This window comes from Scaptodrosophila lebanonensis, unplaced genomic scaffold (genome assembly GCF_003285725.1).
Source record: "Scaptodrosophila lebanonensis strain 11010-0011.00,11010-0021.00 unplaced genomic scaffold, SlebRS2 tig00000053-arrow-pilon, whole genome shotgun sequence".
In the NCBI taxonomy this organism is placed as follows: Eukaryota; Metazoa; Arthropoda; class Insecta; order Diptera; family Drosophilidae; genus Scaptodrosophila; species Scaptodrosophila lebanonensis.
Genome location: NW_022060548.1, coordinates 5,820,879 through 6,068,026, shown reverse-complemented (window position 1 = coordinate 6,068,026; position 247,148 = coordinate 5,820,879). Strand labels below are relative to the sequence as shown.

Genomic DNA, 247,148 nt, shown 5'->3' with positions numbered 1-247,148 from the left:
TCTGAATTGAATGTTGTCCTCGTCCACTCCTTTTATGCCCACACTTAAACAGTAATAGGCACTAATGAAATTAAGTTGCCTGCCGGCGGAAAGTTACGTTCTTGTTGGTGTTATTGTTTTGTTGTTGTTGTCGCTTTTGTTGCTGCCCGCAGCGACATTAAACAAATCAATCAGCGCGACTCCCTGTTTGTTGTCCTCGGCAGCCGGACCAATCGGATTAGTCTGTAGTTGCAAAAATGGCCAGGATTAGTGTTTAAGTACTTGTGGCTGCCGGCGGCAGGATATCAACGTCCACTCCTAACTAACTAACTAACTAACGATAATGAATGGAAAGTTCATTAGGCGCTGTCATTTACATAATATTAAAACATCCGGCAGTACAACCAAAGGCCCAGGAAACGACCATCACCTCCCCTCCCCTTTCATGACCTTTTTCCTTGGACCCCATTGCGGTGACAGCAAACTGTTTTAATTGAATGCGGGAGTGGGGCCAGGGCGACGGCATTTGTGTCTAACGAGTAGTTTCTGGCCATGGAAAGGTCTTTGACTGCAGCACACAGAATCAAAGGAATATGAAAACCGTTTCGAGCAGAATTATTTTGTTTTTCCTTCCTTTTTTTGTAACAGGAACTGTCCACATATGTATGTAATAAAATATAATGAGCAGAAGTCCACTTTGTTTTCTCGCAGTATGTGTTTAAAAAAATCCCCCAAAAAATGTTGGAAATTTCTGCTTTAAAGCATACTCCAATGGTGTACTTGTGTATGCGTTATTATAAGTAAATAATGGGATCTCATCTCGAGCAGGAGCACCACATCTTCCCGTCTGGGCTTTTGTCGAGTGTCGCCTAACCGGCGATTATCGCCAAAGCTGCTGCCAGTCAGCAAAATGGCTTTATTAAATCTCCATTTTTGCGCAAGTCGTGCGAAGCTTAATTGTATTATGCACATACACATATATATGTACTTGTACATATATATTTATATACACACACATATACAGCCATGTCCATGCATGGATGGCTTGCGAGTAAGACCGGCTTCCGGTGTGTGGAAGCGCTTTAAGCGCAGTGTCGCCATTTTGATTAATTTGATAAATTCATTATGAGCACACCATATTGGCCTCGTCCCGACTGTCAACTGTAAGCGAATAACTAAGTTGTGTATTTTTTTTTGCGAACAGGACTGCCAACATTACTGCCTGCCTCTGAATTGAAAGGGCGCCTTTGTTTGCCATCAGCGGCATCGGGCGGCATCAGGCATCAGAGTTTTTGGGGTTCAATGACCAAATGACATAAGTTGGCAATTTGTGCCACATTTGGCTTAAAAATGTGCCTTTAACGAGGCAATGATTACGATGATAACGGTAATGATAATACTTTAACTCGAAATATACAAAGAAGGTCTGCCACAATGATATTGTGAATAGGCTGGCTATTGGACATAATTGTTTAAAAAGTTTGTGAAACAAAACGCCTTCAGATAAATGAAGCAAGAAGCAACTTGCTGTTTTTGTTGTTGTTGTTGTTGTTGTTGCTGTTATTGTTGCTTTTGTTGCCACTCATTTTCATGGGCCACACAGCTGCTGTGGCCACAACAACAACAAGAACAACAACAATAGCCACAAATATGCGTCGCTTGCATGTAAATCCAAAACAGTTTATGGTTTACGGCAAAATCCCAGCTGCTTTGGTCGCTTACTTACATGCCAATGCCAGTTTTTGATGAATAACTTGCGGCTTCCCGGGAACTTTATATTAACACACACACACACACATGTGCATACATACATACATATGTACAGTTTGTGAAGAAAGTGTGGTTACATGACAAACCAAATGACAGTTTTATATTTTTCTCTCTCAGTTATATTTAGAAAGCATGGGAAAATATATTGTTTATGAAATGTAATATGCACCTAATTCTGTTTTTACACGATCTTTTTTTACATGGTCTTGATTTAAAAACGGTTTGAAAATTAAAAAGTTCATATACTTGTATGTATATTTCTTTAGAGATAAGAAACCAATCACATATTTTTGCATATTTTCAATGTTTTCATTCACGACTTTTTCTGGAACCAATCTACAGAATTATGTGTACTCGTATAGTTTGATTTATTGTCAATAACGAGCTAAGAACTAATCTTTGTTTGAGCCGTAGCTACATATATTCCCTTCACTTTGCCTTTTTATAGCTTTATTGGGGGAAATGGGCTGGAAATTGCAGAAAAACAGACCTCTTTTCATGGACAAATATTTTATAACATTTCTTGCATTTCGTCATTCATCACGAATTGCGGGATCAACAAATGGTGGGTACAGCGAAAAAAAGCGTAATATTCAATATGGTTCCAAAGTCTTAAAAAACAATTCGTTTTTCATGGAAGAACTCTTTCTAGTTTACAACGCTATATCTTTCTGCGTTGTTTTAACAAAAATGTGTTTCAAAATATGTTTTATTCTAAGTTTAGGTACAATTGTAATAAAATGCACGTCATACATATACTTTCAAGACTAACTGTATTCAGAAGAGTGTGTATTTGTGTGTGTGTGTGGGCAACACTTCGTATAATTTTTGCTGGGATTTGAATGCTTGAGGTTAAAAGCTGTCGATGATCATGGAAATTGAGCGCTTTAGTTAATGGCAGTTGCTCGCGTGTCGCTGTCGATGTGTCAAGTGTTTTCCCCCACACGCACACACATATACATACACACACACACTTATGCCAGCGAGTGTAACGTTTTTTATGGTATTTAAGATTGAACGGAATTTATTGCTGACACCCTAATAAAATTAACATTGAAATGGCAATTTGAGGCAGCAATAAGCGCCAGACTAGCGTCTTACACACAAACCTACACACACACACACATACATATATATATATATATATATATATACGTCACGCACACACACACATATGCACACATGCGCATATCTAATCAATTTATCGTTCAATAATAAGCCAGTAGCTGGATATTCGGTTTGAAGCCACTTTTGACAAATCGTAAACAAAACCAAAAAACAGAGCGGAAAGTACAAAAAAAGGAAAAGCAAAAGCTAAAACGTTATTGCTACATAGATACCCTTTACAGACTACATACTCGTACATAACTTTTTGTTTTTGATTTTTTATTAAGACAGTTTTCACTCTTATAAGTCGAGCTTAAGAAATAAAAGTTTTAGCTTTTCAATCAGCATTTTTTATTCCTTTTTAGTAAAATAGAGTTTTAACATTTGAAGGGCATAGAAGCCATTGCTAATTTAATTCTTTTCTGTTTTAAGATTTTAATTTTAAGCTAGCATTATATAAATAAATATATTTTTTGAAGGTCAAATTGCACCAAATATCCAAATTAAATTTAAATGCCTTTCCATTTGCACTTAAATTAATTATTACTAAAGTAATATAAGAAATCACAATACAATAGGAGAAAATATATTGTGAAAAATAAAGCGATGTTTTCTCACTAAAAACATTTTGGGAACAACATATCTTTTGCCCCTCTTGAATAATTTTTTTATTACAACTAACACAATTAAAAATAAAGAATATTAATTGTGGGTTAATTTTGAAAAGTATCAAAAGAGATCAAATACTAAATATTTTAAACCAAACTATTCTTGTAATTACAATATTTAAAGCGTTTTTATGCCTAACTGTTGAGAATGTTGCATGCATGATATATTTAAATATTCAAGTCCATTAATCTAATAAAAGCATTTCTGCTAAAAATATTACAACATATTTTGATAAAAACGTATTTATACAATTTAGTTTGTTTAGTGGAATGTGCTAATAAATAAACAAAAATATCGGTATATGGCCTTTTTACTTAAAGTGTAGAGTATAATCAAAATTAAAGACATTCACAATTGGCTTGGATGTGGAGTGTATGTGTAGTTCTTCTCGCGCTTTAAGCGTTGACATTCTTGAACACTCCACTCCATAAGCCGCCAACACATTTGGTCCACACTGCTGGCCCCCTTGTGGTTGTGCGGTGGTGGCCCCAAGCCTGGCAGTGGAGTGGCAAACGCTAAATAAATTGAAATGACTTCGTAATTGTATTTGCGACTCTGGCAAAATTAAATCTAACTAGTTGGCATGCCAACGCTTAGCCACATGAGCAAAAGTAGCAAAAGCAGCAACAACAATGGCAGCAGTTCGTGTGGAACCACCAATAACAACAACAACTGAAGCTTAAGCCAACGAACAAAGCGACATAAAAACCAAAAGCTTGTTTTTCAATTTAAGACCTGGGATGGGAACTAAATTGTTGGAAAGAAAGTAAAATAAGTGTATGTCCTTTAATTGTCCAATGAATGGCAATTAGCTCGACTATTCCTGGCATTCTGCTGAGGGTTATATTTACTTGTATTTTTTCTGGCTTCCACTCGCGTTGGCTGGACTTCTATCGGTTGGTCTTATTGGCTTAGTCATGTTTGGCTATTGAAAGCAAATTTGGATTGAAAGGGAATTATGGACAAGAACTCACTAATGAAAATTTGTGATTATGCAAATGAGCGTCGAGTAATTATTTCAACTTGGCAATTTGAATTTAAGAGTTACGCTAATTAGCAGGCGCTAATTGTGAGGAAGTGCATTTCAAGTGGGGATTGACTAGAGTGGTGTTTATGTTTCTTTGACTTATATTAATTGTCTACTAATAACCTATTTATTTAATTTATTAAATTATGCAACTTGCTGTACAGTATCAACTGATATGTTATGACTACTTGCCGACTACTTAGCACTTCAAACTTAAACGTAATAAAAGCAGGTTGGTTGACCTGAGAATCAAGATTTAACAAATCTAAGTCATAATCACCAAAAAAAAGCTAGGTGAAATGATACGAATGTGATAATTAAATGTGGTTTAGAACAGTCTCATATATTGAAAATACAAAACAAAGTCGTATTTTATGGCACGAACCTAGACAATAATCTTCAAGATTTTTGAAGCTCAAGTCTGCCTGCGGCATTCGTCACTAGCATGGACGACAGCGGTCCATCGGTATTCTGTTATTCCGCTGTCCAGTATACAAGTATATGTATGTTTATATAGACTGCTAACTGATTTTCTTGCATGTCTAATATCTGCGCGTTTATTTGCCAACTACTGCCACTGCTGACTGTTTGCTTGCCCGAAAAAAATTGAAACCAGTCTGCTCTAAATGTTCCAGCACTGGCTACGAGTATGTATGTATTTATGTGTGTGTGTGTGTGAATATCTGCAGAAATCTGTGTGTCTTGTCTGGAGCATTTGTTCAACTAATGTTTGTCTAAAGCTAGCTTTCGTTTATCTAGCCATAGTCGAATATTTTTCTATCTGTTCTCGGCTGATGGCGCGACTCGCACGCTGTTTTAGAGGCAAGCGCGTGAGGTCATTGAAAGTTGCTCATACGCCACCGATGCGTCGGGGCAGTGATGAATGAAATTTTATCCTTCTCGGCACTCGGCGGGGCACACAAGTTGTTGCTGTTCCGCATATCACATTATCACATGCCCTGCATTGTGAGTATTTGGCGTGGCATGGCATTGATAAGGCATTGGCATTGGCATTTGGTGGCCCAATCGTACGAGGAGGCATTCAATCGGACGCATCCGGGCACGGGTACAAGTATGGTGTTGCCGGGAAACTCGGCAGCTGCTCTTTGTCATTTGTTTGTTCGTCTGTTTTCCATGGGAATTCACAGGCACATTCATACTCCCACATACCACATCCATACGCCTTAGCTATATAGATAGCCAACGATTGTTTTACGATTGCGTGTAAATTGCAACAAAAAAAAGGCAAGAATAAAAATTTATCTCTGGTATGCTGGCGATTATATACACTTGCAAATTGATAAAAATTCCCATGATAGCTATAAGAAAACATCTTTTACGAAGGAAAGGAAAAATAGTTTAATTTCCAAAATAATTCCAAAACTTGATAGCAACGTATTCTTGCAAAGCTTCAGCTTGACAGACACATACTATATAATTAAATTTGTTTATATATAGATATTATAAAACTACAAAACGATCTTAATCAAGCTTGCAATGCAGAATTCTCCATTTGATAAGGACATTATACTATATTTTCTCTTCACATACCGAGCCATTTAAATCCGGTAGCGCACAATAAAAATAAAATACTAAAAATTATAAAATTGAAGCCATAATTTAATAATGTAATAATTCATTGTTACTATTTTAATAAATATTTTTGTCGTATTTCATAAAAATAAGTTACTTTTTGAAACTTCAATCAAACTTTATTCAACTTTGTCCTTAAAATTGTTCTATTCCTTTAAATTTAATTTTAATTCAATATTCATAGTTCATAATAATTCATTGTTAATATTTTAATAAACATTTTTGTCTAATATTACACAACTAAGCTACTTTTTGAAACTTCATTTATCTTTGATCCAAAAAATTGTTCTATTCCTAAATAAATTCAATTTATATTTGTTTGCAAAATAAATTAATATAACTGATAGGTCTTTCAATTTAACTTAAATTTCAGTTTAGTTTGTTTTATGAACTTTTATAAAAAACAGTATGAATTAGCTAATCACAGAAAATTTATAGTGTATGAAAACTATTTCGAAACATTGTTGCTTTGTTCCTTATTTACAAAAGTTAGTTTTTAATTTTTATTGTAGATATTAGAAAGAAACTTAATTTAATCTTTAAGTTTGATTCGCCTTTAAAGTTATGAAATATTTTGTGTTATTTTATTTATTAATATTTACATATTTTCTCTTTTTACAATATATTTCGTGTAATGTTCTTGTTTATTATATATTTAATTTTGCATTTTTGCTAAATTCTTTTGTTTATAATGATTACATTTTCCACTCCGCGGCGTTGTTAGATATTTTTGTAGTTGGAAGGATATTTAGAATTTTTCACCTTTGAATTTTTATTTTCCAGCGCTTAGAGCTTTATTTCGTAGATTAAATTGTTACATATTTAATCGATTTTGATTAATTATGATTTGTAAACTTTTTCTTTCCCTTCATAGTTGATTTGTGTCTCTAAAAATCTTGCTTTATATTTTATTGAATTTAAATTGGCAGAGGGCGAATTACTAAGTTACAATTAGTGCTTAAAGTATGGGCAGCTAGAAATAATATTACTGCCAATTGCTGCTTTCCCCTAATAAAATTCTATGCAATAGAGAGTGCTTGGCGAGCGTTTGATTCAATGATTTCATCATTGAATTAGGTTATGGAAATAAATGGATATTGGCTAATAAATAATACACACATGTGGTGGGTGCGAGTTGCTTTGTGTTTGTGAGTTATCAGCATCAGGACAAAGCTATTGAAGGTTGCCCCAACAAGGACACAAAATATTCCATAAAATAGTGAACATGCGGTCAATGGACTCACATGTATGTAGTACGATATACACACTTATGTGTACACTAAGGACTATTTAATTGCTCTGCCGGATCATGTGACATTTTGAATATTTTGTTGTTTTTGCTGCTGTCGCATATTTAGCATTTGTTTCGTTTTGAAGGCTGCAATCCTGACAGGAACGCAATAAAGGAGCAGAACGTTTTCAGCTGTCAGCATGCATGCAAATGCAAATCGATGGCTTTTTCACACTCTGACTTCTCGTTCGAGGGGGGCTTGTGTGCGTGAAAACTGAAAAATGGCGTTTGCCGCATTTCCGCTTTCATTATTGTGGAGCGCGTTTTTTACTTACGCATTCAACAAATTGAAGAAGAACAAGTATTGTTAAGCAAAGAAGCCGAGCCCGAGCCGCGCCCACAATGACATTTTAATGTGCTGCAGTCAAGGAGGCAAGTCAAGTGAAGTGGAGTCAAGTCAGTTGGTTGCTCGGTTGCTTGGTTTGTGTGCCGTCATTTAATTTGTCACTTTTGGTGCGACAACTATGGAGTGCACGCCCCCATGGCGCGTGCTGATGGGCGTGGCCAGGCAGGGTGCCTTGACGTCAGCGCCGATAATTCAGTTGAAGTACGAAATAAACAAGCAACAGCCAAAATTTGCCACTAGGGTGTCGCCGACAGTTGCCACTCGAGGAGGCACTTGGCTGCGAACTTAGGGGGTGTTGCGAAGTCTGAATTTGAGTGCAGATTTAAAAGTGCATTAAGCTGCTAGAGACAATGAAAGATACTACACACTACATAGTGCATATAGAGTAGCAGCTGTGAATGATGGAATGGCAAATAGCAGTAATTGCCACACTTTATTAACTGAAATTTTACGAGTGGATGGGGCACTTTCACTTTCTTGGTCAAGGATTTTACGAGTTCAACGAACTTGCAATGTAATATGCAAAAAAAATAATGTCCGCAGGACACAACGAAATTGACGCGATTCTCGGTTTATGACTTTTTCGGCCAATGCGAAATGAAAACTGTACTTATTGTGATATAAAAAAATATTTATCAGTAAATTAAATACTCAGCAACACGAGCAAAGCAATCACATGAAATATTTGCCAAAATTTTCATCAGCCAAAGTCATCGGGCAAAGGCATCATTTGTCAATGCCCGATCTGAAGAGATTGCACCATAAAAGTTAAGTTAAGTTAAACTTCAGACTGCTGCTATATATAGACGGGACGGGACTGTTCTCTTTTCGGCTCCTTCTGTTATCAATAAACCCGAAAAACGCGTTCATAAACTGGCCGAAAAGAAGGCAAACATTTATAAAAATATTAAGGCGTTGATGAGCCCCCGGCCAGTTTTTTATAAGCGCTTGTATTTTTTTTTTCTCTCTGCCTTGTTTTTATTTAACGGGCGTCTGTTTGCAATTAGAATTGCAAATGTGTAACAGATGCGGCAGAGAAGAGGGCTGGGGACGCTGAGGGGGTCAGAGGCAATGCAGAGCGAATGTCAAAAATAACTACGATAAATAAACAGGCAGCTGGCTGGCTGGGCGGCTTGGCAGGCAATCCGGAAATGGCACCAAAATGCGGAACAAGTGCCGCTTTGGCGGATGTGAAGCTGAAGATGATGAGGAAAATGAGTGTGAGTGTGTGTGGGTGTTGGTATTGGTGTGTGGCTCGACTGGGGGCCCACACAAAATCACACACACACACACATATTCTCGGAAATATGGAGAATCAGTGACGTTAGCAACAGTTTTGTTTTGCGAAACAATTTGAAAGTAATGACGAAGAAAGCTGGTTATTCGGAGGATAAATGGCAACGGGTTATAATCTAAATAGCTCATAAAAATATATACATACTCTATAGGCATGGCATGAAAAATTGCTTAGCTTAACGACATTTGTTTAGTTTATGCAGCCTTTTGAACTTTTTACTTTCACACATTTTTGTTGGTGTTGGCATTATTTGCGCGATTGATTTGCTGATTCGCTGACTAAACACATCTATATATACTTGTACTCGTTCATACACGTTGTACTATAGTATATACATTATTAATGGGATAAATGGAACGTATGTGCGTGCACACTTTGAAATCAATAAACATAAATAAATGCACCAAATAAATAAGCCAGCATTAATCACAATATCAGACACAGAAATACTAAGGCAGTAATTGAAAGAACAAAGCGCCGGGTAATTGGCCAATTGCCAGCCACAATTATCGCTTTCGTTTTCGTTCGTCCGAACAATCGATTGGTGGCTTAGGTCAGGAAACCAAACAATTTGTGCCCGTTAAGTTAGATGTGATTTATTAATATTTATTCAGGCAATTGTTAGTTTATTCTTGAATTAGATCTACTTTGATACCTAAGCTGATTGGCATTCTGTGTACATTTTTCCACGTCAATTATTTACACGCATATCAGCTACCTGCTCAAAGAGTTTTTCAATGCCAATTTTCCAATTACTTGCATCATGCACATAATTTAAATTAAATTTAATTTACTATATTTTTATGTTGAAATAATTGGCTTTTTAGATAGATATAGTATTTGCAAGATCGATACAGAAATAATATATAGAGCGGTTGCAAGATGGTTGAACAGATTGATAGAGGAATTCATTTAGTTATATAATACATTTATTTAATAGGAAGCTTTGATATATATTTTTGTAAATAATTAAAATATATGAAATGAAACCAACAAAACGATTAAAAACATATTTTCAAATACATGAATACATTTATAAATATATGTATTTATCAGATGGAAATTATGATCAACTCGTAATATTAAAAAAAAAAAATATTTTCCAATATGGTGAGAACATAAAATGGAAAGAAATCTAAGTCACCAATATTGACCTCCCAGGTACATTTTTCAACACAAATTAGACAATTTCAACTGAATTATTAATAACAATAATTTGGAACACTAGTGGCATCAATATTATAAATACATGTATTTATCAGATGGAAATTATGATCAACTCATAATATTAAAATAAAATGTATTTTCCTATTTTTTTCCACATAAATAACGTGAGAAAATAAAATGGAAAGAATTGTGCTAGTAAGTCACCAATATGGACCTCCCAGGTACATTTTTCAACACAAATTAGACACTTTCAATTGAATTATTAATAACAATAATTTAGGACACGCGTGGCATTAATAATAGCGGGCGTTAACCCTCGACTTTCTAGCTCCTAAAAGTTTTCTCCACAGTTTTCATTGTAAATTCAAAGTATTTAGACATACATACAAGGAGAGACCAAAGCAGTTGACGCTTTATTGCTGGCATAACAATGTCCTATATGGCATGACAAAGTCGCTTCCGTACCGCGTGCTGAGCTCATTTGTCAGTTGAAACTCCCACTCACATACACGCATACACCCAGCGTTAATAACTCATTTGTAGCCTCAAGTAGCGTTCTTCCGTTCCACCACCGAACTACATATGAACAGCCAATAAGTCCAATAATAAACATCTAACACAGCCATTCATACACTGCCAGGGCATATGCCGTGAGTAGAAAAATAGCGACCTTGCCTGGCATTTGGGAGCCGTGGGTGTCTTGGGAGGCTCCTTCGAACCTTTGGCTTTTAATTAAGCAGGAAAAACCGCACAAGTTCAAGAGGCAAAACAAAAACAGCTTCTCATCCACTCACTCACTCGCAGGCAGAGACGAAACAAATGATGATTAAGCACCCACGTGTTCAGGACTTAGGTTTGTCTGCCTGGCTCGTAAGCTGCCTGTTTGCCACATTGACTGACTGGCCTCCATTCCGTGCACGCCTGCTAATCAAATTGGGTCTAGTCCATGTCTGGGCCTTTGTCTATTTGTCGGTCTTCAACTCCGCGCCTTAATGCGCCGGTGTGGCTCGCCTAGGTTCGCTGAGCCTCTCTGTTTATCAGTTGTCTGCGCGAAATTTGTGTAAGTGTGCCAGAACTGATTGCATAATTATGCAAATGCCTGCCACTGGCACAATATACGTCTAATGAATTACTTAGTCGGCCAGTGATAGAGACAGCGCCACAGGCCAAAAAAAAAACTGCCACAAACATTAACAGTGACTAAGGTTTATGCGAAGACCTAAGAACGTGGTATTTGTCTCTAATTCGATGAGATACTTTATATCGAAAGGTTTCTCTTTAAGGGTTCAAACTAAGAGATAAGAAGGCGCTGTCAAGTGTTATTCAAATATTTCAGAAAATTGGCACTCCATAAAACAAGAAATTGAATGGAAAAGAATTGTATAAGTATGAAAGTGAAAAACTTGGAACATGGTATTTGTCTCTAATTCGATAAGATACTTTATATCGCAAGCTTAGTCTTTAAGGGTTAAAACTAAGAGCTAGGCACTCTCAAGTGATATTCAAATAATTCAGAAAATTTGCCTTCCAATCCAATTGTATAAGAATTGTATAAGAATAAAAAAATGCGGCTTCTGGTGCTTGTTTTACTTTGTCATTTGAGAGCACTTTACTATTAAATTAAACTACTTAATGCAATTCGTTAGGCTTCCTTATACTTATTATTTTGAATAGACTCCACTTGACTGGGCTATAATCGCTTCAAATATTCAATAAAGTATTAAATTACACAAAATGATTATTACTTAAGTGCTAGAATTGTTTAATTTTATGTTATTTATAATGTTTATTAATCGGCAAAAACCTGTGGTATAGTTTATATGTGCATGAGGAACTGCCTAAGGAATTTTCCACTATCATCTCAAAGAGCTTGTGTGTATATTGTTAAATAAAATAATTTTTATCATTTCATCTTCAATATTACCAAACTTTTCCATTTTCTCCTTATCCAACAGAGTACAAGGTAATGATTTCATCTAGCTCTGTACTAATTACAACCCCACTATTAATTTTAATTTGCTGAATATACATAATACTTTTCTTCTTCACAGAAGTCTCGCTAGTCTCGCAACTAGCTGAAGGACACAGTTTGGAGTGCAAATGTGACAGTAAACAAAAACTAAAACAAACATATTTTATATATGTTGTATTATATGTGCTATCGATTTAGTCAATCCTATATGTAAGTGCAATAGGAAAAGGTAGCCAATTTAAATTTTTTTTGGAAATTTCCTCAATTAGTCCTGAATATCCAACACTGCTTCAACAAAGATTGTATAAACTTTCTTTGAATCATTCTCATTAGGCTCGTCGCACACACACATAATATGTAAATTCCCAATTATTTGTTATTATCGCATAAACGCAGAATACTTATGTATAAGTGACAGGCTGGTTGGTTGAGTTAAAGTTGCGTCAGCGATGCGCTGACGGCTGAAAGTTTGGCTGACTAAGAGGCTGGAAAATCAAAAGTCGACCGACTGATGTGTAAACAAATTTGTCGCTTTTTGTTGTCTGGAGGGTGTGTGCGGCCCATAAAGACGCCAACTGGGGCTATTCTGGGTGGGTCTCGGTCTCGGTCTCGGCACCGGCACCGGCTTTTGGTATTTGCTGCTGCTGATAATGATAATACAATAATTTGTTATTGTTGCTATTCCGGCAGTTGTTGCTGTTGTTGTTGCTGCTGTTCATTCATTTTGTCTATTGTTTAGTCGCTTGTTTACACGCAAAAACAAAACGCCAAGTGTAATTACATTTTGGGTCGGCCTGGTCAGGTCTAGTCCAGTCTGGAGTGGGGAATTATCGAGCTTGGGGCTGACTAGCCAGCATAAGCCAGCGAGTCAAGCGCACGCCAAATGTTGTGTCGCACAATTAACAGGCAACCCAATGGCCCACCAACCCACTTCTCATTATAGCTCAATAATTGTGCGGACTAAAATTGAAGCCCGGTCCTGCCACCTCCCGCCTCTCGCCCCCCACACTGGCCTTGGAACCGCACGTGCCTCGGCTTTCTTTTCAACAGTTCATAATCGTAAAAGTTTTTCATGCTCCAATGTTTATTTTCCCAACTATTTTGGCTGGCACACATAAAAAGCGCACTCGCTAATGTTCTATTACCAAATTGTTCGTTCATTCTTTGATAATAGATAGATAGGTGCCATAAAAATAGTCGGCGTTAAGGCGGAAAGCAAAATCTAAAGTAAATACGCCCCCAAAAGCGATCGTCAATTATTCTGGGTTAAATAAACTATGCAACATGGCGGGGGCGCCCAGCCCAGTGGGCCTTTTTGTTTTTTCGATGACAGTTCAATTGAATTTTCAAAAGATATTCGTAAATTCGTAATGTGTGTGAGTCATGAAATGCGAAAATCGCGAGCACGTTTAAACATTTTTTATTGTCAATTCAGACGGCGTTTCTGACCGATTCGTGAACACTACACGCGTCTGGCAAATCAAATTGGACAACTGACAAAATGACTTCGTACTACTTACTATGTAGGTATTTGTTGTGCTTTCGTTTTCAGACACGGCATAATAAATACATTTCCAGTCCAGTTCAGCGCCAGAGAGGGGTAGGGGGCAGCAGTGAACGCAATTAGCCAAAACATGAAAACATCGCCAAGGCAGCGTAAAAAATGATTCGTTGCCAAAATAAGAAGGCAACCACATTCGCAACATGAAAGCGAAATTGTAGGCCCATACATATAAATTCATACTCGTATGAATGTATTTGTAAATATAAATAAATCACAGTCCATATAAATAAAGACATTTTGATGTGGGGAGCAGACTAAGAATGAAAGAGATAGGTTTAAAGCCAAACCGGCCCATAAAACTATGCAGCTATCAAAGGCTATCAAATGCTGTCTTACGCGGCGTATGCGTAATAAATTTAAATATTTCATATCCCACTCATTCAATGGGTTTGTTGCCCCTCCGCTTTTCTGCTTATGACGTTGGATACACTACCCTCCACTCGAAAGTGAGAGTGTGTACGAGACCGCAATAATTTATGAAAATAACAAGAAGAGAAATGTGCTTCGCGTATTTTGGCAAAAATATTGTGGTCGGGGCACGCAGTTTGTAAACAAAAGGTCGGCGGGCGAAGCGCTAACAGATGTTGCACTTATTTAATGAGCCGGCTTGCGATGTGTTCTTAAACAAACAACAGCACATATTTATAGACATAAAAACAAATACTCTTCTCTTCTTTTTTTGTGTGGCCAAGTCAATGCCAAGGTTTGCACAGATCGTCTGAAGTCTCTAAAATGCTAAACACATTTCGAAAAATATTGTATTTATTATAAAAAATAACTGTGACATGAATCGCGCTCAAGTGCGCGAACAAGGTCTGATAATGCGACTGCAACATTTGCCTTTCGAGTGGGGCAACCGCTTCAGGTTTCAAGTTGGAGATGACTTGGCAACGGGCTCGATAGCATAACATTAGTAGTGGCATTAATTTGTCAATGTTGTCGCAGCCAACATTATCAACAATATAATATAAACATTATTAATAATGCACAAACATGTTAATCAATTAACCGCATAGCCGCCGCCGCTAAAAGCAAAACCAAAACAGAGTGGCAGCCTGAGAGATCGTCGGCGAGAGACAGAAATGAAGAGCGCGCGTGAAAAAACGCACTAAAAACGCACGCAAGCCGCGCATGCAAACGCCGAGTCGCAATGAGGCTGATAATCCTTGCTAGACATTTCATTGATAAAGTAGGTTCTGAATACGCTTTCTTTACAAATTCATTCATTCATTTAAAACATTGATATAACCTCTTTAAAGCAATGATCATCTAAAACATTCTAAATTATTAAAAGACTTTTTAGAATGTTATTTGTTTAATTCTGTTGCCTTCGTAGCTACATGGCAAGCAACTTTTGGAAAATAGTTAAAGTTGATTGACATTTTATTGATTAGTCGATTCAATACGCATTCTAAAGAAATTATTTTTTACTTTGAAAATATTGCAAAGCTATGCTGATTTGTAATAAAAATTGTTTTCAAATGAAAATTCTATTTAATATTTGTATAATATTTCAAACTTAGTAATTTCATAATGTCAATGATGATCCAATTTCCAAATGCTGATGATCTACAACTTTTTCAGTCTAGACTATAAATTAGTGAAAAGAATGCATTGAAAAAACATAAATGCATTGGAACTTTATAACAATCCAGCAGATAATAAAATAGTTTCACAAGCAAAGAATACTTTTACTCCAGTATTAATTATAATGTCATAATGGGCTTAGCTGTGGCATATACTATCCTATATGTGTGGTCTTACTACACTGGTAAATGATAACAGCAAGTAATTTTGTTATACTTTATCAATACGTTTACTTACGTATGTTTAAGTAAATCATAGCGTTTCTACATTTTTAGTAGTTAAAATTGTATTGTTTGATATGTTTTGCAGTGCTTTGCATTTAATTCATGGCATTTCCAATTGCGACAATAAGTTTAAAATTCATTTGAAAGCCAACATTTTGGTTGCATTTACTCGCAATTATGGAATTTGTTTAAAATTACAAAATTTGTTTAATGTATTGACACCTCAACTCAAGTGTGTTGGGGAAAACTATTTATAAAAGTGATAACAACACATAATTTCCAGCATAGCATGCCATATGTTTGCTCATGCCTTAGAAATGTTCAAAATATCCCAAAGCACTCTACACAAACTGAATTATAAGTACAAATGAAACAACTCACCTGTTTGTCGCAAAGATGAGATGAGCTGACCTGAGCTGAGACGAGCGGAGGAGATGGAGAGCGAGATCCGACGCCTCCACAGAGTAAACGTCTCTGAGACTAGAGGCGTGGTGTTGGGAAATTGCTGCTCGCCCCCGCATATGACTGGGGCCTGTGCATTAATTTCTCATGTCAAACTTCGCGGCAACACTTAACGAAATATTTTTTAATGCCTTGCGTGTAATTAAACGCATTAACAGACGCAGCTACAGCGACAACAGCACCGACAACGACAACTACAACAACAGTGTTGACATTAATGACAACCACAAAGTGCAGTAAGAAATCACGCGCAAAGACACAGAGCCACACAAAGACCAAAAGACAGTTCCAAGAAATAAACGCTCGCATTCAAAATACGATGCAGCTGTCGGTGGCACTGTGGTTGATGCCGCTGCTTGCCGCAACAAACCGTTAGGAGGACGCGTGCCGTTCCGTTAGCAAATCAAATTTTCACACAAGCAACAACTTTAATACACCGCTTGAGGGCCAATTCGTATCTTCTGATCCCGTCCAACCGCTCGACGGAAGGTTTTCCAAAAGACTAACAACCAATTTTTCTAGCGAACAATTTTCATACGCCGCGTTTGCCGGCTCGCTAGCCAACTTAATAACTGCATGTCAAAAGCTCTATCGACAGCTTTGCAAGCTATCACCGAAAGCTTTCGTCTATGCTTTCGATGCACGTCACATTTGGCGCGCAAAGCCCCCAACGCTTTTATGAATGAATAGAACAACAACAACAATAACTACAACAACAATAACAACAACAACATCGCATTGTTAATTGAGCGTTTGAGCACGCGTAGTAAACTCAATAAAACGCACGTTAAAGCTAACGTTCCGTCACAGAACAGGGTGACCGCATTACGTAAATGCCTACACGGTTGTCAGATATTATTAGCATTATAATTAACCATTTGTTATGCGATTTGAAGAGCGTAACGTATTCATTATGGGCGATGCTTTATTTAGTTACATTCTTAAAGATATTACGCATTTCCTCAAATTTAATGTAAATATATTTAGATGAGCTTTTGAAAATCACGTTATTCGCATGTTTTGTGCTTCCTAATTCCTAATGCAGTATTTACTCCAAAAATATATATTGCAAAGAAAAATTTTAGATTTTTGCAAAAAAATCTTATTAGCATTGCAAATTTGTGTTTATTGAGTTGTATGCAAATAAAATGCAAAATATATCGTTAATTAAAGCGTAATTCATAATGAGATTTTTGAATAAAATTATCTCTACTGTGCGTAAACAAACCAATTTATGAATCAAATGAAATTCGAAATGTTAAAAAATCCCCCAATTCAAGGGTCGCGTGCGGCTTACTCTTATTATTGATAAAAGCGCAAATTTCACATTTGCATTTTAAAATAAAAGTATACTAAATACAAAACATTCGTTTCACATTTTAATTCAGATTCACAAATTATCTCTATTGTGGGTAAGCAAACAAAATTTTGATGAATAGGTAACAATATCATATCGACATTCCGTCCTTATGGATAAAGCCACAATAATTATAAATCAAATACAAAACGTATCGTTTCATATTTAAAGTCAGATTTGTAAACAGCTTATTATTAATAATTAACACTATATAACCAAAGTATCTGTGTTGTGCGTAAGCAAAGCAAATGAATAGAAGCACGCCCTCTAATTAAATCTCTAGGCAAGACAAATATTTAAATATTTTGATTTGATAATAAATTCCTATGACACGTGTCTACATCTGTGTGCTGCGAAAAACTAAAAAAGTGGAAGCAGAGCTGTATGATAAATTCACCAAAGCATTCAAACATCTGGGTTTTACGTTCGCATTGAATGGCGTAAGTTTATAGATATCTAGTTTTAAAAATAGTCAAGCTGCTTGTCAGTTTTAGACAAACATAGTTGATATGCATTTCAGATTGCTTGTAAGTATAATAGTATTATAATTTATTCAAATTTCATCTAAGTACCACATGTAATTAATCTTATAATTTAGGGTACTAGCTGATAGCTTATAATAATAACTTATAATATAGACGTACACAATTATTTTGCCATAACACATTTATTTCGAATGCCATTGTGGAACTATGTAACTGATTTTAATTTGACTTTCCGAAAAGCTAGATCCATATAGTTTATTTGATGACGATAGTCAACGACCGGGCGACTTTTAGAAATGAAGAAGAAACGACTCATATGTCGAACGCACTAAAGTTAAGGAACATATGGCTGATCTACTCGAGTAAGAGCAAATGAAATAGCCATTAGCATATACACTCTGGCATCTAAGCAATTAGGGCTTTCTGAATTAAGCGCTGGAGTATCAAGTCGAGAGTGTTAAGCAACAATTTAATGTCAACAGACCTATGCTTAACGACTAGCTGATGATGATTTTCATTCAATCCTACTAGATACGAATATTTTATAGCTATTTTAAATAACTTGATCTTCTTAAAAATGTGTTTCATGTATGGGTCGTTCACTAAACCCAATTTTTTTATTGTGTAAACCATTTTATGAAATTATAAATTCTCCATATAATATTTCTTATCAGCATTGTCTATTATTATGAATTTGGGTATAAAAACCTTGTTTCTGGTGCTAATAGGATTTTATTAAAATAAGGTTGTTAGCTGAATGCTGAAAAAAATTAGGCGCCGTCATTAACAGGTAAACTTCAATTTGTCACCTAATTTTGATTCCACTACCTGCCACTTTAGAAATGGGGAACAGGCACTGAGGCGAATGCACACATTTCTGCCAAGTCACAGCCATGAACGGACATTGTTGCACAAAGCTATTGACTGCCGATCTGTGAAAGTTGCTCGATCGGTGGCAACTTGTTTGAGTCGGCTGTTGCGACAAGTGCTGTCCATTTGGACAGTTTATTAGTTTTCACCGGAGACCACATTCGTAATTTATGAAGTACCTGCAATGGCACTACATATTGTGTGCAGGTTGTTAATTATTTTATTTGCACTTGGTGACAGTCTTATTTGCATAAAAATCCGTCACTGGGCAGCTTAAGCTTCGGTTTCAGAAACAGGTGCGTGCAGTCAAGTGCATATAATTTAATTGCCAGTTGCGCATTCGACTTAAATAAATGACTTATGACTGCCAAATCACAATCAATCAACAACTCACACCCACAGCTCTAACGACTCTTTAATTGCACACACAATTAAAATAGAGATTAGAGCAGTCGAAAATTCAGCAAAAGTGCGACAAAAGGTGCTGAACAATGCTTCCGCAAATGTAGCGTCCAGAACTGCGCCACAAAATTCTTGCAAGTAATATCATAACCACCAGCAAACACAATGCTTGAGGTGCCAGTTTCAACAAAAGTCCAAAGATATCACAGCAAATGACAAAAACATTGAGTTTTTTCATAGTCTAGACCGAATGCTTAATACACTTTTCATATAAATATAAATAAATGAAAATTCAAAATATGTGTGAAGACATTAAATTATAATATATATTATAAATTTTGATTTAATTATTTGAACCCATATTTCATATTTTATTTGCTGAAAATGTAACTAAACATTAAATAAGAAAACTGATTTGATTTATTTTATTTTATATTTTATTTTTATTTATTTACTTTTGTTGTGTATAAAAAATGTGAATCCCCAAAACATCGTGCTTGCCAAAACAATAAATCAATAACAGTAATTATTAGCCCAGAAATGTAAATATAAATTTTAATTGATTAATTTACGCGGTAGTGCTAAAAAGGGAAACAAATATTTGAAAAAGAAGCCTGAAAAGGTCAAAGATATTGAATTCTGCCTTATGTTTAATTCAAATTGAAAGTGTTAAGTAAAGACCTTCTTGATTGGACATGTTGACAATCCTTCCTGACAAACGCATAATGCCCTTCTAGTTCGTAGAGTATTGAAAATAAATGCCGAAAAATCAAATGGAATTGCAGACAGCTAATGAAACAAAAAATGTCTGTGTCATGTCCAACATGACGTATACGCGATCTAATGCGAATTAACAATACGAATTTGGCGCGGATTAGAGGTGCACGGACTGACAGCTAAAATAATATAGACACATTGAAGCCAATTAGAGCCGTTGAAATGTTTGTTGAAATCAATGCGACAAATAAATATTACGCTTAGCTGTTAACAGTAATTTGTGTTGTCACGTTTCGAATTGTTTTTTATTTCAGGGAAATACTTTTTTAACCAAACAAAAACAGCACAAACAATCAATAAGAAAAAGAAGAACAAGTGCTGCATTGAAAAGTAACAAAACAAACGTCACAAACGGGATTTTTCGAATGACATTGCAAATCGGATAATAACATTAACGATTGTTGTGACAATAATAACAAAACAACATCTGGTAGCGTCATCAGTTTTAGGAATTGTGTACGAATTAGCAGCTGAACAGCATATTCGCAAAGCCCAACTCAGATGCGTCATGCTTTCTTTTGGGGAAGTCCAAGACAGCAAAAATTGGCGGCTAACCCACTCCCCTCATCTCATTTGGCACTTTAGAACCGATTCCAACGCCAGCTGGACCGGTTGTTGATGCCGTCGAGTCGTTGAGCGCTTCACAAACGTGACTTTGGCGCGTGTCTCAAAGATACGAATCTCAATGGAATGGAATGGAAGCTGTTTGCCTGCCTCCGATCACTCGTCAGTCTCAGCCGCGCCCCCATCTAATGGTCCAACAAGCAATATTTGTCTAGATAGGGTCTAACTGATAGGGACTGTATTAGACTGTATTTGCAAATTTTATGGCACCTAATTGGTTCTTAATTTCAATTCAACGAATTAGTAACTGGTGTTTGATTCAATCTTTCATTAATTTGATTGATCGATGGGTTCAATCATTTTCATTTAATTCGACGGATTCAATCTGCATTTGTATAATGTATATTTGCGTTTTGTTTGTTTAACTTTGCGTACCTAAATGCATGAATAGTCTTTCATAATTGACTTTGCCTTCATATTGAAACAAAGTACGCGACACAGCAATATTTTCGCTTCAAATTAGACAGGTTGGTTTATATTAAATAAATTATTCAGTCGCTTAATCTTTATTTATATACAAAGCTCATTAGTTCGCTAACAAATGACTGATTGATTTACAATTCTGCTGAGCCGAAGCCGGTCTAACAAGAGGCGTTAACATTTCTTGAAAGGTGTTTCTTATTTAAATATATTTGCATATTTTTCCCCTCCAACGAATCGAACTATTCTGAAAGCTTATTTTTTCAGTGTCTCCTTCATATGGGAATAGGTTGATTGTGGGAATTTCAGGCCAAGTGGATGAAATTTCCAATTGAATTGTGAAAATTTCTATGGGAATTGTTGGATGGGGGCATAAAAAACCAAACTTATTGATTGCTTGCTACTTAATATGTGTCTGAAAAAGTGTGAAATACCCTGCCAGGATAATCTTGAGTCATATGCCTATTACTGACAAATAATTATAAGTCTGTATTAATACTGTGATGGCTCAAGACAATCAAGTTAATCGAATAATACATAAGACTGATCAGCTGCTTTAATTGCTTAAATATCAAGTTTTAATCAGCCCTACTTGTATATATGCGTCAATAACAAAATAAATATAATAGCCAAATGTTTAATTATGTAAAGACGTTACAAATACAAAGCCGTGTGAATTCTAATACAAAGAAAATTATTATTTTTATTTGTTCGTTTTAATATTCCTATAAATATGCGTTTGAGCTTTGTTGCTTGGTCTTCAGAAACTTAAAAACAAATGAAATGGTTTTTTGTCGTTGTATAAAGTATTTTGTAAAAAAGTGTGCTTCAGTTGTTTTGAGAATGTGCTTATTATTTTTAAATTCCTTTTTTACGTGATTAGATCCATTACAGATAAAAAAAAAAAAAAAACAAAAAATGTAATATTCTTGTGCATAAAAACTTGCCGTGATGTCGATGAGAGATGCATTCAGGAAGAACTATTTTTCAGCTGAAGAACATTTTATTTTGTTTTATTTAGTAAATCAACAAATAGTGCTGTCGATACATATACAAAAACTATGATTTATATTATAATATAATATTATAAATTAAAATAAAATTAAAATTAAATTAAATTAAAATTAAAATAAATTAAAATAAAATAAAATAAAGATATTTAATAATAGTGCAGTATTAAGTGTAATTTTAAAGATATTTGAATAATAATAAAAACAACGAATGGCATTTTCATGCAGCTCCATAGCCGATCATTTCTTGGAGTTCCTATACATGAAGCTGCACGCGAAACTTACAAAATACATACACCTATAATTTTTTTGTATATATATAATTAATAATTTTATTGAATGAGCTTAAAACACGCTTTTGAAGAACACAAACGCAGTCATCTGTTTCAGCAACATGTAACAATATTTTGCGGATATCGGAGCATGCAAAAACAAAATCACACGATATGATATTTTGTGATTTTTTACCAAGAAACCCCCCTTTTGATGCGTGGCCTACTTTACGAGTACAACTTAATGTTTCCAGCCGTTCATTGTCACCATGTACATATTTAAAATAGCTTCCAATGTATGGAAAAAAAAAACATTAAACAAACAATCGAAGGAAGCGCACGAGCATTAAAATGTTTAAGCGCTTAGAAAACTCACCGATTTTTATGGGCAATCAAAGCTAGTGGAAAAATGCATGGAGAATGCAACAAAGTTGATTTTTACATTTTAAATTGCGCCGCTTGCATTCATTTTCAACTTTGTTGTGCTAATTGGTTTTTTTTATTGTTTTGATTATATAGTTTTAATTTGTATTAATTTATGAAGCACTCAAAAATACATAAAACATAAAGGCAAACAAAAAAATGCTTAATATGCTGTGCATAATGTGAGCTAAAAGTTCAAAACAATAATTAATTATAATTAACATATATCTTTTCTCCACCTGACATTATTGTTAACAATACAAATACAGTGTGAAATACGTTTTTGTTTTCCTTTGTTCTTCACACCCATACGCAATATTTGCAGACGTTTTGTTTTACCAATGAGAACAAATAGAAACTAAAGGAATGATTTAAATTTATTTGCTAGTTTTAAAAACAATTTTGGATTTTTGCACAGAAACATAACAATTTTTTATGAATGATAATTATTAAGAGAATTACTTACGATCTTTTTAATAAAGAGAAGGCTGGCACGCAATATTTGTAGACTTTTTGTTTTAGCAATGAAAACGAATAGAAACTAAAGGAATGATTTAAATTTATTTGCTACTTTTAAAAACAATTTTGGATTTTTGCACAGAAACGTAACAATTTTTTATGAATGATAATTATTAAGAGAATTACTTACAATCTTTTTAATAAAGAGAAGGCTGGCACGCAATATTTGTAGACTTTTTGTTTTAGCAATGAAAACGAATAGAAACTAAAGGAATGATTTAAATTTATTTGCTATTTTTAAAAACAATTTTGGATTTTTGCACAGAAACGTAACAATTTTTTATGAATGACAATTATTAAGAAATTCATTTACAATTATTTTACTAAAGAGAAGGCTGGCAGGCAATGACTATGAGCTGAAGAATCTATTTAAGCCTCTTACATCCGTAGCACTCTGACCGGAAACAGTCCACAAGCTACCTTAAGGCTGCAACAAATTTCAAAGAACGTTTCCGACATTGACTTTTCTTAAAAAAAGTTAAGTTTCTACATTCTAAAGTAATTTTAAACCATCACAAAAATCAATTATTCACACATTAAATATCGTAGCAGACTCATAGAACATTCTCATAATATAGCGACTAAAGAATTGTGAGTCAATACTTGGTTTTGTTTTGACAAATATTGACTTAAATAGTAACACTCGAGTTTTCAGACTCTGTCCTACGTAATGCCGGAGATGGACACAAAGAATGTATACATTGATAATATTTTGTTTAGGTGCTTAAAATGTTGATACTAAGTCTGTTAACAAAGCGGGAATTCTGAAAAGCAATCAATAACAATAATAGTTAGGTAGCACAATTAAAGTCCAAGGTTAGAAAATTACAACTAATTGCTTTTGATGCAGATCTTTAAACAATTCTTCTTAACCATTTTGTTTTTTTGTGAAGCCCGAACCTGCTAATGATCGAAGCAAGCTGAAGTTTAAATGGGGAGCAATACTTGGCAATGGAAGGAAACCTTTTCCTCTTACTATTGCGCTTAGGATAAAAACGAGATTGTACTTTGTAGTATGTTTGCTGTGATTAGTTGTGACTGAAAACTCGTACGAAGTTGTTAAATTCCACACCACACCAAATCAAAAAGTTTCAGCAATTAGAAATACAGCTACTGCGGAATATGTTAGCATTCTAAAGTGGAACCCCTAACATTCACTTCGATATGTATCTATATATTTACTTGTTCTGATCATATGTATGTAAGAGAAGTGTGAGTGACGTTCTGCCAGACAGACAGACAGACAGACAAAACAGAAACTACAAATCGCATGCAGTGTAATAACGATTCGATGATTTCCCAGACGCGCGCGCACTTATTCGATTTGCAATTCAATTCCACATTTTACTTTCGCACGATCGACTGCAATATATGTATGTATGTTGTATGTACATATATAAAAGCAAACAATAACAATGCGAGTAATAAATAATAAATGTATAAATCACTAAATTTCAAGCAAACTGTTTAACATTGTTAGAGGCTTTTTCATTCATTCACTAATTGTCGGGCGCGTATTTCGAAGATTTTGTAACAATTAGCTTAAATGCAACTTATTAATGAGCCGAAAACGCTTCGCTGACTTTGGCAATATCGTTCTCGTTGTTGTCATTGATTGGGGGCTGGGACTGGGGCTCGACTATACTATACATATGTATGCATGAACCCCTATATATTAGAGCTGGCAAAACATCAATGTTTGCGACAATCGATGTTTTTGATGTTTTTGTAAAATCACAGAACAGACGTAAAAACAATTTTATATGGTTATTAGGTTGATGAAATATCGATGTTTTCGGTGTATTGTAAAATCAGAGGATATATTTAAAAATCAATGTTAGGTGATGCTGTTATTAGTTTGATGAAACATCGATGTTTTCAATGTTTTTTAAAATCCGAGGATATATTTAAAAATCAATTTTGATGATACTGTTATTAGTTTAATTTTTATTTTTGTTCAAAAACAAAAGCTTATCCACTATGTTTGATTTTAGCGAACATCTCCGATCTGAAATTATTTGCCCAGCTTTGCGTACGCTCTTGGAAGGTACTTGTCCATTATTTATCGCTATCCACAACTATAAACAAACATCACAAAGATAAACTGCTACCAATTATTTCTGCATAAATGAATAATGAATAATGAAGGCACAACAAAAATTTTACTTACATCCTCCTCTGTTTCACTACGACAGACTAGGTATGTAAGTCGAAGGGAAAACAGCGATGTTAATGTACATCGATGTCTCTGCTCGATGCGTCGCAAAAAAACATCGATGTTTTTTTAAATTTAACTTTACTTTAAAAAAGCTAATATTAGGGAGAAAATCAAGAGATATGTTTGAAATAAAAAACGATCGATTGTTTTTCCAGCTCTACTATACTTGTATATGCATGTCTGTAAGTATTGTTTTTGCTTGCTGGCGCATATCATGCGTCATTCCTTTGAGAGCTGGGGATTTCCAGGCTTGCCGTTTCTAACTAGAATTCAGCGATAAATCGAAACATCGACTTTTGGATCTGCAGCTTGCAGATACTCTCTCAGTCTATCTCTGTTTGGGCTTTTGATTAGCGACGACTTGATGGCGATGGCAGGAATTTCATGTCATTTCCTACGTCACTGAACTCGCGCTGCTTTACCAACTAACACTATAACGAGGGGGCGGAGGAGGGGAGACGCACACACAACGCAACACAACACAACTGCTTTACTGTGTGTAAGAGGAAGAACAGGTTTCACGAACAAGAGCAAAAAGCGCCGACGCAACGCGACGTCGACATTCGTCGTCGAAAGCTGACCGTCGCGTCGTTCTCCGCGGTCGGATATAAAAGTTAGTCGTCCGCTGGGGTTCTGATTAGTTTGCGAACGCTGGTTAGTACGAGTACGTTCAAGTTTTGACTGCAAAAGCGTTTTTGGAAATCTCTTGACTAGCCGTCACACACACACACACATACATACACAGTGAATTGCAGTGCAGTGAGCAAAAAAAAAAAATAGTCGTATTTAAAATAAAAATTCATTAATTTTCGAGAACAACAAACAAGTTTCCTCAAAAGGACGAAAACGAGAACGTGTATAAAATAACAACAACAACAACAAAAATACTAAAAACAAAGAGAAAGCGGACGACATTTTTAAATTGCCATTAAAATCCACATCTCTACAGAAGGTGTGATAAGTTTTTTATTAAAAGTACGTATTAATAAATAAAACAGTGACATTTATTCGCCTTTTATTGTCGTGCGCCAATTAAATTTGAATATTGAAAACGTATTTTCTACATTTTTTCTACAACAAAGTAAATAGCCATAATATACTTAATTGATTCGTTTATGGTGCAGCGAGTCCAGACTTTAAAAATTTATGGGCTAGATATGTATATTAGGAATTCCTTAGACAATAGCTGATTGTAAGCTCACGTCTGGCAATTATTACTGCTATTTGGCTATTAATTATATATTATTACATTTAAAACAGCATCTGTGGGATTGCATCACCTGACAATGTTCAAGTGTGATATTAAATAATAGACGAGCCAGACCTTGCATATCAAATGATTCTTTTGGTTTTCCATTTAATAAAGCATGAATATTTCGTTATATCTGTTATTAAAAAATACTTTAAAAATTTACTTTCTTTTAGAGGCATTTACGTATCTTTCTGCTAAATTGTTTCACTGGAACTAAATGCCATTTTCCAGTTAGCCAAGCATTGTTATATAATTGTGGTATGGCTTATTTGAATCAGCACGCTTGGTTATTGCGACTTGAAACGCCTTTAAAAATGTCAAACCACTACATATTATAAAATAGTTTGAAGTTTTTGAATAACTGCAAGTTTTATTCTTTCGAAAAGCGAATTTGTCATGCCAAGTCATAACACATTCTTATTTATTTACAAAATAATTTCTGGCTTAAAACTGCTTCAAAAAAACATAAATTAAACAACATATCGCACTTGGGATAGTGCTTAAATATTAATAAGTAAATTCAAAATCTTAAAACGCTAGCATTTTCTAAATTTAAAATGTTTTTGTCGCGCCAAAACTACAGCTTCAAATTTTATTAAAATAAAAATAATGATAATAGTTAGAAGAGTTTGACAAGTAAACTACTTATATTATTACATGTTCTAAAGTGGAAATAATATTGATTCTATTGTCGCCGTTGGTTGTACATTTAATATTATTTACGATCTATACACATATTAATTAGCATTTGAAAAATGTTTCGCCTGCAAAGGGAAGTTGATAAAAGGTCGCCGCAAAGGTCGTCAGTGGGTAAATGTTACAAAGCTACATTAACATATTTATTTTTATAAACCGTCAACCATCAACCATCAACACATTATGTCGGACGCACTTACCGATATAAGCCGAAAATATAAACCCAGAACGTGTTGCTTTTGTTCGAATTTCAACAGCCGCGGCTGCTGTCAACCAGTTTCGTGACGTTGCAAAGGAAGTAAAATCGGTTTGAATTGTTTAACTTAAAAATAAAAGCGGTCAGTCGACTGATTGCAATTGCAACACACAAACACACTCATGTGCTTGTATTTGTAAATTAATGTGAAATGCAAAAGCACAAATCGCAAGGTTAGGCAGCGTTTTAAAAACGATTGCCTGCAACAAAAATGTAATTAAGATGAATTCTAAAGGCGGCCAACGTTCCTCTAAGATTTTATAACACCACATAACAAGGGGCCTTCGGCAACATATTCATAAAAACAATTAAGTCTGCTCAGCTTGGGCGCGTAGACTTTCGAATGCTCTATAATTTTATTAGGCATGATATTAATTTATTAAATAGAAGCAGTGCTTGCAAAGAAAAACCTATACAATACGATTTAACGTTAGTTATTCAATGTTTAAGCACTACGCTTTCGAAAGATAATAACAAGGAAACTTTCTTAGGTATTGGAATAATGGGAATGTAGAGTTAAATTAATGTGCATGTGTCTGAACAAAAGAATTTATTAAATTAATTTAAATTACAATTATTAAATTTGAGTTGAATTTATCTTAAGTATGGGAATAATTTGAATGTACAGGTAACTTCATGTGCATGTGTCTGAGCAAAAGAATTTATTAAATTCATTTAATTTACTATTATTAAATTTGATTAATCCCCTACTTTTCATTAAGAAGCCATCGCGGCTCATACAGACAAACTTTTGAACACATAACGATTAGTGTCATCTTTATAATCTTTGCAGATTATATTGATATCTTCGATAATTTTTCAAATACTTGGTATTTTCAGACTATAAACAAATAACTCACAATGCTCATGCTACGGTCTCCAATGATTACCCCATTATTTATAGAGAATTGTTATAACAAATCGATTTCATTTACAGCATGCAATAGGCGAGCCATTGACTTAAAGTTTAAACTGTGAGCAATTTGTTTTAACTTGGACTTACTACATACTACATACTTATTAAGCAGCTCGAGCAGCATAGCGACAACGTTGTAAATGATGTTAACACATATCAAGCATTTGACATTTAATTTGTCTCACACATGGCGCACTGTATACATAATATCCATAATACAATGTGTCGATTTTGATAGCTTTTTAATTGCGTTCGGCAGAGCTTGGGCGCCTTAAAAATTAAGTCATACATCGAGAGTACAGCCGGCCAACACGGGCCTGCAACGATTAATTATGAGTGGCATTTGCATATCGTAAATTTATGCAAAATATACAGATACGGTTTTCTATCCACAATCATACAAACGGCTTCAATGGCAGAAGCACGTTCACAGATGTATCGAAGTGTATTATTTATGACTGTGGCAAGTCATATTAATTGCTTTAATAGATACATTCGGCTGCTCTGGCATGAGCAATTGGAGCCCTCATTATGGGGGATATACACCAATGTGATTACGAGAATCTGAATTTGTATCTGAACCTGAGACTGAGACTGAGACTGGGTTTGTTAAATCGTTTGACGCAGAATGCTTTAATGCAGAAGAATTGCTAATCTGTGTGGTTTTTCGCGCACAACTTGTCATTCAATTGACTCATAATCGGAAATTCAGCGATTCAGTGGCCGACAAAATGTGTAATTCCAGAACTGAAACACACAGGCACATACTTGTATGTATACTCGTAAATACATTCTCAGACACACAACTGATTGATGCTTCGTGGCGGCCCCCATTGCTATATTTTTATTTTGTACTCGAATGTGTGTGTTCGTTCAACTTAAATTAAGCACTTTTTACTCAATTAAGCAAATCAGCGGGCAGAGCAAAACAACAAAAACATACACTTGTTGGCTCCCCAGCATCAGGAAAAATCTGAGCACTACTGGTAGTATTTGTATTATTCGACAGTTTTGGTCAACAAACTAATTAGTTACAGACTCTTGAAATGTAACAGACAGAATAAAAAACGGAAACTTGTTGCCCAGCATGGATTATTTAACAAAAGGGGGGGCCTGTGCCGCTTCTGTTTGAATGACGACCTTAGACGGTGTTGTTGGTCTTCAGACACACTCCAAACAACACCTTGTGGATAATTATGTAAATTACACGTACCGCGCCGTATTGGTCGTAAATGCTCAGTCACAGATAATTATGGACGATTTTCCAAAAGCTTGAAAAGTCACCGAAGACAATCTAAAAAAGAAACGAAAATAATAAATAATGAAAAACTTAACCTTGAACGGAAAATTATTGTTATAGGCAGCGTTTAAGTGTTTTTCAATCGCGCAGAACTGCAAAATATATACACATAGTATGCTTATGTATTTGAAAAATAATAGAACCGAATGGAAAAACAATTCATAGCACCCATGAAGATTTCACCTCATCAACGGAGGCAGCGAAGGTGAACAAAGGGGCTGCGGATGCGATGGGACGCGGTACATTAAATCGATGATGTGAAAACAAAGTGCGGCCGAGAATGAGCGCGACTTAAGAATGAATGCACTTGACCGCGCCACACTTGCCATAACAATGGCCACAGATCTGTCCAGCAACACACACACACACACACACACACTCATACATGTGGCACCTACAAAGGTGTACACTGACAGAAAATGAAATGCATTTCAACTGGCAGCAAACGATAAATGCAGACCTAATTCACCTTTTACACGGTTTGAAAATTAAACATTTTATGTATGGTTACTCCACTTTACTCTATTTAGCACGATTCAAAATAACACAAAATAAATACACCCAATTCTGTTTTTACACGATATTTTTTTACACGATTTTGATATAACACGGTTTGAAAATCAAAAAAATCGCATATATGTCTTTAGAAATAAGGAACCAATCAACTTTTTTTGCATATGATTAATGTCTTTCTTAGACGGTTGTTTTTGGAACCAATGTACCGTGTAAAAACAGAATTAGGTGTAATACAAAATAAATACACCCAATTCTGTTTTACACGGTCTTTTTTTACACGATTTTAATATAACCCGGTTTGAAAATCAAAAATTACATATATATGTATTTCTTTAGAGATAAGGAAGCCATCTTTTTTCCATAATCTTTGTTTTCTAGTGGCCAGCAGCACATATATAACTATAGTATATGTGATTTAATAAAATAAACATAAATCGTTGTTTTTTCACTGATTTTAATCAGTTTTAGAGATAAGGAATCAATCAACTATTTTTTCATACGATCAATGTCTTTTTTTCACGTCTTTTTCGGGAACCAATCTACCGTGTAAAAACAGAATTAGCTGTATTATGCAAGCTTCCTATACGTGTAAGAGAAAATTCATTACTGATATTGCTAGTTACGACCTTCTATCTATCCACTAATCCTGAGCCTAACTTTAAAGAAAATTGTTGTATTGCTTCAAAATATGTTATTAAACATTACATTTTTTTAATTAAATGAAAGTAAAGTTTAATGAATAATAAATGTAAGCAGTTGCTGAGCAGCATGCCGCAATACACATAAACTGCTTACCACTGCTTGTGTAATAAATGCGTCAGTCAACTGCTTTAATCTGATGGCATGGTACTTATAAGCAGCGATTATTATCTTAAATTATTTAAAGCTGTTTGCCTATGAAAAAGGAAAGCTAAAATAAATTACTAAAAAGTTTGATAAATGTGTCAGAGCAAGTAAAATTATTGAGTTAAAAAAAATTAATAATATGTAAAACCTAATAGCGAGTTTAAAAAGCTTCTTTAAATGCCCAAATTTATTTTTAAGCCAAAAAAAATTGGCTATTTTATGCGGATTTAAAAAAGTGCCTTAGAAATATGCATATTTTTTATTTATTTATATCATCGACAAACAAGGCAGTCGATGTAAAGGAAAAAAGAAAACAAATAAAAAATCAATACAATGGAGAAGTTAAACTAATTAAAACTAAGGAAATAAAAAAGCCTATAAAAATGACAAAAATATTTAAAAACGAATCCGACACGGGAGAATATTAATTGCCAAACGGCCATATTTATACAGGTTTATGAAACTATAATTAACACTAGACTAAAATTGCTTGATTGTAGAAAATATGACCCTTTTTTATTTTCCACAAAATCGATTTAGCTTTTGCTTTATCTGTGCATTTTATATTATTTTTATTTATGTTTAGTTGTCACTCTCAACTATAAAAAATGTAGGAATATTTCCTTATTTAAATTGTTTCGAAAGACTCGAGTAAATGCTCATGAAACGGGCAGCAATAATTGAATTTGTAATTGCATTTTGAAGTAACACTTTGCTTTTAGTGTAGAGTTACTTGTAAAGTTGCAATTTTGCCGTCTTTGTGGCTTTAACATTTTAGCGCATGACAAAGACAGACAGCCAGACAGACAGACGGGCCAGTTGCATTGTATTCATCATACCTTACTATATACTATTTGTTGCTATATTTATATAGCATATGGTAATCGCATATAAGTATAAACAGCAGCAAGCACTTCTAATTGGACTCACACGGCGTATACGTAATATGGGCTTGGGAAATGAATGCTCTAGGCATTGAATTTGTCTGCCAGCCGTTACGTATACGCCTCATAAACCGTTCAAATTCTGAAAAAAACTGCACATACTTGTTCACATTTGTGTGTCAGATAAATAAAATTCAGCCACTTGCAGCCAACCAACCAACTTTATTCAACTTCCACTTCAACTCGGGTTGAGGCCACAAATTGTTGGCCCGCAATGGAGTTATGCGCAAGATTTTGGTTGTAAAATTGCGCAATTTTGTAAAACTTGTTTATTGCTTGTGGCAGTCTCTCAGAATCAGCGGCAGAATCGGAACAGCAATAACAACAACAATTATTACCAACAATTTGCCAGCGGGCGCCTTCGCTGCCACTTCCACAGAAATTGAAAGCGGAAGACGGACTTGCCGCCTTATATTTGATTATAAATAATTCAAAGAAAAACAAAACATTTCCCAAATACAATATGCCATTAAAATGTACTCAGTGCACTATTGTTTTTGTTGCTGTTGTTGTCGCCTCTGCCCAAGTGTTGCACTCGTTTGTTTTGTGGCTGAAAGCCGCTTCCTGGACACCCTACAAGGCTAGCTCTAATTGCCTGACTGATGACTGCCCGCTGACTGAATATATTTGTATACGAATATATATATATATAGTATTATATATGCTTGCAAATTAGCGACAACGACAACGAAAACGTTTTATAGAATTTTTAAATTGAAATGATAAAAACTAAGGCCGACTAATACACTTAATTGCCGCCTCTCTGTTTAGCTCTTTGCCAGCTGGGGAGTGGTGGGGAGTGTTTGTGAAGTATACCTTGGCATTACGACGAGGCACGGCATTGAAATCGGGCACCAGAAGTTGATTATTTAATGGCACTAACTTGGCTTCAGTGTCTTGAAAATGAAGCTAAGACGGGGCTAGCTTGAAAAACCTAAATAAAGCCGACAACTAAATAAGGCTTACAGAGATTTCAGCAGCTTGAGATTCACGTTTACATGCAAGCATATTTATGTGTCTTATATTAATTGCAATTAAGAGGTGTTGGCGGCAACTCAAGTGTTGCTAATTCCACAGCAACTTGACTCAATACATATAATAATCGAATTCATTTTATTGGCGGCTTTGGCATAGTTTTAAAAAATAAAAGATTGCTAATTAAATTCATTAAAATAATGTTATAATACTTAATAATATAAGCCTTTATATCAACGATTGTTTAACTTAAAAAGCCAATCGGTGAGGAAAAGTGAAAGGGAATCAAAAATAAAGCGCCATTTCATTTTGCCGAATTCAAAAATTTAACTACATTTTATTTTTGTAAAATTCAAGCCTTAAATACTGCTGCACTTTTGCATTCTTAGTTTTTAGATCAATCCTTGATTTTTTCAGTTGTTGTTTAAATAATTACTGTCTTGATTTAGACAAGATATATTATATGAAATATAGCCTGAAGCTGATTGGAAAATATTAATATTTAATTTACAATAAAATTTTTAGTTTCAAGATGTTCAATCCTAGATTTTTCAGTTTTTGCTGTCTTGATTTAGACAAGAGATATACGATAAAATATAGCCTGAAACTGACTGAAAAATATTCATATTTAATTTACAATCAACCCGTTCTGAATCATTGCTCCAGCGTCTAAGCAGAGTTAAGAAAAGATTTTTTTTCAATTTTTATAACTTCACCATATCCTTATTTTTGATATTTGGCAGCCTTTCTAGTCGATGTTCTGCATTTAAAATTTTCTATATACTATATAATTTCTGCGTTGATTTTAATTCATTTCATGGCCTCGAGTTTTTCAATTAAAAAACTATTTGTTTATCACTATCATTATTATTTGTTTACATTTATGTAAATTGAAAACCAAATAAATAACACTTGCATATGCAAATTAAGAGGAAACTTTTTAATTTGTAATACATAATAATTATATTTCACATAGTTACTATAGCTATTAGCTGTCATATAAATCAGAGTTGAATGCATTTCAATTATTACCACACAGATTGATAAGATTGTTCCAGTCCATGTCAATCCTGGCACGTGTCGACCCACACAGTCCACAATTTAAATAAGTAAATGCGATCTGGTGTCTATGCAAATCGACGAGACCAGCTGGGCATTGACTAGTTAAAGCAGTGACTGATCGATTTAAAAACGTGTAATTAATTCGAAATGAGAGGAAGGGATAAATAGATAAGAGTGAAAAATGCATGGGGATTGCTTCGCAGATGGTTATATGTATATATTTTTATAGCCTGTACCCAAAGGGTGAAAGGCTATACTAGTTTTGTGCGAATGTATGTAACACACAGAAGGAGAGTGGCAGACCAGGAAAAGTATATATATACTTGATCAGGGTGACAAGCCGAGTCGATATAGCCATGTCCGTCCGTCCGTCCGTCTGTCCATCCGTCTGTATGAGCGCAAGGATCTCAGAAGGTACAAGAGCTAAAATAACCAAACTCGGTATCCAGATTCTCATAAGCCCTAGGCAGGTCAAGTTTATTTTTTTTATTCTGATACACTCCCCCACTCCCCCGCAATTCGTGTTTTTTTATAACTTCCGTAACTCTTGGAATTTTGAAATCAATTTTGGTAGTTACATCCAGTTAGTGCTTATGTGTCCGTGTGCCAAGGTCCATGCTGAAGAAAGTTATAGCCATAAATAAAATCGCTGCTCGCTGCTTTTTTTATTTTTTCCTTTTTGGGAGGTACAGGGTATTTAAGAGTTGAGCTTGCTCGACTTTAGCATTCTTTTCTTGTTCCTAGAAAGCTTCATTCTACTGCCAGTTATGTTAAGTTGCGAGAATCAACTGAACATCGAACATATTAATAAAGCTCTATTATCATTTCTCTACCCAATTACAGATCAACACAAGATCAATATGGGTTCATTGCCGCAATTGTCGATTGTGAAGGGACAGCAACAGGATTTTGTGCCGCGCGCCCTGCATCGCATCTACGAGGAGCAACAACTACGTCATGCGGATAAGGTGGCTCTCATCTATAACGATCAGACATCCCAGCTGCGTCAGAGCAGCTATCGGCAAATGAATGAGCGAGCCAATCGTGCGGCGCGATTGCTTGTCGCTGAGACCCATGGACGATTCCTGCAGCCCAACCATGATGGTGACTTCATTGTGGCGGTGTGCATGCAGCCTTCGGATGGTTTGGTCACCACTCTGCTGGCCATTTGGAAGGCGGGCGGCGCCTATTTGCCCATTGATCCCAGCTTCCCAGCGAACCGTATTCACCACATCCTGATGGAGTCCAGACCCACTCTGGTGCTGCGCGACGACGACATTGACGCCGGACGCTTTCAAGGCACACCCACGCTCTCGCTTACGGAGCTTTATGCCAAGTCCCTGCAGCTGAGCAACGCCAATCTGTTGTCGGAGGAAATGCTGCGTGGCGGCAACGATCACATCGCCATTGTTCTGTACACCTCTGGCTCCACTGGTGTGCCGAAGGGGGTGCGCCTTCCACATGAAAACATTCTGAACCGCCTCCAATGGCAGTGGGCAACATTTCCGTACACTGCCAGCGAAACAGTTGGTGTGTTCAAGACGGCTCTGACCTTTGTAGACTCCATTGCCGAGCTCTGGGGTCCCCTTATGTGCGGTCTGGCCATTCTGGTGGTGCCTAAAGCGGTGACCAAGGATCCAGAACGCTTGGTAGCGCTCCTGGAGAAGTATAAGATCAGACGTTTGGTGTTGGTGCCGACACTCCTGCGCTCCTTGCTAATGTATTTGAAAATGGAAGGCGGCGGAGCAGCCCAGAAACTGCTCTACAATCTCCAGATCTGGGTATGCTCCGGTGAGCCCCTAGCTGTGCCGCTGGCCAGCAGCTTCTTTGATTACTTCGACGAGGGAGTGCATCGCCTCTATAATTTCTATGGCTCCACCGAGGTGATGGGCGATGTCACCTATTTCACCTGCGAGAGCAAGAAGCAGCTGAGTCTCTACGAAAATGTGCCTATTGGTGAGTGTTGTACTAGGGTCTATTTGGGTTCGTACTTACAAATTTTAGAAGAGACAAAGTTTAAGAGAGTAACAACAATAGAAAGGGCAACTGCAGATAAAGCGGTAAAGATTAACTAATTGATTTTCTAGAGATAATCTATAAATGTATTTAAGATAGTCTGCGGCATTTATCCGAATGAATTGAAAGGAACCTATTAATTAAATATTTAAGACTTCCAGGATAGATCAGAAACCGGGCTACTTTCAATATAAGTATAGTGAAAACTCCCTTAATGGACACCTCTTTTATCCGGACACCCTCTTCGGCGGACACTTTTTCTAAAACATTCGAGCGGGCACTCCCTTTGGGCGGACAAAAATTGGCCGACCGTGAGTGTCCGGCCAAGAGAGTTTTCACTGTACTTGGAAAAGTTATCAAGCCGATAACCGATTAAGAGCAGGTGGTTTTAATTTAGTCTATCATTGGTTAAAATTAAGGAATAACCACGCCGTGATTAAGATCTTATCAATGACAACGACATCATTTAAATGTAATACTTCTAATGGTCTCCCCTAGGCATACCTGTCTCGAACACCGTTATCTACTTGCTTGACACTGACTACAGACCCGTGAAGAATGGAGAAATTGGCGAGATCTTTGCTTCAGGCCTCAACTTGGCCGCTGGCTATGTGAATGGACGAGATCCCGAACGGTTTTTAGAAAATCCACTGGCCGTCGAGAAAAGTAAGCCTAACCCCAGCCCCTTCCAAAATTCTCTTTAAATAAATTATCTTATAGAGTATGCTCGTCTTTATCGCACCGGCGACTATGGCTCGCTCAAGAACGGCAACATCATGTATGAAGGCCGCACAGACTCGCAAATCAAGATTCGCGGTCATCGCGTCGATCTGTCCGAGGTCGAGAAGAACGTAGCCGAGCTGCCGCTGGTTGAGAAAGCCATTGTGCTCTGCTATCATGCCGGACACGTTGATCAGGCGATTCTGGCCTTCGTGAAGATGCGTGACGATGCACCCGTGGTCACGGAGCTCCAGCTGGAGGCACGTCTCAAAGACAAACTGGCCGACTATATGGCACCACAGGTGGTTATTGTGGAGCATGTACCGCTGCTGGTCAATGGCAAGGTCGATCGTCAGGCACTGCTCAAAAGCTACGAGACGGCCAACAATAACGAGGGCGACTCAAGCATTGTCTTGGACTTTGACTACTCCCAAGTGCCGGAAAAGCTAAAGCTGACGGCACGCGATCTATTCGAGACGGTGGGCGGCGTAATTGGACGTTCGACTCGCGCCACACTCGCGCCGCAAAGCAACTTTTATGAATTGGGCGGCAACTCCCTCAACTCTATATTCACCGTAACGCTGTTGCGCGAGAAGGGCTACAACATTGGCATATCCGAGTTCATCGCGGCAAAGAATCTCGGGGAGATCATCGAACGCATGGCGACCAACCGTGAAGTTGTACAGCTGGAGGAGGAGTGGCTCAATGCTTGTCCCCATTTGAAAATGGAGTCAGTACCATTGCGTCTTGAGCACAGACAGGCAGTTATTGAGTGAGTATCTTAGAGAATCTTATCTTAAAATTTTAACAATTTATTAATATGCATGTACATATATCCGTCTATAGCATCATTGTAGACAGCTTTTACAACAAGGCTGATCTGGAGCAGTGGCTCAAGCCGGGCGTATTGCGCAGCGACTACAGCGACATTCTGAACGTAAGCAAACTTTTAACCTTAACAATAGACTTCGAACCAAAGAGAGACGCGGAACAACATATAGCCCCTACCATTCTTTAGAGCTGCTTTGTTATGATAAGCGTGTTCGATTCTCAAAAGTGCATTTAAATTGATGGTCTTATGCGAACTGAACCCATAAATCAGTCTTAGAGTGATTTCAATTGTTCATTATTTTGAAATTCAGAAGGTTATTGCATATTCAATTTCCTTTCCAATGGTTCATTGCATTCGATCAAGGGCGTAGGCAGGGGGGAGAACTACTTATTTCGCCTTAAAATGGCACTAAGTTGAATTTGTTAAAATTTGCATCACTTATTATTTTAAACGCATCGTGCATTGTTAATTCAAAATTTAAATTCTTTGGCCGCCCCCCTTTGGAAAAAGCTGCCTACGCCCCTGCATTCGATTATTAAATATTTATTTATTTTTACTATGATACTAACTTAGTTATTCAATTGATTTGTTTAGGACATCTGGAAAGATTTAGTGGAGCGCGACCTTAGCTTTGTGGTCTATGATCGTAACACGGATCGTATTATTGGCACGGCGCTTAATTTCGACGCGCGTAACGAGCCTGAGGTGGAAATCAAATCGAAGCTGTTGATTGTTTTCGAGTTTCTGGAGTTCTGCGAGGGACCCATACGGTAAGTCCTGAACCATAAAGAATATACATTACACACTACAATTATATTCTTCAATCCGCACTCTCCACAGCGACAACTATTTGCCCAAGGGTCTGAATCAAATACTGCACTCCTTTATGATGGGCACGGCCGATGAACTGAATCCGCGCGAAAACATTGCCTGCATGCACTTTATGGAACACGAGGTGTTGAGGGTGGCGCGGGAAAAACAGTTTGCCGGCATCTTCACCACCAACACCAGCCCCCTGACCCAGCAATTGGGCAACGATGTCTACCACTATAAGACCCTGCTGGACTACCAGGTGAATCAGTACGTCTATTCGGATGGCTCCCGGCCTTTTAGCGATGCTCCCGATGAACAGCGTGCGATCGTACACTGGAAGGAGGTGGGCCACCAGTAAGGAGAGCCCGTCGGAGCGAAAATTTTGAACGCTCAGCGTTTTCAGCGAATTTAGGCCGTACCTGTATTGTATTTTTAATATGCATGTAGGATATCTTGTAGTATTTAGGCATTAGTATTACGCATTACATTCACATTACCATTAATTGCATTATACTAATTGTGCAACCAAATGAAAATCAAAAGAATTCATAACTTTATGTTGACTAGTTGTAAGCATGCAATGCAAATAAAAGAAAACAATCACCGATAATTAAAGCGTTGTCAATTGTTGGGCAAAAACAAATCATTGAAAATTGAAAACTCGTCTCTACTGATTGCTGCTGACTGCATAAAAATGGAATAAACAAATAAATAAACGCACACTGCATACGGCATAGCTATTACATTCCATGACATTCAAACAGAATTAGAGTCGTAGACGTTTGGTTTTAAACATTAAAGCCATAAATATTGTAGTTTTATTCTAGTCTATTACACATTCCAAGTTGCAAGTTTCAAGATACTTTTGCTGCCATTCTTGATTTACAATTAATGTTTTTTTTTTTTTTTCAATAATAGCGCTCTTTTTGTTCTTTTTTCAGTTTTTCTTTTTTGTCGTTAAAGTTTATGCTTTAGACTAAATTATACATTTTTAACTTGGCGGCTAATTACATAATTCTAAATACATATTATGTTTATATATGGATGGGATGGGTGTGTATGTATATGAAAGGGTGTGCTGTGTGTGTGTGAGTGTGTTTGTATTTAAAATGAACGTTCCTGATCAGCGAGCGGACCAAGTCATTTCTCATGTCACGCCGCCAGTTCCACGCTGTCGTCATCTGCTCACCAGTCGAGCGGCTAATCAGCAAAAACAAAGGTGAATGCTTCGGCGCGTGCGCAAGTGTATTTGTATATGTGTGTGTGTTTGCGGTATGTTTTCTAAAAAGTATGGGCTAGCATTTACTATATTCTAACAACTGTACAGCTAATTTACGTTAATTACTTTAAATCGTATTATTCTGTTGTTGTTTTTTTTTCATATTTCCCTTTTTTCCGTTTTTCTTAGTTTTTGCTGGGGGATAAGCCTGATAAGCGGCGCCTCTGCTTGATGGCTAGGTGCTTTTACAATTGTAACGTTGAACGTACAAACGATAAAGTGCAGCAACGAAATGACAAACGCAACACGATAAGCGACAAAACCGATGCTAAAGCTAAAGCTGAAGCACAGAAAGAGCAGCTTAGAGCACATGAATTCGAGTCCCCAGCCATGCGAGTGCGCTTAGCGTTTTGCAATCTACAGCTATTTGCCGTTGCTGCTCCGCACTATGCGTATGATCCTCGAGGACTACGATGCGGCACTCTGATCCAACAGTCTATAGTTCTGGAATGTCTTCCACTCGCCTGTGTTGTAGTCCAGACGTATGTGGGATTCCACAAGACAGAGCGCCGTATTGCCATCCTCCTGTGCCACTTTTTCCTTTAATAATGAAAACAATAAAATGTATGCATTAAAAACAATATAAGTGCTGATTTGATTTCATTCCAATTTAGTTCGAATATGTATAAGGTATATTATTTCTATATATTTCATTTCCTGATTCGATTACTCACCTCAGTTTCGCCCAATTTAATGACCAATACATTTTCGCTATTGGGACGTGGATTCTCGCGCAAGCCCGCCATGAAGCCAAGAATCAATGCCTTGTCAGGCCGCGAAACACGATTCGCTTTGCGGAACATCTCATGCGCCTTATGTACGTGCTCGTTCTAAAAACAATATACATAAATAATATTTTAAGTATACCATAAAGAGAATAACTTTGGTGTGCACAAACCGATAGCGAAAGTCCTTTGCGCTGCGGTGCCTGCTGCGTTTGTTGCTGAGCTGCGGGCTGATGGGTCTGGACTTGAACTTGAACCGTACGCGAAATGCTTGGATTGTTGCCTTGTTGCTGCTGCTGCTGCGACGGCTGTTGCTGCAGCTGAATTTGCTGGGTGCCCGTATTGCTCGTCGAGGTCACCAAACGCTGCTGCACTGCCGGCTTATGCTGCACCAAAATCTGCTGTTGACGCGCCTGTTGCTGTGGAGCTGATGTCTGTGTTATAATCGTCCGCTGTGTGCTGTTTGGTGCTACCTGCACTAATTGGGGTTGCTGTCCAGGTCTTTGGATCAGTGTTAGACCAACATTTCCCATCATTGGCCGTATTATAGTTTGCTGATTGGACTGCAAGAAAAAGGAAATGTTAGTGGTTTTGCTTAGTTATGCTTTCATTTGTAGCAAAATGCGCTTTGTCCGAAATTAATAGCCAAATTATTGGAATGTTTAACAATTTTACGACGAGACAGTCCTCACTGAAGGGTGTGTTTTGATTCTAAGAATATTTAGTAGTCGGGCATTACTCACATTGCCAATGACACTGGTTGGCGCCTGTTGTTGAACGATGACATGCTGACCGCCCAGCGGGTTTGTCGGTATCAGTGTTGGAAGCAGCTGCTTAGTTGTCGGTTGCTGGAGCTGAATTGTCTGCACACTGGGCTGCACACTTGTCGAGGGCGTGGTTTTTACTAGACTGGGCGGTCCAGCCGCCGTAGTCGTCATGAGCGTAGTGCCCGCGCCCAGACTCTGCAGACCACCTACATTACTAATGGGTATCGGCTGGTACATGTCCCCGCTAATATTTCGCAATATGAGACCCTTCTGTGTGAGTATAATAGTCTTGTTCTTGTTTGCCGTCGGCGACACATTTAGAGTGGCAGCGCCGCCTGCTCCGGCAATGCCTTGCGGCTGCATGATGACCTGCGATAGCTTCGGCTGCTGTGTGGCCGTTGTGTTCGCCACAATGGTGTGTTGCGGATGGTGATGCTGCAACTGTGCCTGCAGATGCTGCTGCTGCGCGGCTTGCGAGGCCGGTTGTATGGTCACCGGCCTATTGGGCAACTGCACATTTTGAATGTTTAGTGTTTGCTGGGAGCCCACAGCGGCTGATGTGGCCACCAGTGGCGGCGGGTTGCTGGACACGACTGTGGTTTGCTGTTGCTGTTGTTGCTGGCGCAATGGTGTCATTACGACACCAGATGTGCCCGATGTCTTCAGCAGTATCTTTGTAGGCGTCTGCGCATTGCTGCTGCCTGCTGCCGTTTGATAGAGCGTTGTTGTCTGCGGCGTCGCACGCGTCTGCGTGAAGGATGTGAGTGTTGGTAACGTGGGCGGGCCAGGTTGCAGTATATACTGAGTCTGCGTCTGCTGTGGCTGCGATGTTGCCAACTGCTGTTGCTGTTGTTGTTGCTGCTGCAATTGCTGAGAGGTAGCTGCGGCAGCAGCACTGGAACTCGCTGCCTGCTGCTGCTGTGAGCGCTTTGCCGGTTGAATAATGGTTTGTGAGATTATTACAGGTCCACTGTTGGCCGCCGTCTTTAGCTGACTTAACGGCATAGTTTTTATCGCTTGCGTTGGTATGGTTGTGGTGGCCGTAGTGGGCAGCGGTTTCTGGAATAGAAGAAGACGTTTTAAATGGTATTTCGAGAATATGGAGAGTATAGAGAATGCTTACCGTACGCACACTCTGACTACTAGGGGAGGAGGCTAGTATAACAGGTGTCGAGCTGTTTATCAGTATTGACTGCTGTTGTTGTTGCTGTTGTGTTGTGACCTGTTGCGCTTGACTGCTGCCTGCCGCAGCAACTGCTGCCGCTGCTTTAGCTTTGGCCGATGTTATCTTCACAGATATATTGTTGGGCAAATTGGCCAGCGGACTGGCCGCCTGTCGCAACTGCTGGGGCGTGAGTATGGTTGTTGTTGTCGACGCTGCAGATGTTGTTGCTGTTGTTGTTGTGGTACGCAGCATGGGCTTTATATCCAACTTCTCCATTTTTATGGTCGTATTGCCGACGGTGGTGGTCGCCACAGCGTTGTTGGCCTGACGTTTTTGCGGTGAGGCACGGATCAGGATGTGTGGGGTGCGCTGGGCGGGCTGTTGTTGTATTATGACACGTTGCGGTTGCTGCGGCTGAGCCGGCAACGTCGAAATGAGCGTCGGTTGGGTCGGTGTGGGGTCCAATTTTTCCACTTTTATGTTGGCGGGCACAATGATTTCCTCGCTCTTGATCTCAATCTCCTGTTTAATGCGCTTGGGCGTATGATTGAAGCTGTTGCTGTTGAGCTTCGACTTGGGCGTCGTTGGTGACTTCAGCTTACCTCCCTGCGTTTTAGTCTGCGTTGTAGTGGGCGTGGTGGCCTGTGCGAAGGTAAGTGTGGCCGCATACTCCGGAGTCGCTGGCTCGCTTTGTAGCGTTTTGTTGGCCAATTCCGGTGTCTTGAAGTCATCGGTTGTCTCATCCAGACTACCACTGCTTTGATTGAGTTGCGGTTCAGTTTTAATTTCAAAGGTATTGTTAGCCGATGTGGGTGTTGTGGGAGTCTCGCCACCACTGGCAATCGCCACTACATCCATGGGCGCTGCTTCATCAGTGGTGGTTGCAGCTGCCGCTGCTGCCGCTGCAGCCGCAGCTTGTTGCTTCTGCTCCTGCTTCTTCTGCTGCTCCTCCAACTGTTGTTCACGCTTACGCTTCTTGGCCGCTGCATAGCCCAGGGGTTGCTCCGTGAATTCGATCAGCTTAATACCGCCATCTTTGCGACCGGCAGGTGTGCGACTGACATTGGGCCGCTGCTGGTTGCCAGGCACATTGGGAGAGCGAAATCCAGTGGTGGGCATGCGCGATGGTATTCCTTTTAGTGGGGTTGTGTCGGTCATTTTGCGTGGCATGCCACGTGAGCGCAATGGTATTGTCGGTGCCGAAGACTTCTTTAACGAGGACTGTGCGTCGGCTGATTTATGCAGCAGCTCCGTGCGCAACTGTGCACTCTTCGGCTTGCGCTTCAACGTGAAATGTTTAACGGGAGCCGGTTGTTGACCCACCTGTTGACAAAAGGGAAGTCAGATGATAGATTCATTAACAAATGTATTATATACTTACCACTGAGATCAGCGCATTTTTGTTTAAATATTGACACTCGAGCGGCAGCATGCCCAGATCGGAATGCTTGTTGACCAATTTACGCAGATCATTGACCATCTCTGTAAATATAGGCCGTGTGTCTTCGTAGTCTGAAATTTCTGTGTTTAGCGAACTGGTCGCTGGAAATGTTTTCATGGTCTCTGCCAACATAGAAACCCACAATTCCGAATCTAGGCCGGCCACTTCGATTACCTCCTCCAGCTCGCTTTTCCACTGCGAAGTATGAAATGCAATCATTATCAATCAGATCAAAATTGAAACAATTTACAAATTATATTGTTGAGGCGTGTATTCAACAAAATTTCTGTTGTAGTTATGGTCGTGACCGCCCGCTACACCCACAAACAACACCAACACTACACTAATAAACACACGCACGCACACAAACATTTACACACATCACTCAAGCAGAAGTGGCGGGAAACTTTTCATATTAATACAACCACAAAATATCACCACAATTCTGTATCCAATGACACCCAAAATGTTCACAATTAGACTTCGTACTATTTACTCTTTTTGCATTTCACGGACGTTAACAAATTTCCTGGCATTTCATGAAATACGAGCATGCAATTCGTGTTATTTCACCAACGCAGGGCACCAGCAAGTGCATTAGTGTAAAGCCATGCGTGTATGTGTGTACGTGTAGGTGCGTGCCAGTGTTGGTGTACTTTTTTCCACATTTTACACCAACGATTTACCTCTTCCACCAGACGGCGCGGAATATGCAGAAAACTGAGGAGCAATTTTAGTTTTACTTGTGTTTGCAAATCGGGGAAACATTCTTTGATGTTGCGCAAAACCTCCTTGTTTAATTGCGAGCATATTGAACCATTTATCCACGAATCGTTTGATGTTCCCAGTTTATTATGCAGCCATAGTGATGTGTCGCTGTCCCTTACGTTGGCCATTTTTACCCGTTTACGCAAATTCGCAAACGGCACACACGAACTCTACACTTAACTCGATGCCTGACACTCTAGTAAAACGCAATTCGACTAGTTTGTAAATTAATGTCTAGTTTACAACGAAAAACACACGAAAAACTAGTCGAATTTGTAAAAGGGTACGCGCACGCACACATAAAAGCTGCGACTGAAAAAAGTGTTGCCAAATGGCAGCACAAATGCGCGGTATCGATAGTGGAATCTAGTTCGATGCCAAGGCAATAAGCAGCATTTTCTAGCACTGCCCAAACAGCTGCTCAGTCGCTCCTCAGTTGTTGTGTTTATTTATATATGCTAGAGGATACTGTACTCCACATATTTAAAATTTATATGGATGGGGTATTATACCCTTTGCAAGGGGAACAGATTGAATTGGACTCAAATGCTTTCCTGCTAAAATTGCCGGTATTGTTGTAGCCCTACCTTAGTGCTGCCAACTTTCTCTCTTTAAAAAAGTATATTCTATGGTATAAAAGTAAACAAATCATGGAACTATTGAATGAATCCGTCGTACAAAAAAAGCCAGCGCGTATGTCCACAGGTGCCAAGCTCCTAATAGCGGCAACAGGCGGCGTGGGCGTTGGACTATCTATAGTATGCGCGTCATTTGTGGCTCCCGCCTTTCGAAGGATCTGCCTGCCCTATGTTCCTGCCACAACAGAACAAATCAGCAATGTACTGACCTTCCTGCCAAAAACTGCAAGAGGAAGGCTATTGGATATAGGCTCTGGAGACGGTCGCATTGTAGTTTGTAAGTGGAATGGATATCCAATTTAAATCGCCTTTCACTTATGTAATCCTTGTAGCCGCAGCGCAGCACGCAAATGCGCTCCAAACTGATGGAGTGGAGCTAAATCCTTGGTTGGTTTACTATTCCCGACTGTCCGCACTACGCCAAGGTGTAAGGAAACAGACGCGCTTCTTCCGCCGGGACCTCTGGAAATTCAGCATTAAAGATTACAACTATGTCGTCATATTCGGAGTCGAGCAAATGATGAAAGATTTGGAGCACAAGTTGATCTCAGAGTGTCAACACAATGCAAAAGTAATTGCCTGCCGGTTCCCAATGCCTCATCTACAGCCGGAACGCACCATCGAGGATGGCGTGAATACAGTGTGGTTTTATGATCTAAGCAAGCAAGGCCGCCAGAATAGTGAGAAATAATATAAAGTCAATCCATATTGTTGATTATGTATTTTTTTTATTGTTTTCCGATTCAAGAATGCAACTTACAGTGCTGAGAAAAACTGCTTAAATTAGTGACATACATGCTAAGAATTGGAGAAAGCCGGCATACGTATTTCTGCGTACACACAAGATGGCTTGTCAATACTACGAAAGTATAAAAATATCCACGACAATACAAAATAAAATACGAGAGAAGTGCGCCAAGGACGAGAAGCGTGCGCAGTGCCAATGTATTAAGGAACGTTGTAAAAAATAGAATCATTTTTTTGGGCAGTGATAGTTGGTCTTTCTGCCAAACTACGATGCTGAGCATGCGGCCTGGCCAGGATTATACGAGTCCTGTGCCGCGGCTGCTAGAAGCGACGTCCAAAGTATATCAAGTTATCGGAACCATCACGATATATCTCAGCAAATCCCAGTCTGGAATAGAAAGCCACCTTCTCTGTGTCCTTCTCAGCCACACAGACGTGCACACCAAAGCAACCGTTGGCACGCAGAGCGGCCAAAAGAACGGTCAATAGACGCTTAGAAATGCCGTTGTCCCTATGTTCGGCATCTGGCAATGTTGCGGCGGTTAATATAGCCGGAAAAGAGCCAATTACGTCGGCAGGACTTGCCTTTGTGGTGCAGTTGTTATGAAACTTTTCCAAAAAATGCGACAGAAACTCCGTACGTTTTTGAAAACCCTCGTCCGCATTGCCTTCAGTTTCCAACAAAGATTTTGGATACTTTTCACGCATTTCGGGAAGCCAGCATACATCGAGATTGCGTTGGAATATGCTTACATCCAAGGACGCGCAGGCATAGCCGACAATTGTGTTGAACTCGTCGTAGGCTACGATACATAACTCCGGATTCAGCGTTATATATGCGCCCACCTCGCTGTCCGCTATTATGTTTGCCACATCAGCCGGTATCTCCAGATCGTTTTCGTTATGATAGTCCAGATATGTGCGCGTGCAGATTCTATAGACATGCTGCTCATCAGCGGGCATAAAAGGCCTCAGCAGATAATAGTTGGTGGTGGGCTGCTCTGGCAATTTGTAAACGAACAAATCATTGCCCGAATCGACGGGCATTAGACGCTGCAAGTCGGCTGTGAGACCGCCACGAAACACCCATGGCTCCTGATCACCAGACATAAAAGCTTCTTTCCAGCCTTTGCTGAACCCTACAAAAATGATCGACCATCATTTGTAATTCCATAATGCCCAATTATTGGATATATATACTTACACGTATAGCTGCCATGCGTGTAGGAGCACATGTTAGGTGGAAACTGTGCCAGAGCTAGCCATTTTACGTAGCCGTTAAGAAGCGACAATGCACCTGAAATGTCCCACACATAGGCATACAGATCGTGACATATTTCCTTGTTGTCACAACCGGCAATCTTGACTAGCAAGGTCTGAACGTTGCCGCATAGTGTGGAAAAATGTTCGGCCCGCTGCAACCACTCCGTCACTTCCGGTTTGGCAGCAGTCGTTCCATTATTAGCATCGCCGCTGCTGCGCTCATGAAGCAGAACATTAGCATTGCTTTTCAGCCAATTGAACTCACTCAGCAGTTTTAAACCACGACTGCCGTGCTCGAATGGGAGATAGAACAGATCACAGAGCAGTCCCAGGTCGTCTGCATTAATTTTGCCGGAATTCGCATTTGTTCTTAAAAGGGAAAGCATTACTATGTCTTCTTATTGGTTAATTATGATGACATCTTACTTGTCATTGTCTTCAGCCTCATCTTCGTTCATCTCGGCATTGGAGAGCGGTGACGATGACGAACTCTCCACATGCATGCTATGCAAATCGTTTACTGAGGACATAACGACATCGTCAGCAACCAGCTTTGTAGCTTCCTTTGGAGAGATCTGCGAAGCTATGCTGCTGCTGCACTCCATGGGTTCGTTAATACCTGTGCTCAGTGGACTCGAACTGGCCTCGTCCAGCATGGTGTCAACACTTAGGTTTGCAACCACTCCTGGCTTCCCTTCAAAAATAATATCATCCTCAACAGAAGCGGCCGACTCTACCTGTTCTGGCTTCAAAAGCTTGGGTGTGGTAGGCTCTGCCGGTTCTGTGCCATCACTTTCAGCAGCCGAGTCCCCAGAGTCTTCCACACCTTTTGCTTCCATTATGGGTACTGGTACTATAGATATGGGTATCTTCTTGGGTAACTCAATGTTAGATGCGGCTGTGGTTGGTATAGGGTTTATAATCTCATCATTAGTAACAACTTTAGTTGGCGATACCAAAGAATTCATCACTGCATTTGATATGGGTGTAAGTGATGAGGAATTGACCGTGCTGCAGACATCGGCCAACGCCTGCAGCTGGGTGGTGTTCACCTCCGGAACGGTTCGAGTATTGGTCGATGTGGTTGTCGTTGTCGTCAAACTCATGCAAGTGTTGATCGATGGTATAATCGGTATAATAGGCATGACCACTACAAATAGAGCAAATATTACAGAATATGAAATACACTTCCATTTTTATTAACTTACTTTGAACTTGGGGTTGTGGTTTTGTTATAGGTCCCCAGGCTTCCTTCTCCATAAAGAATTCGGGCAGCCATTCAGATATTGCATTTCTAAACAATCAATGTATATTAGCATGACTCACTAATAGCCAACCACACCCATACTTACTTGAGTGCCAATCGCGGATGGTAAATGTTTTTCGAGAGGAACTCCACAGGCAGTTCGTCCTCGTTTTCAGTCTCTAGCTTGATATCGGCCGACAGCGAACTGTTCATTTTGGAATCCATATTGCACTGCGACCAGTAGGCCAGTGTGTGTATCGCAATGAAGTTGGCGTAGAACTCACAATTTGGATTTGTCATTACGCCACGGAGATGGGGAATCAGCTCAGGTGAACGGCCCACATATGGGCCCAAAAAAACACGCTTCTGATCATAATCGTTCGCATGCAAGTTATCCCAAATGACCGGCGGCCGACGAAGTACTTCTGTGATCTCCTGTATGGACTCCAATGTTATAGTCTTTGAGATGACTTTGTTGCCCGTCCACAGTATATCTATGTTGTGGTTGAGCTTGGATCCCAATGTGTTTAAATACTCAGAGTCGTGTACATTCGGCACGGCACGTGACGCACAGTATTGTGTAGGACAGAAAAGGAACTTTGGGCTGCTCAAGTGCACGTAAATTTCGTTTGTGACAGAAACTTGTGCATTGGCAAATGTCTGGAACACTTCCTTGTCGGCCTTTGAGAGTTCGGACTCGATGTCGTCAAACAGCAGTGCAAACGCTTCACACCCAAATTGTGAAACCTGATCCAACTTTCGTTTCAATGTTGCAATCTCTTTCTGGCTACTATAGGTCATATCTAAGCCGGGTGACAGCGCATAATAGAAAACTATTCCGGCCTCTTTTGCGGCCGATATTAATCCTGGAAAACAACGCAATACATACAAATTGCATATATGAAGAAAATTAATTAATTAATACCTGATAAATTATCAGCCTCATCCACTGTATAGAGCTCTCTCCAGAAGGCTCGGTGCTTGTAATCATCTTTCGGGGCATACACATAGGAGCACATTCCCCACATCTTAAATTTGCGAAACAAATCCTTGCGCTGCTCCAAGGACCAGGGCCGACCGTAAAAGCCCTCGACAACGCCACAAATAAAGTTCTTATCATCCTGTAAAGTGCGCTGCAATGGATCGCGGACGCTATCTACCATTTTTAAAGGACTTTTCAGATGCAAAACTTTCGGCTAGAACACAAACACAAATGAAGTACTCGCAATACTCATTCAAAACACAAGTATTTCGATTGAGCGAGTACATGACTAAAATGAGTATATATTTCATAACTATGTTATTAGCAAACAACACTGGCAAGATTTAAATTTAAATATAATATTTTGTAGATAATCAGTTTCCGAAAGTTGGTAAGTTGGTTATTAATTATTTATTTATTAATTTTTTCTCAACCACTTTCTAGAATGAGTCTCAGATTTTGCCTATTGTGGAATGTGGGGAAACAGTCTAGGTTTCGCTCCTTTAACGACTTAGTTTAACAGATGTGGGCAGCGAAACCAGCAACCAGTGTTGTCAATAATAAAATGTTGGCACAAAAATGCAGAAAGTAACAGCACATACATTTGCCCATCTCTAGGATACAGCAGCTGTGGTTTTGTATCATTTTGTTTTGTTTGGACCTCTGGTTTTGTTTTTCGTCGTTCGTATTTAAAACGAATGCAGCCTTTTATTGTTATACGCGACCATCGCGAAGATGACGAACTCAAGTGTCAGGAACTGGTGCGGGACTACGTTATGTCATTTGCTACAAAGTCGTTTTATTGTTTTTGCTTTCGTGAGGTAAGAAGGCGGTCTATGCCGTGCCTAATCTACATCTCTATAGTACTCAACAGCACATTAAATGTATTTTCTATGTCACCAGATCACACTTCAGTTTATAGTCATCACGTGGGCTTTACTTTTTATATTTCTGGGCGTGCCACTAATTTTCTGTGCGCTCACAATACCAGGATGCATATTCTTCCTCTTCTTGGGAACATATTCCTCCTTTTATGCCAAAGCTGTGGAACACATACGGCTTAAGCCATCTACTAAATCCTTGGTTAATACAATTCTAAAATTTAAGTTACACTCAGTGTCTCAATAAACGTAGATTTCTTTTCTACGGCAGGTGGCAGAGTGCTATGAGCCATTCATTTTTCGGTGCTCACCAAACGAGGCTAGCTACGATATATTCATGGAGAAAGCACCATACGAGAATGATTTTTTGAGGAAGTTCCGCAGAAAGATTGTGGCGACCGTCAGTGTGAAAAATCATAACGCTGTATATAATGCGGCCTTTATTTATCGCTTTGCCATAGCTCCGCTTTATCCGCACCAAAAGATCATGGAGCCCATGATAAGTTTGGTGTCGAAAAATTGTGTCAACGCTGGCTTTGCAACGCTGGAGTGTACCGTTTCGGAGTGGCAGGAGAGTGAGCGGGACTTTTACGATTCTCTGGGTTTCGCCACGCGCCAAATATACCACAAACAAATAATCGGCAGTAGCCTAACAGTGATGAAAACACAAATGACGTACAATTTACGAACTGACGACGTTCTGCAGAAACAGAATTAAGTCCTAAAAATGCTAAAAATCTCTATCTTAAAGAATCTCTGTCCTCCTAGCAACATTCCATCCCACACAAACAACACTGTCTCTTTAAACGAACTCAAGTAACTTGTCACGCCACACACAAATGTATGTATTTATTTATAAAACGTATTGTTTTTGTCCTTTGTTTGTTTATTCATTGCATATTCTATTTAAATAAATAAATAAAATATTTAGTAATAAATAAAATTTGAATAATTGTTTAGCGTATTTAATGCCACACATCTAGCTGTTATTATAATTTATTTGTTTTGAATTTGCTGACTTCAATTCGTAGGTACATTTATTTCTTTGATGCATTTGTTTGCCATTTGTTTTAGCTTATGTATGTTTTCTGTATATGCAGCTACAATTGTAAACGTAAATAATTAAAAAAATAGCTTTGCAAACAAATCCAAAACGTCAATGTGTAAAGTAGCAAAATTACGTAAATATACAATACATGGGCTCATGCATCGCTTTTCATTTTTATCGTGTGTGTATAAAAAGCTGTTATTATGCCAGACATAGCGCTTGAAGTAAACATTTGACTGATCAATTATATTAAATTTTGTATACTCTTTTCGTACTTTGTTTTTTGGATTTTCTTTTTTGTTTGGCGTTACAATTTTTTATAAGCGCGCACAACTAATGCTTAAAAAAATAAACTAGAGCCGACAGGCAGTATTGGCTCCATACTGTAACTATTTATTTATGTTTCCTTTTTGTAAGTATGTTTTTTTAGTTAGTTTTATACCCGCAACAACTCTATTTAAAGCGTGTTTCAAAACTGGCTGTGAAATTAGCTTAGCAGTTTTTGTTGTTTTTCTTCTCCACTATCCTCATTTAATGCCCTTGCTGTTGCTTTTTAAAAGTGATGAACTTCACTGTGTATAGGTAAATTTTTAAATTTGGTTTCGGCGAAAGCAGCTGTGGCAGCCACTTAGAACAGCTTTACGCGTCGTTTCAATTCGTTGCGTCTCCACTGGGGCAGCCGATAGAACTCGGACCGTGCACATTGCAACACATGCTCGAATTCAATATCCGACAAATGACGCTGCAAAGTAATACAAATTAAAGTTTAGTATAAAAGAGATATATACTGCATATTATATGAAAATACACACCTCTAAGTTACAGCGATCAACATCCGATGGCAGACGATAGTTTGTGATTATCAACAAGTGATAGGGATAGATTTTGGCCGGCTCGTGCACCAACATAGAGTGTGCCATATTCGGCAAGCTGCGTCGTATGAGTCCGGCCTGTGGATAGTGGTAGGATAGAGCACCCGAGTATGTGCTCGATGCGGGTAAATCACCGCCCATCTAAAAAATAATTATAAATATATAAATGTGTGAACAAATTGGAGACCCAATTACTACTTACCAATGCGCGTCTGTCTCCCTCGGTAATTGAATCAACCGAAGCTGTATGAAGATATAAAGAATTAATTATTAAAATATATAATATTATTACACATATTAGTTTAACAAACATAAAAGGAAAACAAACATACATAATACACTATTAATAATCACCAAAACTTTTGAACAGTAAGTTGGCTTCAATATTATTAATAATCTGTTAAATATATCCAAACTAATTAAGATAAGTATATAAGCGCACTGTGACCAAATAGATTTTTCAAAAATAAAGTTGTTTGCTTCCCAAAAGCAGAATGACTACACAATTTATTTAAAACTAATTTATGAGATTTTATTTTCCCGAACATAGGTATTCTTCGAAACAAAAAATATATTGACTTCTAAACTTACCCTCTGATTTTCCGCAGCTCAGATCTGTGCTGTGCGTTTTGTCGCCCAGACCTCCATATGAGAAGTCCTGTGAATGTTTAGGTAATGGTTAGAAAATAGTTGACACCCAAAAAGAGTTTAACATGCCAACAAAATTGTGACCAAGGCAAATACAAAAGTGCATGCAGATATTATTTAATTACTTAAATTATTACTTAAAACACAAAGAAAACGAAAATAGAGTGTGTGCTTTGAATACGGCCTGTGTCTCCTTAAATACAAATTGATATACTCGTACAAGTGTATATATTTGTAGATATCCAGAATAAAAGTATAACACTAATTACAACAACAACGACAAAAGCATTCTTACAGTGGCACCATGCATCGTAGCGGCAGCGGATGTTGTGGAACTAAATGTGTGTGAGCGAGGAGCCAAGCCGTATCCGGGTTTGGGAATATGTCGGAGAGCGCTCACCACTGAGCATTCAGAGTGTACAAGTATTCAAAATGGTCAGTTTATAGATGGATGGATGTATTGATGGTGTGATTGTTTGTTAGTGTAGTATGAGTGGCGCGTGTCAAAGGCAACAAATAGCACAAAAGTCGCAAATGCATTTACAAAGAGAGTTTCGATAGTTAGACACACAATAAAGCGGCAGACCAACCAGTTAATTCAGAGATATGTGAGTTATATGTATATATGTATGTTAGTTGGACCATATAAGCCAGCAGCCATCGCCAATCGTCAGCAGCAACATTACAAAGTGAAAGAAAAGGTAGGGAGAGACAATGTTTGTGTAAATTTAGCAGAGCTTTCCAGATAAGTAGTATGAGGTATGTGTATGTTTGTGTATATAATTAGGTCGCCAAAACGCAAGTATTAGCTACACTTAGGCTCGCACCAGTCACCAATGATTGTATATACTTGGAAGCAGGCCTCACTTACAGAGCTATAGCCGTTACGTATATAGGCCGGCAAGGTCGCTGTCGTTTTGAATCCATATCCGGGCTTGGGCGGCGAGCGATAGGAATGTATGGCTATAAACGTAATTGGCGATTGTCAATTATACAATATTCAATTTTAAAAACCTAACAACACGAATAACGCGCCTGTAAGAGAACATACATATGTGCTACAAGCATATGGATCAAGATTATTACCATTATAGCTGGGTGCATTGCCCAGCGATTTGCCCAGCGAGCCCCGATAGCTCGTCGAACGATCGAACATTTCATCCTCGTAGAATGGCTTCTGATGGTCCAGATTTCGTGACGGCGAGGCGCCAATGGGTGATTCGTACCTAAAAGACAGTATTTTTCATTAATAAATCCGAGGGTTATTAAAATTATTTAAATCTGCATATATCTTTAATATTTAATTTTATAGTGCTATGATATAATGTTAGATTACATATTTTTAATTTTAAAATTTTTACTATGTGATTTCTATATCTTTTCAGAATTAAACATAAGGTTAATGCACAAAAAGAAACTGAGTTCTTAAAGTAAAAGACCTGTTCCTGTTTCAAACTTTTATTTAAATATGTATGACGACTTCAAGTAGTTAAAAGTTTTTCTCTATTACTAAAATCTATTGAATTTTCTTAAAATTATTTGAACTGTTTCAAATTTTAATTGAAATATATATGCCGCATCGAAAATGTTGAAAGTTTTTTCTCTATTACTAAAATCTATTGAGTTTTCTTAAAATTATTTTAATTATTGTCCAAAACAATGATCTGAGCTTACCTCAGCTTATATACGGGCTCCTTTGAGGCTGACGGCGTGCGCGATGCATTGCGCGGATCTAGATTGTTTTGCTTCCATTTCCTATACTTGGCGTGCTCCTTCAAGTCCTTGGCTATGACCGAACCTATGCCCGAATTCAGTTTCTCCAGCTGCTCGGCCTCGCGATGCAAACGTCTGAAGTATTAGAATATGGGTTATTCGAGCACAGTTGAAGCTGGAATTTGGACACTTACGTCTGGACCTCGCCATTCTTGGCCTTGCCATTGGCATGATCGCCGTCACCGCCCTCGTCGTCATCATCCGATACCGGTACGCCTTTGTATGTGTCGCTGTAGCGTCGTCGACGCTCCGGATCTGTGTAGGGATAAGGCGGTGCTGGAAAATCGTCTCGTTCGATTTTGGGTTGCTCGCCAGGTGGCGGTTTCTTGGCAGCCGGATAGTGGGATAACTCAATGGGTTCCTCGTTGTTCATGCCCGGACTCTTGGGTCGTGGCGTTTCCGAGCGTATGGCGTCGACGAGTACCTTCATGGCGCTGCGCGTGCGCGAATGGGGACGCGACGGAGGCCGACTTCCTGCCACCGAGCCGGCATTGCTCGTTGTCGCATAGGATGCGGGCCTATGGAAATGCGGCGACAGCGGCGTCTTGTCGTACGGATCGATGGGCTTGCGCAAGTAGTGAGGCGCATCTGTCAGATAGCTGTAGGTATATATCCTAGAAATGTCCTCACCAATAGGTCGTCCGTATTCGCGCAATATCAGGCCCGGACTGACGGTGCGATAGTGCTGCAAGAAACCACAAAAATTCAATTCTAAACTTGTAGATACCAAGCATTTCTTTAGAAAGCGCAGAGAGTGCCGTGATAGTTAGTAAGGCTTAAAAGCATTTTTTTTAAATCATAAAAAAGTAATGGAAAATAAATCATAGAAATTATAAAAACAAACCTTGCGGCTAGAGGAATAAAGTGAACCATTAAAGCTCGGTGTTCTGGATCGGATGTACTGAAAACAACAGAAAATCAAACGCAAGCTCAAAACAAAGTGAACAACTAAAATGCAAAATCAAATGAAGATAAACAAAATATCAAGGCAGTATTTGTGTGTGGATTGATGGGTGTATGATGGGTGTATGGATAAGTGATTTGTGGTGTTTATGGTGCTCTGGAGGTGTTGGATATGTGCCTGGCATTCAGTTTCGCATTCAGATTCGGATTAGTAGCGCAAGCCAAAGCCGGACCCGCAGTGAAGGCCAAGGCTGTTCGGTGCACGCAGTGCCAGTACGAGTTGCGTGTGTGCGTGTTGTGGGCGTAATGGGCGTGGACGCTCGTCCACCTACATACCATTTCGCTTAATGCGCTCGAGCTGATGCGATCGCATTCGGTGTCTGTAAAATTGCCATTGGAGGCGCCACCAGCGACGGAGGTGGTGCCAGCGCCCGCACCGCCATTGAGTATGAGGCCCGATTCGGAGGGGCCTGGACCGCAGCGCGGATGCCAAATAGCGCTGCCTTGCAGGTACATTTCCTCGCCATCGCCAAACGGATCACCGCACTTGGTACAGCGCGCACAGGTTGGATGGAAGTGATGGTTGTCGCCCGCCTGCAGCACCTTCCCGCTAATGAAGCGATTACAATAGGCGCACTTAACGCCAAAGCCCTTCTGGTAGCACTTCTCACAGTAAGGCACACCGTCCTTGCCCATGTACTCGCCATTGAGCACCGCATTGCAGGCCTTGCACCGGAAGCACCACACATGCCACTGCCTGTCGAGGGCAACCAACGCCTGGCCCTCCTTCAGCAGCTCCCCACAGCCAGCACAGTCGTTCGGATCATAGTCCTCCTTCAGGTGGGCCTTGTGCGAAAGGACGCCGCTCGTTAGCTGCTGGTGTGCCGTTGCACGTGTGGGACTCTCCGCCAGAGGCACCGGTGACGCGGCCTGGTTTACAGAATTCACCGCCTGCTGGCGTGCCGGCGAAACGGGCGCTCCCGACACGCACTGCTCACATAGCACCTCCTTGCCGGTGTTGGTGACCTGCAGGTGAAAAGTTATAAATTAATTTAACTGTTTTGCGAAACATTTCTGCCTCAAGTGCTGAGAAATGCGTAGTTTTTCAAAACCCCCAACCGGTTTATAGCCTAAGTTTATGTGTGAGCTGCTTTAAACAAACATTAAGCAAAGTATAAACTTTAAAGCATATATTTTCCTACCATATTTGTGCACATAATACAAAATAGAATATAATAATACTGTCACGTATTCACCCTTTCTGTAAAATCGTTTACGATGCGACATGTTTTGTAAAACGACATACTTGTAGGATGAAAACAGCTTAGATTCAAGATAAAGCGTCAGTTCAAAGTAGAACCTGTCTGTGAAGCCCCAGTATACTAGACTCAACCAGATAAATGAGATTTTCCCCATTAATGCCAACAAACTTCAGAGAGTGATGAAATGGTTCCTTACATCTAAGGTACACTTAAATCCCGTTCAGTTCCCTTCAGTTCGCATTATCGTTGTTTATTTCTATTTGACATTATACAGGGTGCGCCATCTTTTATGTCGGTATGTAAACATTGAATATCTTTGAAAATAAACAACCGATTTTCAAGTATGAGATATTTTTATTTAATTTGGTTCTGTACAATTTCTTGAACTGAGGCTTTCAACACTGGTCTACTCAAGTCAATCGGTTCACTAATGACAAAGTTATTCAATATTTACATACCGACATAAAAGATGGCGCACCCCGTATTTTTATGGTTTACTTTTTATTAGCCACTTTTTATTAACTGCGATTTAAAGTCCTGTCTCATTATCATTATTTTTTAAGCGCTTAGAGCATTGTACATGTTTATCTGCCTAATAGGAAATTGCACTACTAAGACACTACTTAAAGGTGTAAAAGAAACTCCAAGTTTTTATTTTAAAACCTATGTTTGTCTCATTTTTACGGAACTTGTTGGGCTTTCGACTTACCTTGCTGCCAGACTTAAATGGCTGCTGGCACTTGGAGCACGTGAAACACTTCTGATGATAAGTCTGGCCCATGGTGGAGACCACCTCGCCCTCCACATACTGCTGACATGTGGCGCACTTGGTGCCGTAGAGCCGCTGATAGTCCGGTATGCAGTAGTAGGCCCCATCCTTTGTAAAGAATCCGCCGGTGGCTAGCGATTTCTTGCACTGGCAGCACTGAAAACAGGCCTTGTGGAAGTGATTGTCGGCAACACGCAGCACCTCGCCGGAACACTTTTTAGTGCATTTCGCACAGTAGATTTTTTGTTTACCTAAAAGAGAGAGAGAGAGAGAGTGAGAGTGAGTGTGTGCGAGAATGCTGCTGTTATTTAAGCTTTGCAAGTGTTAGTTTTTTTAAATTCAATCAGCGTTGAAGCGCGGGCGCCCCCTGATTACGTATACGCCATGGCTGCGTTGGCGTGACGCTGGCGTCGCTGTCGCTGATGTCATATGCATATGTGATTATGTGATAATGCCAAACCTTGTGCCGTTTTGCTGAGCGCACTTTAAACCCCAGCTCGGTGTAAATTGTGTGAATTGTGTATGCACATGTCAGAAAACCTGTCTGTCAATATTAAACATTTTCAGACGACACAACATAGGCATACTTTTTTCGGTTTCAATTCGTCTCATGACTCATGCGTCAATTAATCTTATCATTGATAAGGCCAAGGGCGGCTCATGCAATACATATGTACATACCTACTTTATACATATTTACTTTTAATTAATGTACACAAGTGTCTCGCACCGCTCTTGACAACGATAAAATGGAATACCATAAAGGGTTGCGTTCTCGATTTGGAATTTATGGACGGGCGTCTTTAAGTACAGGAAGGCGTGAAGACACTTCGCACAAGTTGATGGCAAAAACAATTGGGTTGAGCTCATAACTGTCGCAAAATTGGACAGTGACGACGAGGGCAGAAAGTTAGGTTACGAATAGTTAAATCACTTGATTATACTGATAAGACTACTCGTATCATGACAGAATCAAAGACAAATAATTTACTTGTATATTATGTTTTCTGAATTTCTGTATTTTCATTATTGAATTTTATGTTTCCAACATTTATGATAAGCTTAATATAAGGAAAAGGAAATAAGGAAAAGTATATAAATATATATATTTTAACAAAAAACAATACCATTAAATTTTAAATAAAATAGTCATAAATTTTATTGAAAAAAAATTAATTTTTTAATGTGCTTTTTTCTTTATTACTTTATAAAGATACTTTATAAAATATTACATATTTTTTTATTAGCAGAGTGTTTTTATTTGAAACTGTCCATTGTGGACAATCATTAAATTGGTTAAATAAACTTGAAAGTAATTTATTTTCATTTATTAAGTAAATACATACTATGTATGTTTATAAATATTTATTGTACATATATATAGTATTTGAACAAAACTTTTATTCTAAGCAAATGAACAATTGTTTGAAGATTGGGCTTATTAAATTTTTATTTAATAAACTACAGACATTTTTTAATTTTCATTTTTCCTAATTTTCCTTTCCTAAATTTAAATATTTGTAGCGCTAAAAGTCCAGAAAAGGCTCATTTCACGTGTTTCGGAGAGTACTGCTAATCAAGTCCTTATTTTTTAAATTCAGACAATTATTTTGTTTTGTTTGAATTAATTACATATTTTCTTTGTCAATGTTCAAATAGTAATACACGTTCATAATGTTAAGTTGTAACAATATTTAAGAAAAAAAGTTTTCAAGATGCCATTATTATTTACTTTTTGTATCACTATTTGCCCTCTTCAGGTATAAAGTTTCTACAATCGCATTCGAAAGCGAAACCCAATTATTGCCAAGTCAGTGTGAGAAAATGAAAAAGCTGTTCAACATACTTTAGGTTTCAGATTTATAAGTATTTTCGGGAAAGCCAAAACATGTTTTCATATTACAGGTCTTATGAATACTATAAATCATAATGCTGCAGCTTAGCAGACCATTAAAATCGTTTGCATAAATGTATTTATTTTAACCACAACAGCAGAACAAATACTATATCTATCAAAATATCAAAATGTCTAGCAAACAAAAACTAAGCACTGTCATATATCATGTTAGCTTTCATTCTAAGTCCCCTATACAATTCGGAGTAGAATGACCTCTGAATGGGGGGAGGGGGCAGTAGATGCGATGTGCATGCCATGACGGCATCAAAAAACTAAAAACCAAATGAAACAAATTACCGCCCATGACTGATGCTGATCTTTCCAAAAAGCGACAGCGGCGGACGGCATCATCATCCGACATCAGACATCATACCCGGTCTGTTCTGTGGTTGCTTCAAAAGATAACAACAAAAACAACAGAAGCACAAGTTGCTGCGCTTTTCAAACACACATATACATATGTATACCTGAATGTGTATATATGTACATATGTATATTTATATATACGAGCAGATATAGTGCAGGTATGTATAAATAGAGAACACAATATCTGTTTGTATTGTAAGTCAGTTTAGATACAGAGCTTATTGTGTGTTTTATTTATTCATCCTCTTTTTTCTTTCTTTTTAGGGCAGTTCTTTTTATACATATTTATGAATCACCAACTTATTATTCCTTAATGTAAATATTATTTCGAAGTTGTACAAACAATTTTATCGACTGTTTCATTTATTCCTCCCTTTTTCAACCACTTGTTATTCCCTATGTTAAGTATCTTATCTTATATTCGATTGAAAGTTTTTGTACATCTTTGGTAAACACACTTTATTCATATTCGAAACAACAAATAGGAGAAAGCTTATACCATTTTTAGCTAAAGTATATTTATAGCTTCGGCAAGAACATTCAAAAAATAGTTTTGTGAATTTTGTGTTTTCTTAAAACAATCTACATTTGAAGGCTTACTACAATTTCAAATATAAGGCATATCGGTTGACTAAGCCAAAGGAGCTTCTGACAAGATCGATTTTAAAAATACTTCATTTTAATATGCTGTGAAATGTCTTAAAATTGTAAGATCTCTAGATGCTTATAACCTAAGAAATTCGTTTTAAAGGAGTTCCCCAAAATGGAATAACAAATAAATACGTACATATATTTATCTATTTTTTGTAACTCATAATAACATTAAAACTTAAAAAAAATGTTGATTAGTTTTTAAGTCTACTTTTTCTTTTCATATAGAAATTTTAAACATATATACATATTTTCCAACTTGAAAAAATTAATAAAATATAGAAATGAATGAAATTATGGAAGAGAATGGTTTGTTTTTCAAGAATTTCTAGAATCCTTTTTTTTAAAGCTGTGAAAATTAAAAAAAATAATAATAACATAATAAAATTTAAATACTATTGAACAAATGGGCGAACAAATTTGCAACTTCAATAATTGATACGAGGATTTTGAGACTGTGTTCTTTGAAATTTCATAATAATTTTTAGAATACCTATGGGGTTGTATTCTTAACCATTTTTTAGGGCATATGTTAGTCGGCGCACCATTAATTAAGTATTTTTTTGTTTAATTTCATTTCATTTAAAACTGTTGTCTACTCTTTCTTTCCCTGTTCATGTGTATGTATAGTATTTCTTTTTTGCTTTTAAAATAGAATTCTATTCACTGATAAGCCAAGTTTGCGGTCGCTTTGTTGTACAAAAAAAGGAGCAACAACGAAAACGGTTAACAATACAGTCGACATTATAACGGTGACGTACAAGTATATACAAGCACACAGATATGCATGTATTAGCACACTTATGTATGTATGTACGTATGAAGGTATAGAAGCAAATCATCACACATACATGCATACAGAATTATTTGTATTTGTATAGCTACGTGTTTTGTGTATCAATTAATTTATTTCACGCTTGTACATATTTTTACGTTTTTTATTTTCTTTTTTTTGTGCTCCATGTATTTGTTTATTATGCAACAGACGTTTTCGACTTTGCAAGTGTATGCTTGTATTTAAAATGTATACATACATACATATATATTGTTATTAAGACTTCAACAGTTTTCCATTAGCATGGATATTATAATTATGCGGATTGGCTGAACAAATTTGTGAAAAGCAAAGGAGAGAGATACAATTCAAGTTAACTATAGTACACAAATATACTTTACTCGATTTGAGTTAATAAACGAGGCAAGTTAAGAGAAAAATAAACGTAACCGAAACCCCATGAGCGCACTCAAATTTATTTTCTTCTTTTTTATTGTAATTACGGCACCGATTTTAGTGCCGATGATGTCACCGGCGGCGCCGTCGCCGAGCGACCAACCACAACATACGCCACATTGAAATTGAAGTTTTACGAAGTTGTGGCAGACGGGCAGGCGGGGCTGGGAAGGGGGCTGGTGCTGGCTTGCTGAAAACTGCGTACCTCATAAACTGGTTAGACGGCGTCGTTGCGAAAATAATTTTAAATTCAAATTCAAACTAGAATTTAGATTCAGGTTTAAATGCAAACAAACACACAACAACACACTCTTTAACAGCTGAGGGCAAGTCCAAGGTTGCAGCCTAAATATTAAAAAAAGGAAAGCAAGCTTAATTTTCGATGCAGAAAGGTCAACTTTGAAAACCGCGCCCCAAAATCCAAACGACCATAACCTTAAATGCCATGCGGAATACAAAAAAAAACATAAAAAACGAAGCTGAAAGCAAGTGAATAAAAGCGTGGAAATGAAAATGAAAATATGCGACCTTCTGTCAGAGCAACAGCAACAATGACATGCAAACACACACATAAACAAACTCATAATGCGTATTGAATTTTTGGAGCAACAACGCTTAGAAGCCCCAAAACAAATAAACATGCGTCAACAGTTGTGGATGTGAGGCAGGCAGGCTGGCTGGCTGTAAGCAGGCCGTTGGGGTGGCAATGGGCGTTGTGTGCAGGTTGGCAACAAGCAAGGACACTGCATTTGAGGTCAAGGCAGGTGGCGCTACCTGGCCTGGTAGGCGAAGCACTTCTCTGAGACTGGCAAACAACTGAATTCACAACGCAGCGCAGCTTCAGCTAACCCCAAACATACGCATAGACATATACATACATATATGCATGTATGTACATACATATGTACATATTTTTCCACCCACATGCTACCAACTGCTTCGAATATAAACATATTTATGCTGAAATCCGTACACAGAGCATTACTCATATCGCAACTGTTATATGCTGTACTACCTGGCGTATACGCAACGACAAGTGGATTAAAAGTGCGCGCTTCCTGTATGCTTGTTAGACGAGAGAAAAGTGAAAAGCGCAGCCAACAACAACTACAGATACAGCTACAACGATGACGCTGCGTCTACGAAAATAGCATTCAATTAGGCGAAACACAGCGGGCGGACGTGAGGCGTCTTCTTCTTCGGTCACCGCTGCTAGAGATGGCTGAGCCCAACTAGGCGTGTTTTTTTTTAATCAGATGTACAAAAGCCCAAAGAAATTTATAAAACTATACATACAAAAATATTATAATTATTTTATAAAATATTTTAAGCAGCATTATTGCAAAATCTTCCGCAATGTGGAAAGTTACGAAATTCATCAAATTTTAAATTAAATTTTACGTTATGATGAAGCCAAGGAATCAAATAAGATAGATTAAGAACAATTCGGAACTCCACTTACTCAACCTTTGAGCTTTTGAAAATATATAAATGTTTAACTATTTCCGAATAACAATTTAAGTAACTTCTTCAGCTTTAATTTCCGAATGTTTTTTTTGCCAAATTGCAGAATTAAGAAAAATTATATACAGGAAACAAACAATGATATAATTGTTATTATAAAACAATGAATAATACACAAAAAATTATATTTAATTTATGACGTTTTATGAATATGAGCCTGAGGATTTTATTCTGCGACTTTTTAACAAAAACGAATTGTCGAAAAATCAGAATTCCGAAATTACTTGTATATATCAAAAAGAATTTAAATATTATAATTTAAATATCAGTAGATGTAGTAGCTTTACTGCTAACAGATACTTCGAGTTCTTCTGAAACCTATCTGTAGAGGGATCATATTCTTCCTGATTAAGTCACGGCCCCATCTCTAGCCATCATGCACTGCTTTCAGCTGCAGCAAGTGCTCTGACCCATATAACCCGCTGGCTCCCCAATGAGCTGCTGGGAAAAGGAATGAAGCGCATGAACATCAGAAATAAAACTTCACAAACAAAAATAAACGAACAAATAAATGAGAAAAGCGCCTAAGTGGTTGTTGTTGTTGTTGTTGTTGTTGCTATTGGTGGTGGTGCAGCAAATAACTCGTTTGCCCCTTTCGGTTTCATTTGAATTTGTTTTTGAAAAAAACACGATGGATGGCGGAGGGAAGCAGCGGGAATTTAAAAAATAAAACAAAAAAGGAAACTTAATAAAGTCAATGCGCCCGCTATGAATTCATGTTGAGTCGTTGTTGCCGCATGTACGGCTATTGTTAAGCCTTTTCCATAATAATCTGAGAGTGGGGAACGCTGCATTTTGTGCCGAGCCCGAGGAACGCAGTAGCTTGACAGACAATTAGACATTTTAAGCACGAACACAACTACAAGTGTTTGGCCGCCCGATAGGGCCCAGAAGAGCGCACATGAACTCAATTAGGGCCACAGAACCAAGAATAGAGAACCGGACGGACGACTCAAGTAATTAATCATTAACAATGGCGATGCACCAAACTATGTACATACACATTTATTACAGTGCAACCTCTTTAGCTCAAAGAACGCGTTAATTCGGATATCCATTTATTCTCCACTGTTTTCATTCACCTAAGAAATCTGAATATTGTATTTATTTAAAAAACTTCACTTTATGTACAAAATTGTGGAGATAAAATAAAATCAGCACCCAAGTCTCTTAATGAAAAGTTGATTTTCTAAAAGTACAACTATAATTCTTCAAGAATATGAATAATATTCAGATTTAGTGTATCACTGGTTATACACATGTTTATTTGGAAAATTATATTGATTATTGGTTTAACATCAAGATCGACTGAGATGACATCTAAAGAATTGGAATCAATACATGCATTAAATAATTAAAAGTACAGAATATCACGATTTTTTTAATATAAACATTTTTGCACACACAAAGCAACATTAAACGAACCGTCGACAATTAGTAAATAATTTAAATAGGATTTAATCAATGGATTAAGCCCTTCTTGTCACTGTGTGTCTAAATGATCGAGGCTATACTGTATGGGTCTATGCTGTGGAATAAAGAAGGGCTTCGATTACAGTTACAAAAACCAACTCATTGGCGCCGCTGACGCTGCACTGAGCACATCAAACGGTACATTCAAAGGGAGCACGAAGGTGGCAGCGTTGGCGACCTGCAAGTAACGGTACCGTGTGTACTACATTCATGTAATTGAATGCACTTTGAGGTTTTTTTTCGGACAGGTTTTTTATATCAACTTAATGTAGAACGACGGCTGTTGTTGTTGTTGTTGCTGTTGTTGTTGGGGCGGTGTCGGCATCAGTTGGCAAAAATACAACAAAAAACTTGTTCTTACAACAACACTGACGTCATCGCAGCTGAGAAATAAAATAGGGAGTGGACGAGACCGCCAATCATATGTGCGTGCGTGAGTCTCTGTCACGGTGACGACGACGGAGACTGGGCCTATACATACGTACATACATGGAAATACATGTGCGAGCAAAGGTAACCGCAAAAGCCAAGACAGCTGGCCGAAAGCATTTCTATATTGATTGGCCACCGTCAATGCATTTCATTTTTTTCGTATGCCTTTTAATACATGGCTTGTACTACGTTAATGCCCATCCAGTTTACTATCTGAGCATACGCAGCGGCAGGAGAGAGGGCCACCCTCTTTCACTTGCGCAATTTTGCTCACATAGATAGAATCAACACACACACAGACACACACGTTAGTATGCTGGAATATAACTTACCCATAGCGAGCTAATGCTATGCTCTTCGCACTTGCGCCTGCGAAATGGGGAGGGAAACACAAACACGAACACACTGACAGACGCACTCACGGAACGGTACACACGCAAGTAGAAAGCACAACTACACGCGCACAGGTCACCACTACTTCCTCTTCACTTCTCTTCACTTTACCAACGACAAACTGAATTTTCTTCTGCTTAGATATTTCTTCTATTTGTATCTTTCTTGTGTGCATTCGTATCTTTGAGTAGCCTTTTAGATAATGGATGGCATTCGCACTGCTTAACTCACGAATGTTATTTTTGCTAATTAGCCGACAAAAATCACAGAGAAAAATTGTGGTTTTTAATGCCCTTCCTGCGACTGTAAAAATGAATTCCAACTCGGAGCTGCCGAAAACACCGCACCAACAAACGTACTCCGACGAGCGACGACGGCAACAACGGAACTGGCTGACTATCTCAGATACAAATTGGGGATGAACGTGCAACCATAAGATACATTTATCGATATGTTATCGGCGACCTTACCTCAGACACTTTCACGCGGCTCTTCAAAGCAACCACCTCTACCAATTAGAATTACTGCTAACAATACAACATAATTGAAACCGAAAATTTAAATTTGGAAAATAGTGAAAATAGAAAACAAAACATAATATCAGCAGTTTCAGTTAACAGAATATTGATTAATATAAATTCGAAAAATATATGATGTCAAAAGAAACGGCAAAATTGGTAGCATTACAGGACTAAGATAATTTTGATAACTTAGAAAAAAAAACGGATAGTATATATAAAAGTTGTTAAAGTAAATTCAAATTGAACTATCATTAATTCGCACCTATGAAGGATTTTAATAAATCCTGAAAGAAAATTTTGAATGCAGAAAATTCCACCCACTTAGTTATCATAACGAAATTGGATAAATGTGTACTATGATTTCTTCACTATTCCGAAACTGCATCTAAATCATTTTATTTATCCTACATATCATGAAATTCTTCCATCTTTTTCAACCATGCGGTAATAACTTGTAAATAGATATTTTTGGTCACGAGTAAAAATAGTCAGCAATATACATTTTACTTAAAATTTTTATTTCATAGAATTTTTTAAAATAAATTAAATATTCATTGAACTTTGTTTTTATGTGTTTTTTTTGCGTGTACATTTAGCACAGTTGTTTAATGTATATAATAATAATAATTAATTTTAATAACATTACTAACAAAAATAATGAGATAAAATTTTAGTGGCCCTTTGTTCAACTTTGGAACCATAGGATTTCTTCTATATGTTTTGTGTATAAGTATATATGTATATAATAATAGTTCATAAATCCAAAATGTTTTTTAAACAACTATAAATAAACTTTTCAATTGCCTTAAATATAACTTCATATTCCCCAAATTATTGTGTTTTGTTTGAATTCACTTTTTAAAATTTAATAGTACATAGAGATTTAGCGTAGTTTAAACATAGTTTTACATATCATATATTTGTTGTGTGTTTATATATATGTATTAAATATATTTATTTTCACTGTTCTCAGTTTTCGATCCGGCTCTATAAAGATTGTATTTTAACTTCCCATTTTAATTTAGTTTTTAGGTTCGAATTCGATTGCATTTACTAGACGTTTTAGTAGATTACCTGTCCTCAGCATTACCCTTCATACTCGTTGATCCACAATGAATAAATTTGACTAAAAACCAACAAATGTTGAATTGGAAACGGATATGACAGATCAATTGATGTATATATATATGTATGTGTGTGGGTTTGCGTGCAATGAGTTTTTTTTAAACCCTTGCCCTATTGTTTGCGCTTAGAAACAACTACAACTGGTATAACTGCTTGTAAATATTTTATATAAGCTGCTCATTAAACGGCCCATTCAACTAATTGCGTTACAAGTGCATAGGAGCTGCGACTGCATTTCGAAAAGTTCATCTAGCCGAACTAAATATATATATATATATATATAGATGTGTGTTTGTGTGTTTATATGTATATGCGTAAATTCATAATCAACAATAAGAAATTTTCGATAAAATGTTGACACATGGGATGCGTGATGCTTCCGTTTCTACTCTTCGTCTGAGTCGCCATCGCTGGAATAGTGGGTGATTTGCGGACGTCTCACAAATGGGGCAGTTATCACTTGTCTACAACAGATAAAAGACAATTATACCTCAATCATTGCTTTTATTTTGAAATTTCTCATGGATAGGTCTAAAAAATCAAATACAATGGCCTAAATGCCTCGACGGTAGCGCTTGTTTTCTTGTAATTAACTATAATATTATTAAAATTTGTAATTGTTAATTTTAATATAAAAAATAATAATGTGAAAGTAATTAAGAGTTAACAAATTATACGTTTGGCTTAATTAGGTAATAGCCATCCTTTCTTATAAATAAATATCAGAAATAAATCTTTCTGTTTTTGAAGTACTCACGCAATGCGCCTGTAATGATTTAGCCACTCTTCCAGCATTTGCGCCACAAGCAACGGTCGCTTGCGCAATTTTTGTTGTGCTACCAAAAGGCCTCCCTCAGTGACACAGACATCCAACCATTGTCGCATCAAAGATTCCTCGTTGCCAATCTATATGCGTGTAAAATATTCGTCAGAATAAGACAACAAAACTGCTGTGCCTGAACAGAGATACTGACCTCAGACTGTGTGAGGAAATGAATGGGCAAGAGCTTCGTTTCGCAATCCATGAGGGGCAAGTATGTTACATCTTCAGCATCGTCGCGACGCCCATCTATGCGAGAAAATGGTTCCATTGGCACTAGAGCGCTAAAGTGGCCTCGCGTATAACCCAGCGCAATGGGTGATTTAATGCAAAAGTTTTGATCCCAGAAGAAAGGTAGGTAGAGACCTGGAAAAATGAAATTATAAATATAATTGTGAAGATTGTTTTGACCACCAACTTGCCTTCAAATCGCGCATAGCCAATGTCTTCGCCTCGAAAACTCTTAACGTTTTTCACGCCATAAACAATGATTGGACGTCGTAGTATATGGGCCAGTACCAGAATATGCAGCTGTTCCAGCGAGGACCCCGGCTGGCTGGCCAACGAGAGCAATGTGCTCCAATCTTCCTCCCATTGCGAATCCTCGAGTGTAAAGTGCAGCATCGAGGCCTGCAGCATTTCGTACTCCTTCCAACGCGTAAAGAAACTGTTCAAATGTGAGAAGCTGTTAATTAATAACGCGTTGGAAATTAGAATTTATGTCACTTACATATGCCCGCACTGGTGTAAGGTGTCGGCCAATGCCCGTCTTAAGATATTGTCGCGGTCGAATACACCCCAGGTGGCCTGCATGGCTGAGTCGAGCAAACAATCGCCAGCACTTCGGTTCCAGAGCACCAACAGACGAGAGCTAAGACGCGCTGTTATCTCCAGGGACCAATTGAGAGCTGGTGGCGGCATTTCCAGCTGCTTTTGCGCATCCCGATCCAATAATTCGTCGTACAGCTGCTCCTGTATGGGTATAGGCAGCTCCTCTATCTCTGACGGCAGCGCGAAGGTGGCATGTTCCTGCACATAGTGGCAGGCCAGACCCGATTTGCGCATGCGCAACATGTTTGCGAAATGCCGACGAATGTCGGCGGCCAAATCGGGCGCCACATAAGACGGCACACGTTTTATACCCGGCCCAGAGCCAGAGATTTGGGCTAACAGCATGGGTAACATTTCCTCCCGATGGAAACGAATAGCTAGGTGTATAAGCGTGTGACCTACATCGAAAGCCGAATTGCGATTCAGTGCGGCAATTTCTGTGCTCGTCAGGGAACGCGCTGGATTCCCACCACACGATAAATAGGCCTCCACGGCACTATAGTTGTTCTCGACCACGCCCAGGCAGGCGTTTAGCCACTGCCAGTCCACTTGGCGCCTAATCTGACGCTGGCGACGCTCCTGGCGCTCCTGCAGCGTATCACAGTTGTTGATAGTTTCTGAAGAACCTGCAAATGGTAAGGAATGTATTGCATTGTAATGATGGTATTTTCAATTTGTTAATGCAGTCCAATGTACGGTCATTTCATACTATATATAAAAACAATTAGTTGCTATGACTTTGCATGAAGTTTAGACTGAAGTAACGCAAAGACCGTATTGTTTGGCGCTTAGATTTAAGGACTATTGGTTGAACGAAATCGTGAACTGTTTAATAAAAACTTAATTGAGAAACTGAGATCACACTATGAGCTTTTTTTTAAAAAAATTCCAATGCGAGCACAAAGCACTCTGCCTTTTTTTGTTTTGTGAAATTTGGCTTACGATCTTTGATCTTTGGTTTTTGCCGTAGCAGCAACTAGCCGGTTAAGTCGTACACCAAATATAAAACCAGGTGCAATTCAAAAAAAACCTTTCCCCTTATATGTTACAATATTTATTATAGTTTTCTAGTGTAAGCTCTTAAAAAAAGATTCGTTCTCACACTAAGCCGTACTTTCCGAAATGTCACAACTTAAATAAGAAAGAACAGTATTTGAGAGCTCATAAGAGCGAATTTTTGTATAACAACTTAAAAAAAAAATTTTGTGAACCTGTAGTCTTAGATAAACCCGCCTAGCGCTTTTATTTTAAAAGATACAATTATTTCATAAAGGCTTCTGATTTTATTCCTACTAAAAACTGCTTAGTTGCTTTTATTTATATTTGAAAATGTATTTAAATTGTTCGTTTCAAGTTTATTTATTAATATTTTTGTTTATTTCAGTCTAGAAATGATTTGATTTATACTCAAAAATAATCATTTCCTTTGAGATTAAAGTAACAAAATATAACTATAATAAATTTCTGAAAGATAGTCCATTTTAAGGTTGAAGTGAAATTCAAAAAAATAATTCTTACAAAATTTTGTTTTATGTAACAATAATTTCGTTTGTTTGTCATTACGGAAGTAAATCTATCTGGCCAACCAATTTATGAACAGATTTTGTCTTTAGTATTAATTGAACATTTCGATTAAAAACAAAACAATTATCTCAAAAAATCTCATTCTAATCAAAGTTTTTTTATTTATGAACTATTGACCTGTACTATATACTACGTGTGTACATACATACATAAGTAGTATGAATTTATAGAGGGCGGAAAAACCAACCCACAAATTGCTACTTCCATTAACAATTTAAATATATATATAAATAAAAAAGCATGAGGACGTACCTAGTTGATAAATATGCTTCTTATTGAATGAATTGTTGACGCTGACTGTATCCGCATTCTGCTGCTGTTGTTCATCCTGAATGTTTAATTGTTTGTTGCTGCCGGATATGCTGGAGCTGGCATTCAAATCGCATTGCGAACCGGTGGGCTCCTTTTGCTTGCCACACATGGAGCATTTGAGACTCTTTGGCCAGTTCTCGTAAGTACACGACTGTAATGCAATGGTTGTATATTAAATATAACGCATTAATGTACGTGAACGGAGCCACTTACATTGCAAGCCCATTTGGCCACATAACAATGTTTCTGCTGCAAAGATGCGGACGAGTTGTGTTGCTGCAACTGCTGCTGCTGCTGTGGTGCCAGATTCTGTTGGTTCTGAGATGTATTAGCGAGATTATTGAGGTGCGTAGTATTGCTGCACTGCTGATCGACTGTTGGAATTAAGTTCACTCGATGCGAGGCGGTTGCTCCGATAAGCTGCTGATTGGAGGCCTCATTCTGTCTCTGCCTTTCAATATCAATGGTACAGCCGCGAGCATTGAGCTCTGTGTCTGAGCCACTAATGCGCAAGGCTTGCAGTTTCTCACTTGATCGATCCACACAGTCCTGACTCTGGGCCTCCGGGTGTGGATCCGTCGAAGCAGCGGGCAGACCAACAAACTCCGTAACAACTCCGCCTCGTTTCGTGCAGCATTGCACGCATCTTAGGCTGCGTGGCCAATTCAAATAGGTGCAGACTTTGCACGCCCACTTTTCGGGGTCGGCACTGCCCATAGGACCACGTACCCGTTGCTGTTGTGTTTCAGGACGTGTATAGCAAGTGGACGTGGGCTCAACAGCCAGACCTGCTGCTGCTCCATCGGCGCTGTTGTTGTCGTGTGATTGTGCTGTTGTCGCCTCCGGCGGACTGAGCCTGCAAAGTCAAGGCATTGATTAATGGAGAGTCGAATGGAAAAGCAATAAGGACGACTTACCGAAATATATCTTCGTTCAGCAGCGGTTTGCTGGCCGTGCACATTGTACATTTCATTGAGGATGGATAGTTTTCATACGTGCAAAGGTCACATTTCCATTTCTGCGCCTTGTTATTTGTATCGCACATCTTTTGCGCGGCCAGACAAGCAAGTGCAATAACAACGACAACGTACTCTGCGACGCAACCGCTAACGTCTCGATGCCTCGAATAATGCGCACTCGCCCGCTACTCAGACCCAGACTCAGTTGCACGTTGCTGTCTGTTAATGCCAGCATTAGCGTTGTTTGTTTTATTTGTTAATAGGCAATAGCACGCGTAAAGTATGCAAAGATATAGATAGGGAGAGAGCTATATTTTACATACATATGTATAAATGCATATAAATTGGCAGCAGTAGAACAAAGCATTATTTAATTAAAGAAAACCAAACAAAAGGCCCAACCCGCCCAAACAAATGCCCTTGACCCTGTTGGTATCTACATACTGGCTCACTACCGTCGTCACTAACAGCCTTCAAGGTGGGCCGAGCTGAGTTGGTTACAATTGTTTGTTTGTGTGTGTATTGAGTGTGGAAGTGCAACGGGAATGGGAGAGGGTGGGTATAAATAGTTTCGCGCGAGTTTTTCCTATTAGACCCTTATTGGTGTGCCACTGCCACAACTGGTACCTGGCGCAATAAACTCGTACGTACAAGGCCTTCTTATGCTGCGATTCACGTTGCTGCCACTGCGAATAGTACTCGCTTAATGTATTAACATATACATAGGTGATGTATATATATAACACAATAAGGCCAGAGCGTGCAGAAATTGATGGCAGGCGATGTCAGCGACGAGCACTATTACACTCCGCGCGCGCTATAACGTTTCAGATAGTGGCTCAATAATGGCCCAAAATGCGAGGCAATTGTAAGTGTATTGTAAGGCAAAAAACAATTACAAAACAACAAAGAAGAGAAAACTTTCACTTGATTGGCAAGACGCTTTTTCTCCACTTCCCGACCGTAGCACAACACAGTCTGTTTGCTTGCTGGCGCAAACTACACGTTTTGAGAATTTGGAATTTTAATTAATAATATTATTCAACCATATTAAACTCTGTTTAGGTGTATTTGTTTGGCTCAAAAAATTTTCATAGTCAGTCCCATCAGATGATTTTTGTAGCCATAGCCAGTGCTGCAAGTGACCTGCGACTTGCGCATCTATCGATGTCGCAAGGTTATCGATTAGTTTCCAGCACTCAACAACACTTTTGGTCACCATTGCGCTAACCAGCTAGCATCCCCGCTTGGTCACTTTGTAAACAAATCCTGTTCCTTTAATGTTTCAAGAAGGCAATTCAAATATAAAGCAACAAAATGGTTAAAACGCGTAAAAAACAATTGATAAAATCTTCGGCTAATTATGTTTCGTTGAATTCAGCGTATCGGCTGCGCAATAAGGAAACTGTACCCACGAAAATTCGGCGTCCCGACTTTGACGCCTCAAATGCCACGCTTTGCAAGAGAAAATGCGTTGTACTTCTCAAGCGAAGCAAACTCCCAGTAAACAAACCTATGTCCACATCATTTCAAACAAATGATAATGCTCTTAGCAGTGAGAATTTCAAAAATGTTGCACGGCCCAGAGAGCCCTCACCAGTGATGGAAAGCGCCCTTGATGTAAGTGCGTTTGAACCACCACGAAATTCCACAATGCGATACACATCGCATTCATCACCGCCTAAAGTGTGTTTTCAAACGAAAAATAATGTCAACGGACCACCAGCAGGTAAGCACAATGCACACACACAAAGTAGATCTGATAACAATATCTCACAGGTAAATTTATATCTCCCCGCCGGGCAGGCATCAAGCAACTAAGCCTGAAGCAAACCGGAGTCAAATCCTCCAATCCACCAGCAGGTATGACTTTTTTACAAACGTTTCATACAGCTGAAATTAATCACATCTCACAGGTAAATTGGTATCGCCCTGCCGGGTGCTGATGAAGCGACTAAGTCCCAAACCATCGGCACCAAATGCATCCAGCCAGTCCAAGGGTAAGCATTTTTCAATAAACGATGACACTGAAGACACTATAGAAATATGTTTCAGATACATTTAAATCCCCTTGTCAAGTACGCATAAAGCGCCTGGCGGCAGCCATTCCAAAAAATACAAGTGATATGAAGGAATCCACGGACGAGGCTGTAGGACCAGAAAAGAGGCATCGTTTTTTCCACAGGGATGCGGCTCCTGCGCGTCGACAGTCCTCAATAAAACGCAATCTGTACGAATATTTGTCGCAGTCACAAACTACAGACTCTGATACTGAAAAACGTGCCGATCCCACGGCAGATATTATAAAAAAGATGGTAGACGAGGGCAGAGCGGTAATGGTCACACGTTTGAAGACAACCGGTCGATTTCGAGCCAAAGCCATTAAGAAGAAAATACGCCCTGTGGGCAAACGCAAGCAATGCTCTCTACAAAGTTTGGCTGAGGAAGTTCCCGCCGCCGATAACCAAGCGGAAGCAGTTCAGTTGGACATCGCTGAGAAGGAACGTCCCATATCCCCAATATATGAACCGGATGAAAATGCCATGAGTGATGATGATGAACCTTCAGAGTCTGTGCAAGTAACTGCACAGATACACGGCAGACCCCAAAACCCGAACCAAAATGTGAAAACGACGACATTAAACAACTTGCAACGTTCGGTATTGCTAAAACAGGCCAGCAAACACACGCCAGATAGCTTATCGAAGCGTCGCAAACTGTTAGAAGTAGCTCGAAAATTTATAAGCACGCCCGTGAATCGAAAAAATGCCACAGGCATGAATACGTCAGCAATATCGCCAATTATGCCATCATCAGGCGGCAAACGTCAAACTCCAGCCTCATCTGGAAACGTGTCGCCGTGGCGTGTGTCCGACGAGGCGCCATTACCCAATACATTCGTCTTTGGGCGCAATAGCTCTCTGTTGCCTTCCTATTCCAGTGATTATATTCGTCGTCGGAACGTCTATGTGCCCGATGAAGAGCCACCGCCGTCAGCTCTCATGGAAGAGTCAGTAGCGCCGTCATTAAACGATAACTCAACAGCCAATGATTCTAATGGTGAAAACATTCCTCCTGCGTCTCCTCATCGAGTCATGCATAAAAGTCCAAATGCAAGGCAGAAAAGTTTTGCAACTCCATCGACGCCAACCGCAGTCAGCGGCCAAGAAAATGAAAGCTCTGAAAATTTTGTACACTTTCCGAATCCTCGACGCACGCTTCAGCATCGCAGTCCCCTTAAAGACATTAATATATTGGATGTGGTTGTGTTGCCTTCGTGGAAGAAAAATGCGGCAGTGCCGCCAGAAAAGACACCTGTAAAGCAAACAACAAAAGTTGCCGAACAATTTTCGAGCAGGCGGAAAAGTGAAAGTCTATTTGGCTTTGAGGATACTCTCAATGACACCGAAAATAGACCTGAAAGTGCCAGCAGACAACAACAGAATCAGTCTCTCAACCTCTTCGGCTTTGAAGAGTTTTTAAACGAGAGCGAGGAGCAGCAAATTACTATAAATCCGAATACCAATAAAAATATTACGTTGCACGATAAACTGCAGCGTATTGGGTGCCTGCGACCAAAGGAACAGGAGCTGCCACAAGTATCGAAAGCGCCTATGCGTTATGCATACGATGATCCTGAATTTCGTGCACCCAAACAACGCAATATCAAGGACATGCTTTGCTCCACTATGATTGCAACGCCTCTAAAGACTCCAGCAAATGAGTCTGCAAATTTATTCGGAGACCCAGAAGAAACATTCGATACAAAGGTAAGAAGAAGGTATTTCCAAGGAAATTTGTAGTCTTTGAAAAGTAAATGCCAAAATAGTATATTATTAATTCAATAGGCAAATAACCAACTGAGTAGCTTGCTTACTTCATTGATTATAATTTTAATGAATTCGCGTCTCTATTAAAAAGTAAAGTCATGCTTATTCTATATTTGGGGCCATTCTATCTCTGTTTCAATCGGACCTTTTAACCAAAAAAAATCATTCTCGCGCAGTTTGATGTTGAGAAGGAGCATTATGTAGTCTTAATGCCTTTAAACGTCATGCGCCATATTAACATAAGCTGAAATAAGTTATTCGTTTCGGTTGAGCCAACAGGGCCGCAAAGATTCAAGTTATTCTTTGTACGGTAGTAAGCCGCTCGCACAATTACTTTGTTCAAGCAATTCACCATTTAATCGAAACTATCACTCTTTGATTCTAATAAGTAATTAATTTTTAATTCATTTAGAAACCTCGACGAACATATGTGAAGGAGAAGCCCAAACGGAAACGCAAACAACGTGTACAACTTTTTCCAGACACTGACTCATCCGAGGATGACGAGCAGGACTCGCACGAATCTCCCCAGAAACAGCAGGCGAAAAAACGGGCCTGCTCGCGCAAAGATACGGAGCATATGGCTAAATTAGAAGAGTTCATTACAAGCTTCAACAAAGAGTGCGAGGAGGTGGAAAAGTTTCAGCTCATTATTGAATAAAATAAAAAGATATCATCACATAGTTAGGGAAAATGTGTGTATAATAGTAAGTAAACAATGACATTATAGAATTCATTTAAGCAAATAAGTTAATATTCTGTTGATTTTTTTTAATTTCATCGTTTTATGTTTATATATTCACAAGTATCGAAATACGTATTTTATTTTATTTTCTGTGTGTAAATATTGCTTGGAAAACTGTGTGTTTGTTTGCATGCACAACTTTTTAGTTTAATTTTTTTTTATTATAATTATTTTGTATGCTATAACTAAATAAAGGAACTGTGTGTAAAAAAGCAAATTCTAAAACGATTGTTTTAAAAAACAGAAATATTGTATAATAAGGGTTGTTGGGTAACTCTCAAAGAAATGTTTATCTGAATTGAACAAATATTTCCAAAAGCCAGCATTTGAACATTTTGAACTTATTTAGAAATCTGTAGTTCTAATGCTATTGTCGGTTATACATACATACATCCATGTTAGCTCTGTTATTTGTGTTATACTGGTTTTTATAGTCAGGAGATAGGTTGACGCTATAAAATGGTTCCATTTGTAATCAACTTCATTTTGGGTTTACATTTTTATAAGAATTATAATAAAACAAGAAAGGAATGCTAAAGTCGAGCAGGCTCAACTCTTAAATACCCTGTACCACCCCACAAAAAAGTAATTAAATTAATTAATTAATTTAATTTAATTAATTAATTAATTTAATTTAATTAATTAACTAAATTAATTTAATTAATTAACTAATTTAAATATAAAATATTCCATGCATGCATACATACATTTACATCAGAATCGTGCCTTATGCGTGTTTGTGTACTTGTACATATGTATGTATGTGTGCATTGGGCCTGGTTATATGGCTATAACTTTCATTCCGATCTTTCTATCATAATGAGACTTGGTATACGGTTATATAATAACTAACCTAATGTGACTACCAAATTTTAGTTCAAAATTCCAAGAATTACGGGAGTTATAGAAAATCGTTAATAGGGGGGAGTGGGGGGGGGGGTGGATCAGAAAAAATGAACAAACTCGTCCTTTCTCGGTCTCAGGAGAATCTGTGTACCAAGTTTGGTTATTCTAGCTCTTATACTTTCGGAGATCCTTGCGTTCATACAGACAGACAGACGGACATGGCTATATCGACTCGGCTTGTCATGCTGATCAAGAATATATATACTTTGTGGGGTCTACCAAGCCTCCTTCTGTGTGTTCCATGTGCACTCGCACAAAACTAATATACCCTTGTACCCTTTGGGTACAGGGTATAATGAAGGTGGTACAACCATCAAATCTGATTGAAGACTTGACTACAACAACGCGCTCTAAAAGGCAATTAGGGAATTAATATTTGGAACCTCCAAATTGATTTATCTGAAAGATATTTTTTTACCAATTAAGGTGTCAACAAATAGAGCCGAATATTTATAATACAAAGTTTATCATTTCTTTTCTACTAATTTTTCTCTCAAGCCCTTATTAAATCAACTGAATTTTTTAAAGACTTACCACGCAATGAAGACATTTTTGGGAAAGCCCCAAATCAGACAAAGAGAAAAAACAAATAAAATAAAGGCCGAAATGCGTCACATTTTAAATGAACTGCAAATGTGAAAAGTAAACGATGTCGAGACCTTCATTGGCATTATTAATAAGCCAAATTTCCAATAGATCTTCATATGTGGATGAGTAGTTAATTATGATATATTTATGTGGTCGCATTGAAACTAAATTAAAACTGAGGCAAAGGGCCGAAAGTCATTGGCCTTTCGCATTTCTATAATGAGGTGTTATGAGGTATTACTTAATTTTTCGTAACTAGTGTTTATTATTAGATTTTTAGTAGCATGCCATTCGAGACGAATTTAAATCAATACGACGGCATATCAATTAAAAGAGAAGGCGGAGGAGAAAAGAGATGAAGGAGGCGAGGTCGGTGGCAGGTAAACAAAACCCAATGACTTACATTTTTTTATTTTATAACCAGTACATGTGTGTATGCGACTTTTTTAAAAGCACGCTGTGTCGGAGAAAGTGAAATTTGCTACGAGCAACACACAAACAACAACAGCAGCGAACAACTTAAACCAATAACGCCGGCGAGTCCAAGTCCAACCCATTGCTTTTGGCTCTTTTGGCATTGACAACGCCGAACAGTTAACGAAAAGACGGCCTCGCGATCAGTTGTGTGTGTGGTTATATTTTTCGATCGTACGCGCCTCTTCAATTTTTGTTTCTTCTCGAATTTCTACCAATGCTATAAGCCGTGTTCAAATCATGGCGACAATAAAACTACAGTTTACCTTCTCCAAGGCACATAAAACAATGGACTTACGGCCTAATCTAAAGCGACATTACAGTGAATATCGAACCTTTTGTTTTTATTTTGGGATAGTGCTATTAAATTTGATAAAAGTCCCTCATGTCTTATGCAAACCCGATGTTACGAGCACCGGCGGTGAAAATATGCAAAATTACGCAAATGTGTCACTTGCATTGGCGGATAATGACGAAGAATTAGGGCCACCCATTTGGTCGCAATTTCTTGAAGACTATACCTTAAGGTACGTTGGAGATATACTAAGTGTATACAAAATGCATGAATGAAGAAAGTGATTTCAAATTTAAACAAATAAATTATGTATGTGAGTCACATCAATTTCTCAACTTGATGCTCAAATCGTGCCGTTGCTTATTCATCAGAGTTATATCTGAATTCAATTTTAACATAAAAAAATACAATTTTTGTGTCTTTCTAGTTCATAAGATAACCAAATTTAGTGAAGATCAAAAGCTTATTGATTGAGTAGTTAAAAAAAGTAAAAACAAATAAAAAAAAAAATAAAACATTTCATTGCAATTAAATGATTGAAAACGCCAATATAGTAAATATGATATATCTTTTTATACTCTGTACATGAAATGTGCAAGAGTATATTATATATTATTTCATTTTGCCCCAAGTTCCCCGATAACGGGATTTTTCCGTACCGTGGGAGGTACATTCCGAAAGACCGATACTAGCATTAAAGCTTAGTGTTTGGTTATGTTAGAGGAATTATTTTATCCTATTTATCAGATATGATGTGGATGCCCTTTCGCCGCGGGTCCCATTCTTGTTCCGTTTCTATGGCTCTAGACGTTTCGCGAAAATCTTGCAAACGTGATAAGCGTTTATCGGCACTTTCATTTTTCCAATTTCAAATTTTTACCATTAGAAATCACCATTTTGGTGGGATTTTTTTGTATTCGATTTTACAATTGTATTTATTTACGAATAAAACACTGACAAACAGAGTGAAAAGTGACTGCCAAACAAATTAAAGCCAGAAAACGATGGTTGATCGCGTTGACGAATCGGCACGAAACTTCACAGGTTCACCCATTGGATTTTTTTGAATATTGTCATACAATTTGATCAAAATCGGTTGAACGGTTTCAGAGTCTATAGGAAATATATGTACATATATACATACATATACACTTCCATTTATATATATGTATAGATTACCCATCAAGTGAAGATATGATTGGCTTGGAAAAAAAAGTACTTTGGCGTTTTACGGATTAGGATTATTTTTGTCGATCTTTTATGAATGAGTTCCTTGACCCGAATTTCATTTCTGTGGGTATAACAAGTTTTGTCTGAGAATTTTTTCCCCGTTAGAAATTTAATGGTGTTTACATAGTATATATATGTTTTTATTATAATAATATTAATTTTTATTTTATTCTCTATTTGCAGTCACAGTTCCCGCACTTCAAAGGATCTGCCATTTTATTCACCGGCGTATAAGAGACCCGGCAATAATAATAACATTTATGTAACGCGTCGTATTGGCGAGGCTGTTGAGTTGGAGCCGAATCTGCGCAAACCCGCCGAAAGCACCCTATCGATGGGTAATCAACAATTCCGACCCATGACGAATCAGATGCTGCAGCAACAACAGCAGCAACGACAACAGCCAGGATTCCTACAGCAGTTTTTCGGCTTTGGAGGGTCCAATAATGACGTGAATCCCCCACCACATCACCAATCACCCCATTTACGTCCCGTGCCCCTTCAGCAGCCACCCGGACAACATCTTAGTGGCCCAACCAACACATTTCGTGCCGTATCCGAAAATGATTTATACTTGTTGGGAGCAATTGAAAAGCTCTCATATCGAGCCGATTATCTGGAAAGTCGGATACGTCGGGCTGAGCAGTTAATTTACTATTTGATGGCCGGAAATAATCAGAAGGAAGTGCGCGATCCCTGTCCTGCGAATTTTACGCGAGTCAACGACAATTGTTATTACATCAATAGCCATCAGCAGGTGAATTGGAAGACGGCCAACTCCGCATGTAAGGCGCTGCATGCCCATCTCGCCGAATTTGAGAATTCCGACGCGGAGAATGAGGCTATAATGGCCTATTTGCTGAATCAGCCGAATCATCGGGGACGCGACTATTGGTTGGGCGGCCTAAACCCCGGATTGTTGTGGATCTGGGCCAACTCTGCTAAGCCAGTTAACCCCGTTAACCTTACAACGATAGCCACCATGTCTCAGAAGGGCGAGAATGTAACTTCAACGAATCTAGTAGATGATGGTGTTGCCAAAAAGGAAACAGATGCCAGCGCTATTTTAAATAATACTGTGGAAATTGAGGGGCAGGGGCGTTGCCTGCGCTTGAAATACGATTCAACGAAGCACAGTTACCATTATTATGGACAGGAGTGTACGTCGAGACAGCATTATATTTGTGAATATGAGGACAAGACGTTAGACAACAAGATCAAGAAAATAGCACGACAGCTGCAGCTGTTCAATTAAGTTCCAGCTGACTTGTAAAATGAATTTATTTTTGTTGTAACAATAAATATTTATATGTACATACATGTGCCTATTATGTAATAAAATAATTTATAACGATTACTGTTTAAAACTGGAATAGCAGGCTGATGTTTGCTGATGTATTTTACTTGATGTAGTTCGAAGGAAGAAAAGAAGTGTTTAAAGCACTAAAATCGGCTGAGCCGAACATACATACATATATACTTGTATATGTATATAATAAGTACTTACATACATCTACACACATGGGTAGGTTAATGCTTGGAAGCAATGGGTATACACAAAGCAGTTAGGAGATCTTAATTGATAACTCTGACGATCCTTGGGATCTCTTATGTGTGTTTTATGTGACTTACAGTAGCGCCATTTAGTCGGGATATAAATAATCTTGAAGTATATTCTGGAAGGCAATTTTGATTTTGCCGCGATCTCGACCATTTAGTTTCTGTATATCTGGCAGTAAACTCATAAGGAACATGGCATCAGGATCGCTCTTGCAATCGCATTGCTCCACTGCCCCACTGCTACCGACAATTCCAGTGGCTAGCGTCGAGGTGGTAGCTTCCAAACGTTGCGGCGGCTGATGATGGGAGGCATGCCTGGGCGCCAAATAGGCGCTGCTGGTCGTTATCGCACTCGATATTGATGTTACAGCATTCGAAGGATTTGTTGTGCTTACCATATCCACGGGCTTGGTGAAAGTTGGACGCACAAACGATATATTCGAATGCATTTGCATGTTTGCAGCGCTGACAGCTGTACCCACCGAGGATTGATGATGCTCTTGAGAGCGCGGACGCAGCGGGAACGCCTCCTCATGATAGGCCCGCATTTGAACACGATTTATCTGCATTTTATGAGGCTGTGGCTGCGATTGCAGTGGTTGCGCGTTGCGCTTCTCTACCGGCAGGCTCGTTCCAACACAAGTGCTGGACGCTACCGTAGTGGCTAAGCTATCGTATACTGTTTTGCGCATTTCATCCTCCTCCCGCTCATCATCATCATAGTCATCTTCGCATTCAGACTTAATGTCGTGATCTAATGGATTTGGGAAACGAGCCCGTTGCTCCTCATCTATGATGTCTTCCAATTCGGAATTATTATGCTCCTGATCATCGAAGTAGTCTAAGTAGCTGTCCAGCTGTTGTGGCTGTGGTGACTGCTGCGCGGAACTTGGACCAGCGCTGGCATTCGGATGAATGCGACTGCTACTAGCTGCAGTGTCTGCAGCTGTGGGCGTGCAAGTGGTCACCGCACGTTCACGCTGCATACGATTCGACAGATTGCTTAAATGCGCCAATGCGTCCTGCACCTGGGTGTCGAGTGACTTTGGTGGCTGATGCTTTTTACGCAAGTAGGGATGCAAAAAGAACATACGATCGAAGTAGGACCAGCAAGGTGGAACTTAAAAGAAAGCATTTGTTAGCATTTATGCCATACAAAAAAACAATACCAAAGCGAACCTTTCTCCTCAACGTAGTTTGTGTACTCGCGACGAAAAGAAATGCGCAAGTTCGTCCATTTGGCTAGACTGGCACCGGGATTCTTTTCTAGCCTCTGATCGACTTCCCTCCAGAAATTCTCTACATACGGTCGACAGAAGTAATACTTGTGTCGAGGATTGTAGATAGCTTCGTCGCGCTGCACAATATCTATTAATTTAAAGACCTCTTCCGTTAGCCAACGGCTGTAGTTGGTATTTGTTGACATCGGCGCAAACTGGCTCGTGTTCAAGTCGCTGGACATTGTAATGAATTTGCCCCTTATAGGAACGATAGCAAATAATATGTACACATTATTATATTACAAATTTAACTGTTTTGCTTTTCACACATTAATTGCAAGTGCTTTTCGCCAGTGGGGGAGTTTAGGTTGATACCGATATCGATTTTGCGACGATAAGCTTGCTATCGGAGCGGCGCGAAAATGAAGAGAGGGGCTGAAGAAACATCGAAAGTGTTAAAAGAATAAGTGTATAAAGTTATCATAAAATTTAATTTATTCTGAAAATATATTTTTAAGTTCCAATTGTTGTTGAACCGTATTTTTTGTTTGTTTGTAGCCCTGGGCAAAGGACTAAATAGCTATTATCGATACATATCGATACACTAAGAAGATGAAATCAGCGTATCTCTAAGCGACCTTTTGCTGATTTTCAATAAAAAAGTAATTGGGCGCATCTTGCACTTGCAGTTATATTGTCAGTAATAAATAATAACAAACTAATTGAAGTCGGTGCGGGTTGCTTTGTTGCTGCGTATCTGTTAAAAACAAAGTAAGTTTAAAACAGAACTCACGTTTATCATCACACATATGCACACTTACACTGAGGTACATGTTGATGTTGCGAGAAAAATGTAATGGCGAATAGGAAAAATGTGGCATTGATCCCAAAAAAAAATTCAACATAATCTAATTCGACTGGAGTTTTTCCAACAATATTATGAATGGTGGAGCTCATGAAATGTATACCGAAGTGTTTTCGTACAAGTTTCCAAGCCTGGTCGGCAGTTAACCGCCAAGCATGCTGCAAACACACCGTTTTTGTTTACATACATACATACATTTACACATACATATGTATATGTACCTGTATAAATCGGTAAACTTTAAAAACCGCGCAACTTAACGTTCATTCTAGAATACCACCGCGAATTGAGTTTGATGTACCAACTGCTTCAGCGTCATCCTCCTCATGGCGGTCAAGGTGCAATTTGAAATTGGCCATACATCGAAATTGCGGAGCAAGAAAACTGTAGAGGGCTTCACACATGATTGGGAGATTTACGTGCGAGGTGGGGGTGTCAACAAGGCGGACATAAGCGCATTTGTGGACAAGGTTGTGTTTGTGCTGCATGAGTCGTTTCCAAAGCCAAAACGTGGTAAGTAATTAAATATAAGCCATACACCATTTTGCGCGCTAAACTGCTTATTTCCCCATACTTACACGCTTGCAGTGATTAAGGAACCGCCGTATACTATAAAAGAATCCGGCTATGCAGGCTTCATGCTCCCGGTAGAAATATTCTTTCGGAATCGGGATGAGCCGAAGCGGATTACATATCAATACGATTTGGATCTGCAGCACACGGGACCGCCGCTCCATCGCGTTGAGGTTAAGACGCATGTTTTTGAAACGCCTTCGGAGGAATTTCGCGCAAAGCTTTTAAGGGGCGGTGGAGTGCCGGTATTCGGAGCTAATATCGGTGCCACTGCAGGTCTGGTGGGTACCACAGACGTAGCCACAACTGAGGCAGCAGGCCTTGCGAAGCCAAAGAACAGCGGCAGTGGCGCCAATGCCACGGATTCGGGTAAAAAGCTGAAAGCTCGCAATGATGAAGGTGGTGGCAAGACCAATTCATTTTCAATGCTTTTTGGTACGCCCATTACCAAAGGGGGCACTGCTAGCAGTGGTGACGCCGGTAACGTTGTTGGCAATTTGCCGCCTCCAACATCTAAGCATTCTCCCGATGGAAAAACTGCGTCCAGTGGGGGCAAGGGTGGTGGCCTGCAAGATGCCAAAGAGAAAACAAGCAAAGAACGCGATAAGTCCAGTAGTTCGGACAAAACGCGAGATAAGGATAAAAAGGATCGCCATGGCCGGGACAAGGAGCGCAAATCGGGGAAAACAGGAGAGAGTAGCAGTAAACACGACAAGGATAAATCTAAAAAAGACAAAACGCGCGATAAGGAACGCGACCAGAGCAGCGTATCTGTTCCATCCAATTCTAAACGTTCGCTTAGTCCAAGGCCTGGCAAAGGCGGTACGGCTGAAACAGGAGCTCCGAGTCCGAAAAAAGTGGCCACCGAGGCGAGCGGCTTGCCAAGCGCGCGTCCCAAGGAACGCGAGGATCATAAACCAAATAAGTCGGAAACGAAAGATAAGGAGCGCAGCTCAAACAAAAAGTCAAAAAAGGAGAAAAAAGACAAGGAACGTGACCGCGAACGAGAAAAACGAGAGGACCACAAGTCCAAAAAAATACCAAAAGAGCCAGAAAGTGCGCCGGGCAGTAAACCTAATGCGGAGGCGGCATCAAGTAGTGGAGCATCCAGTTACGAAACATTAAAGGCGACGGGAAAAGCCACACCACCCTCCGTTGGCAGCAATAGCAGCAGTAGCACGACCTCCAATACGGGCAAGCGCAATAATGACAAGGACGAACATTCGGTAAAGCCAGCCGATAAACCAAATGAGAAAAGCGACAAAGTGACAAACAATAGTGCCAGTAGTACGGATAAGAAATCGCATAAACATAAGAAAAAGGACAAGAGCAAAGACAAAGATAAGGACAAGGAAAAGGAGCGAAGTGAACGTGACAAGGATAAGGAAAAGGAGCGCGACCGGGATAAGCAAAAGGAGCGCGACAAGGATAAACTGCAGCAGCCGGCAATTACGGAAAAACCAGCCGAGCCATCACCCAAGCAGGAGGCACCCAGTCTCACAACAAATCCGGCGGAAGCATTAGCAGAAAAGGCGACCGGCCACATCTCAACAGGCGGCAAAAAAGAAAAACACAAAAAATCCAAGGATAAGTCCTCAACCAAAGAGGATAAACGTCAACGCGAGGCTACAGGTGACAAAACAGACATCAAACATAACGCCAAAAAGCAACAACAGCAGCCACAACCGCAGCCGCAGAACAAACCTCCCAATAATCTCGATCTCAGCGACATGGATTCAGCTCAATCGGCACCAGATTTGGCCGCGACCAACGCTTTGGCCGCCGCAGCCGCGACATTACAACACTCTGATAGCTCGAGTAGCAGTTTTCCGGACCTGCCCGCTAAGGCGAGTCAGAAGCAGACGTCGGCCAAACCGATTGCTGCTGCCGCAGCCGCAGCCGCAACTGCCTCGCCCAGCACTCGTGACAGTAAAATGGGTGGCAAGGAGCACAAGGCCCGTAGCACAGAAAAGTCAAAGCAAATTGATAAGCTAGAAAAGGGAGCTGAGAAAACAGATAAAGCAGATAAGTTGGCGGATACAGCAAAGGGTGTCGACACAACAAAGCCAGCGGATAAGCGCAATCGACGAAATTCCCATAATAATAACAGCGCTGCGTTTATCGAGCCTCCAGTTAAGCCCACGAAGAAGGAGCAAAACAAAGCGTCCAGGGAAAAATCAAAATCGCCTTCTCTGAGGAACGCGTCAGGCACCACAAATGCCGGAGCGCTGTCAACACCACCAAATGTTACTGTTAATATTAACAGTAACATTAACAGCAACAATAACAGCAACTCTTCGCCTAATAGCGCCGCCAGTGTTGCAAATACTGTCAATACCAGCAACAATAACAATAATAACAACAGCAACAATGCCAACAACAATAATAGCACCAGCAACAACAATAACAACAACAGCAGTAGTGCCCATTCACCCACTGAGACATTGAATCAACAGTTTGCCACACCCACGCCCACACCATCCACCACATTGCCGACAGAATATCTCAGTGAGTTACAGGAGTTACATCACAAAATAATGACCTTGCAGGATAACGAGGAACTGCAACAAATTGTTGATTTAATTGCCGCCACCGGTTGCTACGAAATCACGCACAAAACGTTCGATTTCGATTTATGCAAATTGGATCGGGGCACTGTGCAACGCTTACAGGAGTTCCTTGCGGCCACCTCGGTGTCGTGACATAAAATGGCAACGCACAAATCCTCCTCATGCACATAACCAAATGGCTAAGTTAGTTTAACATATTGGATAGATATAAGATAAATTTTCAATGATCAGAGAGAGAGAAGCATACATACATTATTATGTATACCTTCCTCTATTTATTTCATAATGTGCGTATTCTTTAGACATCAGACACATAATATTTTATGTTTTAATAACTGAAATGTGCGCTCTTTTGGCGAGATTGAAAGACTTATTGTTTTTGTTTTTATTTGAATTTTTATGACTAGTTGTAAGCTCGTAAGTGTTTGATTTTCCCCGCACTTCGCTTTAATTTTGTTTGGGATATTAATAATTTTTTTTATCGAATCATCTACAAAATATATAAGGTGAGAAGATCGTCAGCCAATGTATGCTTCGTTTCATAATTATTTATTATTATTGAATATGTCTTTCTGTTCAATTACCTCCGAAATCATATATTATGAATCTGCCTATTGTCTCAATTGTATCATTAAATATATATTTAATTAATTCTTTTGTATGTAGTTTCTTTATTTCTCCCTTTAATCCATTCCACGTGTGCATTATTGTCTGTTTTGTATATCGCATAAATATATAACCAAAAACAAAACAAAAAATTATAAAAATTATATCTTATATTGGCACACAGACGTTTATGCATATGTATGTACCGCAATCTTCATTAAACACCTATGTAAGAATATTATAACATAAATATTTAAATAAACAAATACACAGTAATGACACTAGACTTTGTGGTGAATTCTTTTTTGTAATAAGGATGTGAATATAATCAGATTTCAAATAATTACAGATTCCGAATTTTATAGCCTTTTAGGCTTGCATTAGGTACCCATAGATTCTTAATTTTTAAATTACATTTATATTATTCTAGAAAGATATGGTGTAGATGTTGAAAAATAGTTGAATTTATTTAACAAAAAATTTAATAAAATTAAGATACATAGAAAATTAACATGCGATGGAAAATTTAATTAACATATTTATTTTTGAGTAATATTTTCAATCGGCCGATTTAATCTAAAATTAAATGAGAGACTGTGCTTGAAAAGGTTTGTTATATACGTGCATATTACATTTTTTAAATATTTTTTCCGACAAGCATTCTGTGAGCTTTTGTTGGTAATTATTTATAGACTTTCTCTAATTCTAAATCAGTAAGTAATGTTGCAATGTTCTCATAAGTAACTACGCCATAGTTGATCTAACTAACTCACTATAGTTACAATCAGACATGCAAATAATGTGCACACAAATTGATATATTTTTCTCATTTTCTAATTCTCAAAAAAATGGGCCGTATTAGAAAGCTATATACATATAAATAAGGAATTTTTATTAGCTTAATACAGTTTTTGTGCAAATCATTTGCCAGTATGACCATAGCTTAAGTATTGCTGCCAAAATGTTGTGCTGATTTTATCACTTAAAGGTTTGTAGCTCGTATCATAAATACGCTAAATGCTAATAGGAACGCTCAAACTAAAACTACTTTTTACATTCAAATACAAATTGCTCCTTTAACACTAATCCAGTATGGCGGACATTTTTTTGTCATTTCGACCACGTTTCCAAAAATACTCGAGAACAACGGATATGAAATAAATCATGCCCACAGCAATAAAATAAAAGGCATAGACAGTGTATTGGCCCACAGCGTCGAGAGCGAACCCCGATTCGGAAATAACGATAATCGTTAGTAGTGATTGAAAAACTAAAGCTATAAGTGTATTGAATCCGAAGACTAGGCCAAAGCTATCCTCCTGCAAATTGCGTGCCACTTCGGCGCTGTAAGTAAATTGAATGATTGAATGATCTTAAATGTCGATACACAAAACAATATATAATTTTTATATGAAACTATTACCTGGCCACTGTAATCGTAAAACCATAGAGCGCACCAAATAGCACAAAGCCCACATATGACCAATAAATATTGTGGGTCCAGCAGCAGAGCAGAACACTGCCACCTTCCAGAATTGACAGTACGGCCAAGACAAACAGACTGGCGAGGGGCTTGAGGCGGACATATCCTGCGATCAGGGCACAAGAGGCAGCTAAGGCGGTAAGAACCGCATCAACAGCACCATTCCAGGCGATCTGTAAGAACAATTTGTGCATATAATCAATTAATTATACTTATTTTTTGAAATAAATTATGTCAAGAATGGAAAGTATTAAAAATAGTAATTGTCTGGAATATTTTTTGATAATACCAAATGAAAACAATGAAATAATATTAGTTACCGATGGCTCCGGCTCGATGACCTTCCATAGCACCTGCATATAGTAAGAAACTTGAAGATATCCAGCCAGACCAATGGCATACCACAAGCTCCACTGTAATACCCGGGGATTTGTGTAGGCATTGTAAAAATGCAGCCACAACAGTTGCATTGGACCTGCATTGGCTAGGGGCTGATTTGATTGTAATTCTCCAGACTGGAACTGTGAGTTGACGACCGCAGATTGTGTATCCTCTTCGTCGGTTTTGGGCTTGCGATGAAAGTATAAACTTTTATCGACTTTGGGCAACCCAAAGGCCCAAACCATGGCAATGATTTGAGCTGCAAATTTTAAGAAATATATATTTCCTTTAAACATTATTCTAAATAATATTTACAACTTACTAGTCAACGTTATGTAGTTTAGATCCTTATAATTCATCAGCTCTAAATTGATCAGAATTTGTGATGTGATACCAGAGACTAATTTGCCAGCAAACATAGCCGCTCGTGTATGGGAAGTGACTCGCGGATAATATTTCTTTTCAACCTTGGCGTAGATATACGTATAGTAAGCCACCTCGGCCGCCATATAGGTGCCGTAGAAAAATTCCAGTATTTGTAGGGCCAATAAGCTAGTTGTCCATAAAAGCATGCTCCAAATTATTACTCCAGCGGCTCCAATTGTAACAATAAGTGGTTTGTAACTACAGAAGGGACAATATATAGTATAAAAAGGTTTTCCGGGAACTTGTTTGTGAGGCTTACCGTAAAAAATCCGTTATAAGAAAGACAAAAACTAATTGCACGAGATGGGAATATGTGCCTACGGGATAGACATCTTGAGTAAGCTGTAAGAACAAGTTGATTGAGATATTAAGGCACGTATTTAAGCGAAGAAGGTAGGGAAGTGGAATAACAATTGAGCACTAGAAGGCTTTCTTCTATTTATATTTTAAAGCGGTAAAGTTAAAAATTAATTAATTGGTTAAAAGTTAAGCACGCCTTTCTAGAATAACTCGTCTTGCAAGGGTGATGAAGAATATATGTATATATATTGTGGGGCGTGCAAAGCCTTCTTTTTAAAATGAGATTATTATACTTTTTGCCCTTTGACTGCAGGTTTTAAATATGTAGGAGACCTTTAATAAGAGTTGTTGCCTTCCATACGTAAAGAAAAATAAGCATTGACCATTGACTATTAAATCCCTTCATCTATTAATACATATTCATTAAAATCTAAAAAAAATATATTTACGAATGCTTGGCTGTATTTTGCCTAGAACTTATTTGTAAAATGGTTTAATTTTTACTCAGACCAAATATGACAAAAAATTCAGACGAAGAGGTCGCTTTTGCAATCTCGTCGTTATTTTAAAATTATTATTCTGCTGATAGCCTAACTGATTAACCCAATTCTACGAAATCGAATTATCTCACCTGATCCTCAGTGATATTGCGCCAAGGTCCCAGTAGATATTCTGTAACGTACGGCTCCGAAGGTCGTATTTCGCGTACAAAACCGAATACGCAAAGCAAGCAGGATATCTTCAGCCACTCCTTCATGATCTTATTGTATTTGCCGTCAATAGTCAACTAATTTAATATTCGATTAAATCCAAATTATTAAAACCTGTTAACAGCTTCGAAGACTTGCACGCCTTGCAATTAGTTAACAATGCGAATCTGTCGTCTATCTAATCGTTGTAGACTAGACTTATGTTTTTTATTTTTATTCACACCACACTAGGTGCTATTATCACACTTTAATAGCTTATTTACACTGATTGTATTTTATATTTCGAGGCTGCAACTGTTAGATAATTGAAAATTTATAAGCGCACTGTCCAAAAGTTGTGTTGTTGTGTGGCGTCCAGAATGCCGGCAAAGATGCATACGTAAAGCTTTTTTGAATGTCGGCGGCATACTCGTATCTGAGTTTGTATGTAGCAAACATACATATGTATATATGTATATGCGAATCGCGCTCGTCGACTCACATTAACTTTGGTATGCCCTACGCAGCTCGCGTTTCGTTTGGTTTATCTGGCAGAGCTTTACGTCATGGGGCAACAGCAACGTGTTGTTAAATCAGCTGGGTATGTTATTTAGCTATCGTTATCGGTACACAGTGCTGTTAAAATTTAAATGCTATGTTAAATAAACTACCCCTACACCGACTCTGCAATCCAATAGGAAAGCGCTCAATTGATATCAATTTATGCGTTTTGCTAAATTCAATTTCAATTATTTTAAATTTTCTGCTTACATCACATCAGTTGGAAGACAGTATTGGTGCGCAATTGGAACTAGTTGGCAACGCGGCGCGGACGCAACTGGCACCTGCCTGTCGATTCGATTGTCACCAGACCGAGCAAACGTACGAACATTAAATGCAAATTGATATTTTGTTGTTGTTATCTTGTATGTACATGTTTATTTCGTATTTTAGCGCATACATTTCTCAGATAGGTATTTATAGTAAAAGTTAAAAGTTACACTTACAGAGTGAATTCTGATTGGGGGGAGGGGGCTTTAAAAATACATACACAAGTTCTACAACATACACACATGTACAAAATTTGTTGGAAACTGCCGTTATACATTAACGGCACCCCATCATCTCTATATGTTAGATTGGCCACATTTTGCAGAAAAACATTAGAATTATTAATTGTACGTACAAAACACCTTAACAGCAACAATTAGTTTAGACTCTTTAGCAGGAAATTAACATTCTTTCGTTGATTGTTTAAATTTTTGTTCGTATCCAGCCACTCTTTCTCTCACTATTGCTGTGCAATTGGGGTGCCCTGGGGGCTGAGGGGCGTGGCCGTCGTCTTCGTTGTTGTTGTTGTTCCTGTTTGATCCGCGCTGACAAACTCAATGGACGCCGAGTTGATGCAATAACGTTTACGGGTCGGTTTGGGACCATCCTCGAAGACATGACCCATGTGGGCTGAGCATTTTGAACAGCGAACCTCGGTGCGTATACGTTCTGGATGTTTAATTAGTAGTAAAATATTACCCCCTTTTTAATTTGTATTTTGCATAATGTGATATTAATTGGATTCGGTTTTTTGTTTTTGATTTTTGTTTGAATAACAGTTTGTGTTGTTTTTTTTACAATAATAGATTTGCGTATTTCACAAAATTTTATAGATGAAGATTCGGTTAAATAAACAGCAGAGATGAAAGAAATTAAGAGAGAATGCAGTAAAATGGACAGTAAAACGACGAAAGAGAAAGAGAGTGTGAGAAAGGGCATAGCCATTGTGGGACACGAAAGCAAGAAAACGAGGCGAACAAAAAATGTAAAGGCGAAAAATAGATGCGAAACGAATTGACGAATTGAGTGAAAGAAAGCGTAAGACGAAATGTTGTTCAAGAAATAATATTTTTAGATTCACAATTAAATATATGATAATGCATGTTTATGTTAAGTGTAAGATTAGCAATTAAACATTAATTATTTTATAATTATAATTTGTTGGTTTAATGAGCAATTTATTTATGATTGTGTGATTGTGTGTTATGCAGGATTAAAAATGTTTTGTGTTTTCGTTTTGGTTAGAAAAACAAACCCCCAAAGAACGTTTACAGGCGTACATTTAGTTTATATGCGATTTAAAAAAAGAGAAATAGAAAAAATATATGAAAAATACACATTATTCAGATTGCTCGACAATATAAGTTTATGGATTCGAATACTGTAGTAGTTGGTAAATGTTATTATAACTAAAAAATTCGAATAATTTGTTAAAAGAAAACATACATAAAAAATAACTAAAATAAATATACAAAAAGAAATGAGAAAATAATGAGAAAAGAAGCATTTTTTTAGCTTGAAGCTTTACGCAATTAGGAATTACGTTATTTAGTAAGTAATTCCTTAACGCATTGACTGCACCATAAATTAACAACTGCAACCTCTTAATGAGCGCCAAGACCATCGTTTCAATGACAATGAGTGTACTCTATAATAAGAATCTCGAGTGAAACCAAAGGTTAAGAACCAAATGATGTCAAAAATGAAAAAAATAAAAATTGGCATTGACAAAAAAAAAAGAAGAAGAATTGGTTGAAATATATGAATAGATTTTTTAAGGCCGTACCTGATCGAGCAAACTTGTATCTGTATATGTGACGCCTTATAATAAATAGATGCCAATAACTATATTATGTTGTAAAAAATTAAAATCAATTTAATTGCTAATTTTGGCCTACCGTTCTGAATGTGACTCGAACTAATAATATAAAATAATTTTACATATCTAAAAATGTTTTTAACAAATATCTATAAGATCAACCTTAACACAAAACACATCGGATGCGCCTCCTTTCCGGCACATCGTATCACTATCAATATTATTTCTTGGACGATGACGTCGTTGCTGTTGTATTCTTTATAGAGACAAAATCAATCGACGCTGAATTGATGCAATAACGTCGATGCTTTGGTGGTGGTCCATCATCGAATACGTGGCCCATGTGTGCTGAGCATTTGGAGCAGCGCACCTCGGTGCGTACCATGCCTAACGTTTTTGAAATGACTACTGTTTAATTATATGTTCATAGTTTTTATTTTTAATGTGTTGCAGTAGAGAGAGGAAAAGAATTGGCAATTCGTTTGTAATTTTTTGTTTGTTTCAAAATTTTGAAATTGATTGATTGATTCATCGATTTTTTATAAGAAATATTTTGTTAGTTAGGAAAAAGACGTGGATAAAAGAATAAGACTCAATTAGGTATAAATTTGAAGTTTTGATGTTCGATAATTGATTAATTATACATTCACAAACAAAACGAAACAAATTACGCATTAGAGCCCTGCACGAATGTAATCAAAATAATAAAGAAGTCCAATTCAGACAAGTTCGAAGATATACTTATCTTGTTCTGCACATTTAATGATTGGATTATACAAAAAGCATAAAGTAAGATCTAATGAGGTAAACAACTAAACACTAATATATTTATAGACATTTTTAAAGTTTCTACTTAGCTGATTTCAAAAAAGGGGTTCGTTTAGTAAGAATATATATATATATATATATTTGTATAAAACATGTCTTGATATCGAAAGTAGACTTTAATAGTATACTTTAAAATATATTGAATCATATGAATCATTCCTTGTGTGTTTTTGATGTATTTTATGGAATCTACATAGTTACACAAATATTCGAATGCTATTTAAATTATGCATTTCAAGTATTGGTCAAAGAAGAAAATTGATTTTAAAGAAATTAGTAGTAGCTTTATTCCAAATAATTGAAAACATTAAAATCAAGCAGAATTTTCATATAAGCTGGTTTTTGTCATTCAATTTAAATAATTAGCCAGAATGGAATTATTGGAGTCAAAGCAATTTCTACGATAAACATTGATGACAGTTGAAAAGCGCATTCTAAAGCAAAATATCTGAAAAGTTTCATTACAAACAACAAGAAGATAGTGAATATGAATGATTTACTATTATTTTGCCTTTTTTAATGTACTTGTCGGATCTTATTTTAGTGATATATGTACATCTGTTAAGTACATTGAATACAGAGCTAATTTTCATTCGTTACTATGAAATACACATGTCTGTTTCTGTATTTCTACTTAATTACTCGGTCAGGTCTATTGACACATACTTATATAAATAAATAAATATTGGTATTTGTTTAGTTTCGTTGAAATTTTCGATTACATTCGTGCAGGCTTCTGTTATGCAGACTAATGACGTCACAAACTATGGGCAACATTGCAATCATTAACGAACACAATTCTTTGGAAACAATTAACACATAATTTACATTTTAAAACAATAATACAGTTATTCAAATTGGAAACAAGCCAAACATAAAGAACACAAAGCAATACACACATACATATGTACTTAAGTTGAAGGAGGGCTTTTGGGAACGTAAGATCTCGATTTAAACATAAATATATAAAATGGCTTAGTGGTTGGGATTGGGGTAGCCTAATATTTAATTAGTTAACAGAAGCAAATGCTTCTCAGTGCATTAATTGCACAAAATATTTGATTGAAGTTAGTTTCATCTTTAGAGATCACACCTAGGGTTCCATATTAGCTACCTTTTCTGGTTTATAATCTAGAAAAGTGTTACCTAAATGTATGTAAAGTATATAGGTACTATATACATACAGAGCCTGTTCCTCAACTCAAAATGCATAGTTACAATACATTGGACGATACAATACGAGTATTTATAGCAACGCAGGTAAATTTGTATGCAACGCAAAACTAAAAGAAACTGTACAAACCGAAAACTCGAATTCAAAATTTTTGCAAACATCTAAAATTTAAACGAAACTTTATTATTGGTAATTAAACACATACCTGGTATGCTGCAATCTTGATGCAGAGTTACTTTCCCCTTATCGAGCACATCGTTGAAGGCGGGCCAACCACAACCGGAATCATATTTGGTATCCGAGCTGAATAAATCCTGATGGCAAACGATGCACTGATAAATCCCCTTCTCATAATGCTTGTTGTAACAACCTAAGACATTATTTCATTAGTTTGAAATACGGTTTATGTTTATTTAAAGCCATACCTGTGTAGGGGCGTTCAGTGCCAGCCTCTTGTGTAACCTGATATTGTAGGGGGGTTAGACGCTTGCGCAGCTCCTCTTTGTTTACAGTAACTTTTTCAGTTTTATTCTCCATGTTGGCTTGCTTTGAGTTTGTCGTCGGTTTAAATGAATCTGAACACAAAAAGTTTAAAAGCAGGTGCGAAATATTAGTAGATATTAGATACTTGGGGTTTGCGGTCTGTTTGTTATCCAATACAACCATTCATTATGAAATATATTTCTCCTCATTCTTCGCACCAACTATCTTTTTTCGCTTAATTAAAATGCGTATTATGTAGGTTAGTTTATTCAATGACTGGCACAACAAATTAGAGCAAATTGCCACAAATAAAACCAAGATTAAGATTAACTATCAGCAGACTGCACTAAACTCTTATATGTTCGTATCAAGCCAAGCAAAAGTTCTTTAGGGGGCACTATAACTAATAGATTAGATTAGTTGTGCTAGGGGACAATATTTTCCAGTATTTAAATATAATAAAAGCCTGTATTCAAATATAAATGGAACGTTGATCGCTGATACGTACTGCTTACTATTAAAAGTAAGAATCCTATTGCTACTTGGCAAATATTTGACTGGCACGGGTTGCTTATGAAATTGCGTATGGAGGCTTGATGACGCATCTTGCCCAAGGGAAGGTATTTTCTCATCATAGTATTATATTTTCTCTACTGTGTGTATTGTGTCTTCAACCCCTGAACTGACTTGAATTACAATGTGACTTTTTACCAACTGATCTCAGAGTCATTTCTTTGAATAATTACGCATTCAACACACATTTGTATGCATATTACGTATGCATAAAACGTAATAAGTAGTCTTTTAAGTGCCTTCCTAGTTTAAACATTCATTTTTATATCATTCTTCAGCACACGACCGAAGTTATTTATGAATATGCGTTAATTGACAGGTTTGAAAAATCGATCGATAGCCAAAGGCCCTGACTTTGAGGCACCTCAGACAATGTCCTGAAGATTCGATTCAACCAACTAAGTCAAGAGTAATGCAGAGCTTACCCCCAAAATGCCGCACAGTTGAGAGTGCAGTTCCATTTGTTTTTAATTGCTTTAAATTAGACCGGCCAATAATGCCATTGCCACTGGCACGGGTACCTTCATATAGTGCGAAATTTCGTGAGTGCCGCAGTGCGTATCGGAAAAGTGAAAACATTTTAAAAGCCTCTGACAAGACAAATCAACGCTGGCGGGGCGTGGCAACGTCAACCATGCGTACAATTATATTTGCTGCTGTTTTTGTTGTGATGTGCACTTGGCACTGGCGGTTATTTAATCACACAATTGTCTGCTGTGAAAGGGCAAAATGGCAAAGGTTTGCCTTTTGTTTCCCGCCTCACAATACTGGGTGTACACACCCACACCCACAGCACAGAACGGTATTTATGCAATTCTAACAACTTCCGTCGACGCTGCCTGTTCTAATGAGAATTTCCGAGTGCACTGCCACTCTGCCAGTGACGATGATTCTTTGGACGAATGTCAAAACAAAACGGAGAAAGCACACAAGAGAAAGCAGCAACATACATACATATATACATATGTACATACACACATACGTAGGTCTTTATAAATATATACATATATTTTTTTTGTAACTTGTATGTATACACAATTGCAGGTAAATAATTGTTCGATTGAATGCCATTTGAAGCGAATTTATCAATTATTTTTGTTCTATTTTGATATTTATATAAAAGGCCTCGCACACACGCACACAAGCACACACAATTTTACACAACTTGTTAGTGTCCTTGAGGAAGTAAGGCAGACTATTTCTCACCTGCTATATACAAACATACATATATCTGTATATATATATAATTCGCTGTTTTTTTTTTATATTGCTATTTTTGGCTATTGTTTACGTATTTTCTCTTTGCGTTAATAATGCGCTTTTTAAGCTTATTCGTGTTCTCGATACGAAGGGAAATGAAAAACTAGTGTCAAAGCCAAAACAGCTGCGATTGATGTAAAAATAGTTGCAGAAAATTCCCCTATACGCGGCGAAGATCTAATGCTCTTTGTAATTGGCTGTAAAATTTCATGACGTTTAGTTTATAATTTTAAGGTTTTAGCAATCATTTAATATGTATTTAGTCTCCTCAACTATTTTTTAAAAACTGTATTTTAATTTCATTAATAATTTATAAAATCTATGCAATTACTAAAAATTTTTTGTGCAGAGTATTCCGATATGCCTGTTTACGAACGAAACTTCACAAGTGGTAGCTCTACGCAGTGTTGGAAGACGCGACAAGACAGCTGTTAGGCTGTTCAATTTCAATGCTGCCACATTTTTTCAACAATATCGGTTTATTTGAACCAATACGTTAAAATTTCTTAATGAAAATAAGTATTTTTACTGCCTTCTGACATTTAACATTTGTTTACAATATATTTAATTCAAAGCGTGTTTTATCAACAAAATCCTTTTTAAATAATTTTATCAGACATTTGTTTACACAACTTAAGATTTTTAAATAAATATGTTATTTATTTATTTACAAATTATTAAATATAAATAATATTCCTGATTTTAATTTATTAAGCCAAATAAACTTTAGTGTTTATTACAATAAATAACTCTTTAAGTATCTGCTCGGAACTGATTAAAAGATTGGAATTGAACAACTTGTTCACATATTCCAAGATTGAGTAAAGGTCACGCACCTCCTATTTTCACATTTGGCTGAATGCAGTTCAACAGACCATATTGTAAGTAAAATCATTTTTCAGATCAGTTATTACCTGAGGTGAGGTTAATTAAAGCTAATTGGGTTTTAATACACAAAGCAAACTGGCTTTCTGATTAATTTTCTTTATTTCCATGCTTTTCATGTGCTGCTGACATAAATCCCAACTCAACTCTCACCTCTATATAGAACGTAAGCTTTCCCCTACTACGAATTTGTCATGATAATTAGTTTTTGTGGTTATCAATTAATTTGTGCATCTGAAAATAAATCCGCGTTCTGCTTCATTGACTTTGAAAGTGATTTTTCATAGTCGGACGGCTGTGTCGGCGGTGCTGTCAAGTCAAAGGCGAGAGGGGAAGGACCAAATGCCTTGCAGGCAATACACATTATGGCCGTTGGTCATAAATCAAGATAGCACGAGAAGCAATATGAGGCGCTTACTGTGGATACTGCTCCTATTTATTAAGACAACTCAATAGGAGGGCCCTCCTCATTCCAAAGCTCGGCCTATCTTGTCGCCACAACTCAACTTCAACTCGATGCAATCATTTCTGGACATGAGGCCCACAAAGCGTATGCCTATTTTTATACGTTTTGTTCATAAAATAAATAGGCAGTAGAGTAGGGTGCGTGAGAAAGTATGCAATCACGACTGCGGAAATATGGTTTTGCTAATGAAAATCAAATTCAAAATTTATAAATTTAAATAATTACACGATCTTGGAAACCTTGGGAAAGTAAACAAATATTATCAAAGAACATAGATTGTATTGTATACACAAATATACTACAATCTTAAAAAAATATAAGGTTCAGCCTTTAATTTGAATTTTGTATAACTCTTTTAGAAATTAATTTTTTTATTAAAGTTATTTTAAAACCAATAATAAATTATGCTTTGTTTTTGTAATGAATATAGATTGCACCCTAAATAAAATATGAAAGTAATAATAATAATGATAATTATTATTTATTTGTACTTTGTCCAATTCCTACTTATTTCAAAGCAACAACTGAGAAAAGTTGTAAATTGTAAAACATTGGGTTTTTAATCATACGATTTGTTAGTATACCTTTTATAAAACTAAATTTAAGATAATGATTATTTTTTAATTTGTTTTCAATCAACAAATATGAGCATTTTACGAATTTATTTGGTCACAAATCTAACGAAAATTTTAGGAAGCTTTTTACTGGAGATGAGTTCATGCCCTACCGCTCACGTAATGGATCCCACGCTATCCCCAGGCCTTCGGGCTGGCTGCCCGCCTCAGCAGCCAACAACATATTGAAGTAGCTGCCGTGTCACTTCTAACCCATTTCTCTTGCTGTCAAAGCAAAGTCAAGCGGTAATTGACACATGTTGACTTGCCACAGTTGCGGCAACTGCGGGCCCTGTGGGTAGACAAAGCTCCTAACTTAACTGTTGTTTTTCTTTGTTGGCTGCCACGCAGAATGTTGCAGGATATTAAAGCGGCTTGCTAGTTTTGGGCTGCACACCAGTTGTCTTGAGGTTTCATCTGATTAGTTGATTTAATCAATTCATTTGGATCGTTAGAGCTTGATTGCGGGACTATTGACAGCTGTAGTCCCTAAGCAGGGCTAATGATGTTTGTACTCCTAATTTATTAAGAGAAAAGGGAGTGGCTGTTTAAAGCATTCTAAAGTTTTACAAGGAACACTATTAATGAAAAGTTTACGCACAAATCTAAGCTAAAATGGCTAAATTTGTGTTTAAGAAAAGTATTAATTGCTCTGTTTGTCTTTGCGTAAGCCCGAGAATAAATTCAGTGGGTTAAGTAGACATTTGATCAATGCTAGTATTGTTTTTTAAATGTTAAGCCCCATAGTTGTTTCGATGCTAATAATTTTATATAAAAATTGCTGGCTAAATGACATAGTCTCTATATTGTTTTGCAAATATTAATTGTGCGATTTTGTTGGCTATAATATCTTAAAACGCCAAGATCTATATTTTTCTACTGTTTAAATCGTTTAAACTGCAGATAAGCAAATTAGTTACAAACTGTTATGCAATATTTTTTAACAAAGTCCCTACTATATAGTATGTTAGAGACCTCTGCATTATGAGTTTGGTCGTCAGCTAGCTAACTCCTTAAATATTTATTTACATTCAATGTTATGTTATGATAACTTAAATACTTAAATTTTTACTGAAATACTTTACATGAGCTAAAATAAATGAAACTTATGATGTAGTAAGAATTTAGTTATTGCCATAAAGAAAATTTTGCATACAGACTATTTGCCTTTTAGCTCTCAATTTACCAACAGCAGATGTGTTCCTCGGTCGAGGCTCTGTGGTAGCCCCAAAAAGCAGGCAACAAGTTTATGTTGCTCCCAAAACTTTCGCCAAAATAGAGCTGTAATGCGGCGAGGAAATGTGCGTTTAATGCACAAACGTTGCACTAACACACACTCAAGCATAATAATTTATGTGCATGGGTGTGTGTGTGTGTGTAAGTGTGTTGTAACTTAATGCATGAGCACCATCAAGTAAGTCCCCCGTCCAGCCGTTATAAAACAAAAAAGGCTCCGCGCTTCAACTTATATCATAATAAACATAAATCGCCTTGAATATAAAACAGAATAGGCCTCCCCGATATGTGTAAGCATATGGTTGTGGAAGGGGACTGTGTGTGTGTGTGAGTGCGTATTAAGAAGGCAAATGTATGCCATAAACTAAACGCAACAACATCATAAAAAACGCCCACAAAACGCGAACGCTAACCCACATACTTGTATATATATAGTATATGTACATAGATATACCAAAGATGGCTAGTTCGACATTGGGTTATAAATATGCAAGCACACATTTGTATACATATAAGTATGTGGAGGAATGTAGTTTATAAATACATCGACGAATGAGAGACTATGTAGTTATGTATGTATAATCTAAAATGTGCAAATATGTATATGTATACATAATAATAAACATTGGGCAGACATTAGCAAACAAATACACACAATTGTACTTACAAAGCTGTAGTCTCACAAATCATTGTGTGTGTGTGTGCATGTGGGTGCTCACACGTCCAGCACATTTACACCTTCGTCTATGTACGTGAATTTGATTTCCACTTGTTGTTGTTGTTATGGTTGTGGTTGTTGTAGGTCGCCATGGTAGGCGTAGTTGGAGTGTCCGTATTGGCGGGTGTTGGTGTGGGTGTTTGAGTGTGTGTGTGTGTGTGAGCTGCTTGCCCTCTGCAATCATTTGCAGGTCATACATCATATCAACACGCAAGTTGAAATTTATGTGCCTCTGACGTCGCTACAAACCAAAAAAACCGAAAGCAATAAGTAACATGATTTTTGGACGCTCAGAATCCCGATAGATGGCAAATTAGGCGCACACCACAGCAGCAGCATCAGGAGAGCGAAGATGTTGCAGCAACATGTTGCCATAAAAGAGAGCTTTGCGCAACAAACTCAAAACAAAACTCGCAGTCAAGCACTTTGTAGTTGCTTTGTTTTCTCTCAACAGGTTGTGTAAATGTTGAACGATATGTGCGTCGGATTGTGCGAAAGTGTGTGTGTGTGTGTTGGTGTTGACTTGCTCGTGGCTATCCTGTCGTTGCTTTAAATAAGCAACAGCAACATGCCGACCTGCAGACAATGTTGTCAGTCGGAAGGCGCTCAGTCGACAGCGGAACTCGCAGCATAAAACAACGCGCGGAATTTCAAATTCCAATTTGTGCACTGCAAATGCAAAAGTGAGTGTATGCGCGTGTTCGTGTGCATGTGTGTGAGCGGCTATAATTGCATGCCCATGCATGTGTGTGCTATGCAGAGGAAGTTGTAATTCAGTGGCATTAATGAATTTTAAAAATGGCTAAAATGCGCAACACAACCAAAATAAATGCATGGATTTAATGCAGAACAAAATTTAAAACAAAAATTTGTAAATTAATTTCAAAAAACAATTTACATTATATTAAACAAGTTGATTGAATCGTAATAAATACACAATTTAAAAATGACATCAAAATTAGTTAAAAAATTAAACCTTGTGTCAATTCACAACAATTGGTGTGAAGATTTATTTTAAAATGAAGCAAGTTAAATGGTGTGAAGTAAACATTTTTACACAATAATATTAAACAATTAGTCCCTTGCATTTGGCTTCAAATAATGAATAAAACGAACATTATTCTTGTTGCAGAAAAAAATAAAAGTGAGACTAATTCAAATTCGGTTAAAATAATTTATAAATAATAATACATTTCAAAAACGAAAATGAGATTGCTCTAAAGTAGTGCTTTCGCATTAATTCGAATTATATTTTAACAGCCATCCAGCCAAGAGATAAATTAAATAGGCTTTAAAGTGAATGATAAAAAAAATCGAATACGAAAACCCTTCTAATATTATTGTGGTATTACTAAAATATAACATGGCACTAAATTAAAGATGTGTCTTAAATGCCATTTTAAAAGCAGATTAATTGCTTTGGGCTCAACATTTCGGCACATGCAAGAAATAAGTTAAGCTAAATAACGTTGCAATGGCGACACATGATGGGCCACAGCAGCTAAACGGCCCACACCACTGAATTGTGGCCCTGCAGTGGCATCTGTGTATATTTGTATGTATGTGTGGGTGTTTTGTGTGTATCGCTACAAACGCTTAAATATTTATCAAAGAGTTCACTGTAATTGTAGAGAAAATATGCAAAGGACAGAATCGGTAATTAAACGGAAGAATTGCCATATCTATCTTTACAGTCGTGTCCATGCAGCTTAAAGCGTCGCGTCACTTACAAAGGTTTCTATGGCATTATGGAATTAATGTGAAATAAGCTTCAAGCCAGCCACAACCGCAACATTCCCATTATATATACATACGAGTATATTGTGCAGCGCGAGTGTTTATTACGAAATCAATTGCCCGAGCCTTGGTAACCGAAGCCTGCAACCCCCTTCTCCCTTTGATTGCTTGAAAATCTCGGCTCGGACAGAGCTGCATTCATGCAAAATGTCGGAAATTGTGGATACCGAATTATTAGTCAATTGCACAGTGCTAGCTGTGCGACGGTTCGAATTGAATAGCATTGTGAATACGACGCTATTGAACAGCTTAAATCGCACCGAGGTGACCAGCCTGCTGTCCGGCATCATCGAGAACAAGGATAATCTCGAAAGCATCAATGAGGCAAAGTAAGTTATTGACATTCATTCAATCAGCATCGCCATCACCACCATCTACCTTATTGTTTTAGCCCCTTTCAATCACTCCCCTCACGTTGAAATCGCATTCTTTGTTAGCTGAAAGCGCTTTTCCAGGAACTCTTCATTGTGTTGACGAGCATGCAAGCACTTCGTGGCGCTACGATGCGTATCTTGTAATCTATGGCTTTGTTATTGGAGTTTCGCAGAAAAGGTGCTTTTTAGGTTTAGTACCACCTTATGATTTAATACCGCTTCAGCTTAACCAACTTTTTTTAAAGGAATGTCTATTAATTTTAAATACCCTAATAGAGCAGTAAATAAAGTTAAATAAGAAGGAAGCCTTTATTCAATTGCAAGCTCTTTAAGTTTGAATTAGTTTGTTGAGTTAAGTTTGAATTTGCCATTCAGCATTTAAAATCTAATCATCAATACATTAAACAAATCTCTTCATCTATTTTAAAGGCTTTTGGACTTTACATTTTTTACTTTTATTTTAATTTTTTTTTTTTTAATTTTTTAAAATGAGAGCTCGCGCTGGTTTACAAAAAAGTGTTGCATACCCGGAAGGCGCAACACATCCAGCACACTCCGTATTAATTAATAAAACATGTGTTCAAATTTAAGAGGAAACTAGCAAACTGAAAATAATTTTATTTACAAAATTTAACACTCTGCAAGATATGCTTAATTTTTAAGCACTTGAAATTTATTGACGTCAGCAGCTTATTAATTGAAGCAATCATTGAGCCCTGAGTAATGAGCCTAGCACACATAAATATTTGTAACATAAATCCTTTTATTTTCAATCGATTGTGCAATTAAAATGCACTTAATGTGCCTTATCGGTTGCACTTACGGTCTATCTATTCCCTTCAGTATATTCTCAATAGCAGCGTTATTTAACCCATAATAATGGGTTTCACAATCGCCAATGACAGCGGAAATGCGGCAAATATTACATAAATTAATTGACGTCATTAAAGCTCTTTATTGGATAATAAGTCACTGGTTTCAGTTTAACGCAGAGAGCTTATATTAGACAGCTTAAACCATCATGAATGACTTTAACGTTGAATGCGTCCATTTAATACATGCCTAAAACAGCTGAAAAGCATTTTAATTGAATAAGATGAGTTAAATTCATTTATATTGATAAGTGCACATAAACGTTGTCATTAAAGTCAGATCGGAATAAAAATAAAATAATTTTATGGTTTGATTTTATAATTATTTGGCAGGTACAACAGGATTTACTATTCATGCTCGTATATAGGCTTATACAAATTTCCTGACCTCAATGCAAATATTAGAAATAAATGTTTATTGTAAAAAACACAGACATGCTTAAATTTTCAATTAGAAACTATAGTTATTAGTTTTTGAAGCGATTAGTTAATGATGATAACTGTTTGAGTCACAGTTTCCACAAGCCTTAGAGCATTTACTTCAAAGATAATGTAAACAGAACTGGAAAAAGGAACTATACTAAATTAATCGACTTACTAATGCTAGAACGACCTAAATATTAAACTGAATATTTATAGTGCTTAAAGCCCATATCATATACACAGACTAAGATATATTTAATTTAAATTGTTGCATTATCTCCCTTATCTCCCCCACCTCTTGCAATCGTGTTAGCATGCCGATTGCTTTTCAAACATTCAAAAACAGATACATTCACCCCTTGGTGTTGCAATAATTAAATTTCGCAAAATTCAAAGTAAACCTATACGCAACACTCAAACAGCATTCAAATCCCTAACTCACTTTGACAAACACAAACAAATGTCAGCACGCTCCGGAAATACGTCGCCGGCCTCTAAGCCGTCAGCTTTTATATTTTCCCAAGCTTTTCAATTCTGTTGTAGTTTTTGTTTAAGCTTTGAGAGGGACAAACCAATTCGTACTGTTTATTCAGGCATCCGTCGGAAAGAACAGGTGCGAGTTGCGAAGGCGAAAGTCCGTAACAAATGTCTGAGTCCGAGTTAAGCTTATTACCATGCGCATAATAGTATTCTCTTTTTTTTTTTACTTTTTACTTGGGATGACACGTGAACAGGTCTAAGACGTCACTAAAATGACTAAAACGGAAGCTTATGACAGATGGTTATATACACATATATGTCTATGTATGTTTTAGTGAAGAATTTGTCGGGAATGCAGGTACTTAGTATGAAGTGTCCAGCTTAAAGATGACGCATTCTTATGAAGGAAAAGGATGTAATTTGTTAAAGGCTACAATCAGATAGCTGTGTGTTTCTTCTATTTTTCCTTCAAGGCTTTTTTAATTTGGGTAATTATGTTGAAAACTGTTTCATCTTTATCGCTCTTTAACAAAAAAAAATATTATAGTCATATTTGTTAAATTATTTTTATGCAATTAATGGGGTAATGGATGTTTTCTTTCTTCTCTGACTTGTCATTACTATAAAAATATGAGAGAATATATAGAGAGAGCAAAGTTTATATATGTATATATATGTATTATGCCAGTTGTGTGTGAGTTCGTTAGGCCTTTTATGTTTCACTTTAATATTTTAAGAATAAATTATTCATACACAGCTCGCCAGCGAGTTTATCTTTAAAATTTAATTGCTCTATTAAATGTTTTATTTCAGAATTTAAAGCAAAATTTTCTATTCAAATAAGATTAAAGCCAAAAAGAAAAATGTTTTTGTTGGAAACGTAGCATACTTTTTTGGGCACTTTCTAGCAAACATTTGCATAATGGGTTTAATATTTTTGAACAGTTTCCCGCTTATATTATGTATTTATAATTAAGCAAAACAATAGAGGCATATGAGTAGCCAAACACAGTAGTTATTAAATTATTTTAAATATGATATTTGCAATAACAATGATAGAATATTAATATGCTTGGCACTTTTTTCTAAAAACTCAAAGGTTCCTCGACGTTTATTTAGATTTATGTACTTACATCTTTTTGCTTTTTTTCTCTATTAGTCAATTTAAACGCAACATATGCATGAATCAATTCACTACACACAGTTTGTTTTAATGGATTTGAACTGTTTGGCCATCACGCCTCCACATCATCCATTGTGTGTAAATATTATGTGGCAGGGTAAATATTTGATCGGCTTAGTGCCACCACGAATTCGAGTGCATATAAAAATGTGTAGTTAAATTTGGTAGCACTTAATTTTGGCTTCACGAGCTGGGCTTACATGTTCCCAAAAAATTTTATTACTCGCATTGCGGCGCGGGCTGTGACGCACGCTTGCGACTCTTGACCTTCAAGAGGGTGGGAACGGGGCGTATGTGTAATTTACTGTACACATCGAATAAAAGCTGTAAGTGAACTTTATTAAAAATATGCCGCGCGTTTTGAATTTAAAAAGCACTGAACATAACAGCTGTAATTTTATTTTTATGGCATTTCATACGCTTATTGATTTTGAGAGCTTGTCTTCCGTAGACAAAGGTTATAAAATGGCCGTCGCTGCTGTTGTTGTTTTTGTTGTTATGCTTATTACTGCTGTTTTGTTATTTCGGCCCACTCCGGATCATGAGTTGGCCACTGGGAAGCGTCAGGTTCGTCGGTTTTATAGCGAAAAAGGAAAAGGCTGAAATCCAATCACAAAATATGTGCACATAAATATAATTTAAAGGACTTCAAGCAGAACATGCATTGAAAAAAAAGACACTGCTAAGGAAGTTGTGTGAATTACCCATTGAAAATAAAGGCAAGCCTTTTCGAAAGAATGAATAGTCCATTCCTATTTGTTGTTGGCACGAATGTGTGAGTGTTGAGTGGTTGTGTGTTTTTCAATTGTTGAGGCAGTGAAGCATAAACGCCCATTGGTTTCGGCAAAGGCAGTCCCAGTCCCAGTCCCGCAGCCTTGACGAGATGCTTCAATAGCTAATTTTGTTTGTATGAGTAAACAAACAGTTTGAAAGTTGCAAGAAATGCCTTCCGCAATTCACTTTAACGTTTAAATGCTTGACTGAAATTCTGTGTATGCTCGATTAATTAAATAGATTTGTCAACAAATGGGCTCTAGTTTACGGTTGTGTACATATAATAGAAGTGTTGTGGTATTTATACAATTGCAGCACAAACAGATATCTCTTTAATGGTGTAAAATTTAGTTTTTATATCATTTTAAGAATGTATTACTTGTGTTTAGACAAATTATAAAATTAAACAAAGACAAATATGTTTAAGTCCTTCATACAAGCGTCTATATTGGCGGGTATTTAAAAACTTTTTTCCGTTTACTAATTTTTATAAATGTACGGATCAAAACAATAGGCTTTTATAAAAATTCGTTACGAAAATATTCGACACATTTTTTTACTTCCCTTTATGACGATGTAAGCATTTAAATATTTTTTTGTATAAAGGTGTATCATTTTAAATGCAGTTTATTTTTGTTTAATTATAAGTACTTTTATTACACCATAAAGTACACACACCTTCATAAAAGGTCAACAATAGAGCAGACAATCATGTTTTTATGCCCACTACGAGTGTGAAAAGTAAATAATATTGCAAACATGGGGGGGCGACAGTTTTTTTTAATTAACTTTTTCACATTTGCCAGAAGTGGCCATAAAACAAATCCCGACAGAGTGGCGCAATTATAGACACAAGTACGCTTTCGGACCAACAAGCCGACCAGACGACATGCAAACAATCGGACAAGGAGAGGGACAGACGGACAAACAATTGAACAAATAGTCCACACCTGCCGAAGCTGCACGAATTCCAAATGTAAATACGTAATGATGACAATGGGAGGTGCATGTAAAATTATATTTTCGCTCTTTGTCGTCACAATGGCGCTCGCGTTTGCTTTCGAGAACCAGTGAGCACGTGAAACAATGGGCTGTGACAATATTTCGGTTCATAAATCAAAATTGAAAATGGTCTCATTAGCGGTAAATGATGCGCGCACGTTCGGAAGTCGAGACTAAGGGACGTGCCCCAAAACAAACAACGACACGGGGGTCATATCGTGGGCGCATTAAGGCTTTTGTTTATGGACGAGTATTTGGTTGTCTGCTCGCTAATGATGACTGTAGGTGGCTTGGTTACGACAGCGATTCAATGGCAACGACCATTCAAGATACTTCCGCATTAACGAAAGAGCCGGAAATGATGAGTCGTTCCATTAATTGAACATACACGAACAGGCGAATTAAATTGGCATTTCAAATACTCTTCATATGAGTGTAAGAATTACAGACCTTCTTGAAAACTTCTGCTATTTTTACATGAATTTATTTACTATATTTATTTAACTCTTTTTTTATATGAGTATATAACTTAATTTAAATGAGAATATCTTAAATATATTTCCAATAACAAATCTAACAAAAATAAATTAAAAAGACAATAGGTTTTATGAAAAATGAAGTTTCCCTTCAATAATAAAAAAAAAAACACCACAAAAACCATAAGTTTACATAATTTGAATTTAAAATGTTTAATAGCTAAAATAATAATAGCAATACTTTCTAAAATTTTGCAATATTCTTGAATTGTTAATTTTAAACAATCGCTTAAGCTCAAAGAATGTAATCTCTACTTTTAGAGAAACTTTTGAAGAGCACAAAACAAGTGCTATTTTCAAAATATGTTTCTTATTTTAAATAGATCGCTTTTCAAAAGCTACTGATGCTTAAAACGACCATTATATGGTTTAAAAATAAGTCCACTTATTTCAATTGCATCAGAACAGCAGAAAAAGCACAAATTTGATTGTATTGTGTAACATTCTCTTTATGTTTTATAAGCTACACTTATATACTACATAATATATCGCTACTATGTTTCCTTTAATTCTAATTTGTTGAAAACAAAAGTTAATTAAAGAAATTTAATCTATCGCTAATTTGTTGAATGCAAAAGTTCATTAAAGATATTTTCACTTTAAGTTAAAGATGCAAATGAAGTTGGTCAGGCCATTCGGAGACTTCCAAGAAGTCTAGAATTTGAGGCAGCTTATTAAATATAAGCTCGCCTAACAAATTCTGCAGAAACTCTATTGAAGTTGTCAACCACACTACTATTTACTTAAATACCAACTGCTTGAAACAAATAAATTGCGCACTTTGTGCCAAGAAAAAAGAAAAAGGAATTGCGACAAATCCACAGAATTTCGCTTACAATTCGATAGCTGTGCGATATTTATAAAATATGAAGATTGGTAAACGCGAAAGTAAATCCGCGCATTGCAGTCGATTTGAAATGCAATGAATACTATGAATATTTCAAGAATATTGGTACGTTCAAAACATATACTATGCTGTAACTTCAAGTGATCCAAGGCGTTGAGGTCTATAATACAAGTATGCTGTCGTCAGAGCTAACACACATATTAGTTTTAATGAATCGCATTTATGCGTGCGACGGCCGACGCAATCGTGCTATCGAGAGAGTAACTATTTAATTAGATAACTAAGGCTATTAGCTGCAGGCACTTTGTAGTTTCTTCCAAAATTGCTTAAGGGAGTAAATTAGTCCTCCTTCTTAGCGCTAATTTGTTTGTAATGGCGTTAAGTAAAAGTTTAACAAAAGCACTTGATAGGCACAAGAACTTGGATTGCCCCTCTGATATTTTGTGTATGTATATTAAGTTAAATTTAGTTATGTGCTTTGATGACATGAAAGATTCCTTTAACGTTGAGCTCGTAAGCTAAGTACTGGAGAAACGAATTGAAACGCAAGGCATGGTACTTTTCATTATTTTTGGTCTCTTATATCAAAGTAAGAACTATTGAACTATTAACTTAAATCACAAAAATTTGCATTGTTTAATCTATGTCAGTGGAAGCAATTTGTTTTTATCTCAATAATTAAATTTAATTGCTCATTCTTAGAAGAAAATTTACGATAACATTAAATAGTTAAACTAGTAATATAATATTTAACTTTTCTAAAAAAGTACATATTTTGTATTTGTTCGTTTCATTCAAATTTGAATAAATTATTTGTTGCACTGTAGTTGATCTCTTTTACGATCTCCTTCTCTTATCTAAGTTTCAAAAATTTAATTTAATTTAATCACTACTACCATCCCCTCTAAGTTCCCACTTATTTTGGGGCTTCGTGTCAAATAATAATTTCAACTTTTCTACTACTGTTTGCAATTTTTTTTGGCCCCCTAAGCTGAGCTTGGATGTAAAAATAAAACAGAAGCAGAAAATATTTGCGCAGAATACATGACTAGCTGTTGAGCATAATGTTAATAGTTTTCTCTAATTAAACTTAATAATAAGTGTGATTCTTTATGTTTATTGTTTTTATCAACATTTCTAATGTGTTTAATTTAATTTGTTGGCTTGAAGTGAGGGTATGTTTTTCATTTTGTAACCAACTATAAAAATGTATAATACTACAAAACAGTGAGCAGGATGTTTTCATAGCTATTTCGGACAACTCGAACTCTTTACTTGCAGAGTTAGCCATTCATTGCAGATAACTCCATATGAGTCTGGATGGGGCCAACTTAGCAAAACTTTGGGCCAGACTTTTTTGTATGCTCGCACTAATAAAAGAGCGGTCCATTAGAGTTTGTTGTTTCTATTCTAAAGCAATAAGGTTTATAAGGAATAACCCGCCGTTTACTAAATATATTTAATTGCCATAATGAAAATATGACAATTCGCTTTAAAGTCGATTTATCATTTAAAAAAAGGCGATGTTTTAGTGTCCAGTAAAGTGGACAGAGTGGGAAGAGTTGCACTCTGCACTCCACCCATCACAACATGCCAATGCAGACCAACGAAAATTCTAGCAAAATGTTTGTCATCTCGCCAATTTGGTGGAAAATGTCCTGCATTTTTGAAAGTTATTTTCTTTCTCGTGTTTACTCTGCATTGTAAATTTGCATAAACAGCAAACTTGATTGCAGGATAAGCGAAACTTTGCTGACATCCAAGCGACTTCTTTAGACTGTTTGAAGGATTCTTCCCTTGGCTGTCAAATTCATTTTGGGAAAAATGTAGAAAAATTACTCTGTCATTAGCAAGTTGTTTGATTAAAAGGTCGCGCGCAGGCTAAAAGGCAGAAGCACAAATGAAAGCAAAACCGGAAATAATTAGTTGACTTTGTCGTGTGCCTTACTTCTTACTTCCGGTCGACTGCCACTTATTATTATGACTATTAGTAAAATGTGCCTTTTCACAACACGATATCAAGTAAGTCACAAGTTGAGATTTATGTATAATGGCGTCAAACTTAATTAGGCCTCCCTTGCACCAGGGAAACTTAATTACTCTAATGAAGTTAAATTTTCTTCATTTTCTTCGGTGCGCAAAAATATAACAAATATGTTATTTTGTCTTTTGGCCTTCGAACATGCCTTTTTGTTTAAAACTGTGTCACCAGGACTAAAAGCTGTCATTTATCTTTAAGAAAATTACTTGCATGCTTTTAGGTGTGCAAGTGTGTATTTTCGGAAAGTGTCAACAAAGTATGCAAAAGTTTTTGTTGACGCCAACAGGGCGTATGCTTATTACATTTCGGATAGCGAAATAGCAGTAATTATCATAAGAGGAAAATGGCAGAAGTTTTTGTGGTTATATGGTTTTTCTGCTAAAGATGAATGTATTATTAGAGACATTGCTAGCCCTACGCGATACTTTCAACAATTTATTTTAATTATAGCTAGTAAATGTTATTTTTCTGACAAATATCCGTTTCTTGTTGGAATAAGCTTTACTTATTGTATTATAAAAGTTGTAATTGTTTCAATCTGTTTGAAAAGTGTGTCATTTGTCTATTTTGTTAAAAAAAATATAGACATTGGTTTTAAGTGGAACGGTTTGAAAAGGTTGCTATTTCCAAATTTAGTTACAGATATTAAAGGTTTTCACATTTATAAAAGTATTAAGTAAAAAGAAAGGAAATTAAGGAATATTTAAGCTCAAATAAAAGTGTGTAATTATTATTAACACTTAATATGTATTAATTTTTTTGAGAATATCTTGGATGGATTAAATTTCTTGTCATAAATATGCCACTTTTTTATTTATAAAAGTTTAAAGTAAACAATTTATTAGAACGGATAACAGATGGGATCCACCCCTTTAATATAGAAATGATAAACGGATACCTAAATAATAGCAATAAAAAAAATGTATATAAATATATATGTTAATCCTATTATCTTGATAGATAGCCTTTAAATAATATACTTTAGAATTAAAATATTATTAATTGTTATTGAATACTTAATAAATAAATAAATAAACTGTTCAACCGTGTTTTCCATAGTTTTATTATTTTAGTGGATTTAAATAATACCAAAATAAAAATGTGAAAGATTTATTTATGCATACCACTCTTCCAATGTCTTTTGCGGTGCTAATAGTCAGTAGACATCAAATTGAAAATAAAACAAAGGGAATGAAATTGATGATACAAAGTATCTATTGAATAAATAAAAAGTCGCTATCAATTTGCGCACTTAGCGTGAATGTGAATTGAAAATTCTATTTTGGGTGTCTTATTGGCGATGCAGGGGATTTCATTGACTTTACATCTCAGATCTGTGCGTGTGTCTGCAGGCTGTCAGCCACAGCCGAAAAGTAGGCAACGAAAATTGTAAGAATTCATGTTGAGCCCAAAGGCTGAGAAGGCAATTACAAGAGTTTCCTGTCGGTTCCAAAAAAAAATCGTGGAATTTCAAAAACTCTTTGTTTCCTAACGAGCTTTTGCCAAAGGCGTTTGTTTGTTTGTTGGTTTTTCTTGTAATTTCAGTCAAATGTCAGACGAGGCGAGGAATTTGGGCCACAGTTAATGCTGCACATGCCCCAAAACTCAATAATGCAAATATTTTACAAATAACATTAGAAGTTTTTTTTATTTCTATTAAATGAATGCAACGAAATTTAATTTACATTTATAATGGAAAGCAATTAAAATCGAACACACACAAAAACATACTACAAAATCTTTACAAAATAAGCTTTAAAAATTAAAAGCGAATTCCTTAAATTAAAACAATATGTTAATTAGCTGCGGACATTATGGACATTTTCAATGCGCATTACATTGTTGCGCTGCCAATACTGCCAAACTTTTTTGGGAAATGTGCTTTAATGTCTAAAACAACGGGCCTTGTAGGCTAACAAATGAATGTGGCTGACCACAATTAAAATGGTTTTCGTAACTTTTTGGAAAGCTGCCACACACACGCACACATAAACACAATTTTGGTTGTTTTTCAACACAACTTGCAATTTGGCCTGAAATATTTGCTATGAGGCGTCGTGTTGTGCTTGGCTTGTTTCCTCGTTTGTTGCTACTACATGGCGTATGAGTAACGTTAATTATTTGGAATTGTTTCCGAAAACGCACGCACACACACACCAACACAGATAGAGTCTCATTTAGCAGCCATTCGGGCGGCCACATACGTGTCCAATTTGGCCTTCTCTGATGCCTGATAATCAAGTCGATATTGTATTAGCCAGCGCTAATTAAGTAAGTTAGTATCTATGTATTTGCAAACAATGCTGAACATTTGTGCCATTTAATTTCAAATTAGTAGCCCCATCTTATGATTAGAACGCAGAAATAGATAAAACAAAAACATTACTCTTCCCATTTGTGAAAAATATTGCACTGGAAAATTACCCGCGATTTAGGTTGATTAAGGAAGATAGAATAAAGTTCGTTCGAATAAATGATATGTTTAAATTTTTTGCACAATAAAATTTAAAAAAAATTGGATAATTGATTCTTGAATCGCTTGAGGGAGAGAGCTAACTTGAATAATATTTCAGAGACACTAATGTTGAAACTGCATTTAAATGGGAGACGAATAAGAGGAAATCTCAATTAAATTTTCCATATTTATTTCCAATAAATTTTCACAATTTAAATTCTGTAGCAAATATTATCGTAATTTGAGTGACAGATGCACATCTGTTGCATCTGTAATAACATCCAGCATTATGCACCAATAAATGCTGCGGCAATTTTAAATTGCTGTTTATTTTTGCACATAAAGGTAAAAAATGAATTGAAATACATGCCTGTGTTGCCAGCAGATATATAATGCCTTTTATAATTATGCATCATTTAACATTAATTATGACACGATGCAGCAATGGCTCTGGTTTTGATTCGACAACCAGGCGACATTACCAGTCAATCAATCAATCAATCGGTGATTTAATCAGCATGTGTCATTTGATTCCAATGACTGTTGCAGAGAAAAAATTAAGGACTTAAACGAAAAAATTCAATATGTGGGTGTTATTGGGCTTTCCATTCATTTGAGCAGACAGCAACCACAACAAATGCAGAAACCAAATATTCGCATAAATTGTCTCTTACAAGTAGATGAAGAAGTAGGAAAAATGTGTTATTAGATTTCATCGGAATTGTGTCTGCTGCATTTGAAGCCGTGCATTGTCGACAAGGGTAGACAATTCAGAAATCAGACATCTGATGACTCATACGCCACATTGAACACACTCAGACAATTGAAATGAATTGGTCTCCGAGAAGTGGCATTGTGATTGTTTAGCTCTCTAATTAAAAGGGACATGGTTGTCAGCAGCCACTTAACAAGCAGCCAGCAGCTGACGGCGACAATCAACAGCTATCCAATCAGAGCCACTCGATATCAACACCGGGAATCACTCGATATGTTTCTATAATTTTCGAAAAGAGATATGCGAGGAGTTAAATGAGGCTCTAAGCCAAGTTTTAACATCGACATAACGTAGGACTTCCAATGAAAGCATTGTCTCGCTTTCGTGAAACTAAAGAAAGGCTAAGGCTGACTTAACGCTGTTTTAAATGATTTTACGCAGTATTTAAACCCTTCATTTCTTACCCTATGCACTAATTTGTCATTAAATTAAATCTGCAATGAATGTTATATATTGATTTTTATTTTTTTTTGTTTTTTTTTTTGTGTTTTTTTACTTTCGTGGCAAAACTTATCTCTCGTAGAACATTTTTAAATGAAAACCGATATGAACATTGGACTATGTTTGTGGTTGTTAACATTTTTGTGGATTTTTAAATTAATAAAAAAAATAATTCTTTTCAATGTACTTTTCACTCCCGCACAAAAGAAAGAACAATCTTAAATTAATAAATGAGCAACATCTCGCTTTAATCTCAAATTATAGCTCTGCAAATCCCAGCCACATATTAATTAGTTCGATCAAATCAGAGGCCATGTGCCCATACACCTCTGATTAGCATAATTTCCCCCTCTACTTACTACTTAGTATGCTAAATAAGGCTTTGTCATGAGCCATGTTTGGCTTTGACCGCAGCCTGCTTAAATTTATCTCGTGATTGTGCATAATTCGAGGAAAAGCCAAGAGCCGGAAAAGTCGTTAAAGACAACAAGCGACTTACAGGAATTCAGAGAATCATGGCATTTGCTTACCTATCAGATCCGTCATAAATCGAATGCAGGTTAAATTGGATTGGATTTCTGGGTTGTTTCGTAGAAAAGGCTTCAAGCCTTCAATGTAAGCATTGGGAATGTGAATTTCCTTTCCAAATTGTCAACCTATACGTACTTCATTGATTATCTTTCTATTGCTAAGAGCATCTGCACATGTTTTTTTACAAATATGCATTTGCCCTTTTATTTATAGATACAACAGATAAAACTGTTATTGTTATTTGAACACAAGAAATTGTGAATGTAAGGAATTCAAAAATTGAATGAAGTTCCAGTCCAACAAAAAAAAGGCACGGAACTACTTATCTAATATTTTAGCTTCATTTAGTCTCCCAACAATTGAAAATTAAAATTAATTAAAATAAATTAAAATAAATAAAGATAAATTACAATAAATTAAGGCAATAAATAAACATTTTCACAAAAATGTGCGCCTTTATAATAATTGAAATTAAATCTCATACAAATTTCAAAATTTGGTAAATAGGAGATAATACACAAGTGTTTGATTTAATATTTAACTAAATTGAATGTTATTTGGTTTTTTTATGAATGTAAATTGCTTTGAAATGAATTTCTATACACTACAATAGAATATCCATTTGTACTTACTAATTAAAAGTTATGCATCTATCAATTAACAACTAACATTCCTTGATTTGTAAAAATAATTTCGTGACACAAAGTGCGGTTTCATTTAAAAAAAAAAAAAACAACAATTAATTAAATTCCAGCGTTCGTAATTGAATAACAGTAAACAACACGTTTTGATTTGTGAAAAATATATTACATTTCATTTTCCTCCCATTTTTTTTAATGACAAATATATGTGCATTTTGAAAATAAAGAAATAAATTTCCAGCGCACACAAATAAGCGTAACTAATCATATAAAAAATATTATTTGATTAGTAAAAAAGACATCAGGTGGCAGAGAGTGTGTTTTGATTGAAAATAAAGATGCCGATTTCCTGTAAAACAATTGTATCTGTAGTTTGGGAATGAGCCATTGTTTTGGGTTATTCATTCATACTACTGAATACATAATATTTATCTGTTCATATTTCCATACGCACCTGGGTATCTGTACATGAAAGCAGTTTGTTTATTTTTCAGTTTACATTGCAACCAATACAACCAACCATAGTTATATATATATTTTTGTAAGCTGTTGTTTTCCTTAACATTGCCATTCAATGTGTTTGTGTTTCCCGCTCTCTATCTTTTTCCCGCAGAGATTTCCTCACTGAATGTCTATTTCCATCACCGACGCGACCCTACGAATTGCCATGGGAACAAAAAACCATTTGGGCCATTGTGTTCGGACTGATGCTATTCGTGGCCATTGCGGGAAATGGCATTGTGTTGTGGATTGTGACGGGTAAGCCTTTGACAGTGGATGGCTTTTGAATGCATACAAAACCATTTTCATCCACAAAGCACGCTGGTCATCTCGGTTAAACTCCAGCAATTATTAGCGAATAATGCCGCAGGCAATTGAAAATTGTGTAATAGCTAATGTTCGTGTTAGAGAAGCGGAAGTGCAAATATTTAATGCGCTTTAAATTGCGCATACGCCTCGTGGCTAAATGCGAGCTCAAAACATTGGCCGGCGTGTTGGATACGTAATAATGCGAAATGTTTACACACACCATTATCATCATCACTATTTAACGAATTTCCGGCATTTTGCCTTCTACGTCACGTTTTTCTCTCTACCTTTCTCTCTCGCGCTATGTCGTTCTTGCAGGACATCGCAGCATGCGAACGGTCACAAATTACTTCCTGCTAAACTTGAGTATTGCGGATCTGCTAATGTCCTCGCTGAATTGTGTTTTCAACTTTATATTCATGCTGAATTCGGATTGGCCATTTGGCTCGATTTATTGCACAATCAATAATTTTATGGCCAATGTTACGGTTTCCACTTCAGTCTTCACCTTGGTGGCCATCTCCTTTGACAGGTGAGTGCGTTGGCGTCTTTTAATCGCTTGTAAGCGAGTGATAAGAGATGGGCTCTTTATTCGCATCGACCATAAAATGTCGTTCCTATATGTTGTATATTATTGTTAGAGTTCCTACAAGTACTTTCTTGTTAAATATACTTTAATATAATCGTAAGTCTGGGAACGCTGTATTTCTATTAAACGTTAGTTCTGTCTGTTGAAGTGTTCCATAAAGGAAGTGTCCATATATTAAACTTCAGGTCCACCTAGTTTTAAAGAGATTAACTGTAGTTGTAGCCTTCACTAGTTGAGTGTAATAATTAAACTAAAGATTTTTAAAGACCGGCCCAGCAATCCATTTACACCAAATTACAAACTTTTGACAGATATTGTTGAGGCGATTACTTCTTGGTGCGCGTAAACTGGTTGGGAATTATTAACAAAAACCAGCAAATTAAACTAAAATTCAATTAAAATTCCTCCTTTAAGTCGAAATTAAACAATTAAACATGTTCCTATTATTAAAAGAGTGCTGAAGTCATAACGAAATATCAACCAAATAAAATGATGATTGTTGCTTATAATTAATTCCTAATTCTATATAAAAAATTAATTATGGAAATTATAAAATTGATTTAAATTGGTAAATATTAGTAAATAGATAATAATACGGTATCAATTAGTTCCCCAATAACTGACAACAAACCTAATTATTTGCGTGTCTGTCCATAACTTAAATCAATGTCAATTTCCCAGGAAGAATTTTCCGCTTTCTCACGCTGACATCACTAGCCCTTTCCATCATATTTTTGCTGCTTCCACACCATTTCATTTCGACTTTCGTTGTTGGCGTGTGTTTTTCTTCTTCTCTTCTCGCAGATATATCGCGATTGTGCATCCACTGAAGCGTCGGACGTCGCGGCGGAAGGTGCGCTTTATACTGGTGCTGATCTGGGCCCTGAGTTGTGTTCTGTCAGCGCCCTGCCTGCTCTACAGTAGCACCATGACAAAGCGGTAAGTGGGTAATTGGCAACGGACTGCAAGGTCGGGTGAGAAAGATGAAAGATAGTCACCTGAGGCTGAGGCACCTGGCCGCGAGAGCTAGACAATTTGGCTTACACGTATATTTATGGCGGGTAGTCTAAAAACTAAAGGCGGCAAAAAAAAAAAGAAAAAAAGAGTAAGCAACATAAACAACTTTGTAAGCCGTAACTCAAGTAATGGTGGGCTTTTTTCATATTTAAGGCCAAAGCCACCTGCAGTGCCGGCAGCGGCAGTTTTTGAGCTTCTTGGCCGCTTGCTGTGCGTTCGTCGATTAAATGCTGCTGTTGCCAGAAAAACTGTTAGCCACGGGCTTCCTCATTCATGGTCGACGAACGTGACTGTCTGCCTGTGCACATTCACAGACTTATGCATTACGATGCCGAATAGAGCAGAGAAGTAAGGAAAATACGAAAATTCCATTCGAGAGATAAAACTCAGTGTTGGTCTTGCCTGGCTGGCGGGCTGGCTGCTTGGCTGACTTGTTCTGGCCTTTTGATATGCACACACACACATCTTTCTAAATCACCTCGATTGTTGTGCTTTCATTTACATTTTATGCAAATGCGTGACTTGGCAAGTTCCAGTATAGGGCCATTTAACAGAATGGAAGCATTTTTATTTTCGCTTTTTGCCGTTTAGCCTCCTTTTGTTTTCACACTAAAGCGCAAATTTGATACAAAAAGTCTCCCCGGTAACGAACACCTGAACTTATGAAATATTGCAAATTCCAATATAAACAAACAGACGACTGACTTTCGATAGTTCTATGGCAACCGGCCGCTGTGTGGGTATTTGTGGCATATTTGTGGAAACTCAAAGTAGTTACACAATTTACGGATAAAACAAAAGTTCGACAGGTAATGGCATAACAGCCATACCATAAATGCTCTTACTACCTATCCACAATTAAAGTGGATCTTCTTCCATTAACCTCAATCAAATTATGGTGAGAAGAATGCACGTAAGCTGGCTTTAATTATTTAACATGTTGATGATAGGCACTTGCATTATTTCAATGGCTATTAGATATATAGATACATAGATAGACAGATGTAGCTTTTTATGTTGGAATATGTTAGCTATAACAATAATTATTATACATACATAGTAAGAATAAGTAAGAATAGTTTTCTGAAATTTATTTTTATTATAGATTATATATTTTCATAAGTCGTCTTACATTACCATCGAAAAGCTATTCGAATATGTAAGTACTTGTAGTTTGATTTTTACACAATTTCTGAATATGCTTTAAAAACAAATTTAAGGAAGCTGAATATCGATCTACTAAGTTTGGACTGGAAAACATTTTTGCACAAATGCCATAGAACTTTGGTGAGAGACCCTAGGGGTCCCTGAAACACCGAAACTTTTCAAAATCTAAATAATGTTTGTTAAAGTTTGTGTGAGCAATTTTACAACAAAGCATTTGCAATTATGTGTGCAGTTTACCAACATTTTCATTTAGATATTGCCAGTTAGAAAAGCAACTTAAAAGTTTGCCAGAAAATTTCGAATGAATGTTGAAATATTTTGTTTCATGTCGATAAGACAACATTTTTGCTGTGCTTGTGAACAGCAAATTAAATGTTGTCGATTAATTTGCATCGTTGATACAAATTTTAAGCAAAAATGTTGCCTGTCTGCATTTTAAATGAAAGTCTAAAAGTAGAAAAGCTGTTTAAAGTTGAAATATATTTTCTTCTACTTGTTGCATTATTCAAAAAATCTTTGTTGACTGATGGTTTAAATTTGTTTTTCTTGCTCTCCAGCAGAATGCCAATTTTAAATGTAATTTCAAATAAATAAATAAAAGTAAGAGTTTGTCTGCCATGAAGCTGTTGAGTCCCTGGGGCGTTTGATTTTTTGTTGGCGTCCCGGGTCTGCCAAAATTATTACCTGTCTGACATTCATAATGGCCTCGGCTGCCACCAAATTTCTTTTAAGTGCCCGGCCGACGATGACGCAATGGTCGCATAAAATTCGCCATAATTTGCCAAATTAAGTTTTCAATTTGTTGCATGAGTCGCAGACGACATTGACTGAAAATAAATAAATGGCGTGTTAAATGGATGGACAGCCACCGAATACTGAGTACCGAACACTTTGGTGGTAACCTTTCCTTCCACCTCCTTGTGGCATTTCTCCGTACTTTGCAGTTAAACAAACCTTCATGGGGTCAACAAGGGGAGGCGTTAAAATGTTAAAGCACGAAAGTTTGCTTTTGTTTTCTTTTGACATTTTGGGCGTGAAAGCAATTTAACGAGAGGGTGCCACGGAGTCGGAGAAATGAGAAGTAATTAAATGATAGAATTGTTAATAGCGTCGATGGCTACGGTAAAAACATTTAACGTAACACAAACAAAACAGAAAGGGGCCCCAAAGTTTATGTTGTTTTTTATATTAAACTGAAAGCAATAAAATTCTACGAAGGTACGGTTTTTTTTAACCTAAAAGTAACTTCTAGGCATTATGCTGCAGATTAATTCATTAGCAATTGTAAACAGCACCATTATGCTTTATAAACTTATATTTGTTTTAAAAAGAAACAAGATTTGTTTTTAATTTGCTTACATTTCTTGTGCATAAGAAGTTTAGGGAAAATTAATAAAATCGGAAGAATGTTCGTAACTAAAATAAATTTTTATACCCTGTACCCGTAGGGTAAAAAGGGTATATTAGGTTTGTGCAAAGTATGTAACATGCAGAAGGAAGCATCTCCGACCCCATAAAGTATATATATTCTGAATCAGCATGACGAAAGAAATCGATCTAGACATGTCCGTCCGTCCGTCCGTCTGTCCGTCCGTCTGGATGAACGCGAGGATCTCAGAAACTATAAAAGCTAGAATAACCAAAGTTGGCATCCAGATTCTCCTAGGTCCGAGTAAGGACGAGTTTATTTTATTTTTTTTAATTTTCCCCCCCTTCCCCCGCTACAGAATTTCGTCAATAGCGTCCACATTTCAAATGCTACCTAAACCAAACTGTGCACACATAATTTATATATAATTGTCTACTGTTGTATAAAATTTTATTCAATTCGGTCAATTCTAGGAAAAGTTATTAGCAAAATAAATTCTCGCCAGTACAACCCCCACAAACTGCAGCAACAAGTTCGCTCTTCTTCTTCCTCTTTTTGCTGCTGCTATGGGCGCATATAACTCAGTGACGGAAGTTTACCTGGGTACAGGGTATTACACTGTCGGGCTTGCTCGACTGTAGCGTTCTCTCTTGTTCTTCCTCTTTTTGCTGCTGCTATGGGCGCATATAACTCAGTGACGGAAGTTTACCTGGGTACAGGGTATTACACTGTCGGGCTTGCTCGACTGTAGCGTTCTCTCTTGTTAAATTCCCTTCCTTCCATAAAATTCTCATTGGGCTTTTTTCTTTTCTCAGCTACTATAATGGAAAATCTCGCACGGTGTGCTTTATGATGTGGCCGGACGGACGTTATCCTACATCGATTACGGATTATGTGTATGTAGTAAACGGTTGTTTTATTTTATTTTTCCTCTCTCCATCACTCTTCAACTCTTCCAATACACGAACAGCTATAATCTCATTATTCTGGTGCTGACCTACGGCATACCCATGATTGTGATGCTTGTATGTTATACGCTGATGGGACGCGTCCTTTGGGGCAGTCGCTCTATTGGCGAGAATACGGAAAGGCAAATGGAGTCTATGAAGTCGAAGAGAAAAGTCGTGCGAATGTTCATCGCTATTGTCTCGATATTTGCCATTTGCTGGCTACCCTATCACATGTTCTTCATCTATGCCTATCATAATAATCAGGTGGCGTCGACCAAGTATGTCCAGCATATGTACCTCGGTTTCTACTGGCTGGCCATGTCAAATGCCATGGTGAATCCCATTATTTACTACTGGATGAACAAGCGGTGTGTGTGAAAAGAGGGCCTGGGGAGTGGGGACTTACAATTGAATAGGTGTTTTCAGGTGTACACATATGTCTCTTGCAGGTTTCGCGTCTATTTCCAGAGCATCATTTGCTGCTGTTGTGCCAGCTTTAAGCGCCACAAATTCGACTCGCCCAAAAGTCGACTAACGAACAAAAACAGTTCGCAACGCCATACCAGAGGTACGCATGTCGGTTAGAGATAACATGATAATGATTTAACATCTGGATCTTCCCCCGTCCTTGCCCTACATATTCTATAATCTGCAGCCGAACAAAAGAGCATGTGGAAACGCAGCACTATGGAGACACAAATCCAACAGGCCGCCACCACCTCCTTCCGCGACAAGCAGCCGGCAACACTGCAGAGCATGAATCGGGCCGCTGTCGAGTGCATTATGGAGCGGCATCCAGATGGCAACAGCTCGCCCATTTGCCTCTCCATACACAACGGAGCCGGCGAAAGACACCATCTGAAAATCAAATATATCTCATGTGATGAGGACAATAACCCCGTCGAGCAATCACAATCACAATCGCAGTCGCAGTCGAGCTCGCATTCGGAACACACCAGCCATGGCCAACAGGGACGAGTTAACAAGCATGTCTCTAAAACGGCTATTAAGCAGCTGTGATGCCATTAAATGGCATTTAAGTGGCGCACAAGCGAGAATTGATTTTTAGTTTGGATTTCCTCAAGGGTTTCACTTCGCCTAACGAAAACGTTTAGTGTCGACAAGGCCTAAAGAATGTGAAAGTTAATCAAAATTAGAGGCAAGTTTCTGTTTTTGCTTTTAAGCGAATTTCTTCAAACTTTACTGTACTATAGTGCAGACATTATGAGCAACATTTCATAATAAAACTGAGAGAAAAATTATTTATGTTTACGCGACGGCACTATATCTGTACATATTGATGTGAATATACCGTTCGATGCAGAAAAGCAGACAAATTTTGTAGTCAAATTTTCCACACACGCATTGTAGGACAACGAAAAGGATTGGAGATGGGCGCGGAAAAATTTAATTTAAAATATTTTATATTTACAAAAATTTACCTGAAAATTGTTGGTCAACATTAAGAATTATAGATTGTATACGTTTTTAAAATAAATTATGCAATAAATTAAGAAATACGCGAGGAAGAATATATTTGCATCTTAATTCCATTTATTTAAGCATCTTTTAAAGAGCATGCTGAAAATAGCTGAGAAATATATTTGTTTTTAAAGTTGAAAAATAATGAAATAGGGCTGAAATTATTTGAACCCCAATCCTACTTTTTAATTATTGAACTATATAAATTCACGTGGGAATAACTTCATTAAACATTCAAATAAATTGAACAATTTAGACATATTTAAAAAACAACACCCATTTGACGCCCATCTCTAGTTAGTTATACGGATATTCTACTGTATATTTGAATCGTTTTTGCAGATATGTGTGTGCTATATACAATATCATCGAAGAGCTGTAAGTTTTAATTGTTGTGAACTTGTTAGAATAAGTAAACAAATAAATAAATAACCTGAACAACATACATATATTTAAATGTAATTCATATCGCAGATCGAATATTTCGCGAGTCTAATTCTCTAATGTTAAAAAAACGAATATACTTGTATTATACATTATTTGTTATTGTTATACAAATGACCTTATAAACGAAATAAACCATTGTAAATATAATAGACCCATAAAAAACATGCATATGCAATGAATTATTCATGTATGTAATGTCTAGAAATTAATTCGTTTAGCTAATACAGGGTGCGCCATCTTTTTATTGACTTGAGTAGACCAGTGTTGAAAACCTCAGTTCAAGAAATTGTACAGAACCAAATTAAATAAAAATATCTCATACTTGAAAATCGGTTGTTTATTTTGAAATATATTCAATGTTTACATACCGACATAAAAGATGGCGCACCCTGTACTTTTAAGCCGACAATTTGTTTGAATATAGGTGTGTAAATGTGTAAATAAAATGTAAAAATCTTGTCAACTTGTAGCCAAATGCTATTTCCATTTTAATTTGAGAACTTTCATGTGCATGTTCATTTCCATTTTCAGCTCAGAAACCACACAGTAAGTACACAAGGGACTTATTGCAATTAAAGGGAATTGCAGCACAATTGTACCCATCGCTCATATTCATGTAAATAATAGCTGAAATACTCTTGGCCCTCAAATGACATGCATAACGTTTGTTGCAAGACTCTGCTGCAATATTTTCACGCAACAGAGTTCACCTTTGCATCTGACATCACCCCCGGGGGTGCAGTTAATCTGTTTCACTAGAAATTGAAACAAAATTGATTAATTATGTTGCGTACAAATTATTCATACATCATGAACATGGTTATTATATTTAGTCGATGCCAAGCAAAAAGGCCCAAAGCTGCAGATTTCCAAAAGTACGAGCATATGCCAATCAGTTAAGTGAATCAGTTTTGGGATTTAATAGGGAATGCTTGAACTACAACTAGAGAGAACGCTACAGTCGAGCAAGCCGGACAGTGTAATACCCTGTACCCAGGTAAGCTTCCGTCACTGAGTTATATGCGCCCAAAAAGAGGAAGAAGAAGAGCGAACTTGTTGCTGCAGTTTGGGGGTTGTACTGTAGAGAATTTGTTTCGCTAATAACTTTTCTTGGAATTGACCGAATTGGATAAAATTTTAAACAGTTTGGTTAAGGTAGCATTTGAAATGTGGGGGAAATTCGGGGGAAGGGCGGCGAAATTCCAAAAAATAAAATAAACTCGTCCTTTCTCGGACCTAGGAGAATCTGGATGCCAACTTTGGTTATTCTAGCTCTAATAGTTTCTGAGATACTTGCGTTCATCCAGACGGACGGACAGGCGGACGGACGGACATGTCTAGATCGATTTCTCTCGTCATGCTGATTCAGAATATATATACTTTATGGGGTCGGAGATGCTTCCTTCTGCATGTTACACACTTTGCACAAACCTATATGCCCTACGCGTACAGGGTATAAAAACATTTACGCTTAGTTTTTAATTCACTTAAGTTCTTGGGTTACAACGTTGTAGAGGGCAGAGAATTATAGAATACCATAACCATAACATAAATTGCACCTAATTAAGAATATAAACTAAATAACATTTTACAAATATAACAGCTTACGGCTTTTACATTTAAATTAAATGGTCGAGCGCTAGATAGTTTTTCGACGCAAATTCTTATTATAATTTTAATATATTTTCATCCGCTTGCGAGCTGGATTTTTCGCGCCCTTCTCCTAAGTAATTTAATAGGGAAAAGCAGCATTTTATAAACTCGTATATAGAAAGAGAGAGAAAACCTTTTATTAGCAATAATGGTGAAGCGTTTTAAAAGCCTGAACAAGTTGTTAAATAACTTAAAGCTAACAGACTGATGAATTTCGATTGACTTTATTTGTCACTTTAATAGAAAAGCAAATACCAACTGTCGGTTGATCAGTGTAATGGGTATTAACCGTTTAATATGTTTTTAAGCTTCAAGTGTATTTGAAATGGAAGTCATTGAATGCAGTCGGGGGCTGACTTGGTACACAGGAATCTAATTTAATCTCAAGGAGTGGAGTCTGTTGACATTTCGTTGCAATTTGCATGTGAAAAGCAAGACATTAAAAGGGCTAAGTTAAACGAAAAACATAGCTTTAAGACTAATTTAAGCCAATTATGGTTGAAGGCGATAATTTGTTAAATTGTTTGTTGTTGTTGCTGCTGCGATTGTAGCTGGTGTTGTCATTTGTTTTGCAAAAACAACAGCAACAAGGACTACAACAGTTGACTCACATTTCACTAATGGGCTTTTATTGGTTTTCCCAGAAAAATGGCGAAGCAACGTCAAGCCCAAGCATTGAAATGGCATACAATGGAATGAAAGCATAAAATAGCAATTTGCATAATAAGATGCTGTTCGGTTATCATTTGGAGCTGCTATTGGAAGCTTTGTTGTTGGCGTATTGCCATCGTTGTTTTTCTTTTGCTTTATTTTTAGCATTGCCATAGTAAAAAAGCAGAATCAAAATGATTCGAAATACATGCGATACTCGCACTCATAGAGGCGACCAAATCAGTAGAAAAGATTCCCTTCACACATAGTGCATAACTTTTTTTTGTTAGTTGCCAGGACAACAGACTAAGCGTCCTGTTTCCATTTGGTGCTTGGCTTATTCTAGAGACCTGAACGTGCTATGGAATGGAATACATATCGTACATATATAGCTCACTTGTATATGTCTGAGGTCGCAGCATTTTTGTTTGACTAGACAGCACGACAAGTGTTTGTAAAAAGGTTCGGGTTGCGAGCTCTGATCCGCTCCCTGGGTGCGTGTTTATCAAATACCACAAAACCCTTAAAGGATTTTCTTAACATCTGTTTCATGTGGTGCACAAAGCAAAAAGAACATTGCAAGTTTATTTCAAACCAAATGCATGCAAATATGTTTGGTATGCCTTGTTGTTGGCCGCGATGTTAACATTTTCCAGTGCACGAAAATAGCATTTATACAACAGCTCAGCTAATGTATTATAATTAAGTATTACTATTCACTTTCAATGGAAAAGTTGTTAGGCTTGATTAGGTCAATCGGCAGTTGTAGCTCAGTTGTAGTCCTTGGCCTGTTGGGAGACACAATTCAGTAGCCACTCAGATGTGAATTACAAGATTTGCTTTCATCTTGGTCTCTGCGTCCAGGCTACGTTGATTAGCCAATATTTTTGCTACAACGAACTTTGCTATGCAGTACCAATATATATTTAACTTCTTCTAAAATAATTTTAATAATCATTTCTATTATTTGGACATAAGTTGTGGGCCACGAAAGCTGAACTTTAGATAAAATAAAAATGTCGGAAAATATGAAAGTAACTCTTTACGCAAGCGATTAAAAGTAAACCTCAACACTTATTATGTTTATGAAAAAAGCAATTATCAATATTATTAAATATTAGTAAATAATAGGAGTACTTTTTCAAATATTAGCATTCACACGGACAGACAACAGACGTCTCTGAATTGAGGCTGGCACATTAGCTGTTAAAACTAATTTGACTTGCAATATAAACTAAATAATCGATGCGACTTCAATTGAAAATGAACTTTTCACTGTCACATCGCGCACAACTAATATGAAATATTTGCGCGCATTTACATACACACATGCAAATATATATTCATATATAGAAACAAAACCGAAATTTTCAAGAGAATGTGCAAATGTCATGTCAGTGTCACTTCTTCTGACAAATGCAACAGTTGGAACGCGAAAAATATAACATATTTTTCGAGAACTACATACATGGCCATCGTTCCCCGGATGAAATTTTCCTGGAAATTCATTAGTAGAAAATATATTTATGTTTCTACTACATCTAGGCAAAGCCATACATATATAATTATGTATATATTGAGCAGAAATTTAAAGCAACCTACTAAAATATATATAATGAAAATGTAATTTTCTTCGCTATACTAATTATAGTATAACAGAATGAATCTAATCTGATGGATGCAATAAATTTAATCTGATAGATACAATTACGATTTAATAGCGAGATTAAATTAATGAAAAGGGTAATGATTTGTATTGCTGAAAGGCACGAAAGGTGGCAACGAAAACTCCGTGATGCTGAACTAGAGTGCAGGGAAGAAAGGAAAGGTTATGATGCCCCCCTGATTGCTGATCTCGTTTGGTGCTACTTAGATGTAAGGTGGCATCCAGATTTGGGGATTGGCTGCAGCAATGAACCGCATACAGGTCCAAACACTTCAGTATAAAGCCTAAGGGAGTATAACTGAGTAAGACTGGTTTATCATCTAAATCTGGAGATCAAAACAACGGCCTTACTAATCGCAACAGACAGGCCAGGCCACGACTGAAAAGAAGACAGCCAGCTGATTTGTTGGTTTAGTATTCCTATTATTGTTAAAATATTTCTGTCATTGTTATTACTTGTAACAGGTATACATTATTAAGTTCGGTCCCCTTGTAAATATCAAACACCTATGCAGACTGATTATCCCCTGAATAAATAACTAAATAAATAAACCACTACGCGCTAAGTTCCAGAAAATAATTAATTTTTGGCACTTTACGAATTGAACCCATATTTTCTTCAAAAATTCTAGTGCACCTACCCCAGCAACTCCAAATATCAGGGTATACTTCGCAACAACTGTCATTTCATTCGGATCTCGTTAAAAATAACTGTTCACAACACATATTAGTTAGTAGAGAGAGCTCGATTCTACAACAAATATTTTAACACAAATATTTTACAAAAATTATTTTAAAATTTTTTGTTTGTTTTTGTGATGTAAAAAATAAGTTCTTTGAATGATTTTAGCAACTGTCGTTTCGGTCAATAGTTTTACAAATACGTTACACAAAGCCTTTTAGCGTGTGGAGCAGACTCTGAGAGTTGCAGCGATAACGTCGATATATTTTATTTAGACAGCTATAAACAGACATACACACCTTTCTACACAGATTTGAAGATGATTGGAAAACTGATTGGCTTTATAGGTGGCATGGCGACTGCTGCTTTTGTCGCATATTGCGTCTACTTTGATCATCAACGCCACAGCGATCCGGACTTCAAGAGGAAGCTGCGGGAGCGTCGTCGCCTAGCTCGCCGGAAACAGGAGGCTATGATGGCGGGTGGTCCCGATCTGTGCGATCAGGACGGTATCGAGAAGTACTTCCTCCAGGAGATAAAAATGGGCGAGGCGTTGATTTCCAGCGGGGAGTTCGAGACTGGCGTGGAACACTTGACGAATGCCATTTTGGTGTGCAATCAGCCGACTCGCTTGTTGCAAGTCCTGCAGGCCTCTCTGCCGTATCAAGTGTTCGATATGCTGATCACAAGGATGCAGGAGTTTGGCACCCGCATAACAACAATCAAAGAAGTCGGAGATGCCTTCGAACCCGCTCCCCTAACCGACGACCTCGAATAGGGACAACAGTGAAGATATTCTATAACATGTTATCTAAAGAATTTATTCATGTTCGAATTGGGAGCTCTAAATTATCGTTGAGCACTCACACTATACAGCGAGTATGCATTCTAGACATGGGATTCTAATTACTGTTCCATAATTTATTAAGTTGTTCAAAAGGGGAGATAGGGTTCTGTAAATTAAAAAAGTTTTCAAGACGTCGTAGATACACGTGGATACAAAAAAAAAAAAACCTTCATCTTCAACTTTTGTTCATAATCGATAGCTTAACTTTTGCCAAAGTTAATCAAATACTAGCATAAAGAACCATTCAAACGTCTGGAGAAATTGTTCGATTTGCCAGACATCATGGTGTTTCTTGAGAAAATGTGTGACAAGTTTTACCGGCGAAGTTGTTGTTGTTTTGGGATGTACGAGTATGCACTCTATATAGCCATTAATTGCAAGAAGAGAAAATCGATAAGCCTCTTTTGTATATATATGGCAGTATATTGCAATTATTCACTTAAAAAAGTATTAATAAAGTTTGGCGCTTGTTTTAATTGCATTTCTTTTCCAGACAACGCTGGCCTAACTTTTACGCTTTCTTAAATCGTGAAATTTAATCGGAGCTTAATATTATTCACTCATCCAGCTTAAATCATAAAAAAACCAATTGCTTATCAAAAACGAATAAATGATCAGAATGACAAATTTCTGTCTGTCTTAAACAATTAAAAGCGAATTTGTCAGACAATTCCAACATTTATATTGTCTGCCACTCTGTTGACATTTCAATGCCTTGTCATTGTGTCGAATTTGTACTTCCTGCCACGTGTAGTACACCTAGAGAAATAATAGTGTACATTTAAATAGTGCAGTTAAATTCATTCTAATACAATTTTACTTAGCTAGTATATATATTTATTCAAATTCATTCAAACACAATTGTTAATGATGGACGATTAAAAGGCAAAACCTTATGTTGAGATTCTAGCTTAAGCCACGGAGGGTACGAAGTAGGAATTACTTCTGGACTTAATAAATTCCCGATGCTTTCTATACTGCGAAAACGAACCGCAGAATCATAGTACTAAAGTGCAGAGCATGCTACAAAGCTGTACAGAAGCTGAGCAGTATATGGAACATTAAATTCTTCGAAACATTTTTGAAATTATTCAACATTTCTTTAACTATATTCGCTTTAAATATTCCACATGAGGCTACTTAGCTGCTTAAATATTAATCTCCAAACAGTCAATGGGTGGATGCTAAAAATTTGAGATAATTTTGAAGAGTGATTTAATAACCTGCCAGTATCCTGCTGTGCTTTGAAAATGTTACCCTGCCTCCTTCATTGAGGCAAGCCTATGTTACGAGTTCAACGCAATAGTAGAGGAGGTTCATTCTTTCAATAGCTTTTGGTTCCCTGAATTTGAAGTCTGCTATAATGACTAGTTTTTTGGCATGGGCTGCTAAAAAGCAAGGACTTTCGAGTTAGGTCGTTATTAGTGTGCATTCCTTCCTTCGGAGTTGTAAGAGGTATTGAGTGAGTGGCTCATTATGCCATTGGTAGTGATTTCCCCATTGCTACCAGCTTTCCAATTGGTTACTGCTGTAGAGAGCTCAAAAGGAGTTTAGTATGTCGTTCGTGCTTGCTCTGTTCCTTGCCAAAGTCTCCGCCATCCTCAATCCAGTCTATTTCTCTTCTGCCTCGCTGCATGCCAGCTTTAAAGCCAACTTCACCGCCTTCCTTATTGCGAATACTACTACCTGAACGATGCTCTAAAAGTCAGACAACTTGCATGAGTGCTTGAGCTCAGGATCTGCACAGTATGTTGCCGTCCCAGTTACTGTTTTCACCTTAAAACTATTAAGCTTACATTTTTTCAGTCATTTGTACATAGATTATTGTCTGTTTTTTTTTGTTTGAAAAAGGCAAAATTGAAATGTGAAAAGTAATGTTAATTAGCTGTATTTAAATTGAATTTATTTAAGAATATTTTCCAGTCTTTCTCTTTTAATTAAAACTTGAATGAAAAATAAATTCCGAACATTTCATTTGCCTTGCCCTTTATCTCTGAGTGTAGCAATTTACGCAGAATTTATCTGCAAGAAGCAATTGAACTTGGTCCTGAATCCTTAGCTATGTCGGCGCCCATAATTTCCCATTAATCTCAGCTGGCGACCCACGGATCGATGTGATTGATGGGCGCCTTTTGCGCTTGGCATTGAACCTAGCTGGGTTCCATTTCAATTTTACAATGTCTGTATACGCGTTGTGTGTTTGTTGTTAGTTGTTTGTTTTGGCCATTTGCTTTGAAAGCGTCGCTGTCTTGTTTGCTTATCTTCTCGACATGACAGCGGCCAATTGGCCATTAGGAATGCGATTGCTACTCTCACCATGAGAGGAACATTAACCCCAGCACGTTTCGGTGCTTAAACAAAAGAAAGGTTTGAGGATACGCCCGCCGTTAATCTAAATAAAGTTCTTGCCGCAATATTTAGACTATTCCGGCTTTTTTTAGTTAGTGTCTTGGCAGACCCTTTTCTGCATTCAAGTTCTTAAATTATGACCTAAAATATACTTGTTTAAGGGCCGGCATGTTGTACCCAAATCCCTTTTTATGGCCCATAAATAGGTGCAGCTAAAGTTGGAGAATTTGTATGCATGACAGCCATAAGGGAGCTAGATTAGCATGAAAGTGTAAAAACTCGTATTTTTCACTCTCAATACTTTTTTGTAGACAAGTAAGTAAGTTTCTTCTGTTGAACTTAGTTGAAACTTTTTTGGCAGATCCTGTATAAAATGTGCATGGAAAATGTGGAGGAAATATTTGCGGGAAGCTTACATAAGAAGGTAAACCCATGCGTTCGAGTAATTACAGCATTTCCATTAGTGACACAACCAATTGCAATCAATTCTTGCTGTTAATTTGCGGCTGCTGTGATTGCCGATGTGGCTTTTATTACAATGCTTGAGTGCACAAAACGTTGGGAGGGCAGTTGGATAAGCAGATAGAATAGGTTATCGGCTGATTGAAATGGATATACGAACTTGTGTTGTCTCCTGGGTTAGCCCTGACTTCCTCCTCAACCTAGTCGTTATATCCACCTCCCCTTTCCACAAGCTGACGGAAAATGCATGTTAACGTAATTACATAATGCGTTGTGGTCGTAACGCTTGAAACGCTTTATCACAACAACCATGCGCCTCATTGTCCCTGCAAATCGGCAAGGCTGGACGTTGTCGGCCTTTGTCGCCAAAGCCCAATTCGCAAAACAAACGCTGCTGCAGCAGTTTTCCATTTCCATTAAAAGGCTCGCAATCTAGCCAACCAGATCTAGCCAGTGCGAAATATCTGCTAATTTAATGGAAAATTATTCGAGGCCTCCTTGTTGTCAGGATGGTTGAAAAGATGTGTTTGCTTTGCCAGCTGTCTGTGCTGCTAATTTGAGCAATTATCATAAACATATTAATTAGGCTAAGGCTTTGTTGTCAGCTGTTTTGGGAACAAACTGTGTTGGCCGGCAAAATTTATTAAACACTCCCAAATGGCAAATGCCAAGGCCTGTACATGAGTACAGCAGTGTGTGTGTGTGTGCGGGTTTAGTGCAGTATTATATATATGTGTGCTATTTATAAAGAAAGGACGAAAAGGTTATTAGTTGTGCGCTCAGGTCAAGTACTTATGATTAAGAGGTCAAATAGTAGTTAGTGGTAAATGGTGATTGTTATGTCAAATAGACACATAAAGCAAATTATTTGGAGATGCTTTCAAAGACCAACTCTTGAAGAATTCACATAAATCATAAAACAAACAATCTGAAGTCCTTATTAAATAACGTTGCAGTTTTCGTTAATTAAACATCAAATTTCTGCATTGGAAATGTTTGCCGTAGTTAAAATTTGTTTGTTGATGATCATGACAGTATTTTAACGATTTAAATGTTTTCAATAAATTCGACTTTTTATTTTTGGCCGGCTACTTCATTTTGCCAAGCTATAATGACTATTCTAGGGCTATTGCCACTATTCCTATAGTAACTATATTAATCAATTAGTTTTGCCAAACTCTAATAACTATTCTAGGGCTATTGCCACAATGCCAATAGTAATTATATTAACTATAAATAAATGACAATTTTCACGCACTCGTTCTTAATTTAATACATTTCATATAAAATTCCTCGTAATGTTTTCAAACAACACAAAATTCCATTGAATTTTTGTGTAAATTAATATGGTTTATGTTCAAATTGAAAGAAATACATTTTACTGTAAAACACAAAAAAAAAAAATCAAACAAAAAATGTATACAAACATTTTTGCTTGGACATAATATTTCATCACAAATGTATTTCCAAAAAAGAAATAATTAGTGTGCAATTAAATGTGCATTTTTGGTATAAAGACAGAACAATAAAAACAGATGATACATATATTAGTTCAAATAAATTATGCATAGAAAATATAACGCATACGCACAGTTGTGCGTTGGATTGAACTAAAAAAAAAAGTACCTAAACATGCGATGAAAAGTAGATATTTGTTTAAAATATTCACACAACAATTAAAACATCAAGCATGAAAGTTTCGGTAAAATGAAGGCTTACGTCTTTTCTACAACATTTTGTTATTATGTTGACAATATTTTATATTGGCTTAAAAATGCTGAAATATTTTTGCATAATGTAGCTGTATTACGTATTTTCCATTAAACCAAAAGTTTGTTTAATTTTAGTTGTTGTGCTGTTGAAACCGAATCCCTTTTTTGCAGTCTTACATTTTATTATAAAACTAAACTAACAAAAAAATACGCAAACGCAGAGTTGTACGAGAGTGTGGAAATATGAACGATTTAAATGAAATTGTAAAACTTGAGATAAAAGTTCGAAACCAATTTGGGCGTACCGATAACATGCAAGTGCGTGTATATAGCTGGGAAAGTGTATTCAATTTAATAAACAGCAACAAAAATACTTGGAAATGCAAAGTGTTTTGTGCCAGCGGGAGCCTAAAAATTCAAACATGAACCGTTTTCCAGACACCGCATACCAGTGCCACAAACAAACAAACAAACAAACACGTAGGCAGCACACACACACACACATACTTGTATATAGAAACCGTTATTCATATCCTGTCTGCGGATGTGGCGGCGCACATTTGTGAGAGTGTTTAAGTTTGTTTCATCTTTTTGCAGTTTTTCGGCACGTTCGAGAGTTTTTCCCTCAACTGTTTTAAATTTCATTTTTTTACGGGCTCAACTGAACAAAAACAAAATAAAAGACAACTGCAAAGCTTTATATTCACTTCGTTCATACAGTTTTATTTCTTTTAAAAAATATCCAGTTGCAAAACTTTATTGCTTATATTTCAACTAGGCGGATAAGCAACAACAACAAAAAAGATAGGGAGCAATTCGAACCTTCGACAGTCTGCAAAGTTGCGAAAGGAAATCCGCTTGCTGGCTATTTTCCTTGTTGCATGCGCGTGTGTGCCTTCCTTTTCCCCTTTTTGCCAACTCGCAGTTCATTCTTTGCCAGTAGCTGTAACGTCTGTTTGCATTTGCCTTCAAGCCAGCACTTGGCAGTCATGGACGAAGCCCAGCAAGTGCTTTGCATGCGACTATCGTCAAAGGATTTGCGTCACACAGTCCTGCGACAACACATGGAGCGCATCCTCTACGCTATTTGCATGCAAGTCGGCAACAGATGGATTAAACTACAGTTCTGTACACTAATAAAAACCTCTAACGCTTTACACCTGTTTATAAATAAAATTGTTGCTTTGTAATTAAATATTTGTAAATGGATTATGTACTTAGTTCATTAGGACTTTCGGCGAGCTAAATTTAAGCATAATTACAAATTAATGGTAAAGCTCTTCTTAGACTTTGGAATATTTATAAATATTTAAGAATATCTAAACGCTATGAAAATTACGGAAGATTTAAATGAAGTGAATGTTATTTTTCTTCAACTTGTATAGATAAGTTGACCCAAAGGAGAAAGAATCTTAGCCACGCCCAATTTCAAAGCGTAAAAATATACATCTAGGCGTCGTAATACCTTAACTTGACTTTCACCGGACTCTAGAATCTTAGTTAATAGTTTTAAAAAACTTCCATAAAATAGTTCACAATTTATGCAGAAGAAAAGTGAACGCCTAATAATGAAAATAAAAAAACAGGGGATTTTTTGTTTAAATATTAATATGTTTCAATTTTTACAAATATAAGATATATATTTTATTTAACAATAAGTCAACAAATATAGGCTGTCGAAAAAGCCATATAAGCTAAATAAAACAATAACATCCAGCAATGTTTCTACCTAGCATAATCATATTTAATTCATTGTATTGTGCTAGTATATTGAAAATTTGTTAACTAAAAAGCTCAAGAAGAAAACTATGTACCAACATAAAAGACCAGATATGCAAAGAAAAGATTGCAAGTGGAATGGAAGAAGTGCAATGGAGTATACACAGGCACATCAAAGCGAACGGTGGACACAAAGGAGCCACAAAAATGGGAAAAATTACGACAGCACCGGCAAAGCACTCAACAAAAACGGGATGTATTGACTAAGGATAGTTAGGAAAATTTAAGCCATAGAACAGCAATGCGAGAGCAGGGAAAGAAGACTTAAATATAGGAACCTTAATGAAGACATAAAACGGACGATTAGTGATGATGCCTTAGTACAAACGTTAATTATATTTAAAATGTATATATTTTAATATAAAAATGCATGGATGTAATGTTTTTTAATAAACACACTCCCTGATGAGGGTACGATAGGCAGCCGAAACGCGTTAAAGAATCAGGCTTGCGTTTTCAAAAAGGGTAACATACTTATTTAAAAATAGTTTCTAAACATTTCGCTATATTTATTGCAAATATTATATTATCTATAAATAGATAAATTATATTGCAAATTATTTATTTATTTTCTTGTGTTATTAAATAAGACTCTAGGCCTAAAAATGATAATTAAATTAAACAAATGAAAGGTACTAGTAGGTGAAAATTTAAATGTTATTAAAAACAAATTAGATGTAGATGACAATAAGGAGATAAACTAAAATACTTATAATACATTTCATAAATAAAAATATTTTTTTTAAATATTCCAAAGTATTACGGGAATTGTATGGACCAACATAATTATTTCAATAGCTGAGCTTAGACACTGGATTACACAGCTCTCACCATAGACGCATGAATTTATATTAAAAGTTTTGTTCGGTGTACTTTTGCTTCATAAGAGCTACTATGTCTACTAACTAAGAGTTGATAGAAAACTGCAGTTGGCAGAATGCATACCAAATTAGTCGGCTGTCAAGTATTTCTGAAAAGTTAACTGCGAACTTGCCACAATCTACCGAGCAGCACGTGCCTTTTCTACCTCATGCAAAAGAACTCTCAAACACACATCCATAAGTCAAATTGGATTGCTTGGAAGATTAATGGCTTGTGGCCTGGCTACACTTATCTGAGGTATTGAGTTAATGACTAGATGAGGGGAATGACGAATGGAAATGTACATAAATGGCAGGTGAAGACGTAAATTGGATTCGTGGAAATGTCCGATGCATAAATTAGCTGGCCGAATGAAGCTGAACTCATGAAAAAATGCAAATACCTTTCACTTTAGCGTCGAAAGTTAAACGAATTCTGCAATTTAACTTTCTTAAACAAAACAAAATGAAAAGAACTTCCACAATTTTATAAAAAAACGAAGAAAAAAAAATCAGAGATCAAGGCAGGATTTATATTTAAGTCCATTAGCTATGTCTGGCCTACACGCACGTAAACAGTCTGCAAGTATCTTACAGTTCATTGAGCTTGAAGAAAGAAATTCATGTATGTATTTATATATAACAAGCGCACAAAACATACGAAAAAGTTTCGTTTTTTGACATGAATTTAAAATGCAAATGGGAAAAAAATCATAGCGAAATGAATTCAAGTAATAATGTCACATATGCGCACATAAATGCAGATGTCAGTCGACCTGTTATGAATCTAATTTTGACTTATAAATATTGAATAGAGTATTAGTGAGAATTGATGGCTGCATAAGCAAACAATCTTATATTAAAAATTCGTTGGTTCTGTAACTTAAATAGTCAGTGCTGAAGCAATTAAACGAATTTCAATGTTATTTCTATCTACAGTTTTGACTGAATAACAATTGGTGGAAGCATAAGCAGCCCACGGCATAAACTTTAATGTTTCAGAATATTCAACCTAACAAATGCATGTTTACGCAAAAAATGCATAATAAATCAAATATTTACAAGCATATGTAAATTAGGCTTTTAGACTAAATCAAATATTTTTCGTATTACTAATTCGAATTCTGCTACTATATTTATTATGCTTGTCCCTTTTGTAAACAAACACTCATTATATGTACTTTCAACACGCTCTTTAGCTCTACTTGGCATCCAAACACTGATATTTTAGACGATAGCACTAATTTTTAGAGATCAACATTTATACCCTATTGTAGGACGCATCATTCGAAGTTCAAAGCGTTGATGAGCTAGCAAGAGTAGGCTCTTCCAACCGTTCATCATTCCATATTATCATCATTCTTTGAATGGAAGATTATTAAAGAAGCTTATGGCCTCTTTGAATAAGAAAACCAAGTTCCTGCATCTCTTGGTAGAGTAAAAGGAAACTGTTTATCGATGCACAATGCAAATATTGCAACAAGGACGTTACCAGCCATAGTGAGGAATAAGAGGAGGAGAAGCAATTTCGCCAAGACATTTTAACATCTGCGCAAATAATGCATTTAGCGACAAGAAAACTTCATAAGGCAGGATGAGCTACTATAGTCCAGTACATCGGCCACAGTGGCTTGTTCACTCCTCCTCTTGTTCCTCTAGTCCTTTGCATTTTATTTATTAATGTAACAGAAAATGGGTTTAATTGGTTTAGTGTAGTTGATAATTCATAACAAAATCTTTCGAAATATTTCTACATGAATTTATTTTAATTTATTATATGAAATCATTTTCCCACAACGAGTTCCGATTAGCTATACTCGTACCACCCAAAATTTACATTCGGTTAATACTCTTTCAGTAATAAATATTGAGCTTAGCGACCAAATCTGAGGTCCCTCCAATATAAAGTCCAAAATCAATGCCGTGTTGAACGAATTTGCAATCTTTCGCGTTGTCCAATCTATAACTCAGTGTTCGCTATTTGTGAAATTGTGTTGAAAGCAAACTATTAATCATGCTTCTCCCTACAACAATTCATTGATATATGAATGAAGCCTTTAAAAAAGAAAACGCAGAGGCGATTGGTTATGAATCAATTTGCAGAGACTGGACGGACTTGGCTTCTCGGCGTCCTCTCCTTTTTAATGATCCTCCTTTCAGCTTCAATTCCTTAATTACGCGTATTTAATGCACTCCTCTGCATCGCCGGCACATTTATTGCATAGTTTTTTCTTATTTACATTCTCACCTGTCAGTGAAAACTGATACCTGCCGACATTGAGAGTCTGGCCTGCATTGCCTCAGGTGGCAAAAAACTGATATTGAGGATTTAATATGGCACGTGCCATTTGCCTTGGATGTGAGCCAAGAAAAGAGCAACAAAGATTGACATCATTGATGCCGGAATATTAACAGCAAAGTAATCAGACATATACTAAGTAGTAGAAAGTACATGTTTTAATAAATGCAAAGTGAATTTACCTTATAAAATGATGTTAATCTTTAACATAAGTTTAATTACTTAAAACTCATTTAAATTACATTTATTTCGAACCCAATCTAGAAATTAATAAGCTCAGTTATTTAATCGCAATTCTTAATTTTTTCTATTTATTTAAATGTAAATATTATTTGATATTCATTATAATTCTGTTAATGGCCTAATAGTCATTTAATATGTTAAATCGTGCTTCAAAGTTTCGTTTACATTTTTCGCAAGAGAAGGGTGGAACAAGGTTTTTTTTTGTAAATTAATCCTTAGATATTAAATATGATTAAGTCGGATATTAATGCGTAACGGCTTTAAGAGAAGCTCTCATTGAAAAAAAAAATATTAAATCAGCTTTTGACGCTTAAATGGCTTCAATTAAGTGCTTCGTAAGGTTAGCGCGGAAGAAGAGGAAACATCAGAGTTAAATATTTTTTAAATTCATTTCATTCATCAATTTGTAGACTAAAGCTCTTATATTTTAATAAATGATAATAATACAGAGTAAAAATGTTAAGCTAGCAAATTTTCAGCCAACTGGAAAAAGTGCTTTGTATTTTCTACTTCTGGAAATATAGACTATAAAGGAACATCTATTTATATCTAAATAAAAACATAAATTCATGTATAAAAAAAACTATTGAGGTAATTCATCAAGTCTGAACACATTTTTGTCGTTAATAAACTCATTCTGATTTTTTCTTTTTGTGGGTCGTGGGTTCACATTGGCTCCTTTTTTCGTTTTCTTTATCACCATCAGGCTGGCCCAATAGCTCTGTCTGACGACTAGTGTCATTTTTATTTCTTAGCAATATCCAGTCGTAAACGAAATTGTGTTCACCTTTGAGAGATCTCATCAGTTTACTGAAAAATTTAATATTAATGGTTGGTGAGACGATTTCAATGGGCCTCTATAAATCTGACTATATTCATGAATTATCGGTAAGCTCTAAATCTAATAAAATCTCTAAAAAACAAATTCGACTTGAAATTAAATGACTTACAATGTTACTTTAAAAATGCTTTAGTTATCTTTTCTCACTTAATATATTAAGCTTTTAATGTCGAAAGCGAAATGCTTAGAGCTAAGAACATATTTACTGAAAAATCATTGAGATTAGTTACAACAAAATGCATTCCAATCGAAAAAGGAATAATTAATTAATAGAGAAATTTTCGGTCGATATTGAAAATGATGGATTTTAATATCGCAACCACTGAGACTTATTTTAAAATATACAAAATTGTAAAGAAAGGGTCTTTTGTTTAGGCAAAGTGATTCTAATTGACTTGTAAGCTCACCGGTCATTAAATCTGAATATTTTGTCTAGATTGAAAAAAAAAACTTACTAGAATAATTGTCGTAAATGTATGTAGTCTGGCCGCTGATCGAAATCTAAACAAGAAAGGAATGCTAAAGTCGAGCAGGCTCAACTCTTAAATACCCTGTACCACCCCACAAAAAAGTAATTAAATTAATTAATTAATTTAATTTAATTAATTAACTAAATTAATTTAATTAATTAACTAAATATTAACTAATTAAATATAAAATATTCCATGCATGCATACATACATTTACAATTACATCAGAATCGTGTCTATGCGTGTTTGTGTACTTGTACATATGTATGTATGTGTGCATTGGGCCTGGTTATATGGCTATAACTTTCTTTCTGATCATTCTTTCATAATGAAACTTGGTATACGGATATATAATTACTAACCTAATGTGACTACCAAATTTTAGTTCAAAATTCCAAGAATTACGGGAGTTATAGAAAATCGTTAATAGGGGGGGAGTGGGGGGGTGGATCAGAAAAAATGAACAAACTCGTCCTTTCTCGGTCTCAGGAGAATCTGTATACCAAGTTTGGTTATTCTAGCTCTTATACTTTCGGAGATCCTTGCGTTCATACAGACAGACAGACGGACAGACAGACGGACAGACGGTCAGACGGACAGACGGACAGACGGACATGGCTATATCGACTCGGCTTGTCATGCTGATCAAGAATATATATACTTTGTGGGGTCTACCAAGCCTCCTTCTGTGTGTTCCATGTGCACTCGCACAAAACTAATATACCCTTGTACCCTTTGGGTACAGGGTATAAAAACAGCTATAATTCAAATACATTGCGAACTCAGGCGGTAAGCCGCTACAGAGCACCGGGATCGAAGTGGACTTCTTCACTTCGAAGATTTTTTCCAATCTCTGATGCGTGCTGTTGGCTTTGAGGCCCTGCCAGGGCAGTGAGCCCAGACCCAAGTATACCATGACATAGCCTAGGGATACCATATCATCACGACGCGACTGCTGGTTGCCCAGATGGGTGTTGATCGAGGCATAGCGAGCCGTGCCCGCAAAGCTCTGTTTTTCACAACAAACTATGTGGATGCGCGATTTTGGATCGCAATATCTTTTGGCCAAGCCAAAATCAATCAGGAAAAGATTGTTGTAGTTGGATCCGATGCCCATGAGAAAGTTATCGGGCTTAATATCACGATGAATGAAACACTTTGAATGCACATACTCCAGGCGACATATCATCTGAATGGTCAGCATCACAACTGTCTGGACAGTAAAATGACGTTTGCAATAGTTGAAGAGATCCTCCAACGATGGACCGAGCAGGTCTATAACCAACATTTTATTCTTCGTATCCTGAACAAAGTCGCGCATGCGTGGAAAGCCGGCGTCACCATTTAAACAACGATATAAACGGGCCTCTTGATCAAGGTGGCTCCCAGGCGCATTGGCGTTCTCGAACTTAATGGCCACCTCATCGCCGTTCTTAATACACTCGCCCAAGTAAACGCCGCCGAATGCGCCCTTCCCTGCAAAGAAGCCGAGTATGTTTTTGGAGTGACGCCTATTGTGTTGCAGTGGCTTACCAATATTGCGTATCACTCGATATTTGTTTGCCACAATTGAAGCACAGTGCTTTGTCGTTATCGGCTGCATGCTTTCCATCTTTAATATAGACGATTAATCTACAAAAGACTGAAATGAATTTGCTTGTAACCAATTGTCAAAGTCATTTCACAGATATTGTATAATGGCTATAAGCTATATTAATTAGATATAAAGCACCTCTATAAAGCTCTTATAAAATTTGCTGTGCTAGGTTTGGAAATAAATGTTTTATATTTTGAATTTAAGAGCTTGCTTAAGAGTGCTTTCTGAGCTAGTTTTGATACACTTCGTGGTATTTTTTATCGTGTTATTTTATAAGCAGTTCTCCTTCTTACGCCTTTCGATTCGCATCAATTAATTGCAATTATTAGTTCGTTTTTATATTTTGATTATTTCCCCAAATTTTTCCCCATGTTATTCATAATTTAAAGTAGCTTTTATTATTAATAACTGAATTAATTTTAAAACATAGTGCATGAACTTTGAAAGTAGTAGTATTTTTAAGTTTCTTTTATTGCAGAGTTTAACGGAATATTTTAACTAAATAGAGAAAGAAATCCACGCTTTTCTATATCTGTTATTTGAAAAAGAAAAATACAAGATAATTGATTTGGTTTGTTTCCTCTATCTATAACTAATGTGTGTACTTCTGATGTTATGAGAGTTAGGAATTTAGTTAAATTAAATTCCCTCAAGTTTTGCAATTACATTCTTTTAATGGATTCGTTAAATGGACGTCTGCTTCAAATATACTTCTGACAACAAATTGACCGCACAAGCAAGCTAATAAAATTTCAGTACATGCTATATACGTAAATTTACTACACATTTATGGTATATACATATATATTTGTAAGCTAAAGCCTCCTGTGCTGGTTGGTTGCGAGGACTGCCAAATAAATCACGCGCTCAAATGTGCGATGAGCTTAAGCTCAAATTTATTTGTTTATTATGGTTTTTACGGGCCGCGTGTAATGTTGATTTAATATTTATAACAACAATTGCCAAAGACGTCAACTTTTACAGCGTTTCCTGCTTGGAATGGCGGATACATCAACATACCCTGCCACACACTTAAATCACACACACACACACACACCTGTATATAACCATATATATCCAGAAACATGCTGTTGCATGACATAAAGTCAGTATATAGATATTTAAGAAATTAAGTTTATTTATTTAGTGATTTTTTATATTTTCCACGGGATTTTCACGAAAATCGCAATTTTATTTGTGGCTTAACAGTTTTATGGCTGACAAGAAGCGTTTTTCTGCATCGATTTGGCCATAAAGTTGGTAAAAATAATTGAAATGGCAATGGCCCAGACATTATCGAAGCCACAGCAGTTTGTTTGTGGTAGTGGCTGTAAAGCAAATTGCCGACAACTTGTTGAAATTGCATTGCACGGGCACTCAGATATATATCCTTAGACGTTGGTGTGCACATAAGAGTTGACTTCCAACTACACTCAAAAAAAAAAAACACTCTAGAAATGTAAGTAGTCCTTAAATTATAAAAATTAGAACATAAATCATTAACAGCGGGATAAGAAAGAAAAAAACTTGATCGGCCTAGGACTTTGCAGTTGCGAGGGTTATCAGTTCCCTGATGATTAATAATTTAGCTTGAATAAACAATTTTAAATTTATTCAAATTAAATGAACGAATATGTACTTGAAATGTAAAATAATGTAAGATGTTATTTGTTTTCAATGTATTAAACAAAAGAAAGAGCTAAACTTAACTTAGCTTTAAAGGTAATTAAAATTACAGGTAAGCTGTAAATAAATAAATAATATAAAAGCTAGTTTATAAACAAATTTGTGGGAAACAATTATTTTTAACGAAAAATCGTTTCCAAAAGCAATACTATTTCTAAATATAAGATTAGGAACAAAATATTTTGTGTTCTTTAAACTTAGATTTAAGTATCCTAAAAATATTAATTATATTCTAAAGTTAAGAATGATTCTTAATAGTGATAAATCTACAAAAATTAAAAATGTTTTTAAAACACATTTTTAAACATTTTCAACTCTACAATTTATTAACAGATTCTTCATTAATTTTTATAAATTTAATTAAATTAAAAACTAATATTATGTTTTATTAAATTCGAAAAAGTTTCTTCTAAATATTACTAAAAATATTAATTATATTCTTAAGTTAGTGATAAATCTACAAAAATTAAAAATGTTTTTAAAACACATTTTGAAACATTTTCAACTCTATAATTTATTAACAGATTCTTCTCTTAATTTTTATAAATCAAGTTAAATTAAAAACTAATATTATGTTTTATTAAATTCGAAAAAAGTTTCTTCTAAATATTACTAAAAATATTAATTATATTCTAAAGTTAAGAATGATTCTTAATAGTGCTAAATCTACAATAATTAAAAATGTTTTTAAAACACATTTTGAAACATTTTCAACTCTACAATACATTAACAGATTCTTCTCTTAATTTGTATAAATTAAGTTAAATCAAAAACTAATATTATGTTTTATTAAATTCGAAAAAAGTTTCTTCTTAGCTTAATCTCATTCTTTCTATTAAACAAGAGAGAACGCTACAGTCGAGCAAGCCCGACAGTGTAATACCCTGTACCCAGGTAAGCTTCCGTCACTGAGTTATATGCGCCCAAAGCAGCAGCAAAAAGAGGAAGAAGAAGAGCGAACTTGTTGCTGCAGCTTGGGGGGTTGCACTGGAGAGAATTTGTTTCGCTAGTAACTTTTCTTAGAATTGACCGAATTGAATAAAATTTTGAACAACAGTAGACAATTATATGTTAATTATGTGTGCAGAGTTTGGTTTAGGTAGCATTTGAAATGTGGACGGTATTGACGAAATTCTGTAGCGGGGGAAGGGGGGAAAAATTCCAAAAAATAAAATAAACTCGTCCTTACTCGGACCTAGGAGAATCTGGATGCCAACTTTGGTTATTCTAGCTTTTATAGTTTCTGAGATCCTCGCGTTCATCCAGACGGACAGACGGACGGACATGTCTAGATCGATTTCTCTCGTCATGCTGATCAAGAATATATATACTTTATGGGGTCGGAGATGTTTCCTTCTGTATGTTACATACTTTGCACAAACCTAATATACCCTTTTTACCCTACGGGTACAGGGTATAAAAACTTATTTAACTAAGGCCACGTAATTTTGTTAGGTGTATCCTGGTAATGTGTACCTTGGCGGTGAAGTAAAAGTTGCATCTTTACTCGTATCTACTTAGATTGAAATGCTATATTTTGTGTGCCATTGAACACTTCAAAAGTGCACTTGTCGGAATTTCATTTCTAACTTTTTGTCACAATTGCACTTTTCAATGATTGAAATGAACTTTTTCGCATTTATGTACGGCATACTATTTAAATAGTATAGATATCCAGCAGATAAATATACTGACACAACTATAACTATTTAAATTTGACTGACATTTCCATCAGAGCCTTTGACATGGCGCTTGACGAGTCTGGGACAAATATACAAACATTTACAGTACAGTACAGTCAGTGCTACAAATAATCTCACTTTGTTGAACGACAAGTTTAGAGGGTTTTGACAGTTTTCCAGCAACTGAGATGGGAACGCGAAACATTTTGGATTGCAAGCGAGTGGCGTTCTGGGACCTTAGCTTTGCAAAATGGCAAAAGTTTGCTTATGAATGGAAGGACAAACTGTTGTTTATGGCAAAGCGGCATCTACCTCGCTTTTAATTAATGATGCTCTTTTCTGCATTAGCAAAGTTCCGTATTTAGTACAAACTGTGGCTTCTTATGCTGTGCTTTTAGATATACTCGTATATTGGCAGATGCTGCGTCACTTATAAACTAGTAATGCACTAAAATTATTCTATTATGGTATTTGAAATGAAAGCTGAAAGCACACTTGGATAGAAACGATTGTTAAATCATTCAATCGCTTATTCTCTTTTGCATCTACTATGTACTTCTGTAAGGGACTTTTATGCTAGCAAAAAAAATACTCCCTAGATGTTGCGATATCTTAAACGGACTAAAATTTGAATGCAGCTTAAGATAACAAATCTTTTGAACTGATTAGAGGTCTGCATGGCAGTATTTATTCGTTCTGGGACAATTGCTGTGCCAGGTTATTCGATAAGAAAATAGTTACTACCATATTAGATCACTATTTAACCCGCTTTAGAACAGAGTAGATCATGAGAAAAGAGCGCACGATTTGAAACTGATGGGAGCACCAAGCCATCGCTTTCATTCAATAGCGGCCTAATGAATGCATTCAGTCATTAAAATTTAGTATATGAGACTAATGCAATCGTAACAACCCAATTTTTTCAAATGCCTCAGAAGCATATACATACATACGTGTGTGTATTTTTATAATTTTTTTAAATAAATTATTAAGGTTTTTTCTAATATTCCTAACGTTAAACAAACTTATGGCCAAAACAGGATAAAAACAAACAATAATAGACATTTTAAGCTTGAAAAACGTATTTAAATTTAAACAGTATTATTTATCAATTGGTTTGCAAAGAAATATTAATGGGAATATTTGATGGATGGGAATAATTGATATTAAGAAGCCAAACAAATAATCAAAATTATATTTATAACATATTTAGACACATATGTTACATAAGTAAGCATAAGCTTTTATGCGTAAAACTATTTTACTTTTTTCCTTTTAATAGTTTAAAATTATATTGCCTTAAATGCTGGCCCTCGATGCAATACTCACACATAAATGTCACTCAGTTCTGCAACCTCGAAAACTTTATTATTAGCAATATATAATACGTATGTGTGTGTGTGTGTGTGTGTGTGGGGGGGGGGGGGGGGGGAGCCATAGGACTGTCAGTCCGTTGGCCAGTTGCGAAGATACTTGAACGCCCTAGGTCCGTTAACATTGCAGCACATTTCTATGTCAAATCGGTCGGAATGGTAAAAGCATACAAAAAAGCTTGCACATAATACAATCCGCTCAGACACAGAGTGCAAGTAATAATAATGTAAAGAATTCCACTTTGTAATGGGCGACTGACTGCTGAACATTCTTGCTTCTTTTATTTTTTCCCCCCTTTTACATAAATTAAGCATTTGAAATGCTTCAAAGCTTGCAGCCCTTTAGCTGAGCAACTTTTTCCTTGTGCGTACCTCAGAGAATGGCAGTGAGAAAAATTAAGTTGGCCTCTGTGTGTTTATGAACGCTTTGCCATGCCAATGGAATGGCACCCGACATGGTCGTAAATTCACTTAATTTGACAAATTGCGGGAAGCTGTGAACTGCGCTGCGTTTAGTAAACTCGTTCACAAAAACCATTCAAAATCATATGTTAATACAGCCAGCGTTAGACAGACAGGCTCGTAGTCAGGCTGGCAGTCAGTTTTGACAGCTTTGAGAGCAGAAAACGATGCTCCGCCATCGCCCCTTGCCCTATAAGCGGCTTAATTGTATGCCTTTTGATGGCGCAGAAATGGCGCTCAGCAAAATGTCGCCATCGTGGTGTCGTTTATTCCGCGAACTGCTAAAAATTCATGAAATGAAATTTATCCTGCTGGCTTCCAGCTGCTGTGTGTCAAATAAGTACATACTCGTATAAGTATTTGGCGTTCTCATACTCTTGAATATGTTGACAACCATTCTATAGCGTTAGAGTGCTTGAATAGAAGGCGTCTTCAAACCATATAAGAGACATTAATTGAATACACCCATCTACACAATCGTTCATAAGAAATGAATTGCTAACCAAGCAATTCATTTTAATTGCGGCTTAGACACTTTTGCTTTGCAAACATAAAAGTGGAGCAGGTTAGGCTGCAGAATATATATAGTATATATATATTTATATATACTAGATACGTGCAGATATGGTTTACGCAAAGATAAACTTGGTCACGAACTCGAATGTTTCCCAGCAGGGCGATTACGTAAATTGATTATAAAGTTAAGCATAAATGCACAATATTATTCATGGAGTTGTTAAACGAATTTTTTTTTATGTGTCCATTAAAAGCGTCAAGGCAAAAATAAATGTGCCACTTTTGTAAATAATTTAATTTTATTCTACCTGAAAACTGTTGCTGGCGGATTCCATTACCGTGTTGTTTTTTTTTTTTTTCTAGGAATAATCCTTTTAATTTTTTGCCACACTTTTTATTGCTTCCCTTTTTCACAGAGGAGTGAAAAAATATAGTTTACCATTCATTTACTGCAGGAGGAACGTGAAAAGGCTAGGGATTAAAAAAACGATTACAAGTTTTGCTTATGCTTAAAAGTGTTAAATTTGCCAGATGTTTGTAACCGATTTGTGGTTTTTTCCTAACCGACTTCTTGCCACAATTGACTGACATAAAGGTAGAAACTAACTTATTTAATGAAGTTGACTTTTCAGCAACCAAAGGAAAATGTTTGGCACGGCAAGTCAATTTTTTTCCCTTTGAGTTGGCGGCTTCTCCAATTAAAAGGATTTTCTTGTGCAAACAAAGGCACTTCAAATTTAATTAAGCCAAAGAGCAAGCCACAAAGTAGAAGGTACAGACATTGTAGTAGCTGAATATTGTGTCACAACGAAGGGAGGAAGTCTTCATGTAAGGAGACTGTTAGTGGAGAGGCATATCAAGGACCTTTTACTATTCGTTTGTTTTCGCAATTGGACCAAAGACACTTCAATTCTATTACAATTTGCCTACAAAGAAACCACTAAAAACATACTTGTAAAACTATATCGGTTTTGGGTTTGTTTAAAATGTTGTTTTTTGTCTGGCAGACAGGATTTATTATTCATTATATTAAACCTATTAAAGAACCTTCATCTGCGGGCAGCCCTTTGATAGGAGACCAATGCATTAAAAAGACTTCCTTTGAATTACTTCTTTTCATTGAAATGAAACGTATTTCATTAAAAATTAATGTCTACATAAGACATTAAGAAGATTCCTTCCTTCTTCTTTAGTAATTATTTATCTACATTTATTTTTATTACATGCTTAAAATAGTGAACTTAAATAATAGAATTTCAGTATTAAATTGAATAAACTTTATATTAATGCCTGCCTCTGTTTAAGGCTTTATTTTTTCAAAACATCAGTACTATAAGTTCGATTGCAATCAAATCAATATGACATTTTCTAATTAGAGATGTTAGCCATCTTTTAATAGCCTTTATTTGCTTAACTCGAATATTAAATCATTTTTCACCCTTAAGTAGTTAAGCAGCCAATCATTAGTATTGTATCTGTCTTTATTTCTCAAAATGCTAAATATGAATGAAAATTTTATTTTTGGGAAAAAAATTCAGACTTCTTCAATATCAACATTAAACATCCTATTAATATAGCATAAGAACACTTCACAGATGAAGGCCTAGCCGCAGCAGATATGCAGTTTAAGGATTAAACTTTTGAGAGCAATTACTACGTGCTCGGAACAAACGTGGCACTTCAAATTAACCGACAAATCAATATATGAACATATAGTACATATGTACAAGTATGTGCATATGTGTTTGAAGTGCCTTCACGAAATGTGCATTCGCACCCACCAAAGGACCTACAAAATGAAGCAAATCAACCGATTTTCCGATTTTCGCAACTTTTGGTGCTAAATATTTATTGGACTGGCAAATTGTTGTGTACACCCCATGGAAGGGCATAAAAGAAAGATTTATGACCAACGAGCAAACAAACTTTGCCTAAATATTTGTTTGTTCTGTTGGTCAACTTTTTGTATGCCGTAAAAGTTTATGGGATTGGAGGAACAGATAGCTGCCGGGCAGTGTCAATGACAAGGACCTGAAGGCACAAGGACAACAGATGGACTCAGCTAACTAAAAGCTTAGAAACCAGATACTTGACAAGTCCTTAACACAAGCAGCTAAATCTTCTTTTTTAATTAGTAATTTATTTTTGATAGCATATCAAGTAGAGAAGAACCCAGATTTTAACTCAAATCACTTTTCTTGCAGGCAAGTGTCAGTTTTTATGATTCGGACATAATCTGATTAAAACAACAAATGCCACATCTTGGGATTTACTGCATTGTAAACAAAATTTGGACACACAACAAATGGCTGAGAGAGAACAAAATGGCACTTAAAAATAAAATGTGTGGATTTTCTCGACATTCAAATTGAAATTGTATTTGCTTTTGTTGTTGTGACTGTTGAAAAATAATACAGAGATAGCATACGAAAAATCAACAATAATAAATGTTGGGGGCGTTTGTTTTGGTCAAATATTTTACAATGAAATAAAATATGATGGTCGCTGACGTTGTAAGAAACATTTGAGAGCATGGGACTGTTGCCTTTTGTTTATTTTGAAGCATTGTAAGACTTTGCAAATGTTTATGAAATATCATATTTTTCACATTCAAAAAAATAAAGACAATTTGAATTACGCTGCGAACAAAACATAGGTTAGAAAATTGATACAATTGTTTTTGAATTGCTTTTTCCAAATCGATAATATATGGTTATATGGTTTATTTTAAAAAGTAAATATATAGGTAGATTAACAATTATGTTTACTTGAGATTAAGCTTAAGTCGAATATTAATGTCTTCTCATATAGTTCGGTGTTTGAAATATGTTTGTTAGTGATATTTGTATGTTTACAGTTTAACTAACATTTATTTTATTTTATTTTCATTAAATAATGCACGGTGCGTTAAAATAATAATTTATGCATATGATCAATAAAAAACTTCAACAAATTTTAAGGAAAAATATGTGCCATAATAATGAATGTGTGGTCGACTTCATATTGGGAAATTGTTTTATTGTTGTTCAGGTCTTAGCTAACAATTGTAGTTAAAAAAGTGTTACAATCAAAAGACAAAGTAAAAAGAGATCTTAGTCCTTCCTCTGTACGTGAAGACGACTGCAATAAATTTCGCTCGATTAGACTCTTTCACAAAGAACACATTAGGAGCGTTAATTATTTATTACAATAATTTATAAGACTTTTAAAATGTGTAGTTTAGATGTTGGGGAGGGTGAAAAATACCAATCATTATTAATTAATAATAAGAGAAAAAGTTTGTCACACAAGCAAAAACAAATCCTTTGTTCTTTCATTACGAATTATTTTCCTGTCAAACAGCATTCCTTAACGCTGTCTACGACGGGTCATTCAAGGTCATTAATTCGGTTTGAAATCATTGACACACGCTCTTTACGACTTCTGTTCAAAGTTCAGCTATGTTTCTAACTAAATGAAATGGTCCGTTAATGGGGAGAAACATTTATATACTTGTAGGAGTTTGCTTCTCTTCAGTTCAGCAGCTGTCTGTTCTGTGTATTTGTTTTTATTTCATATTTCATTGACCGCATAATGACAATAATTGACAAGTCTTTGTTTATTTAACTCGTATTGAAATTATGCAGCAAATGTCAACAATTCTTTGACTCATTAACCCATTTAAATCATTATTAACAGGCACTTGACAGGGTTTACTTGAAATCAAATGAATTTAATTTAAAGCCGTCGCAGAAGCAAACATATATGTATTCAAATATTTAACATTTTTAGCATTTAAATAAATAATTGTCAATGTTTGAGTGTGAAGTTTGCATTAAACCACGAGCAAAAGTACAACACTGATAGCTCATATTTCTGTTTCAAAATGTTGACAAATGTGATTTTATTTACAAAAAACCGAGTAAAGCTCACGTTCGTCGAAGACAAGAAGAAGAATAATGCTGAGCACGTGCCAAGCAGAAGCGACAATTCCTAATTGAGATTCCATAAAAGCTGCCACCATTTGCACAGTTAGTTAAACAAGCACCGAGGCGCCCACCGGCACCCCCCAGCCGTGGAAACACAACCCACCAAAGAGCCAGACCTATCCCCCAAATTTTATTAGACGTCACACTTCGTTGTGACGGGGGTAAATAATTTCTTATTTGTTTAATACCCAAGACGTTTTAACTGCTCCTCCTTCCATGGCACCCTCACGTACTAGTTGAAAATACTTGTAGAATCAAATTCCGTGCCCCTCGTTGCCTCCGACATTGCTGAGTATATTTGAAATGATGCTTCGTGTTAACGCATGCTAGTAATTGCGCAGCAATTTAAAATTTCACTGAAATCAGGCAGCGACGAAATCAAAAACCAGCATTGAAATAGAATTAAATATAACCCGCCATGAAAGGAAAAACAGAAGCCTCTAATACTAGAAGGAATTCAAGCGTGCAGCTTACAAATCAACAGTATCCACAAATAATTTATTTGAAGGGAATACAAAGGCGTTAATTTACGCTAGTCTGGCTCACATCCGGCGCATATACGTCATATCAACAGTACAGAATGCTCTGACAAGATAAATTACCCATAAAGTTGCGGAACGAAATTTTATTGTTGTGGAATTGGACTGTGTCAGAGATGTCGGCTATAAATGTTTTGGTTTAAAACCACTGAGTCATGCAGAAAAAGTTTAAATAAGAGTAAAACGTCAAAGTCTTAACAGTCTGTAGTCACCCTTTTCTCCGATTTAGCAATTTAACTAAAATAACCTTTGGCAACTATATAATAACGTTTACTTTATTTAAAATTATTTATATAAAACTGGTAGGTTCTCGTGGGGCACTTTTTAAACCTCATAGATAACATAATATATATAATCATAAGGGTTTTGGAATTAAGCTTTATGTCTGCACCGATCATTCGATTTTGGTAAAAACAAACGATTTTAGTCAGGCATTTTAAAAATGTTATAAATATTAAGCTAAATTTAAGCGTTTTTTGATTATATTCTAATTGATAAATACAATGTTTAATAACAGAACAAATAGGTTTTAAAACAAATTGAGCCTTCAGCTTAAAATTTAAAATAGACTCATATTCTAATTCAGTATATTTCCAAAAATGAATGAAAAAATTCGTAAGTGCTTGTTTTATTTCCCTTATTTGTTGTTGATCGGTAATTTTGAACGATACTAATTATTAAGAAATAAGTATGCACAATGCTGCTTAAATATAAAATAATAATCGGCATACCCTCAATTATTCGATTTTTTGCAGGCCATCAAATTTTTACTTATAATTTATTAAAAATTGATCAAATTTTCTATCAGCAAATATTATTGAAATACTTACAAATAATTAAGTATAAAGCGAACTAGCTATGTCAGAAGCAAACATTATCAAATTATATATGAATATCTCACTTCTCCAGTACATATAATATTTTACCGCACTAATTCCAAGAAAAACTTCTATTCCCCCGCCCTTACCTTTTCTTGTGTGTTTACTTTTTAATGTTGATACTAAGTTTGTGTTGAGAACAAAGTTTCAAGTGTCACTTTTGCGCTTTTAGAGTCAAGAGCTTAAAATTGGCAGCTTGTTGACTCATGTAGCAATAAATAAATTATTAGCTAAGGTGGCACACTTCTTGAATTAAATTGACTAGAAATGGGGTGTAGAATTTAAGTAACTGTGCAAATATTTACACTTTGGTTCAACTTGGTTTGGATTTTGTTTGTTTGTTTACTTTTTTATTTCTTTGTCGTCCGATTTTGTGGATTTGATCAGCTTTTTATAGGGTCAGCTTTTATTTCTGTTGCAGACTTGTCGCAAATCGTTTCCCAAATCAAAAGCAAACATGTCAGCTAATCAGTGGTCAGATTTTTCGGCTTGCAGGTCTCGGATGTCATATTTGCGGTTTGTTCTTTAATTTGTTGTACACTTTAGTTGGCATTTGTTGTAAATGTTGCCTATTACGTTTATGAAATTATTACTTTAAATGTCTAAAAATGTTGCACCAATAATAGTTGGACCAAAAACTTCAAGTCATTGAAAAAAATTGATAACTGGAAAACAGGCAGTTTTTAAATTGTCCAAATCAGTCAGAACGTGCTAATAAAGTTTGTCATAGCAGCTTTAAAGCGTATTGAAGAAATTAAATAACCCACTGAGTTCATCCCAACAGCAGCTATTCAGAAGACAGTTCATGTTTTAGCTGAAAATACAGGTCATGTGAAGCACATGGATATAACATTTGATTGCATGACACGAGTATGTGTGAAGGAGTGCTCGTGCAGCAAAATTTTCCTTCAAATTTGCACGTTTTGTTTGCATTTAATATTAGAACGCAGAGCAACCGGACAAACAGACAAGAGCAGCAACAACAACATAGTTTGAAGGTGCGGTGAAGAGCAAATAAGAGGAACAAACATGCTTCAACAATTTCTGCATGCCAGAACCGGCAAAGTCGGGAGATTTTCAATTTGGAATGTTCAGTTGAAAGTTGCCGTCTCGCTGACTATCTGTCTGCCTGGCAGAAAGTCCTTTGAACAGCACATACACACAATCATCAATCATAATGTGGCGCTGGGTTGCCGTCAAAACTCAAAAGGCGGCTCTCCAGTGACCGCAAAAAGAACTAAAAAAAAAAAATGGTCCACCAGGCACTGTCCACGACGAAGAACTTTCGCGCTTGCCAAACTAAATTATGGGCTTGTGGAAAACACGCTTCACTCTCCTTATCAAAAAAAAACAACAACCGGGTATAAAGAACCGACCTCTCCAGACAACAAAAGACAAGCGGCTGCATTGTGGTCGACAGCTGAAAGCCAACCAAGTGAAATGTTTAACGAGCGCGAAATTCGCGCAAACGAAGAAAAGATAAAAATTCAATATTTTCCTTCGCCGTAGATTTATTTTATGATTTTTCGTGATTTATTTTATATTTTATTCCGTCTGCCAACTTTGCAATATTTAATTAAGTTCCAATTCAGCAACTGACATGGTGGTTAATCTTTTGATTAACTTAGACAATGCGGAAAATGTTATTCGTCTCTTTGAAACGGGTACAACTTGGAATAGATATAAGAAGGGTAGAATTTTCGCAGTAATATGCGCGCAGCTGAGGCTGAAAAGTTCATCAATTTTTTGGCAGCCATGGCGACAGAAATGTGTAAAGAATTGATAAAAAGTAAAACTTTACCTACGTCTATATAAGTAGTTGTATATAACACTTGAAATAGGCATCATGTGCCTTTGGAGTCATTGTCGAAGCTAAAGATGTGTGCGTGATGAGAAAAAAATCAAAGGCACTGACTACTTTTTCGTATTTAAACTAGGAATTAAATACGTTGAATTAAAACAATAAAAGTAAGTAAAACATACATAACACAAATGGCGCGCTTAGCATTGTAATCGTAATTCGCCAACTAAAATGGTTAGTCAGGCAATATTCACTAAACAGTAATGCCAAACGATGTTTCTAAGCACACATATTGCTCATACGCCATGTGTTACTCGCTTAAAGAGACAGACAGAAAGACAGGCAGGGCAAAGACTGTTGATTCTCAACTTATTCACATAAATACTGTTCAGAGCACCGAATGATGCTCTCAGTGCGTGTTGACTTGTCAAGCCTTGCGCCTAACGCCTACCCGTTGCCATTAGCATTGCAAATCCAATTGCGCGTCACTGTCATAAAACTGACTATTCAGCAATAAACCACTTGACATGGCTGTATATTTGAAATCTTGTATTTGGTTATTCGGAGTTAGCGGCCCCCAGGCAACGAAAAATCAACGCATCTCACCTGGCTTTTCATTTCATTATAATACATACATACACCCATTCCTGAAGTTGTTCGTCAGCCAAGGCATTAATCTGCTTAACCTTTGCAAAGGGGAAAGAAAACAGAAAGAAACAGGCTGGGATAATATTCTCTCTTCATTGCTGTACAACGGTTGAAAGACGTTTGACATACGAAGAAAATGCCACAAAAATTGCTCTTTCATTTGGTCCTGACAAGTAGTGCGAGTAGTGCGTCGTTTATCTGCCGGAAGACGAACAGCTATTTATATATATTTATATGCACAGTGCATGTGACAAGATAGTGCGCAATAAGCTGACACATTTGATGGCCTAGCAGCTGTCAGCGTTTGGCTCAGAATAGCAAATGGGTAACTCCTCAGACTGTAATGACGTCACACAGTGGAATAGAAGCGAGCCTGTACACCAAGGAATAATTTTCTGCAAATTCCTTCCAACTATTTTATTATTGACAGAAAATAAAGTAGAGAAATATTTATTAATTCTTTTAAATTTAATTTTAATTTATATTGCAATAAAAGCACACTTGCACAGAAAATAAAGTAGAGAATTTAATTTAAAACAAACACAAATTTATAATATATATAATTTTGGCGAATAATTAATAAAAAAATTTACCATCAATCTTCTCTCACATATTAATAAACATGTATAAACATTAGTAATAATTAATTACTTATTAAGTGCAAACAAATCATTTACTATTGGTTTCACATTTTCAAACATTTATCACATCGAAAATATTCCCATTTTGCAGTGTCTCTTTAATATCTCGGCCCTTGATCGAGCATCTCACTCGATTGGATGACAGCTTGAAAAATTGTTTTTTTCTCGCTTGGTTAACTGTGAAAAGCATTAAGTTGTAATTCGTTTTAGCAATAAATTGGGGCCTTAATCGATACCCTTCTATTCCAGCATCCCGACGCGTGCACAATAGCAGCAATAGTAGAAAATAAATAACCAAATTAATATTCGACCACCCGCCACGTTTTTCAGACCCAGTGGAGGGCATAAACGATGCTTTTTGAACTGCCGCTGTGCAGGTAAAATATAGGAATACATATCTTTTGGAAAAATACACAGAAACAAGCGCTCAATGTAGAACGACGCCATTAGTATAATAATGGTCTTCGCCAGGGGAATATTTTGTTGGCCATGTAATGCTGACATATTAGTCTTAAATTGATTAAAGCACGCTGTGACCTTTCCATGGCCTTGAACTGCGCTAAACGCGAGCTGGCCGGCACTTCACTTGGCGTCTCATTCGTTTAGCTGCCGATGATTGAGTATTAAAAGCAAAAAAAAAACTTAATACTACTTTTGTCTCTTTACATCAAAACAGGGTCATTCACTCGTGGGACCACTTAATACATGACCGTTCACATAGACACGCACACGCACGCACTCACACGCAAGTCCACGGAAACACACTCGCAAGTCCGTCGACACTAAGCATCTGTGAAGAATCTTAACTCTCCGAGTTTTATTAAATCTTTGCACAACCTTATTTCACTTTCCTTGCTGTAGCCATTTTGATAGCACGAATTAATGCTGAGCATCCGTTTCCTGTGGCACAGGACGTAACTAATTTAATAGCTAACCAGATAGTCTCATTTGCTACAGAGCTTTCCTCCTAAATAGTTTTAATTTTGGAGCTAGGCCATAAAAAGTCAACAAAGGTCAGCCTACCTTCTATTAAATTAAAAACTGTTGCCTACTTTTCAGCAGCAACAATAAAATCGTCTAGGCTTCAGTTAAAAATACATTCTCAGTACAGTGGAAGCTCAAGAACACAACTCAAATTGTATTGATTGCAAAGTAGGGTATAAACTTTCACAAAACCTTAATAATATTATTTATGCAACGTAGTTTATAAAAGAACTTACAACTTTAAATACATATAATAAATAAAATTTGTAAAATATTTTTTTAATAAGTTGATTGGATGAACCAATTGTTCACATTTTATCATTTAAAAAAATAATTATCAGGCATTGCTTCGGTTTTTGAATTTGGTCATATATACTTAAAATATTAATAGGTTAGGTTATCAAACAAATTAAATTATTCATTAATTATAAATTAATTTTAATAAATTAGTCCAATTCACAATCGAAATAATACTGAGAAACAATGTTCTTGGATTTCATATATTTTAAAGATTTTTTAAAGATTTAAAAATATTTTTTAGTGTCTGAACTTTGAATATAGATTTTGGTTAAGTACATATGGGTAAAAAATATGAATTTGCCATCATATGGCCATTTATTTGTAATTTCTATCTATCTAGGCGAAAATTAATAAATATATATTTTATACAAAAAATTAAAATGTTATTTAAAAGCCCTTTAGAAATTTGTAAAATACTTCAAGCTCTGAACAGTCTTAATAAGGGAGCATTCTCTGTAAGTACTTTACTTCGAATCAAAAGGTAACTTCCTGTTAAGTTATCTCGATATCGTCGCATTACTGCTTACTTGGCAATGAGTTATTTTGCCTGAGGCAGTTTATTTCACGGTAAACAAACATGAAACACAATAGGCAATCTTTTTTAAGTTGTTCGTAGGAGTAAGCATTTTGCCCACAAATGTCACGAATGGCTGGTAAAAAGTCTTCCTTTAACTCATCTAGTGGATTGACACCTTGACTACAACTGATTAAGGTCATTTATCAAACATTACACTTGATGCCTGGATGTGTTTAAGCTTGCCAGCTTTAAGCTGTTAAGGATTGTCGCCGAGCGGAGCACTCAACTAGATAACAAAACGCACAAGATGACTTACAAACCTATTATTGAAGTTGCCATTGGCAGCTGATTTGCGTTGTTTCCTTTTTATTACATATCAACTTTTTTACCTTGGGCACAACTGGAGTCAATATGGTTGTTTTGAATTGCCGACGACAATAAAGTGCGACGTTTAGGGAGCATTTGGAAATTTGGTATTTGAAAAGTTCGCGAACATCAATTTGAAGAGACAAACATGCATATAATTGTTAAAGTTTTAATTTCTCTGATTGCAAACATTTTTAAAATGGTATTTGTATGTACTTTTTGGCAGGTATTGCTAGGTCGAAAAGGTTGTGAAAGTATTTGCAGACTGTGTTGTAGAATATTAGTATAAAATTGGTACCTTATATTTATTATATTTATATTATGAAAGCACATCTAATGATTAAACAAACAATTAAGTCCATTATGTAAAAATTATAAAAAAAATATATTACTTATACGACCCATAGGGCAATGAGTTTAAAATGATTTAGTTATTTCTAGAAAGAGAAGGCTAAAGTGTTAAATAAAGTTAGATCGCAACTAAAGAATCTAGTAGAGTTAAAAATCGTTTGTAAGACTCGTTTTCAAATTTCCCTTTAAAATGAAACAAAAATTTTGGTTGCATAATTCAAGAATATGGGAAATGAATGCGGAAAAGGGATAAAATAAATTATGAAGCATTTATATTAGCACCAACATTTTTGTAGTATTCTTCTAGACCCTTATTGCTGCTTTTATCAAAGACATTTAGACAAAGACTATTTAATTATAACAAAACGACTCAAATCGATTTTTAAACTACCTAGGTAGTTATAATAAGACAACCAAATCGTGCGCCAAGACGCCCAAGTCTTTAAATAGGCTTTTATATTATATAGTCTTCACTAGCTTCAGTGTATGCTTATGTATTCATAATACTATTCATAGAACAAATTAGTTATGTCGTGTGTTATTAGGTCTTTCATTCTAATTAAGCTGTCATCTTTTACATTATTTTAACTTCTTAAGTTATATCCACTGTAAGACAACTCTTAACCAATTCATATAACTCATTAGCTAGTAATATCTTGCGGCATTATATCCTTTACCTTTAACATGTAGTTGAATTTTCATATTTTGCGTTCTTTCCCTCTCTCCTTGTCTCTCTTCCTTGCTTTACTGGGACACATATATGTAGCGAATATATGTATAGTATAGTCGAGCATCCGTTGTTGCTGTCTAGTTTGTTCTCTGACATTTGTCAAACAGTTTGCAACTTTTTGCATTCCGTTGCTGGAAGTTTTTGCCACCGGCAAGGAGCAGCCATAGCTTGAATAGCATTAACATTGAAGCGACAGGATGTGGTTAGGGTTTGCTCTATGGGGGAATGTGTCTCAGTAACCCATGCTTAATGCCGGCATTTGTTTCTATAATATTATTTCTCTCTGTTGTGTTGCTTGTGATAAATCTTTGGCGTTGACATAACAAACATACTGAGAATGATTGAGCACACCATTTGTCCGAAGACAAGTGAATAAATTTGCTTACAAATTGTTATCAATTTGTCTGTTACCTTTCGGTCTCTCGGGAGGTATCAATATCCAAACGATTCATTCCAATTACGCTAGACAGTTCAAATCTAAAGGGAATAATAATTATGTCATGAAATTATAGACGCTCACATGTGGGCGACTGTGTCTAGTAATTCAACACTTGCATTAAATATAATGCATAATTGAATGCCCCAAATGACAATTTTTCGGCGTTCTACATGTCTAACTGTCTGTCAGCCTGTCTATCTATTCGCCTGGCTCTACTTTATATCAAAGATTCTTCCAACGGTAATTACATTGAATAAAAATCAAACCAAACCAATAAAAAAGGGCATGTGTCCCAACGGCAATGTCTGCAATAACAAGGAGATTCTGCAGCCAACAGATTAATTGAAAATCACACAAAGTCAACAAAAGGCCCTGAAAATGTTGATGACAACGACAACAACAACAACTATACTGATGACCCTTCAAGTGCCATCATCGATGTGTGTCCGATTTTTGATTAAGATTGGAGACAGTTTGAACAGACAGCGAATAAAGTACGACATAAAAAAGTACGAGTATATAAGAAGATATGTTTACGTTAAACACTTTTGTTTGTCCTTTTTGATGCAGTAGTTGAAATTAATTTTGGATTAGAAAAAGTAATTTCTGTAAATTGAAAGATCTGTAAGCTTTAAGTCTTGAAATTTACCAACGACAACTGCCAACTAATATAGCCTTTTATATCAACTGTATAGGCAAACAAAAGCTTAAGAAGCATATCTTCCTTTCTCTGATAATAGTTAATCGCTAGGTAAGCAGTCCCAGCTGAAATAAAAGGCTGTTCTTATTATTGATAAGTTCATAAGATGTTTAATTGCATCAATAGACATAAAAGAGATTTTTTTTTTTGAAATTTTGAAAGTTAATTTAAAAGCTTTGAAAAAAATGAACTGTTTGTTGATTTGGTAAACATATTAAAATTAACTTTATTTTTATTAGACTTTGAAACCGAGAAATGAGAGTTTACGGGAAAATTGTTCGAAATCAAGAGTATATTTAAAAGCTTTGAAAAAAATGAACTGTTTGTTGATTTGGTAAACATATTAAAATTAACTTTATTTTTATTAGACTTTGAAATCGAGAAGTTCTTGCAGTCAAGCAAGCCAATTTGTGCAAAGAGACGCTTCTGATCCATAACATACTAGTACCTACTAAATGGAAATTATGAAAAAATGAGCTCTTTTTTATTGTTAGTTAATAACAAAATCACACTGTAAACCTACTTATTTATATCTTCCGATTTGCTTGAAAGATTTTGTGTTTTTTGCTTTAAATAAATTCGCACGAAAAACAACTTTTCTGACAACTGACAGCTTCTCCATATGCAAATTAAATTCATTTCTCTTTCACACCCATTTACCAACATTCCATGCCATTTATCCCATGCCATGAGATTAGAATCGCAAATACGCGCCTTTTTTGCTGCCTAGCGGCCAATTTCGACTCCTCTTTTTTGCAAATGCAAACAAACTTAGGTTGAGAACATTTTATTATCCACACGTTTGGTCACAACTTGTGATATCGCGTGCATTTTTCGTTCATCTTTCTTCAGTTTCTGGACGATTGCACAAAAAAAATTGGCCCGCGGCTGCGTCAAATATATTTCGTGAACACAAATTTAAAGCTTACAAACAGATTTATTTATATTTTATCTTCGTCCTTTTTTTTGTCTTGGTGTTCACACTAATGTTCTTTGCCTGGCAGATGCTTTTAGCTAAAAGTTTTTAGTCTTTCAACCTTTTATTCACGCTGGTCTCAAAGCTATGATAATTTCAAAAATATAATATTTATATATAGTTCTTCCTTTGGGAATAAATTAGGCAGAAAGATATTTTGGCAACAGTTCAAGCCAAGATTAGTGACTCAAAATATTTGTTAAGGCTGCAGACATCGAAAATCCGTGTGCACTCGGTCTGCTTTGCTTTAGGAATCCTCTGGGTGCACACAAACTATGCGACCTTGGCCCAACCCGTATCTCCAACCACAGCAACAGCAACTTGGCATTCGTTCATTGACTTTAACAAATTGGGTGGCATTACCGAGATCCTGTCTGTTTTTCAACAAACGCAAACGCAACATTACAACCGAGACGGGCAAAACAATCAAATAACTTAGAGGCAATTAAATTAAATAAAAGATACACCTCTGGACATTTCAATATTTTTGTTTTTCATTTGTCTGCTTAAAATAATTCCCAATCAAGTTCGATAAAAGGCTTAATCAGCAATTGAAATAAACTAAAAAAAAAAGCCCGATATATTTATGTATTATTATGTAAATATATTGTGTTATTACGATTAGACAGGTAACAAATCTGTTTAAGGCATTGGCAAAGATGGGAAATTTGTTGGATTTGCCTGTAAGTTATTTTCCTGTCGGCAGACTTTTGCGTGTTGTTGTTGTAAGAAACGTTTTTAATAATACATTTCAGCTATTCTCCAGAGACTCGTCCACACATACAATTATCCCAAAATCTAATAAGAAACCAATATTTTCATAAATATACATACAATGACGACTGTATCTGGAAATGTAAATGTCATGAAGATAGACAAATTCTACAGATCAGAGCTATGTTGATGTTGGCTGATGCAGACTTTACGAAAATTCTTAGCGACATAGGACCTTAGTAGACCAACATCTAAGTACATCATATAAAAAATATAATCAACATTTATAACATTTTGCACATTCAAAATTAATGAAAACTGGAAATATAGATAGATATAGATTTATTTTCTGAAAACAAAGGTCAACTATCTTATAATCTGATAATTAAGCAGTATGCTCTGAACCATATATGGGTTTCAGGTCACCATAACGCCACCAAAACCATAATTCGATGTTTGCTTAGCCGCTTCAGAAATGAATGCAGTTGTTACTTATATTTGTCCTCCTTTTCTAGATAACCTTTATTTTAATCATAAAATAACATCAGCTAAACCAAATATTTAAATTTCCTAGTATCGGGTTCGTCCATCAGTAAAAAGTGTGCTATCGAAATTAAAGCGCTTAGAAGGATCATATAAAACACCGTTATAAACATGGCTGACATTAGAAAATCGTCAGTAATAGACTCTGCACGACGTTCGTGAATAATTGTGGCGCTATAAACCGTCACAGACACTATCCATACTACAAGAGTAACATCAATATAAATACGATAGCTCTGATCATGGCTGAAGTACATCAAGGCTTGCAGCGCAAGAAATACTATGATAAAAGCAGCGATCAGTATGAACATGGCTATAGTGCCTGGCAACATATATAGCGGGCAGAAGGCGCCAAGTAAATGTAGTAGTATGGTTATAAACAGAGTTATGCCCACAACCATAAAAGCCACCTCCATTGTAACGAGAGTCCAACGCCCAACAGCGACGCCAAAGGTAACCACCTCCACAATTAGGATTGCCAATAGCCAGTTGATGGGATATACGCTAAAGAGATCGGTGCAGATCATTATGGTCATGCAAATTAAAGCAACCATCATCCAAACGAATCCCGGCACCGGCACGTACTTTTGTAAATCGACATCTAACACTTTCAGGACAATTAACTGAGCCAAGCTAATTGCAACCAAAATAAGTCCGACGGTATAGATTTTCGATTTCGATTTTTTGGTTCGAAGTTCACGAATCCTCTGCCTTTGTCGCTCATGTTCACGCTCACGTTCTTCCTCACGCTCACGTTCACGCTGCCTCTGTCGTTCTAGCTCCCTCGCTCTTAACGATTCTCGTTCTCGGTCTCGCTGCAATTGATGTGCTTGCGGATTTGCTGAGTGACGTGATTTATGCCTCTGCGACGTTGGTGGTGGTGGTGTTGGCCGGGGTCTCTGCTCAGGGGGTCTCTGATCAGGGGGTCTCTGATCAGGGGGTCTCTGATCTGGGGGTCTCTGATCAGGCGGTCTCTGATCTGCCATGAGGTATTCTAATTGTTACCACACACACATCTCTCTGCCATTCAATTTATTCAAACATTTATTTTTTTCAATTTCGAAACGTCATTTTTGAAAAAGGTACTATAGGTTGGAGAATTTTAATTGAATATAAATGGGATATTTTTAACGCATAGTCCAGACGTCCACAAAGATTCTTATATCCTACATTTATTTGCAAATTTATAAAGATACAAATATGTTATCTGCAGAATCAAATGATCAAAAGTATAAAAAGTATGCTGTTACTTCTTTGAAATATTTTAAAATCAAAATTTGAACCAAAATCTTTGAAAACTAAAATATTAAGACTTTGCTCTTTTTAAAATCCTGATTCATTAAAGATAATCAATCTTGATTGAAGACCATCAAAAAGTATGCATGGATTTATAAATTTCGCCGTATAAGGTTAAGTTATGAATTGTCTTTCATCAATCTTTGCATTTATATATAAAATATTTCCTTATAAGGGTGACCATTGTATCACTCAAGCCTCCCTTTATCCCATATGTTTAAACTGTCAATCTTGCTGCTTCTACTTTTTTGTTTGCGTTTTGCAAATTTAGGATGAGCTTAAAATTTTAAAAACCATAAACTCATTGACACAATTGTTGTTTCTAAACGTCACTTGTGTTTTGTGTCTCCAAATGGAAAATAATTATTCTACAGCTTACAAATTACATATTGTTTTCTAATTTCTTTTTAGTGTATCTAAATTGCTGAACAACTTTCTGGGTTAACTCTTACATAAATAACAATTAGCCAGCTAGTCTTAACGGAAAATTATCTGGCAGGTAGTGCAGCAGTTGTGGCCATAAAATTGTGTTCTTCACCAAACGACTACTGGCAAAAGTTGCTGCCGCCTCAATGGAAAAGTTGTTCAATTAAAAGCCATTGCTAATCAAGGACACGTGCGATGCTCCCACAATACTCGTTGGGCTTTTCACACCACTTAGCGAGTTCGTCCCTATCCCTCCTATCTCTACACTTCCAACAACATTCCTGTCCAGCTACGCCACCTAGTTCGGTGACACTTTTGTGTGGCAGCTGACAACTTTGGCCCACATCTTGACGCTTAATTTTAATTGGCTTTTAGCGTTAAAACAAACACGTGTAAAGTAAATTTTAACAGGCACCGCAAAAGCCAAAATACATGCAGAAATTAATGTTCAGTTGATGTTAACGCATTAAATAATCATGAGCCGGAGAAGCACAAATGCCATACTAAATGGTAGGCTATGTGCTGTAAAACAAACTCAGTCTAAATTATCGAGGTGTGTGTGGCCGGTTGAGGCTTCTACGTAAAGACCCTAATCATAATACAAAAGATTTAAAGTACGGCCTTTAAGCTCTGAATACCATCAACTATCTAATTTGAATCTTGAGAGCAGATTTTACATTTATGTGGAAAGATATAATGCAGGGTTACAAAATTGAATCATTACCGCATGTACATAAATAAAATAAATAAATAAATAAATACATTTATTTTTAATTTAATTCGTCGAGTACAAAAACACTGTTGTTTGAAATTGTTGGAAAAAAAGTGCTACTACCAGAAAAAATTCCTTTTTTCTTTAATATATTTTTATACAGGTGTTTAAATTACTTTTTAGATTTATAGCCGAGCCCTAACAAAATATTCTGCCTTAATCTAGTTGTGTTCCATAATTGGGAAAATCCTATCAAAACTATAAGAAATACTTTGGTATAAACGAATATATACGATTAATTGTTTATATAATTTGTTGAATACTTTTAAAAATTAGAACAAACTAGTTACATTAATTTTTTAATTCCAATAGTTGAGAAAAATCCTGCATTTCAGATACAACAAAAATTAATAATTATGCTATTTAGCTGTCCGCGTGCAGTTTTCCCTAATAATTGTATAAAATTTACATTTTTGAAATTTTGTAATATTCATTTTTTCAGTCTACATTGCATTGTTTTGGTGTGGTTTGAATATTTTTCTTTTTAATTGAATACAATGCTTATTAAGGAAATTAAAAAACAAGTTGTTTGAAAAGTCCACAATCTGATTAATTATTGAATAGAATTTTGAAGTATTTCCAATTTATAACTATATAAAAGCGATTGAAACATTCAAAACGGAACATAAAAATGTTTAAACGTTGATAACACATTTTGTCACGTTAATTTTTAATAAATAAGTAAAACTTGTAAATTATTCAATGTCAGTTAATTTCTGTCTCCAACGATTAACATTCTCTTCTCTTTTGCACAAACACTTGCCAACAACAAATAGTTGAAAACCTTTCAACACCAAGACAGCTTCAATTGTAAGTCTCTCAGTGTTTTATCAACCTGAACATTTATAGAATTGTATTTAAATTGTTTAACTTTGTTGACGCATTGCATTTATAATCGACTTTGCATTGAAATCTATCAGAGCTCATAATGAAATGTTTAAACAATAATTTTATTAAATTTAAGTCTGCAATTTAAGGTCTACCAATTACCAAACCATTTAAATTTGGTCAGCAAGGTGGCAATAGCAATATTTTGCTTAATATTAAACCAAAACCAACACAAACATATCCATGTTGTAAATATAATTGGTTTAAACACAAACAGCGTGTAATTAATAACGTTCAGTCTGTTTCTGTTTTATTTATGACCTTTTGCTTGAACTTTGTTCGATTCATTTATTTTCCTGGTTGTTGAAAATATACAGGTTAATTATTAACAAATGACGCATCAGCAAATTCGGTGCCCTGACAACCAAGGTTTGGCCAAATTGCTAAGCCGATTTTAATGAGGCAATAATCAATGCCGAACAAAAACCTCTCCAAGCCAATGAAATTTTAGCTGCCGGTGCAGTTCTCTTGTTAATTATTAAATAAATACTTGTACATATTTTTAAACACAATTACATGTTTGTTATTTAATTAACTAAAATTTCAATCCCCAAAAATACGCTTCGCTCACTCACTCACCATTTAAATTTGGAGTGATAGTTTTATACATACATACTACAAAAGCTTAATATAGCCCCCAAATAGCCACTGACGTCACAGACCCTGGCACTTATCCTTCTCATTACCTCTCCATTTGGTTTGAAGTGCTTCTGAGATGCCGTCGACAATTCAGTCGAGTCATTATACCGCACATTGACTTAAATTACGCGATAGCCTTAAATCAAAATGTCATTTGACATATTACTACGGCTGATATGTCATCTATTTTGGTAACAAGCTATACAATGATTAAGGCTAAAAGTAGCCAACGAAAATATAAAACGACAGGGCGGATTTTGAAGAGATTTTTATGGGAATGACTGTGCGAAACAACAAAAAATTAGCTAAGCTTTTTTGGTATTACATATTTAAGCGTTGTCCTGCAATTACCAATTTATTTATTTACTTTACTTCTGCAATGCTTAAGCCTACGAATTTTTATAAGTTTCAATATTCCACTTTATTGTATTTATACATTTAAAGAAAGATACTTATACTCTCTTCCGTATATATTGTTTCATATTGCTTTGTGGCTTGTGCCTCTACCGCCTATGATTTCGCGTTTAAATTTGTCAAATCAATAAATAATAATAATGTAAAATTTACATTGTAAATCATGTTTCACACCGACTTGCCTTTTCGTTCCATTTCTTTTCGAATAATCTTATAAGTAACTGTGCTAAGCAATTTCCTGAGTGTGCTTTTGTTTAAGGCAACTGTGATTGCGTTTTCCCCTCCCAACAGGGTAAAGAAATGCAAAGAATTTAAAGTAACCAAACGGCACGTCTCACGACTTTACCGACATCAGTTTGGCTTTTCCATTTGGCGACATACAATTGAACAAATAAATCAACCTGCTAATAAATTTTTGGTAAACCCCTCCTGCCTCACCTCTCTTTCTTGGTGTCGCGCCGCGTCGCGTCGTTCGAGCCATAACCATAAATGCCAGTAAGCCATTAAAGCCAAAGTGAGCAAACCTGAATACATATGCTTGCCGCCTGTCTTCCCATTGAGCATATGTGTAAGTATGTATGTGTGTGTGTGTATGTTGTTGGGAATTTGTGCGATGCGGCGTATACGTGTTCATGCGTGTCACAGGAAGTGTTTAAAGAGCTCAACATTGCTAATTGCGTTGAAATTATATTTATAAAAGGCAATTTTATGCACCTGTGCTACAAATATATCTCGTGTTAATTGCATTACGAGGGGGGTTCGCGATTTCCAACTCAGCATCTGACTTGGCTTTTTGCGCGCTAACATTTCGCATTGAATTTTCAAGCTAACGAACGAGTTCCATTTTCTTGCCGGTTTAAAAGGTAAGACTTACAATGAAAGCCATGAGAAATTCTAATATATGTTGAAAAATTGACCTTTTTGAATTTCAATTTCAAATGAAAACTCACTTTTAATTTGAAATGCACTTTCTGATGCTTTCGCAGAATCCTTTACCATTAGCATTGAAACGAAAAGCAAAGCTGTTCATTCATTTTTCCGTTTTTTTCCAAGAACTAATCGGGCAGACTATTTACTGTTCGACGACCTTAAAGTACTTTCCATTAAAGGGGCAAACAATCAATGCCACGGACCTTCGTTGCACACAATGTCTTCAGAAATTGGTGTTGAGTATGTGTACAAAAATGAAAATAATTTAAGCACAACACATTTTAATTAAATGCGTTGGCGTCCTTACCACTGACTATACAGTGGCTGGTAAATATATAGTAACAAGATCCGAAAGAATTCTTTTTGGTTGGTAAACATTTATTAAGAATATTCTTTGTTTCTTTGTTTTCCAACAAAACTTCTAAAAAGTATTTGAATGCTTTGTCAGAAGTCGTACAAAAACACTTGGATCAGAAAAAAAGTCCGTGTGGGAAAGTTCTTTGGTGAAATATGAGGATATAATACGGTCTAAGTGAAAATCTAAAAATTTTACTTAAAATAATCATTAACAATAATTAAAAATATATCTCCAAAATATAGCAATGTTCCATAACTAAATCAACTAAGAACTTTTTATCAAAATTATACATTTTAACTTAAATTTCAAATATACATATCTATTGTTTACTTCTAAAGCTATAAAGTAGAACTTGTATGCAAACATATCTGAAAGATGAAAGAAATGCATATATAATCTAAAATTAATTCAGCTTCAGCAGATTTATTTCGAATCATAGACAAAATAAGTTAAATAATTCGGATTGGTACCATTCGTTGTAATATTAATTCTTGTACAGCTTTTAAGTTAAACACAATTAATAAATTCTTCTTTAAATAATTATTAACAAATATCAGACCAGTCTAAATATATATGCCGTTAGGTGTTCGGTCAAGTAAAGTAATGAAGACAAGCTGGAGCGAGAAAAGCGTAAAATATGGAAAATGAACTATGCTTTGTGCCATTGTTTTCTTTCTGACATGTTTTCAGCACCAACAGATTCAACAACAACAACAACAATAAATTCAAGATGGATGTCAACAGCAATAACAACAACAATGCACCGGTACTCTCAGCACCACACACTTGTGCGTGGAAATTTTTCTTGCAGCTCTACTGAACACGTTATGCCTCAAATAATTTGAAGGACCCGCGCAAAGGGCAAAGTGAAAAGTAGAATTATTATCATGCTCCTGATTGTTTACTGTGCGTTGCGGCTTTCCATGTTTGTTATCAGATTCCTTTTTTAGCTCGAGTGCGCACATTGTTTTTGTTTTAGAAATGAACTCAAAGTTACCCATAAAGGGACAGCGGCAATCCGTTTCGAGCGAACAAAACCCGCACATTTGCGGTTGCCGGGGCCGAGTTAATACTTTTCATTAAATTTAATTTAGTTTGATTCCTAAAATATGTAGTCGAAATGTTAAGGCCATAACACAACATTAACTACAGCAATTTCAAAGCAGCCCGAGTTTTCTCCAATGCCAATACCTATTATGCTTGTCAGGCGATATCAAGTGGCGAATATTTCATTTATTATATCTCACACTTAATAAAGAGTCTAATTTGATCGAATTTTCAACAATTTTAAACGATAAATGTTCATTTCTTAATTGCGTCGCAATAATTCATTCGACTTAAGAATCGCCTACAGATAAAAAAGATTAAAAACAAAGAAACTTTCACACTCAATCAAATCAGTTCAACGTTTTACTCATAATTTTTCTGCAATAAAAAGTACACACAACTCTTCGCATGCAAATTATGTTGGATTAAAGGACTGCATAGCAGCTTAAGAAAAATCCACTTGCATAATAAAAATACTGCGGGTCCTTAAAATGGAATAATTAATGAAGAATGTGTTCAATTGGACTTTCTAGGACTGGGCCGTGCACCCTCGACTTCTGCCACTCTTAATTTATAAAAACAAATTAAAATGCATAAATATAAAAGCACTTTGTAGCCAATGGCGGATTTTGTGGAAATCACTGCCACTGCCACAGACACAGCCAAGAATATTCTTCGTAACGTTTTATTTTTGTAGCGGCCATTTTTTCGCATAAATTTACCGCAAGGTGCTCATAAATTAAATGCGTTTGCCGTTCTGAGTGGCAAACCAACACATTGCGAAGGCATAAATTCATAATGAGATAACTGAAATGACACGAACAGCAAAAACATTGTGTTCATAAAGCCTTTAAGGAATATACTACGCTCCTAGGCATGCCAAATGTGTTAGTTTTCTCTGGGGAATGGTACAAGTATGGGTTTTTAAATTAACTGCTTTTTATGCAGTGATATGCTCTATAAATAATCATAATTGGTTTTAACTTACTTTACTCTATAAGAAACATGCAAATTAAATAAATAACTATCAACAAATTTTTAAATATGACCACTTGAATGTTAATATAGATACTTAAGACACTACTGCAAACGAAATTCATCAGGAATTTAAATGGGCTAGAGTGTTAAAAAATTTAATCAGTTCAAAATTAAGCGATTAAAGTGGTGGCTTAAAGATAAATAAAATACTTTTAATAAAGTAGATAAAATCCAAATTAAAAAATTGTCTAATCTAATGTCATCTAAAAATGTAACTGTCAAGGAATTTTATAAAAAAAAAAACGGCCTCTTTTTACAAAATCTCGTAAAAAAAATGAGAAGGGTTTTTCAATTTTACAACATCCATACGGAATACACAGTAGTCGAACATATTCAAAGACGATATTATTTCTATTACTAAGGAACAACGAGAGTGAGAATGCCATCAAGAGCGTGTGAGCTCAAATACATTTGTTTAGATACATGTTGTCATTGTAACATTGTTGCTATAAAAATGTTGCAGCGTTAAAAAGCTTGCCTCCGACTACTAATGAGCCTTAGGCTTCCATCGCATGATGTTGGAGGCTCAGTTTGTTGCCTTCTTTAGGCCACACAACAGCCAAAAGGATGGGCCCGCAATTCTGCCAGCAAAATACTTAATATTCAATTCTTATCCCAACATGAGTAAATTTATGGCACCTATAAATACATTAAAGTAAACGTAATAAGGATAAGAATTTCTATGCATACAAATAGTAAAATATTTCACACCATATAGGAAAGAATCAAAAAGCAATCAACAACTAATGGTTGAAAAGAAAAACAGCGGATAAGTTAAACTTAAAGTTTGAGTTCAAAAATTACTAAAGTTCATAATAAACTTATAACAAAAGTTAGATCTAATAAACTTGATTAAACTTGCTTGATAAAAAAAACGCATAAGTCAATCACACAATTTTTATGAAAAGCCACCATAACTTTATATTTTCACAGCTTTTCTAGTTGGCTACACAAACAATATTAAATAGCCATAAGAAGAAACTTCAAAGATGAACAGGAAAGTTAATATGCCGCTTGAGAAAAAGTAAAAATAACTCGAAAGCAACAACTGTGATCAACTTCCGCCGTATCAAGAAATCGTTATGTTTTGATGTATATTATTCACCGATGGAATAGACCAATAAGTTTTGGACTAAAAATAAAAATCAAGGAAGTCAATGAAATGAAGAACTAGCAAAAGGATAGAAAAGATGAAAAATAAACGCAAACATATAAAAACAAAAGGTATGCGTAATTTTTTGAATAATAATCAGAGAACCATAGAGTTACTTTACAATTCCTTTGATAAATGTTCGTTCAGGAATTCTAATCTAGTAAATATATTTTTCATATAAACCAGAAACAATATTAAATACACATCTTAAATGAAATAAATTGGCGCGAAAAAAACTTAACTTACAGAGAGCAATATTTACATAAACCTTAACCATCGGATTAGCAGCGCGTAACATATTATTTGTCAGCTGCTTGAGCAATATTATACTTGCGTTTAGATAAGTACTAGCCCTCTTTAAACAGTAATTCGAATCCGAGACCGAATAGTTCAAATTATACAAATATAATAAGCCCAACCGTATTGGTATCGTTTTCATACATGAGTTGAGTTTTAGCATGTTTTCTGATAATAGAATATCTTCTATTCCAGATTTTAAGTACATACGAGAAAATGTCAAAGTACTTACTGTGTTCATCTATAAATCGTAATATATGTAAATGATTCTCAATGGGTTGATGAAATCGAAAAATTGCAAGTTCTTGAGGGAAATAATAAAAAAAAAAAACCCTATCAAATGAATAACTTTTATTTACAAATCCGATGCCATCATATAGCCAGAGACGTGATTAAATATTAGATATCTTTATTACACCTTTTCCTATAGCAAAATTCTCAGATAAGAATCCACCTACCCAGATTATGTAGCAGAGTGTTATCGAGCGTCATCGCTAATGCGAACAGCTGAGTTTACGTTTAGTTGTTGGCGTTCCGTAGCCAGAGAAAGACCTAACGCTAATTGCTATGTCTGTGCATATATTCAATAGTTGGCTCACAAACTTCGTACGCCTATATACGGCACTAAAGAAACGCTGGTTCCACGCCGGACTCCGTCCAATTAGCGCCACCACCCCTATAACTACACCCCCCTATGAACACTTCACACAAATTGGAGATCCCGTATTACGAGGGCGAGCCGCGGAAGTGCCTGCAGACAAAATCGATAGTGAGGAGATCAATGGAATTATAGAGCGCATGGTTAAAGTGCTGCGCCACTATGATTGCGTGGGCGTGGCAGCGCCCCAAATCGGTATTCCCTTGCGCATCATTGTAATGGAGTTTGCAGAACGCAAGCGCCAGCAATTTACGGCTGAAACCTACGCAGCGCGAAAAATGTCAACATTGCCGCTAACTGTAAATACCGTCGGAGAAGGGGACTAGAGCAAGTTATCTTAATGTTTTTTACAACTCACCAGGTATTCATAAATCCGGAACTGGAGATAATAAGCGAGGTTAAGCACAAACAACCGGAGGGCTGTATGAGCGTTCGCGGCTACGCAGCCGAAGTTGCACGTTACGATCGCGTTAAAGTATCGGGCGTGGGAAAACTGGGCACTTCTTCGGAAATTGTATTGGAAGGATGGAGCGCACGGATTGCTCAACACGAAGTGGATCACTTAAATGGCGTTATATATATAGATCGCATGGATTCCTCCAGTTTTTGTTGCCTATCGTGGCAGCAAGTTAACGCAGCAGGTGGACACGCGTCGATTGTGTTTGACAAATAGTATGTAAATTTTTTGCTGATGGGGACACTGATACAAAGGCTCCACAATTAAATATTAATAGAGTTGCCTATTAGATTTTGTTACGCTGGATTGTTGTACAAAATAAATATTTAAACAGTTAACAGTTAAACATTGGTTGGCGCAAATTACAAATGGCGGCTCACGATTGATGAATTTAGTTCATTTAATTGTGCTGTCTGTACTGAAATGTTTCCGCTTATTTTCACATTTATTTCATATATTTTGAGTTTAGCAATAATTGCCTTGCATTTAAAATAAAGAAACACTTTAATACGTTTATCATTGCAATAAACCACAATGTACGTATGTATATGCGTCGGTTTTATAAAGCTGTTGCATGTAAAAAGCCGCGATAACGATTTTAAAAAATATGTAAGTCAATCGATAGCAATGGTTCCGTGCGCAGATTATTATTTTCAGCTGGTTCACAAAACAGCTGTTCACTGTTGTTGTTGTTGTGTTCGTTATGGTTGGCTGTTACGCCGGCAAAGTCTGAAAATAATTATGCTTAAGCACCAAATTCAATTAACCAAACTGGTTAAGACACATTTACGCTATTTTGGTAGCAGTCAGTCAAGGACACAATCCTTTAAAAAATGGTACCAGCAGCTGTGGACCACAGAGCGCACTAATCTGCCGCCCTATGAACATTTCACACAAGTTGGCGATCCGGTGCTGCGGCAAGGTATGAATGAATTGAGGACTTATTTGCCATTTTATTCATTAAATATTCTAGTTGCAGCGGCGGTGCCACTGGAGCATGTAAAGAGTCCTGAAATTGAGGCTGTGATTCAACAAATGGTGAAGGTGCTGCGAAAATTCGACTGCGTGGGCATAGCGGCGCCTCAAATAGGTGTCTCCCTTCGCATCATCGCCATGGAGTTCAAGAAGGACATCAAAAGGGATCTGCCACAGGCTACATTCGAGGCGCGGAAAATGTCGGAGTTGCCATTGACGGTTAGAACTTGCAGGTGTTTTATTAAACATATTAACATTGACTATTCCTACCCAACAGGTCCTGATCAATCCTGAGCTGACCATTACAAATTATACAAAACACAAACATCCGGAAGGCTGTATGAGTGTTCGTGGCTTCTCTGCTGAAGTGGAGCGTTATGAGGGCGTCAAATTGACGGGTCTTGACAAATTGGGGACGCGTAACGAATTGGAACTCAGTGGCTGGAATGCCCGCATAGCTCAGCATGAAATGGACCATTTGGATGGAAAACTATATATCGACCACATGGATCGTTCGACCTTTATGTGTACCTGTTGGGAGACTGTCAATACAAAGTCTGGCCGCGTCGAAATACCGTTCTATAAATAGCTTTTTTGTGATTGTGTTCTGTTACAATTATTCATTTACTTTTTTAAAATATAATATATTCTAAGCTACTGAACCGCATTTTTTTTCAACTTCAATGTTTGTAGTCCACTTATATTGTTACATCCTTCTAATTTTGCGTGGATTTCAAGTCTTGAAGCTGCAATTGTGAAGTCGCCACATACAGGCGCAAATTTTGAATTGCCGATCCCAAAGCACTTTTGGCGCTGAAATATTCGGGACTGTCCCATAACTCGCGTTTTTTCATCATGTATGTGAAAAGGGAATTGTATTCGCGCTCCAAAAGCTTGTGTGCGGTATGTACCTTTTCTTGCAACTCCTTTTTATTGTCTTCGAGTTTTTGCCGCTTTTCATTGTCTTCCTCCTTTTTAATTTTCGATATTTCTATTTGGATGCAAACATCCTTCCAATTATTCCATTGCAACTTCAGAGACTTGCCCAGGTAGTTGACCACGGCGGTGCGCAAAATAAATTGTCGTATAACAGGATGTTCAATTTTACTCTCTTTAAAGGACATGTTGAAGGTCTGGGTACAAACCCTAATATAGTATTTTAGAATCTGTAGGAATTCGTAAAAAGGCACATGGGACACTGACTGCTTCAATTGAAAGCGAAATACCTTGTAGTATGGAAACTAATTTTCAAGTCTGGAATATGAAATTCAATTCTAGGCAAGTTGCCAAGAACTATTAAATATATGAATACCTCACCATAGATAATGCAGATAAAAATTAAAACAGTCAATTTATATTTATACATTTCCTAAATGTACAAAATAAAATATCTAGATACACAAATTACATACAATTCAATATTAATTTTGTTTGTTTTAGATCCATCCTAGAAGAGCCCCTCTATTTGTCCAGTTTCAGTATTTAGGTCTATATCGTAAATACAGGGACGGGTGGACAAGCCCGGCATTTTTGTTATTTCGCCACACATGGCAACAACAAAACCAGCACCTGCTGACACATATACGTCCTCGACGTGTAGTGTGAACCCTTTGGGTGCACCCTTGATTTTGGCATCGCCAGTTAGGGAGCAGGCGGTCTTCGACATGCAAACGGGCAGTTCACCAAATCCCTTTTTAAAAACAATTGATTAGGAAGGAGTTGTTTTATCTAAGGTTTGAATACTAACGGCCGCGGTGAGACGTTCCACCTTCTGCTGAGCCTCTTCTGAGAGCTCCACCTTGGCCGCACCGTACATGGTGTTTGCAATTTTCGACATTTTGTCCACCAGTGGCAGCTCGAGGTCGTAGAGCAGCTTAAATTGATTGCCTGCCTCACAGGCCTTGATAACCGCTTCCGCCAACTCCAAGGCACCAGCACCACCATCGGACCAATGGGTGGAGACAACGGCTGCGAAGGCACCCGCCTTCAGGGCCGCCTTTTTAAGCAGCTCATGCTCGGGCTTGGTGTCCGCCACATGTGCGTTAATGCAGACCACCACCGGCATGCCAAACGTACGACCATTGGCTATGTGTTGAAGAAGATTGGGAATGCCCTTCTCGACCAGCTCCAGATTCTCTTCCGTGTACTGTTTGTTTAGAGGAGCGCCGGGTGTCACTGGTGCTCCGCCACCATGCATTTTGATGGCTCGCACTGTGGTCACCAGCACCATAGCATTGGGTTTCCTGCCCGAAGTACGACACTTGATGTTGCAGAACTTTTCCATGCCGATGTCTGATCCGAAACCGGCCTCTGTGCACACAAACCCATTCTTACCCACCAGCTTCAGACCGATCTCATCGGCCACAATCGAGTTACAACCGTGCGCAATGTTGGCAAAGGGTCCGGCATGCACCAGCACGGGTGTACCCTCCAGAGATTGCATCAGATTCGGCTCCAGAGCGTCCTTGAGCAGCACAGTGAGGGCACCTGTCACACCCAAATCGTCGGCCGTTACGGGCTTGCCTTCCTTGTCGAAGGCCACCACCATTTCCGATAGACGCTGCTTCATATCCTCCATGCAACGGGACAAAGCCAACACGGCCATGATCTCGCTAGCCACCGAAATAGAGAAACGGGTCTGACGAGTAATACCCTTCTCGGTGGGCGATTGCCCCACAGTGATGCTGCGCAAGTATCGATCGTTCATGTCCACCACACGTTCCCACATAATTGTGTCGGGATCGATGTTCAGACGGGCGAAGGCCCCAAACTCCTGCTCGGTAAGCTCATCTGGATTGGTTTTATCAATGCCCAGGCGCTTCAGACGACGCAGCTGTATGGCTGAAAATTTACGCTGACCCTTGATCTTCGGTACTAGGCGATCGTACAGTGCCTTATCCTGTTGCGTGCACTCGTGGAAGATGCGGGTGTCCAACTGGGCTGCCAGCAAATTATTGGCCGCACTCACCGCGTGTATGTCACCCGTCAAATGCAGATTGAATTCCTCCATGGGGATGACCTGAGCATAGCCCCCACCAGCAGCACCACCCTTAATGCCAAATGTGGGACCCTGGGAAGGCTGTCGAAGTGCTGCAATCGCATTGCGCTTCTTATGGGCCCCCAAAGCCTGCACCAGACCCATTAGTGTCGTAATCTTGCCCTCGCCAAGGGGCGTTGGCGTTATGCCAGCAACCACTACATAACTACCAGACTCACGATCCGCCAAACGTTCCAGCACATTAAGCGATATTTTTGCCTTCTTGTGCCCATAGAGGGAGACCTCACTGGCATGCAGGCCAATCTCCTTCGCTAGCAATGCAATCTCCTTCGGTTTCTGAGCGCGCGCTATTTCAATATCACTTTAATATCAAGCAAAGCAAGTCGTATGATAAAGTTGAAAAGGGAGAGTGCGAAGGACCTCTTACCTAGGCACTGGCTTGACCGGCTTTATGGGTAATGATGTCAGATTCCAGTTGCTGCGAGTCTGCCAATCCACCGCGCGCGTTGCGGAGCGCACGGTGTTCTTCATGAGCATTGCCACAGTCATGGGGCCTACACCACCCGGCACAGGTGTCAAATAGCCGGCCACAAGCTTAGCCTGTTCGTAGTCGACGTCCCCCACTAAACGGGTTCCACTCGCTCTAGATGGATCTGCAAAGGACGGTGGTCGTACATTTTAAGAAAATTATATACAAATAATTTTAAATAAAAGAGTAATAAAAGATGGCACTTCTACCTACAGAAAAAAAATCCACCCTCTGAACATCTTAAGATAATACAAAAACCTTATTATGCTCTCTATCTTTTGAGATCATTCCTTTGAGTTCCGATTTTGCTGCTTACCTGGCTTCATATCGATGCCACAATCGATGACCACAGCGCCGGGTTTTATCCAACTACCCTGGACCATTTCGGCCACACCTATACCTACAACCAAAATATCGGCCTGACGCGTTATCTCAGCCAGATTACGTGTCTTCGAGTGGCAAACCGTGACGGTGGCATGAGCCCATTTGAGAAGCTCCGCAGCTGGTGTACCCACAATCTTACTGCGACCCAAGACGACAGCACGAGCCCCGGCGATTTCAATGCCAGATCGCTTAATGAGCTCAATGCAACCCCATGGGGTGCAAGGTAAGAACCCACTGAAATCTCCAATGGCCACACGTCCCTCATTGATGGTATGAAGACCATCTACATCCTTTTCAGGGAAAACAGCGTCTGTTATGAGATGGGAATTAATTTTTGTGTCCGCATCTAATGGCATTTGCACAATAATGCCATGAACTATTGGATCATAGTTAAGTTCTCTGATCTACAGAGACGGGTTGGGGAGAGTTATGTAATCGGAAACTCTTCAAAAAAAAAAACAATCACACATACCTTATAGAGTAGCTCCATTTCAGTGGTAGACCGTGGCAATTTTATGTGGATTGCATCGATTCCAATCTCTGTGGCCGCCCTAACCTTCATGCGTATGTAGACATTGGAGTCTTCATAACCACCCACCTGTATGATCCGCAATCCGGGCACAAAGTTCACCATACGTTTTCGCAGCTCCAACACCTCCCTACGCAACTCCTCACGTATCTCCCTGTGGAGCACCAATTATAATTATGATTATAGATCCCGATCATCATTGCTAACTCACTTGGCCACCGCCGTGCCTGATAAAATCTTGGCCTCGCTGATTCTGCCTGTCGGCTTCGTCGACTTGCCACCGCTGCAATAACGCGCGTTGCACTTTAGTCTCAAACAGCTGGAAAATCGGAGTAACCTCCACAACATACAACGCCACCAAAAATCGCATTTTTTCATCATGTACGTGAAAAAGGAATTGAATTCTCGCTCCAAAAATGGTATATAGTATTCCTTATATTGCAACTACTTATTATTATATTCTAACGTTTGGCCCTTTTCATTGTCCTCCCCTGTTTCTGTAAGAAATAGTGAATATTTCAATGTGGAGCCGCATATTCTTCATATACTTGCCCCGCTAGTTGACCACGCCTGTTCAATTAGACCCTCTTTTAAGGACATGTTGAAGGTCTGGGCATCCTAAAACATATCTGTGGAAATTTCTAAAAAAAAAGGCACATGTAACAGTGACTACTTCAATTGAAAGGGAAAAGTCTTGTAGCATGGAAACTAATTTTCAAGTCTGGAATATAGGATCGATTTCCAGCCATTAAAGCATGTTAAAGTTAAGAAGAACATTTAAGCAGATTAAAATTTAAACAGTCAATTTTCATTTAAAAATTTCTTAAATGTACAGAATGAAATATATAGATACACAAATTATATACAATTCAATTTGGTCAATAATAATTTTGATTGTTACAGATCCATCCTAGAAGAGCCCCTCTATTTGTCCGGTTTCAGTATTTAGGTCTATATCGTAAATACAGGGACGGGTGGACAAGCCCGGCATTTTTGTTATTTCGCCACACATGGCAACAACAAAACCGGCGCCTGCTGACACATATACATCCTCGATGTGGAGTGTGAAGTCCTTGGGTGCGCCCTTGATTCTGGCATCGCCTGTCAGCGACCCGGAGGTTTTTGACATGCAAATGGGCAGTTTACCAAATCCCTTTTAAAAATAAGGTGATTAGTTAGAGTTGTTTTATATAAGGTTTGAATACTTACGGCCGCGGTGAGACGTTCCACCTTCTGCTGAGCCTCTTCGGAGAGCTCCACTTTAGCTGCACCGTACATGGTCTTTGCTATTTTCGACATTTTGTCCACCAGTGGCAGCTCGAGGTCGTAGAGCAGCTTAAATTGATTGCCTGCCTCACAGGCCTTGATAACCGCTTCCGCCAACTCCAAGGCACCAGCACCACCATCGGACCAATGGGTGGAGACAACGGCTGCGAAGGCACCCGCCTTCAGGGCCGCCTTTTTAAGCAGCTCATGCTCGGGCTTGGTGTCCGCCACATGTGCGTTAATGCAGACCACCACCGGCATGCCAAACGTACGACCATTGGCTATGTGTTGAAGAAGATTGGGAATGCCCTTCTCGACCAGCTCCAGATTCTCTTCCGTGTACTGTTTGTTTAGAGGAGCGCCGGGTGTCACTGGTGCTCCGCCACCATGCATTTTGATGGCTCGCACTGTGGTCACCAGCACCATAGCATTGGGTTTCCTGCCCGAAGTACGACACTTGATGTTGCAGAACTTTTCCATGCCGATGTCTGATCCGAAACCGGCCTCTGTGCACACAAACCCATTCTTACCCACCAGCTTCAGACCGATCTCATCGGCCACAATCGAGTTACAACCGTGCGCAATGTTGGCAAAGGGTCCGGCATGCACCAGCACGGGTGTACCCTCCAGAGATTGCATCAGATTCGGCTCCAGAGCGTCCTTGAGCAGCACAGTGAGGGCACCTGTCACACCCAAATCGTCGGCCGTTACGGGCTTGCCTTCCTTGTCGAAGGCCACCACCATTTCCGATAGACGCTGCTTCATATCCTCCATGCAACGGGACAAAGCCAACACGGCCATGATCTCGCTAGCCACCGAAATAGAGAAACGGGTCTGACGAGAAATACCCTTCTCCGTGGGCGATTGCCCCACAGTGATGCTGCGCAAGTATCGATCGTTTATGTCCACCACACGTTCCCACATAATTGTGTCGGGATCGATGTTCAGACGGGCGAAGGCCCCAAACTCCTGCTCGGTAAGCTCATCTGGATTGGTTTTATCAATGCCCAGGCGCTTCAGACGACGCAGCTGTATGGCTGAAAATTTACGCTGACCCTTGATCTTCGGTACTAGGCGATCGTACAGTGCCTTATCCTGTTGCGTGCACTCGTGGAAGATGCGGGTGTCCAACTGGGCTGCCAGCAAATTATTGGCCGCACTCACCGCGTGTATGTCACCCGTCAAATGCAGATTGAATTCTTCCATGGGGATGACCTGAGCATAGCCCCCACCAGCAGCACCACCCTTAATGCCAAATGTGGGACCCTGGGAAGGCTGTCGAAGTGCTGCAATCGCATTGCGCTTCTTATGGGCCCCCAAAGCCTGTACCAGACCCATTAGTGTTGTGCTCTTGCCCTCGCCAAGGGGCGTTGGCGTAATGCCAGCAACCACTACATAGCTACCAGACTCACGATCCGCCAAACGTTCCAACACATTAAGTGATATTTTTGCCTTCTTGTTGCCATAGAGGGAGACCTCACTGGCTTGCAGACCAATCTCCTTCGCTAGCAATGCAATGTCCTTCGGTTTCTGGGCGCGCGCTATTTCAATATCACTGCAATATCAATCAAGGCAACTGATAAAGTTGGTGAGGGAGAATGAGAAACACCTCTTACCTAGGCACTGGCTTGGCCGGCTTTATAGGTAATGTTGTCAGATTCCAGTTGCTGCGAGTCTGCCAATCCACCGCGCGCGTTGCAGAGCGCACGGTGTTCTTCATGAGCATTGCCACAGTCATGGGGCCTACACCACCCGGCACAGGTGTCAAATAGCCGGCCACAAGCTTAGCCTGTTCGTAGTCGACGTCACCCACTAAACGGGTGCCGCTCGCTTTCGATGGATCTGCAAAGGGCGGTGATCTTATATTAAAATTGACATAAAATTTAGAGTTGTTGCTACGCCGAAAAGTTTTCAAAAACTAAACTGAATGAAGAAAATGTAAAGATGTTTTCAAAACAAAAACATTAAGTCGAGTAACGACTCTTATCAAGGAGGACCCCAGAGGTCGAATAGACATCAGCGAAATGTAAGCTGATAAGGTTGCAGTGAACAATAATCAAAAACTCAGTTGGTGGGAGATCCTCAAATAGCTGTTCATGGGCGCAGGCAGGATCTCATTTGAGGGGGTAAAGATTTCAGCTCACTCATAGACAATAAATATTTGTACCTTCTTGAGAGGTCAAGACCTTTATCGGTTTTTTATATTGAATTCTAAATATGAATAAAGGCGATAACGAATTGAACGGAAATTAAATACAAATGGAGTTCCCATCGGCATCATATAATTCACACACTCTATGGGTGATAACTTTTTTAAAAACGACCATTGATTAAGAATACTAATAATCAGCCCCGATTTCGAATAGGATTAACTTAGGCGGAAACGAAATTGATAATTGTATTGAATTCCGAAAAACGATTGTCAAGATCAGTTGTTACTTTCCTAAAGCTAATACTCCAAAAACTCATAGTTCGAGATTTGATCTTTTCCTTTCGCTACGCCCATGGAGTTCATTACAATTTCGAAAATATGCTGAGATTAGACTGCTATCTACAATGATTTTCCATTCGGCTATCTTTCATTCTGTGTTTTTATGCTACAAGACGTAGCATAATGAGTTCGCTAGTCTTTTTTAAAAAAACTTTCCATATTATTTAAACATATTTAAATAGTACAGAATCGTTATTGTTTTCTATATCTTAGGAGTTGCTCTCGTTAGCTAAGATTTTCCCACTTACCTGGCTTTACATTGATGCCACAATCGATGACCACAGCGCCGGGTTTTATCCAACTACCCTGGACCATTTCGGCCACACCTATACCTACAACCAAAATATCGGCCTGACGCGTTATCTCAGCCAGATTACGTGTCTTCGAGTGGCAAACCGTGACGGTGGCATGAGCCCATTTGAGAAGCTCCGCAGCTGGTGTACCCACAATCTTACTGCGACCCAAGACGACAGCACGAGCCCCGGCGATTTCAATGCCAGATCGCTTAATGAGCTCAATGCAACCCCATGGGGTGCAAGGTAAGAACCCACTGAGATCCCCAATGGCTACACGTCCCTCATTGACGGTATGAAGACCATCTACATCCTTTTCGGGCGAGACAGCGTCGGTGATGAGGTGTGAATCAATGTTCGTGTCCGCATCCAGAGGCATTTGCACAATAATGCCATGAACTTTGGCATCATCGTTCAGTTCTCTGATCTATGGTGCGGTGTTGGAGGTTTATGTAATCGGCAACCCTCCCAAATATAATAACAATCGCACATACCTTATCGAGCAACTCCATTTCGGTGATAGAGCGCGGCAATTGGACGTGAACGGCATCGATGCCAATCTCTGTGGCCGCCCTAACCTTCATGCGTATGTAGACATTGGAGTCCTCACGTCCACCCACCTGTACGATCCGCAATCCGGGCACAAAGTTCGCCACACGCTTTCGCAGCTCCAAAACCTCCCGACGCAACTCCTCACGTATCTCTCTGTGGAGCACCAATTATAGTTATGCTAATATTTAGATCCCGCTCATCATTGCTAACTCACTTGGCCACCGCTGTGCCCGATATAGTCTTGGCCTCGCTCATTCTATCTGTCGGCTTCGTCCACTCGCCACCACTGGAATAACGCTCAATGCACTTTAGTCTCAGACAGCTGGAAATTCGGAGTAACCTCCACAACATACAACGCCACCACCGATTCGAATCGCCTGCGCAATGCAACTGAGCAACTACCAGGCCGGCACTGACTATCTATAAGAGGTGTTTTCGATCCAGGCTATACACACACACATACAAACACCTATCCGATAAGCATATCAGGCGAGCGAGAAAAGGCAACAGGCAAGGCATGCGTGTATTTGAGATTATCGGTTTCAAATTTCTGGGGTCAACGTGGAACAAACTTTCGCTCTGTGGCTCTCGTAAATAATCTGTGACGTCTATCGAGGAGGAGACATCTTCTATTGCGCACACCATTTGTGGGTAGGCTGTCGGCCCTAAACCGCAGATTTGGTTTTACTTATGCTCTTAAACTCAACTTAGTAGTGAAGAAAGTCAAAAGAGGTTGACTAACTAAAAACAATAAACATGCTGTGGTTTTAATATACTTTTATAAATGGGCACTAGAAGTGGATTCTTCTAAGTTTTGAATACTTATTTTAGGAAATTGATAAATAAATTTTAAATATTGCCCGCTGTACCCACATAAAGGGCCAAATTTCACGAAAAATACTATGCACGAATATGTTAACTCAGCTTAGTAGTTTAACATACTTCTGTAACGAAGCCGACGTAAATGTGTAAATTTAATCAGCAATGATCAACAATTTGAGAAAAGCTCCTAATTGTATATAAAAATTAGAACTTTGAGCTTATAGTTTCGTTCCATACGAAATACCTTAAGCCACAAATATCTGTTAAACGGATTGGGATCGATTTTTCTAAGAGTCGACTTAATTTAAGAATGAATCTATTTAGAATTCGAACCCAACTGTAACTATTTTTCATACAAGTTCAAAAATGTTTCAAAAACAATTGCAAAAAATGAATTAGAATTCTATAATTGAATTAATTAAAATATAAGTTTTAAATGCAATCTTCAAGGCGAAGAATGGGTGTCAATGCATATTATTACTTGTATTATTTTTCTTTTAAAATAAATAATAATTGTTTGTAAATATTTTTCATGCTTGACCTCCACATTTCGATATTCGAGCCCATGCGATTTCCAACAATATTTTAAAGAAAAAGTAAAATACTTAAATGGGACATATCTGAAATTTACTGTGGTTATTAGTATTTGAAAGGTTCAAATGCGGGTACAGGTAACATTATGTCCGATTGCTATTTTTATAGTGTAGAGCGATTAACAAATCTACATAAAACTGCCCAAATAGAACTCACATCGATAAAACATTATCAGGTGGCAATTTTAGAGCCAGATAAGAGAGGAACTTCTACAATTACCACACACGTGTGTATGGAAATGTTTATGTTGTTGGTGCCACAGACATGCTGTTAGAGCGACAGAGTGGGAAGGCGAGCTCAGTGGATTGATAGGAAATAATAGAATATAACTCGTTGGCTAGATAACCATACCAAGGCATGGCAATTTATTATTGACACACACACTCATACACACATCTATAATTTTACGCTCTCGCCACTCACTTAATCCTAATGGCCGCCCTGAGTTTGGCGGATCGACTGCGACTATTGCGAGCGATCTCTTCGGCATCGGGCACGATGACGTGACGATGTAGCTGCTGCCAATTCGATTGCACGAAGGATTGCACAAAATCCGACTCATGGACTACGCCGTGGTCGCTATATTTGAGTGGAACCGGATTGGCTAGGCCCTCAATAACATTGCCACTGATGTGTCGCTTCACAATAGTGTCCTCCAGGGAGTGGAAAGTGATGGTCACCAGTCGGCCTTGCATGCGCAGAAATTCACGAGCCAACAACATACCGTAGTTGATTTCGTTAAGTTCGTTGTTCACAAATATGCGCAATGCCTGAAATGTTTTTGTTGCCGAATGTGCGGGTCTTTGCAGCTTATCTTGACGATGTACATATTCGCCATTGGCTTTGCTAAAACAGGAAGCAACTAGTTCCGCCAGCTGCTGAGTGGTCTCGATGGGATAGAAAGCGGAACGTGCCTCCACTACCGCACGTGCGATCTTCTTGGCTGCTTTCTCCTCGCCATACACACGCAATATTCTGGCCAAATCGGCCTCTTCAATTTTTGCCAACACCTCGGCTGCTGTAACACCATCTTGGTCGCGTCCCCGATCCATGCGCATGTCCAGCGGTCCATTTTTCGACACAGAAAAACCGCGACCAGCCTCATCGAATTGCATGGAGGAGCAGCCAAAATCGAAGAGTATGCCAGCCAGGCTATGTCGCTCGACACCGTGTGCCTCCAGCAGCTTGGGCACATCCGAAAATTTACCCAGCATGGGGAACAGGCGTTCCGGATAATCTTCTTTCAGGCGCTGCGCCAACTCATACGCCACAGGATCACGATCTAGAGCGTAGACAATCAGATCAGGACAGGCATCCAGCAGGCAGCGCGTATGGCCGCCAGCGCCGAACGTCATGTCCAGGTAACGTGCCTTCGGAGTGGGTTGCAAATACTCAATTGCGGTCTTACAGAGCACAGGAATGTGAGCTGGTGGGCATTCTGTGGTGCCCACCTCGCTCGCTGTTGATGTGACGACGTGTCGTCCACCATACCTTGGTCGGAGTCTAGCCAATTGTCTGAACATTTTTATAATTGGATTGCGTTCTCTATTACTTGCGTTGCGCGCCCGCACCCTCGTTGATGTAATGCAGAAACTCGGAAGATAACACTTGACTGCACTGCGCCGCCGTCAGGCCTGTCGCTGTCGAGTCGTAGATTCGTGGATACTTCTTGGCGTAGACGTTTCCAGACAGCCGCTCCAGCGCATCAATTTGTTTGGCGAACTGGGCGACGGCTTCGTTGCTCAGTGTGGCGTCACTCGCTTTTTTTGTCACTTGTTTGCGTATTTGCTCGCCCAGATCCCTTTTGATGAAGAGAAATTGTTTATTGCATGTTTGCTTAGCTGAGTGTTTTTTATGTGTGTTTGTTGTTCGTTGCATTTGCAGTTATTAAGAAATGAAGCACAAATAGCACAACTCGCAAAACAATGGCAAACAAAAAGGCCTAACACCTGATATCTGTCTAGCGAACATATAAATAAATACTGAAAAACCATTTTTGGGTGAAAACAATGCAAATGGACGTTTGAAGGTTGTAGAAGCATGCAGCAGAACTCAACACCAATCCACAAACAACGTAGGAGCTTTCAAATGAACGAAAATAAAAAATACATTAGAAAAAAGTATACAAACATAAGCAAGTCTTCGAACAACGCCATGAAACCTTATATACCTCTGCAAATATACGCCTCCACTTTCAAATACAATATTAAATTTTTATTTATAAAGCAAATTGTTCATATCAAGGTCTAGGTCGTAAATATTGCAGCTATAGTGTTCCAATTTAGTTCAACACCTCATCACAAAGATAACTTCGAATACATATAAGTTGATGCAAAATCTGTCAATCGTTTCTATGGCAGTTAGAGGATTTAGCAGTCCGATGCGGCCGGTTTTGACAAATGATTTCCTTATAGAAATAGGCGTATACGTACGGCCTAAAACTAAAACTCTTATGCTTTTTATAAGATGGGTCTGCCACGCCTCCCATTGACCATTAAAAATATGAGATCAAACACAATATTCACTACTCTTGCAAGGATATAACTGTCTTCATGGATATAAAAAATTACCGGCATTTTAACAGTGATATTGTTTTGTAATCCCAATTATTGGCGTTTGAACTTACTAGAATTCATTCTGACCGAGCAGAAACTCCTCTGGGATCAGCTGATATGCGTATTTGGAAGACATATTTCTAACTCCAAGACACTTTCAACACCAGTCACAAACTGAACGTTCGACGGCAAGCCGCAACAAATATATACTTATAAGTCCCATGCACCGAGTACAATTCTCTTAGAACGAAGCTGCGGCGCACACATTTGCGTGGAACTTGTTGCATGTTACTAACACGCCACTGAAATGGTGCGATTACAAAACGGAAACTATCTATATTCCTGCAAACTACAAATGATTTGAAATCACTATTAAAACTAACAAAATAAATGTTGCGAAGGGAAAAATCTTGTTAGATAACAATTGCATTGCACGAACCTTGTTTGCGTTTTGATTTTTCTTACCTGCCGACTTTTGTTTTTTCCGCTGGCCACTTTTCAAGTACTTTCAGGAACCTCTGATATTGGGCGGACATAGTTTGTTGTGTTAATTTAAGCAATCAATGTAGTATAACTAATTTTTTGCGCCAAAATAATAACATTGCGCGTGCAATAGAGATGTCCAAGAGCAGCTAGAGAAGGCAATAGCTATTCGATTACAACATGCTGGTGCTGCCACTCGACGGTGAAATGCAAAATGTGTGAATTGAATCACGCCAGTGATTAATGTGTGCTGTGAAATAAAGTAACGTATATTTTTAAAATATTGTTTAGGCTTCTGCATTTGATAAAGCTAAAAATCTGTGAAAACAAAAGAAACAGTTTTGCCTCTATATGCTGTTGAAATTGATCTATGTACATTACGCTCATTTTGTTCGATTGCTGTTATAATTTAATGTCAGGCTTACATAAATTTCAATATGATTCACACAAATTAAAAACTTGTTATGATCATTTCAAAATGTTTCAAACAAATTAAAAGACGTTCTCAGTAGCTTTCATAAATTAACAGGCATTATGGTATATTAGAACAATGTTGAGTCTTCATTGTATGTGCATATCGGTATGCTTACTCGTATTTATCAGCTAACGTCAACTGTACTTTTTAGTAAGCTGTATGTACTGTTCGTATGTTTCGGTTCGATACTATGCATATGGATTAATAATAACAATTAATAACTGTAAACTTAGTAAAAAGAAAATTTGTATTGAAAAATACATAAAATGTATAAAAAAAATATGAATGAAATTCCCAGCTATCCAATGGGAAAGAAAAAACTATGGACAAATCTACACTAGATAAATCTATTTTAGTGTGAATTTAAATTTTTGTTTAATCAAAAATACGATCCGGGTTTTTGTCTATTGAATTCCTGTGTTCAGCACGCAGAATATTGTCCCGAACTCACCCCAATGTCTCTCAACTAGACACAGGACAGAATCGCACTGATTGGCTGGTCGAGGAATAGAATAATAACTATTTTGCATAATTTTATTTTACCTATCGCATTTGGTCCAATTAAACTTGATATTCAAATAGGCTGTTTTTTCGGGACTCACACACACACACATACATAAGTACTACATACATAAGTATGAATGTACGTGAACAACAACAATGAGAATTCGTGTCAAATAACATAGCGCCGGTCGACAGAGCAAGCAAGAGAATAAAGAGCGCATATAAAAAACATAAACAAGCGCATGCCGTTTTTTCACTTCGTGTCTATGTGTGTGCGTGACAGAGAGCGAGAGTACACGCACACACATTCAGCCGCTTCAGACTCGACGGCCACATGAAAAAACTTGCTAGTGTAGTGATTTTTTTTCCTTTCAGTTGAGTTTTTGCTGCCGTGCTGCAAGGGCAGCGCTCAGTTTTTTCGCTGTTTTTTACGCTCGTGTGAACGGCGTGTAAACAACTCGGCAAGTTGTGCGTTGTAAATAACGCGGGACGTGTAAAAAATTAATAAGATCAAGTAAAAATTTTGCGACTGGCCCTAGAGCATTACTAAAAAGTTGCAACAGCAATAAAAAGGGCAGTGCAAGTGCACGTATGTATGTTTAAAAATATATTTGTACATACATATGTATATACGATTTGTGAGTGTGTCGATGTGCGCGGCCATTTTTTTCTTAGCACTCTACTAACGTGTGTGTGTGCATGCTCGAAATTCGTATAAAAATGTAGAAGGAGAAACCGAAAAAACGCAAAATTAGACGAAAATTTGCAAATTTAAATACCAATTTATTTTAACCAACGTGATTAGGTGCCACCGAATGTACAAATAAGTTTGAATATAATTTAAAGTAAATAAACAAATCACACACCGCAAAATAAGCCAAGTGGCCAAACAAAAAAGTCATTCATATGCCTCCCTCCCATCCCTGACCAAAGTACGACAAGAAAAAAGTGAAAACAATAAAAAGAGGAAAAAAGGGAATTATTGTACTCGTGAAAAGTAAATAAACGTCCATTCAAAACGGTTGAAAACACGTGCTTTTACTGCCAAAATATTCAACACCCACGCAAAAACAACAAGAAAGACAATTCCAATTGGTTAGTACTTGAATTCTTTTTTTTTCAATTTTGCGCCCTTCTCTAGAGCGCACAGTGGAGCGAATGCATGCGAGTTGAAAGTTCGTATGAATTGTAGTTAATTTTTTAAGTAATCTAATACCTGAATATTCATACATATGGAAGTAATTTCCTAAAAACTTGTTTATGAAAACCGCTTGTTAAACTTATGAATAGTATTTGTTGGATATTTCTCGCAAATGTCATGTTCAAGATATCTATTTTTCGAGATTTAAAAGTACATATTCAGTTTTTATAGACATCCGCTAAATTATTGCATTATATCCAAAGTACTATTATGTACTATTTCAAAAACCTTGCTGATTCATTAGATATGCTCATCATTTGAAAGTATTTGTTGTTATAGGAACATTAAAATTTATATGCTTACGTATGTATATATACATATGTAGGTATAATATATGTAAATGCAAATATTGTATCACACAAAGTGCAAATGTATAAACACAGTCGCTGATATCAACAACCCTAATTTGCATAGACGGAATATTTTCAAATAAACATTGTTTGGGGTGCTTCGGTCAAATTTTGCACTGACCACAAGGTTGCGCGCAATTGGCAAGCTGTTCCACTGTCCCCCCTCCTCGTGTAGTTGTTGTTTGACTTTTTTATGTTCATTCATTTTGGTGGTTTCTTTTATCTGTTCGCTTTTATTCGACAACTTCGCCGTTTGTTCCCGCGCAGCATTTTTTTTGCACATACCGCCCCCAAACCCTATACGTGTTTTTTCTTCATTTATTTGCTTTACATTTACACAACGTATTTTTTTTACTGTTGTCTGCTTCTCTGCCTCTCGAATTCATTTGTTTATGTTGCGCGCTCGCTCATTCGCGCTCTCTTTTTTTTTGTTTTCGCTGTGCCCCACCGACGCACTCTCACGCTCAATTAATTTTCGTTGATTCTATTTGTGTGGTTGTGCTTAGAGGTGGGTATGGTCCGTGTTTTTGTTCGTGGCACTGTGCTGAAATGCGTGCATGTGTTTTATAAACTGATAATTAGTATAAACTGAAAACTCGAGCAAAAAAAATTTTAAATCGGTAAAACTGATAAAAATGATTCCATAAAACATTTTGTACACATACAGCTTAGAAATATGCAACATACATACATATATTCCATTAATTGAAAAAATAATATTTGGTTTCGGTAGAGAATTGATTTAGATGGCTAAATATTAAAATCATATTAAAATGTTATAAAGCAGTTGGAAAGGAGACGCGAATTGAGTATTAATACTCATAACCTATTATTGTGACTTTCATGAAATTACTCTACTCGGACTCTAGTCAATTATACCCTTGGCTGGTGCTGAATTAATTTCTTTTCAAATCAAAATGATATTAACTTTATGTTATTAAATTAAATTAAAAAAGTAAATTTTTTGGCCAAGTCTTGCCTGGCCATGCCCATCTCTAGTTTTGCTGTTCGTGCATTGAGTGTTCATACCGTTTTTTTATGTATACCATTTTTTCCATATTCGTTTTGGCGGTGGCGACTGCGTGTTTTGGGGCCACCTCTTGGTGTGTGTTTACATTTGTAGTTGTAGTTGACGCCACTTTCAATGTATTTACATATGTATGTGTATGTGTGTACCAAAATAAACTTCAAGTGACAATTTAGTTTTATATTCTGCGTATTTTTTCGCAGGCTTTTACAATTTGGCGGTAAAAACAAATTGCTTTTATCGTTTATTGCAATAACCCTTTGTTCCCCCACCATTGTAATATGACGACATCGTACATATGTACATATTTGTCGTGGGGCGCGCAACAAGCGGTCATAAAATTTAAAACGTGAACGTGTGCAAGTCAGTCCTCATCCTCTGCACCTCCCCTGACCAAATTTGTACTTCTTGTCAGCCGCCGGGTGGGAGTTGAAGTGCTGTTCAGGCTTTGCTGTGCCAGGCAATAACAACCGGTTCTTTTGGCCACTAACACAAACAAAACGAACACAGAATTGTCTCTGACGTCAACTTGTGTGTGAAGCAACAACAACAATGCTCGCAATGAGCGCCGCCGCTCTCCCTTGCATTACACGCACGCATCACTCTTGTTCTCTCAACACAGTGCTCTACTCTCCTCTCTGTTGGCATTTAAATAACTCAATTTATTGTATTTACCGAACAACTGTTTTTCTTTTATTTATTGATTTTTTTTGTGTAGTAGCAGGGATAATAAAAACACAAAAAAGAGGGAACAAGACGTAAAAGTAGCGCCATTTTTTGTTTACAAATTTATTTCACACTTGCCGCTGTTCGTACATGTTATTTACATATGTATGTATATACATATCTGTGTAGATGTATGTATATATGTACATAGTATGTAGGTCAGTAGAGTATATCGGCGAAGTGAATCAATTATCAAATGCTGATAACAAATCAAAACATTTAAATGTAAATAATATATAAAATATAGTTATTATGTATGTATGTATTTTAAATATTTTAGAAGCTTTTACAATAAAGTAAAACATAAAAAAAAAATTTTTTAAATTTTCCTTTATAAATATAATATTATATTCTGAGCTGCATATGTCATTCGTTTAATTCAGTTTAATATCCAATCAACAAATTAAAATTAAACGTAATTTACATTTACGTACATATGTACATACATACACTCGTATATTTTAGTGAAAGTTTAACTTTTTTAAAATGATTATTTTTTTCGTTCTGGTTCAGATCGAATTATGTATGTGTAATCAAATGATACTTTGAATTATACAAAAAATTCGTTTTAATCAATTAATTTTCTTGATTTTGTAAAACATTTGAAACCTCATAAGTTCTAAGAATTTCATCACCCATTTTTGCAATATTAAATATTATATAGTCATATATATGTGTAAATTTTTGTTTCTCTCTTTTAATCAATATTTAAGATTTGTTCTAGATAGGGACAATTATTAAATTTTATGATAACTTTGACAATTTTAATAATGCTTCTGTCATGATGGTTGCGGCGCTATTCGAACCGAATGCCTATTCAATATAAGTTATCTTAGAAATCTTACGACAATTTCAATATTTCGTATGTATATTTAAACCAACTTTGCATAGTGCATGTGTCATAATAGTCATATACGATTAAGCAATACTCCCAACAAGTTGGGTTCCATTAACACTTATTGCCTCAATGATAAAGACGATCATACAGACAGACTCGCACGGTCATGCTTTATGCTTTCTGTCACATAGATTGTCACCGTTTTTACATTACTCAATGCAAAAGTATAGAATGAATGCAGAATATATTTCTGGTACCCCCTCTCTGGCTGCAGCATTGCATCCGCCCAGATTAGCGCCCCATTTAAATGTTGAATTTTGGAGGTCATTGACTCGATGGCGCCCCTGAGCTTTAGCTCGTTGTCTCGGTAGCTAGTTTCGTTGGTTTCTTTCAGTTGCGAATTTTCTTTCAGTTGATTTTATTTAAAATGTTGTCGCATTTAGTTTTTTGTTTTTGTTGTTTCGTTTTTTTGCTGGCACCAAACGACTTCATTGCTTATCTTTGCGCTTTTCGCAGTAGTTCTTGAGCAAACAACTTTTTTGGATACGCAGCTTGTTTTTGTTGTTTTGCACGTTTTAATTCATAAACAATTAATTAATTCATGCACATTTATGTTAATGTGCTAAAAATTTATGTACAATGTACTTTTTATTTTTTGCTGCGTGCGTTGCGAAAAAAAAGAACACCGATTGCAGGCCAAAAAGTAGTTTAACGGTTTGTCGACTTAACAGAATTTTGCGCGTAAGCGAAATAATAACAATTACAATAATCATTTTGTATTTTCAGCACTAAAATAACGCAAAAAGTTGTGTAAGCCGTCGATCAGTGCCCCGATCAGTGCGCTTCATTTGAGTCGCAGGCGTCAGCAGAGGAGGAGCGACCAAAAGCAGCAGCGACAGCAGCTGCTTAGACAATAAGAAAATCCAACGCCTTAAACTGGACGCTCGCACCATCACCTATCGACCGCTGAACCTTGGCGGGCAGCCGCCTATGGCCGAATTGCCGACTTCGCCGAACGCAGCCGGCGTCGGCGGCGGCGCAGGCGGCGATTATCTACACCGCTCCATCGATCAATTGCGTTCCATGAACGAGCGTGGCGTGCTCTCCTCCCTCAGCCATTTAACGACGGCTCAGCTGGTACACGACTATAAGCCGTTCAACATCAATATCAATGAGTTCCGTCAGAACGTTGAACGTCTGGATTACTCCCTCAAGAATGGCTTGGTAGGATTGCATCAACAGCAGCAACAACAACAGCAGCAGCAGCAGATTGTTGTGGACCAACATCAGCAGCAGCAGCAACAACAACACCAACATGAACACGAACAACAACAGCAGCAGCAGCAGCAATTGCATCAGATGAAGACGAGTTACAGTGCTCCCAATTCACCGCAAACCCCAACGCATCTAAGCGAGCAGCCCGAACAAAAGGTGAGTGTGAACTGCCCTCTCTCCTATTTCTTTATACCCGAGAGGTTTTCGGCAAGATCCGATTTAGGTCATAGGTTTAAACGTCTGCTATCGTCTCCAGATAAATTCTCAAGACCTTTCGAATGGAGACTGTTACTTTGTAAGCCGAAAATATAATTGAAGATGCGATTTATGAGTCCATTATACTTATTTTCGATATAGACATGTCCGTTATCCATCTCGCGTCTTGTCTAAAAAACTAATTAACTCTAAAAATGTCGTAAGTTACTTAAGAGGCTTTACACTAAGCATACAAGTATACACACATTATTCTTATATTCTGAACAAAATGGAGCATTTAAAAATAATTGTTCATTTCGAAAGAAATTTTTCTAAAATATTTAGGACATTTAACAAAAGTCGAAATAATTTGTAATACAAAAACATGTTCATATGCATTCAATTAAAACAATTTGAAAAAATACTACTACTTTTATACACACATGATAAGGCAACAGATAAGGGGCCATCCTCAATAAGCTATCATTCATTTGAATTAATTTTCCATTTTCTATTTTCCGCAGTACGATCCAAATGCTGCCGCGGAGCATGCGCATAAACCGCCGCGTCATCATCAGAGCAGTGCGTCGCCGGAGCAGCGGGATCAGGCGAAACCGTATAAATGTAATTCCTGTACGAAATCCTTTGCCAACTCGTCGTACCTTTCGCAGCATACGCGCATCCATCTGGGCATCAAGCCCTATCGCTGTGAGATCTGTCAGCGAAAGTTTACGCAATTGTCGCATCTACAGCAGCACATCAGGACGCATACGGGCGATAAACCCTATAAGTGCCGCCATGCCGGCTGTCCGAAGGCCTTTTCGCAACTCTCCAATCTGCAATCACATTCGCGTTGCCATCAAACGGATAAGCCCTTTAAGTGCAACTCCTGCTATAAGTGTTTCGGCGATGAGTTGACCCTGCTCGAGCATATACCCAAGCACAAGGACTCCAAACATCTGAAGACGCACATTTGCAATTTGTGTGGCAAATCCTACACGCAGGAGACGTATCTGCAAAAGCATCTGCAGAAGCACGCCGAGAAGGTGGAAAAGCAGCAACAGCGGCAAACAGCGAGCGGTGCAGCAAGCGCGCTAAACGTGCAGCATCATGTGCCGCCCGGAGGCATTGGTCTGAATCTGCAGCGACAGGTGATGAATGCTGCGGCTGTGGCCGGCGATGCTAATGCCGCCTATTGGGCCAAAATGGGGGCCGATAGTGCGGCGGCCACGCTTGCGGAGGCCATACAACAACAGCAAGCCGCGGCAATACAGCAGCTGCCCCAAAGCGGCTACAACTTTAGCGCCTTGCAACAGCATCAGCAGCAACAGCAGCAGCAGCAGGAGTTGTTGCAACAGCATCATCAGCGCCTAGCCAATGGCGGTGATACGCCAAATCATTCGCAGAGTCCGCATGATGAGGGGGAGGATCTGGTCATGCGTCAGTCCACGCCGCAACATCAACTGCAGCAGCAACAACAACAGCAGCAGCAACAACAACAACAGCAACAGGCAGCACATTCCCCCGGTCTGCCGTACGACGTGAAGACCACATCCGCCTTTACGCCGCTCGTCGCCACGCCCACGCATCTGCAACAACGCCCACCAGCCGCCTCGGCCGCGTATCTCTATCAGCAGAACGCTGCTGCCGCATTTCCCACGCAGCTCATCTCACTACACCAGATACGCAACTATGCGCATCAGCCGGGAGCAGCAGCTGCTGGCCTCATCGCCGGCGATCATCTTCTGGGGTTAAGTGTCACCGCCGGCGGCGGCGCTGGCAAGGAGAAGGCGCAATAGTACAGGAGGCATGGCCGCGAACAAAGGCATCTACAAGCAGAAACTCAAAAGCAGCAGCAACGATGACAACAAAGGGGTAATACGTAAGCCTAAAAAAGCTCTGCTGGCGCTAACTTCTGCTCAATGATCCAGTCACTCAGCAGACCAGGATTCCTGGTCACTTAACTCCTCTCCAATCTAAGCAATGAGTTACATTCGTAGTGCTTTCCAATTTCACAATCCAGACCTGCAATCATTGTTCAAAAGTTAGCGACTTCGTGGCTTTATAAGTTAGAGTTAGTTAGGGCCGCTCAGTGTGGTTGGTATTCGATTGTTGCTGAAGGGCTTCTAGATGTTTGGTTTCATAATCTCATGAGTTGGCACTCAGGTGGTTCCTTGGCCTAAGGTTTGAAATTGAAAATTGTATACGATCAGAAAATATTGTGGCTACCTTAACGCTTTTAGTTTATAATTAGGAATCCACCAAGGAATCACATTTTTGCTACTCCCCTGCCTGTAGTTCAATCTATTCTGCAACACTCTTCCGTTCATTTTTCTAGTTTCTGTAATTCCCATCACTGCCTTTGAGAATGTGTACAAATTTGAAACCTCATGCTCTAAATCGCCTCCTCTCTATATGCATATATCTTTGCCATCCGCATTGCGCCTATTTTTACATTTTATAGACAAACTCAGGTTTTTAAATAAGCTACAAACATTAAGCATTAATTATATAATTCTAAGGACCTCGAAACAATTTGTAATTACAATCGGCCGACAAAATTCTAAAGTACTTGAATACTAGATTTCTGTGAAATGTTTTGAGTACTTCAAAATTTTGTTTAAAACCAATCTTTTTATATGCGAATCCCCTACTATTTATCATAGGTGCCGTACAAAGTACTGCGATAGTAAACTTATTTGTACATACCTATTTGCATACTACTATATAGAGTATGAACAATACACAAAAATAAAGTATCAACTTGGTTTTTACAAATATGGATATTTATTTTAATCTGAAACACACACACATACCTAGTTCAACATATAGTTACCCCATTTATGGACCTATAAGTTTTTTGAACATATTTTATGCCCAACAACCTAAGCTGTAAAAATATTTAGTATAATAATTATTATTATGATTGCATTCGAGAATTTTTATGATGTAAATAAAAAATAAAATAATTTATAAATTGCGTACGAAGTTCTCATTTGTCTCTCCATACTTTCCTATAGCATTCGATTCTTCCCTTTCTAATAATTTCGATGAATATGCAACCACAGCCGCAGGGCTTATGTTTATCAGAAAATGGATCAAAAGGTGCAACGGTGCAGAAAAATGCAAGTAATCCGCTTAACTCGGGCAACAGCAGACGAAACCGACGGACGGTTGTCGCAGTTGAGGTGTTCATTGTCCTTAAGGCGACATAAGAGATTTATGTCCTTAATGCTAAGAATACATGCACAGCTACGAACTCACTTTCCACAAACTGCAGCAACGCTTCATTGAAAAGAAGAGTGGAAAGTGAGAACGAAGTCGATTTCGAAAAAGTGATTGTATGTTCGTGAATTTGAATACAGAGGCAGCTGGCTCTGCAATGAATAACGCAGCGACTAGGGATTTATGATTAATTTGCTTATCTAACGAACTTCACGAAAGATTTGGTAAGAAAATATTAAACTACAATTTATATACTGATATGAAATACAATATTGAATCCTCCCTTTTTTGAGAAAAGAATATTTTTATATAAGTAGTAATTCCGAAACCAGAATGCCTGATTGTTTTATTTGTTCTTGCTTATTTTTGTGTTTTCAATTATAACAAAACCGTAAATTTCGTAAATTCATGATATTTCGGTATCCAAAATATGAGTTCACACATGTTTTCTATTTCCTTGAGCGGAATAAAGACTAGGTTAGAAGATCATAACTCGCAACAATGGAATATGATTTTATGCATCAAATGTTAAACTATAACAATTAATTGAATTTGCAATTTAAATTAAACTTTAGAATCTGAAAATAAATGCAAATATGCGCTCTATTATCATAATATTTTAATTATTTAGCAAATTTAATTGGATAACTGAAACTTAAAAGAGAAATAAAAGAGAATAAAAAACGCTAATCGAAATGCCATATCTTATCGCTATTAGTATATAAGAAGTTTTCTATTAACATTAATTATCACATGAATTATAAGCGCAGACCTATTGCGATTATGAGAGTGTTTAGCAAACCGCTTTGATAACTTTTGAGTCGTGTGTAAAACAAAACGCAACTCTTTTGGCTCTTTACTTTTGCAAATACAAATGAAATAGATAAATGCTAGGAACCTACTTAGTGAAAGAAGAGTTTATTTATACAATTTTGAATATTATTTTAAGACATTAGCGAAAGGAGCTGTTGGTGAAATCTAAAATGTTCCCCGATTTCAACAATCAATACGTAACGCGTGGAAGAAGCTGTTGTGGGTATTTACTTTTACTTTGCGGATACAGACTATAAATATGACAAAACATGTATAAATTAATCCGAGTTACTGGAAATAGTGCTTGATGTTGAGTGATTGTTGGGTTTTTACCCCTCAAGCTGAATTGTTTTCGCATTTGTTGAAGATGCGGCTTAAAATACATTTAGCGTAATTTGTTGAATTTGAAGTTTACAAGATCACGGAAATGATCTTAAAAGTACTTCAAGCAACCACTAGAACGTGCTTGCGTTTGAAATGAAAAATTATGTGAGTTCTATATAAATTAGACTGAGTAGGTCAACTAATTTTAAGGCTAATAAAGCTATATAATCAAAAGTCACCAAAAAAGAGAGAATAATTTCATGCCAAATACACGTAAATAAAAAAGAATCAATCCCAAAATAAATATGTATAAGTCAAAAAACCAGTTCCCCAACAGGTGTCTGGGCCATTTGAAAAGAATAATTAATAGCTGGGAATTGTGTTAAAAAGAGAACAACAAAGAACCGAAGAAGCAACCCAAAACAAGCAATAAAATTGGCGAAATGGCGAAAAAAGAGAATCAAACAATATTTGACGATCTTTTTATGTGCCATCATATTGTACATTAAATCTTTTTATGAGTCAATAAAAGTTAAACGAGTTGTGAGAAAAAATGCACCCACACTCCAAGTCAATACAAAGAGGTTAACACTCAATGGGTCTTTGGGTCTAAACAATGGAGTGTTTGTCAACAAGCTGCCAAAGAATTTGGGATCCTCTGTTGCTGGCGGCGCCTCAAAAAGGGTTCTGACAAAAAAATAAAAACAATAATTGGCACGGGCGACCCTTTTTCTAACGCTATCTTTCTTCTTTTTTTTTGCCAAATGTGACACCCCTAGTTGACAATAAACCAACAAATCATCGCTAAATCGGCAAAGATCGGCAGACAAAGCAGCTGAAGAATTGGCAACACACCGCAACGGGCAAAGATTTCGAAAAAAAGGTTGACAAGCGGTAATCGATCATTTGCCAATTGTGTGATTGTGCAAAAAAAAAAAAAATACAATAGTAAGAAAGAAAGAAACTAAAATTTGGCAACCCTCTCCAGCAAGATCTCTCCTAATGGCATATATAGGTATGTAGTTATAGCTCGAGGGCGCAATGTTTGCCAATAATTTAATTGATAAATGATTTGATTTTCCTACCCTCCCAGTTTTATTAGTCTGCACTTTTCGATACGATCGCATCGATCATAAAAGCAACAAAGCAGCAGCATTGTTGTTGTTGTTGTTGTTAGCCAGATCTCAAGCTATTGATTAGCATATCAATATATTATTGTAAATGCACTAATGATCGCCGGATTGTTTGGTATCCCAGTCCGCTGTCTCCGTCTCTTGTTTACCTGATCATCACAATCATCGGCATCGTCATCATCATTGGGATTGCTGAGCTCTTGGGGTGCTGAAACCATCAGAGCAGGCATTGTCATGTAAACTATGAGAAAAAAACTTGGCATCTTCCCAGGCAGTGTGTCCTGATGTGCATCGTAATGAGGACAATGCCAAAGGACTTCGCTGACTGTCACACTTTTTCTATCTTCTTGCTTCGTTGGCCAACAATGATCGATATGATAATTAAAATGCAATGCCTGAGGTAAGAATTCTAGAAGTTTGGGAAAAGGAGTCGATCATAAAAAAAGTTAGGCATACACTGCAAATAATTTAAGTTTCGTTTAGAATTGAAAAACGGCGAGAAAAGTCTTGAAAACAATAATTTTATCTAACTGCAAAGTTGAACACAATATTCTCAAAACGTACTAAAACAAAAGTTCAGAAAGTAGAAATTTACGAGTATTATTTTTAAGAAACCAATAACTTAATTATATTGTTTTAAAAATAATTTTCCAAAATTTATTAAATAGAAAACGTACACTTTGGAGTATTAATATTTTAAAAAGAAATTGAAAAAAAACCGTGAAAACAAATAAGATCCTCAATGGGACTTAAAACAGTCTCTTCATATTTAGTTTGGGGAATCGAAAGCATTGAAAACTTTATGCAAAAAGCTACTTGAAACCGGAATTAAAACACTGCCATTGAGATATTGTTTTTAGTTCTTAGTATTACATTTGTTGTCTTCAAACTTTTCGTAAAAAAGAAGACTAAAAATCGAGCTGCAAGCCGATATTTGCAATTTTAAAAAACATATTAAAATATACATAATTATTTTTCTTGCAGACTTTTAAAGTAAATCAAAAGAAAATTTTTTTTGTATTAAAAAAATAACCTTTTAGATAGAAATATGTTTTTCGTCATACCTTGAAAGTTTCGGGAATTAGTGTGCAAATTATTTGCTGTGTTGGATTAGATTTGTTGTAGATACATTGATTTAAGCTGACTATAAGACTATTTATTTTATAATCAAAGCATAATTCAATTATCAACAGTATCCCAAAATATTTAAGAATGTGGAATTGTAATATATTTTGTGATTCGTTTATCAAAACGCAATAGCAATCGCAATCCAACGCTGAAATCACAATATTTTCCCGAATGTTTTTTTGTTTTTGGAATTGACATTTTTACTAAAATGAATCACAAATCGGAGCGGTCAGCAGTTGAAATCGGTAATGATCGATCACAAATCCCATATCGCTGCGACTTGCTGAACGCGCCCATCAGTTCTTCTCAAAGCACTTTTTTTCAGTGTAGATCCTTTCGTTTTCAAACCGAAACCTAGAGCATTATGCAAATAGAAACTACTTTCATTTAAATATGAGTGTGTGTGCCTGTGTGTGTGATTTCAATGCCAAAAGATAATTTGGTGCTGCAGAGAGGCGGCATCAATGCCATCAATAGATTTATGGTTTCTAAACTCTAGACAAAATCAAAACACACACACAGGATCGCCAGAATGAGCTGCGGAAGGACGCAGCTAGGCATATGCTATTTGGCAGGGGTTGTTGGATGCGCACCCCGGACTCAGATGCGACCCAAGATGCTCGCGTTCCTGTGGCAGGCTGCCTTCTTAGCATTAGAAAGGATGCGTTGCCTGTGAGGGAAGCCGATTGTGTTTTCTAAAAAATTTCACCCAACCATTTCATCTCTCTTTTTTCGCGAAACTATTTAGTTGGCATTGTGAGGCGATGGCACGATGGCATTCAGCCATTTGCTTTTGGATAAACTATTTATGAAATTATTACACAATGCCTACTATATTGAGTGGAGTGCTCCGATTAGCCTGAGTCCTGGGTAAGAGGGTATGAGGAGGAGGTGTGTATGTTTTTCCCATAACTTCTTGTTAGCTGTGTGCGCCTTTTTGTTTCATTCAAAAACTCTTCCGATCGCAATTTTTGCATATTGGTTTCGAAAGTCTTTGTTCGCTGCTATTTGTAGTTTCGCCTTTCTGTCATTGTTCGATTCTAATAAGGTGCGATATTGTGAAATTTGATGCGATTTTCTTTATTATTTCTGCACCCTTCCGTTAGGGTTTTGCTTCTTTTTTTTGCACACTTTCATTCTTCTGCATACAATGGGGGTTTTGTTGAGGTTTTTTTTATATCTTGTGGCATTGTTTGTCGATGAGTTGTGGATTGATATGCTTTTATGCGCGTCTCGGTTCGCCGATTACCATTTAAATTGATTTGTAATTGATGCTTAACAATTTATTGGCACATTCCGAATCCATAACTCAGTGTTGATTGCGAACTTAATTAAAGGCTTGATCCAAAGTTGATTGGAACTCTGCAGTTGAGGTTTGGCACAGCGGACATAAAAGTTTGTGGTTGAAAAGAATTTCCTAGATTTTATATTATTTTTAACCGGCTTCAAAAATGTAGGAGGTTATCAATTCGTCTGTATTTTTATTTTTTTGAGTAAGATATTAGGCTAGGCTTGGGTTGAAGGCTGTTGTGAAGCCTTTATTTCTTTATTTCCGTTTGATACTAAAGGAGTATGGTTCTGGCGAAACCATTTAGACGAGGCGAGGAGTAAGACCCAGCTTGTATAATAGTTTCTATATACTCCAATACCCATAATCTAGACTTGAAACACTCCAAGCTCAACCAAGGCTCAGACTTGAACACACAAACCTAATAAATAAACAGTATATTGATCCGGCTTAGCCCCACAAATCTACACAACATTCTCCTTCATTCGCTTTGAACCACAGACTTAATTTGCTGGTCAACTTAGATCCAATCTCACTCAATTCATATCCGAGTTTAGCAAATATGTAATTAATTGTACGAATTTTCAAATTCTACTAGCTGAAGACCCCGGCATTAATGGCTTGATCTCGATGTGCCGTCGCAGAGAGTTAGGTGAGACAAAATCCCGTTAATCTAGGACCTATATCCACTTTGGAAGTTCTTTCACATTACTCACATCGCTATACTTACGTCCAGACTCTACAATTTTTCATTCCAATCGCCTTTTGCCCAAGTCCTTTATTTCTAGAAGTAGTTGGCTATTGTCTAAGTTATGAATAATATAAATAATATGAATAATTTGACCAACACTTTGTGTCTTCCATGATATCATTTTATATAGTTGAATTTCTCTGCAACCAATATGTGGTTATATAAATAAATATAAATTTTAAACATTAGGCTTTTGAACTCTATTTCTGTATAATTTTTTCTGCTCAGCTTTACAAGGCAATATATTATTTTATAGTTTAATAAAAGCTATTTTCCATATTGAAATACAGAAAAAAACATTTTACAAAATGCAGAAGTTTCTTAAAAGCCAACCATTTATATTTGAAGAGTAAATATTTAAGAAGTACAGATTTTATTTATTTATTTTTCATCCACAAACAATGCAGTCGATGTACATAAAAAAAATCAATCAATCAATAAACTAAATAAAACTAAAGAAATAAAAAAGCCTATAAAAATGGCAAAAATATCTAATAACGAATCCGACACGGTGGGGGAATTTTATTTGCCAAACGGCCAGCTATGCCCCGATTCATAGCACAGAGTAAGTCAGATACGTTATTAAACCTGTCAAAAAAGAAGTGAAGATGAAAAAATGTAGCAATAAAAGATAGAAGAAAACAAATTAAAATTTAATTAATAAAAGATAAAATATAATTAAAAACATTTTACTGATTCCGATTCTGTTTTGTCGTTTCTACGGCAGTCATCGGCCGGAAATTTACTTAAGAGAGGGTCTATCGTCTATTATTGTCTGCAGGTGAAAGACCTAACTAAATGTATTGAAGAGCACAAAAAGGGGATTTTTTTTCTTCAAATTCAGTTCAAATAGTATTGTAATTATGACATAAATAATAAATTGCACAGCTTTATGTTTTCCTATAAGTCCGTCAACCTAGTTATATTGTTGTTTAGAGCTGCTCTTCAAAAGTGAGTGGCAAAAAAAAACAAAGAAAAACATACGTTAAGTGCTTAAAAGCATTTTCCTTTCTTTACGTCTTGTTCAAAATTTTATGAAAAGCACACACGTGCTTCGACGCCCCTCAAATGAAACTGCGCCATTTGGACAACAAGGATAATTGCAATTACGCACTTTCAAAAATTTAATTAACATTTTCACGCTTGCCTCGCACCGGAAAAAAACGTGTTCGGTTGTAAATTCGGTTGGAAACTCAAATAAAAAGTAGAATAAAATATACGTTAGAAAAAAATCTTTTGGAAAAAAACTATACAACAACAAAAAACTTGCCACACAGGATTTTATACAAAAAAACAGTCTACCTTTTGAAAAAACTGTGCGCCCAATTATAAACGACTTTTTGCTTTAGTCAAGCATAAAAAATGCTGCATTCACATTAACAGTTTGGAAATAAAAAAAAAATGGGTTAAAAACGAGGCACGCAACAAAAGGTGCGAGCGAACGCATTCAGAAAGGATGCGCGCGTATCCTGACGTTTTTTTTCGCTTCCATGAAAAAAATATGAACCCAAAAAAGTATGCAATGCTGGCATTTGGAAACTAATTTAAATATTTGGCGCTTGAAATTTTCTCACGATTTTTTTTTTTTTTCTTCACTCACCGAAGACTACCCACAGCCTCGCCGAGTGTCAGGGTGACGATCGAGCACAATAAAAGGACGACAGAGCTGCAGAACAAAAAAAATTTACATACACAAAGGGCCAGGTCAGGCGATAGACAACGGCTTCAGACATAGACGCGGCGGAAGAAAAAAAAATCCGGATTTTTTGCCTCATTTCCATGAGGATGCAAGAAAGCGCTTGCCGCAAGGCAAATGAATGCCTGAGACAAGGATAAGAACAAGCATAGGGGTGCCTTAAACACTTAATTTATGCACGACACGTTCAGTCTTCAGCCCAACATCGGACGCTGCGCGAAAGGGTTGAAAGCGTGATCCTGGCGCAGGATACGTGTCCCGCTCGCGCATTTGCATATTTGATCAAGTCCTCTTTTTTGTTGTTGTCCTGCCAAGGGTGCAGCTCGCCCTGGGGTCAGCGACAGCATCATTTTTCAAAGCCAAAAAATTGGTCTTTCGAATAGAAAAATGCGCAAATTATTTAAATTCTGTAGCGCTCGAAAAAAAAGCGCGTTGCAGCATTTATCAACAGTGACATTTCCAAAAAAAAAACAGGAAGAAAAAAAGGAAATCACTAATGACGTCACCCGTTCCGTCTCACCTATCCTTATATGCAAATCAATGCCCCGAGTCAGCCGCAGGCTAGGGACCTTGAAGGTTGAGACACGCCCGTCAATGCCTGCATCTTCCTTTTTATTCTTCCTATCTCCCTCGTTCCCTGGTCTATTTGTTTATCTATTTTACATATGCAGGCTTTGTGACGTTTTGTGCGCATTGTGCAGGACTTAAATAAATATTTGTTCATTAGTCACGTTCAATAATTTTTAATATTAACATTTTTGGTTTTGTTTATGATTGTAAGAGAGTTGAGAGAAGACGCAGCTGTGCCTTAATCGATCCAGTTGGCATTTTTAATATGAGACGAGAAGTTCAGGCATTATTATATCCATTCCTTACCCTCAAATACTAGGTTTCTAGGAAGAAGATTTATAGATGATATATATTACGGTCTTCAGTAGCTGATGTCAATTGTCGTTGGAGTTAAAGCTTTCTATATAATGTGGTAGATTGCATTTTAGCATTTCTTTGCAACGTTTCAATTACTAAACAATTCAATACTTTCAATAAAAAGAGAGATCCCAGAACTTTGAAAGTTCTAGAACTTTGAAAGTTCTAGGATCTCTCTTTTTTTACATACTTTATACTTTAATTTGATTAAAAGGGCATTGTTAATTACGTTGTTTTAATATTAAAATGATTGCAACAACGTTTTGAAAGTGTGCTTTTTCAAAAATCGAGAAAGCAGTGCCTTAAGAACCATACATAGGAACCAAATTGAATTAATAAATTTTTCCTAAATATTATACTTACTATAATAATCGGTATTACTTTCATAACAAATTCAACCAATCTTCAAAATGTAGTCAAGTAGTCGAAATGAAATGACAAATATTAAAAGTTATTTGAAGAAGAATATGTTCTTCAAAATTTTTAAAAAGTTTGAGAAAACTTATAAGTTTGCCTTTTCCCAGACTAGACCATAGGTGTTAATGGTATTTAATCTATTTTAATTCTATTTAAAAAAAAAATTGAAATCTATAGCGCTCGAAAAAAAAGCGCGTTGCAGCATTCATCAACAGTGACATTTCCAAAAAAAAAAACAGGAAGAAAAAAAGGAAATCACTAATGACGTCACCCGTTCCGTCTCACCTATCCTTATATGCAAATCAATGCCCCGAGTCAGCCGCAGGCTAGGGACCTTGAAGGTTGAGACACGCCCGTCAATGCCTGCATCTTCCTTTTTATTCTTCCTATCTCCCTCGTTCCCTGGTCTATTTGTTTATCTATTTTACATATGCAGGCTTTGTGACGTTTTGTGCGCATTGTGCAGGACTTAAATAAATATTTGTTCATTAGTCACGTTCAATAATTTTTAATATTAACATTTTTGGTTTTGTTTATGATTGTAAGAGAGTTGAGAGAAGACGCAGCTGTGCCTTAATCGATCCAGTTGGCATTTTTAATATGAGACGAGAAGTTCAGGCATTATTATATCCATTCCTTACCCTCAAATACTAGGTTTCTAGGAAGAAGATTTATAGATGATATATATTACGGTCTTCAGTAGCTGATGTCAATTGTCGTTGGAGTTAAAGCTTTCTATAGAATGTGGTAGATTGCATTTTAGCATTTCTTTGCAACGTTTCAATTACTAAACAATTCAATACTTTCAATAAAAAGAGAGATCCCAGAACTTTGAAAGTTCTAGAACTTTGAAAGTTCTAGGATCTCTCTTTTTTTACATACTTTATACTTTAATTTGATTAAAAGGGCATTGTTAATTACGTTGTTTTAATATTAAAATGATTGCAACAACGTTTTGAAAGTGTGCTTTTTCAAAAATCGAGAAAGCAGTGCCTTAAGAACCATACATAGGAACCAAATTGAATTAATAACTTTTTCCTAAATATTATACTTACTATAATAATCGGTATTACTTTCATAACAAATTCAACCAATCTTCAAAATGTAGTCAAGTAGTCGAAATGAAATGACAAATATTAAAAGTTATTTGAAGAAGAATATGTTCTTCAAAATTTTTAAAAAGTTTGAGAAAACTTATAAGTTTGCCTTTTCCCAGACTAGACCATAGGTGTTAATGGTATTTAATCTATTTTAATTCTATTTAAAAAAAAAAATTGAAATCTGTGTGGGTCTTAATATTGTTTCATCTTAGGAAAGTATTCAATTATCAATTAATACAATTGTAGATAGGCTTTAACTGAGGGAGCCAAGGCGTAGGCGGGTGAGGGGGCAACGGGCCTAGAAACATTTTCGCCATGTGAAGTCGGCAACACATTCATTATTATGGCGTACTACTTATTTCGCCTTCTTCTATTGATCATATGCATAAGTTATTAATTTAGCGCATCGTGTATTATTTAATAAATATTTAAATTTTTTGGTCCCCCCTTTGGAAAAAGGTGCCTACGCCCTTGGAGGGAGCTGCTGTTTTAAAAGTTCTACAAATATTGGAACTTTTGGATTAACTATTTAAAAACAACTATACACTTATGGAACCAACTGGATGCAACTTACGATTGAAGTTTCTAGAAGAGTTGGATCAAAAGATCTCTATAAAATAGTGCGCTCTCTTCAGCTTCTAACATAAATGTGATAAGCAACATTCTTCCCTTTTATCCTTCAGACATGTGGCATATCTAGAGAAAGAAGCCCCTAAGAGCGAGCACGAGAACTTACAATTTACGTTTTGAATTTATTTCTTTTAACCAGTTCTTCCATTTGCACTCTTCTCAAGCGCCACACTTTAACTTCGAACGTGACGCAGCTACTCCCCAGCTCCCCGATTCCGTGTCTTGGACACTCACCAGATGTGGCTGCTTGTAAGAGAATCGCAGAGCTGCCTATTTTCGTAAGATGATTGCGAATCTAACGCAAATGAATCGGCAACCACGAGCAACCGGTTTGACTAGAAACCGAATCTTCACTTAAATTGTATGTGGCGGCGAATGTTTCTAAGCAAAAAAAAAAAAATAAAATAAAAGCAACAATAATGAACGAGCAGCCTTTGTGCATGATAGAGGAACAAAAAATGAGTTTAAATTTTTAATGGCCTGCTTCCTTGGCCCCACCGATGTCGCAGCAGCCCGCCACCTGGCAGTCAATCAATCATTTTGTTTCTTCTGCCATTGCTGCCACTTGCCAAACATTTTCGACTGTCGATTCCTCATTTGGCGCAGAAGCGCAAATATAAAGACGCTGATTTTCTAATCCCCCCCTCTCCCAATACCCCTTCCCTGCTTGACCAACAGTTAATTTTGGCACAAGTCAACCTGTTTGAAGCCGGAGTCCCCCCGACTTGAACTCGCAGCGTCTGTAATTAAGTAAATTAATTAATTTTAAGCAAACGAAACAACTTTTTGATATGAAAATGTTCGTATATTGATTATGAATTTTAAACAAAATTTCGCATTTGCGAATTTTGCGAATTTGTTTGATTATTATTATATTTATATTGGGGACTGTATAATTTGGCATGCCAAATAAAGTTGTGTGTTTCTCTTTAAATAAAAAAGTGATGTAATGTTTGCATATTTTGTAGAGTTTAATTGGACACATTTGTTTAATGCCTAATAGCCCATTTGTCATTATTATTTTTGAAAACCTTTTGCCAGCGTTTTGATTATAATTATTTATGGGATTGAATTATCAAAAAAGTGCTTCAGCAGATTTGTTGGGCGAACATTTCCTTCTAAATATATAATTATACTAAATAAGTATTCGAATCTACAATTCCAGAAAAGGACAAAAAACTACTTATATGATGTTTTATTATTACAGACTATTTATAGAAAAGTATAATAAAATTCAAAAATATTTATAACAGCAATATTTTTAAAGAATGTTAATTTCATCGACAAAAATGTTTTATAGAAAGCTATCTAAAATATTCGTTGTTTATAAATATTTAAAGGTAAAAGCTCTAGATATATTTTCACTAACAAATCAATTTGAATAAAAATGTCGCTCACGATATTTTAAAATTAAGCACAGTGAAATTTTAAAAATAAAAGAGCAACTATATGAGATCATTCAAAGACCACATTTTAGGTTTCACTGCCATAACTAAAACGACTTTTTATTACCCTGCATTCACCCTTTTCCCCGCTACAGCCTTTCAACTCGAACTAACTTTATTCCTTAGGGAGCTACATAGTATATGACATATTTCTCCGTTTGTATAAAACCTTAAATAATCTAAGTTAGATTATTAATAAAGGCAATGTAGAAAGTTCTTAAATATCAGATTTGCTAAGATAAGGATGGAATGATTTCAGCAGCGATCGTTGTTATTTTAGTTATACGATATATTTTTAAGCTATTATTATAATTGTAATTAAAATCATAATTATTGAATTTCACTTAACATATCGTAATAAACAACAAAAATGGTTTGTACTAATATCAATACAGTTCTATGAAATCTATATACAAAGTTGAGGCTATGTTAAAATTTGTATAAATATTTTTATTGTATATTTTGCGTATGGATAAGATAAGTCTACATATCAAGCTTGTTGCTCCCAGCTCTTATGGTAAAAAAGGTATTGGTGTTCAGACAGACGAACAGACAAACGAAAGGCGAGAGGGACAGACGTCCATATCCCTATTGATTTCTTTCTTCCTATATTTTGCTTTTTGTCGTTTAAAGTTTATAAAAGAACACTTTCACGTGGAATTGGTAATATAAAATCCTAAGTATACAGCAGTCAGATCTTAACATGTCATCATAGTTTACTCTGCATAATATACTCTTTTAAACAGTTGCTCAAATTTTTACAATACATATATACATATTTGAAGTTCTTCAATCAAAAAACAATGTCCAAGTTGCTGACGGCGTGTCCCGACGAGCTGCCGAATCCCCACAAGGGCTGCATCCGCGAGATGCTTGACACGCTGATCTGCAATGATAACGATGTGAAGCGTTTGAATACGGAGTTACGGAACATTCAGCTGGAGCTTAAGGCAGAACTGGCCAAGAAGGAGGTGAAATGTGGCGATGAGAAGAATAGGCTGGTTTGCGAGAGCATGGAAGATTTGACGGCTTTTGCGCAAAAGATCGCCAGTGTGGATGAGATAAAGCACCATTATACCAAAATGTGCGAGGACATAAGGAAGCGACGCGACAACATTATCCTTTATGCCCGACAATGCATGCAGGCCTACAATGAGGAGAAGTGCAAGTTCAAGTCCTTCCACGAGAATACCATTGATTATATAAAGCGTACGGCCACTTTGTCGCAGGATCGTGCGGTCATTGCCAATTGCGAGCGGGATATCTGTGAGATGCACAAACGATTCGTCAAGGAGGTTGGAAACATAAAGCGCTGCGAGAACGAACTGAATCCGTTCTTCCAGCTGCTCAAGCAGTCCGATCCGAACACCTATTGTGAGTGCTGCTGTTTCAAGGAATACGATTGGTTGCCGCAGGGTTTGTAGATTTTCCACAACATATTCGTAAAAAGAAACGAGACCTGATTGATTGCCTCTTTGCAGGAAAGAAGATGGATGCGGTTGGCAACATGGGCGACGAGTTGAAGGAGCAGATGGGCCAGGTTTTGGTCAGAGCCTTCGCTCAGCTGCATATGCATATGCCGCAGGATCCACGCAGTTTCATTGCCTCGTATCTCATGAATTTGGATCGCAACGAACAGGAAATGAAGGAGAAACTGGACATATTCCAGAAACCCGGCAAGAACGATCCCGAGTTCAAGGATCCCACTTTTCGCTGTGAAGGCAACTGCGTACGCGAATGATGCTCAAGAACTAATTTCTAAATTAAAATTATTCTGTTAATAATTAGTTAGTGCCATTGTTTTTAAAGTAGGGCAGGAAATAGAAGGTATCTTTTAGATTGTTAAAATTTAATAAATCAATATTAAATAACATAACTTTTGGTCTTAAACTAACTACCAATTTTAACAAGAGAATAACACAAATTTATATTTATTTAACTGTTAATTATAGAATGGAACTACAAAGATAAACTGGATTGGTGCGATCTTGAATCATTGCACTTAAAAAACTGCAATTTTTTTGAGCATACGATAAACAATCTAGATTGAACCGTGTGTGAACGTGTCTGATCGTGAAAGAATGAAAAGTTTTGAGAAATTCTGAAACGTGACAGCTGCTTAAAATATTTTCTGGAATTAGTGAAAAGTTGAAAATACACGACTTCATGAAAATTCATAAAAAATGTGCGAAACTTTTTTTAACCTAAATCAGATAAGAGAAAGTTGAACAGACACTTTTTATTATTAAATCGATTTCTATGCTTTTTTTTTACAATTTCTAATAATAGTCATACTGTAACCTTGTTGATAAATAAATACTGCTGATTGCATCGTTATTATGCAATATAAAGCCCATCACAACAACGAAAACGCATTTTTCACATACAATTTAAAATTTAATTTCACCAAATGTAGGCAACATACTATGTTCTTAGGTTTAAATACTTATCGAATTACAGATTAATAGATATATTTAGCTTTTTAAAGAAAATCACACATTCATAGGTAAATCACATTATCAACGACAGTAATTATTATTTTTGTTGTTGTTTTTTAATGATATATGTATAGCTTCATCTGATTGAGCCAAAAAGAAAAGGCGACTCGCTTGTGGCGTATTTTATTGTTCGGGGCCTTTATCGATTTAATCGCGCGGTTTAATGCTAAAATGAAAAAAAATAAGCGCAGCCTACTCCTTTTTTTTGCGACGATTGGCACGACGAGCATTGGCGCTGCTGCCAGCCATCGGCTCCTTTTCACCAACGCCTGTGATCGAGGCACCTGCTAGCTCAGAGTTGGCCATCTTTTCTTGAGTGTCCAAGAAGAACATGACGTCACGTAATTGCTCCTTGAGTTCGAGAACTTCCTTATCGTGTAGATGCTTAAGCTCATTGAACTGCTGCTCCAGTGCTTTGTACTTGGTGTGCCAGGAGCTCTGATTGTCTTGCAGCGCCTTAGATAATTCTCGTTCTTCCGTTAGCTGCTTCATCACCTCCTTGAGTCTGTTTAAAAAATGTGAATAATTTGACAGATTTAAAGATGAAACAATAATAATAGGTGATCTTAAATCTAGTTTTAAAATTGTATTACTTGGTTGAGTGATGCGCCAACTTGCGCTCCAAATTTTGCTTTTCTTTTTGAATCGCCTGCTGTAGTTGCTGCATTTCGGAGACTTCACTTTTGCTTTCATTGGCATCGGCTTTTAGGCATTGCCACTCTTGTTCCAAACGTGCCATGCGCTCCTCATAATATTTGCGTTGTGTATCTAGCTGGGACGTTAGCAGGTAAGTAAATTCCATTTGCATGGAGTCGATTTTCTCCTCGTTATCATCTTTTTCGTTCTGTGAGGCAACCAGTTTGCCATCGGTTTTGTTTTGAAATAAACGATGCACGAAATTATCGCCAGCATAGTCCCAAACGCTGGAGGTGCCCAGCTGCATGGCAAAGTTGTGATTGGTTGCGCGATAGTGCGCCGCAGCATGGCCGCCCTGGTAACGACCACAGCCCACATGGCCGCAGACTAGACAAATCCAAAGTGAGTCTGTACCTTCGCATTCCATGCAAACGGAGTCCTCGATTAGCTCTGGCGTTTGCACGTGACGGCAAACGGGGCACGTGGAGTCGCCCCACTTCACCAGGCAACTGGCATGGAAAGCGTGATTGCAAAGTATGGTCAAGACGCCATCCACGCTCTCATCCATCCGCTCCAGGCACACTGAAATAGGACAGCTACAAGTTATAAGACTGACTCTAACTATAAACTCATCCGCCCTTACCTGGACAAGTGGGCAGCTCTGTGTGTCCCATCGGTGGCAATCCATTCTCACCACGCTCCACAGAGGACACCCAGACGGCATGGCAGATAGAATCGGGCTCCAACGTGTTATAAGCAGCGCCATTAAAGGAATTGTAGAACTCTAGGGCCGATTCATTGGTACGAAATCTGTTGGATTTCATAGCTTTAATACAATTTCGATTAAGATTTTGCTGCACTTACTCCAACAGCACCATGAATTGGTTTGGACTGCCGTCACGCACAATACGCACATGTTTGATCTCTGAATGGCAAGGTGATATAAACGCCAACAATTCATTGCAGCTTAAGGTAGCTGGAACGGCCAGTAGGCAAAGCTGATTAGAGGGCGCCTCCTTTATAGCTTTACGTTCGCTGCGATGAAATAGAAAGTATTACTTACTCATAATTACTCATAATTGATCAAAATTGTGCTCACTTCTTTTTGTACAAATGAATAATGCCTCTTGTAACCTCCACAGTGGCATTGCCCGAGAAGTAACAGATTTCTTGTGGAAACTTCGAGGTGGCTGTCTGTGGGGGCGACTGTGACTCATCGCCGCTGCGTGGGGTGGTCTCTCGAGAGCTCCCAGCCGAGGGACTGTTTGCCTGCTGGAGAACTGCGGCCCAATTCATTTTCGTACCGTCCGATGAGGCCGCCAAATCCTGATTCCAACGTTGATTTGTGTAGGTCTCGATAGTTATATCGTACGGGATGCGGCGTCCTCTATCGCGTTCGCGCTCCTTTTGAACGCGAGGGTTGGTGGGATGCTCGGCAGATACGGCGCCCTCCTCCTCTATACCCATATGTATGTGTATATATAAATAGTCAGATATACATAGAAAACGTACATTTCAGGTCAACCGAGTGCAATGTTTGCTTTTGTGGTGATACTTACCTTTGTTTGGGTCCAAATCGGTCTCGATTTTAATTACACACAACGAAATGTTTTCTAGCATTACACAAGCATAATTTTCACAAGTTAATATACCAAAAATATGTGAAAACAAAAGGATAATGATTTACTTTTCAACAATGATGAGATGAAGACATACACAAAACAATAAACTATGCCAATGGAACTGGTTACTTTTTTAAACAAACCAATAGAGATGGTCGATTATAAAATAAATGGGCGCAGAATTTGAAAACGAAGTAATACTTGGAGTGTGCATAGAAAAATAACCAATTAAATAAAACAATGCAATTCTGCCCTGCAAATTTGTTGAATTTTATGTTGGGTTGGACTATTCCAACAGTTAATGTTGGTTAATTGCTTAGGCACACAGCTGACAGCTGAACTGGTTTTATTTTGCGTTCGAAAGCTATCGATAATAAGGAAAAAAAATGGTAGCAGCGCCATCTGTAGGTGCGCGGACGAACTTACCTGGACATAAATCCATGTTTAAGGCAAAAACAATGTTTTGGTTTAAATTTTTCCATTTGATTAATTGAGATTGTGTTGCTGAGTTTTATTATCAAAAAGAAAAACATGCTTATGTTAATAATTTTAAAAGTAAAATAAGAAAAAAACAATATAAATGGTATACAATATTTTAAAAAATGAATGCACCATAGCAACAAACTTTAAAATATGTTCTGTTATTATATAACGATAAAAACTTATCATTTATTATTTTAAAGATGTAATTTAGCAATTAAACGTTTTCAAATTATATAAAAAAAAAGGAATATAATTACATGTAAGAAAATTAATAGCTAAATAAACTTGATGTTAAAACGTAAAAAAATAAACTCTTGCTTATAATATTAAATAGTAAGTAAACAGTAAAGTCATGATACTAATGATATTCAAATATGATCTGTTGTTTTTTGTAACGTTTATCCTTCTAAGCTACGCCCAGTTACAAGGGGGACCCCCACTATTCCCCCTTCATGATGAAGTTTCGCTTTCAATGCCGTCGGGTCGGCGGCACTCTGGCCTGTTCGTTCGTTCGCTCGTTTGCTCGTTCTTCTTGGCCAAAACATTTCAGTTAGTTGGTAAGCGGCGCTGCTTCGGCTCGGACGTACTGACAATTTGGCGCGCACGCCGCGTAACTAAACAAAACCGTTAGTCGGAGGTCATAAAAACACTTCGAAAGCGAATGCGAGAAACACGCGTAAAAAACAAAACAAACGAAGTGAGTTGCAATTCAGTTACCAACACGCCGTGGCGTTAGCGGCCGTTTTTATTATGTTTTGTTGTTATTGTTGTGTGTTACGTTTTATTTTTATTTTGTTGTCGTTGTTGTTGTTGTTGCTATTTGTTTGTGGTCAGTGGTTTGCTTTGCTTTGCATAATAAACATAACAAATTGATTACAACAAACAAGTAATTGCAATTACCAAGATTGAGCCACAAAATACATATTCACATATATGGCCCACACACACACGCACACACACATATGTACATATGTACTATAAATATGTAATATGTACATATGTATGTTGAATTTGCACGGCGCCGGCCAAAAGTAGCAAGAAATCATGTATTATATTGATTTTCGGCATTATATATTAATGTATAACAACAAAAACAACAACAACAACTACTACTACAGCAACGGCAAAAACATACAAATTGTTACAAAAAATGTGGTACAACGTGCAAGCCACGGCTCTGGCATGTGTAGTATATGAAACGAGTAGAACGCTTTAATCTCGCCCCCCGATTGCTCTATACTCTTCGACACAGCTCTTCAGACGCTTTCGATGAAACTTCAGAATATAGTGAAGCGTAAATCAGTTCTAATTCGTGATAAACAAATAACTTTTTGGCACTAGGAATAAATTTTTGCATCAATCGTTTCTATGGCAGCTTATGTGATAAAGTGAACTCATTTCGGAATATGCACGTATTCAATGATTATATAAAACATTGAAACAAAGTTAAAAATTTCGAAATATCATAGCGCGCAAAAAAAATTGCCGAATTTGGTTTTGTTGTTTTCCTATTCTAAATTGCAACTTATAAAAGACTCATAGCAACAAAATGTGCTTTAACAAAGTATCTTCATAAACAAAAAAGTTATTCGAATAAAAGTGATTTACACACCGATCGTTCCTACGACAGCTATATGAAGTAATGTGATTATATAAAGTTTGTAATTAACTTGTGATATGCATATTTATAATTAATATATAAAGTTTGCTGTCCCTAGCTGTTATGGCCCAAAAGTTATTTGTTTTCTTTTTTTTTTTACTGGCATGTGTCGTCACGTCGATCATGCTGTCTCTGTCGACCCCTTCTGTGTGTCATAAACATCTAGCGCTAAGCCTTTCTAGTATGGCCTTTAAACCCTCGTGTGCAGGGTATAATGAACTGAAACTGGCAGCCAACTCGCAACACACACAAGCACACACACGCACACACACTTATGCAGAGGAACGTAGAGCGCGCCAACATGCTAAGCGCCAGAGGGCGGGGGGTGGTGGAGGGTGTTGCGACACCCCCCTGGGCTGTAACTGACAGCTGCCAAGTGCCAGAGCTTGTCGTCAACAAGTCTATCAAAAGCACGTTTGTCATTTTTGTTGCAATATACGCCCAGCAGGTGGCGGGTGGTCCGCCCAGCCATTCACACACTCCCTAACACACACACACACACATGAGCCCTCATGTATGGGTGTGTGTGTGTGTATGGGTGAGTGTGCAGCGCCTTTGTGTTTTGAAGTTTGTTTGAAATATTATTGTTTTGCTTATCTGTGTGCGCGTTTATGGGCTGGGGTACACATATGAGTGTGTGTGTGTATGTGTGTGCGTGAGAGGATAACTGTCACTCAGTGGTTTGTGCATTTTTATTTGCATTCGTCTGGTGTGCAAATATGCGTGCCAGAGCAAAAATCAATTGTTCTATGAACATAAGTAACTATGTATATATGTATGTGCATAGAAACATGCAGACATACAGACATACATATGTACATACATATGTACATAGATACTTCTATGCGCGGTTGTGGGAAATGCAAACAAACTTTTGGCAGCAAAAAATAATCACGCGATGAAGCCAAATTTGTGTGCTAAAAAGATCCCCGCAGAAAAGTTATTTATAAATGTTGAACATATGACATTTGGGGTGAGATGTAAAACTGAACATATTTTTTGCTGATAAGGGTTGACTAAATCTTCATTTAATTTTTTAATAAATATTTAATATTTACTTAAATTTATAACCTTGTTTGAGAGCTGAAAATGTCTTATCATATAATATTCTATATTTAAATCAAATAATTGATTTAACGGAAAATACAGTAAATTTAATAAGGTATAGCATTTAAAAAAAAACCAATACAAATATCATTTTTATTGATTTTTAACAAATATTAATTAAATCCCAATCCTTTGAAAGTAAGGACAAGTAGGGAAGTCATTTCGTGCTTTACATAATTAAATAAACCCAGCAAGTTACAAAAGTGTGCCTGTCCATTAAAAGTTATAAAAGTTGACTAAATCTTCATTTAATTTTTTAATAAATATTTAATATATTTAATTTTAACTTTGTTTGAAAGCTGAAAATGTCTAATCACATAATATAATATTATATTTTTAAATAAAATAATTAATGCAATCTTCATTTAATTTTTTAAATAAATATGAAATATATTTATAACTTTGTTTGAAAGCTGAAAATGTACAAGTATAATCACATAATATAATATTTTATATTTAAATAAAATAATTGATTTAATTGAAAATACAAAAAATTTAAAAAAGCTATAGCATGTAAAAAAACCAATAAAAATATAATTATTCATTGATTTTTAACAAATATTAATTAAATCCCAATCCATTTCATGCTTGCCATAATTAAATAAACCCACCAAGTTACATACATAAGTCTGCCTGTCCATTTGTCTATTCTTTCTTCTCTATGCATTAGCTTAATAATTTCAGAAAGAAACATAGGTAGAGCTCCCAAGCTTGATAGACAGGTTCTAAGTTCCGCTCTTTCTAGTGTTGTGTACCCAACAAATCAAACACATAAAATTTAAAAAAAAAATCAAAATTGTGGTTTTTTAGATTGGTATTGAAATCTAAATCAAAAATGTGTATTTTTATAAGTTAATTATTATTTTACGTGGAGTTTATGCAAAAAAAATGCAAGTTTTAGAAAAATTCAATTCCCAAAAAAATACATATAATGATATAATGAGCTGAACAACTTTCTACAGACCATCTATAAAGGAGATCAAGTGAGACCAAATAAACGCCAAGTTACTAAAAAAAAAAAAACAATGATTAAGGATTAGCGCTGGATTCGATTTCATTTTCACGAATTTGTTAGCTAAAAAAAAAAATCAAATGGATCAAATTTTTAAATTTCAAATGAACTTCATTTTATGACTATACTAGGAATACCTAAGGAAACCATTCAGTAATTGATCATTTACGCTAAATAACAATTTACATCAGGAAAGTGATGCAAGCCTTGAATTGCAAGGTTTAACAATCGATTCTCAAAACGAAATTATTGATTTCTGCTTTAAAAAAAATTAGTTAAGAATTAAAGCGATTTACGTACATTTACATCGCTTGCAACTCTTCTAATGCTCGACTTTTTAATTGTGTTTATTATTTATCAAATACAAGTATAGTAGGTCTACTTATACTATATGTAGTTCAGAAGGGGCTACGAATATTTCATTACTGAATACCATTTTGCAGCATATTTTGTAAAGCATACAACATACGATATAGCTAAGTGCACTTCAGCGTTCGAGATCTCAAAAAATTGTAAATGCAGAGACGTTTGGCCTTTTTGCAGTCTTTCTTGCCTTCCTTCCCACCTCCTCGGCCTAAGTAGTTACTCGAGTATGTGGAAAACGAAAACCCTGTAGCTCCATTGAAATCGAGTTTTTGCTTATTCATGCATTTGTTGCACCCGCACGAGTCATTGTTAGACCAACTCACACACACACACACACACACACACACACACACACACACACACACACACTTACATTTGTGCACAATCATTCATGGCTGTCGATGAGGTGGTGGGGAGAAGGGGCCTTCCCCGGCTGTGTACCCATTGCTGCATGCATAACAAGCTTGACTTGTTCGGCCCGCCCGACATTTCAGTGCTGAGCTCAAGTATCTGTTGTGTTTAAATGTTGGCACACGACCGACCATCACAGCTACATTTATAAATATGTTTGTGTGTGTGTGTGTGTGTGTATGTATTTGTATAGCACTCATTGTACATTTTGTGGGAATGTGTGTGTGTGCGTTTTTGTTTTGAGAGTGTTGTGCTTCACTCCAAGTGTGCACTTTCACTTTCCATGCTGCCAAAATGGGTAACAGCAGCATAAAGTAGCCAACGACAGTCATGCCAATGGCCAAGCTAACCGACTCTGTCTCCCCCTCCCCCCTTTCTCACTATCACACGCTGCTGGATTGACTGACGATTTAAAATCATGTACGAAAATTGAGCAAACACAATACTTAGGAGTATAATGCGGACATCGGAGGGGAGGAGCTCAGATGCCTATTATATATGCATTGCATTTTGTGATTTTAAAATTCAATAACGGACTGAAAGAGGTCGAAGTGGAGTGGGAATTGGCAGCGTTTAGCTTTAGCTTTGTCAGTCTCTTTAAGGAATATTCGATTGGGTATTGAATGCACAACCAGGTTTTCTTATTTCTTGCAATTACAGCAATGGAAAAGCATTGATTGACTGATTTTCATGATTTTCTGCTTTCCTCCTCCATTGCCAATATTAAACGTTTTTATATCGTACACTAATTTGCATCTAAACAGGCTATTGGAATGCAATCTGAAAACATGTCTGTTGCGACAAATGCTCCAGCTAAATGCGAAAAAATTGGCATAATCAATGCGTCATGCATACTTATAGATGAAACCCACATACTATAGCCCATGAAGTTTTGAAACTCGACAAATTGTGGGCTACGACGCTTGACGTTGATCGATTGTGGCTGGAGCGGAAAAAGTCTATCAATCAAAACAATTGCCGAGTTAGTGGGATAAGGACAAAAACATTGTGGATGCAACTTCGATTAAATTCCATTAAAATCCAATTTATGAAGCCGCCTGAAAAATTGATTCAGAATTTGCTGATTCATATGCGACGCCAGACTTGGCCAAACTTTTGCCTCTTTACTAAATCGACTAGATTAGCAACGCTTTCTGCTTGGCGCTTATTGTTTTTATCTATTCCTTCACTTTGCTTAACTCCTTCAGATGGCTATACACACACATACTTATACTTATATATATATATATATTATTATATATGTACATAAATTGTACGCTTAACAATAAGCGCCAAAAAGTTGTTCGCAGTTGCTTAATCGGATTTTTCCGGCAACTTAGAGTGAGGAGTTGATTGAACGAAAAGAAAAGCAGAAAGCGAATATTATTAATGAGTTTCATTGGAGGCACTGAGTGGGTCAGGAAATGCTACTTAAGTAGAACTTGCCATCGATTTCAGATGCCCTCAAACTTGGCACATGCTTTTGTTTTGACAACTTAAGCGCCTTTGGTAAAATATAGAAAGAATTTCAATAATAATTTTGCAGAAGGTTGGAAAGTCGAATTTAAAATCTGATGGCTTCAAATATTTATGTACATATACAAGTACTTGTATGTATGTATTTATAAATAAAAATTGACATTTCCAAATTCCTTTATTCCAAATATTGAAATGTTTAAATAACTGCTCATGGCATTTAATTAAATATTATTAACATTGCTTTGAGTTATTTGCTCTTGTAAAGATGTGTGCAATGCAGTATGAATCCGAAATAAAAAAAATTACAACTGAAATAATTTTTACTGCCAACAACAACGGCAGATGTGGCAACATATAGAAAATTTATTAATAAAAATTTTTTTTTCAACATAGTACAAAGCTAGCTGAAGACCCTGGTTTAACTTTAAGTTACCAAAATATAATAATACTAATAATAATTAATAATTATTAAATTTAAAGTAACAATATATAATAATATTAAATAATATTAAATTTAAAAATCAAAATTTCCAGCGGGGTGCATAATAATAGAAGTTTAGCCTTATTTAAGGATTGCTTTACTAAATTAGAAAATTAGTTTACAACATTTGAAAACATATAAAACAGTGTCTTAGTTTTGGTGTTCTAAATAAAATATTCAAATTTGAATTTAATTTTCAAGCAACTGATTAGCTTTTTTATTTGCTTCAGCCTTTTGGCAGTGATTTAGAGTTTTTGTAAAATATGCTAAAGAGTACACTTTAGACCTCAAGAGTTTCAGTTTAAAAGAATTGTTGTTTGTTGATTTAACATGTAAAGAACTCAAAGAAAGAATAATGCACTCACATAATTGTTAATAGGTAATGCATTTGAGTACTACTTGTAGTATAAAGCTTCAAAGCTTCCCTTTTTAGGTTCGTGCGTTTAAACATAGAATGCCTGCTTGAGTATTATTCGTTACTTTTTTCTAAATGTAATAAAAGAGATCAAATAATGTAAGGAATAAATAATTATTAACATTTTGAATTATATATGCAATGATTTTTGTCGATCCTAATTTTCTATATTTCAAGTCTATCTAAGGCTGTCTTCAATACCCATTTAATTATGTGCTGGCGGGCAATAATATTAATTTTATCTACAGTTGTAATTATATTTCATATTTCATATTTTCGAAATGCACCTTAAAAGTTAAAGTTTTCAAATGTATTTTGGCGGACGTAAAAGTTTAAAGTTTGCATTACGTATACACGACTATAAATTCAAGAATAGCTCATCTCTTAAGTACAGAAACGCAACATAAATTTCATATTTATTAGTGATTTTTAATGGAATAATGATCCCATGGAATAGAAGAACAAGTCATTGTTCTAGCATTTTACAATTTTATTTCAGTTGAACTAATATATTCGAAATATTAATCATTTTTGGAGAACGCAGAGCAAATAAATATACAATATATTATTCGAAGACTTTCAAATTTCTGATACACCTTTCGATGAAGGTTAGTTTGCTTGCAGTTTCCTGCACTTCTAGCTTTAATTTATTTGTTTAGTAAATCAACAAATTGTGCTGTCGATACATATACAAAAACTATGATTTATATTATAATATAATATTTAAAGTTGACATTTTTAGGTGAACAACCATTAAGTAAAACTGAATTTCGTTTTAGATACTCGTAAACGCAACTACTTTTATAAAATACAAATTTTTTGTTCGATTTAAAGAAATGGCTTTCAAATTGTTGGTTGAATTTGGAAAAAAATTAAAAAAATTCTGAAATGCATTTTTATGGTATTTCCGTTCGCCTGTGTGCATCAAAATGTCATTTTTATCAACCAAGGAATTCGTATTCATATTTTTTTTTGTTGGTTTTTATTGTTTTGCATAAGTTCAGAGCTTTTGTGTAAAATTGTTGGTTGCATCAGGAACACGAGATATTCGTGTAAATGATATAAAAAATGCCAGTTGGCGATGTCATCGGGCTGCCATGCTGTCGCACGCAGCATGTCACGTTGCACTGATGACGGTGGCAAGTACAACAACAATAGTAAGAGCAGTAACAACAACAACAACAACAATGACAACGGTAACAATAGTAGCTGCCACAACAAACACAACAGCGGCAACAAGACCCTAAACTGGTGACAAGTGGAAATGTCTAACCTGCTGAATTCCTTGCGCACACTCAGTTGCATTTACATGGAAAGTTGCAAGTGTCGGTGGCTGAGTGTGTATATCTGTGTGTGTGTGTGTATGTGAGTGTGTATGTTGACGCTTTGCATTCAAGTGCACGCAAAAGTTTTGTTGTTGTGCATTTGCCACGCTTCTATTTTAAGGACCTTTTTTTCTAGCTTGTAGAGCAAAGTATATGAGATTGCTCGAGTGGAATTGTATGTGTTTGTATGCATTTGTATGTGTTGGTAAGTGTCTGGTAGTGTGAGTGTTTGTGTGGCATTTCTGTGCTTGCAGCTGCCATGGCAATGGCAATTTTCCACATTGCGTATACGCCATGTGCACCGCTGAACTAACAGGCTTTTGTTTTTTAAATGCGGCATGCATATTACCGTCCAGCTGTGGCAGTCAAGTAAAAACTGAAATAGCACAGCGAGATGGAGTGCTGTGGAGCGGGGGGAGCGGGGGGGGGGAGCTTAGGGTATTTGCATTTCGTTGCGCTTTTTCGGCATTTTAAACAAACAACAAACAAATCAACTTATTTGTCTGCCTTTTTTGGTTTATGTGGTCGGCTGTGCTCACAAAGTGGTTGGCTGCAGTCAGACTTGTTTGCTTTGCACTGATTGAGTGCACTGTCTGCCTCAGTGTGCGTGCCTGTGCGTGCATGTTCATGTTCGTCTCCGTCTATTTGCTCATGGAAACCACATGAATATGTGAGCCCACAAACGACGCAATACAGTCGTCATGGAAAAGTTGATTATGAAATGCCATGAAGATACAAATCAAGCAACAACCAGAAGGGTAATATATAGCATTTGGCTTAATGGATTAAAGTCGTTCCAGTTATGGCTGCGTGGGTGGCATTGTGATGTCTTTGCAAGAGCTTCTTACTAGTTACTCAGTAAACAGATGAAGAATTTACATGATTTATAAATGAAATGATTTATAAATCTAAGGAAGTAGAAACTCGTATACGTTCACAAGATTCTATATGTTCTCTATGGTAAGGTCATTGTTTTTGTGAAAATAAAGCGACTTTACGAAACGAATATAAAAAATATTAATATTTTCAAACTTAAAAAATGTCTGTCTCGAAATTTTTAAAGAATAGAAAAGACACTACACTAGATGTAGATTTGAAAACCATTTCAAGATCTTTGATGGCAAAAAGCTTTTATATAAAATGCAGCATTTATGATGATTTTAAAAGGCTTTAAGTCCCCATGAAAATCTTTAAACGGACATTGTTTTTCAATAAATTGAGTTGCCATATCTAAGCCGAAGCAAGCCTTTAAGCCCCATTTGTTAACGCTGTGGGCGGCTCAGGACACAATTACAATTATAATTACAAAAACGAAAATTGACTTTGAGCTAAATTCAATTATTTTATCGCAAATTGTGAATTGTGCGGTGCGGCGTTTTGCATGCCAAGTAAATAAACGGTACAAGTACGAGTGGAATTATCATCGGATTATGTACATATTTAATTGCTGCTGAAGCCCTTTCGGTTTGTTCTCCATTAGCAAAAGCCCTCAAAGTTGCAAAGTGGGCCACTTTGGCTGCCAATATAATTTAACCGAAAGAGGAAGAAAAAAAGGCAACGTTTAAGAAGTTTTTTAATTGATTACTGGTTGGTTAGTTACATTTTCGGTTGCTTTGCCGCTCAAAGCAATGACAGCTTAAGTTCATTAAAAAGTTACAATTAAATCTATCCGAGAGATACGAGGCACCCAGCATCCTCATTAAGCATGGGGCGCTCCAAACGTTGAAATTTTAATTGAGATGTCAGCTGGAATTTCAAAGGCGGACCCATTTCAAATTCGATTAAACTTAATTGAGGCAACTGGGAAAAGAAATTCTCGGTACAGAAACGTATAAGAGAAATGAAATGAGTAAATTGAATATTTTCCAATCGATAATTTAAATACTATTGGTGACATGGCCTTAATTGAAAATGTGGCAGATATTTAAAAGAAATAGGGTTAGCAACATTTCTTTTAAAAATTAAAATTAAAAGTTTGATTTCCTTTCATACATAAATGCCAAATAAAGAAATTATTTAAGACGATGATACGAAAATGCAGGTTGAATAGGAAGAGGAATGTGGTGATGACAATTTGCTTAAAGGGAATTTTAAATATTGCTAGTTATGACAAATGGTTTGGGTAGAATCTTTTCGTGTATGATTTATTTGTAGTTATTTAAATTCAACGCGGGTGATACCCTTTTAAAGATTTGAATACCTTTTAATACATTTCGAGAACTGTTTCTTGCAAAGGTTTTATTTCAGATCTATAAAATGTACAGAAGCATTTTATGATATTTAAGAAAACAATTGATATATCTCTTGAAAAAACTGTTCAGTTAAGAGTTTATAAAAACTGATGAAAATTAAATGTAACAAAATCTTGCTAAATTGCAAAAATGAAAAAAAAGAATGAAGTGGGTACCAGGCATGAACGTGATTTAGAATCTGTGGACAATCTGAAGAAAAATTAATCTATTTTTTATGGAAATGACCTAAATAACTTAATTAAAGAGCGGTGGTCTAATACGATCCAAAAATTGATTTATTCCTTGTAACATCGACTCGAGAACTATCAATTCAATTACTACAATTTTTAAGTTATTTCTAATTTCAAAAATGATTAGTTAGTAAACGAATACGAACAAACAAACAAACTAATAGCTTAGTCATAGTATATTCTATAGTAGTTTATTTAAAAGAATTAATAAATGCAATTAAGTATTAAATTAAAATAAAATTGATGAAAAAAAAATACAGAGCTTTTAGCATTAAACATATATAATATCAATAAGAAAACTATGCTTGCTTAAGTATATTGAAAATTTTTATTCAAACCGAGAATTCGTATTTTAATAAAATAGTTTCAATAAGCACCATTGTGTTTGTTATTATAATTCTGCTACCACATAAAAGAAATATTCCGAAAAATGTGTCGATATTATTTAGAGATGACTATTTTATTAGTATTGTTAATCATAAACCCTGCAAATTTGTACTTATACATAAGTATTTATGTGACAGAAGCATAGCCCGATAATAGTTAAAATGCTGATAAAGTTCATTCTAAATATTTGGTTCATTGCAGTCCATCGATCTCAGAGTAAACAATTCATTACAGTTATGGCGAATGATTGGAAGAGCTCAACTTTTTATCTCTGCGTTATTACTCGTAACTGGCATTCGCAAAAGAGGATTTTCAAATCAAATCTCTAAACTTGTGCCAACAGGGACTTTTCTACAGGACATAGTTCAGCTCCTGCTGTCCTGTCCCTATTACCGATTGCTGTCAGTAGTTATACGCTAAACTTTATCACAATTTGCCAAGCACACAGTTTCTGGTGCCGTTCACAAAAAAAAAATCAACAACAACAACGAAAAGTTCAAGCAAGAAATTCATCGTCAATTTTTATTGAAATTGACGCTATCATGAGGGGGTCCTGGGTGGAGGGGGAGTCTGTCCTGCGAAACGTGCGAATCATTGTAGCACTTTGTGTGCAGAGCACTTTTAATGAGCACCTACTTTTGTCTCGGAGGAAGCGGGGGGATAGAAAGGGAAGGTGCAGAGATTCCAGCAACTGGCACGATCTGGGGCAAGTAACTATAAAAGTTACTAATTGGATTTGATTTGACGATATGAAGTAAAATGCATTAAGAAGTGCAAAGAAATTTCATTAAAAATTTTTATTTATTATATACTAACTAACTTTTTCACAATTTGTCGCTCTCTGCCTCTCTCTCTCTCTATATATATCTTTCTTTTGTATTTTACGCCATCTGTTTCAGTGGAGTTACGACAGTTAAACAAAGACAGAGTGCGGATGTCGACACGTTAATAACCAAACAGCAAAAAAGGCAAAATAAAGTTGGCAATGCGCAGCACGAGAAAAACATAAAACAAAGAAGTCGACAGCAAGAAAAAATATACGCAATAGCAACAGCAGTGCACTCGGAAAAATAAATACATACATAGAGTGGAGTAGAATGTAGGAACCAGCCTCTTTCTCTCCTTTCTTGTGTCAATCATTGCTATGGCAGCTGCATAATTATATTATGTAGTCAGTATTATATAAAATCAAAATACCACATAATTTCTACAGAATAGAACACCAAATTTTTAGAAAGAAACTCTCAAAAGGATGGAGATTTCTAAGTATATTTAGGCACTTTTGTTCGAGTGTACAACAAGAAATGTAACAGTAACAATGAACAGCTGCGCCCGCGTGCTTCTCTTTGTTAGTGTGTGTATGTGTGCGTGCGCGTGTGTGTGTGTGTGTTAGTAACTTGTTGTTGCTGTTGGGCCAGAGATGACTGAAAAGATGTTTAACTGGTTTTCTCAGCCAAACAACAATAAAAGCCGGCTACCAGCATTTTAGCAACAGCAACAGCAACAACAAGGCCAAACAAAGTGAAACGAAAACAAAAGTAACGGCGCGCAACAAGAGCGTTAAAAAGCACAACAACAACAACAGCAACAACAACAATAAAGACAAAAGCTACAAAATATTCAAAAATACAAATTGAGTCAGTAAGTCAGTAAGTTGCCTTTGCTTGTTGTCTGGAGCGGTTTACTTTTTAATGAAACCGGGCTCTGAGCATATGTGTACCATTTTTACGAAATAGAATGGCAATGAATATGTTAGTGCCTCTGTGGGTCTGTGTGTGTTTGTGTGTGTGAGTGTAGATGAGGAAATGGCAAAAGCAAATACGACGCGTATGTGTGACAAATGAGAGAGCAAGCCAAGTTGTAATTACAGCTTTGTGGCTCAGACAGCATGCTTTGTAACATTAATTTGGCAGGAACTGGGAGGTTCATTGAGTTTCCCGGAAAAAGTTAAGGGAACAAAATCAACACCTTAGAGCAGCACACACACGCACACACACACACATTAATGGCTGCGCCCAATTGAGCTTTTTATGGCATAGCCTTTAAAAATAATTTCAACTGTTTTACGACTCCGTTTTTAGTACTGCCTATTATGACAGTCGTTACTTGGGCCTGGTTTTATGAGGTTCTCCGCAAGTGTTGCTTTCCGGTTTGTTACTTAAAGACTAAAACACACTTCAGTCCTTGGCTCATTACAATAAATGTGATTTCGCGTTAACAAGTTTGGGAGGGAACAGAAGCTGGCAGAATTTGTTGGAAAATAAATTAATAAGAGTCATTTAAATGAAGCACACATAAATAATATACATACATATCAGCTTAATGCTTTTGAAATATTACTCATACGCCCCTAGGTCTCAAGTATGTGGTATGAACAGCTATTTCCACAGCATCGCTTAAAAGGATATGTATTTACATATCTTTCAGGAAATTTAAAAACATAAGAGACAGCATTCTTGAAGGGACTTTACAAAAATTATTAACGTGATAGAAAAAGAGTAAACAAATTAAAAACTAAAAAAGAATTAAGAGACAGGCGACAAATTTAAAACAAAAAACAATAAACAAAACACATTAAATTTAATTAATATACATTTTATTTTTAAGAATCAACTTATTCAAATATTATTAATAGTTAAAATAAAAAAACTAAAGATGTTAAAATAAATACATATGTATATACAGTTGATATAATATATAGTTAGTTATATAGTATTTATTTTAGATTTATTAAATCACAAACTACATACAATTTGTTGTTCATTCAAAAATTAAGCTTCAACTCGGTTAGAATTAAAACTTATTTGTCAAGCTTAAAATATAAACATTAAGCATTTATTTGGCAATTTCATAAATATTGCAAAAAGATTATTTTGGGCTTTATAATGAAGTTGCAAAATAAAGTATTTTGAATTAATTTCTCTAAGCTTTCCTATTTATTTTATTTTATTTTATTATTTGATATTTATTTAGAAATTGATTGGAGCTCAAATATTTATTTAAATATTTTTTTTTTATAGTAAGGGAGCAAATATTTTTATATTTTGATATATCAGTAATTGTTTTTATTAGTCAGATAAATTATTTATGAAAAATTGTTATAATTTATTTATATAGCACTTAAACATATTTTTAATTAAACTCTTTTAATACTCACCTAAAACAATTACAGATTAATTAAATGTATGTACTTTCCTATTTAATGTACAAATATATTTTTATTTTTCAGCAAAAGTCTAATGGAACTACCTACGTACTCCCAGTGTGTGGAAGACGAGCATATACTTACATATTCTATGCAACATACATATATCTATGCATAATGGGAAGGCCTGTAACAATCATGTAAAATATCTTGAAAGGAAAGGAAATGAACGTGCGGAAAGCAATAACACATAAAATTAGTATTAGCAGCAGTAATAGCAGCAAGAAGAGGCAGAAATAACGAGAAGCGGAACAAGCTGAAGCGAACCGGAGGGCATTTTGGACGGTCGGCTGTCGCTGTGGCTGTGGCTGCGGCTGAGGGCGTGGCAGTAGGCGTTGCATAAAGGAAGAGGCAGCGATTGCTCCAGTTGCGAAACATAAAAGTCAATTAATGTGCAATTACAACGGCCACTTGTGAAGCTACAAGCGAGCACGCCAACAAGGCCGAGATTGAGAGCGAGGACAACGTTGGGGCAGCTGCCCGAGACGAGAGAAACGGATAAGTGAAGGGAGCGGGCAGAAGCAGCAGCAAAAATTACTGCAAATTACACGCACCCAGCAGCACTGGCAACAACAACAACAACAGCAGCTATAATAGTGGACGCTACCACCACCTACACACTCACAAACACACACACATATATAGTATATATATATATATATACACGGAGAAAATGACTTTCGTTAACAAGCTGAGCAAAAGCTTCCGCTGGCTACGTTGGTCGACATTGTGCGCCATTTTGTTTTATATGTTTTTCATTGGCCTGATATTGCATAGCACCAGCTACAAGCTGCAGCACACACAACAGCTCCAACTCAAGTCGCAGGGCCATAATAGTCGCGCCCAGCAGCACTCGCCAGAGGAATTGGAGCAGCAACACCAACAACAACAACACCAGCAAACGAACAGCGCCGCATTGTTGCTAACGACTCACAATTTGGGCAATGGCAATGCCCCTGCCGCCGCCCTCATTGCCAACACAAACGCTAATACCAACGCCAACGTCAACGCCAACGTCAAAGTGAACGCTGCGCTTCAGGAGAGCTGGCGAGCAAAAGTGCAAGCCAAGAAGAGCGGGACAGCGGCAGCGGAGGCAGCGGGCGGCGGCAAATCTCCCGAACCGGAAACAGTTATTTTAGCGGCCAGCAATGTGAATGAGAAGCAAATACTCGGCAAGGCATTCAAACGGTAAGTTATGGCTAGTTTGTAGGCAGGAGTGAGGGGGTGAGAGGGAGGGCGGTGCTATGAAAAGAGCAAAAGGCGCAAGGCTCCACCTAGAGAAAAATTGCATTCCTAAACATAGGAACATCTAAGATGAATAAGATGGAATAGAACAAAGCTAAAATAGGAACGTTGAAAATGATCTAATTGGTGTGAAAACATATCAAATTTATATCATATTGAACTATTTAAAATATTGCTTATATATAAATACGAAATATTTATTGAGTAAATGCTGCGCTTCTTTTTTGTCAGTATTTAAAAGATCAAAATTACAGACATACTTGTATATTGAAATATTTTCAAATTAACATTTTCAGACAATGTATAGTATATATCTGAGATTATTAGCAAAGATTTTGATTTTAAATGCATGAGTATACAAAAAGTAATTATAATATTTCTTTATATTTCCGAGAGTAGTATTAATTCAAATCAGTGTTTGCTGCTTAAAAAATCTTTAAACTCTTTAATTAAGATTATATGAATCCTGAAAATAATGACAAAGAACATTCGATAAGAACGCTTACACAGAAGTTTATAGCAGCTTTGAGGACTTTAGAACTCTATATTATTCTAACCATCAACGCAATCTTACCAGTATGCATTTTTTTTAAGTGTATTGAGCCCACCGGGCTCTGCCTGTCCCTGTGTGTGTGCTCATTGGCTTGTAGTTGATAATTTGGCGCTAGTTTTGTGGCGCCATCATTGTTACGCATAACGACGTCGCTTGCGGACTTGTTCACACGCAGACGCACACACACATATACACACACATACACATACACTTACAGAGACGCCCACAAAGGTGGCCAAAACAGTGCGACCCATAATTGTGTGTAGGACAAATTGTTAAATTAGTCAGCGGAAAGAAATGGGCAGCCATCCAAGTGGGAGTCTGTGCCTTGTTCTTGGGGCTACTTCTTCTTCATTGTTAGACTTTTGGCAAATCTAATAACAAATTGTGGTCCTAGATGGCAAGGATAGTGGAGAGATAAGGGTGGGCCTCGCCGTAATTGAAGCAAATCAATGATATCTAAGGAATTGGCCGACATTTGGAAGCTACAAAATATTGCCCTTAGGCCACTGACTAACCAGATGTCTTATTCAATTTGTTGTTCGCACGGATGTATTGGAACAAATTTACAAATAAATTGTGTAAATTGCATTAAAGTGCTTTCTGTGAATTATTTAAGACAAATCAGTGTTTTGTGATGCTATATACGAGTACTTGTAAAATCGATTTAATATTAGCAATGAATTAAATTTTGAAATTGCTGAATCTAAGCTCTATGAGCAGCATAAAGAAATGAAATTTAAACTTGAATAATGAGTATTGACGATTGATGTTGCAGGTTCTTAAGTATATATTCGGCATTGCTAAGATTCTAATGAAAGATTAGAAGATCTATTAAATGTTAAAAAGTAAAAATGCAGGCAGATAAATGTTATAAAATACTATACTTTTAAATATTGTTTAAGAAAATAAAATATTAAACATTGATCTATTAGTTATTCCATGTAGAAATCTATATCACTTTTTAGTTGTTTTTCCAAACCAATTTAGAAGAAATTCTAAAGCAGAAAAAGTATGCTTTTCAAAGTTTTGTATATTTTTTCTAAAAACATCTTGTCTCAATTTTAATTAATTTACATTCACGAATAAGATTGCCGCATTGTCTTTAATTTACAAAATATTAATAAGCTTTTAAATCAGTAACAATGGTCTAGCTTGGTCCTATCTCTTTCACTTCAATTGAAAATAGCGATATGTATTGCCTTGGAGATATTTAATTGAAATGTCTTTAGGCGGTCAATCAACAAATATCAAAGTAAATATGGAGTCTATTTTTCTTGCTGTACCTTTTTTATAGCAAATGCTTTAAAATTTTTCATTCAAATTATTTTTCATGAAAAAGCCTACAGGCCTTCAATCATCATCAACTTGACCGTCCTGATTTTAGGGTTGCGTATTATAAAAGCTGTTCATCAGTATAATCATGTTTGAAGTGTTTGCATTTAATTTATTCTTTTCGATTCAACAATTTATTTCTAGCAAATAAATGGAGAGTCGAGCACTTTTAAATTGGCAATGACTTGCATTAATTTCAAATTGCTTTTGACTCTGAGGCTATAATTATATATTCTAGGAAGGGTCGTTTAGGTTATGACTTTGAACATTACAACTTGCTTAGGGCAGCAAAATTGCAATTTGCTGCTGCTGCTGCCCTGTATAAGCAATCATCGCCAGGCTTAAATCAACAAATATTATGATGTCGTGCCAAGGAATTTAATTTCGTTTCATTTCCTTTAATGAAATTCGCATAAAATGTTGCTTACAATTTCCTCCTGTCAGCCAACAAGAGAAATGAAATTGGATTGCTCAAAAATCTGAGCAGAGCACTGTGCCAATTTCATATTTATGCTGCACCCTGCTGGTCCTTTGCCACTCCGCCCACCTATCCGTCCTGCAGTCCATTGCCATTGGTGGTTAGTTTCATTGAGAGCTGAAAGTTTCGATTCAAAGTTGAAGGCGACAGAAAGTAACCGCAAAAGTTGAAACGCTTGTGCCAGTGCTCATTTCTATTCAATAAATAATAAAGCAGTATTTACTTGCATTGCCAGGACGTCCAGGACCTCCCTTTGCCCGTCTGCATTCTGCATTAGTCTGCGCAGACAGACCGGCTTTGATTTGATGCTATTAAATGCTATCAATATGAGTTGCATTTTTAATGCGCGTGATAGCAACAGTTTCGACCTCAATGCCCATTTAGTCCATTTGAGAGGATTATAAGGAAGGGACAGAGAAGGGCAGAAAAGGAAGGGGAAGGAAAGGGCCAGACATCAATCGGCTTGACTCACTTTCTGCTAATGAAAATTTATGTTAGTTCAATTGAGTTTTATGCACACGCAAACAAAACTTTGCACGAACCTGTGTCGAGCCGGCATTCATATTTTATGAAGGATAACATTTAAACCAGAACAGGCGCAGCAGAGCCGGGTGGCAGGTGTTGAGGGAATTTATTTATTGCATTGTAGATTGTGATGAATTTAAAAATTGCTGCGAATTATTTGATTACTTCATTTAGATTGAAATTGTTGGCTTTTGTTATTTAATTGAATGCCGATATGAATTTTTGAATTATTTTCATTCTGGGCTTTTATTTAACTCTCTCTCTCCTTCCATAATAATCATGATGATAAATCACATTTGTCTGAAAACACTATCAAGGGAATATTTAAACAACGGTGTTATTTGTGTCCATTATGCAATTAAAGTGAACCACATAACCATTTAGAGGCTAATCAAAATTAAAAGCCGGCTTTCACTCTTCCACCCTTTATCCGGGCTCGTAATTCTCGCGTGGCATTTGGTAATTTCCCTCTCGCCAGTCGAGCCGGCTCTGTGCAGACATGCATATGACAGCTGTCTAATGATTTCTCGAACGTGAACGTGAACATAGCCGTCGGGGTTCTACGCTAATGAAGTGTGAATACCCGAACAGGTGTCGGATATTCAAAGCGCTTGTAGGCAGGAGACGGCATTCTTCGCATCTACTATTGGCCACGAAACTGATGCCCTTGTGGGCACACACACACACACGCACCCACAGTACGTGTAGAAGTCACAAAAGGCAGCAGGCAGCCAACAGACTGCCGGAATAATCAGCATCGGTGGCATCGCGGCTCCCCAGCCATGGTTGGAGGCTCGCGGTCGCATTTGTTCCGCTGCTAAGGCACAGACACATTGTGTACATTGTGTGTACATTCTGTGGAATAAGTATAGGTGCTCTAAGATTAATTGGCTTTAGTCTACAGCTGTACAGATGTGTAGGAACAAATTATGGGCATTATATGTAAAAGAGTTTTATTTTATGGCATTAATTTAAATATATGTATATTCAACTGGGCTTAAAATGTTTTTTTTTTCTCAGATCAATTGAAACTATTTTTGTATAGTTATGGAATTCAAAAAGAATTTTACTTACAACACTTATTTAGATTGACAGTAAATATCCAAAGTTTCACATATGCAGCCAAATAGAAAAGTTTAGCAGAAAAGTAGGCTCTGCATTTTATTAAGTTCCTATTTCCACATAAACGTTGACGGAATTGATCATAGAATATAAAAAATCGAAAATTATTTATAGAAGAAAAGTTAAATTAATGGCAGATATTCATAATATGCATTTTAAAGACAAATAAATGCTCGTTTTTATCCATAACTAATAGCATTTTAGTTTTTGTTTTATCATCATTTTATTAACGTTTCTTTTTTTGGCTTTACAAAAAAGTTTATTTAAATTTTGTATTATTTTTATTCAGTTTAATTTCTTATTATACATATATATATTTTTTTCGATTCATATTTGTTTACTTTTATTTATTTTAATTCATTAATAATTAATTTTAACCGTTTTCTTATCATTTTTCTTAGTCAGACGTTTTTTATTAATTTCTTAAGAAAACATATTTATTTAGAGCTTAAATGTAAATAAAAAATAATTGCAATACCAAATTATATCATCTTCCGATATGATTTCCTCATTAGGCATTTAATTTAATTTCTGCAAGTACTGAAAATAAATATATTTTAATGCCATTTAGAGGTCTGAGGGCGAAGGACTATATAGGTATTTCCATAAGTTGCTCCTTGTTTTGCGCTGCGGTTACACCGTGGGATGCACGGTCATGTTTGTGTTTGCGACTTTCACCGCACAGTGGTTTCATTAGCATATAGTTGAAGCATTAGAAGTTAAATAAATAAACTTGCAACTAAAGCGATTTTAAGTTGGTTTCCTTCCGACAAGTTTTGTTTTTTTTTGGTTTGGGTTTTTAATCTGCCGCCATCACGTGCGTTCTGGCCTGCTCTACTCCCCAGTCGCCTTTTTGAAATATATATGCTCTGTGCTCTGAATTCTGTTTGTGTTGGTGTTGGAAATTCCGACTGGCATGCGTTTTGGGGAAAATGCGTTGGGTGGAGAGTTGGTAAATAAAAAAAAAAAAATAAAATAAATAAAAAACGAAAACGTAAAAGTTTGCATTCAGTCTGAATGTTCTGTTCGCTTCCTCGTCGGCCATGAGCATCTCTCCACGTGCACTTAGGCTAAAAGTTTTTATTTGTTGAGTACGTTTTGCACATTTTTGCATTTGTTAAAACGGAAGTACAGTCGCAGAGTCTGCGACGAAGTACGTGCGCTTGTAACGGGGGATTAGTTACAAAGCGAAAGTGCATTTTGCATAAGCTTGCGGTTTCCAATTGCTTGTAGGTTTTTCCTTAATGCTGAGATTCTGTGTTAGGGATTTTGTTGCGCTTATGAAACAGAGGGCGGGTGCAAAGGTTGAAAACTGAGCCAAAGTGTCAAAGTTGTGGGCACAAATATGCATTCAGAAATGTTGGCATGTTCTTCAGATTTGTTTTGCAACAGAAAAAAGGCTGATTTCCTACACTATATGTTCTCCACAATTTCTAGATATTCTCAGCCATTGCATGAACAGTTTCAAGTTGGCCAATACCAAGCTTAAACAGTGCTCATCCCTTAACGAAAAAGCAAAATGAGCGAACTATTTGACTACATTTTAATTCGCTCTTAAATTTGTTATTGAAAGGCATGCAGAAAAATTGAGAAAATTATTTTAAAAGTCTAGTTGGAGTTGGATTTGATATACTATTCTCGATTATCGGCACTTTTGCACCATTTTTCCAATTTGTGTAAGAAAAACATTTTAATACAGTTTGGAATATTGGAAAAATGAAGCGAGTTTTAAAAGAACTATAAAGCTTTAAAGAAGAAGAAAAGAAAATTCAAATTTAAAAAAAATGGTTTTGATTTTACCAAGAAATATGATTGGAAAGTATTTGAAATCAATAATTTGATAAACGCATAAAGGAACTGCTATGATGAAAGGGTTATTATGTTTTTACATTTGTGGATTTTTGTTTAAATTCCATATCTTTGTTCAATAGCTGAATACCTAGAAGCTCCGTAAATGTGGCTCAGCTATTGTTTGTCGTGCTCTTTCCATAATATATGCCAAACATCTACTGGGCCATTTAATAATTTCAAGTTGTAAATAGTCTCTCTTTGAACTTGTATTCATTTGCGTTGCCAGAAACTGTGGTTACACACGTTCTACTGCACTTTAAAGTCGACTTGTAGCTGGGCAAAAAATCATAGCATACCTTTAAGGGCAGGCATAAAATGCAGGATATTTTTGTCATTGTGTTAAATCAGTACGTACTCGTACACAAAAATGGCATACAGGGCAGTCAAGCATGTGCGCATCTAATGTTTAATTGCGTTAGCCGTTGGACATGGGGGTGTGGCATGGGGGGGGGGGGGGGACTGGGGGGAAATGAGAAATGGAGGCAGGGGGCCATGGGCTTGTAAATGCGGCTTTAGTAGCTATGTGGGCGACATGTCGTCGACAGGCGAGCGCACATTTAAAATTTATAACGATGCCCGGCAACGGTTGCCATGACAGTTGAAGATAAAATTTAATTGCGCTCAGAACGGCAGGCGTTATCAGTACGTACATAGTATGTGTGTACTTTTGTGTGTATGCCTGTGCATGGGGGAGAGAATGTTGCTGTCCGTCGACTGACCCTGGCTGGCAGTGTCAGTGGCTGGGCTACCGCATTATTAAAATGAAATTTACATGCACTGCCAACTGCTAACTGACGACGAGTGCCTGCCTGTCTGCGTGGACAGCGAAATGACGGCTATTAATTTCAGGCGCGCAATTATCACAACATTTTTGGTCAGCTTAATTGCAGCTTAATGCGACCACCAAGTGCCGCCACAACCAACATCGCTTACAATTTACGCAGCATAAAGATTTCTAATTTAGTCAGTGGTTCCTGCTTCAAAGCAATTCCTGTGCAATGTGAAATGTAGAAATGGAATGTAGAATGCGATTAATATGAACCATTTAAAAGCTTTAAAGAGCTCAGCTGCCTCAGCACAGCAAATCAAATGGTTTTTTGAATCTGATAATAAGCCATTCAGCCGCAATGGTTGGTAGGTTGATATTTAATTTCGTTAAGACTGGCATTCCATTCCGATTAAGCTCAAAATTTGTCGTCTTTTTAAACGAAGGACTGTGGAGAATTGTAAAAATTATTGAAGTGTTAAGTCTCTGCCTTTTTGATTGCATTTGATTAATGAAGATTTATTAACCTAATATGTGCTTTGAATTTGGTATTATAAGGGATATCAAGAGAAATTAATATATTGCCAGTGTAACACATAATTCCATTGCAAAATCGTATGTGGAATGCTATCTAATGGAAATATTTCGCTTAAAAATAAAAGTATATAAAGAGGTTTTCAGAAAATTACAAAACCTTATCTTAAAAATTCATATCCCATTCTCTTTATGAGAATTTCAAAACTCTTCACTGCTAACTCAATCTTTTCTGTATCTTTCCCCTCTAGCGCTGATCGTAATCACGACGGACGTCTGTCCATACAAGAGTTGGGTCAGTATATAAATCGGCGCATAGTGGAGCATATTGACGATGCCATTATGAATAATGCACGTGAATTTCGACGTGTGGACATTGCGCCCGCCGATGGCCTTATCACGTGGGATGAATATCATCGCTTCTTTTTGCGTGAGCACGGCATGACGGAGGCGGATATCGATGAGCATGACGAGATAAGACACACGGCCCTGAATCGCAAAGCTCGTGAGGATATGATGCGCGATAAGGCGCGGTGGTCGGAGGCCGCACGAACCGATCTATTCACGCTCACAATCGATGAGTATCTATCATTTCGACATCCTGAATCGAGTGTATCTAATTTACTGGAGTTGGTCGACGATCTATTGCGACAATTTGATCAGGATGGGGATGATCAGTTAACTCTGGAGGAGTTCTCGGATCTAAATGTGGACGACGATGACGATTTGATGCGTAAATCGCTCATCTCGAAGACGTTGGTGGAGCGTCGTGAGGAATTTAAGCGCATCATCGATAGTAATCACGATGGGAAAGCGGATCGGGGAGAATTGCTAAACTATGTGAATCCGAAGACGCCGCGCTATGCGCTCCAGGAGGCGGCCACTCTATTTAGTCTGTGTGATGAGAACAAGGACGAGTTGCTGACGCTCAAAGAGGTAAGGCCGCGTAGGGAATTAATGAAAAACTCGTAGAAAAAGGGTTGAGGTTGTAGGCGTTATTCCTTTTTGGAACAATTTTAAACATAAAAAGGTTTCTTTTTTTAGAAATTAATTGAGGATAGTTGATATAGTTATTTATTTCAATAGGGTTTCTGATTTCTTTAAGCCCTTAGAACTAGAATTCACCAACTAGAACTAGAATTCACCCAATAATAATAACAATATAATAATAATTATTTAACATTTCGAAAACAAATAACACTTAAAAATTTTTACTATGTTTCCTCAATTTCTTTACAGATGACTGACAATGCAGAGATATTTTTGCAATCAAAAATGATAGATACGGCCAACAGTTTTCACACAGAGTTCTAGTTTTAATCTGAATGTTAATTACTTTTTCACAATTTCACTCGCGACCGTCCCCGATAGTCCCGTTCACAACGTCTATATGCTATAATACGAATGGTAGGACGAATTTGAAGTACCAATCGTGTTTACTCTTTGCGCATTTATAGTGATATTAATTTGTAAGTTGTTGCACTCAGATGTTAATACACAATAGTAGTAGTATAATTTTGTTAGAACTTTGTACTCGTATCTTTAAGATTACTTTGTCAAGAGGTATAAGCAATGATAAGCAACTCATTCGATGTGTGATGCTAGAACAGAACAGAAAGGAGATTAAAATTCAATACTCGAATTAAATAAATACGTAATTTTATGCAACTAATAATGCAATCAAGAAATTCAAGTGTTTTATTACTCGGTAAGAATCTTAAATTTAATTTCAACAAGAAACAAAAATTAAAATTACGAGAAGAAGGCATTAAATTTTCCGCACATCTTGCCTCACTTCACGCAATTCTTGGTACACATTTCCTTCAAATAAATCGCCCCATTAAAAACTAAGTCCATGTTCAATTTGCTGCTGTTGTTCCTGCCGCCGTGCAGAAAGATAAATGCAAGGAGAGGAGAAATGATAAATAAGTGACACTTAGGCAGTGCAAACACAAACAAAAACAAACACCCACACCCATGCGCTCGTTTAAAGACAAAGCCGTCTTTGCAGCATTCCCAGCCGCCTCTTTGAAAGTGAAAAGCCTGCCGTGCTTGATGAATATCCTTGAAAATTTAACAGCCAATTGACTTTCTGATGGGTGTTAATACTCTTTAATCTGCTTGATACTTATCGGGGCAATTTTTCTGTCCCCCCCAAAATGATTTCCAAGAAACGGCAAATATTTGCGAGCCCCACACTGACAGATTAGTGTGTGTAGTAAGTATTGGTAGACAAACAGACAAACAGCCAGACCTCCTGGCTGTCTGACTGGCTGGCTGGTTGGCTGGCAGACAGGCAAGGAACTTGCTGGCCGGAAATGAAAGAGAACCGCTACGTGCCGCACACATACTTGTACTCGCAAACACAGACAGAGATACACAGCCTCGTATATGACGTGCCACAAATGTTGTACGGCTAATGGAACCGACTCGCAACCAAATGCGAAAAGGCCGCTTTCTGCTGTCTCTCAAAAGCAGAAACCACTGACAAAAACAGCAACTGAGTCGAGTGGGTAATTGAATCTAATTATTCGGAAGCACAGATAATGACTGGGAACGGGAAATATACAACAACAAAAGGAAAATAATGAATAACAACATTGACTCCTGCACATGCCTGACATCCGGACATTCGAGCTGTTCGGCACGTCCGTAATATGAAGGCTATTAGGAATGGGCGTGGCCTGACAAAGAATGTTTGTTTACGACCATTAAATCACATTGCAGTTTCCTCTGCCATTACTGAAAACATCTGTAACATTTTTGCCGCAATTACTGATTACGGTTGAAGTTTTAGCGAAAAATAGTCCGGTGGATCGTCAGTGGCAGCCCCTCATAGAAAAGTCTGTGCTTTGTTTAGAGAAGAGGAATTGAAAGAGAGAGTTAACTATTATTATTATAAATAAAAAACCTCTTCACAAAGCTCAGTATCCTTCCATCTGCAACTTAAATAAAAAAAAGGTTACCTATTATTATTTTAAATAATAAACCTCTTCACAAAGCTCAGTATCCTGCCATCTGCAACTTAAATCAAAACTAAAATGCTTCGCATATCGACTTCTTCTACATTATTAATTTTAATTTAAGGTAGAATGTCAATTCTAAAGCTGTGCATAAATTAAAAGCCTATCTACAAGTATAATTCCGTTCAAAGATTCCAAATATCGAAATCTTCTACACTTTTAAATTTAATTTAAATTAGAATGTCAATTTTCTACCCTTTTAAATTTAATTTAAATTAGAATGTCAATTTTAAAGCCGTGCACAAATTAAAAGCCTATCCATAATTCCGTTCAAAGATTCCACAACACATTTCTCGCACATCTGTGGCATCACTGCTCCATTTTCCATATGTGAGGCCGGCCATAAAGAAAATAAGCAAATATATCAATTAAGTTAATAAGCGACAGTCGACGAGAGTGGCAATTACGCCCAATTACCAAGGAGCACTAATAACATTAAGATGGAAAGCTACTGCCGCTGCCAGCTGCAAATTGAGGTAGCACAGCCACAGAAATGTTTTCGGTCAATATTTCATGATGAACTCACGTGAAGAGTCAGGAAAATAAATTGACGCTTGCCAAACTTCATTTCGTTATTAAATTGTCAGTCGGCGGCGAATGAAGACGTGCTTCACATACGCGAGTACGAACACCCACGCCTTGGAGCCTTGGACCAACCTAACAACCATTCAAAGGCATAAATTGAGTTTTCAGAGTGGGAAACAAATGGCAACTTGCTAACATAACGACACAAAAATAATATGCGAGCTTTGTAAAAATGGGGCTACAATGTCTCTAGTATACAAATGTTTCGCATTATTAGAGCAACATATGGAAAGTAGACAGGCAGCGCGGTGGCAGGGAGGGAGGGAGATAGGCAGAGAGTACGGGAATGCTGACTGTTCGGAATAAACGAGTAAAATATTTGGTACACGTAAATTACATTAGTCACTCACTTTCCAGTTCCCCAGCTTTGTTGGCATAGATTGTGAAAATTGCTGAGCATTGCTTACCCAAATATAAACGACAACAATGATGCCCTCTGATCTTACCCAGACCCTGCCGCCCCTCTCACTACACTCCTCTTCTCATCAATCCCGACCACTATGTATACCTCAATTTCCTTTGCTGTGGTATAGGAGGCGTGTGTGTGTGTGTGTGTGCAGTCCTTACAATATTTATACAAGCTGCACGGTATAAACGTTCGAATACACCCATTCATACACACACACAAACACACTCACACACACGGATACACTCATTGTAACAGTGTGTGTATGCATGTCATAAATGTTTCATCTACAACTCATACATATTAAAATCTCGGAAAATAAACTTCAACAGTTCACAAAACACAACACAAATATACAAACACAGCTAACGCACACACACGCTCTCACACTCGCATACATGGCACATGCACACACACACACACAACAACAACAATTCATGCATTTTAAAATCAACCATTAGAGTACAGTTATTTTGTCTTATTTGCGAACGTGCTTCGTTTACTGCTGCCATTGCCATTGCATTTAGCTTAACTGAATATCTGTGTCTCTGATTCTCTCTATCGTCTGGGCAGATGCGGGATATATCTGCCCATATATATACAATATACATATGTATTTATTCATGTATTTTCATCAGTGCGTGAGACCATAACCACCAAGAGTCAATAAAGTTAGCAAAAGGCAAGGAGTCGTGTCTTATAAAAGCAATTAAATGTATTTTCTTTTGCACAAAATAAATCACTCCTCTCTTTTCTTTCAATTTTTTAATAATATTTTATTGCAGCAAATAAGGCGAAAAAATCCTGCTCTAAATTGGCCAACTACACATCATTTAACAAGGACAAGCGACTACACACAAAGACACAAAACCACACACACACACACAGAGAGACCCCACACACATATTATGTTAGTTATGGCGACAGATAACGCAGGTAAGCAAGGAAAGCGAGTGTTGAACAGTGGATTGGGAGATGAATTATTCTATTAAGATTGTTTGTTACCACTGTTTTAAATTTTCTACATCTCTCTGTGGTTTTAAAGGCATGAATTAGCTGAAGGCGAACTATGATGTGGAAAATATTTGATTTGTAAAGCAAACTTAGCATTAACATAACCATTTCTCAAGATTAAAAGGATGCCTGTTTTGGGTCAGACGACGAGGACTTGTGCTCTCTAATTCCAGGATTGAAGTCGAAGTCTTAACGGATAAGTAATAGAGTATTCCAAATTTAAAACTTGTTCAACTTTCGGATATTCAGAAACAGCATTTTATTTCTTTGTATAAAAATAGTTTAGAAAAATGCCATGACATTGACTTATATTTAAAACTAAATTAAATAAAGTTTTTTTTTCGGAATTTCAAATGATTATAAATGCTATTTATTCTAAACAGAAGCTGCTAAAATTGTTAAAAAGGCTTTAAAAATGGGATGACATTATTAAGAAATCTTAAATGTTAAGAAATTTAATTTAACATTTTTATACATATTTGTTTTAGTTACGACATTCGGAAATACTAGTTTTGTATAATTTTGAATGCCACATTAAATTACCGGCTCTACTATAGTGTTTTTGATTCTAGTCTGCGACTTTGATAAAACATTTAAGGTACATATATATGTATGTTACATAGAGGGTCAGTCTGGCAGCTAAAATTACCCCATAGGGTCTTCATAAAATAAATTAAAATATAAATATTATGTGCAAATTAAGATTAACTTATAACAATATTAAAACCATGCATAATCGATTCTTCTGACTCTTCCGTTCATTTAAGCGTTATTATTTGCAGATATTATGCTTTAGATATATGGAACGATAAATACATATATGAATGCATTCCATGCTTACATGATTTTTTGCCATAAGAAACATAGTTATTAATTATTGTGTTTTTCTATAATTGTTGTTATTTTTTAATTTTATTATTATGTTGCGTATCGGCCCTCAGCTTAGGCCATAACACAATAGTAGTATGACGTTTATATTTTAAAATTAGAATTTAAAAACAGCAGTTTATTTTAAATCAGGCTTTTGCGATTTTGCTACAGCCGTGATCCAAACCGAGTGCCTATTCAGGAACGAGCTTTGTGGGATTCCTGTTCATTGATTATTCAAGTACTTAATTGCCGAGAAGTATGCAACACTTTTTAATGAGCGTTTGCATCTACTGTTTACACATATGGGTCTCGTCTTTAAAAAAAAATTGTGAAAAAGAAGACTTAAGAAGTATCACACACAGGATCTCTCCACGAGATTATTTGTGTTAACTATATAATATATCATAAAATATATTCCGTATTTAATCTAATACTATTGTAAATATTTCATATTTAAAGCTTCAGCTTCCATATTGGTAGCAGAATACTGGTTTAAAAAATTGTATATACATTAAAAAAAAACCTATATACATAGATTTAAGTGTGTCCTATAGCTATATATATTGAATAATTTTTGTATTCCATTTAATTTTAAAGTAGATTAAGCTGCCATATTGGTAGCAGAATACTAGTTTAGTAAATTTTAAATAATTTTTTATAAAAAAAAACAAACAAAAATTTGTGGTTTATTTTATGAGCACGTTCTCACATTTTCGCCCACTGTTCGTTTGTCGGTGAAGTGCCTTTATGTGCACCCCAAATTACAATAAAAGGTAATTTTGTAGTAACAACTTGAAAGCGAACACTTAACTAACTTTAAGTGTGTGCTTGCTTGCCTGCAAGTGTGTGTGTGTGTGTGATGTTTGTGTGTGTGTATTTGTCTGGGAGTGTGTCTGTGTGATAAAATGAGTGTTGTTGAGCATCAGAAAGTATGCGGGCGGCATGCATCAAGTATGTAAAGATGTGTAAGTGTTTCTCAGCTTGTTTGTGTGTGAGAAAACTCATTCATTCACTCACACACAAGGATACTTGGGAAGTAAAAAGCAATTTTCGTAACATTTGCATGCCTTAAACTAACACATACATGGGTGTGCGCATGTAAAGAATGACAAGGACGCAAACCTTACTATATGCGGCCTACCTTTCGAAGGCAACGCCGTCAGCGACGACCAGCTACGAGCCACCGCCAGGCCTTATGCTATTGAATGTAAAGGCAGGAAAAACTACTGCAATATATGTATATATGCGCATATATGTATGTATATATGTGTGAGTGTGTGTGTGTGTGCGGCTGTGTAAGTAGAATGGAGTACGTGTTATGCTGAAAATGCAATTTGCCTTCTGTGCGAAATGTTCGTAAAATTTATGCAAATTTTCTCGCCACACCCACCAGCCCCCCTCCCCCCCCCCTTCCCAACCTTTTCGGCCAGACTCTGCTCTCGCGCTCGTTTGCTAGCGGAAACAGGAAGTGCGACCATTCTATGTGCTAGCTGTGTGCGTGTTTAGCGTGTGTATATGCGCGCATGATCCGAAATGAAAATATAGTGAAATATACTATGTACATATGTGCGAAAAGCTACGCCTTGACCCCATCGCTCCACGAAGCTGACCAAGAAAAATAAGCCATCGAAAATGCAGTTAGCGTTAAAAGCAATGGCAATGGAGCTTAAATATGTTATCGATAGTTGTAACATTACGTATACGCGCTGTGGTGCCCCAAAGCAAGTACGATAAAAATAATATAAGACGATAGATAGATGTATGAATCTACATTCATATTTATGGCTTAATATAAGCACAGTGGCTTCATATTTCTATTCAGAGGAAGCAATTCACCAGCCAGTTGGCGCAACCATATTTAGGCAATTATTATTAGAATTTAACAAACATATTCACAAATTTATAAAAACAATTAATTATGTTTAAGCCTACGGCATAATGAACAAAATTGGCATATTAATCATATAATCACACAATTGATGCAAAAAACCGAATACAAAATATTAAAAGATTGCGCCCGTCTGCTCATAAATGTGAAGCCAATAAAAACGTATTTAAAAACATGAAAATAATGCACAAAAGTGTCAAAGCAAATAATGCGCAATTAGTCAGTTGAAATTGATTTCCTTTCTTTTTTTTTTTGATAGCAATTAAAAAAATAAATAATAATAATAATAAACAAAAGCAGCAATTGAAATTTAAGCAATAAACTTGTCAGCAACAAAATAGTTGCCTATTCTAACTTAATTACTTTTCTGACAAAAAACACAAACTCAAGTGCACAAAATCTATTATTTCTAGAAATAGATACCACAGCCATAATTAAATTGTATATATTTTTTTGAGCATTATTGATTATTTCCCTAATTAATTAATATAATTTAATTTTTTTGAATACGAGGAGGAGAGATTCAAAGAGCAGCATACGAGTATATTCAATATTATATAAAAATTTAATTTGACTATTATTCAGAAAAAAGTTCGTTAAAGCGAAAAATCGTAGATATATGTATTACTAGCGTCTTGCCCTTGCTTCGCACACTTTTTTACAAAAATTGTAAAAATTATACCTTTTATAACACACGCACACTTAACACACATACACCCTTCTTTTTGCTATGAGTTACTAAGAAGGAGTAAAATTTATTTGGGTTTTATTATTATTTGAATGATTTTTTGTTCGTTTTTAGATTTTTCTGTTGTTCTTTATTAGGTCAGAAGTTCTCTGTAAAAAATATTTGATGTTTTATTTTATGGTAGCAAAATAAATTGATTTTCAGGAGCTCCGACCCGTAAAACATGCTTTCGTATGTCGATCCCTACTAATTCGAAGGATTGGCCTTGGGACTACCGGAAATTGAAACCATATAAATGATCAAATGGGATCATCGGTACCCTTGGTATCCTCGTTATATGAGCTAGTTGACCAGTTGCTGGGCCGTTAATATTAGCTGCTACAATTAAATTGTCCTGCAATTCCTTAATAAGCAGCCTCGTCCCATTGCACATGCTTGGAAGGCTTTAATTTCTTTAATTTCTCAAAAGCATGATTGCAATTACGGTTTAGTGAATTTAAATGTCTTCAATATTAATCACGGTGTCGATCGATTTGTAATATTTTATTTGGCCGTCGATAGTGTAGCTTCCCAACAGTGAAAGAATCGATTAAATTGGTCCAGTAGATTCGGAGCCTTTTCAATTCAAACAAACATACAAACATACAACCATACAAACATACAAACATACAAACATACAAACATACAAACATACAAACATACAAACATACAAACATACAAACATACAAACATACAAACATACAAACATACAAACATACAAACATACAAACATACAAACATACAAACATACAAACATACAAACATACAAAAACAAACATACAAACATACAAACATACAAACATACAAACATACAAACATACAAACATACAAACATACAAACATACAAACATACAAACATACAAACATACAAACATACAAACATACAAACATAAAAACATACAAACATACAAACATAC

At 36.8% G+C, this 247,148-nt stretch overlaps 27 protein-coding genes across 38 annotated transcripts; 13 read left to right on the top strand and 14 right to left on the bottom strand.

The window, feature by feature from the left end:
• Window positions 1–26,131: 26,131 nt before the first annotated feature.
• Window positions 26,132–39,174, top strand: LOC115623662 (mycosubtilin synthase subunit C). The gene is made up of 7 exons (XM_030518120.1): window positions 26,132–26,407; window positions 35,039–36,151; window positions 36,710–36,877; window positions 36,932–37,703; window positions 37,778–37,868; window positions 38,358–38,533; window positions 38,604–39,174. The coding sequence occupies exons 2-7, from the start codon at window positions 35,056–35,058 to the stop codon at window positions 38,932–38,934; spliced, it is 2,634 nt and encodes an 877-aa protein (XP_030373980.1). The 5' UTR covers window positions 26,132–26,407; window positions 35,039–35,055; the 3' UTR covers window positions 38,935–39,174.
• A 183-nt stretch (window positions 39,175–39,357) lies between these two features.
• Window positions 39,358–44,989, bottom strand: LOC115623658 (negative elongation factor A). The gene is made up of 7 exons (XM_030518115.1): window positions 44,640–44,989; window positions 43,894–44,148; window positions 42,471–43,835; window positions 41,324–42,406; window positions 40,754–41,143; window positions 40,530–40,685; window positions 39,358–40,395 (listed from the first exon to the last, which is right to left on the bottom strand). The coding sequence occupies exons 1-7, from the start codon at window positions 44,847–44,849 to the stop codon at window positions 40,264–40,266; spliced, it is 3,591 nt and encodes a 1,196-aa protein (XP_030373975.1). The 5' UTR covers window positions 44,850–44,989; the 3' UTR covers window positions 39,358–40,263.
• LOC115623674 (ATP synthase subunit C lysine N-methyltransferase) lies at window positions 44,984–46,243 on the top strand. Its single transcript, XM_030518144.1, has 3 exons — window positions 44,984–45,636; window positions 45,692–46,039; window positions 46,108–46,243. Exons 1-3 carry the CDS (start codon window positions 45,372–45,374, stop codon window positions 46,125–46,127), a joined length of 633 nt encoding a protein of 210 aa, XP_030374004.1. The 5' UTR covers window positions 44,984–45,371; the 3' UTR covers window positions 46,128–46,243.
• Window positions 46,068–49,797, bottom strand: LOC115623660 (protein O-GlcNAcase). The gene is made up of 6 exons (XM_030518118.1): window positions 49,541–49,797; window positions 48,722–49,481; window positions 48,578–48,663; window positions 47,796–48,519; window positions 47,311–47,738; window positions 46,068–47,245 (listed from the first exon to the last, which is right to left on the bottom strand). Exons 1-6 carry the CDS (start codon window positions 49,776–49,778, stop codon window positions 46,428–46,430), a joined length of 3,054 nt encoding a protein of 1,017 aa, XP_030373978.1. The 5' UTR covers window positions 49,779–49,797; the 3' UTR covers window positions 46,068–46,427.
• A 289-nt stretch (window positions 49,798–50,086) lies between these two features.
• Window positions 50,087–51,421, top strand: LOC115623672. The gene is made up of 3 exons (XM_030518139.1): window positions 50,087–50,418; window positions 50,501–50,680; window positions 50,750–51,421. Exons 1-3 carry the CDS (start codon window positions 50,296–50,298, stop codon window positions 51,194–51,196), a joined length of 750 nt encoding a protein of 249 aa, XP_030373999.1. The 5' UTR covers window positions 50,087–50,295; the 3' UTR covers window positions 51,197–51,421.
• Window positions 51,422–51,458: 37 nt separating this feature from the next.
• LOC115623664 (actin-binding LIM protein 3) lies at window positions 51,459–66,083 on the bottom strand. 3 transcript variants are annotated; one of them, XM_030518123.1, is made up of 12 exons: window positions 65,660–66,083; window positions 57,694–58,004; window positions 56,059–56,748; window positions 55,664–55,720; window positions 54,954–55,504; window positions 54,721–54,894; window positions 54,133–54,272; window positions 53,918–54,009; window positions 52,990–53,056; window positions 52,601–52,641; window positions 52,339–52,539; window positions 51,459–52,268 (listed from the first exon to the last, which is right to left on the bottom strand). In XM_030518123.1, the coding sequence occupies exons 1-12, from the start codon at window positions 65,661–65,663 to the stop codon at window positions 52,155–52,157; spliced, it is 2,442 nt and encodes an 813-aa protein (XP_030373983.1). In that variant the 5' UTR covers window positions 65,664–66,083; the 3' UTR covers window positions 51,459–52,154. The 3 variants fall into 3 exon arrangements, with proteins under 3 accessions (XP_030373983.1, XP_030373987.1, XP_030373984.1); XM_030518127.1 differs by lacking the exon at window positions 53,918–54,009 and having other exon boundaries at window positions 52,990–53,040; XM_030518124.1 differs by lacking the exon at window positions 55,664–55,720.
• Window positions 66,084–66,738: 655 nt separating this feature from the next.
• Window positions 66,739–72,917, bottom strand: LOC115623665 (ubiquitin thioesterase trabid). Of its 5 annotated transcripts, XM_030518128.1 has the most exons (10): window positions 72,772–72,877; window positions 72,524–72,558; window positions 71,831–72,091; window positions 71,127–71,769; window positions 70,854–71,064; window positions 68,917–69,643; window positions 68,609–68,853; window positions 68,341–68,552; window positions 68,124–68,272; window positions 66,739–67,830 (listed from the first exon to the last, which is right to left on the bottom strand). In XM_030518128.1, the coding sequence occupies exons 3-10, from the start codon at window positions 71,956–71,958 to the stop codon at window positions 67,752–67,754; spliced, it is 2,394 nt and encodes a 797-aa protein (XP_030373988.1). In that variant the 5' UTR covers window positions 71,959–72,091; window positions 72,524–72,558; window positions 72,772–72,877; the 3' UTR covers window positions 66,739–67,751. The 5 variants fall into 5 exon arrangements, with proteins under 5 accessions (XP_030373988.1, XP_030373989.1, XP_030373991.1 ...); XM_030518129.1 differs by lacking the exon at window positions 72,524–72,558 and having other exon boundaries at window positions 72,772–72,917; XM_030518131.1 differs by lacking the exon at window positions 72,524–72,558 and having other exon boundaries at window positions 72,800–72,866.
• Window positions 72,918–73,136: 219 nt separating this feature from the next.
• LOC115623663 (protein dalmatian) lies at window positions 73,137–76,537 on the top strand. Of its 2 annotated transcripts, none has more exons than XM_030518122.1 (5): window positions 73,137–73,601; window positions 73,679–73,735; window positions 73,789–73,872; window positions 73,928–75,642; window positions 76,115–76,537. In XM_030518122.1, the coding sequence occupies exons 1-5, from the start codon at window positions 73,190–73,192 to the stop codon at window positions 76,361–76,363; spliced, it is 2,517 nt and encodes an 838-aa protein (XP_030373982.1). In that variant the 5' UTR covers window positions 73,137–73,189; the 3' UTR covers window positions 76,364–76,537. The 2 variants fall into 2 exon arrangements, with proteins under 2 accessions (XP_030373982.1, XP_030373981.1); XM_030518121.1 differs by having other exon boundaries at window positions 73,652–73,735; window positions 76,115–76,536.
• Window positions 76,538–78,601: 2,064 nt separating this feature from the next.
• On the top strand, window positions 78,602–81,294 carry LOC115623667. The gene is made up of 2 exons (XM_030518134.1): window positions 78,602–78,942; window positions 80,124–81,294. The coding sequence occupies exons 1-2, from the start codon at window positions 78,656–78,658 to the stop codon at window positions 81,193–81,195; spliced, it is 1,359 nt and encodes a 452-aa protein (XP_030373994.1). The 5' UTR covers window positions 78,602–78,655; the 3' UTR covers window positions 81,196–81,294.
• Window positions 81,192–83,113, bottom strand: LOC115623670. The gene is made up of 2 exons (XM_030518136.1): window positions 82,680–83,113; window positions 81,192–82,620 (listed from the first exon to the last, which is right to left on the bottom strand). Exons 1-2 carry the CDS (start codon window positions 82,960–82,962, stop codon window positions 81,584–81,586), a joined length of 1,320 nt encoding a protein of 439 aa, XP_030373996.1. The 5' UTR covers window positions 82,963–83,113; the 3' UTR covers window positions 81,192–81,583.
• A 252-nt stretch (window positions 83,114–83,365) lies between these two features.
• On the top strand, window positions 83,366–87,618 carry LOC115623661 (protein AF-9). The gene is made up of 3 exons (XM_030518119.1): window positions 83,366–83,491; window positions 83,858–84,098; window positions 84,174–87,618. Exons 2-3 carry the CDS (start codon window positions 83,912–83,914, stop codon window positions 86,858–86,860), a joined length of 2,874 nt encoding a protein of 957 aa, XP_030373979.1. The 5' UTR covers window positions 83,366–83,491; window positions 83,858–83,911; the 3' UTR covers window positions 86,861–87,618.
• Window positions 87,619–87,769: 151 nt separating this feature from the next.
• On the bottom strand, window positions 87,770–91,425 carry LOC115623669 (thiamine transporter 1). The gene is made up of 7 exons (XM_030518135.1): window positions 91,385–91,425; window positions 90,556–90,711; window positions 89,884–89,966; window positions 89,521–89,822; window positions 89,138–89,457; window positions 88,758–88,990; window positions 87,770–88,678 (listed from the first exon to the last, which is right to left on the bottom strand). The coding sequence occupies exons 2-7, from the start codon at window positions 90,679–90,681 to the stop codon at window positions 88,417–88,419; spliced, it is 1,326 nt and encodes a 441-aa protein (XP_030373995.1). The 5' UTR covers window positions 90,682–90,711; window positions 91,385–91,425; the 3' UTR covers window positions 87,770–88,416.
• Window positions 91,426–91,521: 96 nt separating this feature from the next.
• LOC115623673 (methionine-R-sulfoxide reductase B1) lies at window positions 91,522–97,666 on the bottom strand. Of its 4 annotated transcripts, none has more exons than XM_030518143.1 (4): window positions 97,528–97,666; window positions 95,691–95,840; window positions 95,471–95,635; window positions 91,522–92,146 (listed from the first exon to the last, which is right to left on the bottom strand). In XM_030518143.1, the coding sequence occupies exons 2-4, from the start codon at window positions 95,800–95,802 to the stop codon at window positions 91,905–91,907; spliced, it is 519 nt and encodes a 172-aa protein (XP_030374003.1). In that variant the 5' UTR covers window positions 95,803–95,840; window positions 97,528–97,666; the 3' UTR covers window positions 91,522–91,904. The 4 variants fall into 4 exon arrangements, with proteins under 4 accessions (XP_030374003.1, XP_030374001.1, XP_030374000.1 ...); XM_030518141.1 differs by lacking the exon at window positions 97,528–97,666 and adding an exon at window positions 96,747–97,164 and having other exon boundaries at window positions 91,522–92,113; XM_030518140.1 differs by lacking the exon at window positions 97,528–97,666 and adding an exon at window positions 96,747–97,163.
• Window positions 97,667–103,444: 5,778 nt separating this feature from the next.
• LOC115623872 (tachykinin-like peptides receptor 86C) lies at window positions 103,445–123,594 on the top strand. Its single transcript, XM_030518418.1, has 8 exons — window positions 103,445–103,626; window positions 117,286–117,431; window positions 117,801–118,014; window positions 118,876–119,010; window positions 122,440–122,520; window positions 122,595–122,942; window positions 123,024–123,142; window positions 123,230–123,594. The coding sequence occupies exons 1-8, from the start codon at window positions 103,445–103,447 to the stop codon at window positions 123,592–123,594; spliced, it is 1,590 nt and encodes a 529-aa protein (XP_030374278.1).
• Window positions 123,595–129,204: 5,610 nt separating this feature from the next.
• On the top strand, window positions 129,205–130,478 carry LOC115624168 (mitochondrial import receptor subunit TOM20 homolog). Its single transcript, XM_030518765.1, has one exon. It carries the CDS (start codon window positions 129,475–129,477, stop codon window positions 129,931–129,933), a length of 459 nt encoding a protein of 152 aa, XP_030374625.1. The 5' UTR covers window positions 129,205–129,474; the 3' UTR covers window positions 129,934–130,478.
• Window positions 130,479–140,338: 9,860 nt separating this feature from the next.
• LOC115623871 (casein kinase I-like) lies at window positions 140,339–142,629 on the bottom strand. Its single transcript, XM_030518417.1, has 4 exons — window positions 142,551–142,629; window positions 141,774–142,493; window positions 141,003–141,066; window positions 140,339–140,516 (listed from the first exon to the last, which is right to left on the bottom strand). Exons 1-4 carry the CDS (start codon window positions 142,627–142,629, stop codon window positions 140,339–140,341), a joined length of 1,041 nt encoding a protein of 346 aa, XP_030374277.1.
• A 20,804-nt stretch (window positions 142,630–163,433) lies between these two features.
• On the bottom strand, window positions 163,434–164,468 carry LOC115623870. Its single transcript, XM_030518415.1, has one exon. The coding sequence runs from the start codon at window positions 164,412–164,414 to the stop codon at window positions 163,434–163,436; it is 981 nt and encodes a 326-aa protein (XP_030374275.1). The 5' UTR covers window positions 164,415–164,468.
• Window positions 164,469–173,231: 8,763 nt separating this feature from the next.
• LOC115624175 (peptide deformylase, mitochondrial) lies at window positions 173,232–174,147 on the top strand. The gene is made up of 2 exons (XM_030518771.1): window positions 173,232–173,643; window positions 173,706–174,147. Exons 1-2 carry the CDS (start codon window positions 173,254–173,256, stop codon window positions 174,015–174,017), a joined length of 702 nt encoding a protein of 233 aa, XP_030374631.1. The 5' UTR covers window positions 173,232–173,253; the 3' UTR covers window positions 174,018–174,147.
• A 364-nt stretch (window positions 174,148–174,511) lies between these two features.
• Window positions 174,512–175,438, top strand: LOC115624096 (peptide deformylase, mitochondrial). Its single transcript, XM_030518685.1, has 3 exons — window positions 174,512–174,723; window positions 174,775–174,995; window positions 175,054–175,438. Exons 1-3 carry the CDS (start codon window positions 174,543–174,545, stop codon window positions 175,363–175,365), a joined length of 714 nt encoding a protein of 237 aa, XP_030374545.1. The 5' UTR covers window positions 174,512–174,542; the 3' UTR covers window positions 175,366–175,438.
• Window positions 175,387–175,900, bottom strand: LOC115623869. The gene has a single exon (XM_030518414.1). The coding sequence runs from the start codon at window positions 175,898–175,900 to the stop codon at window positions 175,493–175,495; it is 408 nt and encodes a 135-aa protein (XP_030374274.1). The 3' UTR covers window positions 175,387–175,492.
• Window positions 175,901–176,113: 213 nt separating this feature from the next.
• Window positions 176,114–179,889, bottom strand: LOC115623947 (C-1-tetrahydrofolate synthase, cytoplasmic-like). 2 transcript variants are annotated; one of them, XM_030518510.1, is made up of 7 exons: window positions 179,769–179,889; window positions 179,428–179,713; window positions 179,160–179,370; window positions 178,620–179,091; window positions 178,202–178,427; window positions 176,524–178,135; window positions 176,114–176,466 (listed from the first exon to the last, which is right to left on the bottom strand). In XM_030518510.1, the coding sequence occupies exons 2-7, from the start codon at window positions 179,595–179,597 to the stop codon at window positions 176,224–176,226; spliced, it is 2,934 nt and encodes a 977-aa protein (XP_030374370.1). In that variant the 5' UTR covers window positions 179,598–179,713; window positions 179,769–179,889; the 3' UTR covers window positions 176,114–176,223. The 2 variants fall into 2 exon arrangements, with proteins under 2 accessions (XP_030374370.1, XP_030374369.1); XM_030518509.1 differs by having other exon boundaries at window positions 176,224–176,466; window positions 179,428–179,707; window positions 179,769–179,837.
• A 113-nt stretch (window positions 179,890–180,002) lies between these two features.
• Window positions 180,003–188,400, bottom strand: LOC115623442 (C-1-tetrahydrofolate synthase, cytoplasmic). The gene is made up of 7 exons (XM_030517792.1): window positions 188,255–188,400; window positions 184,033–184,104; window positions 183,761–183,971; window positions 183,222–183,693; window positions 182,099–182,324; window positions 180,426–182,037; window positions 180,003–180,369 (listed from the first exon to the last, which is right to left on the bottom strand). Exons 1-7 carry the CDS (start codon window positions 188,323–188,325, stop codon window positions 180,127–180,129), a joined length of 2,907 nt encoding a protein of 968 aa, XP_030373652.1. The 5' UTR covers window positions 188,326–188,400; the 3' UTR covers window positions 180,003–180,126.
• Window positions 185,565–188,392, bottom strand: LOC115623443 (probable methyltransferase-like protein 15 homolog). The gene is made up of 2 exons (XM_030517793.1): window positions 188,255–188,392; window positions 185,565–187,035 (listed from the first exon to the last, which is right to left on the bottom strand). Exon 2 carries the CDS (start codon window positions 186,755–186,757, stop codon window positions 185,654–185,656), a length of 1,104 nt encoding a protein of 367 aa, XP_030373653.1. The 5' UTR covers window positions 186,758–187,035; window positions 188,255–188,392; the 3' UTR covers window positions 185,565–185,653.
• A 5,983-nt stretch (window positions 188,401–194,383) lies between the features above and the next one.
• LOC115623596 (zinc finger protein squeeze) lies at window positions 194,384–197,707 on the top strand. Its single transcript, XM_030517998.1, has 2 exons — window positions 194,384–194,824; window positions 195,388–197,707. The coding sequence occupies exons 1-2, from the start codon at window positions 194,384–194,386 to the stop codon at window positions 196,660–196,662; spliced, it is 1,716 nt and encodes a 571-aa protein (XP_030373858.1). The 3' UTR covers window positions 196,663–197,707.
• A 12,797-nt stretch (window positions 197,708–210,504) lies between these two features.
• LOC115624164 lies at window positions 210,505–211,616 on the top strand. The gene is made up of 2 exons (XM_030518762.1): window positions 210,505–211,156; window positions 211,222–211,616. Exons 1-2 carry the CDS (start codon window positions 210,544–210,546, stop codon window positions 211,479–211,481), a joined length of 873 nt encoding a protein of 290 aa, XP_030374622.1. The 5' UTR covers window positions 210,505–210,543; the 3' UTR covers window positions 211,482–211,616.
• Window positions 211,617–212,194: 578 nt separating this feature from the next.
• LOC115623713 (BRCA1-associated protein) lies at window positions 212,195–214,568 on the bottom strand. Its single transcript, XM_030518194.1, has 6 exons — window positions 214,434–214,568; window positions 213,974–214,331; window positions 213,739–213,909; window positions 213,518–213,684; window positions 212,832–213,456; window positions 212,195–212,743 (listed from the first exon to the last, which is right to left on the bottom strand). The coding sequence occupies exons 1-6, from the start codon at window positions 214,492–214,494 to the stop codon at window positions 212,431–212,433; spliced, it is 1,695 nt and encodes a 564-aa protein (XP_030374054.1). The 5' UTR covers window positions 214,495–214,568; the 3' UTR covers window positions 212,195–212,430.
• Window positions 214,569–215,546: 978 nt separating this feature from the next.
• On the top strand, window positions 215,547–239,389 carry LOC115624114 (45 kDa calcium-binding protein). Its single transcript, XM_030518708.1, has 4 exons — window positions 215,547–215,676; window positions 229,334–230,497; window positions 237,970–238,654; window positions 238,958–239,389. The coding sequence occupies exons 2-4, from the start codon at window positions 229,983–229,985 to the stop codon at window positions 239,030–239,032; spliced, it is 1,275 nt and encodes a 424-aa protein (XP_030374568.1). The 5' UTR covers window positions 215,547–215,676; window positions 229,334–229,982; the 3' UTR covers window positions 239,033–239,389.
• The last annotated feature ends 7,759 nt before the right edge of the window (window positions 239,390–247,148 follow it).

Coding starts and splice junctions, on each gene's coding strand:
- LOC115623662 (XM_030518120.1), top strand. CDS start 35,056: ATGGGTTCATTGCCGCAATTGTCGATTGTGAAGGGACAGCAACAGGAT. Junction 36,152..36,709: donor CTACGAAAATGTGCCTATTG/GTGAGTGTTGTA, acceptor GGTCTCCCCTAG/GCATACCTGTCTCGAACACC. Junction 36,878..36,931: donor TCCACTGGCCGTCGAGAAAA/GTAAGCCTAACC, acceptor ATTATCTTATAG/AGTATGCTCGTCTTTATCGC.
- LOC115623658 (XM_030518115.1), bottom strand. CDS start 44,849: ATGGCCAACGTAAGGGACAGCGACACATCACTATGGCTGCATAATAAA. Junction 41,144..41,323: donor CAACCAGTGTCATTGGCAAT/GTGAGTAATGCC, acceptor TTTTTCTTGCAG/TCCAATCAGCAAACTATAAT. Junction 40,396..40,529: donor TTAAATTGGGCGAAACTGAG/GTGAGTAATCGA, acceptor TCATTATTAAAG/GAAAAAGTGGCACAGGAGGA.
- LOC115623674 (XM_030518144.1), top strand. CDS start 45,372: ATGGAACTATTGAATGAATCCGTCGTACAAAAAAAGCCAGCGCGTATG. Junction 45,637..45,691: donor AGACGGTCGCATTGTAGTTT/GTAAGTGGAATG, acceptor TAATCCTTGTAG/CCGCAGCGCAGCACGCAAAT. Junction 46,040..46,107: donor CAAGCAAGGCCGCCAGAATA/GTGAGAAATAAT, acceptor TTCCGATTCAAG/AATGCAACTTACAGTGCTGA.
- LOC115623660 (XM_030518118.1), bottom strand. CDS start 49,778: ATGGTAGATAGCGTCCGCGATCCATTGCAGCGCACTTTACAGGATGAT. Junction 49,482..49,540: donor TGAGGCTGATAATTTATCAG/GTATTAATTAAT, acceptor GTTGTTTTCCAG/GATTAATATCGGCCGCAAAA. Junction 48,664..48,721: donor CATCCGCGATTGGCACTCAA/GTAAGTATGGGT, acceptor TTGATTGTTTAG/AAATGCAATATCTGAATGGC.
- LOC115623672 (XM_030518139.1), top strand. CDS start 50,296: ATGCAGCCTTTTATTGTTATACGCGACCATCGCGAAGATGACGAACTC. Junction 50,419..50,500: donor ATTGTTTTTGCTTTCGTGAG/GTAAGAAGGCGG, acceptor CTATGTCACCAG/ATCACACTTCAGTTTATAGT. Junction 50,681..50,749: donor AGCCATCTACTAAATCCTTG/GTTAATACAATT, acceptor TTTCTACGGCAG/GTGGCAGAGTGCTATGAGCC.
- LOC115623664 (XM_030518123.1), bottom strand. Junction 54,895..54,953: donor AAGAATGGCGAGGTCCAGAC/GTAAGTGTCCAA, acceptor CTAATACTTCAG/ACGTTTGCATCGCGAGGCCG. Junction 52,642..52,989: donor GAGCTGCGGAAAATCAGAGG/GTAAGTTTAGAA, acceptor ATCTTCATACAG/CTTCGGTTGATTCAATTACC.
- LOC115623665 (XM_030518129.1), bottom strand. CDS start 71,958: ATGTGCGATACAAATAACAAGGCGCAGAAATGGAAATGTGACCTTTGC. Junction 68,273..68,340: donor ATTTCCTCACACAGTCTGAG/GTCAGTATCTCT, acceptor ACACGCATATAG/ATTGGCAACGAGGAATCTTT. Junction 67,831..68,123: donor AATCATTACAGGCGCATTGC/GTGAGTACTTCA, acceptor TATCTGTTGTAG/ACAAGTGATAACTGCCCCAT.
- LOC115623663 (XM_030518121.1), top strand. CDS start 73,190: ATGGTTAAAACGCGTAAAAAACAATTGATAAAATCTTCGGCTAATTAT. Junction 73,602..73,651: donor TGTCAACGGACCACCAGCAG/GTAAGCACAATG, acceptor AATATCTCACAG/GTAAATTTATATCTCCCCGC. Junction 75,643..76,114: donor AAGAAACATTCGATACAAAG/GTAAGAAGAAGG, acceptor TAATTCATTTAG/AAACCTCGACGAACATATGT.
- LOC115623667 (XM_030518134.1), top strand. CDS start 78,656: ATGGCGACAATAAAACTACAGTTTACCTTCTCCAAGGCACATAAAACA. Junction 78,943..80,123: donor CTTGAAGACTATACCTTAAG/GTACGTTGGAGA, acceptor CTCTATTTGCAG/TCACAGTTCCCGCACTTCAA.
- LOC115623670 (XM_030518136.1), bottom strand. CDS start 82,962: ATGTCCAGCGACTTGAACACGAGCCAGTTTGCGCCGATGTCAACAAAT. Junction 82,621..82,679: donor AAACTACGTTGAGGAGAAAG/GTTCGCTTTGGT, acceptor CTTTCTTTTAAG/TTCCACCTTGCTGGTCCTAC.
- LOC115623661 (XM_030518119.1), top strand. CDS start 83,912: ATGGCGGTCAAGGTGCAATTTGAAATTGGCCATACATCGAAATTGCGG. Junction 84,099..84,173: donor GTTTCCAAAGCCAAAACGTG/GTAAGTAATTAA, acceptor ACACGCTTGCAG/TGATTAAGGAACCGCCGTAT.
- LOC115623669 (XM_030518135.1), bottom strand. CDS start 90,681: ATGAAGGAGTGGCTGAAGATATCCTGCTTGCTTTGCGTATTCGGTTTT. Junction 89,823..89,883: donor CTTATAACGGATTTTTTACG/GTAAGCCTCACA, acceptor TCCCTTCTGTAG/TTACAAACCACTTATTGTTA. Junction 89,458..89,520: donor AAACTACATAACGTTGACTA/GTAAGTTGTAAA, acceptor TAAAATTTGCAG/CTCAAATCATTGCCATGGTT.
- LOC115623673 (XM_030518140.1), bottom strand. CDS start 96,900: ATGTTTTCACTTTTCCGATACGCACTGCGGCACTCACGAAATTTCGCA. Junction 95,841..96,746: donor AACTGTGCGGCATTTTGGGG/GTAAGCTCTGCA, acceptor TTTTGTGTTCAG/ATTCATTTAAACCGACGACA. Junction 92,147..95,470: donor TCAAGATTGCAGCATACCAG/GTATGTGTTTAA, acceptor CAAATTAAAAAG/GGGGTAATATTTTACTACTA.
- LOC115623872 (XM_030518418.1), top strand. CDS start 103,445: ATGTCGGAAATTGTGGATACCGAATTATTAGTCAATTGCACAGTGCTA. Junction 103,627..117,285: donor GAAAGCATCAATGAGGCAAA/GTAAGTTATTGA, acceptor TTTTTCCCGCAG/AGATTTCCTCACTGAATGTC. Junction 122,521..122,594: donor ACATCGATTACGGATTATGT/GTATGTAGTAAA, acceptor ATACACGAACAG/CTATAATCTCATTATTCTGG.
- LOC115624168 (XM_030518765.1), top strand. CDS start 129,475: ATGATTGGAAAACTGATTGGCTTTATAGGTGGCATGGCGACTGCTGCT.
- LOC115623871 (XM_030518417.1), bottom strand. CDS start 142,629: ATGGAAAGCATGCAGCCGATAACGACAAAGCACTGTGCTTCAATTGTG. Junction 141,067..141,773: donor AATGTATTTGAATTATAGCT/GTTTTTATACCC, acceptor GCTCGACTTTAG/CATTCCTTTCTTGTTTAGAT. Junction 140,517..141,002: donor CATTTACGACAATTATTCTA/GTAAGTTTTTTT, acceptor TAAATTTTTCAG/TAAACTGATGAGATCTCTCA.
- LOC115623870 (XM_030518415.1), bottom strand. CDS start 164,414: ATGGCAGATCAGAGACCGCCTGATCAGAGACCCCCAGATCAGAGACCC.
- LOC115624175 (XM_030518771.1), top strand. CDS start 173,254: ATGTCTGTGCATATATTCAATAGTTGGCTCACAAACTTCGTACGCCTA. Junction 173,644..173,705: donor TGTCAACATTGCCGCTAACT/GTAAATACCGTC, acceptor ACAACTCACCAG/GTATTCATAAATCCGGAACT.
- LOC115624096 (XM_030518685.1), top strand. CDS start 174,543: ATGCTTAAGCACCAAATTCAATTAACCAAACTGGTTAAGACACATTTA. Junction 174,724..174,774: donor CGATCCGGTGCTGCGGCAAG/GTATGAATGAAT, acceptor TAAATATTCTAG/TTGCAGCGGCGGTGCCACTG. Junction 174,996..175,053: donor TGTCGGAGTTGCCATTGACG/GTTAGAACTTGC, acceptor CCTACCCAACAG/GTCCTGATCAATCCTGAGCT.
- LOC115623869 (XM_030518414.1), bottom strand. CDS start 175,900: ATGTCCTTTAAAGAGAGTAAAATTGAACATCCTGTTATACGACAATTT.
- LOC115623947 (XM_030518510.1), bottom strand. CDS start 179,597: ATGATGAAAAAATGCGATTTTTGGTGGCGTTGTATGTTGTGGAGGTTA. Junction 179,092..179,159: donor AAATGGAGCTACTCTATAAG/GTATGTGTGATT, acceptor CCGTCTCTGTAG/ATCAGAGAACTTAACTATGA. Junction 178,136..178,201: donor CCGGTCAAGCCAGTGCCTAG/GTAAGAGGTCCT, acceptor TTGATATTAAAG/TGATATTGAAATAGCGCGCG.
- LOC115623443 (XM_030517793.1), bottom strand. CDS start 186,757: ATGTTCAGACAATTGGCTAGACTCCGACCAAGGTATGGTGGACGACAC.
- LOC115623442 (XM_030517792.1), bottom strand. CDS start 188,325: ATGTCCGCCCAATATCAGAGGTTCCTGAAAGTACTTGAAAAGTGGCCA. Junction 184,105..188,254: donor GAAAAAACAAAAGTCGGCAG/GTAAGAAAAATC, acceptor GCGTTATTCCAG/TGGTGGCGAGTGGACGAAGC. Junction 180,370..180,425: donor TGGAACGTCTCACCGCGGCC/GTAAGTATTCAA, acceptor TATTTTTAAAAG/GGATTTGGTAAACTGCCCAT.
- LOC115623596 (XM_030517998.1), top strand. CDS start 194,384: ATGGCCGAATTGCCGACTTCGCCGAACGCAGCCGGCGTCGGCGGCGGC. Junction 194,825..195,387: donor GCGAGCAGCCCGAACAAAAG/GTGAGTGTGAAC, acceptor TATTTTCCGCAG/TACGATCCAAATGCTGCCGC.
- LOC115624164 (XM_030518762.1), top strand. CDS start 210,544: ATGTCCAAGTTGCTGACGGCGTGTCCCGACGAGCTGCCGAATCCCCAC. Junction 211,157..211,221: donor ATACGATTGGTTGCCGCAGG/GTTTGTAGATTT, acceptor GCCTCTTTGCAG/GAAAGAAGATGGATGCGGTT.
- LOC115623713 (XM_030518194.1), bottom strand. CDS start 214,494: ATGCTAGAAAACATTTCGTTGTGTGTAATTAAAATCGAGACCGATTTG. Junction 214,332..214,433: donor CGATTTGGACCCAAACAAAG/GTAAGTATCACC, acceptor ATATGGGTATAG/AGGAGGAGGGCGCCGTATCT. Junction 212,744..212,831: donor TTGGCGCATCACTCAACCAA/GTAATACAATTT, acceptor TTTTTTAAACAG/ACTCAAGGAGGTGATGAAGC.
- LOC115624114 (XM_030518708.1), top strand. CDS start 229,983: ATGACTTTCGTTAACAAGCTGAGCAAAAGCTTCCGCTGGCTACGTTGG. Junction 230,498..237,969: donor CTCGGCAAGGCATTCAAACG/GTAAGTTATGGC, acceptor TTTCCCCTCTAG/CGCTGATCGTAATCACGACG. Junction 238,655..238,957: donor AGTTGCTGACGCTCAAAGAG/GTAAGGCCGCGT, acceptor ATTTCTTTACAG/ATGACTGACAATGCAGAGAT.